The 288,358-nt window shown below is 35.9% G+C and overlaps 1 protein-coding gene and 2 pseudogenes across 4 annotated transcripts; all 3 read left to right on the forward strand.

Moving 5' to 3' along the window:
• Window positions 1-13,536: 13,536 nt before the first annotated feature.
• Window positions 13,537-14,181, forward strand: LOC102405063 (annotated as a pseudogene).
• A 7,640-nt stretch (window positions 14,182-21,821) lies between these two features.
• Window positions 21,822-22,425, forward strand: LOC123334466 (annotated as a pseudogene).
• A 15,111-nt stretch (window positions 22,426-37,536) lies between these two features.
• Window positions 37,537-150,231, forward strand: SI (sucrase-isomaltase). 4 transcript variants are annotated; one of them, XM_006054379.3, is made up of 48 exons: window positions 37,537-37,596; window positions 40,179-40,296; window positions 41,513-41,607; window positions 44,292-44,409; window positions 44,706-44,815; window positions 45,742-45,893; window positions 47,066-47,237; window positions 48,571-48,670; window positions 49,761-49,873; window positions 52,403-52,528; window positions 56,585-56,716; window positions 56,803-56,922; window positions 58,732-58,845; window positions 65,332-65,416; window positions 68,640-68,757; window positions 70,747-70,918; window positions 74,483-74,599; window positions 76,504-76,658; window positions 77,606-77,690; window positions 78,530-78,586; window positions 79,287-79,411; window positions 81,254-81,342; window positions 84,522-84,571; window positions 85,529-85,699; window positions 90,123-90,278; window positions 99,046-99,252; window positions 100,872-101,026; window positions 102,456-102,624; window positions 104,235-104,331; window positions 104,437-104,549; window positions 104,640-104,765; window positions 106,169-106,297; window positions 107,086-107,196; window positions 109,631-109,693; window positions 111,652-111,768; window positions 113,153-113,240; window positions 114,201-114,339; window positions 118,364-118,497; window positions 119,416-119,450; window positions 119,539-119,655; window positions 122,844-122,992; window positions 126,196-126,280; window positions 126,363-126,419; window positions 127,019-127,143; window positions 130,256-130,344; window positions 146,225-146,274; window positions 146,741-146,908; window positions 149,729-150,231. In XM_006054379.3, the coding sequence occupies exons 2-48, from the start codon at window positions 40,179-40,181 to the stop codon at window positions 149,795-149,797; spliced, it is 5,442 nt and encodes a 1,813-aa protein (XP_006054441.2). In that variant the 5' UTR covers window positions 37,537-37,596; the 3' UTR covers window positions 149,798-150,231. The 4 variants fall into 4 exon arrangements, with proteins under 4 accessions (XP_006054441.2, XP_006054442.2, XP_006054444.2 ...); XM_006054380.3 differs by lacking the exons at window positions 37,537-37,596; window positions 44,292-44,409 and having other exon boundaries at window positions 40,184-40,296; XM_006054382.3 differs by lacking the exons at window positions 37,537-37,596; window positions 40,179-40,296; window positions 44,292-44,409; window positions 45,742-45,893 and having other exon boundaries at window positions 41,517-41,607.
• Window positions 150,232-288,358: the final 138,127 nt, after the last annotated feature.

The raw sequence follows: 288,358 nt of genomic DNA on the forward strand, positions 1-288,358 counted from the left end.
TGCTGACAAAGGTCCATATAGTCAAAGCTATGGTCTTCCCAGTGGTCACATATGGTTGTGAAGCTGGACCATAAAGAAGGCAGAATACCAAAGAATTGATGCCTTTGAACTGTGGCGCTGGAGAAGACTCCTGAAAGTCTTGTACCGCAAGAAAATCAAAACAGTCAATCTTAAGGGAGCTCAATCCTGAATATTCTCTGGAAGGACTGATGCTGAAGCACCAGTATCTTGGTCATCTAATGAAAATAGATGATTCATTCATAAAGTTCTTGATGCTGGAAAAGACTGATGGCAGAATGAGAAGAGGGTGTCAGAGGATGAGATGGCTGAATGGCAGTCATCCCCAGTGCAATGAACATGAACTTGGGAAAACTCCAGGAGACGGTGAGGAACAGGGAATCCTGGGGTGCTGCAGGCTATGTGTTTGCAAAGAGTTAAACACAACTGGGTGACTGAACAACAAGAGGAGAAGGAATGGTGGGACTATGAAAGTGGCAGGGAAATATTCTAAGTTTAATATCATGGAAGTAGAACAGTTCTAATTGATAATCAGGCCAAAGAGGCAACTGTGCATGTGAGCGGTAACTGTTTGGCACAGAGGACTTGCCAAAGTGAACTGTAAAGTGAAGGTGAAGGAAAAGGCACCGAGGTGACGCAATGGGGTATATATAACTGGGTATGGCTGTGATAAAGCAGAATGAAACATTCTTTTAGGGATGGAATTTGACCCTTGGTATTTTACCACAAATAACTAAATTACAAATAAATGCATCTGAGTCATAAAATCATAAAGCTTTAAAACTGAAATGAATATCTAAGATAGACTTACTGAACTTCCATCATTTTACAATTGAGGAACTGGTGAAAATATGAGTTGTCAGAGGTCACACTTCTAGTGAGTGAGAAATTTAAGGCTACACAAAAACTTAGTACTTCATGGACGAACTTAAATATTATACTAAGTGAAGTAAGTCAGACAGAGAAATACAAATATCATCTGAAATACAAATATAATCCATATCACCTATATGTAGAATCTAATAAAAATGAGACAGATGAATCTTTTTACAAAACAGAAGCAGGCTGATAGATCTCAAATCAAATCTATGGTTACCAAAGGAGAAAGGTGGTGAGACATGATAAATTAGGAGATTGGGATTAACAGATATAAAATAAATAACTAAGAAAGATCTGCCATTAGCACAGGGAAATCTACTCAATATTCTATAATAACCTATGTGGGAAAGAATCTGAAAAAGATTGTGTGTGTACAGTGTGTGTGTATATATACACACACACATATATATGACTGATTCTCTTTTCTGTACACTTGAAATTAACACAACATTATAAATTAACTATACTCTAAAAAAAAAAAACCAAAAAAAACTTAGCACTTGGCTACATGTACAGGCCTACCTCAGATATTACAAGTTTGATTCCAGAGCACCACAATAAAATGAATATAGAAATACAGTGAGCCACATAATTTTTTTTGTTTCCCAGTCCATATAAATGTAATTTACACTGCTGCTGCTAAGTCACTTCAGTCGTGTCTGACTCTGTGCGACCCCATAGACGGCAGCCCACCAGGCTCCCCCGTCCCTGGGATTCTCCAGGCAAGAACACTGGAGTGGGTTGCCATTTCTTTCTCCAATGCATGAAAGTGAAAAGTGAAAGTGAAGTCGCTCAGTCATGTCCGACTCTTAGCGACCCCATGGACTGCATCCTACCAGGCTCCTCCGTCCATGGGATTTTCCAGGCAAGAGTACTGGAGTGGGGTGCCATTGCCTTCTCCAAATTTACACTGCACTGTAGCCTTAATAGCATTATGTCTAAAAAATGTACATATCTAATCTAAAAATATCTTACTGCTAAAAAAATACTGTCATCTGAAACTATAGCAAGTTGTTGTTGTTGTTGTTGTTGTTTTGGCTGGTAATAGGTTTGAAATGTTGTGAGAATTACCAAAATGTGACCCAGAAACAGTAAATGAGCAAATGTTGGGAAAATGGCACTGATAGACATACTCAGTGAAGGGTTTCCACAATCCCTCACTTTGTAAAAAATGCATTATCTGTGAAGTACAATAAAACAAGGTATGCCTGTAATTTAAATGGATTATATCTTACTAATACTGAAGAGTATTTTCTATAATACCATGTGAAAAATATACGATTTGTCTTTTCCACAGAGTTGTTTAGTTCTTTGTACTTCAGTATTTATTGGATTGGTAATGGTCCATTAACTGATAAAAACTGTTTGTTTGTTTTTTTAAGATAAGAGACATAGTTACACAGAAAAGGCAAGTTTTGATTGGTTCTAATAGGTTGTATCACTTTTAAATAATTTTACGTTTTATTTATAACTTAAACTGATTGAAAATGTATTCTCAAATATTGTCACTGGTAAGTGTTGAATAATGTTTGAATCATAGTGTGATTTGCTCAACTAAATATTAGTAAGTTTCTTTTAATTTCACTAAACTCAACAGAAAAAAAAATATTGATTTATCTTTTATGTATGATGACTTAGTAGAACTATAGAATGAATTACATTGCTAGAATAATTCATTGAAAGATTAACCAATCCACTCCCTCATTTTTTTAGATGAGCACAACAGAGATCAGAAAAGTTTAAATGATTGTTCCACCTGACTTGCACGACATGACTAGGTTTCTTAGATTTCTTAATTCCGTTAGCATTTCCCAAGCTTCTCCTATCCCAGGAATTTAAGTACTTGGTGGCAATACTTGTGCACTAATGGAGTTTCTGAGCCTTAATCTCCACTACAATTCATTTTAGTGCCTCTCTTCTCAATGTAACACCTTATTTAATATCAATATTTACATATTGATATTCAGATCCTATATATCACATGGATATAAGCAATTTATTATATTTTTGGTTGATTAAAAAAAATCCCTAGAAAGGAGGAGCCTAAACAAGACAAAAATACTTTTATATAATAACCACTCTACTACAGTAAAAAAGCAAACAAAACTGTAGTCCAAAGCCAACCATATTAGCAAAAGCAGAGTGGGGAGGAGAGACTTCTGCCCTCATCAGTATGTACTAATGTGTCTCTACACCCCTATTGAGATTGCTGCAGTAGAGACCACATGGGGAGTCTGGACTTGAACCCTTTCTGGGTAGTAACCAGATGCCTCGCCCCTTCCCCTCTAGCAAGGTATTAAAGGAGGCTTAATGGAGTCGGGACTTTCACCATCACCTGACACAAATAAGGTTACCCCCAATGCAGCATTTGTAGATACTTGGGGAGCTAGAAGCTCCACCCTCATGCAATAAAATGAGAATCCTTCTCCCCTTCATGTGTCAATGCAGACCAAGTAGGGAAAACTGGACTTCTACCTCTATCTAGTAGTGACGAGAAGGTACTCTTATTTTCCCCAATGAAGCAAGAAGTGTCAAATAAAGCCAATTAAAACAGAAGATTTAAGTAAGATGTAAGCTCTCACTATATAATACTAAATATTCAGGTTTCAAGCCCAAATCATTCATTATCCAACTACCAGGAAGATTTCTAACTAAATGAAAAGAGACAATCAATAGATGCCAACACTGAGATGTTGGCACACAACTGCCTCACAAAGGTTGTTAAGCAGCCATGGTAAAAGTATTTCAACAAGCATTTAAGATCACTCTTGAAAAATTAAAAAAAAAATTAGAAAGACTTAGAAAATAAATAGAAAGTTTTGGTAAAGAAACAAAGCATAAAAAGAACCACCAAATGAAAATTTTAGAAGAAAGATGCAAAAGAAAGAATCAGTAACATGGAAGACAGAACAATAAAAATTGTCCATCTGAACTAATTAAAAATAGGATGGGAAAAATCCAAAATCTCAGACATCTTTTGTATTATAATAAAGATCTGGTATTTTTGCCATCATAGTTGTGGATGGAGAGAAACTAGGGCAGTGCTGAAAAAAATACTTGAAGAAATAACAACTGAAAATTTTAAAATATGACAAGAGATATGAACCTATGGACTCTAGAAATAATAACCACAAACAGGAGAAACCTAAGGGAATCCACATCAGGATACACCATAATTAAGATGAAAGCAAAGAAAATATCCTAAAATCAGTCAGAGAAAAATGATGCTATATCTGTAAGGGAAAAACAATTCAAATGACAGACTACTGCCTATCAGAAATCACAGAAGACAAAAGAAATGGGCACAACAGGAAGGAACTGTCACTCAGCATCTTATACCCAACAAAAATATCCTTCAGAAGTGAAAGGGAAATCAAAACACTCTCCAATGAGGAAAAACTAAGAGAATTTGTCGTCAAAAGATCTCCCCTAAAAAACTAGCTAAAGGAAGTTTTTTTAAGCAGAAATGAAATGATAAAATAAGGAACCTTGAAACAACAGGTAGGAAAAAAGAGCATGGATGGTAAGCAAAATATGGGTAAATGGAACAAATTTCCCCTCTACGCCTGAATATTTTAAGTTTGAATATTAAAGCAAATATCATAAGACTGTCCTATGTGGTTCCAAATGCATGTAGAAAAAGTATTTAAAACAATTACAAATAGAAGATAAAGGATATATAGAGAAATGAGTTTTCCATACTTCATAAAATTTTATAAAATAATGACTCCAATTGACTGTGATAATACATATGTATATATAATATAATATATACAATTAAGAAATCAATTAAGAAAAACTATACAAAGATATGTTCAAAATAACTAGAAGGATACATTCAAAGAAAAAACACAAATAGGAGAAAAAGGCAGGCTTAAGCCTTAACATATTAAATATGCTGTAAGTGGTATAAATACACCAATTAAAACACAAAGCCAGATTTGATTAAAAACTATGGCCCAACTATATGCTGTCTATAAGAAAATCATTTCATGTATAAGAAGCTGGAAGTATAAGAATGGAAAAGTATGTATCATATAAACACTATATAAAGAAAAGTGAGAGTTGTGATGTAAATATCCAAATAAATCAACTTCAGAGAAAATAAAACTAACAAGGACAGAGAGGGGCATTATATATTAAAGTCGATTCAAATAGAAAATACAGCATTCCAGAAATCCTAAATTAATATGCATCAAAAAATGAAGCTGCAAAATATATGAAACAAAAGTAAGTAAAACTAAAAGTAGAAATACAAAAACCTGCAATTATAGGTATTTCACCCATCTTTCCTCAACAATTGATAGAACAACTAGACAAAAAAATCAGTAAGGATATATAAACTTTGTACCACACCAACTGGATCTAATTAAAATTTATACAAGACTTCACCGAACAGCAGCAGTATACATTCTTTTCATGCCCGTCTTCAGAATATACATCAAGACAGGCCATATTCTGGGAAATAAACAAATATAAAGAGCAGAAATCATGAGTGCATTTTCTGACCATAATGAAGTAAAACCAGAAATCAATAGTAGAAAGATACCAGATAAATCTCCAAAGTTTTAGAAACTAAAGAACACAATTCTAAATAATCCATGTGCCAAGGAGAAAGTCTCAAGGGAATTTCTTTTTTTAATGAACTGAATGAAAATGCAAATACAACATATCAAATTTACGGGACAAATCTAAAGCAATGAAGAGAGGAAAGCTTATAGCACTAAGTGCATATATTAGAAAAGAAATATCACAAATCAATAATCTAAGTCTAATCTTAAAAAACTAGAAAAAGAAGACAAATATAAACCCAAAGCAAGCAGAAGGATGGACATAGTAAAAATAACAGCAGATTTAAATTTAGTTGAGAACAGAAGACAATATAGAAGTATCAACAAAGAGAGAAGAAAGAGCTGGTTCCTTGAAAAGATATTAAAATTGGACAAACCTCTAGCAAAACAGAAAAAAAAAAACAAAAAAGATGCAAATTACTAATATCAAGAATTAAATAGAGAATATCACAATAACACTTCAGGCATCAAAATAATAACAAGGAAATACTGTGAACAACTTTACACAAATGGATTTGACACAAGGAAGAAATGGAGCAATTCTTCAAAAAAAAAAAAAAAGAATCACGAGCTCTCAAAATTCATTTAATATGAAATAGGTAATTTAAGTAGCCCTATAAATATTAAAGAAACTGAGTTCACAATTTTGAACATCCCAAAAAAGAAATACCTAGGTCCAAAGGGCTTCACTGGAGAATTCTACCAAAAAAGAATGAACACAAACTCAAAAAAAATAAAAGATTATAAAAATTTCCAATTCATTTTATGAAACTAGTACTACTTAAATATCAAAATAAGGCAAAAAGTCAGAACCCCCCAAAAAGAAAACTACAAACATACATTCCTCATATATACAGAGGCTGAGATCCTTAACAGATTATTAGCAAGTAGAATCTGACAATAGTTAAAAGAATTAGAAATAATCAAGTATAGTTTATTCCATATATGCAAAGCTTGGTCAGTATTTGAACATAAATCAGTGTAATCCACCATATCAACATATTACAGAAGTTAAAATTCATATTGATTCTGGCAGTGAAAAGATGGAAGAAGGACCTTGGTTCTTGTCGTCTTTGAAGAAAGAATTCAGTGAAGAAACCAAAATTGTGAAAAATATAAAAGTGTTTATTGGGAGCAAAGTACCAGTGAAAGAACACAGGTGGGTTCTGAATGACTTACATGTTATGAGGGTGACTAATGGTCCTTACATGGGACAGTTTTCCAGGTTGTTTCTTGCCAATCATCTCCATATTTGGTCCTGGAGTGTGCATGTATCTCAGCCAATATGAATTATAGCCGGCATCTTCTTCCTCCATTTGTCCTTCCCCTAGACTGAGGGCCTTCTCTGTGCATGTGTCAGGCTGGGAAATCCACACGAATGCACCCAGCCCAGGGCTCAATGCTCTCATTAGTATCCCATCTCAAAGAATTAGCATTTGCAGCTCTGCTGTCTATCTACTGTCTGGGGCCTATCTACTCCTTAGCTCAAAATGCTTATATCAACATATACAGCAAAAGCTTTTGCCAAATTTTAACATCCATATATGACAAAAATAAGAATAAGCTTGATGCAAAGCATCCACAACAAAAAAATATGTATAGCTAACATTATATTTAATAGCCAAAGAGTAAATGCTTAAATCTACAAAGAACAAGATAAGGATATCCACTCTCACCACTCATTCAACATAGCACTGGAAGTACCAGCAACAAAGGTCAAGTGTTTAGAATGTATAAAGAAGTCTCAAAACTCAATGATAGTAATAATAAAAACAAATAATCCAATTAGAAAATGGGCAGAAGAGACTTTTCATTAATGAGGACATACAGATGGCAAATAAACGTAAATTAAAACCACAATGAGATATTAGTTACCATAATGCCTAAAATAAAATAAGAGTGACAGCACCAAATACTGGTAAGGATTCATAGAAACTTGATCACTCATACACTGCTGATGAGAATGTAAAATGGTACAGTCACTTCGAAAAGTGTCTCAGTTTTTATAAAACTAAACATGCAACTACCATACTACTCAGAAATTGCATTCTTGGACATTTATCCTAGAGAAATGAACATGTATGTTCACAACAAAACCCGTATATAAATATTTTATATCAGCTTTATTAGTAGCAGCCTAAACACTGGAAATGACCCAGATGGTCAACTGGTGAACAGTTAAAGTAGCTGTGTAATATCTATACCATGAAAAATTACTCAGAAATTAAAAAAGAACTACTAATGCACACAACTTGGATAAATCTCCAGAGAAATATGCTGGGTGAAAAAAGCTAATCCTAAGAGGTAAGTTACTCTATAATTCCATTTATGTTAACATTCTTGAAATGACAAAATTATATATAAATAGAAAACAGAGCAGTTGTTGCTGGGATTTAGAAGATAGTTACTTGGAGCAAATTGGGTATGGCAGCAAAAGAACTCAGGGCTTCCCAGGTGATGCAGTGGTAAAGAATCTGCCTGCCAGTGCAGGAGAAGCAGGAGACGTGGGTTCGATTCCCGGGTCTGGATCTCCTGGAAGAGGAAATGGTAACCCACACCAGTATTCCTGGCAGTAAAAATCCCATGGACAGAGGAGCCTGGCAGGTATAGTCCATGGGATCGTGAAGAGTTGGGCATGACAGCCCAGCACAGCACATAAAAGAACAACAAACAGGATCCCTGTAGCTATGGAAATGTTCTGCATCTTGACTGTATCAATATAAATATCTTGGTTGTCATATTGTATCATAATTTTTTTCAAATGTTACCATGAGGGAAACTAGGTAAAGAATACATGAGATATTTCTATATTATTCCTTACAACTTACATGTGAATCTACAGAACCGGTGTCTCCTGCATTGCAGGCAGATTCTTTACCAACTGAGCTATCAGGGAAGCCTAATCTAAAACTAAAAAGTATTAGTTTTGCCAAATATCAAAATGAATCCACCACAGGTATACATGTGTGTAAAGTTTAAAAATAAAATAAAATTAAAAAAAAAAGACTGTAAAATAAATAAATAAATAAACAGGTTTATTGAGATAGAAAAAAAAAAACAAAAACTAAAAAGTGTCAATAAACAATAAATCCCTAACTCTCTCCTTCCCTTCCCTGGACACTCAGTCCACCACCAAAAGTTTCTTCCTTCAAGTGAAACAAAAAAGTCATTCCCACTATATTAAAAAGAAAAAAGCAATTGCAACACATAAATGATTATAAACGGTTGCATTGTATGGGGGAATAAAAAGAATCAGATGACACCAAATAATGCATAATCTGATAAAATGTTTCTTCATCTTATATAAAGATGTGATCACTTTTGATAAATAGAAAAATCATATATTTTCTCTATAAGACTATAGGAAATTTCAAAATAAATGATAATCATTAAACCGTTCAAAACAGTAAAAAAAAAAAAAAAAAATCCGATTATGTGTTTTCATTCTTACTCCCAGGGACTGAATGCACCTAATTCATAAAACACCAATGTATTAATAGAAGGAACACAGCCTTAATCTGAGAAAGGCTGTGTTTGACTCTATGCATCCCGGTCTCTGCTGATTTCTGGGGACTTACAATTGAATGTTGTGACTGAGAAGAAAGCCCAAAGAAAGTAAACATGTTTCACTCTTTAAAGTTGAGGTTTAACTATACTTGGTTTGTTTAACATCATCAGTAAAGAAAAGAACAAAAGCACACAAGAAGAGAAAGCGGTGATGGGACACATGTAACCTGAGAACTGGTGCCAGGCAGGGGGCATAAAGAGAATGAAACATATAAACAGATTGTTGTTTCTTTCCTGCTGCCTCTTCCATTTACAAAAATCTCTATCTACATCCCTACCTCCAGGATCCACTTCTCACCACCTTCATCACTACTATTCTGGGACACATCACCAAATGATGCTCAGTTGTCTCAACAAACTTCTCCACTTCTATAAGCAATACCTACACAACAGCCAGGGGCCCCATTAAACCAGATAGTGTTATTTCTCTGCTCAAAACTGAATGGCTCTCACTTGTCTCGAGGAAAAGCTGAAATCCCATAATTGTCTACCAGGCCCCACAGGCCAAGCCCCACACTCATGCGACTTGTGCAGCTCTGGCTATTGCACAGGCTTCCTCAGAGGAGGAGGCCAGGTCTGAGGAGCCCGGAGGCAGCATCTCACCTTCCGGTCCTCAGCTCTGTCCTCACCGCAGGGACACCAAGTGGACCTCAGGCCTACCTCCAACCCCTCCAGTCTCTTTCCTCCACAACTTCCGGGTCTCACTCACTTCAACAGCAGCACTAGGTCGGCAGGGAAGGAGACTCCCCAGGTCCTGGAAGTGGAGGCGGGAACTCAGGGAGCCCCCAGGTACTAGGATGGAGGTCAAAGGTGATGGGGCCCCAGGGCTGCACCTGTGCTTCTCCTGGTTCTGGCCCATCCAGGGAGTGAGGCGAGAGCGGAGGCTGGCTAGCAACCATGGAGGGCAGAGCCCCCAGGCCCATGCAGCCTCTCCGCAGAGCTCTCATGCTCTGGTCATCCCTCCCACACTGGGTTAGTGTCCCCGCTTACCATGTCTGTCGCCTCCTACCCCGCTGCCCACCGTATTTACTTCAATTTGCCTGTGGTTCAATTCCTTACTGCCTTGAGGTGTTACCTAGATGACCTGTTCTTGAAGATGCATCATCTGATCAGGATATTTCATTATACAACCCTTATCCCCAGCTTTGTGATCTATGCTATTTTATTTACTTTTTTCTTTGTTCAACGCACTACTCACATTCTAAGATAGGTATTTTTACTCTTTTGTTTTCCTTGCTGCTGCTGCTAGAAGTCAACTTCCTCACGGCAAGAAAAAAAATATTCTTTAACCATACCAGCTTCAGCTTTTTAGGTCACAGCAAGGACTTTGTCTCCTACTTCAGATCTGGCACTTTTCTTCATGCTCACAGTCACTATCTAGATCCAAGCAAACATCCTTCTCTTGAATTGCCACCAGCAGAAGGTTACTTCTGCTGCATACTATTCAATGTATATCCCTTACGTGCATTTAGAGGGTTTTCTAAAATTCACATGTGACTATGTTACTCCCCAGTCTGAAACCATTTAATGTTTACTCATTGCGTTTAGGATTATGTAGTATTTGAATGAGAAAGCTCATTTGACATAGAATGATGGAGCATCCTTACAGACAGCTCATCTTGGAGATCAGAGAATTATTCCCATTATAGTGAGACTTCTGAATATGGCCTTAGAGAGGGAGTGGGTGTGACTTATTGAGAGCAATGTGCCTGACTTTATGTGTCACCCTAGATTCAGCCCTTCAGATGAACCTCTCTAGAAGTCATGCTTTCCCAATTTAGACACACTTAGACAGTCAATGGGATTCTCTCAGGATTTTCTGATTGGCCAATAGTTAAAAAATACTGAGAAAACTGGAAGTTTATAAGCATGAAAGGAAGACTGTGAGGATTAGGGGAGAAGTGAAACAAGGCAGTATGAGAGCAATTGTTTAGAGAGACTTATAACATTCCTGGGTATTGAGCAGAGAATGTATCTTCTGATGGCAGGAGGGGAGATGGTGAGGTTTGTATTGATCAGTAGCCTGATCTCCAGGTGCTGAGGTCAGGGATTTGAGACCATGTAGAATCACTGGCACATAAAAAGATAAAGCTAGATGATATCTCAGTAAAATCTTAATATATTACTTAGTAAAATCTTAGTGTATACTTAGTAATATCTTTATAGCTCTTTCATTCTAGGCTAATTCTGTTAATGTTTACCTAATTTAAACAAAACTAATGCAATTATGTAAAGTTTAAAAATAAAATAAAATTTAAAAAAAAATAAAAAAAAAATAAAACACCTCTATCACAAGATGGAATGTGACTAAGAGTGTTGTATCATTATGCAAATAATGTCATAGTCTTGTTAATTTGATAGACTAATTTCTATCAAATCATGGATCATATCTGTCTTATTTTTTATTCTTGGTTCCTAGAGCAATGCTTGGGAACATGCTTTTTTGAATAAATGAATCACATTTTTTAGCCTTATATTGTTTTTGTTTCATATAATATTGCCATTATATGCATAAAAGTTTATGAAAATGTTTACCTGAATAAGAATATTGCAATATTATTATTTATAATATCCTGTGAAAAATAACTTATGAAGGACACTTTGAAAGATGTTTGTTCATGGTGGATTATCTTGAAGTTAGAAAAGGAATGTCCTATTAGGATGTTTTTTAACTTAGGTTATATAATAGGTTGTAGGTCGGTAGTATTGTGCAATAAGGTAGTCCTTATTCATCTCAAGAAAATAGTAAAGCCTGTGGCATGAGATTCAGAAGAAAAGTTTATATTTGAGGATAACTGAAATAGCCACATTTGGATAGTTGAATAGTATATTTTCAAGGATACAAAAAGATTTTTCAGTTTAAGTTTAATACTAAATTTTGGAACTTAAGTCATTCATTACCTACTTATTGAGGACTTACATTTTACAGGATGTGGAGTCAAAACAAAGTCCCTATCAATACATTCACACACACACACACACACATTACCCTCTGCATATGCCTACTGTACATATACACATACCTATATGATTGTTTTATCTATTCACATATACCTGTATACATGTTACATATATACACAACATACCTACTACTTATATTGTACAATATATATATTTTCTGAGACTTAAGAGAGTATCAAAATTAAAACTGGTGACTAAAACCATTGTGAATGAGAAAGTAAATTTATAATTTTAATAAAATATAACCGTGATAAGAAAAGTCTGTAATTTCATGAAATGACATTGTCTAAGAAATGACAGCTTTATTATGTAAGTTTCTTCAGAATTATATCTTAGATATATGGAAGCTTTCATAGTGAAGTATGTGCTCAATTTTTAATTTGTACTTTGTCATAACTTTAATTGTATCTCCCAAGAATTTTCTGTTATCTCTGAAGGATTCACCTTGCTAAAATGATTATTCAACTTTAAAAGTCTTCTATTTTCAAAATGTTTTGAAAGAAAAACCATGTTAACAAATTATTTAACCTATTTTAAAAAAATGGCACTGCGTAAATGTTGTACAAGACCTTCTTTGTGCTTCCTGGAAACCTCTCTTTATAAGACACATTGACTCTTTCAGGCAATCAAGGTGCTGTTTAGTAAATGGCTTCACAGAGCATCGATTTCCATGAAAACAAGTGCTGGATGTTCTTTATCAGCCATTCTCAAAAGTATTTTTCTTTTAAAGGCAAGAACAAATTGAATAAATGAAATATTTATCTTTCCCTTGCAAAGTCTGACAGACTTATATTCTAAGAGTATTTGTATTCTAAATCTTGGGTTTTACTTAATGTATATGCCTCGGAAGAGCATGTGTTTTCAACCACGTGCAGAAAAGCTGACCCTGAAATTGTGTGTGCTATCTCATAATTTTTATGGATGGTTATCATAGGATTTTTGTACTGGACAAAGATCAGTTTAAAGCAAGTAGAGGTAAATGCAATTAAATACAGCTTGTTATTAAGTGGTATCCACTTTACGTCAAATCTTGTCCTCCAAAATATTTAAAGTACGTAACTATAAAAACTTGATAAGCTGTTCACCTGAAGAGAAAGCAATCATATTATATACGGATTAATAAATGCAAGAAACAAGAAAGTGTGAAGTAGAATGAAAAGTCAGGAGTCAGGGAGAGAGAAGAAAGACAGCAATGGTAGGCAGGAAGCAAAATATTATGCAAAACAGATAAAGAATAAAAGAATTTCAACAAAATGATGCATTGTTACTCCTTAGTTGTCTGGTCTCTTTTCCCCAGTTTTAAAAACATAAATATTTGTGATCACATTAAAATTTTAAAATTCTACATCACTGTTCTTACATATATATTAATAAGACCCCTTCTCTCCTTATTTCTTCCTTACCACCAGTTTTGCCAGCCAGGAAATACTCTTAGAAAACTACTTCTGTGTGGATAGATGGAGAGAAGGAAGAGAGAGAAGGAGGAATAGTGTATATATATATATATATATATATATATATATATATATACACATGTATATATGAACCATGCACCCATGTGGCTCCGAAGGACAGGCTGAACATGGGGTCTATGCCTTTAGTCAAAGCTTTAGATGGAAGATCTCAGGTTTCAATGCCACGTGTTGACAAATGTTTGATGCTCCACCAGCTTTATCAAAAGCTGCCAGAAAGACTTTGGGAACTGTCAACAGAGCTACAGAAAAATTGGTTAAGATGAATGGACCGCTCAGACAGAAACAGACAACTTTCTTTACCAAAAAGATTGCTGAGAAGACTGTTAAAGCAAAAAGTTATGTTCCTGCCTCAGATGACACCTATTCGGAAATAGAAAAATTCTTTCCCTTCAATCCACTAGATTTTGAGAATTTTAACCTGCCTGAGGAGCACCAGATCGCACACCTCCCCTTGAATGGAGTGCCTCTCATGATCCTTGATGAGGAGAGGGAGCTTGAACAGCTGTTACACGTGGGCCCCTTTTCGCCTCTGAAGATGTCTCCTCCTCTGTGGGAGTCTAATCTGTTGCAGTCTCTCTCAAGCATTCTGTCGACTCTGGATGTTGAATTGCCACCTGTTTGCTATGACTTAGATATTTAAATTTCTTAGCACTTTACATTTTGGGTATGTATTAATAATTTGTATTAATAAAGCAATTCTTTGGTTAACAGACTCTTCCTAAAAAAGAAAAAAAAAAAAAAGGCTTATTAGGCTTCCCTGGTAGGAATATACATATTTTTTGTGAAAGTTGCTCAATCGTGTCTGACTCTGTGTGACCCCTATATACTTCATGGGGTATATAGTCCATGTCTGTATATATACATATACATATATATATATATATATATATGTATGTATACACACACACACACACACACACACACACTCACACAGAGCTTTCCTGGTGGCTCAGACAGTAAAGAATTTGCCTGCAATGCAGGAGGCCCAGGTTCAATCTCTGGGTCAGAAATATCCCCTAGAGAAGGGAATGGCTAGCCACTCCAGTATTCTTGCCTGGAGAATTCCATGGACAGAGGAGCCTGGCAGGCTGCAGTCCATGGGGTTGCAAAGAGTTACACATGACTGAGTGACTGAACCACTAGCACCAGCGAAATTATAAAGTCCTTTTTGGTTTTTGTTCATGTTTTGTTTCAAGATATTAAATTGCTTCTAAAGTGCTTGAAGCTTTTTCTTTGTTTTTGACCAAAGTTCATAACCTTAATACCTTTATACCTAGGAAGGTGACATTGGAAGTGCCAATGCCATATTTTTATTTCCTTTCACTCCATTACCTGATGTAATGAACCAAAGTAGGAGATCTTTAGCCTTTTATAGTATTTATTCTTTTTTGAATTCTTGATTAGGATGTTGTCAGTACATACCCCAATATTTGGATTCTGGAAAGCAGAAGTCCATAAAACTGTGGACATTTCACCGAGTAATAGAAACTAAAGCTGAAAGAATTTTGCTTGAAAAACTGAGTAGAAAAATAATCATAATCAGGACTGGAGAAACAAAAACCCTGTTTTTCAAATGTGCAAATTCTAGTAATCACGTCATAAAGTTGTTAAACATACAGATTTGATAGGTCCTAAAATCTATGTGTGGACCCTGAACAGGCCTTTTTATGACCACATACATCTGGTGAATACTGAAACAGTATTAATGTTCAGTTAGTTTGATGTAGGCATGTTTGTAAAAGTCTTCACGACTGAATCTGGAAGGAGTTCATGACCCTGGTTACTATATATGGGTGAGTCTTAGATTCTTATTCACAGTATTTCTACAATTCCTATAAACTTTTGAAATGCAGCTTTTTAAGAGGAAATTTACATGTGGTAAAATGTACCCATTTTAAGTAAACATTTGAGTAAGTTTTGTCTATACAGTTACAGTGATGAAATACTTGATACATATTAATGATGTGAGGAAATATCTTTTACTCTTTGCCAATTGAAATTAATTTTCCCATTGATTTTTATTGAACCTAGATAGCAGAAAGCCTCAGAGAATGGGTTGGGACATCTGCTTTTATCAACTATCTTCTGATAGCTTGGCTATTGTGATAGTATGAATGTCTTCAGATCTGATTGCTTACATCTTTCTGTAAGCAAATTAATTTTCATGATACTCTTACATGGCCTTCTTTAAGTCTTCATTTGAAGTTCCACACTTGAAGACATTATCCTTTAAGGCATAACATCTAATAACTACATTTGAGTTTTGTCTATTAAAAAAAAATGACAGTCCCAACAGTTTTGACAAAGGAAATAAAGAATGCTGTGGAAAGCATCTTTATAAGTCATAATCAGAATGCTTTTTATCTCACTTTTAGGCATGTTTGATGAAACCACAGAATGCCATGTATATTGCCTCGTTATTTCTGTAAATTATGTAACTCCTGCACTTTACAGTTATTTAGGATATTCAAGACATACTTATTCTAGAAGTTGTGGACTGAATATGTGATAGAGGGTAAACACTATGAAGCATCATAAAATTCAGATCTTTACCCAGCAAGCCTATACAAAATCAAAACACAATGCTAACAACCCTTTAATTTATGGCTTTATTTCATTTATATTTGCATAAAAATGAAAGTAAATTTGATAATGCCCTTGATTCAATAAATACATGTTCTTGATCTGTGTTTTATCATTAATTATCGCATAGGTTCAGTGATTAAAAACATGTTCTAACTCAGTGACCAAGAATACTCAGAGATCTTGAAATGTTTTTTTCAAATACTTGTTTCTAAATTCTGAGTAGAGCTTGGAAGTAAGGAATGTATTATGGTTATTTACCTGGTCCTTAAACAAGCATCTATTAACCACCTTGTAGTGCTGTTTATTTCATTTCATAGTCTTTTACTTAAAACATCTTCTACCTGAATGGAAAGAATTCCTTCTGTAGCTCACTATATTGTACTATATGGGCTTCCCTAGTGGCTCAGTTGGTAAAGAATTTGCCTGTAATGCAGGGAGACCCAGGTTCAGCCCTTGGGTGAGGAAGATCCCCTGGAGAAGAAAATGGCAACCCATTCCAGTATTCTTGCCTGGAAAATCCCATGGATAGAGGAACCTGTAGGGCTATAGTCCATGGGATTGCAAAGAGTCAGACATGACAGAACAACTAATGAATTAAAAAAAAGAAAAATAGTGTACTAAGACTTTTTTCTACTCTTATCTTTAATAATAATATTCCATTATATTTTTTTGTGTATCAACTCAGCTTTCAAACTTTTATTTTAGCAATTATGGGTATATGGTACTGTCATCTACTCCCTTTAGTTTTCTCTTTATTCAAATGAGTTTCCATAATTTGACATTGATTTCTGACTGATGTTTATGTATGTGAAAATATGTCTTTTAGATAGTAAGGATGAAGTGTAACTCATCCTGATAAAATAAATTTACTAATTGAATGTGATGGTAGTGGGAAAAATGTCATAACCAAAGGAAACATTTAAACAACAAAACTATTTGATAGCCTTAAATTTGACTTTGGCATTGGGTACGTTTTACATTGATGCTCTAAATATGAGTTCTTCAAGATAACCGTTTGTATTAATTAGTATACAGTTTCTTAGCCAGATTGACTGTGAATTGTCAGGGTTCTACAGCCAGAATCATGTTTATTATATAGCATTTGTTGTACTGTTTTAATTTGAGAAAAGCAAATATTAGAATTATTTCAAATATCCCAAAACAAGTTGAATTTAAAGAATGTGTAGAAAGGGACATATGCTGTTAGCCAAAGCTAAAATATATTCAAGTTATTAATACTAATTTACAGCCTGTGTTGTGCCATTTATGTTTAGTTATCCTGAAGATTACCTCCAAATCCTTCTCTCTCACAAAAACCCAATACAAAAATAAATCCTGCATATTTTGATTTTCAAATTATTTTGCTAAATAATATTTCTTTTCAAAGAGATAGAAAATATGTCATTAAAAATTAATGATATGGTGTTTCAAGCTTTCACTGCTTTTAAGGCAGTTAAATGTTAATAAGAAACTCTGAAGTCAATATATTGTAAATCCCCAAAGTATGTAAGAATCTTCTTAGTTATATAATTAGAGTTGTACTATTCATGCTAATCTAGAGCAATTTAAGAAAATTTATGTGTGTCCTTATCTTTTTATATTGCTATCAAGGACATTTTGTTTGAAAATATGATCTACAATGTTATGAATTTGTTGTTGTTTAGTCGCTAAGTTGTGTCTGACTCTTTTGTGAGCCCACGGACTGTAGCCCACTAGGTTCTCTTATGGGATTTCCCAGGCAGCAATACTGGAGTGGGTTGGCATTTCCTCCTCCAGGGGATGGTCCTGACCCAGGAATCAAGCCTGGGTTTTCTGCTTGGCGGGCAGATTCTTTACCAGTGAGCCACCTGGGTAGCCAATGTTGTGAATAGGTTAAATTTAATCAGACAACAGATGTAGACTTTTCTGTCTGTCACTATCTTACATCTCTGAATAAATCATTTAAACTTTCTGAGCCTCATTGTTTTTATTGGCACCACTAGTAGATAGATATTATCCTCGATATCAGTTGTGAAAATAAAGTGTAAATGGTTTAAGTCACTTTTCAAGGACCCAAAACCAAGAAATAACAAAGCAAACCCTTAGACTTAGGTTTGTAGCCTCAAAACCCCTGACTTGACTTACTAGGACTCACTGACTTTTATTAAAATAAGGTTTAAACAAAGATTAAAAGTCAGTATGTCCTAGTAAGTCAATGAGAGGTTTTGAGGCTACTATGACACACTGAATTTTATTAAAATAAGGTTTTTTAATCTTTGCTTTATACTTGAGGTAAACTGAGACAAAGAGGTTCAAGAACTTACCCAAGATTATATGGTCAGGAAATGTTAAAGCTGAGACTTGTATACAGAGCTGCTGCTACTAAGTCGCTTCAGTCATGTCTGACTCTGTGCGACCCCTGAGACGGCAGCCTACCAGGCTCCCCCGTCCCTGGGATTCTCCAGGCAAGAACACTGGAGTGGGTTGCCATTTCCTTCTCCAATGCATGAAAGTGAAAAGTGAAAGTGAAGTCGCTCAGTCATGTCCAACTCTGAGCGACGCCTACCAGGCTCCTCCGTCCATGGGATTTTCCAGGCAACAGTACTGGAGTAGGGTGCCATTGCCTTCTCCATATACAGAGCTACTAATTCTTATTCTAGTTCTTTCTTCTGGACCAAGCAGCCTTCCAAGATGAATGCCTCATAAAGTTCAGCAGGAGTAAAAAGGAAAAGACTCTAGAAATAATACCTGGTGTGTGCATATGGGTGGGTGTGTATAGTGCATATATGTAACATATGTAACATAAATATAAATATATATATGGTTTTCAGTAGAATGCTATTTTTTCAGATTGTAATATATGTTCATGCTGCATTTTATGCACACTATTTTGATTCTTGCTTTTCCCCCCTCTTATAAATCCTGACATATGAGTCCAATTTTAGAGAAAAGGTGAGGTAAAAATGCAACATATCATTTTTCTCCAGGTGACTACCCTCTTTTTCTAACACTGTTTATGGAATAATCTTTCATTTCTCCATAGATATGAAGCAAATATTAAGGTCTAGAATTTTTTAACAGTATTTTATAAACTGTTTAAAGAGCTATCTGCCCTCTGTTAACCAAATTACTAAGCACATATCAGAGACATACTGTAATAATTTCTAAGCCCTTGAGTTACCTTAGAATCACTGATTTGACCATATTCAGTTGTTCAGTTAAATATTTATTTTAGTGCAGTTTCCATAAGCAAGATTTAGGTAATGATTTAGGGTAAAGAGAACGGGTAGTCAGCAAAGGGAAGAGCTGTCTATGAAAAATCTTGAATGCTACAGTTTTGAATGTCACTGTGGTACACTTTTGGTCATTTATTTGGAAGAATTAACCATTAAAGTAAATATTATAGCTGCTATTTCGTATCCATGGCAAATAAATGGAGAAACAATGTAAACAGTGACAGACTTTATTTTCTTGGGTTCCAAAATCACTGCAGATGATGACTGCAGCCATGAAATTTAAAGACACTTGCTCCTTGGAAGAAAAGCTATGCCCTAGACAGCATATTAAAGAGCAGAGACATTATTTGCCTCTAGTCAAAGGCAAATAAGGTCCGTCTAGTCAAAGCTATGATTTTTCCAGTAGTCATGTATGGATGTGAGAGTTGGACTATAAAGAAAGCTGAGAGCTGAAGAATTGATTCTTTTGAACTGTGGTGTTGGAGAAGACTCTTGAAAGTCCTTGGACTGCAAGGGAATCCAACCAGTCAGTTCTAAGGGAAATCAGTCCTGAATACTCATTGGAAGGACTGATGTTGAAGCTGAAACTCCAATACTTGGGCCACCTGATGCAAATAACTAACACATTCAAAAAGACCCTGATCCTGGGAAAGATTGAAGGCAGGAGGAGAAGGGGATGACAGAGGATGAGATGGTCGGATGGCATCACCAACTCGATAGAAATGAGTTTGAGCAAGCTCCAGGAGTTGGTGATGGACAGGGGAGCCTGGCGTGCTGCAGTCCATGGGGTCTCCAAGAGTTGGACAGGACTGAGCGACTGAACTGAACTGATTTGGTATCACAGACTTATCTATATATGGATTATTTTAGAATTTCTGGAGATGGTTAAGGAGTCTTAGATACACTTAAGATTGTACAGACGCCCCTGGACATGCAACAATTTTTATCTTTTATGTGCATTTTTCATTATCTACTTAATTCAAAAAATTTTACCACCTTTCTGCATTTCCAGTCTCCATGGTTAAGAGAAAGACAAAGTATCCTTGGCAAAGTGCCTCATTGGAAACTATACACTGCTGCAAGACGTGATTCCTGCATGTACACTCTCAGTATCAAGTTAATATCCTTATAAATAAAAATGACCTGATGAACTCTGGGAATTCACCCTGGTGATTCAGTTAGTGCTGGAGCTTATTCATGACTATATTGGGCATGAAATTGTTATTTACTGTTTAAAATATATGATAGGCTAAACTCCAGATATTTATGCTTTCATGCAAAGAACAGGGACTTTGGAGATAGAAATCTATAGCTCTTTCACGGACTGTCATTGAACCTTGCCTTCCACACCTGTAACTCTAGAGCAGTGTTCATTTTTCAGGGGGAGGGGGTAAAATAAAATAATGAGATAAGAGTATAGCACAGTATTTTATACCAAGGCTTAGTATATGTGAACTCCCTTCATTTTCCCTTCTTTACTGGAAACTATTTTTATTCCATAATGCCACCTGTTTCACCTTACTTCAACAATTTGCTCCAATAACTCTTCCAGGATGTTATTATAATATTAAAGTGTTTTATCTTTGAGATCATTGTGTGTGGGAACTAGTTTTTAAATATAAATTCTTTTTTCCTTAACATCAAGATAACTGGAACACAACCTGAAATATTCAAAATATTTCAAGTAATGAATTTTATTTCAATCAATAAATTATTTTTTATAATAAGCAACCTAGATTTACATAACATTGTATATTTTCAGTTATTAAATGATTTTTGTGATCATATTTCTCTGTTTTAAATGCTATTTTTTCTGTGTTACATGACTTTTACTCATTTTCCTTTGCAGATTTATCTTCTTTTGGTAATTTTTCAAAAATTCTTTCTCTGTTAGTGGCCTTGAAAGAGAAATGTAGGCTCATGACATTTCAAAAGCAATTCACTTGGGCTTGTTGACACTAACTTGAACGTTGATGTTGTTGCAAGGGTAGGACAGATGTTCTTCAAACAAATAGCATGTACTCCCCCCGTTTATTGCACAAAGTGACCAACAGAATACTCAAAATATAATCTAATCTGATTTAATCTCAAACTCTTTATTTCTTGCTGATTGTAGGAAATAAATTTAGATGTTAACTACTATAATAAAACATATATAAAATGAGATTATTTAAATTTATACCTCCATACATCCAGCTTTATTTTTTGTTTCTTTTCTTTCATTTGTTTGTGTCCTACAGCTGACCTTGAAACCAAGAAAATTATGATTTAAGGAAGTAAATACAATATTTTTGGATAATGGGTTTCCATTCTTGATTTCTGGAATTATATTTTAGGGACAAGAGGTAGTTCTGTGTGATTAAAAATCTGTCATTAATGCTGCAAGGGGAAGACCAGAGGCTGACACCAAAACACTTCAATTAGCTTTAGCAGAAGAGAAATGGAGGAGCTATAGAACATTAAGGATGAATTCAGGAAGACCCGAGACCATGGGGAACTTGCCTGCTCTCTACACTGTTTTCCAAGGAGAGGTTGCTAAGTCATAGACTATGGAGCCTTTATCAAAATTCCAGGCTGTCAGAAGCAAGGTCTGATTTGAACTCACATGTCATCCTATTGCGTGGATAAGCCCTCTGAGATAGTAGATGTTGGAGACAAAGTGTGGATGAAGTTTACTGGCTGAGAGACAAAAAATGATAGGATAAAATTATCCTTCTCCATGAAGGCTGTCAACTAAGGGACTGGGAAGGACCTTGATCCCAACAACATTATCATTGAGCAAGAAGAGAGGCGGAGGCGGTCCTTCCAGGATTACACTGGGCAGAAGATCACCCTTGAGGCTGTCCTGAACGCTACCTGCAAGAAGTGTTGCTGTAAAAGCCACTTTGCAAAGGATTGTTTCATGCAACCAGGTGGGACCAAGTACTCTCCTATGAGGAAGAGAAGGAAAAGGCAAAGTCAACAGAGTTTGAAAAGCCTGACCCCATGAGAAATTCTTCTAGAAAAAGAAAGGAGAAAAGTAAACATAGAGACAGGAAGTCATCTGACTCCGACAGCTCAGACTCTGAGAGTGATACAGGCAAGAGGACAAGGCACACATCAAAGGACAGCAGATCAGTAAAGAAGAAGACAAAGAAGAAGCACAAGGACTGAGAGTGGAGAGTAGAGGGGGTGGTTGAGAGAAGGAACCAGGAGTCTGTGGTTTGAAGCCCTGGCTCCTAGAAAGACTCAGTAGTGAGAATATGGCCTCTCACCCTCTTCTCTCCCATAGGAGATGGCATTCCTCGTGCCACAGGCAAGTTTAGGAGTTAGGTATCAAAAGCATCTGCCTGAATGAGTTGTTTCTTTATCACTCTTGGTCCCTATGCAAGTGACCCCTGCAGCTCACCCATTCATTCACCCAATTTCATGCAGTAGGAGGTCTTATTACCCTCTCCAGCTGCCACTTCCAGAGCCAGATTCCTGTACAGGAGTCCAGGCTAGAGCCACAGGAAGTGCTGTAGGGGTGAGTCTGGCTGTAGGTGAACAGAGTGATTGGCTCCTCCCTGTTGGCCTACCTACCCTGTCCTGGTTGGTGCATGGTCTCTGCTACATCCAGGACGCAGGCAGAGGGAGACTGGCAGTACGAGGGAGAACACGGTAAGAAGTGGTGCTCACTTTTCCCATTCCCTTAAAATGATTCTGCTATGTTAGAAGTGACAGCTGATGGTCACAGCCAGGAAACCATTGTTTGCAGTGACTTAGCTTGTTGTGACATTCCATCAGACCACTGAACCAGACATCTCAAGTCAAAATCATTGGTTTACTTTGTATTTACTTCAGTGTGAGTCAGTTGGTTTCATTTCAGGTTTATGTTTAAATTCCTAGTACTAAAAAAAACTAAAATGCAGTTCTTGTTTCTGATGTTATCCCAGTCATATCTGACCGATATCAGTAGTCTTTCTAATCTATAAAATGCTCAAATAGTAATCCTCTTATTCAATGTCTGCTCCCTTTTGTACATTTCAGTTACTCTAACTGCAAAATTTAATGTAATTGATAGTAGACATAAGTGGGCATATTAGCAGTAGAATGATAGAACTGAGGTAAAGAAAAGGGGCTAGTGATCCAGAAAGTATAAAAGCATCTTTATAAAGAACAGAGATATAGAAACAAACCCTCTTGTCTTGTTGGAGGACCACTGAGACCAACAGAATGCCAGTAAGACTCTTGGATTCCACTCATAAACAGCATATGTACACTGGCACCCCAGGAAGGGAAGAGAGAGGTCACTGTCCAATCACACACCTTAGCCTAATCTAAGTTAATTCCCAGGCCCTGCTTACTCCACATCACAGCATGGCACTGTATCTAGGGTAGCCATAATTGGGGCAGAGACTCAACAGTGAACCACAGAGGTAACCCAATTGTAGGAAAAGACTAGGTGGGGTGGCAGAGGTCACAAGGGATCCATGCTACCTCACTGAGATCCTCAGCCCATATATGCACCTGCCGGTACATGCAGGGTCTGGGTGCTGAACCCTGGGCTTCAGAGTATTGGGGTTGGCTGCACAGAAACAGCCTGAAGTGGCTTGAGTGTGGTATGGTCCACAAGGGGTTGGATGGGGCGTGGAGGGGAGCTGTACATGGAGGAAGCATGGCCCCATCACAGAAGCAAAATGTCCTCACTAAGGTATGCAAGGATGGAGGGCCAGGGCCCACCATAGCAACCTCACTTTTGGCATGCTCACAGTACAGTGGACATGTACTGCCACTGAAATCCCACTATTAATGCACAAGCGAGGAAAGGGCTAGATCCACCATAGCCGCCTCTTTCTTGTTGCTGCCTCTGTGAGCTCTGCCAGCAAGACAACAGGTACTCCAGTGTCTGGGATGGGTCCAGCCTCAGCATCTGTGGGCTTTGCGGGAGCGTGCACACAGAAGCAGGGCCAGGGTCTGGGTTGGTTCCAGTGCTCCCACAGAAGGTCCAAGTACTGTGTTCTGGGTTCCTGACTTCTTCAACACATTGGCACCCAAGGATCCGTGCTGCAGCTTTGTGAACACTGCACCCTGAGGAACACCAGCGCAGATTGCCTGCATTTCAGCAGTGGAGGTGGGGCCAATGGAAGTGCCAACAACAGTGTACTTTGTGAGCGCAAACACTGAGCACCACAGAGCGCACTCCCCAGTGGACAGCTCTGGGAAAGGAATACTTAGAGGCTCCTCTGCAGGTGGGAGTGCTCCAGTCCCACCTATCTCACAATGCAGCTCAGAATGGACCTGAGGGCTGCTATGCTAACAACTAGGAGGCAGACCTGACCCCTGATACCTCGGTGATAACTACAGAGCAAAGAGACCTGCTCAGTATCCAGTTCAGTCTCTCAACACCAGTCACATCTGCTATCAACAACATAACAATCAGCACATATTGAGTAAAGACTGCAGTAGATAATTGTTTATCTTAAATCCAGGGAGTAAAAGAAATATAAGTAAAATGAAGAAGCAGAGGAACCACTCCCAATTAAAAGATCAAGATAATTCCCCTGAAAAAGCGAAAAATAGAAGGGGGATTTGGGAGAGAAGGGATACATGTATCAGTTGAGTTCAGTTGCTCGGTCGTATCCGACTTTTTGAGACCCCATGAATGGCAGCACACCAGGCTTCCCTGTCCATTACCAACTCCTGGAGTTCACTCAGACTCACGTCCATCGAGTCAGTGATGCCATCCAGCCATCTCATCCTCTGTCGTCCCCTTCTCCTCCTGCCCCTAATCCCTCCCAGCATCAGAGTCTTTTCCAGGAGTCAACTCTTCTCATGAGGTAGCCAAAGTATTGGAGTTTCAGCTTTAGCATCAGTCCTTCCAATGAACACCCAGGACCGATTTCCTTTAGAATGGACTAGTTGTATCTCCTTACAGTCCAAAGGACTCTCAAGAGTCCTCTCCAACACCACAGTTCAAAAGCATCAATTCTTCAGCACTTAGCTTTCTTCACAGTCCAATTCTCGCATCCATACATGACCAATGGAAAAACCATAGCCTTGACTAGATGGACCTTTGTTGGCAAAGTAATGTCTCTGCTTTTCAATATGCTATCTAGGTTGGTCATAACTTTCCTTCCAAGGAGTAAGCATCTTTTAATTTCATGGCTCCAGTCATCTGTAGTGATTTTGGAGCCCAGAAAAATAAAGTCTGACACTGTTTCCACTGTTTCCCCATCTATTTCCCATGAAGTGATGGGACCAAATGCCATGATCTTCGTTTTCTGAATGTTGAGTTTTAAGCCAACTTTTTCACTCTCCTCTTTCACTTTCATCAAGAGGCTTTTGAGTTCCTCTTCACTTTCTGCCATAAAGGTGGTATCATCTGCATATCTGAGGTTATTGGTATTTCTCCCAGCAATCTTGATTCCAGCTTGTGCTTCATCCAGCCCAACATTTCTCATGATGTACTCTGCATATAAGTTAAATAAGCAGGATGACAATATATAACCTTGACGTACTCCTTTTCCTATTTGGAACCAGTCTGTTGTTCCATGTCCAGTTCTAACTGTTGCTTCCTGACCTGCATATAGGTTTCTCAAGAGGCAGGTCAGGTGGTCTGTTATTCCCATCTCTTTCAGAATTTTCCACAGATTATTGTGATCCACACAGTCAAAGGCTTTGGCATAGTCAATAAAGCAGAAATAGATGCTTTTCTGGAAATCTCTTGCTTTTTTGATGATCTAGTGGATTTTGGCAATTTGATCTCTGATTCCTCTGTGTTTTTTAAAACGAGTCTGAACATCTGGAAGTTCATGGTTCACATATTGCTGAAGCCTGGCTTGGAGAATTTTGAGCATTACTTTACTAGTGTGTGAGATGAGTGCAATTGTGAGGTAGTTTGAGCATTCTTTGGCATTGCCTTTCTTTGTGATTTGAATGAAAACTGACCTTTTCCAGTCCTGTGGCCACTGCTGAGTTTTCCAAATTTGCTGGCATGTTGAGTGCAACACTTTCACAGCATCATCTTCAGGATATGAAATAGCTCTACTGGGATTCCATCACCTCCACTAGCTTTGTTCATAGTGTTGCTTTCTAAGGCTCACTTGACTTCACATTCCAGGATATCTGGCTCTAGGTGAGTGATCACACCATCGTGATTATCTGGGTCATGAAGATCTTTTTTGTACAGTTCTTCTGTATATTCTTGCCACCTCTTCTTAATATCTTCTTCTGTTAGGTCCGTACCATTTCTGTCCTTTATCGAGCCCATCTTTGCATGAAGTGTTCCCTTGGTATCTCTAATTTTCTTGAGGAGATCTCTAGTCTTTCCCATTCTGTTGTTTTCCTCTATTTCTTTGCACTGATCACTGAGGAAGGCTTTCTTATCTCTCCTTGCTATTCTTTGGAACTCTGCATTCAGATACTTATATCTTTCCTTTTCTCCTTTGCTTTTCGCTTCTCTTCTTTTCACAGCTATTTGTAAGGCCTCCCCAGACAGCCATTTTGCTTTTTTTGCATTTCTTTTCCATAGGTATGGTCTTGATCCCTGTCTCCTGTACAATTTCATGAACCTCCATCCATAGTTCATCAGGCACTCTATCTATCAGATCTAGTCCCTTAAATCTGTTCCTCACTTCCACTGTGGCTTCCCTGGTGGCTCAGACGGTAAAGCGTCTGCCTGCAATGCAGGAGACCCGGGTTCAATTCCTGGGTCAGGAAGATCCCCTGGAGAAGGAAATGGCAATCCACTCCAGCACTCTTGCCTGGAAAATCCCATGTACAGAGAAGCCTGATAGGCTACAGTCCATGGTGTTGCAAAGAGTTTAGAAATGACTGAGTGACTTCACTTTCACTTCCACTGTATAATCGTAAGGATTTGATTTAGGTCATACATGAATGGTCTGGTGGTTTTCCCTACTTTCTTCAATTTAAGTCTGAATTTGGGAATAAGGAGTTCATGATCTGAGCCACAGTCTGCTCCTGGTCTTATTTTTGCTGACTGTATAGAGCTTCTCCATTTTTGCTACAAAGAATATATTCAATCTGATTTCAGTGTTGACCATCTGGTGATGTCCATGTGTAGAGTCTTCTCTTGTGTTGTTGGAAGAGGGTGTTTGCTATGACAAATGCATTCTCCTGGCAAAACTCTCTTAGCCTTCGCCCTGCTTCATTCCATATTCCAAGGCCAAATTTGCCTGTTATCCCAGGTGTTTCTTGATTTCCTACTTTTGCATTCCAGTCTCCTATAATGAAAAGGACATCTTTTTTGGATGTTAGCTCTAAAAGGTCTTGTAGGTCTTCAAAGAACCGTTCATCTTCAGCTTCTTTAGCGGTACTGGTTGGGGCATAGGCTTGGATTACTGTGATAGTGAATGGTTTGCCTTGGAAATGAACAGAGATCATTCTGTCATTTTTGAGATTGCATCCAAGTAGTGCATTTCGGACTCTTTTGTTGACCATGATGGCTACTCCATTTCTTCTAAGGGATTCCTGCCTGCAGTTGTAGATATAATGGTCATCTGAGTTAAATTCACCCATTCCAGTCCATTTTAGTTCACTGATTCCTAGAACGTCGACATTCACTCTTGCCATCTCCTGTTTGACCACTTCCAATTTGCTTTGATTCATGGACCTGACATTCCAGGTTCCTATGTAATATTGCTCTTTACAGCATCAGACCTTGCTTCTATCACCAGTCACATCCACAACTGGGTATTGTTTTTGCTTTGGCTCCATCCCTTCATTCTTTCTGGAGTTATTTCCCCACTGATCTCCAGTAACATATTGGGCACCTACCAGCCCGGGGACTTCGTCTTTCAGTATCCTATCATTTTGCCTCTTCATACTGTTCATGGGGTTCTCAAAGCAAGAATACTGAAGTGGTTTGCCATTCCCTTCTCCAGTGGACCACATTCTGTCAGACCTCTCCACCATGACCCACCCATCTTGGGTGGCCCCACACAGCATGGCTTAGTTTCATTGAGTTAGACAAGACTGTGGTCTGTGTGATCAGATTGACTAGTTTTCTGTGATTATGGTTTAAGTGTGTCTGCCCTCTGATGCCCTCTCGCAACATCTACCATCTTACTTGGGTTTCTCTTACCTTGGATGTGGAGTATCTCTTCACGGGTGTTCCAGCAAAGTGCAGCCACTGCTCCTTATCTTGGACGAGGGGTATCTCCTCACAGCCGCCCCTCCTGACCTTGAATGTGGGTTAGCTCCTCTTGGTCCTCCTGCACCTGCGCAGCCACCGTTCCTTGGAGGTGGGATTGTTCCTCTAGGCCTCCGCCCTTGACCTCGGACATGCGCCGAGAGGAGCTACCCCAAGTCCGAGGTCAGGGGCGGTGGCCGAGAGGATATATGTATATGCATGGCTAAATCTCCTCACTGTACACCTGAAACTGCCAGAACATTGTTAACCGGCTATATTTTAATACAAAGTTAAAAATTTAAAGTTTGAAAAACAAAACAAAACAAATCAATCCTGACTCTATCACTTTCAAAAAAAGAAAGAAACAGAACTCTTCAGTCTAATAGATACCAAGTTCAAAAAGGAAATAATGAAAATAAGGAAAGAATTAAGAAAGGCTATTGATAGAAATGAAAGTTACTGTTAAATGAACTAGAAATTATAAAAAGAAACCAAGAAATGTCAGAAAACTCACTCACCAATTCAAAAGCTGAGCTAAAGGCAGTGAATAGCAGAATGAATCATGCAGAAAAACAAATAAGTCATCTAAAAGATAGAATAATGGAAATCACTCAATCAGGACAAGAGACAGAACACCAAATTAAAAAAAAAAAAAAATGGAAGCAATATAAGTTACCTATGGGAAAATAGAAAGCATGCCAATCTACACATAATAGGAATCCTGGAAGGAAAAGAAAGAGAACAGGGTACTGAAAGTGTATTTGAAGAAATTATGAATGGAAACTTCCCAAAGCTAAAGGAAACAGATATCTAGGTACAGGAAGCATTCAGGGTCCCAAACAAGATATCTGATACCAGAACCAGACAAAAAAAACTACCAAAAAGTTACAGCCCAAAATCTGTGATGAATATATAAGCAAAAATTTCTCAAAAAGATATTAACAAACCAAAGCCAACACTACATAAAAAAGATCATACATCATGACCAGGTTGGATTCATCCTAGAATCCCAAGGATGGTTTAGCATAGGCAAGTCAATCAATGTGATATACCACATCCACAAAAGAAAAGACAAAAACCACATGACCATCTCAAGAGAGGAAGGAAAAGCATTTAATAACATTCAACATCCATTAATGATGAAAGTGAAAGTGAAAGGCACTCAGTTGTGCCCGACTCTTTGCAACCCCAGGGACTATACAATCCATGGAATTCTCTAAGCCAGAATACTGGAGTGAGCAGCCTTTCTTTCTCCAGGGGATCTTCCCAACCCAGGAATTGAACCAAGTATCCTGCATTTCAGGTGTATTCTTTACCAGCTGAGCAACAAGAGAAGCCACCATTCATGATAAAAGAAAAAAAAAGCCACTTAATGGAATGGGAACAGTGACAGACTATTTTGGGGGGCTCCAAAATCACTGCAGATAGTAACTGCATCCATGAAATTAAAAGACACTTGTCCTTGAAAGATAAGTTATGCCCAACCTAGACAGTATATTAAAAAGCTGAGATGTTACTTTGCCAACAAAGATCCATCTACTCAAAGCTATGGTTTTTCCATACACATCATGTATGGATGTGATAGGTGGACTATAAAGAAAGCTGAGCACTGAATAATTGATGCTTTTGAACTGTGGTGTTGGAGAAGACTCTTGAGAGTCCCTTGGACTGCAAGAATACCCAACCAGTCCATCCTAAAGGAAATCAGTCCTGAATATTCATTGGAAGGACTGATGTTGAAGCTGAAACTCCAATACTTTGGTCACCTGATGTGAAAAACTGACTCATTCAAAAATACCCTGATGCTGGGAAAGATTGAGAGTGGGAGGACAAAGGGATGACAGAGGATGAGATGGTTGGATGGCATCACCGACTCAACGGACATGAGTTTGAGTAAACTCCAGAAGTTGGTGACAGACAGGGAGGCCTGGCATTCTGTAGTCCATGCAGTAGCAGAGTTGGACACAACTGAGTGACTGAACTGAACTGAACTGAATGGAAGTGGGTATAGAGGGAAAATATTTCAGCATATGTAAAGTCATTTATTGTCCATCGACAGAGGAATTGATAAAGAAGATGTGGTATGTATATACAGTGGGATATTACTCAGCCATTAAAGAAGAATGGAATAATGTCATTTGCATCAACATGGATAGGCCTAGAGATTGTTATACTAAGTGAAGTAAGTCAGAGAAGGAGAAATATAGTGTGATATCCTTTATATGCATAAACTGAAAAGAAATATAAATGAACTTGTTTACAGAAACAGACTCACAGACTTAGAGAACTAACTTATGGTTGCTAGGGGGAAAGGATAGGCAGAAGGGATAGATAGGGAGTTTTGGATCAGCATGTACACATTGATATATTTAAAATGGATAGCCAACAAGGTTGTGCAGCATAGGGAGCTCTACTCAATGTTATGTGGCAGCCTGGATGAGAGGGGACTTTGGAGGAGAATGGATACATGTATACTTGTTACTGAGTCCCTTTGCTGTCCACCTGAAACTTACATTGTTAATCAGCTGTACTCCAACACAAAATTAAAAGTTTTAAAAAAAGGTGGGGGACTTAAAAAATGGCCCACATTAAAAAGATTCTTTTAAAAAGAGCCTGTGAATAGGTACAAATGTCCCTTGTCTTTGGCTTTCAGGGTTACTTTCATATGAGCCACATTCAACCTCTAGCAATTCAGTACAAATTTTAACTGAATTTTCCTTACTGGCTTGTGTGACATTGGTGTCCATGTAATTTGGTTAAGCAAATGTGTTCTGTGTCTCCTTGCATTCTTCTAACTTCAATTTCAAGTTATCAATTTTACCTGTTACCAATGAATTCAAGAAAAGTTGTGGTTTTGCAGGTTAACTGACTTTTTGTTGTTTTAAAATTCATATCAAATTCATATCATTATGATCTTTCCAGATTTCTATATTCCAGGCAGAAGTCCACATTCTGAAATATAAATAAACTTTTTTTTTAGAAATCATATTGTTAAAATTGACCTGTCATAAAATAAAATTCCTTAGCAACTCAATGCTGATGGAAGAAGCTGATAAAATATGTCTTGGTGCGAGTTTTCAGTTTTGTGCCGGCAACCTTGTGGCTATCCAAAGCATTACATATTTTGAGTCATTTTCCTGTGCTACTGGGAAAGAGCAGAACAGTTAATCAGATATGTATATTATAGGTAACATACAACACATGTATTTTTCTTGGATTAGAATTTCTGTTAATATAATTTAAGTAATGTAGTCCAAACTTAAAATTAACCCCAACTATTAGTTTGACTTTATATTGTAGGTATAGGTTCTCAGACATTCTGGGGGAAATAATTACAGTATTTGTATTGTAAGCTTGTTTTATATATTCTGAAAACATCAGAGAAGTTTGCTAATAATATAAAATGTTTTAACTCTGGTTTGTTTTCTCATTTTAATTAGACAATTTTCCTATTGTATCATAAACAGTTTCATAACTTAAGACTTTTGTACCTAGTGCAAAGTCTCACATACTTTATGAGGCAGTGAGCATAGAAATGGGAGTACCATTCACCACTATTCTCCTTAATGCAAAGCTGGCATATGGTAATGTATCAATGGATTAGAATGGTCATAAAAATCTCAGAATTTATTGAATGTAAGTATTAGAGCTGGGCAGAATTTCTTAGTTCAATGGTTGCTCATTGTCTTGGAAAACTTATGAGTTAAATGAGCTTTGAGTCTATATTTTCCTCCTAAAACTTATGTTTCATAAAACTATTTCTGATATGGGTGAATACTAAAATGAATATTGGAAAATATCTGATGTAATTTTAACTGAAAGTGTAAAAAGGTTACATCTTGGAGATGCTCACTCATAGGGGCTACTTCATTACCTTCAAATAATTTATATTTAAATTTATTTAAAATTCCCTATTCGTAATTGCCAGATAATAAATATTTCAGCTAATAAATATTATTATGGGTGAAGAAACAAGAAACTGGAGTGTTTAGTCCATGTGTCATTGAAAACTTACTGTCATTGTTGAAACCTTCACAGAATTAGACATAGAGTTCTATGCAACTTTACTGATTATACTTAATGTAGAAATTACTTCAGAAGGGTTTAGAAAGTTGGTTTCTAAGACAGCTTCAGTGTTCTTATTTGCCAAAGAAAAATGACTTTAAGTCTTTAGTAAATATTTATTTAAAGTGAGTAAATCTTTCAGTGCTAAGGGGATCAGATTCATCTTAGAACATCCTCTAGTCACTTTGTTTTTCTTTTTCTTTACTGTTATGCATGAAACTACTCTTTCAGGATTATATACATTAGTAGCCATTTGAAATAAATCATAGTCTGCTTACTCAAATATGAATGAATATCCCATCATCAAAAAGTGCTTTTTCCTACCAGAGATTGCCTAGAATCCAAATATGGAAATAGGGTCAAAAAAGTTATTAATAAGTTGGAAACTTTAGTACAGTTTTCATAAAACAAATATCATTTTGATATTTATATAGTTTCAATGATATTTGCAATAAATACAATAATAATTAGATTACTCTCAGGCATTCATTTTTATTAGTTGTTCCAGTTTTATGTCAACTGCATAGACTGGTATTACACAGACAAAATATATTTTACATCATATGATTGGAACTTAATAGATAACAATCTATCCTGTCAATTTTTCCCAGTGATGATTGACATTTTTTTAAATTTATTTTTAATTTTTTTGGCTACTCTGGATCTTTGTTGCTATGCTCTGGCTTTCTCTTATTGTGGTGAGTGGGCATACTCTTTGTCGTGGTGTAGAGGATTCTCACTTTGGTGGCCTCTCTTGTGTGTAGCACAGGCTCTACCTGTACAGGTTTCAGTAGTTGCAGCACAGCGGCTCAGTAGTTGCAATTTGTGGAATCTAGGGTTGTGGCACATGAGCTTAGTTGCTCCCACGTGCTGTGGAATCTTACTGGACCAGGGATCGAACCCAAGTCCCCTGCATTGCAGGGCAGATTCTTATCCACTGTACCACCAGGAAAGTCCTAAATGACTTATTTTGAAAATTACCTTACTAGTTATTCAAGAACTTATATTCAAAATGACCCAGCCCTTCCCATCCAAATCACTCTTCACATTTCAAGAGTGCAAATTTGACAGAAATAAAATCTTTCCCTCCAACATAGGAAAGCATGAGTAATAAAGTAATAATGAATTTTTATTTCAATTTGGCAATCATTTGTAGTGATTCTGTTAGTCCCTTTAATACTTTATTATCTATTAGTTCTGGGTATTTATGCATATGTATGCATATAGATTCCTGATTTGGGAAAATACTTGGCAAGCCACACAATTGAAGGCCAAAGGAGGTCACAGATAGTACACATAATCCAACTAGCAATCTTTTGATTTATAGTGGATACTGTTAACATTTTATCATTAGAATTTATAATTCAGTAGCCAATGTCTATTCTTACCATATGTATTAGATGTGTATAAAGTGCTCTAATAAAGATGCTCAAATCTTCAGTGATTTAAAGCAGACAGATTATTTTTCTCCCATTTAATATTTTAGAGGAAATTTAATGATCCAGGGTAGATAGGTTCTTCTAGTCCACAAGGTGATCCAGGAGTTTAAATCTCTCCTAACTTCTTGTCTACTGGGGATACATGCTCAAAGCTGGCTTACAGAACCAATATATGTCTGGCTCATAGAAAGAATTAAATAGAGGATATGAGGGGAAGCAGTTTCTTCTTAAAAATGTAATGTGAAAGTTGCATGCATGAATTCTGGTCTCATCTCACTATTAATATAATTTAGTTACATCATCGAAATTAATATCTGAGAGACTGGAAAATGTAGTCTATAAATAGACATGCGTGTACTTTATTAAATTTAGGGGACTCTCTGCCTTAAAAGAAGAAAACAGAAAAAAGACAAACTGAAAAATTGACTCTGCTGCTGGTAAGACTGATAAACAGTGTTTTTAAGTAGGCCATATTGTTGCAAAAATTGACTTGAGTGTATTACCAGTGATGTTCCCCAGCTCCACTTTCTTCTTTCCACCTCCTGTGCCAGGATTAAGATTCTTAATTACTGAATTCTCTTCACTTCTGGACATTATCCAATCCAGGCATAGTTCTTCCCTCTTCTCTAATTTCTTATTATTGGTCATTTAATAAAAGTCCGGGCTTCCCAGGTGGTGCTAGTGGGAAAGAAACCACCTGCCAGCACAGGAGATTAAGAGACATGGGTTCAATCCCCTGGAGGAGGGTTTCGTAATCCACTCCAGGATTCTGGCCTGGAGAATCCCATAGACAGAGAAGCCTGGAGGATTAGAGTCCATAGGGTCGCAAAGAGTTGAACATGACTCAAGCGATTTAGTACACACAATATAAGTCCAGATAACTTATATATATGTATATATTATATTGGGGCTTCCCCAGTGGCTCAGTGGTAAAGAATCTACCCTCAATGCAGGAGCCTCAGGAGACATAGATTCAATCCCTGTGTCTGGAAGATTCCCTGGAGGAGGGCACTGGCAACCCACTCAAGTATTCTTGCCTGGAGAATCCCATGGAGAGAGGAGCCTAGCGGGATACCGTCCATAGAGTTGCAAAGAGTCTGACACGACTGAAGCGACTTAGCACGGCATGGCATATATTATACTATATTATAACTTAATAAAAGTCACTTAATATAAGTCCACTTAATGTAAGTCTCTTAATATAAGAATCTGCCTGTCAATGCAGGAGACCTGGGTTCAAACCCTGGGTCAATGGAGTTGAATAAGATTGAACATGCACGCACATACACACAGTGTAAGTACAAATTCTATAATAAACACTGCCAACTTTGTCTGAGACACCCTGCCCTTCCTTGCTTGAATCCAGTCATGTTCCTGATGGTTTTTTGCTGGTGAACTTTGACAAGGGAGGGCTGATATAGATATACAATTTACAGTCACTGCTATATCTTGCTCCATAAAATGTTGTGGGTAGTGTTGTGAATTAAGTGAAGAAGTCATTGTCCTTGCTAAATGTGCTCAGTCTCATGTGGGCAATATAATCAAGCATTCTGTGCTGTGTGTGCTTAGTCGTGTCAGACTCGTGTGACCCCATAGACTGTAGCCTTGCCAGGCTTCTCTGTCCATGGGATCCCCCAGGCAAGAATACTAGAGTGGGTGGCATTTTCCTTCTCCAAGGGGATCTTCCCAACCCAGGAATCAAACCTGGGTCTCCTACATTGCAGGCAGACTCTTTACCTACTGAACTAGGAGGGAAGCCCTAAGGAAGCATGGATAGTGGTAATATATAAGCTAAAGCAGTACTGTAACACAATTGTAAAATACATTGTTATGAAGGGGAATGGGGAGACATTAACTAATGCTCTTGAGGACAAGTAGAAGAATTCAAATGTCCCTTTGGTAGAAAAGTGATGTCAACTGATATTAGAAAGATAGATAGAGCTTGCATTGAAGAAGGGCAATCCAGATTCTGGACCAAATAAGCACAGGTGTGAGAGTGAGAAAGTGGAAGAGCTTAACTGATAGTTATGACAGGAGAGTGGGTTCACTGAGGATGTCAGCTGAAATGGCAAATGCAAAATTTAGAGTGTAAATATAAAGTTAAGAAGTTTAAATCTCTATCTCCAGGCAGTAGGTGCTATTGGAATACTGCACTGGGATTAAAACAAGTTGCATTGTTTTGCTGGGGAGTGGTAGATGAATACTTTAGGGAAAGAAAGAGAAAATCAGACTAACTGGAGTCTGGAAGAGAAGTTAAGCCCCACCTGGAAAGCCCCATTCATTTATATCTCTCTAAATATGCGTATCTATTTCTATCTACCTGTAGGTCTGTATTTTAGTTTCATTGTCCAATCATTCATTGCTGTTTTATAGGAGCATGATTGACCTTTGTATATCAACCTTATATCCTGTGACCTTGTTCCACTCACCTCTTGGTTCTAGAAGATTTAAGTTGATTTAATGAGATTTTCCACTTAAAGAATTATATGCTTTGTGAATTGAGAGGAAATCACTTTAATCTTATTTCCATATCTCTGCTATTTATGTACTGGAAGTTCTTTATATCTCCCCAGGTCTTAAGAGTAATCCATGTGTACACTTCTTTTACTGTTTCTGTTTAAACTCATATTCAGGATGCCTCAAGAAACTAGTTACTCTACTCTGTGTGACCACATTGTTTTAATGTAAATTCCTTTGAAAATGTAGTACCCTGACTACATGCAGAACTCATACTAACCATTTCAGAGTCAAATTGTACTCTGTGGTAGCAGAGCTGTAATAATGATAATGGGCTATGTGAGCACTTACAATTCTTACGATGACCCTATGGGTAAGTGTTTTTATTTCTAATTTGTAGATACAGAGACTGAGGCTTGAAGAAAATTAACAAATGTGCCCAGAGTTTCTCAGAAATATGTGTTACAGCTGGTATGTATATGCAGGGCTCTTGTTTCAAGTCCTTTGCCCTTAAACCTTATTTTAGCTAAAACCAATAGTGTAATAATTGATATCCTATATTTTTTTTGTATGAAAAGTTAAGTGTTTATGCAATAATTTTTGATAACAAAATCAGTGCTATAAGTAATAAATAAAATGTTGATTTTATTTCTGTACTACTTATTTGTATATCTATACTTTTACACTTCATTTTTAGGGATTTTGTTAGTTCTTCAACTTGAAGTTTAATAACAAGACACAGGAGATAACTTATTTAATCACTGCCTTTTATGAAATATTATCTGCCAATTGTCATTTCCTACAAGTGTTTTTCAAATCCTAGCTTACAAGTATGTTTCAACTTTCCAATGAGAGTTTAAATTTTGCACAATGAGATAAAACAGTAAAATGAAACAGCATCTACATGGTAAAAGAAATACAATTTTGAAAAGGGAAATAAACACTATAAATAAGTACTTTTATGTTCTTAGGCTAGTCATAGCTTCCAGAAATCAAAGACTATCTGAGAGCACAATTATTAATTAACCTAGATTCCCAGAGAGAGATTTACACAACAGTTTTCAGCGTTAAGTTTTTTTTTTATGACTGCACATTGAACAGAAGTTTATTAAATACTGATAGGCTGGTGAGAGTGCAATAAAACTTTATGAGTAGCTCACTTTATAGCTGAGCAGTTTTCCCTGATCATTACTTTGGCAGCCTTACTCAACTCTGGTACAGCAAAGCAGAAAGAACAGACTATGAAATAAGGTAAGTTTACCTATCGTATTTCTTTGTTTGAAAACAAACAAACATTTGAAACATTGGAACCATTTGAGTTTCCAAGTAATTGTGTGTGTATTTCTTTAATTCATGTTAGCAGTATTCCTATATTCAATTGGTTAAAATAGCAATGATAACGTATTTTCATTTTCCATATTAAATGTATAGCCCCTTGTACTAAAACAGGAAAAAACATTTCTAAAATGTTTTAAAGATATAATATTTTATTCGACGAGCTATTCATTAAAACTGTCAGACCCAAGTAGAATGATAGCAAGTTTAGTTGAATTGTTCTATATAGATGAAAATAGATATAAAATATATTTTGAAATTTAGAGAAATACTGTAGGCATGATAAATATATATTTAGGAAAAATATATGCAGAATGGAATGCTACACTTATAAAACACTTAAATCTTTTCTAGCTAATTTTTTTAAAGACTAGTCATTAGTGATCTTTAAAATTAGTAGTAAGTATTACTCATTTTGAAAACAAATATACAGAGAAATGGCATCAGTATATAATTTCTCCAAAAATATTTTGCTTAAAACTACTGCAATCCAAAATACAATTACTATAATTACCACCTACAGCTTATGACCAACTTTAGTACTGATCATTTATAAGTACTCATATAAATAATTTAATTTTGGTACATTTTTGTTCTGATTTATTATTTTGTTCTAATTTATTGTTACTGTAATTTTGGTACATTTTTGTTCTGATTTATTTAAATTAAAGAGGGTTAGCTTCATGACAATATGCATTTTTTTTTTTTTAGATTTCCCTTAACAAAAGAAAAGAACAATCATTTTTATTGGCTTCTTGATCTCAAAATAAAATTACTTTGTGTGAGAGTTAAACTTATTTCAAGTTAAGCATTAAATGCATTTCTGTTGTTTCTCACATAACATTGAGCAACCGGGATTCATTTTCTAAACAGCCTTTTAGATCATGTTGCTTTATTTAAATTTAGCTTACATTCATTCAAGTTCTCTGAAGATTACTGATGCAGTAAACAGCTTACATATCTATAACAGAAAATCATAAGCTAAAACTGAATGCTAATCTTTAAACTTTCAATCATAAGGTATATTTTTCAAATTGAGCTTATACTAATTTGATGTTAGGATCTGAGCTACTTTCATGATTCTTGCTATTAGGAATGTGACAATACAATGGAGGATTAACACATGCTTAAATAATTGCAATAGATACACTATATACTGTTGTAAAATAGGAAGAGAATTGATTTAACTCTGCTTCTAAAAGTAAGAAAACTTTCACAGATGACATAGGATTTGAACTGGGCATAAATTGGAACTAGAAGAGCAGGTGTGGAAGAATTGAAGAAAGATTAAACAGCATGTACTAAAACATGTTATCCAGAAAAAATAATTCATTGTTGGAGATAAGGGTAAAATTCTGAAACTATTCCAGAAGTAGAATCAGCAAGACTTGTTGAGTGCTCTATTGTGGTAGAAAGATATGTAAGAGAGAAAAAAAGTTTTTAGATCGGGACAACTCAGTATGTGAACTGACATAGACAGAAGAGAAAGGGCGAGTATAAGAGGGCAAAAATAAAAATTGATTTTAAAACCAGCAATTTATAAGACCACTTACTGTGAAAATTTTCAATTTCTATCTGGGTATATTCCATTGAATTAAAACATATAGCAACATAAAATATAGAAAACTCATGGAAGCTTAAAGACAAGGAGAGATAGATTATGACCAAAACTAAGTTAAACAAATAGGCTTTAAGATAATTACTAGAGAAGAGCCCTTCCCTACCTACATTTAGGCACCTCTGGATGGTAACTCAAATACATAATATTATCTGAAATAAATACATTTTGATTTGAGAGTCTGGTATATTTTGCTATTTGAGAGTGGAATTTGGAGATCATGTAGTTTAAATGCTTTTTTAAAGCAACAACTCCTAAATGTATAGCATATATATATGTGTGTGTGTGTATGTATGTGTCCTGTATATATGTATTTTCTACAACATTTTATATTTGTATTCTTTTATATGTTTATATTTATTTTATTTCCCCCATATTTATATTTATATACTTTCCCATAATATCCTTATAAGAAAGCAGTGCTGGAATTGCAGAGCAATAGTTATAGTAGGAAGAACTGGGTTTTTTTTTTACTTTGAAAAAATAATATTTTCTCTAAGCCTGAGGTTCATAAAATAACAGTGTCTCCTTCATACAGTTGTTGTGGAATTAAGGAACACAATACAAGTATAAGCTTTCCTTGACTTGAAAAATGCTCTAAAATGAGAGAGCAACTAATCCCTCTTGGAAATTTTTTTCCTTTTATATTTCATTTCAGTGTACTACTATAATGTTCATCACTAATTCTGTCTTTTTACTTGAAATTGCACATGTTGTTAACCCTTTTGCAAGTGTGCATTATTTTAGATTGTAAACTGTTAGAGCTGTCTGCAGCTCTGCTTGCATTATGCTTAGTAGAAAAAATATATAATTTTATGATAATTATGGTTATTTATTGTATAGTCTACATTTCAAATGTATATTCTTTTTCTTTCTTTAGATGGCCAAGAAGAAATTCTCTGGATTAGAAATTACTTTGATTGTCCTCTTTGCTATAGTTACAATAATAGCTATTGCCCTAGTTGTTGTTTTAGCAACTAAGACACCTGCTGTTGAAGGTAAATAATTTGAAAATACTTATACATTATAGTGAGGTTGAGATAAAGTTTACTGTATAATAATTATGGATCTTGAAAACTAGTTTATAATCTATGTGCGATCTATACAAGATGAAATACTTGAAGAAAGATCTCAGGTAAGTTACAGTTACTCCAACTTTTTCTAACCATTATATTACAGATATTTCAATGATGTGTCATTGCAATTAAGAAACCCATATGCTTTGATATTAATGGCCTAGCTTTAGAACTGGTAAATAGGCAAAAAAACCCCAAAATATTAATAAACAGCACAGTAATCTTGTATAGTTACTAGTAAGGTTCTTCTAACTAGCGTGAAATCTCATTAGTCGGGTTTTGCTCTAGCTTTCAGACACTTGCAAGAGGGGTTAGGAAATTTAAGGGGATAACCTCTTTGTCATAGACTTTTTTTTTTTTTTAAGAGTGAGGTCATATGAGAGAAACAGAGAGTAGGTGAAACAGGCTTGAAGTGTTTATCATTTTTTCCTGAATATTTATATCCTAATTTAGAGCTGACGCATGCTACTTTCATCCACCTGATCTACTTTTTCTTTCTTCATCATTCTATCCTAATTAAATCAGAAGGGGAAAATGTATTGCAAATTATCTTCTAGTCTAACAGTAGTTAGTGTTTTCTGCTGCCTCTTGTCTTGTTTTATATTCTTCTAGTAAACTGAAAGCTTGCTATACTATGAAGCAATCAAATTTATCTTCCCCATCTCTGGTTGCTAGAAAGTCCCTCTTTATTATATAGAGTTGGGGTTTTGCTTTTTTTTGCTATTCTCTTCTTTCTCTTCTGTTTTAGTATCTTCTTCCTCCTAAACTTTTTGTCTTCTTTAATTCTTGTCTCCTTCTCTGCATCCTCTCCCCATATATATTCCCCATACATATTTCTCCATCTTCTTTCTTCATCTCTAAAACACAGTTTATGAGTATGGTGCAGAAAACATTTTGTTTCCTTTTGAGTCTGTCTTTTAAGACCTTCTGTGAATATACTTTGATTCTCTTAAGGAACAGTCAAAGGGCTTTTGGATCATTTCCTTTCGGTAATTAGGACTTGAATTTGTAGGGTTTTTTTAAGTTATGTTTAATTTTCATTATATATATATATATTTGTGTTTACTTTCAATGTATTTGTTACTTGAAAATTAAATTTAAAACCATGTTTTGTTTTATTGATCTGTTTCTGTCTCAGAAATCAGTGATTCAACCCGAGGCACATGCCCAAGTGTACTGAACGATCCTATCAACCAGAGAATAAACTGCATTCCAGAACGATCTCCCACACAGGTCTGCAACCAAAGTCTTTTATATTTTTATGAATAGATATATAGTATGATAATTATATTAAGATAATTATTCAATATTGGATATATTCATATTTTAAAAAGTATAGCCATTTATTAGGCCACATTTATTTTTATTTATGTATGCACAGATGAGAGATAATGGAAATTACTGAGCCTGCTTTTCTGTACTTTAGTTCAAAATAGCCACTTAATATTTTTCCATACTTAAAAAGCTATTATTAAATTTATAATTTTTTATGAAATTCTATCCTCTCAAACTACTGCTTAAAAGTATGACCTTTGATAAATATATAAATTTTAAGAAAGAATATCTACACTCTATTAAATTGTTTGTGATGATGACATTAACAAGAAGAATCTGTGGAAAATAAAGTAACATTGATTCTTGTAACTATTTTTAAAATTTTTCAAACCATTTATTTTTTTATTATTTGGGGAGAAGGAATTCAACTGGAGCAAATTAAGTGTAAATAAATGGATTCACTTAACCCTAAATTGACTCTTCCTTAGTCATTATAACTTGTATGGGATTAAAAGGTCAATGAGTGAAGATGTATATGTGTGTATTCCCATTTTGTGATGTTTATATCAAAAGTCACACATTCTTCAGATTCTGTTAGGTAATGACCCTCCAAAATGCTCAGTTCCCATTGAACTATCATTTTTATAACATGTATGCATGTGTATGTGTGTGTGCACGTATGTATGTGTGTGTGTATGTGTGCTCTGTAGCTCAGTCGTGTCTGAGTCTTTGCGACTCCATGGACTGTAGCCTGCTAGGCTTCTCTACCCATGGGATTCTCTAGGCAAGAATATGGAGTGGGCTGCCATTTCCTCCTCTAGGGGATCTTCCCAACCCAGGATTGAACCTGCATCGCCTGTGGTTCCTGCATTTACAGGCAGATTCTTTACCATTGAGCCACCTGGGAAGCCCCTGTGTATATGTGTACCTGATGCCACTTTGATGTTAAAAATGGGAGAGAATTTAACATGTGTACCATTAACTGGTAAACATGGAGATTTAAAAAAATTTTTTTCAATGCAAATAGCCAAGAAAAAGGGCTCACAAGTATTCAAATTATGAAAATATGTTACACTATTAAACTTAAATATTAAATAGATTTTTTATTATACCAATGTTGACACACATCACCATGTAACTCAAATTTTCCTATAAACATATATAATTTTTCTTTCCCTTCATGTAGTCTTTCCATATAGATCATAATATTAAGGAGAATTTATTATTTTACTTTATACATTAGATGTAATGGCAGCTACTAGTTGCAACAGCTAGCATATGAACTAGTTTAAATAGTATAAATCATATCAAAGTAATAATTATCTGGAAATAAAGACCTTAAACATTTTACCTAGGCTTAAATTTGGGACCATCTCTTCTTTATAGCCTCACTTGCAACTTGATACATAATTGGTGCACAATAAATATTTTAGTTCTTCTGCACTGGCTACATGGCAACAGAACAGACTATAATTAATTATCTGGAGGGCAGGAATCTTGAAAATAACATGACCTTATGATAATGTGTATTCATATGGAAAATTGATAAATCACAACTCAGAGCATCGATCACTGATGTAATTCAATTCATCAAATATTTACATTTCTTCAAAGTGAAAGGAACAAAAGAATAAATGATATTTTAGCACATACATATTTGAAGAAATAATTTTTTTTAAATATTCATTAATGCAAATCAAAACGACTATGAGGTACCATTTCACACCAGTCAGAATGGCTGCGATCCAAAAGTCTACAAGCAATAAATGCTGGAGAGGGTGTGGAGAAAAGGGAACCCTCTTGCACTGTTGGTGGGAATGCAAACTCGTACAGCCACTATGGAGAACAGTGTGGAGATTCCTTAAAAAACTGGAAATAGAACCGCCTTATGATCCAGCAATCCCACTGCTGGGCATACACACTGAGGAAACCAGAAGGGAAAGAGACACGTGTACCCCAATGTTCATCGCAGCACTGTTTATAATAGCCAGGACATGGAAGCAACCTAGATGTCCATCAGCAGATGAATGGATAAGAAAGCCATGGTACATATACACAATGGAGTACTACTCAGCCATTAAAAAGAATACATTTGAATCAGTTCTAATGAGGTGGATGAAACTGGAGCCTATTATATAGAGTGAAGTAAGCCAGAAAGAAAAACACCAATACAGTATACTAACGCATATATATGGAATTTAGAAAGATGGTAACAATAACCCTGTACAAGACAGGAAAAGAGACACTGATGTATAGAACAGTCTTATGGACTCTGTGGGAGAGGGAGAAGGTGGGAAGATTTGGGAGAATGGCATTGAAACATGTAAAATATCATGTGTGAAACGAGTTGCCAGTCCAGGTTCGATGCACGATACTGGATGCTTGGGGCTGGTGCACTGGTACGACCCAGAGGGATGGTATGGGGAGGGAGGAGGGAGGAGGGTTCAGGATGGGGAACACACATATACCTGTGGTGAATTCATTTTGATATTTGGCAAAACTAATACAATTTTGTAAAGTTTAAAAATAAAATAAAATTAAAAAAAAAAAACACAAAACAAAACCAAAAAAAAAAAAAATAGAGACCAACATATATAATAACAGCACTAATCCTATGATTCCTTTAATAAATGTTTTATCAGACACTTTGTGCAGCTCGAGGTTGCTGCTGGAGGCCATGGAATGATTCTGTTATTCCTTGGTGCTTCTTCGTAAATAACCACGGCTATAATGCTGAGAAAGTAACATCAACAAATGCTGGTGAGAAGTGTTCTATCATGGTGATCCAACATATTTTAAGTTGAATAAAAAAAGTATATTTAAATTTTTTCTTTGGAAAAATATCTTAAATAAAATCAAATAGGAACATGTACACAAGAATGTTCAAATTTGGTATGTTAAGAACTTATTTTTTTTCATGATTCTATCTTCCAAATTAAAAAAAGAAAAGGTTATTTGTGAGACCTACAATAAAATTGGAAAAAATATGAAAATATTTAGTGATTACTAATCATTATAAATAAAACCATAATTCATACAACTTTTTTTTCTTCAAGGAGTTGAAGCCAAATTAAAAAGGAAAGCTTCACCTACACTCTTTGGAAATGACATTAACAGCGTTCTCCTCACCACTCAAAGTCAGACACGCAATCGTGTGCGGTTCAAGGTTTGGTTTTTTAGTTTCCTAAAGAAAAGTTAATACTAAATAGCATGTTATGAGTATACCCTCTAACCCACCAAGACATTTTCCCTCTTAATAAATGTCTATTCCAAAGAAAAGAACTTATTGGACTAGTTACTCCACTTCTCTGAGCCTTCTTCTCAGATAGAACACACGAACTAGCTCCTCTAGCAGTAGTTTTTAAAGAATTTAATAATATAGTTAGCGTAAAATATTTGATAAAGTGTCCTCAGAAGAACTAACACTCAAAAAACTGTAGTAATTTTTGTTATTGAACTACAGACTGTGATAAAAGATTAGTTTAGAATTTAATTTAAGGAAGCTGTTAATTGGTCCATGTGTGACACACTCACTAGTTCTTTTTACTGGTGTCACTTCTAGTCATGATTTTAAAGAAACTAATTTCTGCTTTCTTTACCAAATTGTTTGCCAGTATGGTCTTTTGGATTGGCAGTAAAAACAATATATCCTTTGTACAATAACTTGTAGCAACAATTTCACAAAAATTGTTTTTTTAAAACAAAATTCAAATTACTTTCAGGACTTGTTAGTGAGTGATCATCAAAATACTGCATGGATAATTAATAATTAAATTCACAAAAATCTACTATTTAAGAATCAATATTTAATAATAGTCTCGTGATTTTTTATATTGGTCAATAAAAATTATATATGATATAGTACCTTTATAATTAACTAATTCTATTAATTCCTTAACAGTATTACAATTTATTCTTTGCATAGCCATTCAACAATGTAAGTTAAGTTTATGACTAGATTAATAACTCTTCTATAAAATCATTAGATTTATTGTTTTGTATTTGGAACTTGCATTTAATACCTAATTCAGAACTGAAAAATTTAGTAACAGTTTTGAATCAAATAATGCTAATTTTAAAATATCTTTGCAGATCACTGATCCAAATAATAAAAGATATGAAGTTCCTCATCAGTTTGTAAAAGAATTTAGTGGAACTGCAGCTTCTGATCCACTGTATAATGTGGAGGTTATACATGATCCATTTAGCATTAAAATTTCTAGAAAAAGCAATAATAAAATTTTGTAAGTAATTATATTTATGTAAGTTTAAATAATTGGTCAATTTTATTGTATTATCATAGAACCACAAAAGTCTCATTTTTAGGGCATTTTCAGAAAGAATAAATTTCCTTCCAAAAGAGGGTGGGTGTACATGTTTTTAAATATTATAATATCAAAGAAGCTTTAATTTCTTATGGATGAAATGTACCAGAATATGAAGTATAGAATGGGCCAACCAAAGTTGAAATGAAGAGAGCCTCTGATACAATTTTAGCCTTGCATATAGTTTGCATACCTAAAAAACCTTATATGTCTTTTTCTTGTTATCTATCATATTCTCTTTCAACTGGTAGGATCAAATAGTTACTATTCAGAGAGGGACAAATTTCCATAGTGTTGGAGAATTTTTCATTATGTGTATGAAATTAATTGAATAAATTTACACATAATAAATTTAAATAGCCATATATAATAATTTAAACATTATCTGAATGCCTTCATTATAAATGTATTTTGAGGGACATTTTTGGCAAAAAAGTTAGTAATTTTCAATATTGCTGCTCTTGAGTTTCCAAGAAAGGTTAATTGGATGATTATCAGGACTTAATCTCAGCAATTAATTTTCATAAATGTATTTTAATAACCTGAAGTTGATTTTATGTTAAATCACAAAAGAAATGCTATTTGACATTTTGCATAGTTTATATCTGATATATATAAAACATGAAACCTTTCTTTTTCAGGAAAAATGATTTTAAACTTAATTTTAATACATGTATAGAGGTATAGAAACCAGTATAGTACTACATTTTAAAACTCTGTCTCTGTAGAAAGTCAAAACTGGGTTTGAAATTTGGTTCTGCTTCCTACCAGTTTGTCACCTTGAAAACATGAGTAAATTTGTCCAAATTGTGACATTTGTGAAATGAATTTATAATAGTGGTTGTGCTTCAGTATTGTAGTAAAGATAAAAGGAGAGAGATGCGTGTGAAGAATCATATTGTTGATGATGAGGCAAATTGTGTTAGTAAAATTAACAAGTTCTGGTTATGGTACAAATCATGTGTTCATAAGAAGTAATCACAGCTAAAGACTGACCTATTTAAAATGAAATATTCTGGATGATAACATAGATCCATATTTAGTAGAACATTTTATATATTTTTAGCCCTTGTATTTATTTCGTGCTCTAGGTTTGACACCAGCATTGGTCCCCTGGTATACTCCGACCAGTATTTACAGATCTCAGCCAGACTTCCCAATGAATACATTTATGGTCTCGGGGAACATATTCATAAGAGATTTCGTCATGATTTATATTGGAAAACATGGCCAATTTTTACTCGGGATCAACTTCCTGGTGATGTAAGGAACTATATTTCTTGTTATAAATAAAATAATTATATTTGACAGGAGATAATTCTAGCCTTTTTGTAACCATCATTTTTTGTTGTCAGTGATACATATTCCAGGAGCTTCTTTACTTTAGGGATGAGGATTCATATCAAAGTCCTAAATTAACTAAATAAGTGAACAGATTTTATGAATATTTTAAAAGGTATTTCCAATTTATGAATGTTTTCCTTTGACTTTTCACTTTTATATTTTATCAACAACTTTTCAGTTACTCTTGTACTTAACGCTATCTAGGACTAGTTATTACATAAGAACACTTCCAAACACTTACCATGTTCGACATGGCTTTGAATATGTGCTGTCTGTCTATCTAGTGGACATCATGTCCTGCATCTATATCTACTTTTTCCTCATCTATAACATAGTAATCTTTCTTAGGTTCACATATTTTCATAAGAAGTTAGTTTTTTATTACTTATACACACCATTGATAGCTCATTTGATCTCACATCATAAGAAAATTTCCCAAACTCCTCCATGCAGAATTAATCTTTATTTTCTAATAGTTTATTTATATTTTGTTATGATGTCATCAGTTATTATTTGTGTACATATATTTCTGAATTTCAAAAGTATGCAGTTTTTTATGAGAAATACAATAGCATTAAAAAGCTTTTAAAAATTGATTCATGATTGCTTTGAGTCAAATGTGACTAATTTTTAAATTTCCAGTGCTACTGAAATGAATAAGTCAGTTGTTATAAAGATCCTCATTTGGTATAAAAATATTAATAAATTTTGCTACTCATCAGCTCTCAACAACTATACTGAAAAAGTTATATGAAGTGGACATCATCTTAGAATTCCTGGCAATACCTTGGGGCGAACATGAGACATGATATATAAACATTCCACATACCTGTGGCAGATTCATTTTGATACTTGGCAAAACTAATACAATTATGTAAAGTTTAAAAATAAAATAAAATTAAAAAAAAAAAATTTCATTACCCTATCACAGATAGTTTATTTTTTTGTTGAAATATAGTTGATGAATGGCTTATTAAAACTCATTTAATCATCATAAAACATAAAAGAAAGTTAAATAATCTATTAATAGCATAATATATAGTTATATAACTGTATATTAATGTATTAATAAATAAAATAAGTTCAATGACTTTTGTGCTACAATGTTTCATATGGTATATAGTAGAAAAAATTATTATAGAATATGAGGAATAAATTACAGAAAAATACAGGAATACATAAAAGCCATTCAAGTATACTTTTTAATTTTAAATGTATTTTAAGTTTTAATTTTCAAATTTATGCCTTATAGAATAATAATAATTTATATGGACATCAAACATTCTTCATGTGCATTGAGGATACTTCTGGAAAGTCATTTGGTGTTTTCTTAATGAACAGCAATGCAATGGGTAAGAGTAATTTATCTGATAATATGTTCAAATGAGACTTGAAATGTTTTAACTGCTTTATTTATTCCAATCATAGATATATTATAACAGAGTAAACTTTGTTGTTAGTGATTTAGAATGTGAAAGTATTATAAGCAGGTTTTATAGTTAGCGAGGGCTTCCTTTATGTCTCAGGTAAAGAATCTGCCTGCAATGCAAGAGACCTGAGTTTGATCCCTGGGTTGGGAAGATCCCCTGGAGAAGGGAATGGCTACCCACTCCAGTATCCTTTCCTGAAGAATTCCATGGACAGAGGAGCCTGAGATATGGATTTTTGTGTGTCTGTTTTGGGGGAAGTATGCTATATCATGATATATAGGCACTTCCTTTTCCTCCAGAGCAACATCGAATGTATCCATGTAAATGACTATTCCCATTCCCATAGCCTTGATTGTTAAAATAAGTTCATATGCCCTGCAGATTAAAAAAACAAAGGTCTATATGGGGATAAAAAGAGAGAAGAATCATATTTCAGTTTACCATAACTCAAATAATGTAGAACCTTTTATTTTCTAGTGTTGTGAATAATGTAATACCTATATTTGATAGATGAATTAGTGATAATTAAAAAAAACTACAAAAATAATAATATTCCAGCAAGAGCAGTGCTCCATATGGTTATCCAGACAATTACTATGTTTAACATATAGAAAAATTAAAATTTTCATAGTTTTATTTTATAGAAATCAACATGTGATATGATCTTTCACTGAATCTTCAAATAAAATAACTAATTGAGATTCAACTTCAAAAAGAAATATTTTTTATTGTAAAAGGACTGATCCTCTAATTCTCTGCTAAGCAGTTTCTAGGGGAGCTTTTGCCAACATCTGTAAAAGGAATATCTGGAATAACATATCATAAACCTCATATATGGTGGCATTCCACTTTTCTCCTGTATTCTTATCTTAAATATCATATTTTATCTTAATAATAAAAAACTCTAAAATTATGTGATTAATGTGAAGTACTTTAAGTAGGCATTGCAATTATTTTCTCATTATGTACATTTTTACTATATACATATGCTTTTCCAATTTTTGTTTTGTAGAGATTTTCATCCAACCTACTCCAATAGTAACTTACCGAGTTATAGGTGGAATTCTGGACTTTTATATCTTTCTGGGAGACACACCAGAACAAGTAGTTCAACAGTATCAAGAGGTGTGTTGCAGGTCTATTTTAAATTTTTTTTCTACCATACTTTTCTTTCATCTAACATATTGAAATGATTTTAGCTAAGCTACTGGAGGCCTCTTAGCTGAATGTATTTTTATACCTTACCATTTTTCAGATATGAGAAGATACTTTTATTTTTGTTTTTCTTGTACAATGACACCTAGGTATATTTAGATGTCTATATTTCTGATAACAAATCAGTTCTTGCTTCCAGGCAGCTGAGTTCAGTATTTGGATTTCTCTGAGATGTTACATATTACACTACGACCTTATTTGATGGGATAAAACAAAATGGGGTATATTGTCTTCATTTGATAAGAATTCTGGAGGCAACTGAGTTTTAAAAAAGGGCTACTGACACTTGGTGTTAATCTACAGTAGGTAAATCCCAGTAAAATTGGCTCTGACAATCAGATTTAGAAAGGCAGATTTTGAAAACATAGTCTGAAGTGTCTTACACCTTAAACATACTATCTAAACAACTTTCATTTACCTATTAAATAACATGCTATTGTTCATGAGCCCAGGAAGGACTTTAGAAAGGTGAAGAACTCAGGACTTATTTTGAGCCTGATTCTGAATGTTTCTCCCATGTAAATTGTTATTCTGTGACTATTAGCATATATGAATCTTGGTGTTATCATCATAAAAAGTAAATACTTTTTATAGACATGCAATTTAAGAATTATGCTTATTTTTTAAATCTTGTTTTACTGATAAATCTTTTGACATATAATTCCCATTTCCTAGAATAATATCAAAAGAGAAGTAATTACTATCAAAAAGTTTAGTTATGATCTAAAAACCTAAACTAACAGTAGCTAGAGTTTTACCCAATTGAATAATTTACAAAGTCTTGCAATTCCCAAATTGCTGTTCATAAATGTGAATTTCAGAAATGCCTACAAAATTTACAGTCTCTCTAATATGAAATCATATTTATTGTGTATGGTTGTCACATCATCAAAACAGGGGATAGCACATTTTTGAGAGTTTAAGATTTGCTTTGTGAAATATTAGTTGGGATAGTTGTCTATTACATGCTGAGTAAAGTCTGTGGTCAGCACTACCTGAACTTGAGTCATGTTTGACATGCCAATGCAGCATTCATGCATTAATAATACAGTTATCCACTTGCATACATCATTGTATGGGTAGACTTGCAGAATCTCGAATTTAAATTAAAAAAGATGTGTGGAATATAGCACTATTAATTTCAATGGGGGAACAAATTAGATAGGGAATAGACAAAAGTAACTATTTCTTATTTGAAGAAGAACAAGCTATCCTTTCTGTACAAATTAACTCATTAGTGGTGCCAGGATGTCAAAATTGAAAACTTTAATACGTTTGAACGACCAGATCATTTTATACATTTTAAAGATGATATATACATATAAAGTATAAGATGAAAAGTACATAAATTAACATAATACGTAGCAACACCTATTTTATATACTTTTATGAAAATAAATTATGTGATATGTATAACATACACACACACAAATTTCAATCACATGTCTAAATCTTTAAAATTTTATGGAACATAATATGTTTATGAATAGTGTAAACATATTGAGTTTTGGCAGAGTTTTATTTGATACCAAGTTTTAAAAGATAAATTTAGTGCTTAAATTGAAGAAAATACAATGACTTAACATTAGTATTTTAAAAAATTTTTAAATAGTAGTTTTTAGACGTACATGATGAAATCACAGTTCTTTCCCCTAAAATGTATATACCTTAACGAGAGAAAAGCCATCATGCCATATAAAGTTATTTGTGTTAATACAACCTAATACTTCATTTTTAGTGAAAAAAATAATATCAGTTGCACTCGTATATCCATGTGCAAAATCCTGTGCTCTGTTGTTGTGATAAGACACTAGTGGTCTGTTGCGAATATGCACTGACCCTGCTTGGGCTAACAGAATGTGGCAGGAGAAGGGCCCATGTGGTCCTTGGAGGAAGGAAGAAACCAAGGCCCTACATGTGACTGTCAAAAGTAGCTTATGAAATACTATGTGGGGAGCCTTGTAGGCGCATATTTTATTAATATTTTTGCAAACTAGGAGAGAAATAAGTGCCAAATGTAACAGAATAGGAATTGTAAATTCCTTTTCTTACATGTTATCATTCATTCATTTTGTTGCTACAGGAAGTGGGAATGCAGTGAGACAGTTTTCTTGTTCTCTAATATCTGTAATGCTATCGTTTTATTCTTTTCTTTAACTTTTCATGCACAGCAAAATACACTTTTATAAATGCTACCTTTAAAGTGCTACCTTTCTGATGTTTTAACACAAAATAAAAGATGAGTGGCTGAACATAGACTTGCTAAGTGTTTCATAACACAATTCTAAGAGAATATCCATTTTAGAATGTAGATACCACAAAATCTTTGTTTAATATATGTAGTTAAATTCAAAGCAATACTAGAGATACAGCAATTAATATTAGTTTTAGTTTCTAATGTTCGTCATTGAACGTAATTAAATATCCATTTACTTCAAGTTCATTGGACGACCAGCAATGCCAGCTTATTGGAATCTTGGATTTCAGCTGAGTCGCTGGAATTACAAGACACTTGATGTGGTGAAAACAGTGGTACAAAGAAATCGGGAAGCTGGCATACCATTTGTAAGTAGGATGAAGGGTTTGTGGGAATATATATAAAGTTAAATATTTTCACATAAAAATAAATGCAGGGCATTTTCAGGATTACCATATTTGCCAAATATGAGTTCAGTTCAGTTCAGTCACTCAGTCATGACCAACTCCTTGTGACCCCATGGACAGCAGCACGCCAAGCCTCCTTGTCCATCACCAACTCCTCGGGTTTATTTAAATTCATGTCCATTGAGTCGGTTATACCATCCAACCATGTCATCCTTTATTGTCTCCTTCTCCTGCCTTCCATCTTTCATAGCATCAGGGTCTTTTCAAATGAGTCAGTTTTTTGCATCAGGTGGCCAAAGTATTGGGGTTTCAGCATCAGGCCTTCCAATGAATATTCAGGACTGATTTCATTTAGGATGGACTGGTTGGATCTCCTTGCAGTCCAAGGGAATTTCAAGAGTCTTCTCCAATACCACAGTTCAAAAGCATCTATTCTTTGGCACTCAGCTTTCTTTATAGTCCAACTCTCACATCCATACATGACTACTGGAAAAACCACAGTCTTGACTAGATGGACCTTTGTTGGCAAAGTAATGTCTCTGTTTTTAATAAGCTGTCTCAGTTGGTCATAACTTTTCTTCCAAGCAGCATGTATCTTTTAATTTCATGGCTGCAGTCACCATCTGCAGTGATTTTGGAGCCCCCCCAAAATAAAGTCTGTGACTGTTTCAACTGTTTCCCCATCTATTTGTCATTAAATAATGGGAACAGATGCCATGATCTTAGTTTTTTGAATACTGAGTTTTAAGCCAACTTGTTCACTCTCCTCTTTCACTTTCATCAAGAGCTCTATAGTTCTTCTTTGCTTTTTTGACATAAGGGTGATGTCATTTGCATATGTGAAGTTATTGATATTTCTCCCAGCAATGTTGATTCCAGCTTGTGCTTCATCCAGTCCAGCATTTCTCATGATATACTCTGAATATAAGTTAAATAAGTAGGGTGACAATATATAGACTTGATGTACTTATTTTCCTATTTGGAACCAGGCTGTTGTTCCATGTCCAGTTCTAACTGTTGCTTCTTGACCTGCATACAGATTTCTCAGAAGGCAGGTCAGGTGGTCTGGTATTCCCATCTCTTTCAGAATTTTCCACAGTTTATTGTGATCCACACAGTCAAAGGCTTTGGCATAGTCAATAAAGCAGAAGTAGATGTTTTCCTAGAACTCTCTTGCTTTTTCCATGATCCAGCAGTTGTTGGCAATTTGATCTCTGATTCCCCTGCCTTTTCTAAAGATAGCTTGAACATCTGGAAGTTCACAGTTCATGTACTGTTGAAGCCTGGCTTGGAGAATTTTGAGTATTACTTTCCTACCATGTGAGATGAGTGCAATTGTTCGGTAGTTTGAGTATTCTTTGGCATTGCCTTTCTTTGGGATAGGAATGAAAACTGACCTTTTCCAGTCTTGTGGCCACTACTGAGTTTTCCGAATTTGCTGGCATATTGAGTGCAGCACTTTCAGAGCATCATCTTTCAGGATTTGAAATAGCTCAACTGGAATTCCATCACCTCCACTAGCTTTCTTCTTAGTGATTCTTCCTAACGCCCACTTGACTTTGCATTCTAGGTGAGTGATCACTCCATTGTGATTATCTGGGTCCTGAAGATCTTTTTGGAAAGTTCTTTTGTATATTCTTGCCACCTCTTCCTAATATTTTCTGCTTCTGTTAAGTCCATACCATTTCTGTCCTTTATTGTGCTCATCTTTGCAAGAAACATTCCCTTGGTATCTCTAATTTTCTTGAAGAGATCTCTATCTTTTCCCATTCTATTGTTTTCCTTTATTTATTTGCATTGATTACTGACAAAGGTTTTCTTATCTCTCCTTGCTCTTCTTTGGAACTCTGCATTCAAATGGGTATATCTTTCCTTTTCTCCTTTGACTTTCACCTCTTCTTTTCATACCTGTTTGCCAAATATAGATATAGGTTCATTTCAGTTCAGTCGCTCAGTCATGTCCGACTCTTTGTGACCCCATGAATCGCAGCACACCAGGTCTCCCTGTCTATCACCACCTCCCGGAGTTCACTCAGACTCACGTCCATCGAGTCAGTGATGCCATCCAGCCATCTCATCCTCTGCCGTCTCCTTCTCCTCCTGACCCCAATCCTTCCCAGCATCAGAGTCTTTTCCAATGAGTCAACTCTTCGCATGAGGTGGCCAAAGTACTGAAGTTTCAGCTTTAGCATCATTCCCTTCAAAGAAATCCCAGGGCTGATCTCCTTCAGAATGGACTGGTTGGATCTCCTTGCAGTCCGAGGAACTCTCAAGAGTCTTCTCCAACATCACAGTTCAAAAGCATCAATTCTTTGGTGCTCAGCCTTCTTCATAGTCCAACTCTCACATCCATACATGACCACAGGAAAAACCATAGCCTTGACTAGACGGACCTTTGTTGGCAAAATAATGTCTCTGCTTTTGAATATGCTATCTAGGTTGGTCATAATTTTCCTTCCAAGGAGTAAGCGTCTTTTCATTTCATGGCTGCAGTCACCATCTGCAGTGATTTTGGAGCCCAGAAAAATAAATTCTGACACTGTTTCCACTGTTTCCCCATCTATTTCCCATGAAGTGATGGGACTAGATGCCATGATCTTTGTTTTCTGAATGTTGAGCTTTAAGCCAACTTTTTCACTCTCCACTTTCACTTTCATCAAGAGGCTTTTGAGTTCCTCTTCACTTTTTGCCATAAGGGTGGTGTCATCTGCATATCTGAGGTTATTGATATTTCTCCCAGCAATCTTGATTCCAGCTTGTGCTTCTTCCAGCCCAGCGTTTCTCATGATGTACTCTGCATAGAAGTTAAATAAGCAGGGTGACAATATACAGCCTTGACGTACTCCTTTTCCTATTTGGAACCAGTCTGTTGTTCCATGTCCAGTTCTAACTGTTGCTTCCTGACCTGCATACAGGTTTCTCAAGAGGCAGATCAGGTGGTCTGGTATTCCCATCTCTTTCAGAATTTTCCACAGTTTATTGTGATCCATGCAGTCAAAGGCTTTGTCATAGTCAATAAAGCAGAAATATATGTTTTCCTGGAACTCTCTTGCATTTTCCATGATCCAACAGATGTTGGCAATTTGATCTCTGGTTCCTCTGCCTTTTCTAAAACCAGCTTGAACAGATATAGGTTATTAAGCTGCTTATTAATGATGAAGTATACTTTATGCCCATAGTCAATGCCCAGGTGCACCTGAATTTTGAGACTGATTATTAGTTATACTAGAATAGAACACATGTTGAAGTATGAACAAAATTATGTTGTTTTTTATATATACTTTTAAAGTTTGTATAATTTTAATGTACTACAATTTTATGTATTTTATTTAATGTGAAGATTTTTTTTTATACGAGCCCATATATGTACACATGCATGTGTTTATAACATAATACATACTGAGTGATCATCACTTAAACAAATGTGAATAATGATTAGAAAAACTAGCTTTATCAGCCATATCATTGTGTCTTTAGCGAAATAAAAGAGATCTAAGTTCAGTTCAGTTCAGTCGCTCAGTCACGTCCGACTCTTTGTTTACCCATGAATCACAGCATGCCAGGCCTCCCTGTCCATCACCATCTCCCGGAGTTCACTCAAACTCATGTCCATCTAGGCGGTGATGCCATCCAGCCATCTCATCCTCTGTCACCCCTTTTCCTCCTGCCCCCTTTTCCTCCTGCCCCTAATCCCTCCCAGCATCAGAGTCTTTTCCAGTGAGTCAACTCTTCGCATGAGGTGGCCAAAGTACTGGAGTTTCAGCTTTAGCATCATTCCTTCCAAAGAACACCCAGGGCTGATCTCCTTTAGAATGGACTGGTTAGATCTCCTTGCAGTCCAAGGGACTCTCAAGAGTCTTCTCCAACACCACAGTTCAGAAGCATCAATTCTTCAGCACTCAGCTTTCTTCCTTTTAATCATTAAATTTATAATAGAAATTCTTTGGACTTTAAGGTTGATGTGATTAGAGGATTCTTTCAGTACTGTTTATTGAAATATACTCTGCTAATTTTTAGGATACACAAATCACTGATATTGACTATATGGAAGACAAGAAAATCTTTACTTATGATCAAATTGCATTTAACGGCCTCCCAGAATTTGTTCAAGATTTGCATGCTCATGAGCAGAAATACGTCATCATTTTGGTAATAACTGAACATATATATTAATTTTTAGTATTTACACATTTGAAAATTAATTGATTTTCTAGTTTCTTCTCTCTATTAATTAGGACCCTGCAGTTTCCATAGAGAAACGTGCGAATGGGGCAGCATATGAATCCTATGAGAGGGGAACTGCCCAAAAGGTGTGGGTAAATGAGTCAGATGGGACTACAGCAATTATTGGAGAGGTAAATTATGATATTCATTAAATTTGTGTTGCTTGGATTTTCTATTGTAAAAGTGTTTCTGAGTGTGTGTATGTATGTGTGTGTCTCAGAGAATTTGCTTGCTTTCAAATCTGGATTTGCTATTTTAATTGCATAGAGAAGTTTTAGGGTAAATATTCCAGTTATCTCTAAAACAGTTTTTGTAAGAAGGCAGATAATGTTTAATGATAAGCAACGAAATTATTTATACAAATATGATAAATACCTTGATTACAGCAATTCTCATATTTGATGTAAAATAATTGCATGTATAATTTAGTACTTACGTGTTGGATAATAAAATTTATGGTGTACATTTAGGGTGTAATGATTTTACAATAAAATCATTAGGTATCTATGATTAAAGTTATTTTTAATACTTTACATTTGAAAAAAAGCCAATTTGAGATGGCTTTAACATTTAAATTTCCTTTTCCAATTTTAACTTTCCTCATATCATGGAACTAATAAAGAGCAGTGTAAAGAAAATGCCTAGCTCCCAAAGGCATAATTTTTAATCAAGATAAATATTCTTCTAGAGACAGCTTTATAAGACATATCAAAACCCATAATGTGTAGATATATCAACTTATAGAGACATTTATTATAGCTTTATTTACAACAATAAATACTAAAGAAGACAATAAGACTAAATAAATTTATTTACAACAATAAAGACTATACTATCCATCACTTTTTATTTAATCACATTCACCAAAGTTAAAATTTCTGATAAAATTTTTCTTAATTTATGAGCTCCATCAGGAAACAAAACCCCAATATTCCTCCTCTAATATCATTAATATCTTAAAAAATATACTTTGTTAAGACCTGTACCAGGGCTTCCCTGATAGCTAAGTTGGTAAAGAATCTGCCTGCAAAACAGGAGACCCAGGTTCAATCCCTGGGTCAGGAAGATTCTCTGGAGAAGGAAATGGTAACCCACTCCAGTATTCTTGCCTGGAGCATCCCATGGACAGAGGAGCCTGGTAGGCTACAGTCCATGGGGTTGCAAGAGTCAGACATGACTCAGCGTCTAATCCACTACCAAGACCTGTTCTATTGAATATGGACAGATCTGATCACTAATATGCATAATTTGAATATAAAACAATATTATTTATCTCAATATATCTGAAATTGAATTTATCTTGCTGAATGTCATTATTTTACAGGGTAAGTAAAATAATATGAAGAAGCATAAATCATAAAGAGGCATCTAGTGTTTAACAGCATGGAATTGAATACGAGAGTGCCTAGATATGTGATTGGATATGAGGTTCCTTCTGTACTACTTATTAGCAAGTGACTTTGAAAAGCTCCTCTGTTGATCACTTTTTTCATCAGCAAAATGGGTTTAATTATACTACTTACCTCATCTGTAAAGTGATGATAAAAATAGTACCTAGTTCCCAAAGTTCTAGTGAAGATTTAATGAAGTAATAATTAAAAGCAGTTGGAGTAGTCCCAAGAGCATCATAATTGAGTGACTAAGCACACACACACAAATATAAATAAACACACAAAGAACCTTTTAGCTTAAGTTTCTTGGGAACATATGCCTTTGGAAACGCACTAATATAATTCCTCTTATCACACAGTGAATATGTCTGTGCTTTCAAGCAGAACTAAGATTATTGTAAATGTAGGTGGTCCAGGGATCACATATACCTAAAGAAGTACAATGTCATAACTTTAAGAATTTTTACTCTTCCTCTTCACTCAGTCTGAATTTCCATTATTTATGTATTCTTTTACATTTGTATATATGGGAATAATCTGTTTTTCCAGGTATGGCCAGGATTAACAGTATACCCTGATTTCACAAATCCAAGCTGCATAGAATGGTGGGCAAATGAATGCTACCTTTTTCATCAACAAGTAAATTATGATGGACTTTGGATTGTAAGTAGTTATTTTAGACTTGTGATTTTGGACAATGAACATAGAATTATTTTTCCATAAATTAAATATAAGTTCAAAAAGATGTACTTTATAATGTATTAAGCATAAAATAATGCTATAATTTTTCTAGAATATATAAATATCATACCTGACATGTTCATGGGTCAGAAAATACAAACTAAAAACTATTAATTGAGATTTTTATCATCTAATAATATTCTTTATAGAATAGTTTATTTCTGTAACTAATGGGGTTATATTTTTATGACTAATAATTTAAGTTGAAAACATTTAATAAAATTTGTAATGCAACTTTAAAAACATTTACTAATAGCTACAGTAGTTAAGCAATTGCAGCAACATGGGCTTGAACAAGCGCTTATCCTTTAGAAACTTTCTTTTAATAAGTTATGAGTAGAACAAATCAATGTTGGCAATAAGTTAAGTGTTTTATCTCAAGACAGATGACAACAATAAATAGACAAAATTATATGTTTACTGGTAAAGTTATTAAAGGAAAACAGCAATGTTTAAAAGTTTCTTTGGATAAAATTTTTTATCTGTAGCTATTGATGCCTACTGGTAGGTTTACGATTTAAAATAATAGTGATTATAGTCAATGATTTAGTGTCTTTTGTTTAAGATACTTGGCTTCCATGGTGGCTCAGTGGTAAAGAAACTGCCTGCAATGCAGGAGACACAGGTCTGATTCCTGGGTTGGGAAAATTACCTGGAGAAGGAAATGGCAACCCACTTCAGTATTCTTGCCTGAATGGACAGAGGAGCCTGGCAGACTATAAAACTATAATAACATTTGGGGAATGAAATTACTTGGTAATCTGAGAACTCTATTTCAGGAAAAAAAAATCTAATAGTTTGGACACAGAACATCAGCCATGTTTTACAAAGTTATTACAGCTGTACAAAATTTTGGAAGGAAAAATAATGGGTATCTGGGTATAGCTAAACTTTTTGACCTTTGAGGTCACAGCATCTCCACTTTCCTGAAATTTTCACTATTAATTCAGTCATTATTAAATTATTCATCTAATCATTTATTTATCCAATCAATTACAGGTGTTTATTTTTCACCATCATGAAAACATGGAGTTGATAAAAGATTAGCATAACCTTCAGAATTCTTATGTTGATAACAGAATGAAGATGGAGAGGCATTTAGTTATTTGACAGAAAATTAGTGAGATTGCAGTGATGATATCTAGCTGCTGGCATTTTATTTTCATGATTTACTTTCTATCTTTTTAATAAAATTGCAAATTATCAGATGCTCCACACAACACAGTTATTGGTGAGATAGCTACAATTTCACCCCAAAACTCATAAGACATACTGTCATCAAGCAATCCTCTCTTTTGTCTTTTTACCAGTTAAATTTCCATTTATCCTCAGTGAATACTCCCATTTTACTAATAGCTCTTATCTACAGAGAGGACCTCTCTTTCTCCTTTATAGAGATAATGGAAGACTATGACATAAACTGTCTCCACTTCCCACCCCAACCCATCAAAAGCCAGCATCCCTCCTCTTTTTTTTCATTTTCAATTGATGAAGTGGCTCTTACTCCAGTCAGTATCAGTCCTCCCATGTGGATTTTTCTTTCTCTTCTGCGCAGTTTGCCTTCTATATTTTTAAATCTCTTTTGCTAATGATTTATTTCACTTAATTCTATTTAAGTTTTCCTTAAGGTGAAGAAAAAAGCCGGGTAGGGAATCCTTGACCATACTTGTCACCATCAATCCTACCTCATTTCTTTATTTACTTTTTTAGCCACAATTCTTGATAGAATCCACAACACTCAGTGCTGGTAGAAATGACCAAAAATAATAATAATAATAATAAAATTAAGCAAACTTCTCTTGAGTTTTGTTTTCAATTCTAGCTCCAATTTCAATTGCTTTATTTAAATTAGAAGTGCCTTTTTGCCTTCTTTCCTTTCTTTGTTTCCTTTTTCCCTCCTTCTTTCCCTTCCTTCCTGTCTTCCTTACTTCCTTTCTTTCTTTTTATTGCATAGGAAACAATTTGAGTCCATTGCATCAGAGTTACAAGTATAAATGGCATTTAGCCATAGTGCAAGAAAATTTGACTGAGCTATGAAGAGAAAATACTCCATTTCCAAGTCTACTGAGGACTGAAACACTTGATTCATATCCAAAGAAAGGGAGGGATGGGAAGAAGAGCATCTGAGCAAGTCAGAGTAATTATGACACTAACACAGAAGCATTTTGACTAATTAAAAAAGAACAAAACAAAACAAAACAAAACAAACACAGAATGATGACCAGTATGATTTCAAAGTTCATTCAGTTCAGTCACTCAGTCGTGTCCAACTCTTTGCGACCCCATGAATCGCAGCACGCCAGGCCTCCCTGTCCATTACCAACTCCTGGAGTTCACTCAAACTCATTTCCATTGAGTCGGTGATGCCATCCAGCCATCTCATCCTCTGTCGTCCCCTTCTCCTCCTGCCCCCAATCCCTCCCAGCATCAGAGTCTTTTCCAATAAGTCAACTCTTCTCATGAGGTGGCCAAAGTACTGAAGTTTCAGTTTTAGCATCATTCCTTCCAAAGAAATCCCAGGGCTGATCTCCTTCAGAATGGACTGGTTGGATCTCCTTGCAGTCCAAGGGACTCTCAAGAGTCTTCTCCAACACCACAGTTCAAAAGCATCAGTTCTTCAGTGCTCAGCCTTCTTCACAGTCCAACTCTCACATCCATACATGACCACAGGAAAAACCATAGCCTTGACTAGACGGACCTTAGTTGGCAAAGTAACATCTCTGCTTTTGAATATGCTATCTAGGTTGGTCATAATTTTCCTTCCAAGGAGTAAGCGTCTTTTAATTTCATGGCTGCAGTCACCATCTGCAGTGATTTTGGAGCCCAGAAAAATAAAGTCTGACACTGTTTCCACTGTTTTCTGATCTATTTCCCATGATTATGTATGTATATAAAGTTAAAGTGATGGGACCGGATGCCATGATCTTCGTTTTCTGAATGTTGAGCTTTAAGCCAACTTTTTCACTCTCCACTTTCACTTTCATCAAGAGGCTTTTTAGTTCTTCTTCACTTTCTGCCATAAGGGTGGTGTCATCTGCATATCTGAGGTTATTGATATTTCTCCCGGCAATCTTGATTCCAGTTTGTGTTTCTTCCAGTCCCGCATTTCTCATGATGTACTCTGCATATAAGTTAAATAAACAGGGTGACATGTTTATAACCAAATAACTGAAGGTTTAATTGGATATGTTCTCTTGACATTTCAGAAGATTCTTAGAAAAAGTTGATTATTTGAATTTCTTTGAAAATAAGGGCATTTTCATTTAGACTTCTGGAGAAGGAAATGGCAACCCACTCCCGTACTCTTGCCTGGAAAATCCCATGGACAGGGAAGCCTCATAGGCTAAAGTCCATAGGGTCACAAAAAGTCAGACACATCTGAGCAATTTTACTTCACTTCATTTAGATTTAGTTTAAATGTGAAGTTATGTAATATCACCAGATTATTATACAATTTTCAATGGACTTTATTAAGTACCCCTAAATATGCCATTGCCAAATTCTACAAATAGTCATTACTAGACTTGAGATGATTTTAATGATACCTGAAAATCTGTAGGAATACATCTTACTATCAATTCACTGAGTTCTTTGCCTCAAAATTTACAAAACTTTCAATCTGACTCTAATGTTGAAATGCTAATCAAAGTCATGTTTTACATGACATTATATAAATGTAACATCACTTAAATGATTTGAATATGTTAGAGAAAAGTATTTTCAGAATTCTGAAAGAACAAAAATATAAAATACATTAAAAGAAATACAAATCAATTCCTTCAAATTATGAGTAGTAAGTTTAGCTTATTAATAATATAATCTTTCCAAATAGATAAGACATTTTAATTAAAAATAAAATATTAAATGCTATCCATTTGCTATAGAATATAGTTAAAATCACACAAATGATCAAATTTCATTTTAAGTTATTTTATTATTATACTATTTTTATTAAATTATTTTATTTACTTTAAATTGAATAAGATAAAGTATATTTTGAGTGAATGCTGCAATTTTATTGCAAGTTACAAATACACAGTTCAAGTAGAATAACATTAATATCAGAGTTAAATGTTTGCTCTTGCATTTCTTCAGTGATATTATATACAAGAGTTAATACAATATTTTAGAAAAAGACAAAATTTAAAATAATACAACTCAGTTCCATTTATGAATTTCAGTACTTGATGCTATGTTTAAATTTAATTCAGTTTGTGCAGTCAAGAAGAAAAAATATTTATGTTTATCTAAAATTATTGCCTGTTCAACTATAGTATCTCTTTGTATTAATTCTACTGGACATATGACAGCAAAATTGAATATATTAGGTAATTTTAGTAAAATAACCCCAATGTATACTTTAGAATAACTATTTAATTGTTTTTCTTTGTGGCTCTTAAGAAAACAAAAATGTGTATCAAAATGAGAAATTATATCTTCTCCCTGAATGGCCTTAATTTCTTACATTAATTCCATCTGAGCATCATGTGGATTGAAGAAGGGAAGAGTAATGAAGACAATATGTGTCCTCTGAGGAAAACCAAATTAACAAAGGAATTGATTGAGTTTGATACCTTTGTGAGAGCAGAAACAACATACTGTAGATGTGGGAAATAAGACTCAAAAATATGTAGAAGTCTGGTGTATTAACAGAGAAGGAGAAAGACACACATTTCTTGAGCATGTTATAAATTATTTTATATGAATTATCTTTTTTAGTCCAAAGATTTTACTCAACTGTTTGTGGACATAGAACTAGTAAGCGGGAAGACAATATTGAGGCCTCAGTTTACAAAGCAAGAAGTAGATCACTGGTTCTTATAATGTGGTCCAGCAGCCCTAGGGTTCCCTGAAACTCTTCCAGGGATTCAATAAGGTCATAGCCATTTTTATTAGATTACTAAAATGCTATTCACCTTTTTTGTATTCTCACTCTCTCATGAAAATGTAGGAGTTGTGTTAGTCACTCAGTCGTGTCTGAGTGACTTTGCAACCCCATGGACTGTAGCCCCGGAGAAGGCAATGGCACCCCACTCCAGTACTCTTGCCTGGAAAATCCCATGGCCAGAGGAGCCTGGTAGGCTGCAGTCCATGGGGTGGTGAAGAGTCGGACACGACTGAGCAACTTCACTTTCACTTTTCACTTTCATGCATTGGAGAAGGAAATGGCAACCCACTCCAGTGTTCTTGCCTGGAGAATCCCAGGGATGGGGGAACCTGGTGGGCTTCCATCTATGGGGTCGCACAGAGTCGGACACCACTGAAGCGACTTAGCAGCAGCAACATCAGGACTGTAGCCCACCAGGCTTCTCTGTCCATGGGATTTTCCAGGCAAGAATACAGAAGTGGGTTGCCATTCCCTTCTCCAGGGGATTTTCCCAACCCAGGGATCAAACCAAGGTCTCCTGAAATGCAGGTAGATTGTTTACCTTCTGAGCCACCAGGAAAGCCAAGGCAAAAAGTGCTGTGTCTAGCTGCTAGCAAGGCACACAATAGAAACTAGATAAATGCCAGCTGAAATTAATAAACTATGCTAAATAAATGAATGTGCTGGAAATATGTACAATGATAAGTTCAGTGAGAAGATCAATACAGTTATTTTAAAAGACCATTGCTTAATACATTTAATCTAATATGATTAATGCTTTATATATATTTTAAACAAGGTACATCAAGTATATTTTGGTTGTATATAATCCTTTGCTGCTGCTGCTGCTAAGTCACTTCAGTCGTGTCCGACTCCATGCAACCCCATAGACGGCAGCCCACCAGGCTCCTCCGTCCCTGGGATTCTCCAGGCAAGAACACTGGAGTGGGTTGCCATTTCCTTCTCCAATGCATGAAAGTTAAAAGGGAAAGTGAAGTCATTCAGTTGTGTCCGACTCTTAGCAACCCCATGGACTGCAGCCCACCAGGCTCCTCGGTCCATGGGATTTTCCAGGCAAGAGTACTGGAGTGGGGTGCCATTGCCTTCTCCGTATAATCTTTTAATCCCATCCAGATACCTCTGTTATTTGGTATATACATTTATGCAAACATAAGTAATATTTTTTCTCACTATAATAACTTGTTCATACTAGAAGTAGAATCAAGTAGTTAGAATAGTTAAACAAGTTGTTTGTAGGTTGGTAGGACACTTTCATGCATTGGAGAGGGAAACGGCAACCCACTCCAGTGTTCTTGCCTGGAGAATTCCAGAGATGGGGGAGCCTGGAGGCCTGCCGTCTATGGGGTCGCACAGAGTTGGACATGACTGAAGCGACTTAGCAGCAGCAGGTTATATTTGCCTTCTGGGAGAAGAATGTCATGGTCGTGCTTGATAAAATATTTACAAATAAATAGAGACCTTCTGCAAATATGATTTACAACTATATAAAATATGTTGTTTTTTATCTTATATCCATTCAGGACATGAATGAAGTTTCCAGCTTTGTTCAAGGTTCAAAGAAAGGATGCAGTGCGAACAACCTGAATTACCCACCTTTTACTCCTGGTAAATTTCATTTATCTTCTACAGTTAATTGAGAAAAACTATACTTATTTACTGGTATATTCAAGCATATCTTTCTAAATTACATATGTTGATATAATTTTGAGACCCTGAAATAACTGAGGTGTTTATTTTTGTCCAAAATACGTATGCCTAAGGAAAGGAGCACATTTTTAAATTTTGGTGTAGAATATTTTGTCTTTACCACTGATGAATTGCCCATGATTAAATGATAAATGAAAGAAACAAAATTTGTTTGAAATCATAATTTAAATGATAATTTTTTTTTCCTTGAGCACTATGCTGTAATTCTGTGTCATTATGCAGTTCAGTTCAGTCACTCAGTCACATCCTACTCTTTGCAATCACTTGGATTACAGCACACCAGGCCTCCCTGTGCATCACCAACTCCTGGAGTTTACTCAAACTCGTATCCACTGAATCAGTGATTCCATCCAACCATCTCATCCTCTGTTGTCCTCTTCTCCTCCTGCATTCAATCTTTCCCATTAAAGCATATGGGTTTTTTCAAATGAGTCAGTTCTTTGCATCAGGTGGCCAAAATATTGGAGTTTCAGCTTCAGCATCAGTCCTTCCAATGAATATTCAGGACCAATTTCCTTTAGGATGGACAGGTTGGATCTCCTTGCAGTCCAAGGGACTCTAAAGAGTCTTCCCCAACACCACAAAGGCATAAATTTTTTGGTGTTCAGCTTTCTTTATAGTCCAACTCTCACACCCATGCATGACTACTGGAAAAACTATAGCTTTGACTAGATGGACCTTTGTTGACAAAGTAATGTCTCTGCTTTTTAATAAGCTGTCTCAGTTGGTCTTAACTTTTCTTCCAAGGAGCATGCATCTTTTAATTTAATGGCTGCAGTCACCATCTGCAGTGATTGTGGAACCCCCCAAAAATAAAGTCTGTGACTGTTTCAACTGTTTCCCCATCTATTTGTCATTAAGTAATGGGACCAGATGCCATGATCTTCCCTGGTGGCTCAGAGGTTAAAGTGTCTGCCTGCAATGTGGGAGACCTGCGTTCGATCCCTGGGCCAGGAATATCCCCTGGTGAAGGAAAAGGAAACCCACTCCAGTATTCTTGCCTGGAGAATCACATGGATGGAGGAGCCTGGTGGGCTACAGTCCATGGGGCTGCGAAGAGTTGAACACTACAGAACAAGTTCACTTTCAAATTTCACTTTAATGGGACCAGATGCTATGATCTTTGTTTTTTGAGTATTGAGTTTTAAGTCAACTTTTTCACTCTCTTCTTTCACTTTCATCAAGAGTTCTTTCATCTTTAGTTCACTTTCATCTTTAGTTCTTCCTTGCTTTCTGCCATAAGGGTGATGTTATCTGCATATGTGAATTTATTGATATTTCTCCCATCAATCTTGTTTCCAGCTTGTGCTTCATCCAGTCCAGCATTTCTCATGATGTACTCTGCATAATTTAAATAAGCAGAGTGACAATATACAGCCTTGACGTACTCCTTTTCCTATTTGGAACCAGTCTGTGGTTCCATGTCCAGTTCTAACTGTTGCTTCTTGACCTGCATACAGATTTCTCAGGAGGCAGGACAGGTGGTCTGGTATTCCCATCTCTTTCAGAATTTTCCACAGTATGTTGTAATCCACACAGTCAAAGGCTTTGTCATAGTCAATAAAGCAGAAGTAGATATTTTTCTGGAATCATCTTGCTTTTTCAATGATCCAATGGATGTTGGCAATCTGATCTCTGGTTCCTCTGCCGTTTCTAAATCCAGCTTGAACATCTGGAAGTTCATAGTTCAGGTACTGTTGAAGCCTGGCTTGGAGAATTTTGAGCATTACTTTACTAGTGTGTGAGATGAGTGAAATTGTGTGGTAGTTTGAGCATTCTTTGGCATTATCTTTCTTTGAGATCGGAATGAAAACTGACCCTTTCCAGTCCTGTAGCCACTGCTGAGTTTTCCAAATTTGCTGGCATATTGAATGTAGCACTTTTACAGCATCATCTTTCAAGATTTGAAATAGCTTAACTGGAATTCTATCACTTCCACTAGCTTTGTTTGTAGCGATGCTTCCTAAGGCCCACTTGACTTCACATTCCTGGATGTCTGGCTCTAGGTGAGTGATCACACCATCGTGATTATCTGGGTCGTGAAGATCTTTTTTGTATAGTTCTGTGTATTCTTGCCAACTCTTCCTAATATCTTCTGCTTCTGTTAGGTCTATACAATTTCTGTCCTTTATTGTGCCCATCTTTGCATGAAATATTCCCTTGGTATCTCTAATTTTCTTGAAGAGATCTCTAGTTTCTACCATTCTAATGCTTTCCTCGATTTCTTTGCATTGATCACTGAGGAAGGCTTTCTTATCTCTCCTTGCTATTCTCTGGAACACTGCATTCAAATGGGTATATCTTTCCTTTTCTCCTTTTGCCATTATTAGATGTAGCTAATATGAATAGTTGGGCTTCCCTTGGGAATTGGTGGCAAATCATCCGCCTGTAAATACTGGAGGCACAGATTCAATTCCTGCATTGGAAAGATCCCCTGATGAAGGAAATAGCAATTCCAGTGAACAGAGAATCCTTGTAGGCTACACTCCGTGGAGTCTCAAAAGAGTTGGACATGACTTAGTGACTAAACAACAGCAATAACAAATGTGAATAACTTCTCACCTATTTTAAAAAGCATGTTTTCATCATTAAAACTGGTAAAAATTTAACGTAAAGGCAAATAAATGATCTTAGGGAAATACATTGTAATAAGGACATCTGAATAAAGCAATAATTATTACAATGCTACATAAGCCTGCAAATTAAAACACAATAAAAACTGAAAAGCAGAGATTTAAATGATTTGCTGTTGTGTAACAAGTCTACATGTGTGGAATTAGGTTATATTTTTAAAAAGTTACACAATTTTCAAATAGGACTATAATTATATGATTTACAATACAGATGTATATATTTCTATATACATGTTAAAGTCTAAGATTTCCATGAATTTATTCATTACTGAAGCTAAGAAACATAATATGTATTACTTTAAGTGCGAATGTAATGGCCAGTTAATGAGAATAAAGGGTAGAGACCCAGTTGGAACTTAGCATAAAGTGATGTCTTTCATTATGTTTTAATTACATATAGTATTACAGAGCACATCACTTAAGAATTATGAAGCTTGAAATGGCAAAATATTTCTTACCTAATTATTTCTTTCTTTTTTTTTTCTAAGATATTCTTGACAAACTCATGTACTCCAAAACAATTTGCATGGATGCTATGCAATACTGGGGAAAACAGTATGATGTACACAGCCTCTATGGATATAGTATGTCTATAGCCACAGAGAAGTAAGTGTAATTTCATTCAGAATACTCTCTAATATTTATTGTCTAGAAATGTAATTGGTAATTTACATAGAGTGGATAATAACAACTGTAGGAAAGGAAAGAAAGATACTATTTTCATTGTGAAAAAATAGGACATAAAAGCATCACCTCTTTTATTAAATATTCACATATTTAAAACTTAATTATTAAGAATTACATGATATATGTACTTAACTGTGATCCTTTTTTAATTCATCAACTGAAATTATCCTTCTAAATTTTGATTCAGCTTGGTGTGTCTGAACATGTGTTCTAAACATGAATTTCATAACTGGCCTAAGACAATGGTGCTATTTGGACAAGTCACTATTTTTTTTTAAAGAATATTTCATTTAAAATGTGGTTTTCTATGTAGTATTTCACAAGTAATTCTCTATAAAATGTGTTTGCTTGTGTGTAAAAAAGCAGCATGATACAAAGCAGAGAAAGGAGATAATCGTATATGGATTGCCTGCTATTTTTCAAGCATAGTATAAGGACCTATAATGTAATAGTAAGTCAAAAAAAAGTTCTCGATCAATAAATTTTAAATTTTATCATAATTAAGCAACTGTGATCAAGTTTTAATTCTAAAGCATATTTGGTCCCAAAGCATACCAGGATATCAAAATTGTATATGCTATCTTCATAGTGTTCACTTCTATCTCTATATAATAGAGTATAAGTAAATAAATTCTAGAAAGAAAGAACATTATAGTTCATATAAAGGTAATTTTAAAAAAGCACCTCAGTATACTACTATATTTTTATTAATGTAATCTACCAAATTAAAATTTTATTACCTTTTTTCTGATTATTTTCCAATTATGGAAAAATTTGTCAATAATATTCAGGTACTAATAGAGGTGAGATGAATAATGCTAGTATTGTGGATGATGAAATTCTAAAACAAAATAAAATGCTTTGCAAGCATATAAGTTTTACATCAATGTTGCTAGATATTTGAAAATATAGACATTAATGTATGATCAGCCAAAATCACTGCAGATGGTGATTTCAGCCATGAAATTAAAACACTTACTCCTTGGAAGGAAAGTTATGACCAACCTAGAAAGCATATTCAAAAGCAGAGACATTACTTTGCCAACAAAGGTCCGGCTAGTCAAGGCTATGGTTTTTCCAGTGGTCATGTATGGATGTGACAGTTGGACTGTGAATAAAGCTGAGTGCTGAAAAATTGATGCTTTTGAACTGTGGTGTTGAAGAAGACTCTTGAGAGTCCCTTGGACTGCAAGGAGATCCAACCAGTCCATCATAAAGGAGATCAGTCCTGGGTGTTCTTTGGAAAGAATGATGCTAAAGCTGAAACTCTGGTACTTTGGCCACCTCATGCCAAGAGGTGACTCATTGGAAAAGACTCTGATGCTGGAAGGAATTGGGGGCAGGAGGAGAAGGGGACGACAGAGGATGAAATGGCTTGATGGCATCAGTGACTTGGACATGAGTTTGAGTGAACTCCAGGAGTTGGTGAGGGACAGGGAGGCCTGGCGTGCTGCAATTCATGGGGTCGTGAAGAGTCGGACACAACTGAGCAACTGAATGAGAACTGAGCATCACTGAATCACAAAAAATGTGTTTTGGGTTCAAGTTTGGACTACTGTACTTTATATTATAAAGAGATTTTTCAATGGATTTAAATCATATATTTCAAAAACAAATATTGATTTGTTTTCTGGGTACAGAAAACCCATGTTTAATTTGGTAAAGAAAATTATTCAAAGTCTAAATCATTTCTAGAATATTTCTTTTCCATGTTTGATCTGAATGTATTATACTAAGTAAATATTAATATGTAAATGCAAAATTAATATAAAATACTGATAAAATAGTTGTAACTATTATAGCTTGGTTCTAAACGCTAATATATGCCTTGAATTTAATATTTTAGAATTTATCATATCAATATTATTTTAAAATAGATGTTATTTATTAATTTGATTTTGTTTTTAGAGCTATAGAAAAAGTTCTTCCTAATAAAAGAAGCTTTATTCTCACCCGATCAACTTTTGCTGGATCTGGAAGCCATTCTGCACATTGGTTAGGAGACAATACTGCTTCTTGGGAACAAATGGAATGGTCTATTACAGGAATGCTGGAGTTTGGTTTGTTTGGAATACCTTTGGTAAGTAGTTTTTACAATATTATTTATAAACACTGTAATTACAAATTTTGTAATATTGTCATCTTAATGATTTTCAGTTAAAGGATTAAAGGCATATGACAGAAAATTTCAATTTCTATTCCTAGAGACTTTATGAGAAAAATAAGATTGTGAATGGTGTCTATAACATTAGAGTGTAAACAGAGAATGAAAAAAATCTGGTCAAATCATACTAGTTCCTAAAACAAAAGTCAGTATAAACAAAGCACAAAAAAATCTTATATAATAAATACAAAAGCACCAGAGAAAACTGTAGGGAAAAATCCAAATTGGCATTGTAAAGAAAGTAAATATCAATTGTCTAGATATATTCAAAATTCTCTAGATTATCAGTTTACATTAAAAAGATAATAAAGTTGTTTCTTCTATTTAAAAGAGAAAAGATGACAGAAATGTTTCAAATTTTTAAAGCAGAGAAAATTATATAAGCTATTCCAAATGTAATAAATCAGGTAAGTCTCTATATCAAGCAAATAAAGAACTATACATGTTGATTTTCAACAGTAAGGAGTATCATTACATAACAAAATAAATATGAAATATTTATAAAATTATGGTGATTCATTTATTCTTTCATATGTATCGAACAAAATGAAAACCAGAAACAAACCAAACCAAAACAAAACAAAAAAGCTACCACATACACATGTACACACACACACACACCCCATCTTGAATTTGGAAAGTAAAGTAAACACATTACCAATTGATTCACCAAAATACACTGAATGGAAATGAGGGAGAGAAACTGTAGAATTGAATGCAAACAATTGTACTTCATATCAGAAATTTGGGACATCAGACAAATTGATATTTAGAAGAAAATTTTTAGCCTTAAATGCTTAGATTATAAACAAAGAAGTTTTGAACATTAATTAGTGAAGTACGTGAATTAAGAAAAAGAAAACAATAAATCTAAACACATAGGTAATGAAAATAAGAGATGAATGCAATGTCTCTAGAGAAACAAATGTCAAAATAAAAAGGTGACTCTGAAACTTTGAATAAAATAGATCAATATATGGCAAGTTTTGTCCAAAAAAAAAAAAAAAGAAAAAATAAGCATTGTTACAACGTATTCCAAGATAGGATGTTATGTATAGTATAGCAACTAACTAATAAGCAATAACCAGGAGTAAGTATTCAAGCTAAGTATGGGACTTTTTGAGAGAAATTGTAGTAACTTAGTAAATTAAAGATACACCATGTTCATGGATAAGAAGTCTCATAGAAATAGGCTTTCTCCCAAAACTGTTATCTAATTCAGTGACATTCTATTTTAAACTATAAAGAGAATTTGAAGAACATATAAAGTTACTCTAAACTTCATGTGGAAGACAATACACTTTAAAGACATAGAAAAGAGCACATGGATTTTGCCCTATCAGCTAAAATAATAATATAATGCAATGATACTTAACTGTGAATGATCAGATAAGTTAATATTTCAAAATAGGACATGGGTCCATACATTAATAGAAATTTGTTTAATGGTAGCACTATGACTGTAGCTCAGTAAATAAAGTATCAGCCATTCATATGGACAATTGATTATCCACTTAAAATATAAAATAAAATTACTCTCTGTCTCAAATAATACACAACCTATGTGTGAAAAGTAAACTTTAAGCATCATAGAAGAAAATAAGTGAGTAACTTTATGATGTAAGGTTAGGAGTTGAATTTCTTAAACAGAGCACAGAGGCACAACTAATAAAGAAACAAATTTGGTTACAAAATGAAAATTTCTGTTCATCTAATGCCTACTTTAAAAATTAAAATAAAATGTTTCCTACTACTGGAAAATTGTATATTCAATTCATATAAGTAATAAATGAGTAATATTTAATTTAAATAACCTAATATAAATCTGTAAAAGGTAAGAGAGTAGAAAAATCAGCAAAGGATATATCAAGCAATTCTACAGAAAGAGAAATACATATGGACTAAAAAAAAAAAAAAAACGTGAAAAAATTCTCAACTTTCCTAGTAATAAGAGACATGCAAGTAAAAACTTTGGTGAAATGCATTAATACATATAGGTGATAAAAATTAAAAACCTGAAAATATCAGAAATCAGCAAGAAAATGAAGCAAGTGGGAACATTCCTGTATTGTGACTGTACTTACTATAAATAGTTACTGTTGGGGTCCTTTAATGGACTCAGAACCTGGTGGTCCAGAGTCGATGATAAAGTGAAAGAGAGAAAGAGAGAGAGAGAAAGAAAGGAAGAAAGAAAGACAGGGACCTGAGCTCTGATGGAGCAAGAGTGCTTTATTAGCAAAATGCAAGCTTATATATCTTTAGTTAGATGATTACTCTGCTGTTACACAAGGTAAAATTTTATCAATAGCCCCAATATAGATAGTCTAATACATACAAGGTTGCTGACACTGAAAAGAGTCACTGTATGTCTCATCCTATGACCTCAGTCCTGAGAACGGTGTGCAGCTCTACTCATTCTTGGAATAGGAACTGATAAGGAACAAAGAATCCTTGAGAAATAGAAAATAGCATGCAGGAATACTCCTGTTAAATGTTCCCTGACAAGTTACAACTAGTTTTGATTTAAAAAATATACTTTTCCAATAAGTCAGGAATGTAGTCTTATATACATATATATTCACAAAGAAGCTTATATACACACTTCATACAATCATATTTTATAGTGATGGGATCCCATACAATAGAGAACTTCAGCCATATTAACCTAATTGCATCTCACAAAAATAATTCTTTGAGAAGTGAAATGCAGTATAACACATACATGTCATTTATGTAAAGCTAATAAGAATGCAAAATAGTATTATATATTATTTATAGATACATATCGGAGAAGGCGATGGCACCCCACTCACTCTTGCCTGGAAAATCCCAAGGACGGAGGAGCCTGGTGGGCTGCAGTTCATGGGGTCGCTGGAGTCGGACAGACTGAGCGACTTCACTTTTACTTTTCACTTTCACACATTGGAGAAGGAAATGGCAACCCACTCCAGTGTTCTTGCCTGGAGAATCCCAGGGACGGGGGAGCCTGGTGGGCTGCCATCTATGGGGTCGCACAGAGTCGGACATGACTGAAGCGACTTAGCAGCAGCAGCATAGATACATGTATACCACTTACAAAAACAGAGAAATGCCTGTAAACATTAAATACTGAATAGTTAAGTAGTCATTTTTTCTGAAGAGTTCTTGAGGGACAAAAAGTACAATTATATGTGATCATACATCTGGCAATATTTTTACTCTTTTACTCCTACAGCAATATAAATAGGGAAAGTCAAATCACAGGTGGTGAGTTTTAGATTAAGAAGCCACACATTTTAATAACTGTAAGTTTCAGCTTTATACATTGAATTAGAGGCAAGTATGTGGCAAAAATCCAAAATTAATTAGACCAAGGAGAAGTAGTAAGACAGTAAAACAAAGACTATAAATTGGTACAGATTAATCAGTTGTATAAATGTGATGCCCTGGGCAAATTTGAGAATTTTTACAATATAAATAATAGATATATATGTTATTTAGGTTGGAGCAGATATCTGTGGGTTTGTGGCTGAGACCACAGAAGAGCTTTGCAGAAGGTGGATGCAACTTGGAGCTTTTTATCCATATGCCAGAAACCATAACGCTGATGGATATGAGGTAAATGCCTCTTGTTCTCCATGTTTCGAAATAAAACATAATCCTATTTTTAGCAATGTACTTAAATGTATATGTATAGAGATCTGGTCTGAAAGTTTGTGGTATAATTCACAAAGAAGAGTTGGAACTCCTCTTCTCAAGGTCTGTATTTTGTATATAAAACTATGATCAAATAAGGAAATCATGACAGTATTGCAGAAATATTTTAAGCCTAACACATATACACATGTGTGAAATTATAATATTTTAAGTTAATGACAAAGCTTTTTGAGTCTGAATTCTTACATTCTAATAATAAGTTCCAGGTAACTTTTCTTTCATAAAAATAGAATATATTCTTAAGGATTTATCATTTTTCTTTTATTAAAGATACACAAGAAATTAAAGACACTTGCAAAGTAGTTTGGGTCCATAATTTTTCTTTAATAAGTAAAACTGTAATGACAGGTGGGGAAAAAAATAAAACTAACACTTTGTAAACATGCATCTGAACTGGTGGGAGGTTAATCTACCAACCCTGAGCTGTGGGCTCTCATAGGCGTATTTCTTAGAGGGAATGAGAAAATTAGGTGAAAGCATTAAGTCAATTAAGTGCATACTGGTTAAGAAGTTATTCACCGTACACGCAATGGGGCTTAATTCTCTTTGAGAAGGACAGCCACTCAGAGCTCCCCCTGAAAGGAAGCATGACAATACAGAAGTAAAAGTATAAACTGGATAGTCGTTATTTCCTAATCCACCTAAGTGATGCTTCAAGAAATTTGTGTTCTTGGGAGATCCTCATGTGAATTAAATTATACTTGTGTTCATTTATGTCCTCCAAAAAACAGACACCAAGACAGAGTTAGAAACGTTAGCAATTTATTGCTGAAATACTTGTGGTGGATAAAGAAGAGGAAGAAGGAGAAAGTGGAGAGAGCTTCAGATCACAATTCAGGCCTAAATCTGATGCAGGTGAAGGCAAAGAAGAAGGTTTGATAAAGAGTTATATTCTACAGCCCAGTTCAATGGAAATTTTGACTCATCTGATAGGGAGTCCACAAGGCAAAGTTGACCACTGGGAAAGACCTGTATCTCCTTGGCATGGGTCTTATATATCCCACCAAGCTCATTGATTTCCAGGGAGCAGCCAAAGGAAACTGTGGCTTTGGCCTAAACATAATGGTGTATCCAGGCAGGCAGTAGCTGGTTTCAGGAAACCTAAGCAGGTTTTCTTACATCATTACAGCTTGGCTGAAAGAGTCAACTAAGCTAGCTTAGGCTCAGCAAGAAGGCTGTCCTTCTTGCTGGTTGCAAGCTTACAGGCTGACCAGATGGCTCTGTTCGTTGTGTCCCTTGGTTTGCAGACTGTTTGAGCTTATTGTTCTAATAGCAGTGACAAGGTGCAAGGCAGCAAATCCTTTGGCAATCCAAACACGTTTCAAGCCCTTACTTGACGGTGTCCCGTGTCCTAAGATTGTATTGGTCAGAGTATATCATGTAGCTGAGCACAAAGTCAAATAGTGGGGAAATACATTCCACTGTTAGAGGTAGATACTAATAAGAGTTATATAACAGAAATTGTGGCTACAAGGAGGCATGAAAATTGGGACCAATAGTCCAATCTACTGCAAATAATAGAAATGAAGAATATTTTGTTAAAATATGTTTTATCTTCTCCAAGAATGTGTATTCAAAAGGGAAATGTCCACTTTAAAATAAAGTTTAATTAGTATATATATCCAAATGAAAACATAAAAACTAGAAATTCATATACTTCAGTGATGAAATAGGAGTCATCTCAACTTTTTATAAGCATGCTAAAAAGTACACATTTTGGTTTTCAAAAATAGATTAAATGCTTATGTTTCAATTTGTATTCATATTCTAACTTTCTTATTTCAATTTCTCTGTTTATCCCACAGCATCAGGATCCAGCATTTTTTGGAAAGGATTCTCTTTTGGTTAAATCATCAAAACACTATTTGAATATTCGCTATGCCTTGTTACCTTTCCTCTATACTCTATTTTATAAAGCCCATATGTTTGGAGAAACAGTAGCAAGGCCTTTTCTTCATGAGTGAGTACTATGTTCAAGAATTTCAGTCTTTCAAATTATATTCAGACAAATAATAAAAAATTAAGAGTAGATCAAGATGTCATGTGGATTTCTGATGCTTTTCTTGACATTTATGTAAATTATTTGGTGAAATGTGAAATTATAGTAAATATAATTAATTTGGTGAAATGGACAAGTTCAATCTAGAAATGTGATAATTGTATAGAACTTAAAAGGAAAGAAATATGTAGAATATATTAAAGTATATCAGTAAGTAATATTAAATATATAATATTAAAACATATATTAAATATCATTTATCAAATAAAACATTAAATATCATTAAATAAACAAGAAAATATTAAAAATATAATCATGCATATTGTGAAAATTATCTAAATATAAATCACATATAGTATAGTTATAAAACAATGAATTGTGCTTGTCTTTGTATCTCTTGACCAAAACAAGGTCATTCCTCAAGAAATGACTAAAGATCCCTTCAAGTCCAAGTCAAATTAAAGTTTATAAGGAAAAAGTATAAAAAGGAGGAAAGTAGAATATGAAGGATTTCTGAAAGTTCATGAACCTATTTTACAGGAAAAAATGAATTAAACAGAAGAGTAGTTTATTATACTTTTTATTTTTATAGTTGTTTATTTATCATATATGATAGACTATTTTTTTGAGTCCCAAATGAAGTAATTTCCTCTTTCCCACCTTTTTTAACTTTCTACTTTCCTTTCTATGTTTCTTTTTCTTGAGTGTCAGGTGTACCATAAGGATGCATTAATAATTATAGATTCAAAATTACATATTAAGTCAGTTTTGACATAAAGTCAATTTTAAATATCAAGCAAAATTAAAGACAATGATTATTCCCAGGGAATAACTTAAAAGATAATAAACTGACGTATTTGGATTAACATTTTTTATCTTTATATTGTAAACGCTGTCATTGTTCTTAGGTTTTATGAGGATACTAATAGCTGGATTGAAGATACTCAGTTCTTATGGGGCCCCTCATTACTTATAACCCCTGTATTGAAACAGGTAGGATACAATTTTAATAAATTTTAAAGGGAATTTTGTGTAATCAAATCCACACTAAATTACAAAACATCTGGGTAATAAATGTTACCAGTAGAATGCTTCAAACTGATAAGTGTTTAATTAAATTCTAAAACATAGAAGAAATTTTGAAAAGTTATAAGTATATTAAGTAGATTTATGCTTTTCAAGTATATAATATGTACTGGGGAGAAGAAATTGTATAAAATTAGTATTCTTCCACAAAAGAAAGCTTTATTTATGAAACATATCAAATCTTATAATAGTAACAAATAACTGTGATTCATGTAGTCATAGACATTGAAATTTTGCTATACTGTAAATAAAGGGGAACTTGAAAGCCAATAGATCATATGAAAATGTTGAAAAAATAGTGGAATGAAATATTTGGATTTTGCCTGTTACTTAAATGTTGGTATGTCATGGAAATATATAGAAATGAATGTGTTCACACTCACGCTTGCCATGCAGATGATAATGATACAAATATATGCATCCATTTTTTTAGTTGCCACTAAAATTTATTTCATCTTTGCTTTTGGAATATTGTATATTATGAAAGTATCTAAAACTATTAAAATAGCCTTTTGTTATATATATATATAGAAAATATTGTAGTGTAGCATACAAAGGAAGCTTTTCACTTCACTATGAAAATCCAACATTTGATGTGACTCTCTTCTGTTACATATAGAAGTAAATGTAACCCCATGGAATCTGTAGCCCACCAGGCTTCTCTGTCCATGGGATTTTCCAGGCAAGAATATTGGAATGGATTGCCATTTCCTTCTCCACAGATAAATTATCTTGCTTTATTTTAGGGTGCAGAAATAGTGAGTGCATACATCCCTGATGCTACTTGGTATGACTTTGAAACTGTAAGTAAACCTAATATAATAATAGTTCAAAAGTATATATTGTCCAACATCTATACATGGAAAATTAACAATATTTCTGTTATTATTCTAAAAAATAACAATTTCAGATTTTAATAATGCATAAAAGTCTGCACAGGTATACATTTTTTTACATGTGAGCAGGTATATGTTCCATTGCACATGATTAATATGAAGTATATTCTTCAGTGTAGTTATCCATCTTAAACTGTGGAAGTAAAAGGTCAAGAGTAACTTTAAGAAGAATTGGTAACTTATTTTAATACTTATCCTATTTTACATATTCTTCCAGAAAAATTGTGTATTTTAAAGGGAAGTATTTTGCAGTGCACTTATATTTGCTAAGCAGAACCTTTATTTTTTATAAGAAAGATTTTTTTTTAATCCTTTCAAGAGACCTGGTTAACTTTAACCGAAAACAAAGAATAAAAATAGGACTAATTAAGAGTATTATTAATTATGGTGGAAAGGAAATGGATTTCTCTATGGTGATTTTTTTTGTTAAACTGAATTTATTTTTAGCCAAATTTCTTCAGTAAACTGAAGAAGTTTCTTTAAAAGTTAGGAAGCAACATATTATTATTCACTAAAATGACATGAATGGCTCATAATAAGATTTATTTCTCTGTGTAAATTTTATGTGTAATTCTTGTAAAATTACTTTTTATTTTCCAAATATTAGGGTGTAAAAAGGCCATGGAGAAAACAACGTGTTGATATGCAGCTTCCAGCAGACAAAATAGGATTACATCTTAGAGGCGGTTACATTATCCCCTTTCAACAACCTGCTGTAACTACAACAGCAAGGTAAAATTCAGTTCAGTTCAGTTCAGTTCAGTCGCTCAGTTGTGTCCGACTCTGCAAAAGGCATTAATTGAAATCTGAACTATAATTTAATACTTAATATTTCATATATTTATTAAAAATCAATGATTGATATTTAGCTTTTTAACCAGAAGATATTTAATGCAAGGGATTCTTATATATAACTATCATAGTTATAAAAAAAGAAAGAATCAAATTATGTATTAATATATTACAACAAACATCTTAATTAAAAAAATGAGCATAATTAGATTAGAACTTTATCTCCTGTGTCAAAACTGTACTGACTTATTTCTGTAAAGAATATATATAATTAAAATTAATTGCTGATTATTACTAAATAATGAAATATTAAATGTTATATAATTGATTAAAGTGTCAGTTGTTACCTGTTTGTATCATCAGTACATAAATGTCAAAATGATTGTTTTCCAGGTAAAATGTTTAAAGTCAACAAATGAGGTAGATATTTCTGTATAGGTAAAGAATGATATAGAAATTAAGTTGTTCAGTAAGAATACATTTTAGAACTACTTAGAAAAAAGGAGAAACTTGAAAATTCTGGTACTTCATCCTGCAAAATTCATTCTGGGTATATGGACAGAATGTATCATATTGCATCTACACATTTCCTCATTTTCTACAACACCTCAACAGATAGTCACTCTATGTTCCTTACCCTGCTGTATTTTCTTCAAAGCATTAAGAATATATGTAATTATATTTTTACTTGTTCTTGTATGTAGTATGTCTGTTCTCCTCAACTATATACTCCATGAAGGCAGGGACGCAGCTTTTCACACTTTATTTCACATACCAATAGTGTCACCCTATTATGGAATGAAAGTGAAAGAAAGTGAAAGTCGCTCAGTCATGTCCGACTCTTTGTGACCCCATGGATTATACAGTCCGTGGAATTTTCTAGGCCAAAATACTGGAGTGGGTAGCCTTGGGGGATCTTCCCGACCCAGGAATCGAACCGGGGTCTCCTGCAATGCAAGCAGATTCTTTACCAACTGAGCTATCAGAGAAGCCCTACTATGGGATAAGCTCCTGGTTTTCCCTAGATATTTGTTGAAGGAACAAATTTATGGATGAATGAATTAAACTAGTTGGTCATGTAATTAGGTTTGTTTCCTAAAATTATTTTCATATTGTCAACGTTTCATGATTATGTTCTCAAAATTATTAGTTATACTCTAGAGATGTATCAAATGAGAGAAACATACGCTCTGATGAGTGTATGCTGGAAAGAATATATTCTGTATAGAGCAGCTACCTGGACTATACAGCCTCATTTTAAGTTTAGAAATCAATAGTAATATACAACTAAAAAAAATATTAACCACATTTCATTTCACATGGTATAATTAGCTTCATTTTGATGATTATTAGAGATTCTACTTGGCATTTAAAAGTATATTTTATAGTTTTTTCATTGTTTTGTAACCTTGATGCATTGCAATTCAGGGTTAATATATTTGTGGTAAATACATGTTGAATATGGTACTTCATAATATATATATTTAATTTTGTTGTTTGAATTGAAATATTATTTTACTGTTTCAATTTTGATGGTAGTGTCTTAGCCTGCAAGAAGTTCCATACTATATTTATTGTATTTATTTCTTTCATTTATTTTCCAAATATATAAATTATTTTTCTCATTGATAAATTATTAATATAGACATGAATTTTATTAATATCAATGTTTTTTGTGCAGAAATCCTACAAATCCTTATGTTGAAATGGATTTATTTATAGGATATTTCACTATTATAAATTTATTTTTTACTCATAAATACACCCAAACTTACTTAACAGCCGAAAGAACCCTCTAGGACTTATAGTTGCATTAAATGATAATAACACAGCAAAAGGAGACTTTTTCTGGGATGATGGAGAAACTAAAGGTAAGTTTCAAAGTGATATGCTTTAAAATGTTTATTTTGATGATGGGAAGTTTTGCTTTTACTATGAAATTACATTCATTTAAAAATGTCACAAGTTTTAATTTTTAATTTCTGTTTTATTATCTATCTTAAGAGTTTAGGTAACTTTATGTAATTTAGCATTGCTATTTAAATTATGTATATTTAATTACAACATTTAGTTTTCTCTCTTTGTTTATTGTAAAAATCTTTGACAAGTGTAGATACTTTTATTTATTAGATTATTGAATAAAAATTAAAATAGTTAATAAGTTCACAGATGTGTAAATTGCATCCTATTTTCAACTATCTTAGATGATTATAGTGGTTAAAACTAAAATTTTATTACTGTAAAAGAAAACCAACATTAAAGTTTACTCAATGTAGGAAGGGGGAATAAATTGGTAATTTGAGATTAACAAATACACAATACTATATATAAAATATATAAACAACAAGGACCTAGTGTATAGCACAGCAAACTATATTCAGTATCTTTTAATGAACTGTAATGGAAAAGAATCCAAAAAAGAAATATACATATGTATATACATATATATATATATATATGTTTAACTGAATAACTTTACCTGAAGTGTTGTAAATCAACTATACTTCAATAAAAATATTTAGTTAATGTCAAATTATTTGAGATAAGGATTTTACCATATAAATGTCATCATTTGAATTATTAAATGTCTTCTAATTAATTAGCCCAAAAGTTGAGAATTCAGTACACCAAGGGAATAAAAATAGAATCATTCTTTCTAATATTAAATTATGCTATAGAAAATTAATCTGCTTGGATTTACTTAGTCTATTATAACCATTCTCATAAATTTAAGGTGTTTTAATCTCACTTTTTAATAGAGGGCTCTTAGATATATGTTTTATATATGTGTGTATAAAAATTATAGTTTACCTTCTATTATAGCTCACTACTTCTCAGTTGTTTTATAGTATATGGCCTGCCTGGGTGCTCAGTCATGTCTGACTCTTTTGCAACCCCATGGACTGTAGCCGGTGAGGCTCCTCTACCCACTGGATTTTTGAGGCAAGAATACTGAGGTGCCATTTCTTCCTCCAAGGGATCTTCCCAACCCAGGGATGGAACCTTCATCTCTTGTGTCTCCTGCATTAGCAGGCAGATTCTTTACCACTGAGGCCACCTGGGTAGCCCATTATAGTATATGAAGCATCCAATATCTCTAACTAAACTCCAAGAAATAGTCTATGTATTGGTGTGTTCTCTTACAATTTGAAAAATATGGAATCTTTGAAAAAATTCTGTTCTTTTTGAAGTCTTACCTGCCTGTGAATATGTAAATTACCACAGTATATCTGCTCCATTAAATACATTGTCTTCCACTTGTCAGTTGATGGTAACTTCATCTCTACAAGATGCCAACAACTTTACAGTTCACTCTTATCTAGGAATCTCTTGGTTCCATCTTGATCTACGAATCTTATCAACTCCACCATTGTTTTCATCACTACTTTTCATTCTAATAACTGCGATAGCTCCCTAATCGGTCTATAGGTTGATGGCTCTTGTCAGCCGCCTCTTTTTACATTCTCTTTACCAACTGGCAGATAGAGTAAGCCCTTTAGAAAACGATTCAAATTATCTCTTTCTGCTCACCTCTTTGCTCAAAACCCTCTAACAATTCACCATTATATTCAGGAGCCACAGTCTTTACCAACATCCAGAGCACTCACCATGTCCTGTAGATTTTACACACACACACATGCACACATACACTCTCACACAAATCTTTCCTTACTGCTCTCCATTTTTCATTCTACTTCAGCACACCAGACTTTTCTTTCTTACTCAATATGTTAGAGTCTAAGCATACTAAGGTGAGCTCTGACCTGAGTATAGATTCCAAACACTTATTACATAGAAATTCAATAAGAGTGGATTTCAGCAGTAACATTAATAAACTGTTCATAATCATCAGGTAAAGAATTTTGTTGAGACAATACCTCTATTGCTAGCATGTGAGACTTGACTTTAAGGTTATTATTTCTCAAATTATTTGTTTCTAAGTTCATTAATTTTTCCTACTTGCAAAAATTTACCTATGGCTGATTCATGTTGAGGTTTGACAGAAAACAGCAAAATTCTGTAAAGCAATTATCCTTCAAAGAAAATAAATTAATTAAAAACTATATTGATAATTTACTTCATATGCTATGCTATGCTAAGTCACTTCAGTCGTGTCCGACTCTTTGCGACCCCATAGACAGCAGCCCACCAGGCTCCCCCGTCCCTGGGATTCTCCAGGCAAGAACACTGGAGTGGGCTGCCATTTGCTTCTCTTACTTCATATAAGATGGTTAAAATATGGAGTTATGATTTAATCAGTCATCTAATATGATGACTATATACTTAAGTGTGTTGAAAAGTTAAAATCAGAATTTTCTGAATAATCAGTCAAATACATAAACAGCAAAATAACCTTCAATTCAGATTCTGATTTTAATTTTATTCCCTAGGATTAAAATGTTAAGTAAATTAATGTTACTCAAAGTAGTCTATATAAATCCTAGGATTCTCTTTATATTTTCCACTCTATTTTCTCCCAAATATTTTAGTTATAATCTACAGTTTCCTGTTAAAGAAACATGTTGATAAAAATGCTATATTTCATATATGAAGCAGAAAATAATTATTTTCTTCCATTTTTTCCTCATTAAAGTGTACATGAATCTTAATATGTCTCCACATTCAGTCCTTTAGATAATGAAAAAAAAAATTGAAAGATGCAAAACAATATTGTGGTGTCCCATGTCTTCCCAAGATAAACTTCTTGTTACACAGTTTATTAGAGAGAGATAAAATATTATTCAAAACAATAGTTATAATTGTATATATTTTGCTACAAGTTTGCATTCTCTGAATTTCTAGAACGATTTTACTGGTCTGAAAAATCAAACTGGGCAAAGGTGCATTTATTACCTTTACTTCCTGGGAAAATAAACTACCAAAGTTATTTTATTTAAAGATAATTAAGAAGTTTAATGAAAAGAATTTATTTAATTTGCTTAATAAATAATACTTATTTTAAAAAATTTTCTTGTGTTGTCTAACTGTTATAATAAAATAAAAATTTGACATTATTTTGATCTGATAATTTATTTTTCCCCCATTACAGATACCATCCAAAAGGGCAACTACATTTTATATACATTTTCAGTTTCTAATGTAAGCATTCTCCTTGAATACATAGTTAAATATAATAGCTTGTTAATGTCTAGATTGTGCCTTTTCTTGGAAAGATGCATGTCTCTCCAAAGATCAATGGAAAAAAATGGAATAAATTGTTTAATTTAAATTATTAAATTGTATATGAATTACCTTAAATTTTTATGTTTCAATATAATAGTATACTTCAATATAATAGATGAGTTTCTGATGAAGTTTGTGCACAAAATCATTAGACTTCTTGACGCACTATGTCTTGTTTAAGCAGATCTTAGGAAAATAATCTCAGCATATTTGACAATGTTTTAATATACCAATCATAGCAGTGACTGTCATGCATTTGGGGTGAAAATGAAAATGCTTTGCACAAGGTTAAATTTTGAATAATTAGTTGCAATGCTTCTTGTAAAAGTTAGATTTCTTCATATATTCTTTTTTGTTAAAGCTAAGTTATTCTTCACCAACATTAGGGCTAGAGTGAGAAGGGATATGCATGATTTGCATCATGCATAATTTATCTCTGAAAATAATTTATGGCATATATACAAAAAAATTTTAAAGAGTCGCTAATAAGTATATTTATATAGGGTACTTGAACATGAAGAGCCATTGAGAATGTAGGGATAGATGATTGGTTATTTACTTATTATATATATATAATATAAATAAATACTAAATACTAAATTATTAATGATGTCAGTGTAAATGAATTCTAAATTATGTGAGATTCAAAATATTTTCTTAGAATTTTATCTAATTCTTACACCCTTTGGTTCAGAGTTTTTCACTTAGCAATTTTCATAAAAATGTGTGTTGGTTAATTGTCTTTATTTAGTAAACAGACTATAATTTATATATATTTATAACTATAAGATTTAATCCATTGTTATAAATACAATTGTATTGTTATTTCTTATTTGTATCCAGTGACCATCTATTTGATATATATTTTTTCAGAACAAGCTAGATATCACATGTATGCATTCCTCGTACCCAGAAGGAACTGCTTTAGCATTTGAGACTATAAAAGTCCTTGGGTTGATAAACACTGTTACAGAAGTTTCAGTGATAGAAGATAATCAACCATTGAGAGCTCACTACAATTTCAGTTATGATGCTTCCAACCAGGTAAATACAATCTCTTAAACTATTTTAGTGCCATATTCTGTCATTTTTAACATATAATCATTCAGGCTCATGGTTTTGTGATTTTTTTATTCATTACATTTCTAGTTTTATTTTCCTTTTGCTGGCAATATCCCATTTTAGGTCATTTCAATTTATATTGAGATATCAACCATAAGGTTAATTCATACTACTCCCTCTCTATTCCATTTTTTCTTAGACATTACTTATCTCTGCCTTCCTAATATTTTTTTATTTCATTTCTCTAATTTACCTACTGCATACAATAAAAAATGTAAATGTTTTAACTTCTCATTTAAGACTCATTAAGTTATTGATTGAATTCATTTCTTCAGTTTTCCCCACTTCTCCTTTCATGAGTTCTCTTTGTCCTCAACATATCTTGTATCAATATTCTTTTTCAAATTTTTGTTAACACTCTTTCCTTCTAGTGGGCCCTTTCTTATCTTCATTTTTCCTCCTTTGACAAATGTACTAGAGAGGGTATAGAAGTACCAGAACTGGGTTCAATTCTAGACCTGCAGTTTGTGCATTTAAATAATAGATTAATATCTCAGCTTCCTCATAAGCAAAATGAAATATTTAGTCATAATGTTGCTTAACTATGTTAAATTATTTAAAATAATTTAAAACATAGAAGTGATTTTTATTGGCATTTATTTTCCTACCATTTCTATAACCCTAATAGTAATGTTAGCATAAATTCTAAATTAAGATATATAACATGATTTTGGAGTGTTTTTGTCTAGCTCCTAAGCCCTCTAGCCCGGAGTTTTCCATGTAGGAATTTCCATAAAATATGTATTGGTTAATTGTTTTTTTATTTAGTAAATGTACAATAAAATATACATTCCTGTGACTATTAAGAACTCACCAATATAAATGAAACAACTTAGGCTAACTGAGAATTTTATGAGTCTAGTAAAGATTGTATGGGGGCACAATACAAAATCATTTTATTATATGGTTTTTACAATTCCAGTTCATATTTATTTCTAGCTTTATGCTAATGTAGAGATTTATGAGGACTTGGTGACTCAGCAGTAAAGAATACTCCTGCCAGTGCAGGGAACAAGGGTTTGATTCTTGGGTTGGGAAGTTTCCCTGTGGAAGGAAATGGTAACCCACTGCAGTATTCTTGCCTGGAAATCCCACGGATAGAGGAGCCTGGCAGGCTATAGGCCCATGGAGTCACCAAAGAGTTGGACATTATTTAGCAATTAAACAACAACAAAGATTTACAAAGACACTTGGAGGTACATCTTTCTAATTCTTCTAAGCTTCTAATCTTTATATGACTTTTTATTTCTAAATTAGAGCTATGAAGGATAAAAAAAAAACTGTACAGATGAAATTGTGGTAAATTTTGTCACTGTCATAAACGGTAACCAAAAAAAATTTGAAATATTGTAACAATGAAAAAACATTCATGGGATTCTCAAGGCAAGATGTTGAAATGGTTTGCCATTCCCTTCTCCAGTGCACCATATTTTGTCAGAACATTGTACAGGAGGCAGTGACCAAAACCATCCCCAATAAAAAGAAATTCAAAAAGGCAAAATGGTTGTCTGAGGAGGTCTTACAAATAGCTGAAAGAAGTGAAAGGCAAAGGAGAAAAGCATTTCATGCAAAGATGGGCACAATAAAGGACAGAAATGGTATGGAGCTAACAGAGCAGAAGAGATTAAGAAGAGGTGGCAAGAATACACAGAAGAACAATACAAAAAAGTTCTTAATGATTTAGATAAGATCAATGGTGTGTTCATCCATCTGGAGCCAAACATTGTGGAGTGATAAGTCAAATGGGTCTTAGAAAGCATCACTAGGAACAAAGCTAGTGGAGGTGATGAAATTCCAGCTGAGCTATTTCAAATCTTAAAAGATAATGCTGTGAAAGTGCTGCACTCAATACGCCAGAAAATTTGGAAAACTCAGCAGTGGCCACAGGACTGGAGCAGGTCAGTTTTCATTCCAATCCGGAAGAAGGGTAATGGCAAAGAACGTTCAAACTACAATTCTCCATGCTGCACTTCAACAGCACATGACCAGAGAATTACCATATGTATAGACTGGATTTAGAAAAGGCAGAGAAATCAGAGATCAAATTGCCAACATCCATTGGATCAAGGAAAAAGCAAGAGAGTTCTAGAAAAACATCTAATTTGTTTCATTCAATACAGTAAAGCCTTTGTGTGGATCACAAGCTGTGGGAAATTCTTAAAGAGATAGGAATACCAGACCATCTTACTTGCCTCCTGAGAAATGTGTATGCAGGTCAAGAAGCAGCTGTTAGAATCAAACTCAAACAACAGACTGATTCAAAATGTGGAAAGGAGTGCATCAAGGTTGTATATTGTCATCCTGCTTATTTACCTTACATGAAGAGTACATCATGTGAAATGCCAAGTTGGATGAATCACAAGCTGGAATCAAGATTGAAAAAAGAAATATCAATAAATTAAGATATGCAGATGACACCCCCCCTTATGGCAAAAAGTGCAGAAGAACTAAAGAGCTTCTTAGTGAAGATGAAGGAGGAGCGTGAAAAAGTTGGCTTCAAACTCAACATTTAAAAAACTAAGATCATGACATCTGGTCCCGTCACTTTAAGGCATATAAATGGAGAAACAAAGGAAACAGTGACAGACTTCATTTTCTTGGTTCTAAAATCATGCTGACAGTGACTACAGCTATGACATCAAAAAATGCTTGCTCCTTGGAAGAAAAGCTACAACAAAGCTAGACAGCATATTAAGAAGCAGAGACATTACTTTGCCAACAAAAGTCTATGTAGTCAAAGCTATTATTTTTCCAGTAGTCATGTACGGATGTGAGAGTTGGGTCATAAAGAAAACTGAGTGTTGAAGAATTGATGTTTTTGAACTGTGGTATTGGAGACGACTCTTGAGATTCTCTTGGATTGCAAGGAGATCCAAGCAGTCAATCCTAAAGGAGATCTGTCCTGGGTGTTCTTTGGAAGGACTGATGCTGAAGCTGAAACTCCAATACTTTGGCCACCTGATGTGAAGAGTTGACTCATTGGGATAGACCCTGATACTGGAAGGGATTAGGGGCAGAAGGTGAAGGGGACCACAGAGGATGAGATGGCTGGATCGCATCACCAACTCGATGGACCTGAGTTTGAACTCCCGGAGTTGGTGATGGACAGGGAGGCCTGACATGCTGTGATTCATGGGATCGCAAAGAGTCGGACTGAACTGATGATACATTGTGTATACAAATGTATATGTTGTGTGTGCTTAGTTGATCAGTTATGTCCAACTCTTTTCTACAAAATGGACCATAGCCCACCAGGTTCCTCTGTCTATGGGGATTCTCCAGGCAAGAATACTGGAATGGGTTGCCATGCCCTCCTCCAGGGGATCTTCCCAACTGAAAGATCAACTCCGAAGTCTCCTGCATTGCAGGTGGATTTTTTACTGAGCCATCAGAGAAGCCCATACATATATTGTGGATATGCATATGTGTGTGTATGCCTACTATGTTGCTTCAGTCATGTCCAACTCTTTGAGACCCTATAGACTGTAACCCTCCAGGCTCCTCTCTCCATGGGATTCTCCAGGCAATAATACTGGAGTGGGTTTCTTTTTCCTGCTCCAGGGGATCTTCCCTACCCAGGGGTCAAACCCACATCTCTTATGTCTCCTGAATTGGCAGGCAGGTTCTTAATCAAAAGCACACCTAGAAAGCTCGTATGTCTATCTATCTATCTATTTATATATACATATCTATATATATATATATGTTTGTATATATATGTGTGTGTATACACTTCAACACACTATTATATATATATATATATATATATATACATAAAACACTATCCTCTCATTTTTTTCTTTTTGTGTATTGCCATATTATTTCCTAATTTGTACCTCAAATACTTTTAGCAGTGGATTTGACTCGGGAAGGCTTCAAATCAACCAGTGTCAACATTGTCTTCATTGAAGAAATTAATATTTATTTCATACCTGATATTCTAAGCCTTGTGCCCCAAGCATTGTATGTGTTTTAAATTTCACATATTATTTATCTGTTAATCTCATTTTACAGAGGCAGGAAATTGAAGCTAAAACAAGATAGGTGTTTCCTCAGTCTCATGAGCATTTATTGTCAGAACTGAGAAGTAAACTCATGTCTGGATTTAAAGATGTTTTTCATCAGTATTCTGTAATTTCTCATAGTTTTCCTTTCTTGAAGTTGTAGCTTTTCCAGTGGCATGACATGTTTTCTCCTATCTATTCTTTTTTTTTAGTACTGCATTAAAATTATTAAGATTTGATTTGAAGAATTGATGATGGGTTGCTGCATTTTATAAATGTTAACTATTTTTGAATTATCCAATGGTCAGAAATACTTTTCACTGTTTTCTTTGTCCCCAAAGATTCTACTAATTCACAATCTGACATTTAACCTTGGAGGAAACTTTACTGTTCAATGGGATCAAACTTTCTTGGAAGTTGAAAAGTTTACTTGTTATCCAGATTCAAACACAGCAACTAAAGAACACTGCGAAGAACGTGGCTGCTTATGGCAAACGGTAATAAGATTTTTAATTATTCATGAATGGATTTCACATAAGCATTTCAATGTAAACTGTACATATTACAATTTTAAGTCTACAGCATACAAACTAAATTCATCTAGAGAAGCATTTGGAATTTGAAATTAAATTTCTAATAGGTAATTTATCTTAATTAATTCTCCAAAGACATGGTTTAGTACATGCCATGCTAAATGTATGTGTAAATTGCTCTCCAGGTACTTTAGAAATATGTAACTTTATTTAATAAAATAGAATTCTATTTGTTGCAATCTGTTAAATGTTGGATGTGACTGACTAGGTTAGTTCAGTAAGGTATTTTGCCAGTAGGGAGTAGTCTTTCAAAAGCATTGTCTCAAGTTATCAAAACTTCTGAAATTGATTGATGGGCTGTAACTGGTCTACTAAGAGGTGACAATTTCTGCCAGTAATTCTGGTCAAAACTTCAAGAACAATGATGGTCATTAAAAGCAGAGGTTTTTACAGAAGGGTATATGAGAAGAGTACCCTCATGTGCTCATTTTATTTTATAAATTCTGAGCTTTTGGTTACATCATTGGGATTTGTTGGGGAACAAAACAAAACAAAACAAAAACACATTTATTTCATGTTCAGTTCAGTTGCTCAGTCGTATCTGACTCTTTGGGACCCCATGAACCGCAGCACCCCAGGCCTCCCTGCCCATCACCAACTCCCAGAGTTTACCCAAACTCATGTCCATTGAGTCAGTGATGCCATCTAACCATCTTATCCTCTGTCATCCCCTTCTCCTCCTGCCATCAATCTTTCCCAACATCAGGGTCTTTTCAAATGAGTCAGCTCTTCTCATCATGTGGCCAAAATATTGGAGTTTCAGCTTCAACATCAGTCCCTCCAATAAACACCCAGGACTCATTTCCTTTAGGATGGACTGGTTGGATCTCCTTGCAGTCCAAAGGACTCTCAAGAGTCTTTTCCAACACCACAGTTCAAAAACATCAATTCTTTGGCACTCAGCTTTCTTCACAGTCCAACTCCCACATCCATACATGATTCCTGGGAAAACCATAGCCTTGACTAGACAGAGCTTTGTTGACAAGGTTTCTGCTTTTGAATATGCTATCTAGGTTGGTCATAACTTTTCTTCCAAGGAGTAAGGGTCTTTTAATTTCATGGCTGCAATCTCCATCTGCAGTGATTTTGGAGCCCAGAAAAATAAAGTCAGCTACTGTTTCCACTGTTTCCCCATATATTTGCCATGAATTGATGGGACCAGATGTCATGATCTTAGTTTTTTGAATGTTGAGTTTTAAGCCAACTTTTCCACTCTCCTCTTTCACTTTCATCAAAAGACTCTTTAGTTCTCCACTTTCTGCCATTAGGATGGTGTCACCTGCATATCTGAGGTTATTGATATTTCTCCTGGCAATCTTGATTCCAGCTTGTGCTTCATCCAGCCCAGCGTTTCTCATGATGTACTCTGCATATAAGTTAAATAAGCAGGGTGACAATATACAGCCTTGACGTACTCCTTTTCCTATTTGGAACCAGTCTGTTGTTCCATGTCCAGTTCTAACTGTTGCTTCTTGACCTGCATACAGATTTCTCAAGAGGCAGGTCAGGTGGTCTTGTATTCCCATCTCTTGAAGAATTTTCCACAGTTTATTGTGATCCACACAGTCAAAGGCTTTGGCATAGTCAATAAAGCAGAAATAGATATTTTTCTGGACCTCTCTTGCTTTTTCGATGATCCAGCAGATATTGGCAATTTGATCTCTGGTTCTTCTGCCTTTTCTAAAACTAGCTTGAACATCTGGAAGTTCACAGTTCACATATTGCTGAAGCATGGGTTTGTGAATTTTGAGCATTACTTTACTAGCGTGTGAGTTGAGTGCAATTGTGCAGTAATTTGAGCATTCTTTGGCACTGCCTTTCTTTGTGATTGGAATGAAAACTGACCTTTTCCAGAGCTGTGGCCACTGCTGAGTTTTCCAAATTTCATGTTACCAACAAATTAAATGCATGTCTTATTACACTGAGAAGAGTCTAGACACATCTGCCAGCAACTTCCTAGAAATATCTGCACTTATATGAGGAATACATAGAATACCTGCCCCAAAAGAAATGGCCCTCATTCCTCTTCATTCCTTGGTAAAATTGCATAATCTTTACCATTAGGAAAGTTTATGAAAGAGCTGAAGAAAACAAGTGAGAAGGAGAAAAGATTCTGAAATCAATAAAAACAAATATTGAAGTATCGTTACAGTTTGCCTACAGTATCTTCTTTTAAAATTGCAGCTCTTCATTCAAATCCATACCCATCCTCCACTGAGTTCAGTGCACGGTCACTTCTGTTATCAAAATGAATCTAAAGGATGGTACTAAAGCTCCAATAACTTCTAATAAGAAAGTGTGAAAAATTTACTCTTCGCATTACTATTACTCTTCATATTCAACACCTTATAGATTTTTAAGTCAAATAAGTGGAGCTTTAACATTAGAAATTTATCAAATATAATTTAGAAAATTAATGTTTCTTTAGACCATACTGTTTATTCATTCATTTAACAAATAGTTGAGCGCTACTATGTTCTAGGCACTGTTGTAGGAGAACAAAACAAACGAAACTCTCCTGTCTGTTAGGGATTATATTTCAGTGTGGGAAAACAAACAGATAACTTAAAAAGTTGTTTTAGGGACTTGCCTGGAGGCCCAGTGGTTAAGACATTGTCTTCCAGTGCCAGGGCTGTGGGTTCAATCCCTCTTCAGGGAGTTTAGATCCCACATGCCCTGCAGCCAAAAAACAAAGCAGAAAACAGAAATAATATTGTAACTAATTCAAATAGACTTTAAAAATGGTCCACATCAAAAAATATTTTAAAAACTTAAAAAATAAAAATTGTGTTCTATGTTAATTATTACAGAGAACAAAAAGCAGAAAAGGAAAAGGGAGGATGTGGGATGTCATTTGTGTAACTATAATTAGTATGCACAAAAGGTTTCTTTGAGAAGGTGGCATTTGTTAAAAGAGACAAAGGGAAGAAAGGAAGGAATAATATTCCAGAAAGAAAATAAATCAACCTGAATTGAACCTGAAGTAAAAATGTACCTGGTAGAGTCTACAAACAGCAAGGAGGCCATTGTGTCTGAAACAGAATGAGTGGAAGGAAGACCAGCCAGAGATAAAATTACAGACATATGAAAACAGATAATATAGTTCCGTTACTTTGACCACTTTTAGGAATAAAATTTCTACTCCGAGATAGAATTCTACTAGAGAATTTTGAACAGACAAATAAGTAGATTAAATTTCCATGTTAATGGAACTATAATGGTTTCTGTGTTGAGAACAGTCTGTGAGAAGACTAAGACAGGGAGACCAGGAAAGAGGTTACTGCAGTAAACAAAGTAAAATATTGGTAGATTGAGCCAAAGTGGTAATGGTAGAATTAGTAATAAGTGTTTGACTTTGTGCGGTGCTTCCCAGGTGTTTTATTGGTAAAGAATCCATCTGCCAGTGCAAGAGACCCAGGAGACTCAGGTTCAATTGCTGAGTCAGGAAGATCCCCTGGAGGAGGAAATGGCAGCCCACTCCAGTATTCTGGCTTAGTAAATCCCATGGAAATAGGAGCCTGGTGGGCTACAGTCCATGGGATCACAAAGAGTCAGACACAACTTAGTGACTAAACACACACACGATTGATTTTTGTCCATAGTTTTAACATAAAGCTAGAAAATGTTGTTCTTTGATTGGATATGGGATATGAGAGAAAAGAAGAGTAAAATGACTTCAAGTTTTTGGTGTAAACAGCTGAGAAAAAGAGAAAGTATTTAGTAACACACTGTCAAAACTATGGGGAAACAAGCAAGGAGAGGAAGAGTTTTGTTTTGGACAAATTAAAACTGAGACACTCAATACAAATCAAAGTGAAGCCTTCCAATTGTGAGATATAAACTAATGAACACAGAAGAACTATACAAAAAAGATCTTCATGACCTGGATAACTGTGATGGTGTGATCACTCACCTGGAGCCAGACATCCTGGAATGTGAAGTCAAATGGGCTTTAGGAAGCATCACTATGAACAAAGCTAATGGAGGTGATGGAATTCCAGTTGAGCTATTTCAAATCCTGAAAGATGATGCTGTGAAAGTGCTGGACTCAATATGCCAGCAAATTTGGAAAACTCAGCACTGGGCACAGGACTGGAAAAGGTCGGTTTTCATTCCAGTCTCAAAGAAAGGCAATGCAAAGAAGGCAAACTACTGCACGATTGCCCTCATCTAACATGCTAGCAAAGTAATTCTCAAAGCTCTCGAAGACAGGCTTCAACAGTACATGAACTGTGAACTTCCATGTGTTCAAGCTGGATTTAGAGAAGGCAGAGGAACCAGAGATCAATTTGCCAACATCCTTTGGATCATAGAAAAAATAAGAGAGTTCCAGAAAAACATCTGCTGCTGCTGCTGCTAAGTCACTTCAGTCATGTCCGACTCTGTGCAACCCCATAGATGGCAGCCCACCAGGCTCCCCCATCCCTGGGATTCTCCAGGCAAGAACACTGGAGTGGGTTGCCATTTCCTTCTCCAATGCATGAAAGTGAAAAGGGAAAGTGAAGTCGCTCAGTCATGTCCAACTCTGAGCGACGCCTACCAGGCTCCTCCGTCCATGGGATTTTCCAGGCAACAGTACTGGAGTGGGGTGCCATTGCCTTCTCCAGAAAAACATCTACTTCTGCTTTATTGATTACATCAAAGTCTTTGACTGTGTGGATCACAACAAACTATATCTGCCTCCTGAGAAATCTGTATGCAGGTCAAGAAGCAACAGTTAGAACAAGACATGGAATAAAAGACTGGTTTCAAACTGGGAAAGGAGTACATCAAGGCTGTATACTGTCACCCTGCTCATTTAACTTATATGCAGAGTACATCATGTGAAATGCTAGGCTGGATGAAGCACAAGCTGGAAACAAGATTGCCCAGAGAAATATCACTAACCTCAGATATGTAGATGACACCACCCTTATGGAAGAAAGCGAAGAGGAACTAAAGAGCCTTCTGATGAAAGTGAAAGAGGAGACTGAAAATGCTGGCTTGAAGCTCAACATTCAAAAAACTAAGATCATGGCATCCAGTCCCATCACTCCATGGCAAATAGATGGGGAAACAACGGAAACAGTGGCAGACTTTATATTCTTGAGCTCCAAAATCACTACAGATGCCTAGTGCAGCCATGAAATTAAAAGATGCTTGCTCCTTAAAAGAAAAGCTATGACCAACCTAGACAGTATATTAAAAAGCAGACACATTACTTTGCCAACAATTCCACCTAGTCAAGGCTATGGTTTTCCAGTAGTCATGTATGGATGTGAGAGTCAGACTGTAAAGAAAGCTGAGCACCAAAGAATTGATGCTATTGAACTGTGGTGTTGGAGAAGACTCTTGAGAGTCCCTTGGACTGCAAGGAGATCCAACCAGTCCATCCTAAAGGAAATCAGTCCTAAATATTCATTGGAAGGACTGATGCTGAAACTGAAACTCCAATACTTTGGTTACCTGATGTGAAGAACTGACTAACTGGAAAAGACCCTGATTTGGGCAAAGATTGAAGGCAGGAGGAGAAGGGGACAGCAGAGGATGAGATGGTTGGATGGCATAACCAACTCAATGGACATGAGTTTGAGCATGCTCTGGAAGTTGGTGACAGACAGGAAAGCCTGGGGTACTGCAGTCCATGGGGTTGCAAAGAGTCGTATACGACTGAGTGACTGAACTGAACTGAAACTAATGAAACTGAAAATTTTACATCATTGGTAATATATAAAATGTAGAGTCAGTATATATATATAGTTTTTAAAGTTATATGATGCAGTGACATCATCAAAGGAAGGAGCTTGAAAAGGGGAAAGTTCAAAAACTAAACTTCTGAATCATCCCAAGCTTTGACTCAGTGAAATGATAAAGAATCAGTTAAGAGACTGAAAATAAATTGTAAATGAATTAGATTGAAAACAATCTAATTGTTGTTCTTGTCAGCCAAGCAAACAAGGCATTTCAAGACAGTGAAAATTACCAATTGTACAAATTATGTTTAAAAATTAGTAAGATAAGAACTGGAAAGTGGCATGGATTTGGCATCATGGAGGTCTTTGGTAACTATTACAAGAGAAATACTGATAGAGTTCTGGGAATAAAAGCCTCATCAGAGTGAGAATGAGATTCCATTAACACTAAAGTCACAACTTAGATATAGAGAATATGGTGAGCTTTTTGTATTTGGCCATAAGGAAAGCATAAAAAATAGAGCAGTAGATGGAGAAATTAATGAGGTGACAGTTTCTTTAAGATGAGTGCATGCTAAGTCACCTCAGTCATATCTGACCCTTTGCAACCCCATGGACTATAGCCTGGCAGGCTCCTCGGTCCGTGGGATTCTCTAGGCAAAGGTACTGGAGTGGGTTGCCATTTCCTTCTCTAGGGGATCTTCCCAACCCAGGGATCGAACCTGCATCTCTTGAATCTCCTGCCTTGGCAGGTGCAATGTTTACAACTAGCACAACAAGATGGGAAAAATCAAATGAGTTTATGCCATTGGGAATAACCTGTAATGAGTGGAATATTAGTGATACAGGACAGAAAGTTGAGAATTGCAGGAGAAATGTCTTTGCTGGCAAAGAGGCATGGGACTGGGTGCACAAATGAAATGGTTCTCCTTATATAGAATCACAGGCAGAACATATTTTGTAACAGGAAGTAAAGAGGTGGTCAGGTAGTTGTCCTGTTTCATTCTGATATTTCTTCTGATTGCTTTCCTTTTCATACTGAAATAATAAGGAAAATCATTAGGAGATGATGAGAATAGGGAGGATTTTTCATGAAGACAAAAGGAAAATGTTATCCAGGGCAGTGTGATAGTGAATGAACGAGGCAAATATAGCATGATTATGTCTTTTGGACCTACTCTAACTTTCATGATTATGTAAAGGGAGAGCAATCTGCATGATTTCCAGCATTTTTCAAGCCACATTAAGCCAAAAAACTTAGGCACTGAGATTTAGAAAAAAAGTGAATGTGTTCGTCACTCCGTTGTGCCAGGCTCCTCTGTCCCTGGAATTCTCCAAGCAAGAATACTGGGGTGGGTAGCCAATCCCTTCTCCAGGGGATCTTCCTGACCCAGGGATCTCCTCAGTTAAATTCAGTTCAGTCACTCACTTGTGTCTGACTCTATGCCACCCCATGGACTGCAGCATCCAGACTTCTCTGTCCATCACCAACTCTTGGAGCTTACTCAAACTCATGTCCAACAAGTCGGTGATGCCATCCAACTATCTCATCTTCTGTTGTTCCCTTCTCCAGCCTTCAAACTTTCCCCAAATCAGGGTCTTTTCCAATTAGTCACTTCTTTGCATCAGGTGGCCAAAGTATTAGAATTTAAGCTTCAGCATCAGTCCTTCCAATGAATGTTTAGGATGGACTGGTTGGATCTCCTTGAAGTCCAAGGGACTCTCAAAAGTCTTCTCCAACACCACAGTTCAACAGCACCAATTCTTGAGCACTCAGTTTTCTGTATAATCCAACTCTCACATTCATACATGACTACTGGAAAAACCATAGCCTTGACTAGACAGACCTTTGTTGGCAAAGTAATGTCTCTGCTTTTTAATATGCTGTCTAGGTTGGTCACAGCTTTTCTTCCAAGGAGCAAGCATCTTTTAATTTCATGGCTGTAGTCACCATCTGCAGTGATTTTGGAACCCAAGAAAATAAAGCCTGCCACTGTTTCCATGGTTTCCCCATCTATTTGCCATGAAGTGATGGGACTGAATGTCATGATCTTAGTTTTTTGAATGTTGAGCTTTAAGCCAGCTTTTTTACTCTCCTCTTTCACTTTCATCAAGAGGCTCTTTAGTTCTTCTTCACTTTCTTTCATAAGGGTGGTGTCACCTGCATATCTGAGGTTATTGATATTACTCCCGGCAATCTTCATTCCAGCTGGTGCTTCATCCAGCCCGGCATTTCACATGATGTACTCTGCATATAGGTAAAATAAGCAGGGTGACAATATACAGCCTTGATGTACTCCTTTCCTGATTTGGAACCAGTCATGTCCGGTTCTAACTGTTGCTTCTTGACCTGCATACAGATTTCTCAGAAGACAGGTTAGGTGGTCTGGTATTGCCATCTCTTTAAGTATTTTCCACAGTTTGTGTACAGTCCAAGGCTTTGGCATAGTCAATAAAGCAAAAGTAGATGTTTTTCCTGAACTCTGGTGCTTTTTCAATGATCCAACGGACGTTGGCAATTTGATCTCTGTTTCCTCCTAAGTTGTGAAATTTCTGTGTCTTGTCTTTTATAATTGAAGATTACTGGCAAGGTTTGTGGTAGAATGTCCATCAGTTTGGGTCTAGTTGATGTCTTCTGAGAATGGTGGCTCAGATGGAAAAGAGTCTGCCTGCGATGCAGAATACCTGGGTTCAATCCCTGGGTTGGTAAGATCCCACTGGAGAGGGAATGGCTACCCTGATAGATAGTGTTTCCTGATAGATATTTTGTGTTATGATTGTACTTTCATTTTAGTATTAAATAATTTGTAAATTATTTAATGTATTTTATTGCACTAAATAATATAAATTTGTAATTAATATTTAATGTAAATTATTTATAGACTTTAATGTAAACATTTTATAAATCATACATGTGGTTAACATGTCTACTCTGGTTTTCTTTAGCTAAAAATTACAATTCTTACAATTTCTGAAATGAACATGTATTGTGTTTTTAGGCTCATTTAGGATCCAAAGCACCTGAGTGTTACTTTCCTAAAGAAGACAACTCTTATTTAGTCCACTCAACTCAGTACTCATCAGTAGGTATAACAGCTGACCTCCAGCTAAATACTGCAAATCCTCGAATAAAGCTACCTTCTGACTCCATTTCGTCTCTTCGTGTGGAGGTGAAATATCACAAAGATGATATGTTGCAGTTTAAGGTATGTTTATGATAAACTATCACAATGCATAATTCATCTCTCAAGAAAAATTTTAAATAGATTAGGTGCTTGAGTTTTTCATGTAATATTAAGGATTGTTAATTGAATTGATGATCTTTTGATTCTATAAAGCTTTTTTTATCTTCCTACAGAGCTCATAGCTAGATGCACAATAAGTAAAACTTTCTGTTTTAGCTAGCTTTTTGAATAAGTAAACATACAGTGGTGATTTTTAATTATTTAAATTCTTGATAAATTGATAAATCGTTTAGTTGGACTCTGTTGGTTGTTCCATTCAAGTAAACAAAATAGGACAAAACAAACACAATAAGATCCTTATTGTTTCCATTCTTTTTAAACAGTGATCTGAAGTTTATGGCCAATATAGTAAGAAATACGAGAGAGATAATTTCTTTCAATATTTATACCTAGCAGTTATTTTTCACTTAAGAGCACTGAAGAACTCCATTAAGAAAATTATTAGAAATGCTACTGACTTATATATGACAAATGGAAAGCAATTTCAACCCATACATATGCAGACATTTAACTGAAGAAATACAATCTGGAATAAAATATTAAAATACTTAACACCCTTTACTTTTTTAATATAAATTTATTTATTTTTATTGGAGGCTAATAAAAATGATAGAAATTAAAGACAAATACAAAAAATGAGAAAACTAAGTGTTTATCCTCATCAGCAAGGAAATAAATGGCAGTTTTAGAAAAAAAAGTGTTTTCTTGTTTAACAAAGAATAGTATTAGAGTACATATTTTAATGAGAATATTCATTAATACACTAATTCTGGAAAATAGTTTACCAATAGATATCAAGGATCCTACAAATTATAATATATTCTGACCTAATATTATCACTTGTAAGTAATATACTAAGTAAAGATGTGAATGAAGATAAATTAGCATTAATATTCATTGTAAAATATTGAGGCAACTGTGTCTAACCATGAGTGGTAAATAATTTTGTGTATCCATATAAGTGAATATCTAGTTCTGAAACTTCTCTTCCTTAAAAGGTCTTACTGTATGAAAAAATGAATTACAAAACATTAAAACAGGTAAAATACTGTACATAATTTAATTCATTATACATCTATATATGTTTATGGAATTTGAAATAGATATATGGACCATGGATACAAAATTAAGAATTATGTAAATAATTTAAATGTTCTTGTTTGAGGCATTATTTAAATTATTTAATGATATGTACCTAAATATATTGGGCTTCCCTGATAATTCAGCTGCTAAAGAATCCAACCTGCAATGTAGGAGACAACAGTTTGATTCCTGGGTCATGAAGTTCCCCTGGAGACAGGATAGGCTACCACTCTAGTATTCTCGGGTTTCCCTGGTGGCTCAGATGGTAAACAATCTGCCTACAATGTGGGAGACCCGGGTTCCTGGGTTGGAAAGATCATGGCAGCCCACTCCAGTATTCTTGCTTGGAGAATCCCCATAGACAGAGGAGCCTGGCAGGCTATAGTCCATGGGGTCGCAAAGAATCAGACATGGCTGAGGGACTAAGCACAGCACAGCACCTAATATGTCACTATTAAGAACTAAACATATCTCTTTTCCTTATTTCTCTATAATAGATTTATGATGCCCAAAATAAGAGATATGAAGTTCCTGTACCATTGAACATTCCAAATACACCAACAAGTACTTATGAAACTAGACTTTATGATGTTGAAATCAAGGAAAATCCATTTGGCATTCAGATTCGAAGAAGAAGCACAAGAAGAGTTATGTAAGTAATTGAATTACTTGATATGAAGGATAGTTTCATTTTAGCTTAGGTGGCAAAGTTGGATGATTATTTTCACAGCCTTCACTGTGCTCCTGTGTCATCAAATCAAAAGTGGTTTTAAAGGTATTAAATAATTGGCTTATTTTAACATTCAAAAACAAAAGTTAGTGAGCCGTTAACAATTGGTCTAAGATTTTATTGATACTTTGGATGTGATGAATTTGATTATTAAATATCAGACCCATTCTTCTATTCAAGCTGAGAGCAAAAATAAAGACTCAGGAAAGCCTGAGGAGTGTTGTCAAAATAAGTATCTATAAATGTGTTTAGAAATATGTCAATATTTTATTAGAACGATTGAAATTGGAGTTTTTTAGTTCTGGATTTTGACCAAGTTAATACTATCTCTGTCAAGAATCAAAAGGAAGTTTAGATGTATGCATATAGATATGATTTTTATGTTCAATGAATAAATTTAATTTTTAAAATATTTCCTTTATTTTAGTGAAAAGTTCTACAAAGTACACTCTTATGTATTTTCTATTACAAAATACTTCTATGTAATTTAAGCTTTCCCTGCTATTCTTTACATGATGTTGTCAGGATGTTTTCAGGTATTGTCAGTATGGATACAAATAATGAAGAAAAACATGTTATATTGTTTCAAAATGTTGAAGAGTTTCATTCCAAATGTTAAAAAGCTAAATGATTTTGTGGAAAATCCCTGGTTCAGAGACATTATTTATTGTTATTCAGGAAGCATTATTCTTTAGCAAATACTTTTCCAAAATCATTAATATAAAAATATGAATATGTTCCAAATTTTTTGTAATAATATGTTTTCTTCCTCTGCCAACTTTCTTTTCCTCTTCTTTTATCTTCTTATTGTAAATGACATTCTCTGTAACACCTTTCTTCTGGATTTCTTTGTAAACATGTTTTTACAAATATAAATTAAAAGATGAAGAAAATGATAAGGTATAGTAATAGAGTTTGAAATTAAAATATACATTATGTGTTATTTATTTTGATATTGATTTCTTTTTATTCTATATGTAGTAAAAGTTTGCTGATTCTCTCAAGAGAACAGGAAAATGAAGGACTTTCAATTCTTAGAACATTTATTACTTATAGGTCGTATATTATTTATATATTTATATTGATTTTATTTTAAAAAGTGATATATATCTAAAGACACACATATAGTCATAATAAGATTATGAATTTGTAAAACATATTTTGATATTTGTTATGTTAGCCACAAAAGTATTGGAATAATTATCTATTTCCATCTATATCTGGGTATGGTAAGCCCTATAGAGGGAAAAATACTACTGATTTTAACATCACCTAAGAAAGAATTACCATTATTATTTTGATCCTATTTGTATACATATACAGGAATACAATTGCTTTCTTTTGTTTTCAGTTGGGATTCTCGCCTTCCTGGTTTTGCTTTTAACAACCAGTTCATTCAGATATCTACCCGCCTGCCTTCAGAATATGTGTATGGTTTTGGGGAAATGGAACACACAACATTTAAGCGTGACCTGAACTGGCATACTTGGGGAATGTTCACAAGAGACCAACCCCCTGGTGTAAGTACCAGTATTTGACTACCATAAGTGGCAACTAAGACACAGCCATCTCTTTGTTGGCCTGTATTTCAATATTGAAACAATAAAAGGGACTAGAAATCATGACAGTTGCTGCAGTGTTTTTCTGAAAAACAAACAAAAAGTCACAATGAAGTACAGGTGAAAGTAAATTACTGATCAGATAACATCATTGACTACAGTGAGAAGTGAGGTCGTGACCCAATTGCTTACTCTCTCAACTGCATAGAAAGAACATTCAGATTCAATATTCCCTGCCAAATACATGTTTACTTTCAGCTTTTAGAAAATAACTGGCTAAAGTTCTCCTTGAAATTTTCTTTTTTTACCCCTTAGATAAAGATTGGATTCTCACTTTTTCCTTTGTTACCCTAAGCTGCAGTTTTTATGCATTTTTATGAGGTTATGCTGTTAGTTACAAGTTTAGGAAATATTTTTATATACTCATGACACTTTCCCCAAAGTTTTGTCTTATTAATGGTGTATATTTTATGAATATTTAATATATTTCTCACAATTAATATTAACTATAATTACTCTAAATATATCATAGAAAAGTACATTTTAATAAAAATACTAGTTCATTTACATTTTTCATATGTCATGTGTACTTAAAGGATATATTCAGCATGAGATTATAAATGTGTATACTATCGTAACCACTTTTTATTTTACGGTGCTCATACAATTTTCATTTGTATCACAATAGTTCAAACTTATGAATGCTGTTTTTCATTTATTCCAGCTTGAAAGACCATGTCTTACCAAAGTTTACCTCTTTAAAACGCTTCAGGAACTTCCCTTGTGGTGCAGTGGTTAAAACTCCATGCTGCCCCTGCAGGAAGCACAAGTTTGATCCTTGGTTGGGGAATCAAAAAAAAAACAAAAACCCTTCAACATTAAGTACTGGCACTATTAGGTTCATATAACCTTGTTCCTAAATATATAAATTTTCTGTCACAAGCTACTCAGTTACTAGGATTCATTGTGGGTCAATGACACTAATTTGATTAGGGATCATCAACTTATAAGTTTTGTAATCTTGACATTGCATGACTCTGCATATAGATTTTCCATTCTGAAAAATTAAAAGATGATGCTGAAAATGAAATTAAATGCTCAGTAGAAGAAAAATATATTAATTTAAAATATTATCATAAATTATTATAGAAACTTAGATATCCCATTAAGTACTTAAGGAGATTGAGTACTTATCACTTTAATCATTAATAAAACATTCTATTATTGAAAAAGAAGTACCAATTCATAAATAAATTAAGACACATAATCTATGGAAAAAAACCCAACTATTCTAAAACCAGTGGTTTCTTTATGTAAGTTAATTTGGCAGTATTTGTGAGTGTTACACATTTGTATATTCATTCTCATACTCTAATGCACTAATGGTTTGAATAATAAATAAATTTTTTTTAAAAATGTGTTTGTTTTAATTCAGTCATAGTGTAGGTATGCAATGAAGGAATATTTAAATTCCTAGGCTCAGTCTTATAGTGAATTTAAATATTACATTGACAAAAATTCACATGCTATTATTATTTAAATATACATTATGTTTATTTTTTCAATTTTAGTACAAACTTGATTCCTATGGAGTTCATCCCTATTACATGGCTCTGGAAGATGAGAACAATGCTCATGGAGTTCTCTTACTTAACAGCAATGCAATGGGTAAAACAATTTTTTAAAAAGTTAAATTAAAAAATCATATTTTATGTGACTCAAATAAAATAATAACATATATAGATAAAATTTAATCATATTTTGGATTTCCAGATGTTACATTTCAGCCAATGCCTGCTCTGACATATCGCATGATTGGAGGAATCTTGGACTTTTATATGTTTTTGGGCCCATCTCCAGAAGTCGCAACACAGCAATACCATGAAGTATGATTGCGGATTTTAAAAAGAGATAAAGTTTTCTTTATAATATAAAGTATTTATCTTAGTTCACCAGGAATTTTTTTTTTTTCAAAGGTAATCGGCCAACCATTCATGCCACCTTATTGGGCTTTGGGATTCCAGTTATGTCGTTATGGATACAGAAATACTTCACAAGTTGAAGAAGTATATAATGACATGGTGGCTGCTCAGATCCCCTATGTATGTATATCAATTTTTAAAACAGTGTTAAATATGTCATCTATAAAAGCAGAATGAAATAATTAAACATACACTTTAAAATTATTTAAACATTTGACAAAAAGCAATGCATAGTTTGTTAGTAGCACAAAATGAATTGGATATCAGATTATACTGATTGTCTTTAACAGAGGGATAAAGAAAGGGCTAATACCATTATTTTTCCTTCTTTCTCATCAGTCTTATGACTGTGAGTTGTGCTAAACAAGTCACTATGCACTTGCTTTTCTCTGAGAAACTCTGTGTCCCATAGGTAGTCGAACACATTTATTGTCTTCTTTTAAATGAGTGTAAGAATCCAGGGAACTTATTTCATCAACTGAAATAACAAATTACAGAAAAACACTTTGAGGTGAAACAATGATTTTTGCTGTGGAATTGCTGACAGCTGTCATACAGAATCAGTGGGCTTGCAGAATATCCTCTTCCCTCAATGCGTGGGAAACTAAAGATTTTTAAGTATCCGGAAATAATCAGTTCCTGTGATTTTTATTTTTTAGCAAGATTAAGTAATCTCAGGTATCCTCCTGGTAATATTTAAATATTAAAATCTAGAATGCTTTGTATATAAGAACTCACTCTAAGAAGAATAAGTAGAGTCTCATTTATAAGACATCAAGACACAGTAGAATCCAACATATGGTTCCTGAATACATTATTATAGGGAAATTAGTCCTATGTTACCCAATTTTTTGTAATATCTAGAAAAAGAAATTGTCTTTAACAGAAAATATTTTTTTAAAGTAATTTAGGCCTAAATTAAAGATTTAATAATATAATGAAAGCATTTATTCATATAAATATATTTGTAAATATCTACTGGTAAACAATATTTTGCTTATTTAAGCTTAGGCTATTATTTTGAAAATGACTTTGGTGGATGATAAAAGAATAACAAAATAATTGATGAATTTATTAATAATTTTTTCTCCTTTTATAATTTTAGAATTATTGAAATTATCCCATATTTGCATTTTGTTTCCAGAAATAGAGCAATACTTTTTTTCTGTATACTGTGCAAAATTCCAAGTTATTATTTAGTATAATTTCATAACCTCATAAGTCCTTTACTCTTGTGTCTTATTTCTTTTGGGAATTATAAAACAAAAGATACTGATTTGAAAGGATTTTTACTTCTAAATCAGAATTACTATTTAATGAACTTTTAACAAAACATAGCACTTATATGAACTTGTTCTTAGAATATTTTGCATCTATACATGCTATTTTTATTTCTTGAATATCGCATTACTCAATTCTCAAGCATTGAAACTTTCATACTACTATTACTTTTATAAACATGATAGAATGTGATGAATTCACTCTGCTGATTCTTACCACACTACAATTCTCATATTTTTCAGGATGTTCAGTACACAGATATTGATTACATGGAAAGGCAACTAGACTTTACAATTGATGATGAATTCAATGACCTTCCTCAGTTTGTTGACAAAATAAGAAGTGAGGGAATGAGGTACATTATTATCCTGGTCAGTACTTATATTTTATCTTCTTTTTTTAAATTTAATTGTATTTATTTTAATTGGAGGTATTTCATCTTCTATCTGAGCCTTATTATATTAGTTTTGTTCAGATTTCTCTTTTTAACGAGGGAGGAAAAGGTGTTTCAAAATATGAAATATGTAAGTTTGAATTCTACTCCCAAATCTAAAGCTTTCTTCCTTTAACAATTAATTTACATGGGCAGCCACAAGGCTACCTTCATTCTTGGGTTTATCCGTAGAGACCTAAGACTAAATAAAGCTGGGAGTCAAAGACAGGCTGTTTCTTAATAATCACCCAAGCTACAAACTGATCTCAGTTTATAGACACTATCACAAAGTGATGATGGATTTTTTTATTCCTTTAAGATTCTCATATCTTTCTCTGGGACTGCTTCTTACGCTTGTCATGTTTAAAAATTTGCCTTTGAATTAGTGATTCTATGGGGAGAATATTTCATCAATACGTTACAAAAAGCAAGCTAGGCAGTTAAAAATCCCACTGGGGAAATAAAAGCAAAACAAAAATACTAGTAATCTTGCTTATAATCATAGCTAACACATTTTTAGAAGTTCTTAAATTTTCCATCTAAAAATTTAAAAAACAATCAAGCTAGAACACAAAAATTTATACCATCAGTCCATCTGTCAGTCTATGTGATAATACAATACAATGATAATTTAATAATGGAAAATTGTAATATTTCATAACAGCTACCCAGGTGGCTATACTTCTATATCATAGACACCTATTTTGTATTTCATTTTCATTTTAGGATCCAGCAATTTCAGGAAATGAAACGAAGCCTTATCCTGCCTTTGAAAGAGGACAGGAGAAAGATGTCTTTATCAAATGGCCTAACACAAGTGATATTTGTTGGGCAAAGGTATTGAATTGATAGCTTGAAATAAAATAAGTGTAAAAATGCTATTTCATTGAAAGTTTCTACCTAATTAAGCAACTGTTAAGGCTATTCAGAAGAAGAGATACAATGATTTAATAGCTAATAAATAAAATAATAGATACTCCATGAGTTCAGTCCAAACTGTTAGAAAGAATTCATATATCATATGTCCAAATACTATTTGTTTCATCTTTCATTTGTTTTTTATCATATTTCTTGGTACCTTGGTGTTTTATTATAAAATTACCACTAATAAGATGGTTATTCATTATTCTATACTACAAAAGTCATTTAATATTTGTCAGTCAGTTCAGTCAGTTCAGTTGCTCAGTCTTATCTGACTCTTTGCGGCCCCATGAATCGCAGCACGCTGGGCCTCCCTGTCCACCACCAACGCCCAGAGTTCACTCAAACTCACGTCCATCGAGTCAGTGATGCCATCCAGCCATCTCATCCTCCGTCGTCCCCTTTTCCTCCTGCCCCCAATCCCTCCCAGCATCAGAGTCTTTTTCAATGAGTCAACTCTTTGCATAGAGGTGGCCCAAGTACTGGAGTTTCAGCTTTAGCATCAGTCCTTCCAAAGAAATCCCAGGGCTGATCTCCTTCAGAATGGACTGGTTGGATCTCCTTGCAGTCCAAGGGATTCTCAAGAGTCTTCTCCAACACCACAGTTCAAAAGCATCAATACTTCAGTGCTCAGCTTTCTTCACAGTCCAACTCTCACAATGTAATTCTCTTTAAAACATCTTGTATAATTGTAAAAGCTATACTTACATTCTTGCTTGGAAAATCCCATGGACGGAGGAGCCTGGACGGCTGCAGTCCATGGGGTCGCTAAGAGTCGGACACGACTGAGCGACTTCACTTTCACTTTTCACTTTCATGCATTGGAGAAGGAAATGGCAACCCACTCCAGTGTTCTTGCCTAGAGAATCTCAGGGACGGCGGAGCCTGGTGGGCTGCCGTCTATGGGGTCACACAGAGTCGGACACGACTGAAGTGACTTAGCATAGCATAGCATAGCATACTTATATTCCTTACTTGAACAGGGAAAATAATTCATTGTATTTCATTTAGACAATAATATTCAGATCTGATTATATTAATACATTGTAGAAAACATCCTCCTTTGGCTTATACATAAAGAGTAAAGATGCTCAATACTCTATAAAAACCTAAATGGGAAAAGAATTTCAGAAACAATAGATACATGTATATGTATATGAACTAACACAATATTTTTAATCAACTATACTCCAATATAGAATACATTTTTGTAAAGAGTAAAGAAAAAAATCCACTAGTCACAATTGAAATGAAAATAATTTCCATTGTGGGAGATGTAATTAAATGCAATGTGCAAGTCTATTTGGATCTTAGACCAAAAATATTAACATCAGTGATAAAAGTGGTGATATTTGAACATGGCCTATAGATTAGCTAGTAATATTCTATTAATGTTAACTTCTTGGTTTTGCTAATTGTACAGTGGTTATAAATATATTACTATTAGGAGAAGCACGGTGAGAGGTATAGAAAAACACTAGGTATATTGTTTGTGACTTTTCTATAAGTCTGAAAGTATTTTAAAATAAAAAGTTAAAAGTAAAATAGAAAAAATTCTGTGGTAAAAGGTGAAAAATCACAATGTTTTAAGAAACATGCAAGTATAGAATATTTATTATTAAAAGGGATTATTTCCCTCCTACTTTCTTCTAATTCTGTATTTTTGTACATTTTCTCCTTTTACTACCTTTTAAGCATTATTCTCTATCAGCAACTAATCTCTTATATGTAATTACCCTTCTGTGGATTCTACTTTCTACAACATAGATTTAAATCCCAGAGCTTTTGGTATGATTGAATTTGAGTCCTGTTTTCTGTTTGTGATTGGAGTAGAAGAAACATTGGTAGGCTAAGAGGCAGTGACTGGAGTAGGAATATGGTGGAGAGAAGGATTTTAGTACTACTGTGAAAACCAAGAGGATTATTTGCCTCAGTATGGCATCATCCAACTCAGATATTAAATTCCTTTCATATAAAAATATATATATTTTTGTTTTTCAAATGTTATCCTGGAGTAGGTGTAGACATAATTTTAATATATCACATTAAATTAAATTTGGTGTATGTGTTTCAAATTAATTGTTGACTAGACAATTTCGTTACATGCATTGTTTTCAAAATCACTACCTACACCAAGGATGGATTTTTTTTTATTTGTCATATTAAAGAGAAGATTAATATGGAAAATGGAAATAGTTTGCAAATGATACATATGCAAAACACAAACTAAGCAAATAATTGAAAGAATTATTTTTTATTATTTGCTTATAAAACTTTGTTATACTTTATTTACAAAAGTAAATTTATGAATTTATTTTGAACTGGTTTCTCATTTCTTCTCTTTTTGTAGGTTTGGCCAGATTTGCCTAATGTGACAATAGATGAAAGTCTAACTGAAGATGAAGCTGTTAATGTAAGTTTCATGTTGATTAATTGTAGAACTAAAAGAAATTCAGCACTTAGATTTAATAATTAGAGATTTCACTGTTCTGCATGTGAATATCCAGTTTCTCCTGCACCATTAGCTAAAGAGACTATACTTTCCTCATTGCATAGTCTTGCACTCTTATCAAAGATCAGTTAACTATACATGTGTGGATTGATTTCTGGGCTCTTTAACTGTGCCATTGGCCTATATGTTTATTTTTATGCCAAGACCATGCTTTTCACAACAGTAGCTTTGGAATATATCTTGAAATCAGAAAACCTAATGCCTTCAGCTTTGTTCTACCTACTCAAGATTATTATGATTAAGAAACTATTCAAGGCCTTTTGTGGTTCCAAATAAGTTGGAAGATTGTTTTTTCTGTTTCTGTAAAATATGTCATTGGGATTTTGATGGGGGTTACATTGAATCTATGGATTACTTTCAGTACTGAGGATATTTTAACAATATTATTTCAGTCCATGAACTTTGGTTTTCTTTCTATTTGTCTGTTTCTTCTTAGATATCTTTCAAGAATGTTTTATAGTTTTTAGTGTACAGATTTTTTATTTCCTTAGTCATTTATTTCTAAGTACTTTACTATTGTTTATTGCTATTATATATTGGATTACTTTCCTAATTTTCCTTTCAAATAGTTTATTATTAGTGTACAGATGTGTAACTGATTTTTGCATGTAGATTTTGTATTCTGCCAACTTTATTGAACCTATTTATTAATTCTAATAGTTGTGTGTGTGTGTTCTTTAGGGATTTCTAAGTATAAGATTACATCATCTACAAACAGAGACACTTTCAGTTCTTTTTCTGATTAGCATGCTTCTTTCCCCCTTATTTATGCCTAGTTATTTTGGCTAGGACTATGTTAAATAGAAGTGGTGAGAGTAAGAAACCTTATCTTGTTTCTTATTTGAACTAGAAAACTGAAAGTGTTTTCTTAAAGACTATGATATTAGCTATGGACATTTAATATATAGTCTTCATCATGTTAAGGTAATTTCTTTCTATTTCTGGTTTGTTGGGAGTTTTTTGTTTTTTGTTTTTATCATGAAAAAGTGTTGAATTTTATCAAATACATTTTCTGGCATCGTTTATTGATATGCTTATGCTTAGTCATTCAGTCATGTCTGACTCTGGGACCCTTCGGACTATAGCCCACCACGCTCCTCTGTCCTTGGGATTTTTCAGGCAAGAATACTGGAGTGGGTTGTCAATTCCTTCTCCAGGAGATCTTCCTGACCCAGGGATCAAAACTGAGTCTCCTGTGGCTCCCGCATTGCAGGCGGATACTTTACCCACTGAGCCACTGGGGAAGCACTGTTATTGATATGGCCATGTGATTTTTACCATATATTCTGTTGATATGCTGTACCACAGTAATTGATTTTTGTGTGTTATATAATCCTTGCCTCACAGGGAAAAATCCCACTTAGTCATGGTGTATGATCCTTTTGATGTGCTGTTGAATGTGTTTTGCTAATAGTTTGGTTGAGAATGCTTGTATATCTACTCATTAGATATTGTTAGTTTGTGTGAAACTAGGAATGTGTCCATTTCTTCTAGGTTATCTAGTCTGTTGTATAATTATTTATCATGGCCTCTTACCATCCTTTCTATTTCTGTGACATCAGTTGTATTTCTCATCTTCCATATCTGATTTTATTTAACTTTCTCTTTTTCCTTAGTCTAGCTAACAGTTTGTAAGTTATATAAATATGCTGTCTATGAGAAACTCAGTTTAGATTTCAGGACACACATAGACTTGGTTGTTGGAGGATGATCATGGATATTCATTCATTAGGGTTGAGATCAAGTTGCCTTTACTATAACTTGTTCACAACTTGTGAATCTGATAGATAAATATCTTACTGAAATATAAGATTTCTCTTATGACTTTCTACATGTTGGTCTAATTTTTGTTTTTACAGGCTACCAGAGCTCATGCAGCTTTTCCAGATTTCTTCAGGAATTCCACAGCAGAGTGGTGGGCAAGGGAAATTATAGATTTTTATAATAACCAGATGAAGTTTGATGGATTGTGGATTGTAAGCAAACTTTGAGAAATTTATATTTTAAGTTATTTATTGCATACTGATTATGCAAAAATTTTACTAAATTCTAATAACCTTAACAAAGTATTCTTTATGAAATTATCTCACTCATTTTTTTCTGTAGAACTTTCTTATGCAAAGAACTGATAAAATGCAGTTTTAACAATTCAATTTAAGTATTTGGCTGCTTTTTGCTGAATATTAAAATTGAATTTCAACTTTACCAAGAAACCAAAGTAGTCTCTTTAATGATTTATAAGTGCTTATAAATATTTGTTTAATTTTCATCCAATGTAGGAATAAATCTCACACTCAACTGTCAGTCTTTGGTTTAAGAAGTCATAGTCTCTTACAGATGTAGCAAAATCATCCTTTAAATAATTTTCTAATTTTATGTGTAACTTTAAAGTGTTGATATAAGATTTTAGTAATAAAATTTTGAGATAACATAAGATGAATTTACTATATCACAAGTAAACATTTAATACAGGAGATTTTACATAATACTTCTCTAGATTTTTGTAGGTGAACTTATCTGTTGATTTTTCAGCATGTCTGCATTAATTTACTTACTTTTTGAATTAAAAAATTTATAGAGGTGATATTAAGTACAAGCCTTGAGGATATAAAAGTGTATGTATTTTTTTAATTAATGGAAATACAATTTTATTTTATGTGTAAAGTTGTGCACTATAAGGGATTTTATTAAATAATCCCTAAGAATTATATCTTGTTCCAGAAAAAACAACCTTTTTATGCTAAAGGAATCACCTTTAAATGTGTGTGTAGTTTTCTGTATTTGTAAACTATATCTTGCAGTTTTAAAAACCACAAGCCATTGTTCAAAAATAAAAATTATACAAAGTTCCAGGGCAGAAGTGGAGGGAAAAACATGAGGGAATATACACTATTATAATTCAGTTTTATGTCTAGAAACACAGAAAACAATTCACTTTTACATGTAGGTTTTATCTATAGAGAAAGATAGGACATTTTATATTTTAAAAAAGGAGACATGAACTGTAAAATGTTAAGAAATATTGAGCTAAACGAAATTCTTTTGTATTGTTGAGATTGTCTTATATTTTTGCTTTTTTTTTTTTTTTTTTTTAATTTTATTTTATTTTTAAACTTTACATAACTGTATTAGATTTGCCAAATATCAAAATGAATCCGCCACAGGTATACATGTGTTCCCCATCCTGAACCCTCCTCCCTCCTCCCTCCCCATTCCATCCCTCTGGGTCGGTATATTTTTGCTTTTTAAAAGTGTTGTTATTTGGATATGCTATTTCAATTTATTGAGTTTCTGAATTAGTTCTTTTAGGAAGATATGCCTTAAATTTGTTTTTTGTTTATTTTTCTTTCTCTCTTTAAGGATATGAATGAACCATCAAGTTTTGTAAATGGAACAACTACTAATCAATGCAGAAATACAGAGCTGAATTATCCACCTTATTTTCCAGGTACATTATTGCTGTTATACCTTTGATGTTATCATGTTATTATCATTTATTTATCAGGTTTATATAACTTTATGATCTAGAGAACAGGATTCACATTCCCAATTCTCACTACCCATTTGCACACTGGACCACACCTCAGCTCATTACCAATATCATCTAGATCATCTAACATTACTTTGAGGAAAAAAAAAGTCAAAAAATATGCTTTACCTATATGAATACATTTCTAAATTTGATTACTTTGATTTTCTTATGAATCTTCTCAGATTTGAGAATCCTCAGTATTGTTTGAATAAAAATCTTTAAATCTTTTATAAAGTTTTTTTTTTTTTTAAGTTTTTCTTTACTAGGGAAAAAGTGAAAGAATGCTAACAACACTTCCTTGGCTGTCCCTGACCTAGGAGAGAAAAGTACAGTCTTTTGGCATTGATTCATATACTTCCACATAGGCAGTAAACTGCATAAATGGTTAACATCTAAAGTGATGGCAAAGCTCTGAAAATTTTAATCTGAAACTGAGAAAAAATTGGATCAAGAGATAGTGCTGTTATAGCATTTGCCTGGCTCTTTATCCCAGGGCTTTATGTTAGCAAATGGAGTCTTTTTTTTAAAAAATCTTTTTAATCAGTATTTCTCATCTAAATGCATAAAATATAGTAGATTTTAAGGAGTACATTTTTCATGGCTTTATGAATTCATATTAATTATTAACATTTTTGTTACTAAATAAAGTAAAATTTTGCACATATTTTCCAGTCACAATTGTAATTGCAACCACTTAACAATTGCAGACCAGTTTTTAATTTAAAATTAGCATAAACAAAGTGTACAATTGGTTAAAAAGTACTCTTTTTCAAACAGTGATTAATGTTTTACCAAAATAGCTTATGACTACAGGTTACACATTTCAATATAGATGACTTTATAACATATTAGTGTTTTTTCATTGATTCTCCCCAGAACTCACAAAAAGAACTGATGGATTACATTTCAGAACCATGTGTATGGAAACAGAGCAGATTCTTAGTGATGGATCATCTGTTTTACATTATGATGTTCACAATCTATATGGATGGTCACAGCTGAAACCAACTTATGAGTAAGCAATTTTCATAATCATCCTTTCTATTATTTGTTAGATATTAATGTTCCTACTTTGAGTCCTTCCCTGATGACCTTACCTTACTTGGCCATTCAAAGCACTTAGAATAGTTTCTCTCTCTCTCTGTATATTTATTTTAAATTTTCATCCTATTCCCAAAGGACCCTGAATCATTTTATTTTGTTCCCAAGCATGTACTCAGCTCATAGTAGCACAATGCCTCAGGAATAGTAAGTGTTCAAAGAGTAATATTTAATGAATATTTGAGTAAACAATATATAGTTTGATGTCATTAATTAAAGCACAAATGCTAGGCTAAATCTGCTATTTAAATCCATTATCAGCAAACAAGAAACTATGTAATTGACTTTGAGCTTCTCAAACCTTAATAATCATACTTGTGCTCAGTCATGTTTGACTCTTTGCGTCCCCATGGACTGTAGCCTGCCTGGCTCTTCTGTCCATGGAATTTTCCAGGCAAGAATACTGGAGTGGGTTGCATTTCCTATTCCAGGGCATCTTCTCAATCCAGGGATTGAACCCATGTCTCTTGAATTGGCAGGTGGATTTTTTATCACCACAACATCTGGGAAGCCCACTAATAGCTTTATTAAACAAATTCTTATATGAGGCTAATAATGATGAAACATAGTCAATTCTTTAAATATCAAGTCTCTATTAACACTGTGCAACAGATTTTTCTGCAATGATATAAATGTTCTATAATTCTGGATTGTTCAGTGTGGTAGCTACCAGCCATATATGATTGTTGAACAATATGGCTAGTGTAACTCGGGAAAATAATTTTAAATTTTATTTAATTTTCATAAATTTAAATTAAACAGTACCATGTGGCTTATGGTCACCAAATTACACAGTGCAACTCTAGATCATTGGTTCTTAACTACACATTGTAATCAACTGGATATTTTTTAAATTTTATTTTATATTGGAGCATATAACACAACATATTAACAATGTTGTGTTATTTGTAGGTGTATGGCAAAGTGGTTCAGTTTCTTTTCCCATTTAGATTAATAGAATATTAAGTAGAGTTCCCTGTTCTATACAGTAGACCTTTGTTAGTCATCTATTTTAAATATAGTACCAAATTGGAGATTTTTGTACTGTATAAATTCTGATTTTAATTAATCTGAACTGCAGCCCAAGAATCTGAATTTTTTTTAAATTCCCTAGAGGGTTGTAATGAGCATCCGGGATTGAAAACCAGTACTCTAGTAGATGGCTAAAGTTGGTAAAAGAATGAAAAGCATTTTGCAGTAAAGGGTATGGGTAATATTTCCTCATTTAGCGAAACACACATCTTATTTCCAGGACCAAACTCTTTTCAACCTAGAATAGGTGAATTATCTAAGATATTATTACATGAATGACTGACTATAGATTTGTTCACTAAATCCCAATGTAAGGACATTCAGAAAAACTAGTAGATGTATTTCTTAAGAGTAATGCTTTTTTATTGAGACAAATGCTTCTTCAGTTAACCCTATTGGAACATAATATGGAGCACAATTATCCTTCCCTAACCTCACTTTACCATAAAACTATAGATATTAAAAATAACAGAAATATTGACAGGTGACTGGTGAACCCATTAGCAAAACTTATATAACTTGAGATGAATGTATGTACTTTAAGGGAAATGAAAAGAATTTTTTTTTTTTTCCACAGAGGACAATAAATTGAATTTCTGGGGCATGTTACAGAATCTAGCATGGTTCCTGACACACTGTGCAATGTTTAGTACATCTAAGTGAACCAGTTTTATCTTACCACAGCTATTAAAATTGTATAAATAAATTCAGGGAAAAATTAGGTAAATCTCCAGATAGTTGATATGTTGTTATATGATACGTTATAAGTTATTTGGGGATGTTAAAATCCATTTTCAGCTCTCAAATAGCATTATGAGGAAGATATGGGTACAGTTTTCCAAAGAACATCCATTTAATGTTAATTTTGTTCTTGTACATTAAATCTTTCAGTAAAAGTTTAACCATATTTGTTGTTTAAATTAAAAGATTAATAAGTTTTAAATGTTGAGTTAAATAGCTCAATTTATGCATAGCCATAGACTTTTTATATCTTTTAAGTACTTTCTTATTATTTAACTTTTTCAGTTATATGAGAATAAAATTGTTGAACTCTCAGCTATTATAGAGATTAAATATAGTCATTATACATTTAAAGATCTTGCAAATGTAAAAGGATGCTATAAATAAATTACATTTAAACAAATAATGGAGAGTAAGACTTTTTAACATTGGAAAAAACTGAAAGAATGAAAAGCATAATATTTTTCTTCAAGTTATTCAGACTGTACCATTTTCAGTTTCATTATTTCAGTTTCAATAATTCTGTTTCCTATAAGTTTGAGATATTAATTCAAAAATTAATTATATGCCAAGCACTATATTAGGTATAAGGAGTACAAAGAAGATTAAGGCATTCCTTAAACCTCCAGAGTCTCAAGGTCTCATTGAAGAAGTTTTATGTGTAAAGAAATCAGTACACACTGTGATCCATCTTTAACAAGGAAATGATTACATACAGTTGATAACATGCCTGTAGGTTACAAATCTGCCTAAGAATTTGAAATATTTTTCCAATATAGTTCTATAGTCCCTATTCATATACAATTTATTCTGAATAATAAAATAAAAGCAATTATTTTTATAACTAATACAATAGTGTTTTTTAATTTTTGGTACATTTATAATTATAATAGATACAGATAATATATTGCATTATTCTTAACACTAGCATATATTTTAAATAAATAATAAAGTCAATAAACTTGTTCTTCAAAGGCTGAAAAGAGAGGAAAAGAAAAATATAAGATCTAATTTTTAAAACCATTCTTTTGAGATCTGGCTTTGGAGAGACTCTATGCTTAAAATAGAATAACTATTTTTATTTTTTTTTATTTTTAAGACCTAGAGAAGCCTTTCTGTCTTTAAACTACCCTCTAAAACAGGGAGTATTACAGCAAAGATTCTCTGCAGAGTGATATGGAGATTAATTGTTGACAAATTATAAATAAGAAGAGTTGAAGCATTAATAGGGCCTAAACTTTATTAAGAGAACCTGTTTAAATAGAATGAAATGAGTTCATTCAAAAGCTCACAATATAATTAGTTGAGTTGATAATATCAATAGTTGGCTTGTATTCACTGGTCAAATAGCAAAAGGGCCACTTAGGCATGTTGCTCTGCTAAATGTTTGAAGGGAAAAAAGATGTCTTCCATGTTTGTGAGGATTTTATAGTATAAGAGAGAAGACTCACTTGTAAAGAGCTAGCTATAGCAAGAGACAGCATCAGTTCAGTTCAGTTCAGTTGCTCAGTCGTGTCTGACTCTTTGCGACCCCATGAATTGCAGCACACCAGGCCTCCCTGTCCATCACCAACTCTTGGAGTTAGATGGCAAATAGATGGGGAAACAGTGTCAGACTTTATTTTTGGGGTTTCCAAAATCACTGCAGGTGGTGACTGCAGCCATGAAATTAAAAGATGCTTACTCCTTGAAAGGAAAGTTATGACCAACCTAGATAGCATATTCAAAAGCAGAGACATTACTTTGCCAACAAAGGTCTGTCTGGTCAAGGCTATGATTTTTCCAGTAGTCATGTATGGATGTGAGAGTTGGACTGTGAAGACAGCTGAGCGCTGAAGAATTGATGCTTTTGAACTGTGGTGTTGGAGAAGACTCTTGAGAGTCCCTTGGACTACAAGGAGATCCAACTAGTCCATTCTAAAGGAGATCAGTCCTGGGTGTTCTTTGGAAGGACTGATGCTAAAGCTGAAACTCCAGTACTTTGGCCACCTCATGCGAAGAATTGACTCATTGGAAAAGACTCTGATGCTGGGAGGGATTGGGGGCATAGACACCATAAATAAAATGCTTTTTTTTTTTTTTAAAGAAGTAGTCTTATGTAGAAATATATGAAGAAAATATCTCATATATTATAAGAACTCATAGTTCCTCTCCATCTATATTAGTGCATTGCAAAAGGCAACTGGCAAAAGAGGAATTATTATTTCTCGTTCCACATATCCCTCTGCTGGACGATGGTCAGGACACTGGCTTGGAGACAACTATGCAACATGGGACAATTTGGAAAAATCTATCATTGGTATGTGAGAGTCACCATCTTTCTCATTATTCTTTTGAAGTTTGTATTAGCTATTCACTGTTGCAAGTTCATATACTTTATAAGTCCTTTGAATATGCTTTTGGCACCATGTTCTCTGACAAATAGCATAATGAAAAAGCAGTGGGCCAGAAAGCAGGATTTAGCTTATTTTGAGAAAATAATTTTGTCCCTTTTGGTCTCAGTTTCCTTTTGTGAAAGGGCAGAAATGGAAAGATAACATATAGAACTAAGAAAAGAAATGGATAGAAATTCTAGAGTCTAGGGAATAAGAATATCTTGTAGATGCTAAAGTATGAAACATCTCAAACAAACTTTGAAAGTTTTCTGACTATATTTGGATAAAGAGTAAATAAAATATTATTTTGTTAAAGGCATTATTTTTCAGTTTCAGATACAGACTTAAATATTCTTTATATTTATATTAGGATTCAAGGAAAACATTTAATCAATGTTTAGGAATATTCCTTTAAAAGAAGAGCTGGAAATTCACATACATTCTATTTCATGAAAATGATCACTCCTCAGGGGATTTTGTCTAATAAGGATAATTCAGTTTGTTTCAGATGATAAGATCTATGGCTAAATAATTACAGAAACAGCCTTTTATTTTAATAATAAAACCAAGGAAGCCATTAACACATTCTTATACTATAATTTGTTCATAACAGTTTTGTGATCTAAATGTGTCATCTTGAAAGAATCAAAGAGCCTTATTTTTATAAATGTCATTAACACTATAAAGTAAAAAAATACATACATTTTATAGGAAGAAAAAATAAAAAGTGTATTAATCTGAAAAGCTGTTTTATTGAATTAGAGGTCAGTTTTATAAAAAATAAATAGAAAAAAGCAAATATCAAAATATTGATTTCTACAATTTTCTTTTCTAATTTTTAGGTATGATGGAATTTAGTCTCTTTGGAATGTCATATGTAAGTAGCTCCATTCCTCTTATCTTCATCACTTGTGAATATTAAAAAACATACTATTAACATTCATTTAAATATAACTGTATTTTAGACTGGAGCAGATATCTGTGGTTTCTTCAACAATTCAGAATATCAGCTTTGTGCCCGCTGGATGCAACTTGGAGCATTTTATCCATATGCAAGAAATCACAACAGTGCATTTACTAGAGTATGTAATTACTGCATTTACTCTCATTCCTTTGTCCCACTAACCTTAAGCATCTTTGATCAGAATTCACCCTTCCTGGCTGATTTCCAGCTTTGAATCTCTTTACATTTACTGAGGGCATCTGAGCCCATCAGTTTAAGAATTTTCTGATTTGGGTTTTCTTTATACTTTGGGGTTCAAGACTTGGTTGGCTGGCATATGTACTGCTGCTCTATATAATTTTGGGGAAGCCAGGGAAAAAAACTGCTTCTGGAAATCCTTACAAACCTGGATAGAACAATAAAAAAAAAAAATTGACTTCAACCTAAATAATTAGAAAAAGTCATTTAAAATATTAGTATCAATGCGTGAAATTGGCAAGTTTAAACAGCAAACATTTTAAAAATGAGTTGAGAAGAAATAAAAGGAAAAGGGAATCATGAGAACTAATTTATATATGGTAGCACTATATACTTTATATATACTTTACTAAACTGGAAGAACTTTTTGAGTGAGGTAGTTGGTGGTGTTAGTGGTAAAGAACTTGCCGGCCAGTTCAGGAGACATAAGAAAAGTGGGTTCAGTCCTTGGGCTGGAAGATCCCCTGGAGGAGGATGGCAACCCACTCCAGTATTCTTGTCTGAAGAATCCCATGGACAGAGGAACCTGGAGGGCTGTGTTCCATAGGGTTGCAAAGAGTTGGGCACGATTGAAGCAACTTAGCACACAGCTCATGGAAAAGTATAAACAATTGAAGATAGTATCTAACTAAGTGCTAAATTTTGTGATATTCACTTTTGGTGAAAAAATATAGAAAAAAAGATAAATTATCAAAATGCACCTCATGGAAGAATTGTAGATGGAGTTGGTCTTTTAAGGATGCACTCTAGCCATAATAACTGAATGGTAGAGTTCATCATGTGTTGTGAATTCTTCATGTCACCTCTGGGAAATTTTAGTCAGAATAGAAGGAAAAATTTATATTACAAAATGAAAATATATACAAGGTTAAAGGCAGTATGAGTCTACATTTTGGGAGAATTTGTAATTCTTTGTAATAATTTATAATAAGTTGGGCAATAGAGAAGTTGATAGGAATATTTTAACAGGAGAACATTATATGAATAACGCAATTCAGAATGCTGTATTATTGGGAGACTGAGGCTTGAATGAATAAAATCCTAAACAGGGATTCTTTAATAATTCTTTAATTCTTCTTTTATTCAAGAGGAATTCATTGAAAATCTATTATTTAATAATTTACAAAGTCCTTGTGCTATATGATTTATATAATGCAGGAAGGATAGAGATGATAGACAATTTTATATACATATATATTATATATACGGAGAAGGCAATGGCACCCCACTCCGGTACTCTTGCCTGGAAAATCTCATGGATGGAGGAGCCTGGAGGGCTGCAGTCCATGGGGTCGCTGAGGGTCGGGCACGACTGAGAGACTTCACTTTCACTTTTCACTTTCATGCATTGGAGAAGGAAATGTCAGCCCACTCCAGTGTTCTTGCCTGGAGAATCCCAGGGACGGGGGAGCCTGGTGGGCTTCAGTCTCTGGGGTCGCACAGAGTCGGACACAACTGAAGTGACTTAGTAGTAGTAGTATATTATATATAATACATTATAGAAGAGCAAGTCCAAATAAGTCATATGAGGGAAAACTTGAGTAAGCTAAAATGATAAAGAGTTATGAGGGTTCTGTTTTAGAGAGGGTGCTCAGGGAAGTCCTCTTGGATAAAGTGACATTAGCATTAGAGCAGAGACTTGAGTTGGGGAAAGAAACAAATTTAAACATATGGGGATGAATTTCCCCTGACTTGAAATTCAGGGGAACAAGTGAAAGACCACAAGGTGGGAATGTGCCTGGAGTTTTTAAGACTATGAAGTTGGAGAGGGAAAGACTGATGAAGTATTTCTGAATGAAAATGTGAAGAACAGAAGTCTGAAGTTTAGGAGGTAGTATAATTGAATTTAGGGATGTATAGTTTAGGATTAAATGCTTATTTTCAGCATTTAAAAACTGAAATAATGTCAACAAAGTTAGTATGCAACAGATATGGTCTTTGCCTCTTTCTTCTAACTTGACTTGGAAACTGCTAACAGTAGGAGAAGACAGAGCTTAATAGTTATTGGATCATTGTACTTGCAAGTTTGCCTATTCCAATTCTACAAGTACCAATGTAACAATTGGTCACCATTCAAACATTTTTACTACTGAAATCTAGAAAAGCTGGAATCTTCATAGATAGGATGCCACTCTTAAAAAACTCTGTTCCTGTTGATAATCACAAAAAACATTGAAAGTGTTGTCCCCTGGAGTCATGTGGCAGTCTTGTTTGTTCCCTTGATATAAAGTAGAATGTAAGATAGTAATCAATTATTATTTTTTAACCAGTAAGTGCAATAACATTGTTTGGGTGCATGCATGGGTTGTGCAACCCCCTGGACTATAGCCCATCAGGCAATTTCCCAATCAAGAATACACAAGCGGGTTGCCATTTCCTCCTCCAGGGGATCCTCCTGACCCAGAGATTGAACCAGCGTCTCTTGAGTCTTCTGCATTGGCAGACAGAGTCTTTACCACTGAGCCACCAGGGAAGCCCACAATAACATTACTGAGAAGTTTTTAACTTTCAAGTATCAATTTTAGGCTTTTTACCTGGAGAATGATTCCAGAGCAGATTTGTGGGGCATGTTCTTTTTTGTTATGCAATATTAATTTGATCCTCTCCTTTTCCTATACTATTAATTCTTCAGTACCATAGTTTATTCATTTCTCATGAGATCACAGTGTGCAGGGTTATTGTGATGGACTTTGCATGTCTCTATTTCAGTCCACTTTTGTATAGCATTCTGTTTCTCCCCTAGATTTTTCATCATATAGTGAGTATCACCACAGTTGACAAGGATATTTGTCACCTATTCAAATATAAACTACTCTTTAAGTAGGTTCACCTACATGAAATCATGTATGGGCTTAATTTGCATTTTCTTATTAGAGTGTTAATATTATGCTCTGTCTTTCCATCATATGAGATAGAAATATTACTCCAGAAGAATTTTGTTAAGAACGTATATAGCATATGATGGTGATTCAAATTATTCCATACTTTTTATTCTTCAAATATGTATTTGAAAATTATGATTTAATCAAGGACATGAGCTTATGACTATTTCATTTTGCTTTGTTTCAGAGACAAGATCCTGCTTCCTGGAATAAAACTTTTTCTGCAATGTCAAGGGATATTCTAAATATTAGATACACTTTATTGCCCTACTTCTATACACAGATGCATGAAATTCATGCTCATGGTGGCACTGTTATCCGACCCCTTTTGCATGAGTAAGTTCACATTATCTTTTTACTACCACAAAGAGATGAGCTTTTCTTTGTTTTATTCAATAATCAATATAAAATGAACTTTCCCTGGTGACTTAGCTGGTAAACAACCTGCCTGCAATGCGGGAGATGTGGATTTAACCCCTGGGTTGGGAAGATCCCCTGGAGAAGGGAATGGCTATCCACTTCAGTATTATGGACTGGGGAATTCCATGGACTGTGTAGTCCATGGGATCACAAACAGTCAGCATGACAGAGTGATCTAGACTTTCACTTTCCAATCTACTTTCACTTCAATATAAAATATTTTAAACTAAAACATTTTTTGTTGTTGTTTTAGTGTACATTTTAGATTAATAAGTATTTACATGAAGAAATCTACTAAAAAGCAGTCCAATATGTGCCATTAAAAATGAAATACATTAACCAGTTTTTAAAAAGTGATAATTTTTAGAAATAACTACTATATACCAAGTATTGTTTTAGATTACTTATAGACCTTATTACATTGTGTATTTTTGAGAATACTTGGAAATAAGTAATATTATCTCTATATTATAATTTATTTAACTGAAGTTTACTGCAATCCAGTAAATGTAGCACATACAAATGCCTGACTGAAGAAGACCATCCTAACTCTCTCATTCTCTATAGAAAATTGTTTTAGATTTACTCTTTAAATCTCAAACTATATATGACCAAATCTTGAAATTCAATTCTATGAATATAGTTGCAAAAATGTTAACATGTTCTGTTTTTAGTGCAAATACATTTCTTATGGATGTTACACAAAGTAAAAAACAAACACATAAACAAACCAAAAAAAATTGAAATAATCATGACATACTTATCTTCTTGTGTGCCCTATATTATCAGAGTAATTGAATGAGGTGATTTGTTAGATTTCACTATTCATAAACCAGTAAAAAATATGCAGAGAACATTTACTCAAATTAAACAGTTCAGTTCAGTTCAGTCACTCAGGTCTGACTCTTTCCGACCCCATGAATCACAGCACACCAGGCCTCCCTGTCAATCACCAACTCCCGGAGTTCGCTCAAACTCATGTCCTTCCAGTCAGTGATGCCATCCAACCATCTCATCCTCTGTCATCCCTTTCTCCTCCTGCCCCCAATCCCTCCCAGCATCAGAGTCTTTTCCAATGAGTCAACCCTTCACATGAGTTGACCAAAGTACTGGAGTTTCAGCTTTAGCATCATTCTTTCCAATGAACACCCACGACTGATTTCCTTTAGGATGGACTGGTTGGATCTCCTTGCAGTCCAAGGGATACTCAAAAGTCTTTTCCAACACCACAGTTCAAAAGCATCAATTCTTCGGTGCTCAGCTTTCTTCACGGTCCAACTCTCACATCCATACATGACCACTGGAAAAACCATAGCCTGGACTAGATGGACCTTTGTTGGCAAAGTAATGTCTCTGCTTTTCAATATGCTATCTAGGTTGGTCATAACTTTCCTTCCAAGGAGGAAGTGTCTTTTAATTTCATGGCTGCAATCACCATCTGCAGTGATTTTGGAGCCCCAAAAAACAAAGTCTGACACTGTTTCCACTGTTTCCCCATCTATTTCCCATGAAGTGATGGGACCAGATGCCATGATCTTAGTTTTCTGAATGTTGAGCTTTAAGCCAACTTTTTCACTCTCCTCTTTCACTTTCATCAAGAGGCTTTTGAGTTCCTCTTCACTTTCTGCCATAAGGGTGGTGTCATCTGCATATCTGAGGTTATTGATATTTCTCCCAGCAATCTTGATTCCAGCTTGTGCTTCTTCCAGCCCAGCGTTTCTCAAGATATAGTCTGCATATAAGTTCAATAAGCAGGGTGACAATATACAGCCTTGACGTACTCCTTTTCCTATTTGGAACCAGTCTGTTGTTCCATGTCCGCTTCTAACTGTTGCTTCCTGACCTGCATATAGGTTTCTCAAGAGGCAGGTCAGGTAGTCTGATATTCCCATCTCTTTCAGAATTTTCCATAGTTTATTATGATCAACACAGTTCAAGGCTTTGGCCTAGTCAATAAAGCAGAAATAGATATTTTTCTGGAACTCTCTTGCTTTTTGGATGATCCAGCGGATGTTGGCAATTTGATCTCTGTTTCGTCTGACTTTTCTAAAACCAGCTTGAACATCTGGAAGCTCATGGTTCATGTATCGCTGAAGCCTGGCTTGGAGAATTTTGAGCATTACTTTGCTAGTGTGTGAGATGAGTGCAATTGTGCGGTAGTTTGAGCATTCTTTGGCATTGCCTTTCTTTGGGATTGGAAGGAAAACTGACCTTTTCCAGTCCTGTGGCCGCTGCTGAGCTTTCCAAATTTGCTGCCATATTGAGTGCAGCACTTTCACAGCCTCACACTTTTCTTCCAGAGTGTTTGTATCTTTGCTTCCTGTGTTTTAATTTTCTACTTGGCAAAGTTAATATTTGAACCTATGTAAGTTCACTTCTCGGAGGAGGCAATGGCACCCCACTCCAGTAGTCTTGCATGGAAAATCCCATGGATGGAGGAGCCTGGTAGGCTGCAGTCCATGGGGTCGTGAAGAGTCCGACATGACTGAGGGACTTCACTTTCACTTTCCTGCATTGGAGAAAGAAATGGCAACCCACTCCAGTGTTCTTGCCTGGAGAATCCCAGGGACGGGGGAGCCTGGTGGCTGCCGTCTATGGGGTCACACAGAGTCGGACACGACTGAAGTGACTTAGCAGCAAGTTCACGTCAAAGGAGATTTCTCACTCAGTTGGTCTTACATGTCCATTGCAACTCTGCATTTTGTCAGAAGGTTTAGTCATGCTCTAGGTTTACTCATAAATATTGTACCACTGCATATTGAATTCTGGGGCTTCCCTGGCGGCTCAGCTGGTAAAGAATCTGCCTGCAATGCCGGAGACCTGGATTCAATCCCTGGTTTGGGAAGATCCCCTGGAAAAGGGAACAGCTACCTGCTCTAGTATTCTGGCCTGGAGAATTCCATGGACTGTATAGTCCATAAGGTCACAAAGAGTTGGACATGACTGAGTGACTTTCACATATTGAATTCCAAGTGATGAAATTGTTTTTGATCTTTTATAGTTTGATTTGCATTTCAATCCACAAAAGTCCATAGTTCAAAATATGATTTTAATAATTATTTTATTGCATTTATAAAAGCTAAATTTCTTTGATTTAACTTTGTATATATTTTGTCCAGGTTTTTAAATGAAAAACCAACCTGGGATATATTCAAACAGTTTCTGTGGGGTCCAGCATTTATGGTTACCCCTGTATTGGAACCTGTAAGTCACATCACATATTTTTGTTCACAAAATAATATTCTTTGGTTTATATGTTTTTAATGACTATATTTTTAAATTCCAGTATGTTGACACTGTAGAAGGCTATGTCCCTAATGCTCGGTGGTTTGATTACCATACAGTAAGTAATTAAGGAATTCTGGGGGATTGACAAAATAGAAATGGGTAACAACTTGATTATAGCCTTTTTATTAATGACATATTTATTTTCCTTTCCACTTAAAAAGAGTAAGATGTTTCTTACTAATTATATCTGAATCAAATTAACAAACAGTGAGAGAGTTAATTTATTGTGCCATAGATTGTTATATAGTCATGGATTTATTTTACTAAATGTCAAAATTGTACATTGTGCACAAAAAGGTCATTGCCTTTTATTAAGTATGCAAGAAGATTGTTAACAGTAATGCATTCCTTCCAAGAATAATATATGTGACAAGTCAAGAATAGCTTTTGTGACCCATCAAACACCCATGTATTTTCTACATGTGCATACTACAAAAAATAGTGGTAAGTTAATTTCAAAGCTATAAATAAACTAAGGAATAAAGTGGTTTATCCTTTAACCAATATAACTTCCTGAATAAATGTGTGTGGTTTTATTATTTTTTTAATTAAAAAGTATATTATTTGATTCTATAAATGTGCCCCCTCAAGTACCAGTATTGCTGATGATTCTCTTATTGCTTTTGTTCTATCTTGCAACTGTCTCATTTCCAGGGCAAAGATATTGGTGTCAGAGAAACATTTCATACATTTGCAGCTCCTTTATATGAAATAAACCTACATGTCCGTGGTGGTTACATCCTACCATGTCAAGAGCCTGCTAACAACACATTTTACAGGTAAGTGCAGTGTAAGTCTTGAGAGTCCCTTGAACTGCAAGTCGATCAAACCAGTTAATTCTAAAGGAAATCAAGCCTGAATATTCGTTGGAAGGACTGTTGCTGAAGCCCCTTTTTGGCCCTGTATGCGAATAACCAGCTTATTAGAAAAGACCCTGATGCTGGGAAAAATTGAAGACAAATGGAGAAGGGGGCAGCAGAGGATGAGATGATTAGAGAGTATCACCGACTCAATGGACATGAAATTGAGCAACACCAGGGAGATAGTGGAGGACAGAGGAGCCTGGCAGCTACAGTTGTAAAGAGTTGGACACGATTTGGCAACTGATCAACAGCAACAAAAACAAAGTGTTTACAGAACTCAGATGAGATTTTCAAATACATAATGCTAGAATTGTCAAGAACCAGGAAAGGTCTGAGATTTTATCCAAGTTTACAGGTTACCCTACCAGTTTCATGACTACTGTGTCTGAGACAAAGGTCTTACTCATGGCATAGCAAGAAATACAAGCTTCATGTTTCCTTCAGTTTCACTTGACCTCCAAGTCCCATATGGGTGAGTGACATCAAGTGACCCAGGTGGATACTGTCCATGCAAGAGGTTTGTGTCACAATGGAATGCCAAGTTTTGGGAAACTCAACCTTTTATAATAGATTTTGAGTAAATTATCCATTATTTGCTTTAAAGGGAGAAAAACTGTCAGTGCTTAAATATGCAGAAACTTGACTCATGGAAAATTGACTTCCAACATGATAGGAATGTTTCCCAGACCAAAAAAACAACTGAAATTTAATGTCTTTTGTATAAACATGCAAAGGTATTGATAACGTGCAAAGGTCTTGTATTTTAAATAGCTGCCTCAACTAAGACTTATTATTTTTTCTGAGCCTGATATGTGGAAAGAAGTATTATTTTATTTATTAAAGTATATTTTTAAAATGAACTTTTCTATGAACTTTAATCAAACAATGCTCAGAAGACTTCTCTTTTCGTCTTTTCCAGTCCCCCTTTTCTTCCTCTATCAGTACTATGACACATTCCCTGATTCACTTTAGTTTATGAAAGTAGATATCCATTGACAATATCACTACTTCTTCAAACTGCTAAGTCTTCTGTTGTCCATAGAAGAACCAGACCTGTTTTTATCAATCTTGTCCCATTTTACAATTAAAGGTAATTCAGATTTTCTATCCATTACCATTTATAACTGAACATCTTCTAAGACCGCTTATGTGACATTATCTCCTTCTTGTTCAACGATGTGTCATATCTACCAGGGGTTGTGGGTCCATTCTGTCTCCTATGACTGATGTAAGAATGAATCTCTGACACCAATCACAGAATGTATTTCCACTGTTCAACTCCTGGCTTAGATATTCAGATTCTAGAGGACTCAGTTCTGTTCCTCTTCTCATCTCCTGCTGTACCTCCTCTCACATGTGCTGACAGCCCCAGCTGGCATGAATAGGTTATTTGTATCTCCTAAAGCCATCCAGATCCATTTCTATCAACACCTTATCTTGTGCTGTGGCTAGTCACTCAGTTGTGTCTGACTCTGCAACCCCATGAACTGTAGCTGGCTAAGCTCCTATGTCCATGGGGATTCTCAGGCAAGACTACTGGAGTGGGTTGCCATACCCTGCTCCAGTACTCCTCCAATACTTTATATTGATATCAATTAAAGAGGAGAAAAATGATTGCACCTGAGAAGTGAGAATCTCGTGAAGGAGACCAGTTATAAGTTGTGCCTTGAAGAATCCTTATGTTATTAAAGAGGACTAGAGAGGCGATTCTGTGTGAGTAAGTGTGTGTGTGTGTGTGTGTGTGTGTAGATGGGTAAAGTAAATAAGATATTTAGGTATACAGATAACCTTTGAACAACATGGGTTTGAATTACATGAGTCCACTTATATATGGATATTTTTCAATAGTAAATAGTACAGTAATACTCAGTCCATGATTGGCTGAATCTGTGGGTGCAGAGGAACTGTGGTTACTTGGATATATGCTGTTCAAGGGTAAACTCTATATACAGGGTAGAATGAAAGTTGTGAAGCTTCTCTTAATCTCATTTAAGTATGTTGGGAAATTATGTTAAACCATATTTTCATGTTGCTAGTAAGATCTACTTATATTTTAATTCAGTGACAGTGAACTGAAATACATATATACATACTTGCTGAGACATGCTAAAATCTTTACATGGAAAGTATAAAGTTGCTATGGAGATTTGAACTCTAGATATTTTGGATATTTTAGGAGACTTCCATAGTAGTACAGCCTTTAACATTTGTGTTCAGAAAAGGCAGATAGCTAAGCATAATTAATCCTTCCATGGCAGTATAAGGCTGTCAAACCAAGTGATTTGTATACTGAACATGGAAGCAGATATTTAATTCAGAAATAAGCATATTGTAGGCAGAAGATGGTAAGTATTGCTCAATCCAAGGAGAGGATTTGCAATTTTCTACTAGCTACTCTTCACATTCTTATTAACAACTGCCAATGATAATTAAATTATTTATATATGGAAATATGAAGATAACTTATGTCATAAGGATTAAAACATGCTACTGAAACAGCTTTATGTTTAATGGTCAATTGCAGAATTATCATAGAAAATGTAAATAAATACATTAATAACCTTAACATAGTTTTAATTATAAATGAGGTCACGTCTGATTTTCTATAGTAGGTAAATCCTTGATATCAAAGATATGCATATTTTCTATTAAATATGAAGGATTTGTGATTTATATACTTTCCATTCTTGTTAGTCACTCAGTTGTATCTGACTCTCTGTGATCCCATGGACTGTATCCCACCAGGCTTCTCTCTCCATGGAATGCTTCAGGCAAGGATACTGGAGTAGGTAGCCATTCCCTTTTCCAGAGGATCTTTCCAGGCCAGGGATTGAACCTACATCTTCTGCATTACAGGAAGATTCTTCACTATCTGAGCCAGCAGGGAAGCCAGGAAAATCCTCTTATTTTATTTTCCTAAAACATTTTGTATTCTCCTTAATTGATATTCTTATTTGTGTTCTTTGGACCCATACAATAAAACACTTGATACTCTTTAAATGTTGATAAAATTATATTCTTTTTACAGCCGACAGAATTACATGAAGCTCATTGTTGCTGCAGATGATAATCAGATGGCACAAGGATCTCTGTTTTGGGATGATGGAGAGACTATTGGTAAGTCTTCCATTTAGGAGTGTTGGGGGAGTGTGTAATTTCCTTGGTCCTGTCTCACAGCAACAAAAATTTGAAGCAATGGACAGACCAGTGTTACAGCTTGGTGATACAGCTCAGTTTCATTTGGCAAGCAAAGGAAAATACATCCTTGAAGCGTGAGGGTGGGCCGACCCAAAAGAAGTGAAGAAAAGAGAAAAGAAGCCAGAGGCTCCTCTTTTATACTTTTTTTCTCCTCCCTCTGAGCCTGCCCTATGTAAATTGGGCTAGCCAGTAGGGCTGTTTGCTTCACCTGAGGTTCTTACTCTGGTCCTCAGACCTTCCTTTGTTCTATTTTTGCAGGTTTTTTCTTTGTCTTTTAGCCACTGCTATTTTTTGGACTCCTTTTTCCTATTCTAAGTACCTAAAATTCCCCCCCTCAAGAGATGAGAGGTGCAATTCTTTTGGAATAGAGGCCTCCATCAAGGTCTGTCTGGCTACTTCCTACTGAGCTGGGATGGTGAGGGGTATTGGGCCTCCCCCTCTTGCTAATCTCAAGCCTCAGATTCCTTATAGTGGTGTCTATCTAAGGGTGAGTGATGTTTCCCATGGTCAGGTGTAGTTTTATATATCCGTATTGAACTGGCACTGCATGTTATAGCTTATTGACCTGGGCAGAGACAAACTGGGTTACACAATTGATAATACATGGAGCAATCACAAGCAGCATCAATATTGTGATAACAGGGATTAGGAGGGGCATTCAGTTCAGTTCAGTCACTCAGTCGTGTCCGACTCTTTGCAATCCCATGAATCGCAGCACACCAGGCCTCCCTGTCCATCACCAGCTCCCAGAGTTCACTCAAACTCATGTCCATCGAGTCAGTGATGCCATCCAGCCATCTCATCCTCTGTCGTCCCCTTTTCCTCCTGTCCCCAATCCCTCCCAGCATCAGAATCTTTTCCAATGAGTCAACTCTTCGCATGAGGTGGCCAAAGTACTGGAGTTTCAACTTTAGCATCATCATTCCAAAGCACACCCAGGGCTGATCTCCTTTAGAATGGACTGGTTGGATCTCCTTGCAATCCAAGGGACTCTCAAGAGTCTTCTCCAACACCACAGTTCAAAAGCAGCAATTATTCAGTGCTCAGCTTTCTGCATTAGCCAGCTCCAAATCCTCCATCACCAGAAGAAGTATCCACAAAGAGAGATTGTAGCCACCCCAAGAACTCTCCAGCTCATTCTTTAAGCTCCTGTAGGATCTGAATGTTCTGTTTTTCTTGAGAACTGTGAGACTTTCTTAAACTTTAGCTGGAGGTATTTACCCAGAAAAAACATATCTCGTTCAAGATGGCTCAAGTCCCTCCTTGTTCAGGAATCAGGAGATCTATCTCTTGTCTATTTTGGAGTACAACCCTTACCAAGCTGTGTTGGCTCTTTAGAGCTATCCTGAGAAATTTCATCCGCAGAAACTTAATTTTTGGCTGTTCATTAGAATGGCACTCATTTGTAGTCCTGAATAGGTATCTGAGATCTCCCAGGGGCTCACAGGTATACTGATTGTCCTCTTCTGTTTTCTTCCATGGCTTGACCTGTGAGTAGTGAATCCAGGAGTCGTATCCTGTTAACTTGACTGCTGTGGGGGTAGAAAGCATTACAGGGAAGGGGCCCTTCCATGTGGGCTGGAGTTGAGCCTTTGGGGACCCATCTTTCCAGATTTTAATTAAGACTTGAGTCCCTGGAGCTTATAATGGTGGTTCTTTAGAATCTTTTGGGTCCTGGTTGACACCCCACAAGTGTATATCTTGTTGGAATTGCCCAGTGGCCATGGTATGAGACCGGAGGGTCTGAGTCTCTGGATCTAGGAAGAAGTCATTGACATAAACAAATGGTCTCCCATATAGCATCTCATAAGGACTAAGACCAACCTGTTCCTTAGGGGCAATATGGATGTGGAGGAGAGCTATTGGTAAAGCCTCCTTCCATCCCAGGGAGGTCACCTGGGTTATCTTTTTAATTGCTGATTTTAATAATTGTTTGGCTCTTTCTACTTTTCCTGAAGACCGAGTCCTCCAGGCACAATGGAGATAATAAGTAATGCCCAATGCTTTAGAGACCCCTTGGATGAGCTTAGAAGAAAATGATGTCCCACTGTCACTTTGTAATGATCTTGGCAGACCAAATCTCAGAATGATTTCATAGAGCAGTTTTTTTTTTTTTTTTTTACCACCTCCTCAGCCTTCTCAGTCTGGGTGGGAAAGCCTTCAGTCCATCCTGTGAATGTGTCTGTCATGACTTATAGGTATTTATACCCTTGAGAAACTGGCATCTGGGTGAAGTCCTTCTCCCAGTCCTCTCCTGGGTAGGTACCACATTGTTGGGCAGGCTGGGCCAGCTGGTGTCTTTGGGCTCCTTGGGCATTGTTTAACTGACAAGTGGGACAAAAGGAGAACACTTGCCTTCTAGTTGTCTGGAGGCTTGTTCCTTTGAAGGACCTTTCTAGTAATCTTTGGAGGGCCTTTTCCCCTAAATGAGTGGTGGCATATAAGGAGTTAACCAACTTCCATTGAAGGTTCCCAGGCAGAAAAAGGAATCCCTCCTTTTGGAACCACCCTCATATGATCTTTGTGAAAGCCCTCACTCTTAGCTTTAAGAGTCTCTCCTTCAGTTTATGAAGGAGTTTCTGGCAAATTAGTCTGTGGATCTAAGGTGGCAACCCCTATTAGGTCATTGTTCCGTAATGCTGCTCTCTTAACTGCCTGATCGGCTGCTTGTTTCCCTCGTACCACTTCCGTGCTCCCTTTAGAGTGGGAGACTGAAACCTCAATGAGCAGATGGACTGCCTTCAAGAGCCTAAGGATTTGATCACCATATTTGATTGGGAACCCTCAGGTGGTCAAGTGTTCTCTTTCTTTCCAAATAGCAGTGTGTATGTAGCACCACAAAGGCATACTTGGAGTCTGTAAATGGCTACTCTTTTTCTTTTTCTCAGCCCTAAAGCTCAAGTCAGGGCTATGAGCTCAGCTAATTGGGCCGAAGTAACTGGTGGCAAACGTTTAGCACCTGTGATCTCAAAATTGGAGGCTACTGCATATTCAGTTCTTTTTCCGTCCAAGACAAAGCTGCTTCCATCAGTGTACATGATTTCCTCAGGATTGGTCTGAAGATTTTCTGACAATCCCGCTTGGGTTTTGTCCAGTGGTCCAAGGTTTCTAGGCAAGAGTGAAAGAGAAGAGAGACCTCAGAGGTAGGCAGGAAGGTAGCTGGGTTAAGAACCTCACAAGGGGATATAGTCAGGCCTGGATTTTCCATCAGCACTACTTGATATCTGAGGATCATTTGATCAGACATCCATAAATGGCCTCTCCCATTCAGGAGTTGTTTCACTTGGTGACTGGTAGAAATAGTTTGCCCTCAAAAGAGTGTTTTAAAGCATCTTCTATCAGGACTGCAGTAGCTGAAAGATTTCAAAGACAGGGAAAGATCTCTTTCCAATAAGGGAGTAGGACATTCAGGGACCACCAGAAACTGGTGGGAAAATATTTGTCCATCCCAGCAACAAAGAAGTGCTCAGGTGAATCTTTTTGTAATTGCTTTTCCTGTAGCACCCAAAATGGTAAAATTTTGGGAAGAGAAGGCTCCAGAGTAGGAGGTCAGGACAGACTAGGTAGCCCCTGTGTCAACCAAGGAATTCTCAGACCTACCTGCCATATCCCATTGCACCCTTGGCTCCAGCCCTGTGATGGTTATCTGTGACATGCAGGCTGGCTGGAGTGGGCTGCTTCAGTCCTCTTGAACCATCATAACAGAAGGCTTGGCGCTTGACTTTGAGGCTCTTGTGTCCCGAGGTCAGAATGCCACCTAATGCCCCAACTGATGGCATTTGTAGCAAGCCATTTTAGGAAACTTGTCATGGTTTGGACACTTTGGCCCAATGTCCCATTTGTTTATAACTGAGGTATTTGCCCCCTGCCTTGTCCTTTAAGGACTGGGTGTTTGTCATAGGGCTTCCCTGGAGGGCAGTCAGCACCTGGGCATGCCTTGTCTGTTTCCCTTTCTCCCTTTCCTGGGCCTTGGCTCCTCCCTTTCCTGTTCTCTCTTATAAAAGGTATGGTGGCTGTCTGGACCTTCTCATCTAAAGAGGTAGCAGGGTCCTGCTGCTGTAGCTGTTATAATTTTATCCTGATGTCTAATGCACATTGGGACAGGAATTTGCCCTTTAAAATCACCTGTCCCTTGTAAGAATCTAAGTCCAGATTGGTAAACTTTGGAAGGCCTCTTTTAGCCTTTCCAGAAAGGCAATGGTGTTCTTGTTGGGCTCTTGAGTAATCAGGCATAGCTGATTACTTTTTGCTTGGCTGCTTTTAGTCCTGCCTTTACACAGATCAGAAAATGATCCCTTTCTCAGATGTGCTTAGGGTTATTATAATTCCCATATTATATATTATTATAATTCCAATTAGGACCTGATGAGGGGACCGCAGTTTCTCCCACTGGGTATTTATCGCTTGACCTGTGAAGCCCCCTAGCATACCTTCAGGCTTCCTTTAATACTCCAGCAAACTCAGGGTCAGAAAAAGTTTGACTAAATATGACCATGATGTCCTTTCACGTTAAATCAAAGGTTAAGGTAATGTGTTGCAATGTATCTGTATATTTGCCTGGGTCATCTATATAGCTTCCCAGGCCTTGTTTGATCTATCTTAGTTCTCAGAGGGAGAAGGGCTTATGCACCCGGGTTGGTCCGAATTCTCCTCCAGTTTCAACTAAGTGACGTACTCAAGTTGGTTTTTGTGGAGGGGGTGATCCTGGATATGGGGGCATATTTGAATACAAGGAAGGAGCACCAGACAACTCGGGAGCCATGGGAGGTAAGCCTTCATGGGGGCCACGGGGGGGGGGTGCGGGGGGTGGTGGTTCCTTCTCTTGGTTGTCTGTGCCTAACACCATTTGCCTAGTCAGCTCATTTTAGGTATACAATCCCATACTTAAGACAGGGTTCCTTCATATCCCTTAGTCAGGAGAAAATTTGGACAGGGTATCTATGTCCATTTCTCTTGTCTTTTGCAGAATAAGTCTAGCTGCAGGATCGTATTGTAATTTAAACTTCCATACTCAGGCAAGAGTTCCTTATCCCTGAGGATACCATGGCCAGGCAGTGGCACAAAAGAATTTTAAGCAACTTCTCCTTAAGGTTAGAGGATTGAACAGCTTCTGGTTATCTCAAGGGTGCATCTCAAGGGTGTCTGTTAGGAAGTGGATTGGTTATTTCCCACCTGAAAGATAGTGATGACAGGGAGGGAAAAAAAAAAGAGTAGGCCTCTTTCTATTATTTACAGGTGGACTTCCTTAGGGGTGAATCTTTCTGAAATGTATCCTACCAAGTTCTATTGCAACCTGAGAGCCAGGCTTCTCCAGGTCAGGGTGCAGATCCCCAGACCAGCTGAGACATGACAGCCTCCTGAAGATCAAATCCCCAGGCAAGTCGAGGCATGTCAGCCTCCTGGAACCCCTGGATTGGCAGATCTCTGAGCAGATTGAGGTGTGACAATCTCCCAGGGACCAGATCCCTAGGCAGGTTGAGGCAGATCAACCTCCTGGGATCCCAGGCTGGAGTTGGGTGTCCCCAAGGTATCCAGCATGACTACTGCTGCTTAGGATTAAGGGGTTGTAATCTTAACTCATTGCCGGTTTCTCCGCCACAGATGGGAATAGATACCATGATGTAAAGCAATACAAGCCTATGGCCTGAAACTGGGAACCTGGGGAAATAGCCATAAGCCTTATCCTGTTATTGCTCTGAGGGAATGTAAGGCACTGATTTCTTCCTCTAGTCCTCCATAAGAACAGTTTAGGATGTTTCCAGTGGTAAATATTTCATTGTCATAGACCCACTTTAAGTAATATTAAGTAATGACAAAGGATTGGGTTATCTGGTCCTGTTAGGGGCATTAAGAATATTTTAATCATAAGCAGGGTGGAGTAATGGCTACAAGGGAGCAGAGTTCTGGTTGTAGGAGTTAGTAAGTGGCTTAAGAACAAATTGGTAAGAAGCAACAGAACAGATGTTCCATAAAAGTGGAGAGGAGATTTGATCTGGGGGTACGTTTATAAATTTAGGAGAAGGATGGTAAGGGTTTGGGCCCAAACGGCCTGCAGGGCTAACTCACAAAGTGGCAAACATTATCCATGGAAGCCCAATTGCCCTTAAAGGGATGCCACCAACAGACAGACTTCTAGCAGGCATTGTGTGCCTGTCACCAGCCCTAGCGTGTTCACTGAGAATACTGTTGTTGCACATGTTGTACGAAACATGGAAGATGAAGGCTGGAATATCTAGAGAGATTGGATATTATATAGTATTTCCCTCCCAAGAGCGAGCTATTTTCTGGTTTTCCCTCCAGGAGAATATAGAGGCAACACTGAGGGCCCTGATAGGGCTTAGGAAAAGAGCATGAAATAGGAGCTAAGGGAGCAGGGCACAACCTTTGAAAGAATGACATAGCCCAAGGTCTAACATAAACTGATTAAAATCAAATGGGCCCAAGATGACGCACAAGTCAAATTTAACTAAACCTTGCTTCTCAATCTGCAAGCTAAATGACACACACAGAGGCATCATGACTGTTCCAAGGCATTCCCCAATTGTTGGAATGATCCTCCTACTCATTAGCATATGAAATCACCCAGCTCACGAAAACTAACCACACCACATTCCATGGCCACAGCACTGGAACTTGCCCTCTGTGATGACCCACACCCTGTGGCCTGTGCTCCTCTCTAAATCCAAGCAAATCCACCTCTTACCTATCACTGTGTCTCTCGCTGACTTTTTTGCAATGACATCAAGAGCCTGAGCTTCATTAGGTCCTAAGACCAGGCACTGTGCATTTTGGCTAGGCTCAAGTCCCAGTCAGATGCGACTGACTGACTAAGCATAGCACAGTCCCTGCCACCTAGATTTGAGTCCCAATCTTAGGTAATCAGTTTCAAACACAACCTTCAGTAATCGAAAGATGATGACCTGTCCAATATTTTGTAAACAGTTGCATAGATGGAGAGAGGAGATGAAGGACAGGAGGAAAAAACACTGGGAAGATTGTGCCAAGGAATCGCCTTCATAACCTGCTGGAAAATCTGCTAAATACCTGACCTGTGCTCACAGTTTTAATTGGCCTGATCCTTGGCACAAAGCAGGTTAAGGACAAAGAACCCCCACTTGCTTGGGCAACAGCTACTAAGTAGCCCCTGCCAGAGTCCCTCAATTGCACACACTGCTGCTCGCCTGTTTGCAAGGGGTTCAAAGAAACAAGAAATGAGAGATTATAAAGGAATTAAGTGTGGTGACCCAAGGACAAAAGAGCATATAAAACCAAGGAGGATCTTGGAATGCAGGAATGGAAAAACTAGAACCTTATCATCCTTCCTTCCCCCATGTTGTAACTATTAACAAATTTCAGGTGCTCCTGAGCATTATAACCTGTCTCCCCTCCTACCCCATTCAATTCAGTCACTCAGTCGTGTCCGACTATTTGCGACCCCATGAATCGCAGCACAAAGGGCCTCCCTGTCCATCACCAACTCCCGGAGTTCACTCATACTCATGTACATCGAGTCGGTGGTGCCATCCAGCCATCTCATCCTCTGTCGTCCCCATCTCCTCCTGCCCCCAGTCCCTCCCAGCAAAAGGGCCTTTTCCAATGAGTCAACTCTTCGCATGAGATGGCCAAAGTATTGGAGTTTCAGCTTTAGCATCAGTCTTTCCAATGAATACCCAGGACTGATCTCCTTTAAGATGGACTGGTTGGATCTTCTTGCAGTCCAAGGGACTCGCAAGAGTCTTCTCCAACACCACAGTTCAAGCATCACTTCTTCGGCTCTCAGCTTTCTTCACAGTCCAACTCTCACATCCATACATGACCACTGGAAAAACCATAGCCTTGACTAGACGGACCTTTGTTGGCAAAGTAATGTCTCTGCTTTTCAATATGCTATCTAGATTGGTCATAACTTTCCTTCCAAGAAGTAAGTGTCTTTTAATTTCATGGCTGCAGTCACCATCTGCAGTGATTTTGAAGCCCCCCCAAAATAAAGTCTGACACTGTTTCCACTGTTTCCCCATCTATTTCCTTTGAAGTGACGGAACCAGATGCCATGATCTTCGTTTTCTCAATGTTGAGCTTTAAGCCAACTTTTTCATTCTCCTCTCTCACTTTCATCAACAGGCTGTTTAGTTCCTTTTCACTTTCTGCCATAAGGGTGGTGTCATCTGCATATCTGAGGTTATTGATATTTCTCCCGGCAATCTTGATTCCAGCTTGTGCTTCATCCAGCCCAGCACTTCTCATAATGTACTCTGCATATAAGTTAAATAAGCAGTGTGACAATATACAGCCTTGAAGTACTCCTTTTCCTATTTGGAACTAGTCTGTTGTTTCATGTCCAGTTCTACCTGTTGCTTCCTGACCTGAATATAGGTTTCTCAAGAGGCAGGTCAAGTAGTCTGATATTCCCATCTCTTTAAGAATTTTCTACAGTTTATGGTGATCCACATGGTCAAAGGCTTTGGCATAGTCAGTAAAGTAGAAATAGATGTTTTTCTGGAACTCTTTTGCTTTTTCAATGATCCAGCGGATGTTGGCAATTTGATCTCTGGTTCCTCTGCCTTTTCTAAAACCAGCTTGAACATCTGGAAGTTCACGGTTCACATATTGCTGAAGCCTGCTTGGAGAATTTTGAGCATTACTTTACTAGCGGGTGAGATGAGTGCAATGGTGCAGTAGTTTAAGCATTTTTGTCATTGCCTTTCTTTGGGATTGGAATGAAAACTGCCCTTTTCCAGTCCTGTGGCCACTGCTGAGTTTTCCAAATTTGCTGGCATATTGAGTGCAGCACTTTCACAGCATCATCTTTCAGGATTTGGAATAGCTCAACTGGAATTCCATCACCTCCACTAGCTTTATTCGTAATGATGCTTTCTAAGGCCCACTTGACTTCACATTCTAGGATGTCTGGCTCTAGGTCAGTGATCACACCATCATGATTATCTGGGTCATGAAGATCTTTTTTGTACAGTTTTTTTGTGTATTCTTGCCACCTCTTCTTAATATCTTCTTCTGTTTGGTCCATACCTTTTCTGTCCTTTATCAAGCCCATCTTTGCATTAAATGTTCCCTTGGTATCTCTAATTTTCTTGAAGAGATCTCTAGTCTTTCCCATTCTGTTGTTTTCCTCTATTTCTTTGCATTGATCGCTGAGGAAGGCTTTCTTATCTCTCCTTGCTATTCTATGGAACTCTGCATTCAGATGCTTATATCTTTCCTTTTCTCCTTTGCTTTTCATGTCTCTTCTTTTCATAGCTCTTTGTAAGGCCTCCCCAGACAGCCATTTTGGTTTTTGCATTTCTTTTCCATGGGGATGGTCTTGATCCCTGTCTCCTGTACACTGTCACAAACCTCCATCCATAGTTCATCAGGCACTCTTTCTATCAGATCTAGTCCCTTAAATATATTTCTAACTTCCACTGTATAATCATAAGGGATTTGATTTAGGTCATACCTGAATGGTCTAGTGGTTTTCCCTACTTTCAATTTAAGTCTGAATTTGGCAATAAGAGGTTCATGGTCTGAGCCATAATCAGCTCCTGGTCTTGTTTTTGCTGACTGTATAGAGCTTCTCCATCTTTGGCTGCAAAGAATATAATCAGTCTGATTTTGGTGTTGATCATCCGGTGATGTCCATGTGTAGAGTCTTCTCTTGCATTGGAAGAGGGTCTTTGCTTTGACAAGTGCGTTCTCTTGGCAAAACGCTATTAGCCTTTGCCCTGCTTCATTCTGTACTCAAAGGCCAAATTTGCCTGTTACTCCAGGTGTTTCTTGACTTCCTACTTTTGCATTCCAGTCCCCTATAATGAAAAGGACATCTTTTTTGGGATTTTAGTTCTAAAAGGTCTTGTAGGTCTTCATAGAACCATTCAACTTCAGCTGTTTCAGTGTTACTGGTTGAGGCATAGGCTTGGATTACTGTGATATTTAATGGTTTGCCTTGGAAACAAACAGAGATCATTCTGTCATTTTTGAGATTACATCCAAATACTGCATTTTGGACTCTTTTATTGACCATGATGGCTACTCCACTACCACATAGGGAGAAGATATTTGTCTTACTCTTCCCTATCCCCACCCAGTATATGTGCCTCATCCAATCAGCAAATTACCCACAAGACCCCTATCCAACTCTTTGTACCATGGGTATAAAAGTGGACTAAGGACCCCTGTTCAATGTTGATTCTCCCTTGTGCTGGCCCACTCTTCTAACAGTGTCTCCCTCTCTAATAAACTTTATTTTCCTCTCATTCTGCCTCACGTCTGGAAATTCTTTTCCAACCCACACCCAGACCACAACATTAAGATTTTGTTAGCCATATGTCCCCCCAGCCATAGGATCAAGGACATCCTACCTTAACCCCTTAACAGGGTCTTTTGAAATCTGAGACTGAGCCATGTGAGCTTTCTACCAAATTTGTTTTTGCTGTCCTGGTTTCCAGCACACTGGGCATCCTGTCAGTTCCACTGTGCTGGGTTTTCTTTGCATTCAGCTTCCACCATGGGAGCTTTTACCAAGTTGGGCTTCTGCTGTGCTTGGTCTCTGCCTCATGGGGGCCAGGCTGACGTTGTTTCATCCAGGTTAAATCCAAGAAACAGCACCAGATATGTCAGGGGAGTGTGTAATTTCCTTTGTTCTGACTTACCGCAGCAACAATTTGAAGCGACGGATGGACCAGTGTTACAGCTCAGTATTATGTCAGTTACAGCTCAGTTTTATTTGGCAAGCAAAGGAAAATACATCCTCAAAGTGTGAGGCAGGATGTGAGGACAGGCTGACCCAAAAGAAGTGAAGAGAAGAGAAGAGAAGACAGAGGCTCAATTTTGGCTCCTCTTTTTCTGTTTTTTTTTTTTTTCTCCTACCCCTGAGCCTACCTTATGTAAATTGTGCTAGCCAGGAGAGCTGTTTGCTTCACCTGAGGTTCTCACTCCAGTCCTCAGACCTTCCTTTGACCTATTTTTGTGGGCTTTTTCCTTTCTTTGTCTTTTAGCCATTGCTATTTTGGATTCCTTTTTCCTACTCTAACTACTTAGTGAGTGAAGTCGCTCAGTCGTGTCTGTCTCCTCCGGACAGAGGAGCCTGGTGGGCTGCAGTCCATGGGGTCGCTAAGAGTCAGACACAACTAAGTAACTTCACTCGCTAAGTAGTTAGAGTAGGAAAAAGAAGTCCAAAATAGCAATGACTACTCAACAGGAGATTAAATATAACTGATAACATACATATTATCTCACATTATTTTTTGGTTACCTATTATTGTGCTTTGGAAGCTGAGTACAAAAAAGGCCAATAATGTGATTGAGAGCTAAAATAGTTTAATTAATATTTGAGTCAACTTAATTTTTTTTTTTAAGTCTTGATTTTTTTTAATTTTATTTTATTTTTAAAGTTTACATAATTGTATCAGTTTTGCCAAATATCAAAATGAATCCGCCACAGGTATACATGTGTTCCCCATCCCCCATCCTGAACCCTCCTCCCTCCTCCCTCCCCATACCGTCCCTCTGGGTCGTCCCAGTGCACCAGCGCCAAGCATCCAGTATCGTGCATCGAACCTGGACTGGCAACTCCTTTCATACATGATACTTTACATGTTTCAATGCCATTCTCCCAAATCTTCCCACCCTCTCCCTCTCCCACAGAGTCCATAAGACTGTTCTATACATCAGTGTCTCTTTTGCTGTCTCGTACACAGGGTTATTGTTACCATCTTTCTAAATTCCATATATATGTGTTAGTATACTGTATTGGTGTTTTTCATTCTGGCTTACTTCACTCTGTATAATAGGCTCCAGTTTCATCCACCTCAGTCAACTTAAAAATAGACTTACAAATATTTAAAGACGTTCTTCTTATCCTAAATATATGTAATCCCTATGATCAACGTCTAGATAACAAAGAGATTTGTGTGGACAGGGATGGTATATTGATCATCTTTGTATTCCCAGAATTAGCCAATTCTGTTTGCATAATAGACATTCAGTATGTGTGAGGTCAGCTGAGTTGAAAAGCCACTTTCCCATGTGCACATATTGATGCATAACGATGCCTTTAAAACATGAGATAGTTCAGAAACAAATTTAAACTTAGTCTGTGTGCTTTATGCTATAGCTTTTGCTTTTTTCTGTTTTTCTTTTTTAATATTTTACAGTTTTTTACATGAAAAGTTTGAGGATTTAAATTTAAATCTTTGTTTACTCCATGGCTATTCCTCAAAATCAGACTGAACTGCTAAACTTTTAGCAGTGTGTGCTCTGCTTCCTGAGTAGTCTGTAAAGAATGGCTATTCTAAGGCCATCCAAATTCCATTAAGTTAAGGAAAGGCCCAGAAATCTGCCTTTGAGTCAGTGCCTCCAGGTTATTATTTCACTGTTAAATAAACACTGTTAGAGGATTAGCAATATCAGCTCCCTAAGATGGGGATCTAAGTATTCTCTTGACATGGCTCTTAGTCATAGTAACTAACATCTGTGTAGAGCTGTAGGACAGTTTACTACAATTTAAATACATTATCCATAGATGAGAGATTTTTCATTAATAGCAAAGACATCTTTCTTGCGTCTTTTCAGGTTAATCATAGTTAATATTCTACAACCATAAGAAAGAGGAATCTATTAGTAAGTAATCTATATCAGAAAGTGATATAAGAATCATATGGTATAAAATTAAAAAAAAAAAGAATCATATGGTAATAAGCAAGCCTCAAAATAAATAAATAAATAAGCTCTTCCTAGTATTTTGTGAATTAGAAAGTGACTCAACTGCTATTAGTTAAATAAAATCTTGTTTTCAGAGCCCTGAACTTCATTAACACATTAACTGAGGTTCTACAAAGTTTATAGCCTTTCTTCCTCACTAGGAGGCACTTTGAATTTGCCTACAATTCTCCAGGGGTGTAAAGATGAGTTATGCATAATTTGCATGCTTGTCTTGGAATATTTGGATCTCACTGTCTAGCAAATTTAGTTAATTCATTTTAACAGTAGGGAGACAAGGCTTCTCTTAGTTGTTTTTTTTTTCTTTTTTTTTTTTTTTAATACAGCTATTTCTATCAAGCTAAGATATAGATGAAAGAACTTGGTAAAACCTTTACTCTGTTGAAGTTTCATGGCAGATTTTTCTTTTGTTTTATCACTGAAAAGTGAGCAGAATTCATATATTTCTCTATGTTCTCTTTATGCAAACATACAAAGTTGTTCTGACCCATTCTATCTACTAGTTTGGTTATATTTCACAATCTCAGTATATTTGTTATAAGTAATTATAAAGGTTTCAGCAAATCCTCTGAAATTTCTTAAATGAATAGCAACAACAATACATAGCAAATGCTTGGAATCTTTGGTTTTATTAGATCAGAATCTCTGAAGAAATTTTCTCTTACAACCAGCTTGCCAACCTATCCAATAAACTAGATATCTAAATAAAATTTTCTTTTAAGTATATTTAAATTTTAAGGAATACTATTGAAACTGTAAAAATGTGTTTTGGGAGGCTCCAATTCTTTATGTTTCAGGGCAGAAAGAATTAAGCAAGAGGATCCTTAATAAGATGCAAGAATAGAGCTCTTGTGAGGTTTATAAGAGGTGGGCAAGAGGGTGTTGCACTGAGAACTTAGTGGGCTACTGTTTTATAATCAAAGGAGAGCTGGGGAGGGAGAAAAGACCACCTTCTTCCTCATTCTTGAGTAGACATCAAGCTTCCAACATCAGCTCCTCCTCCACATCAGGCAAGGGAGGGAGTTTTCTTGTTCCTACATGCTCAAATGGGGACTGTCATGGCACAGTGGAAATCAGCAAAAAGGGGGTAACATACTAAAATATAGTAAATTATCTCAGGTTTCAGTATAATGTCATCTTTTCCTTATATTTTTGTTTTTAGTGTGTGCAGAAAAGCTTGTCCCAGGATTCATTAACTTATTGATCTTACTGAGCAGGGTGTGGGTTTCACTCCACTGTTTTATTCGTTTGGACCATGTCTCATGCTTGCATTGTATGATTTTATTGCTAAGCAAGCCTGCTTGATTTTGTAGTTAAGCAAACCTATTTTCCTGAGTGATCATTAAGTTACAGGATTTTTTTTTTTTTACTTAAAATTCCCTAGTGGAATTAACTATTTAATCATCTATCTGGTCCCTTTCCTCTGTCCCAATCACTTTTTATTTGTAAACATGTATTTTTCTCAAAAAACAAAAATAAGATAAAGCAAAATAAACTTATTTTGAAATGTGGGTATATTAAGTAAATTTTGACTGTTCTAGCTAATAAGGTTGTAGTTTAGTAAAATATTAATTTGTCCTACTCATCTTAGTGAAATAGACATATGTCTACCTTGAAGTAAGATCATACATGATATCTTTCTTTTATTCATTAAAAACAAAAAAAACTGCTCATATGCTCTTAATAGCTGTCACTTTTGCTTTCTTTCATCTCATAGATCTGTACTTAAAAATTGCTCTTAAAATTTGTTATACTTATGTATTTTAAAATTAGTCTAAATTTTTTGCCTCAAATGTGTTATTAAATCATATATGAATTAATCTATTTATAGAGAAAAAGTTTACAGAGAATATAATTTAATTTTTTATAAAAAATTATTATCAAATTAAGCATTTTATTTTTCAGAGAATTAATGAATACAATGCTGGCATGGTAATGGAAGAAGGAATTAAAATTTGTTACTTTTTCAATGTTATCCTAATACTTGTTTTCATCATGCCTTTGACTCTACTTTTGCTTTTCTGTCTTACACGTTTGTGTGGTTTTACATATGAACACAATCATAGAAATCAGAGAAAACCAGACATAAGTTCAGACTTGATATTAATTAGTTGTTTCATTTTGAGCTATTTATTTAATTTCTCTGGGACTCATTTCTCTCTTCTATACAGTAGGAAAATAATAATATATTTCTTACAGCATAGTGATAAAGTAGTTAGAATTTGACAGATACTAAATAAATTTTAGTTCTAAGATTACATTTTTAATTGATTTTCAGTATGGCAAGATTTGGAGAAGGCAATGGCATCCCACTCCAGCACTCTTGCCTGGAAAATCCCATGGACAGAGAAGCCTGGTAGGCTGCAGTCCATGGGGTCGCTAGGAGTCGGACACGACTGAGCGACTTCCCTTTCACTTTTCACTTTCATGCATTGGAGAAGGAGGTGACAACCCACTCCAGTATTCTTGCCTGGAGGATCCCAGAGATTGCGGAGCCTGGTGGGCTGCCGTCTATGGGGTCGCACAGAGTCGGACACGACTGAAGCGACTTAGCATGGCAAGATTATACCTAATTTAAAGTGATGAATATAAAGCCTATGTTTTATCCATTTGATTTCATTTTTCCTGTTAATAATCTCTAACAATGAATATTTTTCTCAAATGACACTAGGATAAGTTGTCATCATATTCTTTTACCTTTATATTGTTATTCTCAGCCATCAAGATGGCCAGGAAGTGTCGATGATTATCACACCTAATTCTGTTTATTCTTATACTTGTTCCACCCTCCTAGAGAAGTGTTTAGACCTGTGTCTCCTTTAGAGTTACTCTCCCACACACAAACACACACACATCAATCTGCCCATCCATGTAGGACTCTGTCTACATGGATACATGACTTATTCTTCATATTTCAGTGCTCCTCAGAATGTGTTTGAATAAGATACATAAACTTAGACAGAATTAGATATACATTGATGGTATTTGGTATCCTTTGTACTGTGAAAGAAAAGCAAAATATGCTAGTATTTACTACAGATTATTTTTTGGAAATATAAATACATCACTCTTTTTTCCCCTATAGACACCTATGAAAGAGACCTGTATTCCTTGGTACAATTTAATTTAAATAAGGTATGTAATCATTACAGATCATTTATATGCAATTGTGTTAAATAATATTTGAAGTTTTATGCCATGTTTTGTATTTACATATGATATATGTTATATAATATACCTCATTTCAAGTATATGAATAAACAATCTGTATACTATGAAATATTGATATAGTTTGGTTAACAAATATATGCTTTTTAAATATTTAATGGGACTTCCTTGGTGGCTCAGTGGTAAAGAATCCACCTGCCAATGCGGAGACATGGTTCAATACCTGGGTTGGGAAGATTCCCCTGGAGGGGGGCATGGCAATCCACTCCAGTATTCTTGCCTGGGAAATCACATGGACAGAGGAGCCTGGCAGGCTAAAGTCCATAAGGTCGCAAAGAGTTGGACATGACTTACCAACTAAACAACAACAAAAGACTTAATTGCTCTTGCTAGATGAAAGGTTCAAATGATTTCTTTTTCTTTGTCTTCATAGACCATCTTGACAAGCACTATACTGAAAAATGGTTACATAAACAGAAATGAAATGAGGCTTGGATATATCCACATATGGGGGAAAGAAAAGATGCGTGTTAGTGAGGTTACTCTCACACACAAAGGAAATAAAGAGTCTGTTAATTTTACTGAAGACGCAAACCTGGAGGTAATTGACAGAAGAAAATGTTTCTTTTTAAAAGGAACTATTCAAAATATCTGTGTGAACCTCTTACATTTCTTAGACCTAAAACAAACAAACAAACAAACAAAAAAAAACAACCTATGACTGTCCTTATTTATTTATTTTCATTAAACTTTCATACATATTTCTATATTATCATCCTTGGTAACTTGTCATAGAAATCAACCTAGTGGAATCTATTTTATAATTGTTCTGACATAATCAAAGCAAAATTAACATTAAACCTCTAAATTATTTTCATCCCTTTACGATAAAGTGCCTCAAAACCTAATAGTTTTCTAAAACAAAATGCTCACATTTGAACATTTAATATGTCTTGGATAAATTATACTTTAAAGCCCTTTCAAAATGAATAGAATTATCTATTAACATCTATGAATAATATGGCATACAGTACAAGGATATGATTCAAACATTAAATAAGGACTCAGGATTCTTATGTTAAAGTCCCTTTGCTGTTAGTAATGAGCTTTTTACTTTGAGTAAATAATTTCAGTGCTTCTTTTTCTTTCCTATTAAATAAGAATATGCAAGTAAACAATCTCTTAAACTCTTTCTCATCCTAAATTCTACAAAAATAGATTTTAAAGAACATATATTTTAGAATCCATGAACTGTTTTGTTTGATCCAAGTTCAAGGCTACATCTAAACTGCTAAAACGTTAAGTGTGTGTACACATACCTGTTTTGTGTTTAAAGCTGAATGAAAACAACTGGCTTTTTAATCAACTGACCACTTCAGTGAACATAATTTACAAAACAGCTAGTTGTTTGGCTGACTACAACTGAAAAAGAAAATAATTGTCTTGGACACAATTTTAGGTTTTCATAAATTTTACAAGATGTGAGAGTTGAACAGCGCCTGAAAAGTCATTTCATTCTGTTGAAATTTAGCATCTATCCTATTATTACTGCTATTCTATAGGCAATCAGAATTTCCCCTTTCATATATATCTGAGTCTTAATTACTACCTTGACATTAAATTTCTTTAAACTCTATAGAGTTTGAGAAATTAGAGTTTTATGTATTTTGTGTCCCTCTATGATAGAATAAAAATTGATAACTTAGCACCTCACCCTCATTTTTTTCTTCTTAAATTTTTACTGGTTTATACAATTCTAAAGTATGGGAATCAGTGGTTTAGTCCAGTAGTCTTATATGACAGTCTTGGAAACTGAGCTTGAAAGAGAAAATTAATTCCCCAAGAATAAACAGTCAATAATTATCCATCATAATCAGAAATCAGCTTTTTTTTTTAATAACCCAGTTTTAAATGAGATTAAAGAATGGTGGTTTCCTTTATTTATTTTCTTCTTCTTTCTTGTTCTTGTTCATTGTTTCACAATGGTGAAAAATAAAGCTCACAACTTTTACTGTAAAACTAAATACAGTCAGTTAAGCAATGTCAAATAAGGTATTTTAACATACCAAGTATTATTTCAAGTTAATTTTGACCAAATACTTGGCATTAAAAAAAATCATTATTTATAAAGAAAAGTTCATTCCACTGCTTTCAAATATTCACAAAGAATTTTAACTATTAAGAATAATTTTTTAATATTTTATAATCTCAATGATTCTAAAAGAAGATGTTAAGTTTACCAAAAAATGGAGCAATCCCTTCTAAGTACATTTAAATAAAACAAATATTTATGAACACCTTTTGTTTTCTAAGGTTTTATAGATATATGGGAAAAGGAAGGAGTGATCAATTTCTTTCTCTATCTTGGTGACCCTTGCCCATGGGTGTAGGAATTACATACAAAAGATGATTTAATTGCTGTATCAGGGCAATTTTAAAAATATTCACCTAACAATGATTACGCCTAGTTGCCATCTATGCAGCTATTAAGAGCTATGAGATGCATGGGTTTGTTCTTCATGTTTGATATAAAAGAATTTTGTTAGGTTTTTGTGTAAGATGGATCAGTTTCAAATCTAGCTGTTAGATACTAAGAACATTATTTACCTGTTACGTTTTAAACTCTTCTACTATAAAGTGTGGGAAATTCTAAGGTGCTCCAATAAAGAATAAATTGTATAATGTCCCTACATGCATACTTGGTATTTGGTTAGCAGTAAAGGAATGCTCATGTTCTTCTTCTTATCTTACATATTTGATGATTGAATCCACTTTCTGAGCTAAAGGCGCTGAGAGTCATGTGAGTGTATCAGAGCAATAGAAAAGTCTAGTGAGTTCATTATATTACAGATATATTACAGATGATTATTTAAGTACAGCTGCTTCATTAGTCACCTCCCTACTTAGTCCCTATATGGTCTGATAGAGATTCTCTCCAGTGAAAGAAAGTAACATACATGCAATGAAATCATTGGCAATAAATTCAGCATAAAGCCCTTTGAGACCGATGCAAAAGAAAGCATATTACTAAAATCTAAATTCTGTGTGTAGATGACTGGATAATATTTGAGGGCAGAAAGCATAGAGGTATATGTAATGCAATTATAATTGAGTATTTATGAGTCATAGAGAAAGAGAAAAGTTGTAGAAATAACTGGTAAATAGTTTCTGATTGTGTTTTGACAGCCATTTGCCCTCTTTGAGACTTATTTTCATCGTCTGTATAATGGGTGGTTGGGCTGGAAGTATTACTGAAATGGTTGCAAACTCTCTGAAGTAAAAATTCATCAAAATGGGAAAGAAAAACAAGCTATGATGTGTTTACTTATAAAGTATTTATTTATGAATTAGTTTTTGTTGGAAAAAACCCAAGTTCTGATTAAACAATTAATTACCATTTTTGTTTTTTTTCTATTTAAAGATATTAGATATTGATCTAACAGGGAATAATGTTACTCTAGATGAACCAATAGAAGTCAACTGGTCATGAAGATCACCATCAGTCTGAGTTGTCAAAGAGAAATTAACATCTGGATTTAAGTTTACCACCATACTTATAGTTTACCCTCTTCATTTGTTTCTTATATTGTGTAAAATATGATTTTAATAACATCTATATAAAGTTATTGCAGAATGTTAATCAATATTAATATTAATTATATACTATTAACATGGCCTAGATTCAATTTTTAAATATATTTAGTAGAATTTAATGGTTCTAGTTGCTTTTACTAAGTATCAGCTGAAACTGTAATCTAATTACTAAATACATGTGTGTGTAACTAAGATATAATTAAAACAGGTGATTTTTAAATTAAGCAAAAATTTTGTGATTTTATATGACATTTTCTTCAATGTTTAGTAGTTTTAAGTTACACACCACCAATTGTCATCAGATTTAATTATTTCTTATTCTATACATTTAATTAGAAAACAAAAAATAAAATGTATTTAAATATAAATAATGTACATTTTTATTTATTTTCCAAAAGGAAATTGTCTTAGTTTGGGTTGCTGTAAGAATTTACCATAGATTGTGTGGCTTAAACAATAAAAATGTATTTCTCACAGTTCTGGGAAGTTTGAGATCAAGGCACCAGCAGATCTGGTGTCTGGTGAGGGCCCTCTTTCTGCTTTGCAGACAGTCAGTTTCTCCTTGTGTCCCCACATAGCAGAAAGCAAAGAGAAAGGACCTGAGCTCTCTGACATCTCTTCTTATAGGACACTATTTCCATTCATGAGGGCTCCACCCATATGACTGTATATGTCCCAAAGGTGTCATCTCTAGATACCAATTTGTCAGAAATTAGGGGTTCAACATATGAACTTGGGGGAAGGGGACACAAGCTTCAGGCCAGGGCAGAAATCCAGATTTCTTCCTCTAGCTTTCCTTTATGGATAGGAGAAAAAACATTACTATCTATTTATTTAATTAGCTGAATAAATTACCTTAGCTCATTCATTCTGGTTGAATGACTAAGTCATGATTTAAAATAATATTCATTGGTATTTTTTAACATTTAAGTTTATTTGAATCTACTCAACCAACTAATATCTGAATAATATATAATTTTTCCTAATTAAAAAAATTTGAATGTTGTTATAATTGAAATATTTAAGAGAATTCATAACTCAGAATAGCTCAGTCACATGCTCAGTTGTGCCTAACTCTTTGCAACCCCATGTATGGTGGCCCACCAGGTTCCTCTGTCCATGGAATTTTTCAGTCAATACTAGAGTGGGTTGCCATTTCCTACTCCAGGAGATCTTCCCGACCCAGGAATTGAATCCACATCTCTTGTGTCTCCTGCATGGGCAGGTGGATTCTTTACCACTGAGCCACCAAGGAAGTCCCCATGTTACACTTGATCTTAGCCAAAAGGCTCAGAATACAAGGATGCCATAATGATAATGACAGCTATAATCCAAAACACAAGAAATATGTGTTGGAGAGGATGTTGATAAAAGGAAACTTTGATAGACTATTGGTTGGTGGGTGATAAATTAGAAAAAAGTACATACATATGATTTTGAATAAATGTAAACAAAGTGGCTTTTTTATTACATAGATTTGGGAAAGTCATTCTAGATGAGAAGAAATACAAGATTAAGGGAGGAGCAAGCTAACTGGCACCAGGATCTCTGCAGGGAACAAAATATACTTATATATGTAGTCTAACTGAAGTTAATATTTTTATTAACTTACATCAAAGGTGTGAGAGCAACTGCACATTACATACAGAGGACTCTCCCTGGGAGATCTTCTGGTTGAACTAGGTAGGAAATGTTGAGACATCTTTTGAGCAGTTGAAAGATTGCAGAGGAGATTGTGGTGTTTTTATCTTTTGTCATTACAAATTTTTGTGAATACAAGTTTCAAAATTGATACAGTTTGCATAAATTAAGGGAAATGAAATATTATGTTACTACCCTATATATGTTTTACTTTTCCAGATAGTAACTCTTAGACTCCAGAGCTTGAATGTAGTCACAAACTAATCAAAAAACAAATCTCACAGTGTCTCTTGAAAGCATGTATTGTATCTTATGGTTACTGAGTACTACAGATTGTGGTTGTCCAAAAGAAATATTTTTCTCTTCTAAAAATTTAAATATTTCTCTTCTTAAAATTTCTTTAATTGAAATTGTTGGAGAAATTATTTGAAGTTTATTCTTTCATAAAATTTGTTTTCTTCTGCTTCTTGTCTATTTGTTTAGCTCCTTGTTATATTTTTATGTATTTCAGTAATTCTGGACATTATCTGAATAGTTGGATGTAAATTTGTTTCTTTTTAAACTTAACATATCATATAGGCCATGAAATTATCAGCCATTTCATCAAATAATTATTTTCTTTATTAGCCAGGTCTTTCACATTTTGTTCCTGATGTATGTTACTGCCATATCTGACTAAGCTTTTTCTATTATAATATATATATTTCATTTCTTAATGTCATTTTAGTAAACATTTTAAAGATCTTTGACATAATTTTGTGTTTACTATGGATATGAAAATTGCTTCACTTTTTAAATGAATACTAATAATATGTAGTGACCACATGTAATTTTATTTTAAAATGAGATTACAATGAAATAGGTTAATTGGAAAAAAAAACCAAATCTATTACTTTATTTTAGTCCTTTTATCACTGTGGACTTTATAACATCACCAACTAGAATTTCATTTCTCAACACTGAGTTTGGGAAAAAATTATAGCTCATGTAGGTGAAATCCTTACTTGAAATATCTGATACATTATGACATAATAGTCAAAGAAGTCACAGTGTATGAATTGAGAAAAATAATTATCTAGAAGTACAATAAGATTAAATAGCATTGAATCAAAACATTTAAATTTCATCTGATGTGATAGTTTAAATGTGAAAGCTATTATCAATACACAGATGTTATAGTAAGATAAATTTTAAGAATTTGGAAGTAAGATGTCTCCAAAATCAACATGCAATGGTTCAGAGCAGAAATATGTAGATTAACTTTAGAGGCATTCCATATCCCTCAAAGGCTCCCTACATCCTTTCCCCTTCACAGCTATTTACTTCTCTAACCTCCTACTCATTCTCTGGGCCATTTCAGCTTCACAGTCAGTAAATGACCAGATCCTTCCACTGCTCAGAATATTCCCTCAGCACATTTTGCTATCCTTAGTGGAAGCTTGACTTCCCCCTTGGCACTGCTTCTCTAGTGCTTTATTGCTTCAACCTTCAGCAATCTGAGCCTCCAGGCCAGATCTCCATGTGGGCTTCACACCTGTGTATGCAACTCTTTTCAGTAGTTTTTTGGACATCTCACAAGCCCTGCAAACGTGAACTTTTCATATTTGAATTCACGATCTTCCCCAACTTCGCAACTCCACTTTAATTGCCAAACTAGCTCTTCATCCATTCCTTTTCACTTCAGAAAATGGCCCCACCATTCACAGTATTTCATACCAAAATTAGGAGGTCATCTTTGACAGTGATTTCTTCTTTATACCCCATAACTAATATGTCCCCAAATTCTGTAGATTCTAGGTCCTAAATTTTTCTTTCAACTATTTATCTCTCTAGCTCCTGACATAGTACAAGTCATTTTTAAGGCTCATCTGGAATGCCGGAGTAGCCCATTAATTACTCTGTCTTCCTCAGTTTCCTCAATTCTTGCCCCCCCATTCTCTTTACAAAAGCCAACATGTTTAATAAAAACAACTACAATTACATTGCCATCACGCTTACTCATCAATGGCTTCCCTTTTCTCTTACAGTGGAAATAAAGCCATCACATGAGCCTTCCTGATATGGTATAGTTCTGGTTCTCCGTATTCACCTGGTGTCACACTGTCCTTCACTTTCCCTGCTTCAGTTATACTTATCTTCTTTGTGTTTCTAGAAATGCTATGCTTCTTCCAACTTGAGTCATTTGAACCTACTCTTCTATGGGACACTCCACCCTCCCCCCCCCGCCCCCCACACACACACCATGGGGCATGGCATGCAGTATCTCCATGGAGTAAGAAATGACAACCCACTCAAGTATTCATACCACTAAAAATTCCATGGACTGAGGAGTCTGGCAGGCTATAGTCTATGGGGACACAAAGTGTCGGACATGACTGAGGGACAACATGGGTGGGCATGCAATATTTCAGTTCCCTGGCCAGGGAACAAACCCAAGCCCCCTACAGTAGAGTCTTAACCACTGGACCACCAAGGAAGTCCTTCTATGGGCACTTATTGTTCTCTATGTGTAACAGCACATCTGATTCCCTCACTTCCTTTAGGTGCTTGAAAGTGGTTGCCTTCTCAATGAGGTCATCCCTGGCCAGACTGCTGTACTTCATACCCCCCTTCAATGGTTCATCTTTAGCACTTTTTACCGTAAAAGACACTATAATGTTTATTCGTGTATTTGTCTACCTGCTTGTCTACCTGCCCCCAGAATGTGAGCTCTTTGATGCCCAACTCCTAGAAAAGCAGCTGTCAATGAAAAGATAATAAATATTTTTGGAAAAATTAATTCACCTTCTTTAACTCTCCTGACAACACAACATTTATATAATTGTCTCTATTTTTTTTTAATGAGGAATCTGATTGTTAAGGTCAGCCAGCATGAAAGTGGCAGAACAGTGATTTGAATCTCAGCTATTTTAGCTGCAAGGTATTTTGGTTTGATACTCTTGCATGCATTTGCTTGAATCAGGAGCGGCAGAAAAAAAGGTGTTTCCTCCAAAAGAATGTTTACTATTTTCCATAGATTCATTATTTCTATTATAAATGATGTCTATTAGGAGGAAACAGCAATCAGTATTATTTACCTTGGCACCTAATGGATTTCTGCATATAATTAGACATATCTGTGGTAAAATTTAGCTGACCCAAGGAGCATTCTCACCCTCTGAAATATCAAAACACAGAAAACATTTGCATTTGACATGCTGAAAATATGGATATTTCCTTTTTCAGTTCAACACATTCTAATAGGTGTAAATTGGTTTAAAACAGAATTCAGAAATGTGTTTTATCTCCTCAAATACTGTTAATTTTTAAAATAGACATTTTCTTAATATAAACACAAATTTCCTTGATAGGAACAATGTTATGAAATGAAAACTTTGGAAACTGCCTCTTATATACAATATTTACAGTATCGAAGTTCCCACAAAATACTGCCACAGCTATCATCACAACAATTGCCATACCAAATACATTTTTTTTGGGTGGGAGGGAAACTTGGCATATTTGCTCAAAGAAGACCATAGTAATCAGATACAGGAAAACAATAGAATGGGAAAGACTAGAGATCTCTTCAAGAAAATTAGAGATAGCAAGGGAACATTTCATTCAACTACTGTTAAGTCACCTCAGTCGTGTCTGACTCTGTGTGACCCCATAGATGGCAGCCCACCAGGCTGCCCCATACCTGGGATTCTCCAGGCAAGAACACTGGAGTGGGTTGCCATTGCCTTCTCCAATGCATGAAAGTGAAAAGCGAAAGTGAAGTCACTCAGTCATGTCCAACTTAGTGGCCCCATGGACTGCAGCCTACCAGGCTCCTCCGTCCATGGGATTTAGGACAGAAATGGTATGGACCTAAGAGAAGCAGAAGATATTAAGAAGAGGTGGCAAGAATACACAGAAGAACTGTAAAAAAAGAGATCTTTATGACCCAGATAATCATGATGGTGTGATTACTCACACTCACCTAGAGGCAGACATCCTGGAATGCGGAGTCAAGTGGACCTTAAGAAGCATCACTACGAACAAAGCTAGTGGACATGATGGAATACCATTTGAGCTATTTCAAATCCTAAAAGATGATGTTGTGAAAGTGCTGCACTCAATATGCTAGCAAATTTGGAAAACTCAGCAGTGTCCACAGGACTGGAAAAGGTCGGTTTTCATTCCAATCCCAAAGAAAGGCAATGCCAAAGAATGCTCAAACTACTGCACAACTGTACTCATCTCACATGCTAATAAAGTGTTGCTCAAAATTCTATAAGCCAGGGTTTAGCAATATGTGAACCATGAACTTCCTCATGTTCAAGCTGGTTTTAGAAAAGGCAGAAGAACCAGAGATCAAATTGCCAACATCCTCTGGATCACTGAAAAAGCAAAAGAGTTCCAGAAAAACATCTATTTCTGCTTTATTGACTATGCCAGAGCCTTTGACTGTGTGAATCACCACAAATTGTGGAAAATTCTGAAAGAGATGGGAATACCAGACCGCCTGACCTGCCTCTTGAGAAACCTGTATGCAGGTCAAGAAGCAACAGTTAGAACTAGACGTGAAACAACAGACTGGTTCCAAATAGGAAAAGGAGTACGTCAAGGCTATATATTGTCACCCTGCTTATTTAACTTATATGCAGAGTACATCATTGGAAATGCTGGGCTAGATGAAGCACAAGCTGGAATCAAGACTGCTGGGAGAAATATCAATAACTTCACATATGCAGATGACATCACCTTTATGGCAGAAAGTGAAGAAGAACTAAAGAGCCTCATGATGAAAGTGAAAAAGGAGAGTGAAAAAGTTGGCTTAAAGCTCAACATTCAGAAAACTAAGAACATGGCATCCGGTCCCATCACTTCATGGCAAATAGACGGGGAAACAGTAGCTGACTTTATTTTTTGGGCTCAAAAATCACTGCAGATGGTGATTGCAGCCATGAAATTAAAAGACACTTACTCCTTGGAAGGAAAGTTATGACAAACCTAGACAGCATATTAAAAAACAGAAACATTACTTTGCCAACCAATGTCCATCTAATCAAGGCTATGGTTTTTCCAGTAGTCATGTATGGATGTGAGAGTTGGACTATAAAGAAAGCTGAGTGCAGAAGAATTGATGCTTTTGAACTGTGGCCTTGGAGAAGACTCTTGAGAGACCCTTGGACTGCAAGGAGATCCAACCAGTCCATCCTAAAGGAGATCAGTCCTGGGTGTTAATTGGAAAGACTGATGTTGAAGCTGAAACTCCAATACTTTGGCCACCTGATGCGAAGAGCTGACTCATTTGAAAAGACCCTGATGCTGGGAAAAATTGAGGGCATGAGGAGAAGGGGATGACAGTAGATGAGATGGTTGGATAGCATCACCAACTCAATGAACATGAGTTTGGGTTAACTCTGGAAGTTGGTAACGGTCAGGGAGTCCTGGTGTGCTGCAGTTCATGGGGTTCCAAAGAGGCAGACACAGCTGAGTGACTGAACTGAACCAAGCTGAATCAGATAGTCATCCAATTAAAGGTTAGTGATCTAAAATCTTTTGTCTTTGGTCTATTTTTTATAGCCAATTGTGATAGGCAGAATAATACCCACCCCAGAGATATCCATGTCCTTATCCTCTGAACCTTAGAATATATTAGGTTACACAGCAAAGGAAAGTTTCAGAAGAAATTAAAATTTATAGTCAACTAACCTTGATATTGGAGAAGGCAATGGCACCCCACTCCAGTACTCTTGCCTGGAAAATCCCACGGACAGAGGAGCCAGGTAGGCTGCAGTCCATGGGGTCGCGAAGAGTCAGACACAACTGAGCGACTTCACTTTCACTTTTCACTGTCATGCATTAGAGAAGGAAATGGCAACCTATCCAGTGTTCTTGCCTGGAGAATCCCAGGGATGGGGGAGCCTGGTGGGTAGCAGTCTATGGGGTCGCACAGAGTTGGACATGACCGAAGTGACTTAGCAGCAGCAGCAGCAACCTTGATATTGAAAAATTATCCTGGGTTACTTGAGTAGTTCCAGAGTAATCACAAGGATCCTTATAAGGGGAGGAGGGAGGCAGAAGGGCATCAGTGTCAGGGTGCTGTGACTGGCCATTTTTGGTTTGAAGATTAAAGGGAGCCCAAGAAATATATCACAGGAACTCTTGGGCAAGAAAGTCTGAGAAAGGTTTAGAGGCCTAATGCCCTTGTGGTAAGAGTTAAAAAGCTAGGTGGGATACTGAATATCAACAAGCATTACTGTGACTATTAAGTGCATGACTTTGGGTAAATTATGTAATTATTTTTATCTATAAAAAGGGATAATGATAGTGTCTACTTTGTATATTTATGTGGATTAAAAGAAATGATAATTGGAAAAAATTTAACATATGATACACTGAAAGATCTTATATAGTTTAGAAATTATTTTAATTTCAGAAGAATGTATTAAAATAATATATGTAAAACTTAGGTGCTCATAGATTTAAATCTTGATTTTTATATCACTTACTAGTTTTACACATTTGCTATGTTACTTCATTCTCTAACCCTTCTTTTTTTAAGCTGTAAAAAAAATAGACACATCCATCCACGAGTTAATGCATGGCAAGCACAATTTGTGACCAGTATATTAAAGTCAATGTTATGATTAAAATTAATATAACAAATAATAAATTTGAATAAATAAATATCTTCCAATTAGATAATTTGTTTCATATATCAATAAATGAGTTGTGGTTGTTCAGTGGCTTGCTTGTCTCTGACTCTTAACAACCTCACGTACTGCAGCATACCAGGCTTCCCTGTCCTTCACTATCTCCTAGAGTTTGCTCAAACTCATGTCCGTTGAGTCAGTGATGTTATCCAATCCTCTCAACAAATGAGCTGAATACAAATACATAAAATGTGAAGTAGGACTCATGATTACACAGTTTAGTTCAGTTCAGTTGCTCAGTCATGTCCAACTCTTTGTGACCCCATGAACTGCAGCATGCCAGGCCTCCCTGTCCATCATCAACTCCCAGAGTTCACCCAAACCCATATCCATTGAGTCAGTGGTGCCATCCAACCATCTCATCCTCTGTTGTCCCCTTCTCCTCATGCCCTCAATCTTTCCCAGCATCAGGGTCTTTTCAAATGAGTCAGCTCTTCACATCAGGTGGCCAAAGTTAGAGTTTCAGCTTCAACATCAGTCTTTCCAATGAACACCCAGGACTGATCTCCTTTAGGATGGACTAGTTGGATCTCCTTGCAGTCCAAGGGACTCTCAAGAGTCTAATCCAACGCCATAGTCCAAAAGCATCAAATCTTCAGTGCTCAGCTTTCTTTATAGTCCAACTCTCACATCAATACATGACTACTGGAAAAACCAAAGCTTTGACTAGATGGACCTTTGTTGACAAAATAATGTCTCTGCTTTTAATATGCTGTCTAGGTTGGTCATAACTTTCCTTCCAAGGAGTAAGCATCTTTTAAGACTAGCTTTATCTTGAAAATGTATGTTAAAAGAGATTTTTCATTAAGAATACTTTCTCCCTATTCTCACTCCAGCCAAAAATGATTGCAAACTAAACTTAATTGACTTGAAACTTGGGTTTTCTATAAATTTAGTGAATGATAAAGGTTCACAATAAAACAAATCTTTAGAATGCCAATATAATATTTAAAGGTATTACAAAGGATTTTTATTTTCAATTGTCTATTATTTAAGAAAATATAGTGCATTATTTTTTTAATTGAGCAAAGCAGAAAAATACTAAGAAATTTTAACCACCCAAAATCACACCACCCAGAAATAGCATTATTTATATTTGATGACCACTATTCTAGAGATCTCAATATTTATATTACAGAAAGACACCAAAAACTGTTTGTTACTGAATACTTCAATTTTGTTGTTAGTGTCAAAGCATAAAAACTTCATTAGCTTTTATATTCTTACTGTCCTTTAGGACTTTATAAGTAGTACTATCTTAGAAAAATATATAGACTTGTAATTACAGTAGTTACCACACTACAGTTTTTTTGAAATTGTCATTTTAAAATGTTTTGCTCAGATTATCATTAAGAAAGTGTTAAAGAAGGTAAGATTTTATTACTTTACTTCTAGGACAAGGGAACAAAAATCACTTTCCCTTTAATTTTGATTTTGCCCTTGTTAAGTTAAGTCACTCAGTCGTGTCCGACTCTTGCGACCCTGTGGACTGTAGCCTACGAGGCTTCTCTGTCCATGGGATTCTCCAGGCAAAAATACTGGAGTGGGTTACTGTTTGCTTCTCCAGGTGATCTTCCCGACCCAGGGATTGAACCCGGGTCTCCCTCATTGGAGGCAGATGCTTTAACCTGCCCTTGGATGAGCATAAAGCTCCAGCACAACAGGTTGTATGTGTATGTATGTGTGTTATTTTCAGAGAGACATTTACTTAATTATAATTTTTAGTAGGAAATAAAAATCTCTAAGCCCATCTCCCTCAGAATTCAAATCTTCAAAATGTATACATGCAAATTGATAATGAAAAGTTGAAGTAACAACCTTCAGCCTCGTATTATTTATTTGAGAGCAGACACAAGTGGAAAAGAGGGAAACTGCTTTGAATTCTTGATGCTGTGTAGTAAACCAGGCTCAGTTCCCAGATGAATGTCTCTTTTCCACATTTAAGACTTCCAGCAGGTGTATGACTGGAATTTGTTTCGGCAAAGTTGCAAATTACCATGCCATAGACTTTCCGAGTCATTCACGAATTGTCCAAACCAAGAATGCAAATGAAAGTTTTTACAGCATACCATTTCGGGTATTTATATTTGAACTTCTGGCTTGAATTTCAAGAGGTTGTTTTGAATTATTTAAAGAAAGCTATAACTTTCACTTTTCAGACTGCTTGAGAAAAATAAATCCATTCTTGGTAATGTGACAAAAACCATTCTCCTGAGTTTGCAAAACTGTCCGGCAAGTTCTGATACATGGCGAGTTCAGTTAAGGGAGACTAACTTGCACTTCCACTTACTGACTTCTCCGAATCACCATGGGCATGGGAACCAAATTTCTTCTTATTAGAGATCTCAAAAATGTGCATTTAAATTTTAGAATTGAAAACTATCATATAAATGTATTATTGTGCTTGACAATGGAATCTCCTAGCTCTGAGACTAATATCTGGCTGTTTTAAATTTTTATAAACCATTTTGACATAGTTGCTCTATGTTTCACTTTGCAGAAATAAGAATTTCAGTGCTGTTAAGAATTGCAGCACAAGGTGATTAATTGCCAGGAATACAGCATCAAAGGAATAGCAGAAATGGAGACGAGCTGGCTTAAATGAGGCCATGTGATTTTCTTGTGTGGCTTAATAACAGGAAGATGGTGGTACCATCATCTGTGGTACTGAGATAGTAGGGAAAGGGGGGGGAAATTCCATAAGATGGAAGGGGGGCTGATGGAAGAACAAGTTAACAAACATTTGTAAACTAAACAATGTGTTTTTAAGAGGAGCTGTATAGCCACCTTCACATTAATCATTGATAAATTATTTTAGTGCCATCAACACTCTTTTCATGCCTATATTCATCATCTAGTTACAGTCTTTAATTACATTGTTTGTTATGTTGAAGATATGATCAGGATGTGTGGCTTTTAGTAGCTTCCATAAATCATAGAAGATAATGTCATAAATAAACAACATGTTAATTGCTAATCTGTTTCTTGATTATTATTATCTAGATGTTTTATATCTGTAATACTATTCAGCTATTAAAATATATTTTGAGGACCTACTATGTTTAGCATTGTACTAAAGCTTGGAATGGTGAAGTATGACTTCTACTTTTCATAGAAATAATGAGGTAGGACACAATACTGAACTGTTAGTGCAAATGAATAGATGTACAAATGACAAGAGTTGCTCTTTCCACTCAAGGTATCCCCCATTATCCCAAGTAACTATTTAAAATTACCCAGAACTCCGTCTTAGTGCAGTAATTTGCATCCATTCATCCATTCTACTTTTAAAAAATTCCTGGTAGACAAGAATTAATGCATTTTAATTTTCCAAATTGACAATTTTATTTTCCAGAGTGAAAAAGCTGGCTTAAAACTCAAAATTCAAAAATCTAAGATCATGGCTTCCAGTCTCATCACTTCATGGCAAATAGATGGGGAAAAAATGGAAACAGTGACAGACTTTATTTTCTTGGCTCCAAAATCACTGCAGATAGTGACTGCAGCCATGAAATTAAAAGATGCTTACTCTTTGGAAGGAAAACTATGACCAACCTAGACTGCATATTAAAAAGCAGAGACATTACTTTGCTGACAAAGGTCCATCTATTCAAAGCTACGGTTTGTCCAGTAGTCATGTATGGATGTGAGAGTTGGACTATAAGGAAAGTTGAGTGCTGAAAAATCGATGCTTTTTAACTGTGGTTTTGGAAAAGACTCTTAAGAGTCCCTTGGACTGCAAGAATATCCAACCAGTCCATCCTAAAGGAAATCAATTTTGAATATTCTTTGGAAGGACTGATGTGAAACTGAAGCTCCAATACTTTGGCCATCTGATGCAAAGAAGTGACTCATTGGAAAAATCCCTGATGCTGGGAAAGATTGAAGGCAGGAGAAGGGGATGATAGGGGATGAGATAGTTGGATGGCATCACCAAATTGATGAACATGAATTTTAGCAAACTTTGGGAGTTGGTGATGGAAAGGGAGGCCTGGCATGTTGCAGTCCAATGTGTCTCAAAGAGTCAGATATGACTGAGTGACTGAATTGACTGAATTTTCCAGAATGCAGATCAACAAGATACATTTTCTGACTTGGACCCCATATATGTCTTCTATCATTTATAAGATAATTTTCCCATAGTTTTGATTGTCATTTCTTTTGTTGAGCAAAAAGCAGTAAAATTTTATGCCACTTTTGGTTCTGGGAATCTGGCTGGCAGTGGATAATTATGAAATCTCAGTCTCTGTGCAACAGTACCAAGTCAGATCTCAGTCAGAGTTTTGGATGAAGTAGAGAAGAAGGGTTTTATTGCTTTGCCAGGAAAAGGGGGTTACAGCAGGTTCTTGCCCTTAAAACTGTGTGTCCTGACCCAAGCAGTTTTGGTGAGGAGTTTTATAGCAATGGTTCAAGAATGGGGTTGTGGATAAGCCAGAGGACCTGAACTCCTTTAATCTGGCCTCAGGTGGACTCCTGATGAGCTTCAAGTTTATCAAATTATCAATATTATATACATATATATATATTCTTTCTCATGTATATTTCCATTGTGGTTTATTATAAGATATTGAATGTAGTTCCTTGTGCTATACAATAAGACCTTATTGGTTAGCTACAAATTTATGTTAATATATTCCTTAGGATTTCTTTTTTTCATTAACTGGTAAGGGGTGAAAGAATATGAAGAAAGGGAAGACTTATATATCTTCAAAGAGCTAAAAACAGTTGTGTCATAAGACTAAGATGATTTTACTCCATTTACATATAAAGTGTTAGTGAAAATATATAGTGGTAGTTATGTATAATTTCCTTACATATATCATAAATGCAGTATTCTGATACTGCAATGTTACTTAAAAATATTTAGCAGATCATTAATTGCTTCTCCCTAAATTTTAAGTGTTAATATTTAGCACAGCTTCTAAAGCCCCTCTCAGTTTGGGTAGCACTTGTCTCTTCTTTATTCTCACTTTCTGTTATTTCTTTACACACAAATCCATATTATATTCTCTAGCCATATTTTTAAACAGTATCAGTTAAACTATCTTTTGCATGACTCATGTTGCTCTAGGTTTGCCTATGAACTAAGGCAAAAAGTTTGCAGGATAAGCTGAATTTAGTCTAAGTTCCTTGAACTTTTCCTTCATTTTGATTGTGCAATATTTTCTTGCGGTTATACACTGTGGTATTTTTAATTTAATAAGTTCATAAATGAAAATTAGGTGGTGGTAGTCTAGTCACTAAGTCGTGTCTGACTCTTGAGACCCCGTGGACTGTAGCCTGACAGGCTCCTCTGCTCATGGGATTCTCCAGGCAAGAATACTGGAGTGGGTTGCCATTTCCTTTCCCAGAGGATCTTCCTGACCCAGGTATCGAACCTGGGTCTCATTCAATACATGAAAATTAGAGAAGCAGTCATATGATTTACTCTTATAAGTACAAAATGGTAAAGACTGAGATATGCAATCACTTAGCTATTGAACACCATAGCTTAACATCAGTTTTTGTGTCTCTTTACTACTTCCAGATTTTGAAGATGAAAAAATATATTATATACACTTTTATTTCAGTAATTTATAGAGTCTGTTCATTATTGCTGAGGACATGCAAAAATATCCTTGACAACAGAAAGGAATTAGAAAGACAGCAGTGCATCTGGTAAGAAAGGGTACAGAATGACATGTGCCATCTACATGTGCTTGTGGTTAAAAAAAGACAAGGTCACAGCAGTGAAAATAAAATAAAAACCACAAATGAAATTCTCTTAGAAAACAGTAAAACATAGCTTTTGCAGATAGTACTTATTGTCCACAGCATTTAATGACAGGGAACAGATAACATTTAAAGAAGATAAGTAGTAGAATGTGCTGATAAAAAATGGAACACACACACAAGCTGAAAGTATTTAATTATTGCTTAAAAGGTTAGATAAAAAGGATCAGGAATGTGAGTCATAGATTTAGGCCTGATTTACCAATTCACTGCTTGGCTTGAGTCAATTTCACATAATTAACTTTTTGGAAAAATAAGCTGGGAAAATGGAATAATATGGGTACTGAAGGCCCACATATAGAAATGATTTTATGATGAAATCTAGCCTGTCAGTAAAAAAGCAATCTGATATGAGGAAAGCTGATAATCATAAATGAAGCTAAAACTTAACCATTAAAAGGAGGGGGATACTAAATATCAACATCTAATAATGAAGAGTCATTTCTGGGGATCTAAAAATACATTACATGAATTTTAAGGTATTAATTATCTGTTATTCAAGCATAAAAATAGTATGATTGCTGACCATTCAAAATGTATTTTGTATAAAAGAAACACAGCTCTATTAAGGATTAGGGGTTTTCCATTCAGTCATTGAAAAAAAATATGAAAAATATTGCAAAAATACAAAGGTAAGTGTTTCTAGAACTCTTTAGAATAACACTAATTTATCTTTTGGAAGCTTGTAATCAATTAATATTTATAAAGTAGATATAAGTAGCTTTGGACTTTGTATATGTGTTATTTATAGCTTATTTCTACTTCTACCAAAGCTTTCCTAAAAATTATCCTATTTCTCTGTACCATATAGGGCTTCCCTTGTAACTCAGCTGGTAAAGAATCCACCTGCAAAGCAAGACCCTGGTTCTATTCCTGGGCTGGGAATGTACCCATATGTACTATATGATACTTGAAATTCATTTCAGTTTTTCTAAAAAAATTTCATTCAGCCTACATCAATAATAGCTTACAAGGTTATTGGAGACATTCCAGATTTTGTTTTAAATTTTTGTGAGAAATAATCCAGAAGAAGTAGTAAAATAGCAAGTTGTATGTAATAAATAATGAGTATGTAATAAGGAACCTAATGCTTCCTTCACTGTTCATCTTAGCTTTGGCAACATCTAATACTTATTAAAATTGTCAGGTTAAGAAAAAGTATATATAGGAAACTTTGAACCTGGTAGGCTACAGTGCATGGGGTCGCAAAGAGTCAGACACGACTGAGCGACTTCACTCACTCACTCGCTTCTTCACTGACCATTTTGTCACTTAGTGGTAAAGAACCTGCCTGCCAATGCAGGAGACATAAGAGACATGGGTTCGATCCCAGGTCTGGAAGATCCCCTGAAGGGGGAAATGGCAACCCACTCAGGTTATCTTTGCCTGAAGAATTCCAGGAACAGGGGAGCCTGGCAGATGACAGTCCATGGGATCACAAAGAGTCAGACATGACTGAAGTGACTTAGCAAACAAGCAACTAGAAATATTAGTAACATAGTTACTTTAATAGGGAATTCACTTTAAAGAATTACCAATATGCATTTACTACTCCTCTGTAAGAATTTCAATGGGAAAAAATCATTTCTCCAAATTGTCAAAAACGGTTTTGTATATTCTAGATAAAATAACATTTTTCTAAGGTGAGTTTTTGCTGGCACTCACTTAAAACAGTGGTATATATTTGAGAAAAAAAATTTAATGATGATATTGATGATGATAATTTTTAATCCCTTGTGACAAAAGTTTTTGTCTTGAGTGAGATTATAAAAAAATAACCTAAATTCAATTTCCATAGATAATTATAATATTCTTATTAATACCAGCATTGTATTTGCATATTTCTTGAGTAATAAACTTTTACAATGTCATCTTAAGACAGATCACATACGGAAAAGGAAACGTTCTGTGAGATATGATTTTAACTAATTTAATTTGGATGAATAAATACAAAAATTTTGAAGTGAAATACTAATTAAATGTCTTTATCTGAGCTTAAGGAAATTTTTTTCTGATCCCAATGTTTTTGTCCTTCAAAAGTCAGTAATATGCTTGAACTTAAGACAATTTACTTACTAACTATGGGGAACCTAGAAAATAGTGTTTATTATCCCAAGTCATAAATATACATCTTTATATATATATATATATATATATATATATAAACTGCAATGTAGAGTATTAAATACAATTAACTTTTATTGAGAGCTAACTATTGACCAGGTACTCTTCTAGATCAGATAATACTCTAAACTCATGCTTATTCCATTTAATTTTCAATCCACCTGCAGTGCAGGAGACCAGGGCTTGATCCCTAGGTTGGGAAGATCCCTTGGAGAAGGGAATGGCAGTCCACTCCAATATTCTTGCCTGGAGAATTCAGAGGAGCCAGAGAAGCCTGGCAGGCTACAATCCATGGGGTTGCAAAGAAGTCAGACAGAAATGAGTGACTAACACTTTCACTTTTGATAGTTGCTGAAGTGAAAGAAAACAGATTTTCCTGTTAGAAAAGCCTGTCTTTGCCCAAGCTTATTGGACCACTACTGATATCTTAGAACTGGACACTTGAGTTCCACTTGAGCCATTGGAATTAGTTAACTATGCATGATGTGAAGAAATGGTAACTAGAAATTTGGAAAGAGGTATTTATTTGGTTTTGCTTGGTAACTAAGTACAGTATGGAGTGTTTGTTTTACTTTTAAAAAGCAGTTTTCCTCAGAGCAAGTCAGACATCTGAATTTAAATAAAGATATCTTAGAGAAGATAGTGTTTTTTAGGGAGATTATACACTCTGTAGCCACCACCAAGAGAGAATAATAATGAACTGCATAAATAAATGGTAAACCAAGCAATAGAAACTCTTAAAATGTCAGTGAGTTATTATTTAATCATGCATATTCATCCATAGTTATATGTTACTCTGGTATTGACGACAGACTAAATGTCATTTCAACATTCCTCAAAGTAGTATATTGGGAAATAATAGAAAAAAAATCCAAACAAAACAAACCAATGCAGCTTACATACATACATACACAGACACTGATCTGTTGTAATGAAAAAGCATTCTATATTTCAACAAGTAAAAGAAACATTGGTACAAACAACTGAATAAATAATTTTACAGATGGATTTCTCAGATGCTTTCATCTATGTATTATTTTTAAAAATCATTGATTTTTAGCCTTTAAACTGTTTTAATTTTGCTTTTTTAGCTGCATTTTGTGGCTTGTGAGATATTATTTCTTTGACCAGGGATCAAACCTGTGCCACCTGCACTGGATATGTGGAGTCTTAACTACTGAATCACTAGAGAAGCCCCCTTGGATGTTTTAATTTATAGTGCTACTATGACAATGTGCACTGAGGATCTCCAAGAAATAGGCACTCTGAGTATCTTCACAAACATGCATATTCAGGGACTGCTGCTTCAGGTCACTCCTCTGAACATCTCTCAGAAGAGGATTACTGAGTTGCATCAATGTATTAACTATATGTGGTTTTAGAAATTGATGTACATTAAAGATGTATGGCTAAGTATACTATAGAGCAAAATTCAGTAATAGCTAGTCTAATTTGTGGCAATGTAGCTGGATGATTATTCGCAAAGCTTTTAAGCCAATAAGAATCTGTTCTTTTGCTATTAAGGGATAGGATTTGTAACTAACTGAACAATCAATATTGAATATTAACAACAAAGGGAAAGACAGAATATATTGTGATATGGAAGTTATACTAGAGGAGAAAAGATGAAGTTTGTCATCAATTTTTTAAAACATTTTATGTTAAGATACTTGAAAAAACAGGTTAGAAGCTAAAATTTAAGAGTGATAAAAGTTAGATGATAGAATTAGTGTGCTCTGGTATATTTTCCCCTCTTAATAAGAAATATAAATTATGCAAAGTAATATAAACTACATAAATAATTTTTCTGTTCAGTCTTAGTGAATGATAACTTTAATAATAAGCTTATACATTCTTTTAAAAAGTACAATAAAAGCATGATCTGTGAATAAAGACTAGATGTGGAGAGAAATTTTAAAATCTCCAGAAGATACAGAAAGATTTACTTTAGCAAGAAAATTTAATGGTCATAATTTTTACTAATTATTGCACACCATACTTTCCTTTATCTTAAGTTTTATTTTGAAACACATACCTGGACTGAAGACATTCAGTTCTTATGGGGCTTGACGTCCTTTATCGCTTCTCCCCTGAAACAAATAAGTACAGTCAGCCCTTCGTATCTGGAGGTTCCAGATTGAAAGATTTAACCAATAGCAAATGGAAAATATATATTTTTTAATTCCAGATATTTTCAAAACACAAAACTTGAATTTGCCCTGCTTGCAACTATTACAAAAGAATTACATTGTATTGACATTAGGTCATTATAAAATAAGAGACTTGCACATCCATGAATTTTGGTATGAAGGAGGGTCATGGAACCAATCCCCTACCATAGCTATATGAGTTTTGGAATATTTGTGTATGTCTCCATATAAAATTTATTAAATACAGATAATAGCTGATAGGTTTTCAATAACAATTGTTACTGAATTATCTTAATTTTATCTGTATCAGTTTACTAGAATATACAATATTACAGGCCAATGCTATGGCTTATTCTATGTTTCTCTTCTCTACCTTGAATTCTGTAATTCTTATTTTATTCTTTGTATTTCTTAAAGTAATTGTGAGAAATGATATTCAAAATCTACTATCTGGAAGATAGTGCGCTTGTTATTCATGGAATTAGTCCCTGTTCCCATACCTATTGTAATGAACAGAACCAGAAAATATGCATAATTTAAAAAAGGAAGTATTTTGGGAATTATATTGATATTTCTAGTTTAAATGTAGAGTTGTGTGGTTTTATTAAATCCTTAATATATTGTAACAAGAGGTAAAGGGAGAGGGTACAATTTTTGAAAGAATGACCTAACCCAAAGACACAACATAAACTGATTAGAATCAAATGGGATCAAGTTGGCAGATAAGACTAGACCTTGATACTCAATCAGCAAGTGAAATGACACACCCAGAGTTGCCATGACAGTTCCAAGGCACTGCTAAACTACCAAGGAGTGGGTCGTGATCCAAATCCTAGAAATCTCTACCCCTTCCCCCAAATAATCTTCCCACTCATTAGCATATGAAATTCCCACCCTATAGAAATTAACCATGCCAAATTTAGGGGCCACACTTGCCCTCTGTGATGCCCCACACTCTCTCTATGGAGTGTGCTGCTCTCTGAATCTGAATAAATCCACTTCTTACCTCTCACTTTGTCTCTCACTGAATTCTTTTAGTGATGAGACATCAAGAATCTGAGCTTCAGATTAGAGTTAGGGTTAGGGTTAGGGTCCTAAAACCAGGCACCTTGGGTTTTGGATTAGTTTGAGTCCCAGTTACGTGAGTTCAAGTCCCCAGCAGGGTTTTGGCTGGATTCGAGTCCAGTCTATGGTAAATGGTTTCAATATCATCTATTTTCTCTTACACTTAAAATATTAGTTCCCTAAACATTACTGAAACTATTTGCAATGCTTATTTCAAATAAAGATATTGACTCTTAACAGTATCACTAAAAGCTGTTTAAGATTTTTTTTTCCTTTTTTATCCCAATTATTTTTATTTACAATCAAATTTTATACTTTAAGATCAGTTAAAATATTTCCTCTCTGCATGGTAGAGCTATCAGTTCAACTTTCATTGTTCTGTTTTGTTCACAGATTTTAGGTGTTTCTTTTTTCTCCTTTGATTTAATTTTGTTTTATAATTATGCAAAACTTTTACATGCTTCTAATGCCAAATCTACAAAAGAGTATATTCAGAGAAATGTAGCTTCTGTTTCCTTCTTGTTTCTGTCCTCCATATCGTCAACTTAAGCACTTAACAAATTATTTTTCCAGTTTAAAAAGGTAAGCAAATATAGATAATTTAAAATTTTATTTCTAAAATACCTGTTGCCATAAATAATGTTAATAATTTGCATACTTAAATTTATTTTATTATAACATCAGAGTCTCATGAAACTCAAAATTGCTCTAAATGACAATAACTCAGCAAAAGGAAACTTCTGGGATGGTGGGTGTAAAGGCAGACATATTATATGTAACATAGCCCTTGGTTGAAGGAAATAAATTATTAAGTGCTCAAAAGGTATAATAAAACTTGTAGCTAAGCAAAATAATTTGTTTTGTTTAAACTTAAAGATGACAAAATATAGCTAAGATTGGTTTTTGTATGTGGTTTATGGGTCAAGATGGAATGTCATGATAGTCAAATGTTATAGAGAAAATTAATCATGTTTTCACATATACGTATGCAGAGAAAGATAAAATTATAAAATAATAAATAGAAATAGAAACTAAGATAATTTAGTGTGTATACACATACACACACAGATAAAGATAGAGAGAGAGAAAGAGATAAGGAAAGAGTAGAAAGCAGGAGAGACATAATTAGAAACCAAAAAAAGATTTATATTAAAAAACATATGCTTCATAAGTCTGTAATATTTATTGAATGCAGATTAAATAGTTGACTTTGGTACTCTTTTTCTATTATTGCTTGAAGTGTAATTGATATACCATATTATATTAGTTTCAGATGTACAACATAGTAATTCAATAGTTTTATAGATTATGCACTACAAAGTTTTTTTTTAATAACATATTTAGTTATAAACATTTTGCACTTTATAAAAGGAAAATAGTTTATATAATTCAATATTACTATGCCCACTAAAAAATCCTTACAGGCCTAGCAGAACAGAGAATATATAGAAATGTTCCAATATTATATTCTTATTTCATCAATGGTGGTACCAGTGCTAAAGAATCCACCTGCCAATGCAGAAAAAGCAAGAGATGTGGGTTCAGTCTCAGGGGATCTCTCAGGAAGATCCCCTGGAGAAAGAAATGGCAACCCACTCTCACATTCTTGCCTGAAAAAATTCCATGGACAGAGGAGGCTAGCAGCCTAGCAGGCTACAGTCCATGGGGGTCACAAAGGGTTGGACATAAGTGAACACAAACATACATATTTTACCAATGAAGCATCCAAATTTCAAAGATAACAAAGATGTTCATAAAGATAACAAATTAAAGATTAAAAATCAAAGGAAAACCTATATCTTTTAATTCTATTTTTATTGTACCATGCCATCTCTGACAGATAGGTACTAGAAGAATCTGACTCATTTAAGATAGTAATATGTGATATAATGCTACTGCTGCTAAGGCACTTCAGTCGTGTCCGACTCTGTGCGACCCCATAGATGCAGCCCACCAGGCTCCCCTGTCCCTGGGATTCGCCAGGCAAGAATGCTGGAGTGGGTTGCCATTTCCTTCTCCAATGCATGAAAGTGAAAAGTGAAAGTGAAGTCACTCAGTCGTGTCAGACTCTTTGCAACTCCACGGATTGCAGCCCACCAGGCTCCTCTGCCCATGGGATTTTCCAGGCAAGAGTACTGGAGTGGGGTGCCATTGCCTTCTCCATGTGTGTGGTATCAAAATAAATGAGAGCTAAGAAGTCTCATAACTTCAAAATTAGTCAAATTATTTTGCATGCATTGTCTCATTTAATACATACAGAAGCTTTGAGATATAACATTATTTACCCCATTTGTTAGATTAGAATCAGAGTGAACATGTGGCTTCTCTAAACTCTCATAATAAGAAAGTATATGGGTTAGGAAGGGATTCATATTTTGGAATTTTGATTACAAATAAAGCATTCTTTCTACTAATATATAATTTTAAATGTTATAACCACTTAATCTATTGGTTAAGTCATTTATGCAATAAACATTTATTGAACAGAAGTTGGTATGAATTATTTGACATATTATCAATTATTATCTGAAAAACAAAAATTGCAATAAGATTTAACTTCTGTTCAACAAGAACTCACAATATACACAGGAAATAAAGTGAAACTAGACCAAAGTTAGTTCTCCAAGTGTTCTAGTAATCAATTCTTTTATTATTATTTTATTATTATTATAAATTTTTGCTTCATGAGTGGTGTCAAATGGTAACTTCCCAAAATTTGCACTATTCTAGAATACTGTATCTTTAATTTGCTTTAGGATGCATAAATGAATATCATTAATGATATCATTAAGTACAATGACTGACATAAGAACCATTATTAATTATAATTGCAGCAAGAATTGTTAATAACTATTGTAATAAAGCTAAGAAATGTTCATAATTTTTATGCATGCTGTTAAAATAAAAATTCACCTTGGTTAAACAATGTATGCTAAGTTGAAATTTTTCACAAAAGATTTATCTCCTCTCTCTTTAAATAATCCTACTGACAAGAGGTCAAATAAGAACCACTGTGAAACTGAAATATATCAAAGAATTATTTCATCATTTTACATAATGTAATACTAAAATGCAAGACTTTTTTGGACTTTAATGAATTCCATGCTTATTTTTGAAATTTTGACTTCCAAGTCATGATATATGTAGAGTCTGAATTGGAATTTCTTTTTCCATATGTAAAATAGATACCCATGGGAATTTGCTGTATGGCTCAGGAAACACAAACAGGGGCTCAGTATCAATTTAGAGGGGTGGGGTGTGTCGGGAGATGGGAGGGAGATTCAAAAGGGAGGAGATATGTGTATACTTATGGTTGATTCATGTTGAAGTTTGACAGAAAACAACAATTCTGTAAAACAATTATTCTTCAATAAAAAAATAAATAAAAAAAGAATGACTTTTTCAATAAAATGTAAAACACATTTAAATAAACATTAGGAAAAGTGGTCACTTGCATAAGATATGAGAAATTCCTTTTGTTTTGATTTTATTTTTTTCCAATTTAATTTGGTCCCCACCTTCATTTACAATGCTTTGGGACCTTTCCTATTTTTTTCCCCATAATTAAATGGTTCCAGATATCCCTTTTGAAATCAGATTCAGTTGCAATTTGGGAACTGATTCAAACTAGCTATGTGTCTATGGGGAAGTCATAACTTTTATATGATTTACTTCCTTCTCCTGTAAGACGATGATTTTTTTAAAAAGCCTCAAATCGTTACAACAACAAAAAATTTCATTTAGTATATGCAGTATATATGCTCCAATTTATAACATTTTCTATGGTCCTTTTTAAACTAAGAGTTAAATTGAGAGACGTGAAGGTATTGTAAGTAAAATTAAACAACAAAATTATCCTGTGTTTAAATGCATAGTTATAGCTGCAGGGAGAGAGTCCTCCTCCTCTCTACATACAATAGTGTTTTTCTTCTGAAGAAAAGGAAAAATTCAAGAATCCTGCATTTATTAAAAATGTTAATGTATGGCAAAACCAATACAATATTGTAAAGTAAAAATAATAATAATAATAAATTAAAAAAAAAAAAAGAATGTACCTTTCGTTTTGGACAATCCTATCCATTTAGTAAACTTTATTTGGCTTCTTTCAGTTAACTTACCTCCTTAAGAAATAATATCTTAATAAACAAAAATTGTTTTTTGTTTTTTTTTAACCCTAGAAATTCACTAGCCCTACTTTGGAATAATTTTTTTCCATGAAATGGAGTAATTTTATTGCTCATTACTATTATAAATGACTTTTATTTTAATGAAAATGTGAATTTTTGTAGCATTGTAAAAAAAAATACATGTATAGTAAAGTACAGTTTATGATTTCTTGGTGGTGCAGTGGTAAAGACTCTGACTGCCAAAGCAGGAGACACAAGAGACATGGGTGCAATCCCTGGATTGGAAAAAGCCACTGGAGTAGGAAATGGCTAGCTGCTCCAGTATCCTGGCTTGGAAAATCCCATGGACAGAGAGCCTTGGTGGGCTATAGCCCATTAGGTTGTAAAGAGTCAGACATGATTGAGCACATACACACTTGTAAAGAAATTGATGTGCTACAACTGTTATATTATTCCTAAGCATTATTACTCCTCATAGTGTTAATTACTCAGTTGTATCTGATCTTTGCAAACTCATGGACTGATTGTAGCCCATCAGCTCCTCTGTCCATGGAATTCTCCAGGCAGAATACTGGAAGATCCCCTCCTGCAGGAGATCTTCCTGACCCAGGGATCGAACCCAGGTCTCCTGCGTTGCAGGCAGATTGTTTACAATCTGAACCACCAGGGATACTCATGACTTCTCTTGGGCAGTTGTACAAAGAAGATGTATACTCAGTTATACTCTACATTGAGGGAATACGTATTTAAACATATTTAAGAGTGTCAGAAAGTGGCAGCAAAATTTCCTCAGGGGTACTTATGCCTTTATTTTATGTTCTCAATAGATAACCTAATAGTTAGTGTTTATTTATTTTTTCTTTCAGATGTAGCATTGACTTAAACCCAGTAACAATATCTACAGGAACAAATATGAGCTTTTCCAACTTTAAAGTTCTTAGAAAAGAGATCAGATCTACATCAAATGCAGTTAAACAAAAAAAAATCAATAAACGACACCAGCTTTTTCTTTTCGCATAATGGTGTGAATAAAGTGAATAAAACCTATATATTCTTTGTCTATATTTTATATCTAGTTCTGGGCAATCTAGATTTCTTGCTTAAAAAGACATAGAGAATATTTTATTGATTTTTTTCCTACAATTCTAATTTTTAACTATTAAATCAATTTTTAATTATTTTCTTTTATATGCAATTCAGTTATCGTAGTAGCTTCTGTCTTTCAACAGCTTTGTTAATTATTAAATTTCTCTTAGACTGTATCAATAATTTCCTAAACAGTTTATTTGAGCCTATACTGTCTTGATTAGTGGATATAATTCCTAAAATATTATATTCATAAAATCATTCACTTTATAATAAAAAACATGCTGTGTGGTCCAAATGTCTATTGGATGAAAATTCAAGTGAATTGTGCTGGATTTAAAAATCTCCATGACCTATGTCCAAACAACAATTCTAACGTGTTTGCTAAGAGCAAACATTTAATATCACAAATTCGTCTACTTAGTTGCCTATTTAGTAAGTCATGTGTAATATAATAGTATGAGCTACCATACTTGTTGAAGTAATCATAACCAGTTCAGTTTAGTTCTGCTCAGTTGCTCAGTCGTGTCCGACTCTTTGCATGTCCAACCCCATGAACCGCAGCAGGCCAGGCCTCCCTGTCCATTACCAACTCCCGGAGTTTACCCAAACTCATGTCCATTGAGTTGGTGATGCCATCTAACCATCTCATACTCTATCCTCCCCTTCTCCTCCTGCCCTCAATCTTTCCAAGCACCAGGGTCTTTTCAAATGAGTCAGCTCTTCGCATCAGGTGGCCAAATATTGGAGTTTCAGCTTCAATACCAGTCCTTCCAATGAGCACCCAGGACTGATCTCCTTTAGGATGGACTGGTAGGATCTCCTTGCAGTCCAAGGGACTCTCAAGAGTCTTTTCCAACGACTCAGTTCAAAAGCATCAATTCTTCAGCATTCAGCTTTGTTTATAGTCCAACTCTCACATCCATACATGACTACTGGAAAAACCATAGCCTTGACTAGACGGACCTTTGTTGACAAAGTAATGTCTCTGCTTTTAATATGCTGTCTAGGTTGGTCATAGCTTTCCTTCCAAGGAGTAAGCATCTTTAATTTCATGGCTACAGTCACCATCTGCAATGATTTTGGAACCCAGAAAAATAAAGTCAGCCACTGTTTCCACTGTTTCCCCATCTATTTGCCATGAAGTGATGGGACCAGATGTCATGATCTTAGTTTTCTGAATGTTGAGCTTTTAGCCAACTTTTTCACTCTCTTCTTTCACTTCTTCACTATCTGCCATAAGGGTGGTATCATCTGCATATCTGAGGTTATTGATATTTCTCCTGGCAATCTTGATTCCAGCTTGTGCTTCCTCCAGCCCAGTGTTTCTTATGATGTATTCTGCATATAAGTTAAATAAACAGGGTGACAATATATAGCCTTGATGGACCCCTTTTCCTATTTGGAACCAGTCTGTTGTTCCACGTCCAGTTCTAACTGTTGCTTCCTGACCTGCATACAGGTTTCTCAAGAGGCAGATCAGGTGGTCTGGTATTCCCATCTCTTTCAGAATTTTCCACAGTTTATTGTGATCCACACAGTCAAAGGCTTTGGCATAGTCAATAAAACAGAAATAGATGTTTTTCTGGAATCTTTTGCTTTTTCGATGTTGCAGCGGATGTTGGCAATTTGGTCTTTTCCTCTGCCTTTTCTAAAACCAGCTTGAACATCTGGAAGCTCACGGTTCATGTATTGCTGAGGCCTGGTTTGGAGAATTTTGAGCATTACTTTGCTAGCGTGTGAGATGAGTGAAACTGTGAAGTAGTTTGAGCATTCTTTGGCATTGCCTTTCTTTGGGATTGGAATGAAAACTGACCTTTTCCAGTCCTGTGACCACTGCTGAGTTTTCCAAATTTGCTGGCATATTGAGAGGGGCACTTTCATAGCATCATCTTTCAGGATTTGAAATTTATCAACTGTAATTCCATCACCTCCACTAGCTTTGTTCTTCCTGTTGCTTCCTAAGCCCCACTTGACTTCACATTCCAGGATGTCTGGCTCTAGGTGAGTGATCACACCATCGTGATTATCTGGGTCATGAAGATCTTTTCTGTATAGTTCTTCTGTGTTAGGTCCATACCATTTCTGTCCTTTATCCAGCCCATCTTTGCATGAAAAAAATCCCTTGGTATCTCTAATCTTCTTGAAGAGAACTCTAATTGTTCCTATTCTATTGTTTTCCTCTATTTCTTTGCACTGATCGTTGAGGAAGGCTTTCTTTTCCCTCCTTGCTATTCTTTGGAAACTCTACATTCAAATGTATATGTCTTTCCTTTACTCCTTTGCTTTTCACTTCTTTTCACAGCTATTTGTAAGGCCTCCTCAGACAGCCATTTTGCCTTTTTGCATTTCTTTTTCTTGGGGATGGTCTTGATCCCTGTCTCCTCTACAATGTCATGAACCTCTGTTCATAGTTCATTAGGCACTCTGTCTATAAGATCTAGTCCCTTAAATCTATTTTTCACTTCCACTGTATAATCATATGGGATTTGATTTAGGTCCTACCTGAATGGTCTAGTGACTTTCCCCACTTTCATCAATTTAAGTCTGAATTTGGCAATAAGGAGTTCATGATCTGAGCCACAGTCAGCTCCCTGTTTTTGCTGACTGTATAGAGCTTCTCCATCTTTGGCTGCAAAGAATATAATCATTCTGATTTTGGTATTGACCATCTGGTGATGTTCATGTGTAGATTCTTCCCTTGTATTGTTGGACGAGGGTGTTTGCCATGACCAGTGCGTTCTCTTCGCAAAACTCTATTAGCCTTTGCACTGCTTCATTTTGTACTCCAAGGGTAAATTTGCCTGTGACTCCATGAATTTCTTGACTTTCCACTTTTGCATTCCAGTCCCCTATAATGAAAATCGAATGAATTCAATTTGTATTCTCTCTTGAGGGTCCCTTGGATTGCAAGGAGATCATGTTAGTTAATCCTAAAGGAAATCAGTCCTGAATATTCATTGGAAGGACAGATGCTGAAGCTCCAATACTTTGACCACCTGATGTGAATAACTGACACACTGGAAAAGACCTGATGCTTGGAAAGATTGAAGGCAGGAGGAGAAGGGAACGACAGAGCATAAGATGGTTGGATAGCATCACCTACTTGATAGACATGAGTTTGAACAAGCTCTGGGAGATGTTAATAGACAGGGAAGTGTTGCATGCTGCAGTCCATATGGTTGCAAATAGTAGGACACGACTGAGCACCTGAACTGAATTGATGACCTATACTTTTTGAATACTTTTTGTTGTATGGCAGAAATCACAACATTGTAAAGCAATTATGCTTCAATTAAAATTTTTTTAAAAAATTCAAATGATTCAACTGAAAACAAACAAAAAAAAAAACCAAAAAACTGACCGAAATAACTTCACATGTTCTTATAGACAGAACTGGCTTGAGAAGTTGGAAGAAATCTAGGATGAAATTAGACTTTTAGAACTGGCCCAAAGATAAACCAAAAAGTGACAGTTTCACTGACCACACAATTTAATTTTTATAATCAACCTTGAAGTTATATGAATTTCAAGAGAAATCCAACAGATATTATTTATCTTTGTAAAATTTGGAAAGTAATAGTTATAGCTGCTGCTGCTGCTAAGTCGCGTCAGTGGTGTCCAACTCTGTGCGACCCCAGAGACGGCAGCCCACCAGGCTCTGCCGTCGCTGGGATTCTCCAGGCAAGAACACTGGAGTGGGTTGCCATTTCCTTCTCCAATGCATGAAAGTGAAAAGTGAAAGTGAAGTCGCTCAGTCGTGTCCGACTCCTAGCGACCCCATGGACTGCAGTGCACCAGGCTCCTCCGTCCATGGGATTTGCCAGGCAAGAGTACTGGAGTGGGGTGCCATTGTCTTCTCCCAGTTATAGCTAATGAAGACCAAAACAAGAAAGCTCAATATTGAGAAACTGAATATTCAGCTTTTGTAATATCTATAAATTTGAAGTATTGAAAATTAACATCTCTTTACTTGCAAAAAGTAAAAGATAAAATACTTTGTTAATGAAGTTTTGAAAATATAAAAGAGGCATTGTTAAAATCATGTTATAGATGGGAAAACTAAGACTGAGGAAACCTACTGATAACTAGCCCCAGATGGTAGAGACAGAGATTGCATATCGGCCTTTGAAAAGCTGAACTATGTCCTTTTTAAAGGGATAAATCAGTAAACTGTGGCTCAATAAGAGACAGTTTTTCAAGCCTAATTCAATCTGTGTTCATTTAATAATGTTTACCTTGTTTTCGGGTTCAATTCCTGGGTAGGGAAGATCCCCTGGAGAAGGGAATGGCAACCCGCTCCAGTACTCTTGCCTGGAAAATCCCATGGACTGAGAAGCCTGGTAGGCTACACAGTCCATGGGGTTGCAAAGAGCTGGACATGACTGAGGGACTTCACTTTGACTTTGACTTTCACTTTCACTTTCTTTCACCTTGTTTTCTACTACTTATTTTATTATATAAACCATCAGCTTAAGTCAAAGTCAAATTTGTTTCTAGAACACTTTTTAAACAGTTGAAATATCTTTAGTTACCATATTCTATCTTCTGGAGTTTCTAGCTATTGAATTATTATTTGCAATTCAAGGATGTTTCAAATATAATTCTTCTAAGGAACTTCTATCCTGACATAAAAATTACTTAAATGATCCTAGGAAATAGCTCAGTAGCCATGTGACTATTAGCAAATTATTTCTTTATTCTGAGTCTTGCTTTACTCTTCTACCAGATGAAGAGGTTGAATCAAATAGTCCCAACATTATCTTTTGTAAGTATTATGATTGTCAATTAATCTTCAAATTAGCCTTTTTAATTCTCAATTAATCTGTAAATATATATAATAATAATGCCTACCAGACAGGGCTATGAAAATTGAGTTTGATTTTATTTATAGAAGGATTAAACAAGAGAATTGGGCCTAATGAGTATTCAACAAATGGAATTATTATTTCTGTTATTGTTATTATCATAATCAGAATATACAGTATACCTTTAGGAATAATTACAGATACTGAATAAATATTTGGTGTTTAATAAATATTAATAGACTGTTTGCCAACATTTATCCTTCTGCAGTTTCTTTGTACCTTGAGAATTGCACATTTGGAAGGCATACTATAAAGTTTTTTCAATGTAGGACTTTCGAGTTTGCAGAGAGGAGGTAACCTAGGCCCAAAGTTGTTTCAAGGGCAACCACCTTCTCCAAAGCTCAGTTACAGGCTCACATTAAAATATAAACAGATAGCAGTTTAAAGTTTTATTGGCTGAAATGTTTTTTATTTTAATGACACAAATCCCTAAAGTCATGCTGATGAAGTTTTAATGTAAGTTCATGCAAAACTCTGACCATTTGAAGATAATTATTTGGAAAGCAATTATTTAGAAATACAAACTATTTGTGTATCTAAATTTCCTTTTCATCTAAATTTGAGCTTTGCCATAAAATTGTAATCGTTCTATCTCCCACAAAGAACATCTGAAATCATCTTTGAAGCAACACCTTATCTTTGTTAATCTTTTTTACTTGTGCATTCATTTTGCCCTCTTTTTGTGCTTTTCCATAATAATCAACCTTCTGAACCAGTGTAGCTGCCTCCTTGTTTCTGACATTTCACTCGTTGTCAATCAGGCAGTTCCTGAACTTTTGTCTCTGCCCCTTCTTGTCATTCATTGTGCATTTCTAGAGAAGTCAATTTCTTCTTTCATTTTTTTACTCAAAAGTGCTTGGCCTTCTGGATGCCCAATATTATTATCCTTTTCTTCTCTACTCAATTTCAAAATTATATTTTTCTTTATTAGTTTTATTTCACTCCAAAAATCTCTATCCCCAGCAAGCATGTTCCCTAACCTATTATCTTTCCCATCTCTTTATTTTATTTTTTATTTATTTGTGTATTTTTTATATATTTTTTAAATTTTATTTTATTTAACTTTACAATATTGTATTGGTTTTGCCATATATCAAAATGAATCTGACACAGGTATACATGTGTTCCCCATCCTGAACTCTCCTCCCTCCTCCCTCCCCATACCATCCTCTGGGTCCTCCCAGTGCACCAGCCCCAAGCATTCAGTATTGTGCATCGAACCTGGACTGGTGACTCATTCCATATATGATATTATACATATTTCAATGCCATTCTCCCAAATCATCCCACCCTCTCCCTCTCCCACAGAGTCCAAAAGACTGTCCTATACATCCGTTTCTCTTTTGCTGTCTTGTACACAGGGTTATTGTTACCATATTTCTAAATTCCATATATATGCATTAGTATACTGTATAGTTGTTTTTCTTTCTGGCTTACTTCACTCTGTGTAATAGGCTCCAGTTTCATCCACCTCATTAGAATTAATTCAAATGTATTATTTTTAATGGCTGAGTAATACTCCATTGTGTATATGTACCATGGCTTTCTTATCCATTCATCTGCTGATGGGCATCTAGGTTGCTTCCATGTCCTGGTTATTATAAACAGTGCTGCAATGAACACTGGGGTACACGTGTCTCTTTCCCTTCTGGTTTCCTCAGTGTGTATGCCCAGCAGTGGGATTGCTGGATCATAAGGCAGTTCTATTTCCAGTTTTTTGAGGCATCTCCACACTGTTCTCCATAGTGGCTGTACTAGTTTGCATTCCCACCAGCAGTGTAAGAGGGTTCCCTTTTCTCCACACCCTCTCCAGCATTTATTGCTTGTAGACTTTTGGATCGCAGCCATTCTGACTGGCGTGAAATGGTACCTCATAGTGGTTTTGATTTGCATTTCTCTGATAAAGAGTGATGTTGAGCATCTTTTCATGTGTTTGTTAGACATCTGTATGTCTTTTTTGGAGAAATGTCTATTTAGTTCTTTGATCCATTTTTTGATTGGGTCATTTATTTTTCTGGAATTGAGCTGTAGGAGTTGCTTGTATATTCTCGAGATTAGTTGTTTGTCAGTTGCTTCATTTGCTGTTATTTTCTCCCATTCTGAAGGCTGTCTTTTCACCTTGCTTATAGTTTCCTTTGTTGTGCAGAAGCTTTTAAGTTTTATTAGGTCCCATTTGTTTATTTTTGCTTTTATTTCCAATATTCTGGGAGGTGGGTCATAAGGATCCTGCTGTGATGTATGTCGGAGAGTGTTTTGCCTATGTTCTCCTCTACGAGTTTTATAGTTTCTGGTCTTACATTTATATCTTTAATCCATTTTGAGTTTATTTTTGTGTACAGTGTTAGAAAGTATTCTAGTTTCATTCTTTTGCAAGTGGTTGACCAGTTTTCCCAGCACCACTTGTTAAAGAGATTGTCTTTAATCCATTGTATATTCTTGCCTCCTTTGTCAAAGATAAGGTGTCCATATGTGCGTGGATTTATCTCTGGGCTTTCTATTTTGTTCCATTGATCTATATTTCTGTCTTTGTGCCAGTACCATACTGTCTTGATGACTGTGGCTTTGTAGTAGAGCCTGAAATCAGGCAGGTTGATTCTTCCAGTTCCATTCTTCTTTCTCAAGATAGCTTTGGCTATTCGAGGTTTTTTTTGTATTTCCATAGAAATTGTGAAATTATTTGTTCTAGCTCTGTGAAGAATACCGTTGGTAGCTTGATAGGGATTGCATTGAATCTATAAATTGCTTTGGGTAGTATACTCATTTTCACTATATTGATTCTTCCAATCCATGAACATGGTATATTTCTCCATCTATTAGTGTCCTCTTTGATTTCTTTCACCAGTGTTTTATAGTTTTCTGTATATAGGTCTTTAGTTTCTTTAGGTAGATATATTCCTAAGTATTTTATTCTTTTCGTTGCAATGGTGAATGGAATTGTTTCCTTAATTTCTCTTTCTGTTTTCTCATTATTAGTGTATAGGAATGCAAGGGATTTCTGGGTGTTGATTTTATATCCTGCAACTTTACTATATTCATTGCTTAGTTCTAGCAATTTTCTGATGGAGTCTTTAGGGTTTTCTATGTAGAGGATCATGTCATCTGCAAACAGTGAGAGTTTTACTTCTTCTTTTCCAATTTGGATTCCTTTTATTTCTTTTTCTGCTCTGATTTCTGTGGCCAAAACTTCCAAAACTATGTTGAATAGTAATGGTGAAAGTGGGCACCCTTGTCTTGTTCCTGACTTTAGAGGAAATGCTTTCAATTTTTCACCATTGAGGATAATGTTTGCTGTGGGTTTGTCATATATAGCTTTTATTATGTTGAGGTATGTTCCTTCTATTCCTGCTTTCTGGAGAGTTTTGATCATAAATGGATGTTGAATTTTGTCAAAGGCTTTCTCTGCATCTATTGACATAATCATATGGTTTTTATTTTTCAATTTGTTAATGTGGTGTATTACATTGATTGATTTGTGGATATTGAAAAATCCTTGCATCCCTGGGATAAAGCCCACTTGGTCATGGTGTATGATCTTTTTAATGTGTTGTTCGATTCTGATTGCTAGAATTTTATTAAGGATGTTTCCATCTATGTTCATCAGTGATATTGGCCTGTAGTTTTCTTTTTTTGTGGGATCTTTGTCAGGTTTTGGTATTAGGGTGATGGTGGCCTCATAGAATGAGTTTGGAAGTTTACCTTCCTCTGCAATTTTCTGGAAGAGTTTGAGTAGGACAGGTGTTAGCTCTTCTCTAAATTTTTGGTAGAATTCAGCTGTGAAGCTGTCTGGACCTGGGCTTTTGTTTGTTGGAAGATTTCTGATTACAGTTTCAATTTCCATGCTTGGGATGGGTCTGTTAAGATTTTCTATTTCTTCCTAGTCCAGTTTTGGAAAGTTGTACTTTTCTAAGGATTTGTCCATTTCTTCCATGTTGTCCATTTTATTGCCATATAATTGTTGATAGTAGTCTCTTATGATCCTTTGTATTTCTGTGTTGTCTGTTGTGATCTCTCCATTTTCATTTCTAATTTTATTGATTTGATTTTTCTCCCTTTGTTTCTTGATGAGTCTGGCTAATGGTTTGTCAATTTTATTTATCCTTTCAAAGAACCAGCTTTTGGCTTTGTTGATTTTTGCTATGGTCTCTTTTGTTTCTTTTGCATTTATTTCTGCCCTAATTTTTAAGATTTCTTTCCTTCTTCTAACCCTGGGGTTCTTCATTTCTTCCTTTTCTAGTTGCTTTAGGTGTAGAGTTAGATTATTCATTTGACTTTTTTCTTGTTTCTTGAGGTATGCCTGTATTGCTATGAACTTTCCCCTTAGGACTGCTTTTACAGTGTCCCACAGGTTTTGGGTTGTTGTGTTTTAATTTTCATTCGTTTCTATGCAAATTTTGATTTCTTCTGTGATTTCTTCTGTGATTTGTTGGTTATTCAGCAGCGTGTTGTTCAGCCTCCATATGTTGGAATTTTTAATAGTTTTTCTCCTGTAACTGAGATCTAATCTTACTGCATTGTGGTCAGAAAAGATGCTTGGAATGATTTCAATTTTTCTGAATTTACCAAGGCTAGATTTATGACCCAGGATGTGATCTATCCTGGAGAAGATTCCATGTGGGCTTGAGAAAAGGTGAAATTCATTGTTTTGGGATGAAATGTCCTATAGATATCAATTAGGTCTAACTGGTCTATTGTATTGTTTAAAGTTTGTGTTTCCTTGTTAATTTTTTGTTTAGTTGATCTATCCACAGATGCGAGTGGGGTATTAAAGTCTCCCACTATTATTGTGTTATTGTTAATTTCTCCTTTCATACTTGTTAGCATTTGTCTTACATATTGTGGTGCTCCTATGTTGGGTGCATATATATTTATAATTGTTATATCTTCTTCTTGGATTGATCCTTTGATCATTATGTAGTGACCATCTTTGTCTCTTTTCACAGCCTTTGTTTTAAAGTCTGTTTTATCTGATATGAGTATTGCTATTCCTGCTTTCTTTTGGTCCGTATTTGCATGGAAAATCTTTTTCCAGCCCTTCACTTTCAGTCTGAATGTGTCCCCTGTTTTGAGGTGGGTCTCTTGTAGACAACATATGTAGGGGTCTTGTTTTTGTATCCATTCAGCCAGTCTTTGTCTTTTGGTTGGGGCATTCAACCCATTTACGTTTAAGGTAATTATTGATAAGTATGATCCTGTTGCCATTTACTCTATTGTTTTGGGTTCAAATTTATACACCCTTTTTGTGTTTCCTGTCTAGAGAATATCGTTTAGTATTTGTTGGAGAGGTGGTTTGGTGGTGCTGAATTCTCTCAGCTTTTGCTTGTCTGTAAAGCTTTTGATTTCTCCTTCATATTTGAATGAGATCCTTGCTGGGTACAATAATCTGGGCTGTAGGTTATTTTCTTTCATCACTTTAAGTATGTCTTGCCATTCCCTCCTGGCTTGAAGAGTTTCTATTGAAAGATCAGCTGTTATCCTTATGGGAATTCCCTTGTGTGTTATTTGTTGTTTTTCCCTTGCTGCTTTTAATATTTTTTCTTTGTGTTTAATATTTGTTAATTTGATTAATATGTGTCTTGGGGTGTTTCACCTTGGGTTTATCCTGTTTGGGACTCTCTGGGTTTCTTGGACTTGAGTGATTATTTCCTTCCCCATTTTAGGGAAGTTTTCAACTATTATCTCCTCAAGTATTTTCTCATGGTCTTTCTTTTTGTCTTCTTCTTCTGGGACCCCTATGATTCGAGTGTTGTAGCATTTAATATTGTCCTGGAGGTCTCTGAGATTGTCCTCATTTCTTTTAATTAGTTTTTCTTTTTTCCTCTCTGATTCATTTATTTCTACCATTCTATCTTCTAATTCACTAATCCTATCTTCTGCCTCTGTTATTCTACTATTTGTTGCCTCCAGAGTATTTTTGATCTCATTTACTGCATTATTAATTATATATTGACTCTTTTTTATTTCTTCTAGGTCTTTGTTAAACCTTTCTTTCATCTTCTCAATCCTTGTCTCCAGGCTATTCATCTGTGATTCCAGTTTGATTTCAAGATTTTGGATCAATTTCACTATCATTATTCGGAATTCTTTATCAGGTAGATTCCCTATCTCTTCCTCTTTTGTTTGGTTTTGTGGGCATTTTTCCTGTTCTTTTACCTGCTGGGAATTCCTCTGTCTTTTCATCTTGTTTAAATTTCTGAGTTTGGTGTGTCCTTCCTGTATTCTGGCAGTTTGTGAAGTTCTCTTTATTGTGGCATTTCCTCACTGTGTGTGGGTCTGTACAGGTGGCTTGTCAAGGTTTCTTGGTTAGGGAAGCTTGTGTTGGTGTTCTGGTGAGTGGAGCTGGATTTCTTCTCTCTGGAGTGCAATGAAGTGTCCATTAATGAGTTATGGGATGTCTATGGTTTTGGGGTGACTTTGGGCAGTCTGTATATTAGAGCTCAGGGCTGTGTTCCTGTGTTGCTGGAGAATTTGCTTGGTATGTCTTGCCCTGGAACTTGTTGGCCCTCGTGTGGTGCTTGGTTTCAGTGTAGGTATGGAGGCATTTGATGAGTTCCTGTCAATTAATGTTCCCTGGAGTCAGGGTTTGGACTTAAGCCTCCTGCTTCCAGTTATCGGTCTTATTTTTACAGTAGTCTCAAAACTTCTTTTATGCAGCACTATTGATAAAACATCTAGGTTAAAGATGAAAAGTTTTTCCACTATGAGGGTCACCCAGAGAGGTTCACAGAGTTACATAGAGAAAAGAAGAGCGAGGAGGGAGTTAGAAGTGACCCGAATGAGATGAGGTGGAATCAATACAGGAGAGAGTGGGCTAGCCAGTAATCACTTCCTTATGTTCACTCCACAACTGGACCACTCAGAGATGTTCATGGAGTTATATAGAGAAGAGAAGAGGGAGGAAGGAGACAGAGGTGGCCAGGAGGATAAAAGGAGGGAATGAAAAGGAGAGAGACAGATCCAGCCAGTAATCAGTTCCTTAAGTGTTCTCCACTGTTTGGAACACACAGAAATTCACAGAGTTGGGTAGAGTAGAGAAGGGTTAGGGAGGAGACACAAGCGACCTGGTGGAAAAAAAGGAGAGTTCGAAGGGGGAGAGAGCAGTCAAGCCAGTAATCTCGCTCCCTAGTATAAAATGGGTTCTGAAGATTGGGTTGTTAAAGGTACAAAATTGGTAACAAATACCTAAAAGCAAAAATTAAAAATCTAGAGTAGAGTTTGGAATTTCAAAAATACAATGTTAAAGAAAAGAAGAAGAAAAAGAAAGAGAAAACAAAACAAAACAAAAACAAACAAAGTCACAAAAATTATAAAGAAGATATAGGTACAAAATTGATAACAAATACCAAAAAGCATAAATTAAAAATCTAGAGTAGAGTTTGGAATTTCAAGAATACAATGTTAAAGAAAAGATGAAGATAAAGAAAGAGAGAAAAAAAAAATCTCAAATGTTATAAAAAAAAAAAAAGGTACAAAATTAATAACAAATACCAAAAAGCTAAAATTAAAAATCTAGAGCAGAGTTTGGAATTTCAAAAATACAATGTTAAAGAAAAGAAGAAGGAAAAAAAAAAAAAAAACAAGGTCACAAAAGTTATAAAAAATATATATATGAAGTTTGCTTTTTTTTTTAAACAAAAAAAGGGTCTTTTTTTTTTTTTTTTGCAAAGTAATAGGAGGTTATAAAAGTGAAAATTGAAGGACTAATAGAGGACTTAAATTTTTTTTTTAATTAAAAAAAAAGAAAGAAAGATCGTAAAAATAGTAAAAATATATATAGGACTTTCTCTGATGTTGTTGTGGGTGTTGTGGGTTCAGTTTATTTTCGGCTAGTTCCTTGTTCCAGCTTATATTTCTCAAGATCTATAGGTCTCTTCCTATGTAGTCGGTACTAACCATGGAGTTTTAATCTATTGCCTGTCGCTTCCAGGGCGGTTCCTTCTGTTATAGCTTCTTCTGTTTGCTGGTCTCTTCAGTGTCTGATTTCCGCCCTGATACAAAGGGGACGGCGGTGGACACCTTTTTTTTTTTTTTTTTTTTTTTTTTAAGGCTCACTTGTTCAGTCGTGCTGTGGGGAGGGAGGGACGCTGCAAATAAATAAGACTGGCAAGTGCTCGCAGTGCCTCAGCCACACTGGGCCTGCCTCCGCTCACGGCACGTGTAGCCTCCCTGCGCACACTGCTCAGGCTCTAGATTGCTCCTCCGGGAACCATTTGTGGCTGGCCCTGGGCTGCTTGCAACCTCCCAGGTCTAAGCCGCTCAGGTTCAGGCACTTGGGTAGTCCTCAGAGGCACAGAGTCGGTTGGGCCTGCGTTTTGTGCCCTTCCCAGGTCCGAGCAGCTCAGACAAGAAAGACAAGACATATACTTGTCTTTCAATGATGAGGTGTTTGGCGAGCACGGTTGCTGTGACTAATCGCCTCCCCGCCGCTCGGTTATCTGGGTGTATAACCGGCGCACCTTCTCAGGCGGATGTTGACTGTCCAGAACCCCAAGAAGTTTTAGTTAGCAAAGAAGCCTGCTTACAGTTTTGTAGATAATGTCTCTCTGGGGCTGCGATTGACCCCTTCTGGCTCTGGCAGCCTGTCACTGGAGGGGGGACAGTCTGCAGCCCGCTATCTCTGTACAGTCCTTTGTTCCGTGCGCGGCCCTGCGGTTAGGGCTGGCTTTTTGCGTGGTAAATATCCCACAGTCTGGTTTGCTAGCCCAAATTATTTCACTCAGGTAGCACTCGGGGTATTCAGGCCAGATCCTTACTCTAAGTGTTGTGGTCCGCGCCGCACCTCCCTGCCCAGCCCCCGCTTGCTAATGGCAGATGCAGGCATCTGCGCTGCTTCTCCGCTGGGGGAGTTACTGTAAGGCTCATAATCTGTGGGTTTTAATTGTTTATTTATTTTTCCTCCCTGTTATGTTGCCCTCTGTGCCTCCAAGGCTCGGCACAGACTCGGCAGTGAGAATGTTTCCTGGCGTTTGGAAACTTCTCTCTTTTTAAGACTCCCTTCCCGGGACGGAGCTCCGTCCCTCCCTCTTTTGCCTCTTTTTTTGCCTTTTATATCTTTTCCTACCTCCTTTCGAAGACAATGGGTTGCTTTTCTGGGTGCCTGATGTCCTCTGCCAGCATTCAGAAGTTGTTTTGTGGAATTCACTCCGCGTTTAAATGTTCTTTTGATGAATTGTGGGGGAGAAAGTGTTCTCCCCATCCTATTCTTCTGCCATCTTAGCACCTCCCCTCTTTCCCATCTCTTTAAATGCCACAATCATATAGGAAGCTAAATCCAAAATCTACAAGTTATTATAGTTGCTTTTCTTTCCCTCAACCCCATATCAATCATCTTCACAAGAACACCTCAAATCTGTCCATTATTTTTTTATATTTACTGCCACCATCTTAGTGCCACCAGTCCTCATTGCTTCTTAACTTCTTCTGTTTTCTTGTATGCTTTTTTCCAGACCATATTCTATACAATATTCCAAGCGATCTTCTTAGAATATAAAAACTGTATTTGGTCCTTGCTTAAAATATTACAGTGGTTTCTCATTGTAGCTGTAGCAAAATTCAAATTCTTTTACCTGTTATACAAAGCTTTTCATGATCTGACTCCTGCTTACTTCCCCAAGCTCATATCTTGTTATGTTCTCACTTGTTCACTTGCTTTCTAATCTTGACTCAAATTACAGTTGACTCAAAAATGGTGGAGGTTAGGTTACCTATTCTCTGCAGTCAAAAATCTTACACTGAAAAAACTTCACAGTCCACACTCTGCATGGTTCCACAATCTGCAGATTCAACTAACCAAGGATTGTGTAGTACTGCAGCATTTATTGAAAAACAAATCTGTATATAAATGAACTTGCACAGTTCAATCTCATTTTGTCCAAGGGTCAATTGCATTTCAGTTCTTTCAACAAACTGTCAACTTGATTTCTGCAAGGCAGCAGCAAGATCTTATTCCCTGACCAGGAATTGAACCTGGGTAGCCTTGATGAGAACCAGGAATCCTAGTCATCATACCAGCAAGGGTTAGAGGTTAGAAGTTATTTTTCCATGGAATTTTGTCCCCAGGGAAAAATATATTTATCATGGAGGCAGAAATTGTAAATGAAGGTACAAGTTTATTATTAGAGACATAGCATAGCAAGTGGGAGAGCACCTAGAGAAACAGTTTGTTTAGTTAAGACAGAAGCAAGGCAGAGATGCACACCTAGGGAGAAAGAGTGTAAGCATACCTCCTAGGGAAGAGGAGCACAGTAAAAGGCCGTTAGGTCATTTATAAAGATCAGCTCTTCTGGGTCTTTGTCTTCCTCCAGGCCAATTATCTGATTTCTTTTTCCACACCTGACCTAGCCTGGGACCCTCCCTTGGGTGTGCATACACCTCTCAGTCAAGATGGGTCTCAAAATGAAGGCTTCTGGGAGGAGCAAGACTCACTATAGCCTGGAGTTGCCCCTTGATTTTTGATCCACAAGGAATCTTTCTGCACATGTGTAGTGTCTCCTTCGTCCCAAAAGAAGGGGTAAGGAGATACCTTAATCCTTTACTCATACAGGGTTTTACCCCTATGCCTTTGCCATGACTATTCCCTTAAGGTGTTTACAAGAGATAAACAGTGGCTATTTATTGTTTCTGTTGTTACTTCCATTTCAGAGGGCAAACAGGAGGCTGATTATAAATGCCTCAAATCACCAGAGGGTTGACACCTAATGAAGACGCTCTATGCAGTCAATAAAAACAAGACCAGGAACTGACTGCGGCTCGGATCATGAATTCCTTATTGCCAAATTCAGACTGAAATTGAAGAAAGTGGAGAAAACCACTAGGCCATTCAGGTATGACCTAAATCAATTCCCTTATGACTATACAGTGGAAGGGAGAAATAGATTTAAGGGACTGGATCTGATAGACAGAGTGCCTGATGAACTATGGATGGAGGTTCCTGACATTGTACAGGAGACAGGAATCAAAACTATCCCCCCCCCCCAAAAAAAAAGAAATGCAAAAAAGCAAAATGGCTGTCTGAGGAGGCCTTACAAAGAGCTGTGGAAAGAAGGGAAGGGAAACGCAAAGGGGAAAAGGAAAGATATACCATTTGAATGCAGAATTCCAAAGAACAGCAAGGAGAGATAAGAAAGCTTCTTCAGTGATCAATGCAAAGAAATAGAGGAAAACAATAGAAGGGGAAAGACTAGAGATCTCTTCAAGAAAATTAGAGATACCAAGGGAACATTTTATGCAAAGATGGGCTCAATAAAGGACAGAAATGGTATGGACCCAACAGAAGCAGAAGATATTAAGAAGAGGTGGCAAGAATACACAGAAGAACTGTACAAAAAAGATCTTCACGACCCAGATAATCATGATGGTGTGATCACTCACCTAGAGCTAGACATCCTGGAATGTGAAGTCAAGTGGTCCTTGGGAAGCAACATGAAGAACAAAGCTAGTGGAGGTAATGGAATTCCAGTTGAGCTACTTCAAATCCTGAAAGATGATGCTGTGAAAGTGCTGCACTCAATATGCCAGCAAATTTGGAAAACTCAGCAGTGGCCATAGGACTGGAAAAGGTCAGTTTTCATTCCAGTCCCAAAGAAAAGCAATACCAGCGAATGTTCAAATGAAATGAAGTCGCTCAGTCATGTCTGACACTTTGCGGCCCCATGGACTGTAATTTACCAGGCTACTCTGTCCATGGGATTTTCCAGGCAATAGTACTGGAGTGGATTGCCATTTTCTTCTCCAGCAGATCTTCCTGACCCAGGGATCGAACCCAGTTCTCCTGCACTGTAGACAGACGCTCTACCTTCTGAGCCACCAGAGAACTCTCAAACTACCACACAATTGCACTCATCTCACATGCTAGCAAAGTAATGCCTAAAATTCTCCAAGCCAGTCTTCAGCAATATGTGAACCATGAACTTCCAGATGTTCAAGCTGGTTTTAGAAAAGGCAGAGGAACCAGAGATTAAATTGCCAACATCAGCTGGATCATTGAAAAAGCAACAGAGTTCCAGAAAAACATCTATTTCTGCTTTATTGACTATGCCAAAACCTTTGGCTGTGTGGATCACCACAAACTGTGGAAAATTCTTAAAGAGATGGGCATACCAGACCTCCTGACCTGCCTCCTGAGAAATCTGTATGCAGGTCAGGAAGCAACAATTAGAACTGGACATGGAACAGTCTGGTTCCAAATAGGAAAAGGAGTACACCAAGGCTGTATATTGTCACCCTGCTTATTTAACTTATATTCACAGTACATCATGAGAAATGCTGGGCTGGAGGAAGCACAAGCTGGAATCAAGATTGCCAGGAGAAATATCAGTAACCTCAGATATGCAGATGATACCACCCTTAAGCCTGAAAGTGAAGAAGAACTAAAGAGCCTCTTGATGAAAGTGAAGAGGAGAGTGAAAAAGTTGGCTTAAAGCTCAACATTCAGAAAACTAAGATCATGGCATCCAGTCCCATCACTTCATGGAAAATAGATGGGGAAAGAGTGGAAAGAGTGGCTGACTTTATTTTTCTGGGCTCCAAAATCACTGCAGATAGTGATTGCAGCCATGAAATTAAAAGCCACTTACTCCTTGGAAGGAAAGCTATGACCAACGTAGACAACATATTAAAAAGCAGAGCCATTACTTTGCCAACCAATGTCCATCTAGTCAAGGCTATGGTTTTTCCAGTAGTCATGTATGGATGTGAGAGTTGGACTATAAACAAAGCTGAGTGCTGAAGAACTGATGCTTTTGAACTGTGGTGTTGGAGAAGACTCTTGAGGGTCCCTTGGACTGCAAGGAGATCCTACCAGTCCATCCTAAAGGAGATCAGTCCTGGGTGTTCTTTGGAAGGACCTATTTTGAAGCTGAAACTCCAATACATTGGCCACCTGATGCGAAGAGCTTACTCATTGGAAAAAACCCTGGTGCTTGGAAAGATTGAGGGCAGGAGGAAAAGGTGATGAAAGAGGATGAAATGGTTGAATGGCATCATCAACTCAATGGACATTGGTTTGGGTGAACTCCTGGAGTTGGTGATGGACAGGGAGGCCTGGCGAGCTGCAGTTCATGGGGTTGCAAAGAGTCAGACAGGACTGAGCGACTGAACTGAACAAATGGAGCCCACCTATCCCTTGTCTCAAGAAATGCAAACAGGAGGCTAGTTGTAAACATCTAAACTGGAACCCATAGATATCCTACATCACACTGAAAAAAATTGCTCATACCGAGAGGGTAATAGGCAGCAAGGCTAGGGGTCTCCCAACAGAGGAAATAGGCTGCAAGTGTCAGACATTTCTCTCTCTCTCTTCTGGCAGAAGGAAACAAAAAAGTGTTAACTTTTTTCCCCCTTCTCTACACAAATTTAAAAAGAGGTTTCTCTTAAAATTCTGTGTTGCCATGAAATCAACATGAAGACAAGCTGAACTTAACTTTTCTCAAACCTTGAACTAACCAATGCCTTTTTCTTAAGGAAATGTTTATCTTAAGCTATGTAAATGAGGTATATATTTACCCTAGACTCTGTCTTCAAGTCTTTCAGGATTTGAAATTGCTCAACTGGAATACCATCACCTCCACTAGCTTTGTTCTTCCTGATGCTTCCTAAGGCCCACTTGGCTTCACATTCCAGGATGTCTGGCTCTAAGTGGATAATCATGATACCATCATGATAATCTGGGTTGTGAAGATCTTTTTTGTATAGCTCAGGGTATTTTTGCCACCTCTACTTAATATCTTCTGCTTCGGTTAGGTCCATACCATTTCTGTCCTTTATTGTGTCCATCTTTGCATTAAATGTTCTCTTGGTATCTCTAATTTTCTTGAAGAGATCTCTGGTCTTTCCCGTTCTATTGTTTTCCTTTATTTCTTTGCATTGATCACTGAGGAAGGCTTATCTCTCCCTGTTATTCTTTGGAACTCTGCATTCAAATGGGTATGTTTTTCCTTTTATTCTTTGCCTGTAGCTTCTCTTCTTTTCACAGCTATTTGCAAGGCCTCCTCAGGCAACCATTTTGCCTTTTTGCACTTCTTTTTTCTTGGGGATGGTTTTGATCCCTGCCTCCTATACAATGTCATGAACCTCCGTCCATAATTCATCAGGCACTCTGTCTATCATATCTAATCCCTTGAATCCATTTCTCACTTCCACTGTATAGTCATAAGGGATTTGATTTAGGTCATATCTGAATGGTCTAGTGGTTTTCTCTACTTTCTTCAATTTAAGTCTGAATTTGACAGTAAGGAGTTCATGACCTGAGCCATAGTCATCTCCCAGTCTTGTTTTTGCTGACTGTATACAGCTTCTCCATCTTTGGCTGCAAAAAATATAATCAATCTGATTTCAGTATTGACCATCTGGTGATGTCCATGTGTAGAGTCTTCTCTTGTGTTGTTGGAAGAGGGAGTTTGCTATGACCAGTGCATTCTCTTGGCAAAACTCTATTAGCCTTTGCCCTGCTTCATTCTGTACTTCAAGGCCAAATTTGCCTATGACTCCAGGTATTTCTTGACTTCCTTCTTTTGCTTTCCAGTCCCCTACAATGCAAAGGACCTTTTTTGTGGGGTGTTAGTTCTAGAAGGTCGTGTAGGTCTTCATAGAACTGTTCAACCTCAGCTTCTTCAGCATTACTGGTCAGGACATTGACTTGGATTACTGTGATATTGAATGGTTTGCCTTGGAGACGAACTCCAATACTTTGGCTACCTGATGCAAAGAACTGAGTCACTTGAAAAAACCCTGATGCTGGAAAAGATTGAAGGAGAGAGGATAAGGGGACGGCAGAGGATGAGATGGTTGTATGCATCACTGACTCAATGGACATGAGTTTGAGTAAACTCTGGGAGCTGGTGATAGACAGGGAGTCCTGGCATGCTGCAGCCCATGGGGTTGCAAAGTGTTGGACACTACTGAGCAACTCAACTGAACTGAACTGTCTTCAAGTCGGTTCCACCTAAGAATCAGAAATGACTTAACAAACCAGTGTGTTTTACCCACACATTGTTCTCCTAATCTATGTTAATGAAACTATATTTACCTGGAAACCTGCCTTCTTCAAGATTCATGTCAATCATTTTATGGCCTGGAATGACTCACCTGGTGCCGATGTTATCTCAAAGTGCATGTTGTGGGTGAGGGGCTTGTTGCTGCTCTGAGTTGCTGCTTTCTATAGTTAACAGCTTGCTCGTAGCTATATAGCCTTGGGCTAAAGACTAGCAGGGGGGCACTCTTTCTTCCCTCTTCTGAAGCTTTCTCTATTTCTTTTATACTTTAATAAAACTTTATTACACAAAGCTCTGAGCAATCAAGCCTCATCTCTGGCCCCAGATTGAATTATTCTACCTTTTAGGCCAAGAATCCCAGCATCTTTTGTGGTTCAGCAACAACCTTTCAAAACTAAAAGTTGAGATTATGTTTTCTTCAGCTGTCTTTCTGAAGACTTCCAGCCTAAGAAGCAATCTCTCAGACATCTCAGAGGGACTGATCCTAATAGGTAAGGGAGGAGCCAGGATATATAAACATTTTTGCAAAGAAGACCAGAAAGTTGGTATATCAAAAGAGAAAGAAAGTGTCGCTCAGTCGTGTCTGACTCTGAGACCCCATGGACTGTATCCTGCCAGGCTCCTTTGTCCATAGTATTTCCCGTGCAAGAATCCTGGAGTGGGTTGCCATTCCCTTCTCCAGGTGATCTTCCCCACCCAGGGATTGAACTCAAGTATTTTGCATTGCACGCAGATTCTTTACTGTCTGAGCCACCTGGGAAAATCTGTACATCAATAAATTACTGCTGAAAACAAACACAAATAAACAAACAAAAAAACCCAGAGATCTCAAATTAATGAATTTAGCATTTTTCTATGTATGAGAAAATGTCAGACTTTGGGGTCATTGAAACCATTCTTTTGATATTCACTTTAGCTATCTAGGACCAGTATGTTTCCCAGGCTGCGTTCCTTAAGGTTCACCTTGAGAGGACTGCAGTGGCTTGGTAGTTGCAACATCCTTTGTTTACTGATCTGGAAAGCAACATTTCTCATTCACAAAGCTGTACCATTTTCTACTGGAAAGACTTTTCTTATCTTTGGGATCCTATCTGGAATGATTTTCCTCCTATTTTTTACTTGGACAGTTTCATCTAATCCTTTAAGTCTTTTTTTAAATTTCAGTTAAGTCAGGAGGAATTCTCTGTTCACTTGATTTAAAAGCCTAATCCTCTCCCTCAGCCTTTTTCTCTATCTAGCCCCTTTTTTTTTGATGCATATTATCCCTGTTTATTTATATAATATTTATCAGTGCTCTTACCTTTTATTTAGGTTCCTGTGCAGAAATTATGCTTGTTTCATTTTTCAACAAATCCCCAGTGATTAGCACTGTACCAAACTTATATAAATTGTCAGGTATGATTTGTTTAGTGAAGCAGTAAATAAAGCCTGAAATTCCATCCTATGGTGTTGATTTTTTACATTAATAGAATGATAGAAACTGTCCAATGAGAATTCTTTCAAATTTCTACTTTTCACTTCAAATTTCTCCAAAATTTAAATTATTTCTTCTCTCTCCATTTTCAGAGAAACACTTAACTACTTGAATGACTGGTCTTGTGTCTGCCAACCCTCCCAGAATTTTTCTTTTCCCTTTGTATTTTTAGGTTATCTCTTTTCCTCTAGTGACCTTGGCTTCTAAGAACTCAAGAAATTCAATCCTTGACTATGCTTTCTTTCTCACCCTGCTATGCTTTGAAAGCATAGGCTATACTCTATAGTATTTTACAACCCACTCCATCACCTAACATGGCCTCTGCCAACTGCCCTCTCACTAAAATGTTTCTCAAAAAAAAAGATTGATTTATCAATCATAAACCTCTCTCTCTTTGGGTTTATTCTGGTTATTGCATTTGACTTTGAGGCTGCCAGTTTGAGATCCTTGTGGAAATCTTAACTTTCAATTGATTTTTCTCTGTATCTTTTGATAGTTTCTCTTCTTACGCTGAATCTAAAATGTGGATGCATTTTTACTGTAAATTCTGACCTTTTTGTTTTTTTTTCAGCTATTCTCTGTGAAGCTATACATTGATTTCACTGTTCAAATCTGTACAGAACAGAGTTTCATTCATTTTTATACTTTATATATGAAAAGTTTTCAATAAACATTTCTTAAGTAGAATTGATTTAATGTAGTATGCTTTATTCTTAACTGTAGTTTTAGATTTGAATCTGTTAAGTGGTACTGATATGGCCACCCTCAAAATATCTCCTGGATCAGTTGGATCAGTGGGGCATAATAGGAGTTAATGAGCCTTTCTTTTAAAGATGATACAAGCTGCAAAAGAAATAAAACCCTTTTCTACAAATTTCCTACATTAGATAACCATATTAGTCACTTCTCAGAAATAATGAAGAAAAATAAATATAAAGAGGACTGCTAGAGATAGCATAATTTTATGCAACAATCATATTATTCTTTTAATATTGAATAATAGATGCTGGTAAAGGTTCAATGTTAAATTAAGTATACAAAATCTTATAGATCCATTTTAAATCTAATTAAACATAACTCATACCAGGTAGAATTTGGGTCCTTCTACCATACTGCATACATACCTCCCCCACTGATATTTTCTTAAGCCTTCTGAGACCTGAGCCATCTTTAGAGATACTGCTACATATATTATACTAATACTGCTACTTATAAACAAATTGTGCTACTAGGTCTCAGTCTTAAATGAATTCTCTGGTATTTGTAGCTTTCAAATATATATGGAGATTCTAAAAGCTACAACGCAATCCTTATACAGAGAAATAAAAGTATGTGACTAGGAAAAGTTGCTTTAAAAGTGGAAGGAGAGATGGAAATTCCCTAGTGGTCCAGAGGGTAAGACTGAGATCCCAATGCAGGAGACCCAGGTTCAATCCTTGGTTGAGGAACTAGATCATACATGCTTGCTGCAACTGAGTCCTAGGGCAGACAAAATAAGAAATGATGTTTTAAAAAATGGAAGGAGAGAGATTGGATTAAGGTGGTAGAGTGAGCCTGTGAATCAATTCCAATCAAAATAATAGGAAATATTTACAAAAGAGAGCCATCATGGCTTTAAAAAGACAAATATCATAGATAAACTTTTTGAGATATATCTAAAAGAAAGTTGTAAGTTCAAAGGGACAGAGAATTTCAAGGTACTTGAATCACTGCCTGGATTAGGTAGAAAGAGAAAAATAGAATAATTATTGGCCACAAAACAACTAACACCATAATGTTTGGGACATTAATAATTATCTTCATGATTAACTAAAATATTGCATTTTAGAAAACCTGGTTCAGGGGGATCCCAGCCTTTCCTTTATGTATGCCAGTAGGTGACTTTAAAGATGGTTGGTTACTCTAGCTGAAGCACTGGTTGCTTCTACTGTCCAAAGCTTGTGAGTAAAAGACTAGGTAGATGCTGAGTAGTCTTACTTTGTGTGCATGCTAAGTTGCTTCAGTCATGTCCCAGTCTTTGCTACTCTGTGGACTGTAGCCCGCCAGGCTCCTCTGTCTATGGGATTGTCCAGGCAAGAATACTGAAGTGGGTTGCTCTGCCCTCCTCCAGGGGATCTTCCTGACCCAAAGACTGAACCTGTGTATCTTATGTCTCCGGCATTGGCAGGCAGGTTCTTTACCACTACACCACCTGGGATGCCCAGTCTTACTTTGGCACCTTCTCAAAAACAATAGGAGAAGGAATGGAAATGGAAAAATGATTAATCTGTGTATTTTCTTTCTGAATAATGAAGTGATTTTAACTTAGAGTGTTGCTGAAACAGATACTGGGGATATGGAAAGAGAAAAGGGCCCAGACATAAAATAACCTAGACGATTATGAACTTTGACAACCGTAAATCAAGCTACATGTGTGTCTTGCCACTTCATCTCATATGTCTACCATTTCCACATTAATACCAACTGGCTGATGCTGGGAGGGATTGGGGGCAGGAGGAGAAGGGGACGACAGAGGATGAGATGGCTGAATGGCATCACTGACTCGATGGACGTGAGTCTGGGTGAACTCCGGGAGTTGGTGATGGACAGGGAGGCCTGCCGTGCTGCGATTCATGAGGTCGCAAGGAGTCAGACACGACTGAGCCACTGAACTGAACTGAACTAAACTGAAAGATCCTGTAATGGAGAGCTCTATTTACCACTGAATGTACACTGATTTTCATTTAGGTGACAACATATATTTACTTGCTTCTGACTTTAAGTATGATAAAAAATCTAAATATATGTAACGCAAGTCACCAAAAGTGAGGACAATCCAATGAAAAGAGGTTGTTAACTCTCAGAATTGTAAAATAGATCTCAATGAAACAGTTAATAGAGGAAATACTTTTAAAAATATAATTAAAATACCCTCAATGTGATTCTAACCTAGATAATAGTGAATCTACACAAAATTATCAAATTATCATAAAATTCTTCATATAAAAATATCAAGCCAGAATATATGGTTAAATATTTTTCCTAAGGGAAAAATGTCTTTAAAAAGAGAGACAAAACATGATTGAATTAATGAGTTAGAAAAGGGAGCTGATGGATTTCTGAGAAAAGTAGTCTCTAAAACTCTCAAACATGTCTTTTCAAAATGTCTCAAAATACCTTTACAAAAAGGCAAAGACATAAATACTAAAAGAGAAATAAAAGGAAATATGAACATTTTTGAATATGATAAAAATCCATAAGGGAGAGCAGACTGGATAAGAGAACAAATAAGAAAAAAAAATTCAAAAACATTTCTCTTAGTTGAAAAGAAGTATAAGATTATGGTTTGAAAGGAAGACAAAACAGAATTTCTGAATAATGCATCACACTTACAAGATAGAAGGAAAATCCTTAAAGTTTCTTTCATATGAAGGAGGTTATGAATAATACTAGATGAAATTCATGGATAGTTTTAATGTATTTGATGCAATTACCTATTAGAAGATAATTGAAGTTGCTAGTCATTAGATACTTTATATAACTTCTACTAAAAATATGGTTAGACTTGTTGAAACTAAATCTTATATTTAATATTTACTTTATAATAGTAAACACAATAGTTACATGTAAAATGTATTTAAATATATAGCATTCATTGTTTTTTTCAGGAAGTATGTGTACTTAGGGAAATTCATCAACAATGTAAAAAGCATATTGGGAAAATCTAAAAATATAAAGTAAAACTCTGTTTAGTAGTCTATATCAATAGTTTAAAGTAGAACTTCCCAACTCTGCATATGAATAACCACTGGGGAGATTTAAAAATTATCACTTCTAAAGACCGACTTCCAGAGATACTGACTAATTTGTATTGGATGGCACCCCTGGAATGACAGCTTTTCAAATCTCCCAAGAGATTCTAATGTTCACCCAGGAATGAAAAATACTGATTGTAATTAACAGTATAGGTTATTAGTTACTATTAGTATGTGTATTAATCACTATTAGCACATGCTGTATTAACACTATTAGCAACATTAGTCACTATTAGAATGAGGACCTCCTTCTTTCCAGCACTTTGCTCCTGTCCCCAGTCAAGTTTCCCCTGGTACACCTAGAAGAAAATTTGGTACCATTTGTATATGTACTGATGCTGCCTTCATACTATTATCTATCTTTAGAATTAAATTATTTATTTCTTCCTCAGTATATTGCATTGCTTTGCTCAGCAGAGGAATGATGCAGGAAAGAAAATGCTTTTACTTCTTGCATATCATCTCCACAATGTTAACTTTGAAAAAATATACTTGTGCCTTTATGTGGATCTGTTTGTGTAGAAGCTTTCTTTTTTATCTTTTGAGAATGATCAGAGGAAACAGATAGATAGATAAAAGAAGTAAAAAGTCTACTAAATGCTAATATTGCATATTAGTCTTCCCAGAGTTTGTGGTAGAATTGGAGGAATGGGAGGTTTGAACAACTGGGATTTTCATTGGCTCCTCATGGGCACACCCATACTCTTATTCTTGGTTACTTCTCTGGGAATTTCCTTTCTTTCATGTGTGATAGCAGTTGCAATTAATTATCAGAAAAAGAAGTATCATCTTGAAAAGATAACTCATATTTTATAATTCAAAAATGAGAACATTATGATATTAAAAATGATGATAATCAGTGAAACAAGTTACAATGGTGTTAAGTATAAATTGTTTTAATGAATGTGAGTATGGGTAAGATAATGAAGATAATGAAGATTAGTGCTTTTTAAAGTAAGATTTTTTTGTTCTCATTTTGTTAGCACATAAACTAAAATTGGATCAATACAGAGCTTAGAATGATGCCTGATCAATGTTGACATGCAGAGAAGAATTCTGTATTTTGTGACGATAGTTAACAATACTGTATTGTATAATTGAAATCTGCAGAGGATAGAGATTAATCTTTTTCCACACATGCACACACACAAAAACAAAATTGTAACTATGTAGAGGTAATGAATAGATTAATTAGCTTGATGTAGTGATTCTTTTACAATATATACATATATAAAAATCATGTACATCTTAATTATATATAATTTTATATGTCAATAAAGTTGTGTGAAAATTAAAAAAATCAGACTTTTTAAAGATAGTGTTTATTGTTTCTAAAATCTCATGGATTACTTGTTCTAAAAATCAGACACTACAAACAATGACATAACTAATGCACATCTTGTGTTAGATATTTCATGTGCTGTTTTGAATCTGTGTTGATAGAAAAATATAAATCGTAATGAACAATTTTTATTATTTGAAAACATATTTCTAATTTTCATTTTCCGTTCTATGTGGTGTCATTTTTATTGCAGTAAAGAAAAAAATGTTTATGTAATTAATATTTATGTCAATTGGAAAAATCTGATTTAATTTTCAGTGAATGACCAACTCTCATTCACATGCACTTTTGAGACCACTGCTATAATCTAGAGTGAGAAGATTGTTATTTTCTTTCATGACAGATCTTGCACATTTTGATGATTATTCTAGTCTTTTTCTCTTAATTTTAGGGGAACTCCAGAAACTTTTGATTCATTTTCAGATATTAGTAAAGGGTTATAGGAAAGGAAAAAATAATTACAAGTGTCCTTAAAATTATCTCTTGTCTAAAAATTTCAAAATCCAACAAATCTCCCAGATCAGATGCTGGGGGCAGAATTAAGAAGAGCATCTCAGAGCTCCCTCAAGCTTATGGAAGTAGGTATGTATAATTTTCTCTAGAAATATGTGTCTTTTAGTAGATGGCTGAGTGGGAACTGGACTTCCCAGGTGGTGCAGGGGTAAAGAATCCACCTGCCAATGCAGGAGACGGCAGGAGACGCAGGTTCCATCCCTGGATTGGGAAGATCCCCTAGAAGAGACCACGGCAACGCACTCCAGTATTCTTGCCTGAGAAATCCCAGGGAGTCACAGGGCTGAATAGGACAGAGCAACTGAGCACACTGAGAATGAGTGAGAACTGAGGCCTCAATTATTCCAGCTGTAGGAAAGTTTCTGGCTGACACCACTCAACTTTATCCCTTTCCAGGCATTGGCCTCAATTCAAAAGATCTGCTTTGCGTAAATCCACACTGCCTTTGCAGGGCAGCTAGATTCTGAGGATTGGTTTATAGGAGTTCATAGAAGATAACTCCCTTTTCTTAAGACAGGATGATTCTATAAGGCCATCTGAGCTTGAGAACTCCTCAAGGGGTGTGCTAAGGCCTTTACTGTGTTTGTCTTGTGGTTCTCCTTCCCCTGCTCAACCCAACTCCCCTTCTCCAATAATGTTACTGCATGAAATTCTCAGAGTCAGCTTCCCAGAGAAACCTCCCTGTGACGTGGCTATATAGATAAAGAACAAAAGCAAAATAATATGTCCACACCATGTGTTTAAAAAAAAAAAAATCTTCTAGGGACAGCCTCACAGTCAACACCTCTTGAGGCCCCAAATGAAAGCACCCAGAACTGTTCACATACATTCTAAGAATTTCTTTTTGACCTTCCCACAAAAAAATGAACATGTATGAATACAAGCTTTGCTGTCTACTCTATAAAATCATCTTCAAGACTAATGGCTTCTTTCAAGGTTGGAAAAACTGTAGTCTCTTTTATGCAAATAACATATTTATCAGGCAGATTGAGGAGCTCCAGTAACTAAATGATAGCTCTGATTTCTAGGTATTAATACATAAGGTGATGGATTCCTACTCTCTAGAAAAAAAAAATTTGAAAACTTGCAACAAGTTGTAACAATCAAGCAGCAGTGGACAGTTCCTGGTAACTCTATTATCAATTGTACATCCAGGCTTTTAGGCATATTATGAAGCTTGCATTTGCCTTATGTCTTTAGAGCTCTAGAGTAAAGATACTAGACTGAAAAGAGGAAAAGAAAAATAAACAATTGTCCTTTGGTTTTGCTTAAACTGCAAAATGAAGCTAAGTGGTTTTTAACCAGTGATTTTTGCTCTCAGAGGACATTTGAAATTATATGGAGACATTTTTGGTTGTCTCAATTTTGGAAAGGAGAATGCTATTGTCATCTGGTAGGCAGAGACCAACAGTGCTGCTAAATACCCTACAATGCACAGCACAGATCACTAAACAAAGAATTACTTGCTCCAAAATGCCAATAGGTTGAGGAACCCTGCCAGAAGCACTCAGTAATTAAGGAATGGACAGATTTATTCTATTCCTTCTGTGGACAACTGCTAAATTGGCCAAACAATTTCTCTAAATGTGGCACTATTATATAAACAAGTCCACAGTTAATTTTTGTTCTTTCTTTCTTATGTTGTAGACTTCCACAGTTTATATGGTTTTTCCAGAGTTCTTAACATCAACAGATGAAGGAAAAATGATGAAAATTGCAGAAATATACAATACCACTCTGATCTGCTATTTGAAGTTGCATATAAAACTTACCATCAAACATGAGAGTATAAGATACATATATATATATATATATATACACACACACACATATATATATATAATACTTATCTTTCTGTTATTTTGTACATTTGAGGTTATGTGAAAGAAAAATCTTTGGCATTAGATAATAATGCTGGCGATATGACTTCTGTAAAAATAAGACTACGAATTTTTCCAGCAGCCTTTTCTTGTAAAAATGTTGGTGAACTGCTGCTCCAACACTTCAATTCAGTAAGTATTTATTGTGCTTACAACAGATGTTGTTATGGAGGCTGGATAGAGTAGCATATCATTCCTGCCTGGACAATTTACATTTTTCCACATGGCTGGCTGCTTCGAATTGGAACAATCTATCTGTCTAAACAAACTTAAAATTTATTTTCTTTGTATAATCTGCTTTTAGAGAAACAAAAAGACGGCTTTATTTTTCTAGCTCAAGTCATTAACACTACAGGATGAATCTCAGAAGAGTCTATTTAAACACAGATATGTTTTCTCATTATAAAATACTACTTGCAGAAGGTTAACTGATTACCAAGTTAGATCAGTTTGATTTCTTTATTTAGCCAGAGAAATAGTTAATGTAGTTAAAAAAATCTTGTAATAGTCTATTTATTTATTAAGTTAGATAAGACTTAAAGTTGTTAGTTTAATTGTAAAAGCAAAGAGTCTATCTCAGGTTTAAAGGTTGATTCTCTCCTAGCAATTGGACAGCTCCACTACACAAGTTATGATGTTCTGAATTAGATATAAGCCCCATATATGCAGTCCTCAGAAATTTGATAGTCTTCCCTGTTAAATGTTCATTGTTCACAAGAGAATACAAGGATATATGTTAAAAACTAATTCTCCATTGAGACCTCAAAGATGGCTTAGTGATCACCAGAATGATACTATGTTACCCTCTCTTTTGTTACTGGTCTATGAAGTCTTGATTATAGTGTTTTATTTATTTGTTCAGCTTGGAAAGGATAGGCCATCCAAAGTCAGGAAGTGTTTTTGGCTTGAGGAAAATAGACAAAAGACACCCTTGTAGATGGACAGGCAAAGGTGTTCAGTCCTCAGAGACGGGCAAGAGAAGAAAGTTGAAGTCATTGGAAATTTACAAAAGGAGCATCTGGGTCACATTGTCTGTCAGGTGGAGGATCCTTTAGTCAGGGTTTTAGTAAGTATCAGCCAGTAGATCTGTACCTATTACAAGTGCTAGCAGGAAAACATCTGAGGGTCATTTTTCTTTAGTGAAAGCTGGTAATGGGACATCCCCGGTGGCACTAGAGGTAAAGAACTTGCCTGTCAATGCAAGAGATGTGAGACATGGGTTTGATCCCTAGGTCAGGAAGATCCCCTGGAGGAGGGCATGGCAGCCCCCTCTAGTATTCTTGCCTGGAGAATCCCATGGACAGAGGAGCTTGGTGGGCTGCCATCCACAGGGTCAGAAATAATATATCCTAATAACAAAAAATAAGTAGCAGATTATCCAGATTGCCAGTGTTCAAGTATCATCTCCACCACTTGCTAGCTATATAGAGAAACAAATATCTTAACCTCTCTGTATCTTACTTTCTTTACCTGTAAAATCAGAAAATAATAATACATCTCTGGTTGTTAAAAATATTAGAAGAGTTAATATATGTAGCATTAATAGTTTGCATGTTAGCTAGTATTACTGTAAAATATTTTAACATCAAATGCTAGCTTCTGAAATTGGAGAATTAGCTATGTTTTATCTCACAAATTTGTTTGAAATTTATGTTAGTATAGGCAATAAAAAATAGCTTATTAAAAACCAGAAGCATTACTTTGTCACAAAGGTCCATCTAGTCAAAGCTCTGATTCAACAACGGTGTGATTAGCTTGTAAATTCTTCTGATTGGTTGGTGATGAGGTAAGTAGGATTCAGCATCATCAACCTTCAAGTTCCTACTAATGTGGGGCCTACATGTTTGTGGGCAGCATGCCACCATTAACCATTAATGCTTCCATCTAGGGGGGATTTCGTGTGTGTTGCCCTGTTGTATCTGATTCTTTGCGTCTCCATGGACTGCAGCTCACCAGGCTCCTCTGTCCATGAGATTATCCTGGCAAGAATACTGGAATAGGTTGCCATGTCCTTCTCCAGGGGATCTTCCTGACCCAAGGATTAAACTTGTGTCTCCTGCATTGGCAAGCAGATTCTTTACCACTGAGCTACCTGGGAGTGGGGGCTTCAGTATCTGCAAAACAGCTGATATTGTTGTTTCTCCATTGACTCACATCCTCTCTCTTTTCTAATTAATAACTGTTTGAATCTGCCCCTCAGAACACAGGGAAGGTCAGGGAGCCTGAATGAAACCTGTTTCCCATAATCAAATAAATGGGGGACACAGAAAGGATTTTGTGCACAGGATCGCCACAGGGCACTGCTTGGTATCAAAATAACCTAAGGTTTAGATTCTACTCTTAAATAAGAGTGGTTCTAATTAAATAGTACCTAATTACTTAGTGTTTTCAAGAAAATAGATGAAAATATTAAAAATGGAGCTACATTGGATGTGAAACTAATCTCCAAAACATAGAATTTTAGAATAAAGACCTGGCCTTGGGATTAAATGGAGAAAATAAGTATTTAGTACTTTCATGGATATCATTAGGAAGGAGTTTAGAAAGAAATTCTAAATAGGCTCAAGAAGAATTTACATAAATCATAAATAATGCACCAAAGGAATTATGGATATTTAGGTTACATAATTACATGCTAGGATTATTTTAAGGAAAATTGCTTGAAAGGAAATGCTAATTCTCTTCCCAAAGCAATCTTTATTGCTTCTGTTAGAGACAAAATATTATCCCAGTTGGATTATTTTAAATGAGCATGATGCTTATCATGTACATAAACATTATTAGTGAATATTAGACCCTGCAGTATAATAGAAAGAAGGGTGAATCTGAATCAACGTGGATTTTTGATTGACTTTTGCTGCCTGGCTTTTGCTTCTATAAAGCTATATGAGTATAGGCAACACAATTTATTTCTATGAATCTTTGTTAGAGGTAAGGTGAAAAATAATTCCTATCCTTACCTTACAATTTTAATCAAGACCAGATAAAAGCAAATTTATAGGTCTTTGTAAAATTAAAAGAATATAAAATATAAGTAATAATAATTATTATTATTATTATAATTTTGCCTTAATTAACCATGTCATTTTGCCTTAATTAACCAGGAAAATGACCATGGTAATTGACCATGGTCATATCAAACAAATCACATTCATCCCAAAATACATAATGATAATTTAAGATATTTATAGCTGATAGAGATTGATCTGAATGACTTTATATAATTCAAATTTTAGATAAATTTTAATTAAATGAGGAAACAATCTTTTTGAAAATTTAAAAATGCTGAATACCTCAATTTTTATTTTAAGCTTATTTAGGTGTGAAAATATATAATGCAAAATTCAGAAATTTTATTATAACATCAACTAGCTGAGAAATAGATAACTTGAGGGAAAATTGAGGTGGTTCACACATACTATGTCCTAAGAATATGGACCATTTTTGCAAATGAGAATATCAATTCACTGAGCTTAATATGAACATATATAAATTTCTCCAGTTTTCTAAACATCATCCAGTGACTTTTCCGAGGTTAACATTAGTTCCATTTATGTGATTATTTTACAGGAAAGAGAAATCATCAAAAACATGCTTAATAGCTCATTTTCAAATAATATCAAGAGAGAAAAAATGTATATATGGCAAGTCAAGAGACTAATTCACTGAAGCAATTCAGGCTACAAAACTTCTGAATTTTTTTCTCCAGATACCTCTATTTTCATTTCACTTTCTAAATCTGCATATATACACAAGTCAGTGTGCCTGTTCAGTCATGTCCACCTCTTTGCAAGCCCATGGACTATAGCCTGCCAAGCTTCTCTGTCCATAGAATTTTCCAGGCAAGAATACTGGAGTGGGTTGCCATTTCCTACTCCAGGGGATCTTCCCAACTCAGAGATCAAACCCATATCTTTTGCATCTCCTGGACTGGCAGGCAGATTCTTTACCACTGTGCTACCTGGAAACCCCATTCCTCTCACTCCACTCTTCTAAATCTATATATATAAGACATTTATAGTAAACATTGTATTGTTGCATAAATGAAGAAAAAATATATATATTTTTTATTTTTCTACTCCAAAATCCCATAATAGCCTCTCCTTCAATGAGGTGAACAAGTTCAATCCCTTCTTCTATTCTCCCGATACCTTTCTCAATGAAGCTACATGGGTCCCCGCTGAACAGACAGGGAGCCACATGCCCCCTCCCTCCCTACTGTCAGTTGATTCCAAAAAGTAGATTCTGATTCATACTTGACTAACCTGTTTTTCTGTCTATGGAGTTGGAAATTGTATTGAAGATACGTTAATCCTACTTAACCTATAACAGTACTAGAATGAGGACTTGGCCAAAGAGGCATAAAAAGAAAATAGACAGAGAGAGAGAGAGAGAAACAAACAAACAAAAAACAACAAACAAAACCAGGATTAAACTCAAAGCACAGCAGAGAAGAAACCAAGAAGTTCTAGAAATGCTATTTTTCTTGTAGATTGCTAGTTTAATGCAAGTCCCAAATATACTTTCTGCTCTCAGTTTAATTATGGTACACTCCCTTCCCTTACATTAAATTTCCCTTTTCTGCTTAAGCCAGCAGGAGTAAATTTTATTTACTTCAAACAAAATAACTTGCCTATAGAATAATAATAAAAAAAAACAAATAACTTGCACAATTATATATTTGCAATTGAAGCAAGTGACATACAGATCTTAAGAGGTAGATTCTTAGGTCACACTGCTGCTGCTGCTGCTGCTAAGTCGCTTCAGTCGTGTCCAGACTCAATTATTTCACTGCTGCTTCTTGGTCAAGGTTCTTTTCATGCAGTCCTTTTTATTTATTTCATATTATTTTTCCATTTAAATTCTCTTATTATTTTCTCTCCCCAACCCCATTAGGTCCCATGTAGCAAAGATAAAGCCCTATAATTTGGTGAAGAAAAATAAACCCAAAGCAAAACATTGCAAACATTTTATAAATTTTCAATTAGAGGAATACAGTTTTCAGAACACATGTTTTTTAAATGTAGTGTTTTTAATTGACTGTAAACAACAGAACCTTCCTGGAAGATGTAGTATTGCATTCTTACCATTATTCCTGTTCAGGAGATCTCTTTGAAATGTAAGAAATTATAAATGATAAATAGTTGATTAAGCTCTGATAGGAAAAAAAAAAAAGAGAGCAGAGATAAAGATTCACTCATTCATGAACAGTTCTTACTAATTTTCTTAAAAGAGAAGACTTCAGATTTAGGGTACAAAGAATAAGATCCAACCAACAAGCATTTTCAGCACCTTACAATTAAGATCAAAGCCTTCAAAAAATCCAGCTGTGAGTTTCTTTTAATTAGCTTGCTACTCAGTATAACACATATTGCAACTATTCCTTCTTGAATAACTTTCTTGAATAATGCAGCTGGGAGTATAGTCAGTTGAGCATTGATGCAGCTGGGTAGCTTGAAAGATGAAAATCAAATGTGAATTCTGATGAAGTAATTTCATTTTGAGCCTTTCATATTTCTTCCCCCCTAAATTAAAAAGAAATGAAACCTTGAGTTCAGCTGGTTCACTGCCTACTCCATGCCAATTCACATTTTTAGATAATAAGAGTATTTTGCCCAAAATGAATACTAAGCACAAAATTACATTTTTTCATCTAATGGTGAGAAAAAAAATGTTTTATGTATAGAGCTCATAGTAATTTGCTGTGATAATATAATAACTGACCTGCTTTGTTAAGGAAGGTGAAAATGTTATTATTGCTAACAGAGTGTAATGTTGCTGTAATGTTTTTTCATGAGATGTTGTCATCTTTATAAGCATTCAGCAGTAGTATGTTCAGTTTTAATAAGAATTCTATTGTAAAATAACTATAATGATTATCCTGGGATAATCTTTTTACTATGAAATCATATTGGTAAGTTTTCAGAGACCATTTCCTTACTATATATTTGTAATGCAATGAATACAGTGAAATTTAATCAGCTGATAACATCATAATTTCAAACACTATAGCTATGAAATTCAATGAATATAATGGAAAAATATCCTTGTTTTAGTTACATTTATGATAGGTCATTTAATTACAGTATAGATTTTATTTTTAGCTAACATTGTTTTGTGTTAATAATTATATATATTGGACCTTAAAATTTTAGAATATAAAAGTTTTACTCATCCATTAACTTATTTATTTATTTATTCAACATATATTTATTCAGGACACACTATGTGCCAGGTAGTAGATTAAGTACAGGAAATACAGAAAAGAATAATACAAAGGTTAGCTTTCAGATTCACCTTTTTTTTTTTTTTTTTAAGAAAAGACCACCTTATAAACAAAACTAGACTACATACCTATCAGATTGACCAAAAAAAAAAAGTGACAATACAAAATGATGTCAAGGATATGAAGAAATGTTATCACTCACACATTGCTCAGTTCAGCCACTGTAGAAATCTGTCAATTTGTTATAAAACTAATCATGCAACTACCTTATGACCCAGCACTTGCACTCCTGGGAATTTATCCCAGAGAAGTGAAGATTTGTGTTCATACAAAAGTCTGTATACAAATGTACTTAGCAGTTTTATTTGTAATAGTTGAAAACTGGAAACAGTCCATATTACCTTCAAAAAAGTAAGAAATTAAACAGTGATACATGCATATCATGGAAACTATATCAATAAAAAGGAACTAACTTGAATCAAGTAACAACTTAGATGAAACTTCAGGGAATTATATATCCAATTTGCAATGCTAAAATTTGCAAACTTCCACTTCTATAATATTTTTGAAATTATAGAATTAAATGGAGAAAAGATTGGTGGTTGCCAGTGGAAGGGAGGTAGGTGTCTTTATTAAAGGGCAATGTGAAGGACTGTGATGGACCTTTCAGTATCCTAACTGCTGGTGGATTCATGAACATAAAGACATGTGACAGAACTGTATAAAGCTAAATGCATACACACATACACAAGTGAGTACAGATAAAACTGAGGAAATATAAATAAGATCAGTGGATTGAATCAATTTTAATATTTTGGTTGTGATATATTATAATTTTTTTTTAAATGTCAGTATCGGTGGAAACTGAGTGAAGTTTACATGGAAAGTGTATTATTTAATATAACTACATTGAATGCACAATTATCTCAAAAGTGTCAATAAAATAGTACAATGAAATATGAAGTTGCTTTCATGGAAGTCTGCATGGAATATAGTAGGAATAAAAGGAGAATGGAGTGCATGAATGCATTGTGACTATGTGCATTTTCTCCATTGTTGATTTAATTGATTCACCCACTAATTTGTTATGTATTTATTGAGCACCTAGTATGTTCTAGGCACAGATTACATAACAGTGAATGAAACACATAAACATTCTTGGCCTCATGTTACTTCTATTCTAATGGAGAGAAAAAACATTTTTAAGTGAGTGAAACACATAATATATTAAATTGTGAAAAGCTATATAATGAAAAATAAAGCAAGGGATGGAGAAGAAAAATAAAGCAGGACGAGTGGCATTGGGTAGGTGAAAAATGTGATGACATTTACTATGAATGAAAATGGTGCTCTTGGACAGAAATACTATTTTATTTTATTTTTGTTTATTTTTTGAAGATTAACATAATTGCACAAGTCATAAGGTTAAAGTTGGATGAATTTTTACTGAACCTATTGTGCAGTCAACACTCAGATAATAAACAAAATCCACCTCAGGGAGCTCACTTTATGCTACCCTCTGGTCATAGCAAAACTAGCAGGGAAACATATATACAGGTAAAATAAAACTAACTCCTCTAGTTTGGAGGCTATATTGTAGATCTGGAGACAAAGATCTGTTTTTGAACCCTGGCTCCATCTCTAGCTCTTCTCAAATGGCCTTCAGTTGTCTCATTTGTTAAATGATATTAATGAACTTAGTCCACATGATGTTATGAATGCCAGAGATAATGAATGTACCCTAAAATTTATTAAGCCTTGTATACATTGCTCCTTAGAATAAAAGCTATAACCATCCTAGACAGCATGTTAAAATGCAGAGACATTATTTTTCCAACAAAGGTCTGTCTAGTCAAAGCTATGGTTTTTCCAGTAGTTATGTTCAGATGTGAGAGTTGGACTATAAAGAAAGCTGAGCACTGAAGAACTAATGCTTTTGAACTGTGGTGTTGGAGAAGACTCTTGAGAGTCCCTTGCACTGCAAGGAGATCAAACCAGTCCATCCTAAAGGAAATCAGTCCTGAATATTCATTGGATGGACTGATGCTGAAGTTGAAGCTCCAATGCTTTGGCCATTTGATGTGAAGAACTGACTCATTTGAAAAGACCCTGATGCTGGGAAAGATTGAAGGCAGAAGGAGAAGGGGATAACAGAGAAGGAGATGGTTGGATGGCATCACCAACTCGATGGACATGACTTTGAGTAAATTCCAGGAGTTGGTGATGGAAAGGAAGGCCTGGCATGCTGCAGTCTATAGGGTTGCAAAGAGTTGGACACGAATGAGTGACTGAACTGAACTGGACTGATACATTAAAACTTTTATTAGAACAGATAGAAGGCTCAATTTTCTTAACAGCTACAAGACCAATTTTTAAAGGAGATTAATTATTTGAAAGTTATATTGAGGTATTCTAATTCCTATTTAACTCATACTCTACTGGTAATTCAGGTATCATTTATTTTGGTTTTCATTAGTATTTTTTCAACATTTAGTATTTAATAACATGGCTTTCTCTAGATATGTTATTGTGATTGACAGATTTTGAATATGCCTGTTTTTAAAATGTACCAATTAAATGTGACCAAAGCTGTATATTTTGTCCCAAGGTAACAGCTATGTGATATGATTTCTTTCTGTTATTCTATTTTGCAGGTGATATACATTTCACATTTCATAATATTTTCCCAAACGTAGTAATACTGTGTAGGAGCCAAGTCTTGCTTCTGATTTATAACTTACTTAAACTTTTCCCTTTTCAATCAAATTGTAACAGTGTGTTATTTGTAATCAATTTTTCATTCAAGCTTAAAAGAACAATATAACCAATAGTCCATAATGTTTATTATTTTTAACTGTAGGATGATATTTTGCAATTAGTTGGGGTGTTGCAATATTCTTTAAATTTAAGTTAAACCAATCAGTTAGTATCAAGAATAAATATTAAGTGGTCAAATGGGCCTAGTGTGTTGTTTCCTACTAAATAATTTCTCAGATTGAAAATGAAGTTGCTCAGTTGTGTCCGACTCTTTGCAACCCTGTGGACTGTAACTCACCAGGCTCTTCCGTCCATGGGATTCTCCAGGCAAGAATACTAGAGTGGGTTGTTATTTGCTTTTCCAGGGGATCTTCCTGACCCAGGGATTGAACCTGGGTCTTCTGCATTGCAGGCAGACGCTTTACGCTCTGAGCCACCAGGGAAGGCCAACTTCTCAGATTAGACTTGGTTTATTTTTCTGTGTAAAATTAAAAAGACACACTTTGTGTGTAAATACCAATTTAAAGACACCAGTAGAGCAAAATGAAGACCCTAGGTACAGAGAGTAGCTGGATTCTGATCTTTCAGCAATTATTACATGGGTGATACATGTTACTCAAGTCACTCAGTCATGTCCAACTCTTTGTGACCCCATGAACTATAGCTCACCAGGCTCCTCTGTCCATGGGATTTCCCAGGCAAGAATACTGAAGTGGATTGCCATTTACTACTCCAGGGGAATCTTCCTGACCCAGGGATCGAACCTGTGTCTTTTGTGTCTCCTGTGTTGGCAGGCAGATTCCTTACTGCTAGTGCCACCTGGGAAACCCAACATGGTGGGGGTTAGGAATAAGAAAAAAAATAATTTGTTCCAAAAGAAAGCTAATACCCTAGTGATAATTGAGACTTGACTGCCTTATTACAAAATCTCCAAAATAACCTAATCTCCTAATTTTATTATTTACATGAAATAAAATTAAAAGAAATAGTTTGTCAGTCTACTTTCCCAAGAAATATCTAAGTTTTAAAGCCCATATCTTCATATCAGCCTGCTCTCAGTTTATATGTCAGTTTCCTTTTCCATGAATTATTAAAGATAAAGCCCATATTGAAAAAGCAAGAGAGTTCCAGAAAAATATCTACTTCTGCTTTATTGACTACACCAAAGCCTTTGACTGTGTGAATCACAACAAACTGTGAAAAAATCTTCAAGAGATGGGAATACCAGACCACCTTACCTGCCTCCTGAGAAATCTATATGCAGGTCAAGAAGCAACAGTTAGAACTAGACATGGAACAGCAGGCTGGTTCCAAATCAGGAAAGGAGTATGTCAAGGCTGTATATTGTCACCCTGCTTATTTAACTTACATGCAGAGTACCTCATATGAAATGCCAGATTGGATGAAACACAAGCTAGAATTAAGATTGCTGGGAGAAATAGCAATAACTTCATATGTGCAGATTACACCACCCTTACGGCAGAAAGCAAAGAACTAAAAAGCCTTTTGATGAAAGTGAAAGAGGAGAGTGAAAAAGTTGGCTTAAAACTTAACATTCAGAAAACTAAGATCAACTACAACATCTAGTCCCATCACTTCATGACAAATACATGGTGAAAAAAATGGACAATGAGAGACTTTATTTTTTGGGGCTCCAAAATCACTGCAGATGGTGACTGAAGCCATGAAATTAAAGGAAGCTTACCCCTTGGAAGAAGAGCTATGGCCAACCTAGAGAGCATATTAAAAAGCAGAGACATTTTTGCTGACAAATTCCATCTATTCAAAGCTATGGTTTTTCCGGTAGTCCTGTTTGGATTTGAGAGTTGGACTATAAAGAAAGCTGAGCACCGAAGAATGGATGCTACTGAACTGTGGTGTTGGAGAAGACTCCTGAGAGTCCCTTGGACTGCAAAGAGATCCAACCAGTCCATCCTAAAGGAAATCAGTCTTGAATATTCATTGGAAGGACTGATGCTGAAGCTGAAACTCCAATACTTTGGTCACCTGATGCAAATAACTGACTCATTGGAAAAGACCCTGATGCTAGGAAAGACTGAAGGTGGGAGGAGAAGGAGGAGATAGAGGATGAGATGGTTGGATGGCATCACTGACTCAGAGGACATGAGTTTGAGTAAGCTCTGGGAGTTGGTGCAGTCCATGGGGTCACAAAGAGCTGGACACAACCAAGTGACTGCACTGAACTGATATCTTTATCTTTATTCTTTTAAAGATAAAGTAATTTTATTTCTTAAATTTGTACAGATTAGGTATACAATTTTAAGTATATTCAGGGTTTCCTTATGTACTTAATTTATTTCATCATATTAATTCTGTGCCTAATGCAAAGGAAATGGAGAATATCTCATTTCCTGTTTAAAACAGCAATCATTTTATTTCCAACACTTATATCATTTTAAGAGTTATTTTCTCTTGATGAATGAATTTAAGTAGAACCTAAAGGATTTTAAATATTTACAAAATTAAGTTCTATTTCAATTAATTGACAGTTTTCTCAACAATTACACTTAATAAAGATTTATTCAATAGTTTCAAACAATGGTAATCACAAAATCTAGACTCATAAATAGTGACAGAATTTCTTTTCAATTTAAGAATATAATTTCTAATGTATTGCAAAAAATCTTATACTTACTTTCCTTACATAAGAAGATTGTACATGTTAGCCCTGAACACTCTCCTTTCCAAAAATAAATTTAGATCAAGACATTTACACAGACAAATGAAAATATTTCAAATATCACAGTAACCTCCCTCCCAAGAATGATAATTGCAATCATGTACAAATTTCTGAGATTAAACCGGAAAGTGACAATTAGCGGTTATTTACATTGAAGTCACCATGTTTGTTTTATAGCAATAGATAGTCTAGAATCTGAAGTCTAGACAGCAATCTATGTGGTAGTCAACAGGAAGAGTACACTCAAGAGGATTTCCTAGGAGGAATACAAACTCAAAGTTTATAATGGCCAAATAACACTTGTTATGTTTGTGATTTTGTTGCAAAGTATTTTGGCATTGGCAAGGCTATATCGTGTGTGCACATGCATGCATGTGTGTGTATGTGTGTGTACATGCATGTACATGCATGTGCTGGTTAGTTTAGGTTACACCCTAGGCAAATTCATTGCTCAGATCAGTTACTCACCCTTTAGGGAAGGTATATAATCAGTAAGTCCTCATATGAGAGATAGTTACTTTAAGTACTTTAAGCTACCTATCTGCACATGAAGTTTCACTAGTTAGCAAAATAATTGTCACTTTTTTGTGAAAATATTATACTTCATATTTTTCAGCTTGCCTAAAGTATTCTTAGAACACCCATGCAAGAGATACTTCTTGTGACATACCTCATATCCCCTTAGCTTCACCTTCCTTCTAGCAGCTACTACAGTAATCTTTCTAGGAAGGTTTCCATGCAGTTTAATATTAACAAGTCTTGCGGCCATCTTTAAGAAGTATGGATAAAAGAAAGCAAATCAGACCACAGTTTGGTCACTTTTCCTACAAGTTTCTACTCTCCTTAAGGTTTAATTGATCTGAACACTTTCTCCTGAATATACTAGTTTACTTGCTTGAAATATTTTGATCTACTCAGGAATATTTATGCTATAATAGATGTTTAATGAGTTGGAAATTTCAGTGTGCAACTCAACTTTGATGTCTTTCCTGAACTCTTCAAATTAATGCATTTGATGCCATCTCTGAGAAAGGAAAATGATTAAATGGACTGTAAGTTTTGTCTTGTAAAATACTCTATGCGGAATTTGCCTTGAATTGCTCTACTGTTTCCACAAAGCTTCATGCATTTTTAAATTGTATTTCCTGATTTTAGTTGCCCATATTTTAAAAGATAAGTAAATTTGATAGTATTAAGGAATCTACATCCAAGATAATTGGCTATTTTCTTTGTAAGAAAACACAGACATAACATCATATTCCTGATCTTCAGAATTATAAAGAGACAGTTATCACAAAAGACTAATTCTCCAGGGCATATATAGTATATAAACTTCTATCAGCTTCCTCAAATTAAAAAAATGACAATGTTAATTCAGGTTTTCTGCTGTTTTTTAATTAGGTTGTTTGTTTCTTTGGTGTTGAGTTTATGAGTTCTTTGCATAATTTGGATATTAACCCCTTATCAAATATGCTGTCTGCAAATATCTTCTCCCATTAAGTAGGCCACATTTTCATTTTGTTGACAGTTTCCTTTGCAAAAGCTTTTGCGTTTGATATAGTCCCATTTATTTTGTTTGCTTTGCCTGAGACAGATCCAGAAAAATAGGACTATGACCAATGTAAAAAATCGTACTATCTACATTTTCTTCTAGAAGCTTTATAGTTTCAGGCCTAACATTTAAGTCTTCAATCACTTGTGTATTTATTTTTGTATATGCTGTGAGAAAGTAATCTAGTCTGATGCTCTTGCATGTAGCTATCCAGTTTTCCTAACACCATGACTGAAGAGGCTGTCTTTTTCCTATTTGTTGTAGATTAATTTTGCCCCCTTTGTTGTAGATTAAATGTGGGTTTATTTCCAGGCTCTCTGTTCTGTTCCATTAAATTCGGTATCTGTTTTTGTGCCAGTACAATAATGTTTTTATTATTGTAACTTTATACTAATAGTTCAAAAACAGGAGTGTGAGACCTCCAGCTTTGTTCTTTTTTCTCAAAATTGCTTGAATACTTGGGGCATTTTACATTTCCATATAAATTTTAGAATTATTTGTTCTAGATCTGTGAAAAATGTCATGGGTATTTTGATAAGGATTTCATTGAACCCAGTAGATTGTTTTGGGTAATATGGTCATTTTAATGATGTTAGTTCTTCCAGTCCAGAAGTATGATCTATCTCTTAATTTGTCTGCATTATTTCATGAGCATCCTATAGTTTTCCATGTACAGGGCTGTTTTTCAAAGAAGATATGCAAATGGTCAAACATAACACATGAAAAGATGCTCAATATCACTAATCAACGAAGAAATGCAAATCAAAATAACAAGGTACCACCTCACATCTGTCAGAATGGCTATCATTCAAAAGAAAACAAACAACAAGTATGCCAAGGATGTGGGAAAAAATGGAACTTCCTTTCACTGTTGGTAATATTGCAAATCGGTGTAGGTACTATGAGAAACAGTATGGTGGACTCTCAAAAATTAAAGATAGAAATGCCATATGATCCAGCAATTTCACTCTGGGTATTTACCTGAAGGAAACAAAACCACTAATTTGAAAAGATATATGCACGCCAAATAGTTACTACAGCATTCTTATATTACAAGATATGAAACAAACTATGGATAGTGGTAAAGAAGATGCTATATATATATATACACATATGTATTTGAATATTAGCCATAAAAAAGGAAATCTTGCCCCTTGAAACAGCATGGATAGATCTAGAGGGTATTATGTTATGTGAAATAAGTCAGGCAGAAAGTGACAAAAATTCTGCAAAATCGTATATATATAAGGAATCTAAAAAACAAAACAAGCAAACTAATAAAACAGGTCGCAAATAGACTCATAGACACAAAGAACAAACAAGTGATTGCTAGCTGTTAGAGATGTGTGGGAGTGGGTAAAATGGGTGAAAGGTATTACAAAGTACAAATCTCCAGTTATATAACAAATAAGTGACAGGGATGTAACATAAAGCATAAAAATATGGTTAATGATATATAATAAATTTGGAAACAGATGGTTGCTAGACTTGTAGTGGTGATCATTTCATAACATAATCAAATGTCAAATCATTATGCATGTACCTTAAACTAACATAATATTGTACATTAACTATATTTCAATAAAAAGTAAAATAAAAAATTTGAATGGCAATGTTTTATCTAAAATTAGCTTTATTCCATGTCTTATCTTATTAAATTTTTATTTGTAATGTTTTATAGAATCAAGTTTCCAGATGTTTTCTTATTAAAAAAATATTAGAGTGGAGATGCTTAATTTAAATATTATTTTTACCAAACATTTGCTTATTTTGCAAAATGAGAGACAAGCTGGTTGCTTAATAGATCCACAGATACTTCCCATATGGAGAAGATGTACTTTTCATCATATGGTGCCTGAATCTGGCACCTTATGTGTTACAACTATAGCTAGGTTCAGAGAAACTATCAGATTATTGCAACTCAGTGGCTATTGCCTGCATGAATGACTTCTTATTACAACATCACAGATGGCTGGAACATTTCCTTATTGATTGTTGGAATTAACAGTGCATCAACTTATTGTGGCATAAACTGTTTTTGCAAGAGAAAGAATAAAGTAAATGACCAGATGTATTTAATAGTATGCTTTTAATTTCTAGACATTCATATGAGGAAAAGTTGTTGGAAATCTATACTATTAAAAATGGATTTTTTAATTTAATAAATACTAGTTTTTAAAAAATTATAAAGTCTGTACTTAATGTGGAACAAGAATAATTTTCAAGGAATTTGGTTTGATGATTTATCACTACACATCAATTAGCTAAAATTCATAATACAGAATAGTGTATATATATTTTCATTGAAAATACAGTAGGGATAGTATAACTAAAAATGGTGAGTCTGTTGTAATAAATATGGGAATAACTTATAATGTAATAATCAGAACACTCCATTTAGACTGTGTTTTCTTCTAAATTATCACTTGGACAATGGGACACCTGGAGTTGTAAACATGTATTACCAGTACACAAATTTATTATTTATGTGTTTGAGTTTGCACTTTTGATAGTAATGCAGAACTTGTAAATAAACTAGGTCAACTGGATAATTTGAAATATAATCTGAATGGATAGCTGACTGACTAGAAATATTGGGTAAATTTGTATTAGTCATAAATCTTGATGAATTGTAGTGACCAAATTTGCTGCTTTTCTACATCTTGGAAGAAAAATTAATAAGCATTTGGTAAAGCTGAAATTATGGAATTGGGAACAGTAATAGTTGCAGGAAACCAGAACAGTTGGAGAATTCTGGTTTCCTAAACTCTTCTAAAGTGCTCCTTAATCTAACCCCCTAAATCAATGTGGATGTGACAAACCCAGACATTTATAGAAAGAGGTATGATCCCAAGTCACTCTACTGTGACCCAGAGGGTAACAGAGAACACAAAGAGTGAACCGAACATTCTAATCAATCAAAGCAAGTGCAGAGTATCCCAATGCTGCTGCTTGCTGCTGCTAAGTCACTTCAGTCATGTCCGACTCTGTGCGACCCCATAGACGGCAGCCCACCAGGCTCCCCCGTCCCTGGGATGCTCCAGGCAAGAACACTGGAGTGGGTTGCCATTGCCTTCTCCAATGCATGAAAGTGAAAAGTAAAAGTGAAGTCGCTCAGTCATGTCTGATTCCTAGCAACCCCATGGACTGCAGCCCACCAGGCTCCTCCGTCCATGGGATTTGCCAGGCAAGAGTACTGGAGTGGGGTGCTATTGCCTTCTCCAAGAGTATCACAATAGGTACTGATAAAGTAACAAGAGTTTGAGGAATGACTAAACATAAATGACCTGACATTTACTGGCAGCCTTCTAAACTTTAGTGAAGGTAATGACACCTTTAGAATAATTCCAAGCCTGGGATACAAGAGATTGTTCTTGATTGCATAGTATACCAAATGTGAAGCATATACAAAAAGTAATACCAGTGGGAAGTGGACTAAAGAAATGGTATACCTTTTGGGATGTAGCCTCAAAAGATTCTGTAAACCAAGAAACTCATTTGGCCATCAAGATAGTAAGACCATGAAATAATCCGTTTATTCACTCATTAAATTACGAAAAAGTGATTTTGAATACTTAAGATATGTCATGCATTATGATAGATTCTGGGGACATAATACTAACCAAAGAAACATGATCTTATAGAATTTACAGATGAATAAGGAAGATAAGCAATAAAAAATAATAAAAAAAGAAAATAATCAGTAATTCTGCCAAGTGAGAGAGACAAATAAGAGAATTAAAAAAAAAAAAAAGTGACCGAATTTAGATAATAGGATCAGAGAATGGACTTTCTGAGACAGTGACAGATAAGGTGAAAAATTAAAACAGGGTATCCACAGGAAGAAGATTGGCATGAGGTAGATAGACTGTCAGGATGAAGATTCTGTTTTATTTTATGAGAAAATATAAGCATTGTGTTAAAAGAATCATATCCACTTTGAATCTTCATTTCTATATATTAAACATGCTTATTAAAATAACATAAATTTATTGAATTATTGAAAACTATCACACCTCTAAAAAAACTAAATTTAAATATTCAACTAAAGTACATAGAAATTATTCTATAAATGCATTCCTAAATTTTATTTTATTTGAAAATTTACACATTAAAATGTGTGTACATTGTAAACTATCAATGAATTTTAATTTAATACTAATTTGAGCTCACAAAATATTTGTTTTATTTTCCTTGTTTTTGTCCAAGGCTTTTTCAAAAATTTTTTACTATTTGCATGATGATTTTATTTTGTTTTAGAGCATCAGAAATAAAAAGATATAGATACTTGAAATTCATATCCAAGATACAATTTGATCATAGTGTTGTATTAAAAGGCTCCAAATTTCCTAAAAGTCCCAAGTTTTTGAACTTTTTCTCCAGAATAAACACATCCACTAAAATATACCAAAACAAACAAACAAAATCCTGAATGCAATTTGAATGGAAGTTTCCTGACTAAAAGAGATATCTTAAAATTCCTTATGGGGGAAAAAAGAAAAAAGAATGAAGTACTTTCAAAGCCGTTGCTTGGGAAACTCAGAAATAAGCTGACATTAACAAGGCCCCAATTGGTGCAATGAAATAAATATGACATGCTCAGTCTGCGTTTATTGCTGTAAGCCTCTGCTTCTTTCATTTGTTTTTGTTACTTTTTTTTCTTTAGCCTCGCTTCTTTAGGTGATGGAAGTTGGAAATTTCAACCAAATACCAACAGGATTCAATTTGTTTAAGATTCCAAGTGCGTGTTCTCAGGAGCGAGCACAGTTTTGTCCATTGTGCAGCATCTTGCTGTGTAATGTATGGCAGTTCCAATGAACTGTGAGGTGAGAAGTCTCCCAGTCCTAGGAAACCAGAGATATAAATGTGTTGCCTTTTGTCTATTTGGGCTTGGAAGAGGGTGGGTTGTGTGAGGGACATCAGTTTATAGCTGATGCCTATAATCTAACACTGAAATTATTGTCTGGCTATGCCAGCAAATCTGCTTGTGTTTTCAGTTTCTACATGATCCACCTGTGGATTTTCATACTCAATTCTTCACAAACCATTGGTTTTCTTTGATGTCATATTCAGGGTTTTCCAATCGTCATAATAATTAGGTTGAATAATTTACATAGTTTGTTTTGTCCGTTTATAATTCCCTTTTCCAAGTAGGTTTATCTCTGAAAGTTGGCTTTCAGTATTATCTTACTACAAGAGTTGCTGTATTTTCATGTAATTTCTTTCAGAGAAGAGTTCTCAAGTATATCCTACCCCTTCCTTCTCTCCCTAACTACCATATCCTGTTCCACTCCCCATGGATTTTTGATGGTTTGCAATATCATGTTCTAAATTCCATTTCCTTTCAAGAATCTAAATACACAGAAGTGTTGCAGGAAGGGGGACCCCTTCCAGGGCCCGAAACTGGGCTCTTGTCTAACACGCGGAAATGAATTTTCTGAGGAGACACATGTGCTGACAAAACAAGAGATTTTATTGGGAAAGGGCACCGGGGTGGAGAGCAGTAAGGTAAGGGAATGCAGGAGAACAGCTCTGCCACTTGGCTCGCAGTCTCCAGTTTTATGATGTTGGGGTTAATTTCTGGATTGTTTTTAGCCAATCATTCTGACTCAGAGTCCTTCCTGGTGGTGCACTCCTTGTTCAGCCAAGATGGATGCAAGAGAGAAGGATTCTGGGAGGTGGTCAGACATGTGGTGTCTCCTTTTGACCTTTTCTGAACTCTTCCTGTTGGTGATGGCTTATTAGTTCCATGTTCCTTACCAGGACCTCCTGTTGTAAAGCAACTCATGCAGATGGTTACTATGGTGCCTGGCCAGGGTGGGAAGTTTTAGTCAGTGTGCTTCCCCTAACAGAAGGAACCTAGATATTCCTGGGAAATTTGACTTTTTCCTGCTACTTCATAAGTGAGAGGTCAGCAAGTTGGTACAAATAATTAGACCAGCTATTTGTGTAAGTAATCCTTTAATTACTGATTCCTTTCTCTGCAGCCCACACCTCTTCTCCACACTGAAAAGATGTACTTGTAATTTGAGCTTCGGGGCTTCCCAGGTGGTAAAGAATCAGGTTGCCAATGCAGGGGACCCAAGAGATATGGGTTTGATCTCTCCTCAGGAAGATTCTCTGGAGAAGGAAATGGCAAACCACTCCAATATTCTTGCAGGGAAAATCTCATGGACAGAGAAGCCTGGTGGGCTACAGTCCATGGGGTCACAAAGAGTTGGATGCAGCTGAGTTCTACTACTACAATAATTTGAAATTTATTGCAAAGGATCTGCACTATATTCATTGATATAGACACTTTTGTGTTCTGTCAAAAATTCAGCAAATTGCTATGCTTCTTAGGATGCCTCCATTTTCAATGGTTTTATGGATTTGATCTTTGCATATAATTTATGTAAATTCCTGTGTTCAGCTCACCATATTGAGCTAGAAATCACCTTTTCATAAATTGAATCATCATCTACCTATCACCTATTTTAAGCTCATCTATTTTGATTACTTGTCCCAAGATATACATCACAATCTTCCAAGTAAGGTCATAAAGCAAAGCAACATGCTGACTCCCAACTCAAAGACTCAAGTTTTGGGAAAAGCGGTTGCCGATGGAGATAAATTTGAAGGAAATGGCAGCCCACTCCAGTATTCTTGTCTGGAGAATCCCAGGGATGGGGGAGCCTGGTGGGCTGCCGTCTATGGGGTCACACAGAGTCGGGCATGACTGAAGCGACTTAGCAGCATTTTGATTACTTAAGAAAAAGACTCCCATATAAAATTTACTGGCCTTTGAAATATAAAATTATTTAATGCAGAGCTCACCGTATATAAGGAAAAACAGAAATATCAAGTTGAAATAAGGAGAAAAGTTATTAATGACTACAGATAATCCCAGATTATGATTGTTTTGACTTTATAAAGGTGTGAAAAGCTATGAATTCAGTTGAACTGTACTTTTCCTGGGCTAGTGAAATGCAGTCTGATGCTCTCTGGTGATGCGACAGCTCCCTGGCAGCCATGCAATCTTGAGGCTAAAAGAGAAAGTGAAAGTCGTTCAATTGTGTCTGAGTCTTTGTGACCCCACGGACAATACAGTCCATGAAATTTCTCCAGGTCAGAATACTGGAGTGGGCATCCTTTCCCTTCTCCAGGGGATTTTCCTAACCCAGGGATTGAACCCAGGTCTGCCGCATTGCAGGAGGATTTTTTACCAGCTGAGCCACCAGGGAAGACTGATCTTGATGGTAAGCAATCTATATACTTACAACAATTCTGTACCCATATAATCATTCTATTTTTCACTTTTAATACTGTATTCAAAAAATTACATGAAATCTTCAATATCTTATTATAGAATAAGGGTTTGTGTTAGATGATTTTTGCCCAAATAATATAAGTGTTCTGAGGCCCTTCAAGGTAGATGAGGCTAAAGGATGATGTTCCATGTGTTAGGCATGTTGTTTTTATTGTTTAGTCACTTGATCATGTCCGACTCTTTCGTTACTCCATGGACTGTTAACCAGGCTTTCCTGTCTATAGGATTTTCCAGGCAAGGATACTGGAGTGGGCCATGATTTCCTTCTCCAGAGGATTTTTCCAACCCAGGGATGGAACTCACGTCTCCTGCATTTGCAGGTGGATTCTTTACCTCTGAGCTACATTGGAAGCACACATTAGGCATATTAAACACATTTTGATTTAAAAATGGTTTTTTTATGATGTAACCTCATCATAAATTCAGGAAGATCTGTATTTCCATTATTTCCTCAATCTCACACTGAAAGGATACATTTAGAAGGGTGCATCAACTAAAGCAGATATGTGTGGGTACACATCAACTTCAATTAATACTTAGAGTGAGAATGTAATTAGAAAATATTATAAAATTGTTGTAAAAAGAACATTGAGGGTTCTGTCCAATATCTTATTAAGGATCTTCTACTTCAAACTACTTTGATTTATTTCCTTCAGAGTTAAAAGATATATTAAGAAGCTGAAAAATTTCCAAATCTGAATTTTTTTGGTAGATAATAAGATATTATCTAAAATTTTTCCCCTCTCCCTTTTCTTAAGTTTGAGACTATTTTCTACTCAGTGGTGTTTGCATGTTAAAATTCTGCTTTTTAAAAAACTTTTTTTGTTTGTATTTTTATTATAAGTCATTGCAAAGACTTCTCTGGTAGTTGATAGTGTACAAAAATATAAATAATTTCGGTTTACACTTATAGAGGTTTTATTCAATTTTTAAATTTGTAGATTGAATAAATTTTTCTCATTCTTTTTGTGGGTGAAAGAAAAATATGTGACATAAATTGTTTTACTTTCTGCCAAGAGTGAGTGGATGTGTTAGTCACTCAGTCATATCTGACCCTGCAACCTCATGGACTGTAGCCCACCAGGCTCCTCTATCCATGGGATTCTCCAGTCAAGAATACTGGAGTGGGTTGTCATTTCCTTCTCCAGTGAGTAGATGAGTTTACTTTAAATGAATAAGAAAGGGATAATCAGATAATTTCCCTTTTCTCTGTCATCTTGGGATCATTTTTTTTTTTTTTTTTGAGGATTCTGGGCTCTTTGATCTTATTTGTCTTTTTGTACATTTTAGGCAACAACAAGCTCCTATGTTATCATCAATGCCCAAAGGTTTTTAAAATGAATAAAAATATTTTAAATGCTTTTCTCATATTCTTGTCACAATGAATGTGACTAATTTAGAGAATGTTTCAAAAGTAATCTTTTTTGAGGAAGCTAAAGTTTGTATTAATCTTAATATAAAATGTTATTTCCATTGAAGATCAATTCATTCACCTAAAAAATTAAAAGAAAATGAATTTTATGGCTTTCTTTAGAGCAATGGATTATCACATTTATGGAGTGGTAATCTCAGGCATCATGACAAACTTTTCAAATGACTACCATCATTTAGCATATATTAAAGAAATTAATATGTTTGGTCAGCATAATTTATATATAAAGAAGTCCATTCGGAAGTATAATGTCGAAGGATTTTCAACCACCAGTGTCCAATGGGGCATTCTAGGTGGCTTAGATGGTAAAGAATCTGCCTGCAATGCAGGAGACCTGGGTTCAATCCCTGGGTCAGGAAGATTCCCTGGAGAAGGAAATGGCAACCCACTCTAGTGTTCTTACCTGGAGAATTCCATGGACAAATGAACTGGCAGGCTACAGTCCATGGTATCTCAAAGAGTCAGACATGTGAATGACTGACACTTTCACAGTGCTCAATATAATATAAGCATATAAGAAATCATAATTAAGATATATGCTCACAACATTTGGTACTTAAAAAATATTCACTATCTTTCAAAACAAAAAGAACACAGAGCAGATGATAAGTTGGGTAATAATTAATTATTCTGATAAAAATTTCTACATGTAGTTCAGTTTAGTCACTCAGTCGTGTCCAACTCTTTGCGACTGCATGAATTGCAGCACACCAGGCCTCCCTGTCCATAACCAACTCCCAGAGTTCACTCAAACTCATGTCCATCGAGTCAGTGATGCCATCCAGCCATCCCATCCTCTGTCGTCCCCTTCTCCTCCAGCCCCCAATCCCTCCCAGCATCAAAGTCTTTTCCAATGAGTCAACTCTTTGCATGAGGTGGCCAAAGTACTAGAGTCTCAGCTTTAGCATCAGTCCTTCCAAAGAACACCCTGGACCAATGTCCTTTAGAATGGACTGGTTGGATCTCCTAGCAGTCCAAGGGACTCTCAAGAGTCTTCTCCAACACCACAGTTCAAAGCATCAATTCTTCAGCATTCAGCTTTCTTCACAGTCCAACTCTCACATCCATACATGACCACTGGAAAAATCATAGCCTTGACTGCTGCTGCTGCTGCTAAGTCACGTCAGTCGTGTCTGACTCTGTGCGACCCCATAGATGGCAGCCCACCAGGCTCCTCAGTCCATGGGATTTTCCAGGCAAGAGTACTGGAGTGGGGTGCAATTGCCTTCTCCAGCCTTGACTAGATGAACCTGTGTTGGCAAAGTAATGTCTCTGGTTTTCAATATGCCATCTAGGTTGGTCATAACTTTCCTTCCAAGGAGTAAGCGTCTTTTAATTTCATGGCTGCGATCACCATCTGCAGTGACTTTAGAACCCCCCAAAATAAAGTCTGATACTGTTTCCACTGTTTCCCCATCTATTTCCCATGAAGTGATGAGACCAATGCCATGATCTTAGTTTTACGAATGTTGAGCTTTAAGCCAACTTTTCACTCTCCCCTTTCACTTTCATCAAGAGGCTTTTTAGTTCCTCTTCACTTTCTGCCATAAGGGTGGTGTCATCTGCATATCTGAGGTTATTGATATTTCTCCTGGCAATCTTGATTCCAGCTTGTGCTTCTTCCAGCTCAGCGTTTCTCATGATGTACTCTGCATAGAAATTAAATAAGCAGGGTGACAATATACAGCCTTGATGTACTCCTTTTCCTATTTGGAACCAGTCTGTCATTCCATGTCCAGTTCTAACTATTGCTTCCTGACCTGGACAGACACTATATAAATAAAAGCCAAATTTACTCTTAGAAAACACATTTTCTGTTCACACCATAATAGTTAAATTTAAAGATATGCTCCTGGTTATTTAAGAAAAAAAAAATAGAGGCCACAGAATTTTTTGAGCAAGTATCAACTTCTGTCATTTTTAGCAAATATTTTATACTCTTGGTTTCTCAATTATCTACAAATAAAGGTCTTATTATTAGTTTTACTCAGGGATTCATTAACATATAAAATGTTCTTTGGGGTTAATGGCAGTCTCCAGCAACTACATACTAGGCCAATAGGATGGCATCACTATGAATTTTTAAAAATATAATTTTTAAAGCAGTTTTGGGTACACAGCCAAATTGACTAGAAGATGCAAAGATTTCTAATATTTCCCCTTCTCCTGTACATACACTACTCCCTTTCTATCAATATTCTGCACCACAGTGGTACATTTATTATAATTGATGAATCTATATTGACACATCATCCACAAAGTCCATAGTTTATATTAGGGATCACTTTTAATGTTGTACACTCTGGGTTTGGAAAGAGCATGTGTCTGACATTATAGTATCATACAGAATATTTCCTTGTCCTACAATTCCTCTATAGTCTGCCTATTCATCTTTCCCTCCCTAACCCCTGACAATCATTCATCTGTATACCATCTCTGTAGTTTTTCTTTTTCCGTACTATCATATAGTTGAAAAATGCCATTGGACTAGCAATAGAGATTGCACTGAATCTGTAGATTAGTAGTTGGTAGAATGGACATATTAACAATATTAATTTTTCCAATCCATGAACACAGGATATCTTTCCTTTTAATTGTGTCTTCTTTGGTTAATTCCCTTTGATTGCTTAAATATAATGTTTTAGTGATAAACAAAAGAAATGCATATTCTGAAAATCTCTTTTCTTTCATCTGTGTGTTAACTTTTGATGCTTTCATGGATTTTAAAATTAATTGAGGGAAACCTACTTTAAATGTATACCAGATAACAAAATAGTATTTCTGAAAAATAGTTTAAAAGTTAACAAAAAATGTATTTTCTGTTGACATTTTGACAGATGACATACTAGAAAACCTCTGGTCATAAAATTTAAGATGCTGCAATGAATGACAGTTTCTCCTCAGCTAATTGACAACTGGGGACAAAAATAAATCAAAGGAAGTACATTACAATATTACTCAAAGGAACAGTCTTTTAGGAAATGTAGTGTTTTTTTTTCTTTTTTGAAAAGAAGACTGCATTTTTGAATTATAACACTGAGCAGTTGGTTACCTCTTGTAAAGATAAACATTTGTTACAAAAATGATGATTATCCAATAAGAAGCTAATAGGCAGTGCTAATATAATCAAGAAAGTCATTCCTTTAAGGATTTAATGTGCTTTTATTAAGTAATGTATCAGAATTATGTACATTATATTCAAATTCTTTGTATGACTCAAAATTATAGTCAAATATCATTACGTAGTTTTCGTAGTTATTTTCACTCAAGCATAATAATCACAAAATTTCAAAGTTTCATAGAAATCTCATTGGTGTCATGATTTCCACCGTTATTGTTTTTCCTTGTAATACACCTTATACAGATTCAAAAACTAAGTTGCATTTTCCCAAATGAAAAGTTTATGAGGAAACTGTGTGAATATTAATTAAAAACTCACCCTTGTGTCTCATAATGTGATATAGGAAATGTAATAACAATAAAAATAAGTGTTTATATTTGTCTTTGTCTAAAGAGTGAGTTGGGGAATTCCAATCTTTTCCAAAGTAAAATAATTTTTCTCCTGAAATTGAGTAGCTAATTGCATTATTAAAAAGGAGAAATAATTAGGTTTGAACACCTGCACTGTAGTTTACATTGTGCTTCATGCATACTGCTCAATTCATGACAAACTATTCAAAAGTCCAAAGTGAAATTAAAAAAAAAACATTATGCAAATTAGCTTTTTGAATGATAAGTATGTTTTAAGCTTATAAGATTTTATTTTTGTTCCAACTTGATATCATTTCTTGCTGTTAAAATGATTTTGCTTTTATTTTATGATAGTACATGATAGTTGTGGAGTGTGCTTTCACTTTTATTTAGAAGAATGTAAAAACCCTTACACAAGTAAGGTTTTTTTTAGGTTTTGGAAAGTGCCATGGTTCCATGGAATGTAAAATTATGGATGCTGATATCCTTACAGGGTACCTTTAGAATATTTACCATTATCCCAATAGAATAGATGATAAATTGAGGCTCAAAGAAATAACAAGCTTTTTCAAGGCTATCCTACAAATGATAAAGAGGTGATGGCAAATTCAAAGAGAAACAAATTTAAATCAGTTGGAAGCTGATGAAAGAATCTATCAGCTACCATTGATTGAACTATTCATGGGTAGTATTTTTTTCCTGTCAGATCCTGTCAGATCATCTTTAAAAGTGATACATAGGATATGTTTTGGTAACATTTAGAGACAGTTTATGGTGTTCAAATGTGATATCTTGGCTGCCCTCCCTGGAAATGCCTCTTGTTTTTCTCAAATATGTATTTGGTGACTATATTGTGATGTGGATGCTGGTCATTAAAGGTGCAAGCAGACATTTGGGAGAACATATGGTTTGAGAGGTATAGATTGATTATCCTTCCTTGAGAGAAAGACCAGCTGCTACTGCTGCTGCTGCTGCTGCTGCTAAGTCGCTTCAGTCGTGTCCGACTCTGTGCGACCCCATAGACTGCAGCCCACCAGGCTCCCCCGTCCCTGGGATTCTCCAGGCAAGAACACTGGAGTGGGTTGCCATTTCCTTCTCCAATGCATGAAAGTGAAAATAAAGTCGCTCAGTAAGTGTCCGACTCTTCGTGACCCCATGGACTACAGCCTACCAGGCTCCTCCGTCCATGGGATTTTCCAGGCAAGAGTACTGGAGTCAGTTGCCATTGCCTTCTCCGTGAGAGAAAGACCAGAGGTAAGTTTAAAAAATAAATAAAAATAAAAAATAATTAAAATAAGGGAAGTCATGGTATGAAATGAGAAAAGTTGCTCACAAGGCAATTAGCCACACTTCAAGCTAACTATAAAAGCAATGGTAATCATCATAGCAGGGGAAAATCCAAGTCTGTGGAAATCCAGGTAAATGTAGTGAACGAGGCAGGTAGGCATGATGGATAGCAGAGTCTCCTTTGTCTGGGGAGCTGAGGTTCAGGGCAAAAAGAAAAATAAAAATATCCAGCCCCTAGGGGCAGGAGGCTTAGTTTGGAATTCAGTCACAGGTGAAAATAGAAATCAGTGAGCTACTAGGAATAGTAACTGCCTAATTCCTGTCTAGGAAAAGGACTATTCTGAACCTGGGGAAAAACTGATTACATTGCTGGTGGTGAAAAGGGGCACTTGTAGGAGTTCCTAATTTTAGTTCCTAATTTGGAGTAGCATTTCTTACCTGATTTTCACTTTAGCATTAGCTGGATTCTTTCTCTCTTTCTTTCACTCTATCTTTTTTTCAAAATGTGCATGCCCAGAGAACCTCAATGGGGTCATATTGTGCAAAGTCAACCACAGATGACAACAGAATTTTATAATAATGTGCTTGATGAATATTAATATGATAATTTTCTCCTGTAAGAGGTAAATGACCAATTTTATAAACATAAATGGATATATTTAATAAATTTCAGAATACTCTTTTTTGGAGTTTATGACAGCAAATTATCTTTCAAGATTCATTTTGTCATCTTTTCATGAAATTTGAGGTCTTATTAATCCCAGAATCAAAACCCCATAAATCAAAACTCTGTTTAGAAAACTGGTACAGTTTGATATGTGTGTCGGGGATAGGTTCTAGGTTATGGAATAAATGGCAACCCACTCCAGTGTTCTTGCCTGGAGAATTCCAAGGACGGGGAGCCTGGTGGGCTGCAGTCTATGGGGTTGCACAGAGTCGGACACAACTGAAGCGACTTAGCAGCAGCAGCAACATACACATTATAGAAAAAAGTTCCCAGCTTTGTCCAAACTACATTCATTGTAACAAGCAGAATGTTCATGGGATGAATGACTGGGATTTATTTCTCTGTGTTACAAGGGTGCTGATAGGAAGAATTTTAAATATGTTTTAAAAAATTACATAAGCGTTGGAGGATTGTAAGTATTCTAAGAGCAGTAACTGTCTGATCTTTAGAATGTATATTGGCTCTGATCATATATATTTACATGCAAATAGGGTAGGAGGAAATACAATGTTAAGAAACTGCAAATAATAATAATAAAATTCAAAAGAACCATTACTATAAAATGTCTGTGTGACCCACAGTGCAAGATGTGAGCAGGATTGGTCATAGTATGAAGAGTGGGACCAGGATGGCAGTAGGTTCCGTGTGATAGTCATCAATGCATTAACAACAGAAGTTTCAATACTTGCTGTGATTACAGCTACTTTTGACTTCGTCATCACTGGACATTAACACTCTTACTGCTAAACCCAATCTTTTAAATTTTGGATTCACAAACTTGCACTAGATAACAGACAGTCACAGCATCAATTCATGGGTGACTTCAGAGGACCTCAATATCACCTCTAGTTTTAGTATCAGTAGAAATCGCCTTGATAACTCAGTGAAGGAGTAATAGAATAGTAAAGTAGCCGTCGTATGTGTCAGAAGATTCATTATAGGAGACTAATCCCTCTAGACTGGCAAAACTATCTTGTCAGTCAAAGGACAAGGGCTATTTAAAGGAACTGGTTTTCCTACAAGCATGGAAGCAGAACCACACTTGAAAAAGTGTACTTGGTAGCTGAAAAAAGTACTTGGTAGCTGACATTGATATCTCTAGAATGGCAGGATCTAAGAAAAATATATAACACTTTTTTTTTTTACAGATAGAAGATAAAAATGTATTTTATACATGCTTTATTATAATTTTTTCATTAAGGAACATCCCTGGAGACCTAAAAATCCTAATTGAGAAGAGAGAGAGGAATTTAAAAAAGAATCTGCCAAAGTTATGAATTCTAAAATCAACAGTATGAAGAAGCTGCATTTGGCTTGGAAATTGCTTCTTGGGAATGAGAAGTTGTTGGATTTGAGGAAATATATTTATACTGTCAGAAGAAAAGTAAACTGTGAATGACATAATGAACAGCGCTCAGGTTCTGTGCCTAGGAAGTATTACCAAAAGGAAATTGAATAAAGAAAGAAGTGAAGAACCTTTTTTCAGCAGTCAAAGCAGATGTATGAAGAATTGATATTAATATTAAAAATAAAAATTTTCAGTCTACTTGGAAATCATTTTATAGTGGTAATTAAATAATATAATAACTTTCTAAACAGCTTGGAGAATTGAAATTTACCTTTCTCTTGCCTGTTTTAATTTTTCTTGTCCCTGTAGAAATATATTATGGCACATAAATTACTGAGTTAACATTTTAGAGAAGTGGAATTTTTTTTTTTTTTTTAGAAACAAGTAACTATTTCCTATAATTAAAAAAAAAATTCATATTTATTAGAAAATTAGATTTTTTTTTTAACTTAGTTCCACTTTGCTCAATTGTGGTGGTAAAATTATAATTTGCTATCAGAGATCAGGGCTATGGAAAACAAAACTGAAGACAGAAGGTAAGAATTCTTCATTACTTAATAATTTCTATGACTCTAATATTATGCTATCTGAGTTACTGATAAAAATTAACCACTAGTAGAATGCTTTATATTTTACAGCTTCCTCAGCAACTTTAAAAATTAACAGTGTTGCCAATATTTTTAAATTAGAATTATATACAAATCAGGAAAATAGATGTGGCCTTGGCAATTCTTTCATGTTTTTGGTGCAAGATTCATATCTTTCTCAAGGATGTGTCACGAGCTCTGCTGATCTGGGAGATTGAGAAAGCAGAGTCGTCAAGTGTCAGAGTAGCCAAGTAAACCTTTACTCACTCACTGTGATGGTATATGCAACAGTCTAAAACTGGTGGAAGCACTGAGTTCCCTGTTCCGAACCCTCACTCTTCCCCCAATAGCAAAAAGAGCAAAGCACAGATAAATCAGTTCAGTGATCATCCCAATTCTTAGGGGATGCAGAACAAAAGGTTCTAGGGTCAAGAGGAGGGTGAGAGGGAAAAGTTAAGGGTGCATTAATAAAATATTGAGTATTGAGTTAGAGCAAGGTTGGCTTCCCTGGTGGCTCAGAGGTTAAAGCATCTGCCTGGAATGAGGGAGACCCCGGTTCGATCCCTGGGTGGGGAAGATCCCCTGGAGAAGGAAATGGCAGCCCACTCCAGTACTCTTGCTTGGAGAATCCCATGGAGGGAGGAGCCTGGTGGGTTACAGTCCATGGGGTTGCAAAGAGTCGGACACAACTGAACGACTTCACTTTCACTTTCAAGGTGTCTTTAAGATTTCCTCCTTCTCTGTCAGGAAATCTCAGTAGAGGTACCTGAAGGAAACCTCTGCTGCTGCTATGTCACTTCAGTCCTGTCTGACTCTGTGCAACGCCAAAGACTGCAGCCCACCAGGCTCCCCTGTCCCTGGGATTCTCCAGGCAAGAACACTGGAGTGGGTTGCCATTTCCTTCTCCAATGCATGAAACCTCTCTCAGTTCAGTTGAGTTCAGTGCCGTAGCTCAGTCGTATCCGACTCTTTGCGACCCCATGAATTGCAGCACACCAGGCCTCCCAGTTCATCACCAACTCCCGGAGTTCACTCAAACTCACGTCCATCGAGTCGGGGATGCCATCTCATCCTCTGTCGTCCACTTCTCCTCCTGCCCCTAATCCCTCCCAGCATCAGAGTCTTTTCCAATGAGTCAACTCTTCACATGAGGTGGCCAAAGTACTGGAGTTTCAGATTTAGCATCAGTCCTTCCAAAGAAATCCCAGGGCTGATCTCCTTCAGAACGGACTGGTTGGATCTCCTTGCAGTCCAAGGGACTCTCAAGAGTCTTCTCCAACACCACAGTTCAGAAGTATCAATTCTTCAGCGCTCAGCTTTCTTCACAGTCCAACTCTCACATCCATACATGACTACTGGAAAAACAATAGCCTTGACTAGATGGACCTTTGTTGACAAAGTAATGTCTCTGCTTTTGAATATGCTATCTAAGTTGATTATAATTTTCCTTCCAAGGAGTAAGCGTCTTTTAATTTCATGGCTGCAATCACCATCTGCAGTGATTTTGGAGCCCCCAAAATAAAGTCAGACACTGTTTCCATTGTTTCCCCATCTATTTTCCATGAAATGATGGGACCAATGCCATGATCTTAGTTTTCTGAATGTTGAGCTTTAAGCCAACTTTTTCACTCTCCTCTTTCACTTTCATCAAGAGGCTTTTAAGTTCCTCTTCAGTTTCTGCCATAAGGGTGGTGTCATCTGCATATCTGAGGTTATTTATATTTCTCCTGACAATCTTGATTCCAGTGTGTGCTTCTTCCAGCCCAGCATTTCTCATGATGTACTCTGCATAGAAGTTAAATAAGCAAGGTGACAATATACAGCCTTGACGTACTCTTTTTTCTATTTGGAACCAGTCTGTTGTTCTATGTCCAGTTCTAACTGTTGCTTCCTGACCTGCATGTAGGTTTCTCAGGAGGCAGGTCAGGAGGTCTGGTATTTCCATCTCTTTCAGAATTTTCCACAATTTATTGTGATCCACACAGTCAAAGGCTTTGGCCTAGTCAATAAAGCAGAAATAGATGTTTTTCTGGAACTCTCTTGCTTTTTCAATAATCCAGCAGATGTTGGCAATTTGATCTCTGGCTCCTCTGACTTTTCTAAAACCAGCTTGAACATCTGGAAGTTCACGGTTCACGTATTACTGAAGCCTGGCTTGGAGAATTTTGACCATTACTTTGCTAGCGTGTGAGATAAGTGCAACTGAAACCTCTACTGAAAGCCTCATTTTGAGCACCTACTTCCTGACATCAGGGATGGAGAGTTAGAGACTGTTAAACTTATATATTATCTGACCAGCAGTCTTCAGGTTTTCTCTCTTTCCTTCACATATACAAAATTTTCTTTTCATGTTTGCTCAACAGAAACATTGTTTTACCTCCATTTCTAAGATATCTACTTGATATAATACATTCTGTCACATAATTATGTAAATTTTACTTCATTTTAGGCTATAATTTCCCAGTATAGTCTGATTTTCAAATGTAGTTTTAATTAATAGTAGTAGCTAAAAAAAAAAAAAAAGTCATAAATAGTAAAACTTTGAAACACATATAAAAGGTAAATGTTTCCAAGGATCATTTTTTCTTGTTTCAGGAGCTTTTACATGACTTTTCCCCCAAAAGCATAAATTTACAGGGGCTTTCCTGGTGGCTCAGAAGCAAAGAAACCACCTACAATTCTGGGGACTTTCAGGAGAAGCAGGTTCTGTCCCTAGGTATGAAAAATCCCCTGGAGAAGGAAATGGCAACCCACTCTAGTATTGTTGCCTAGAGAATCCCATGGACAGAGGATACTGGTGGGCTATGGTCCATAGGGTCACAAAGAATCAGACATGAGTGAGTGACTCAGCATGCACACACATAAATTTATGGAGAGTATACAATCTGTTGGATTTTATATTAGCACAGTATAATTATATAGCTCAAAGATTGTTAACTAACCAAGGCAATTTAAAAGCAAGAACTTGAAGGAACAAGTTGGTGTGAATAGACTGCACTCACTGGTTGCCTCTAGGAAACTGTAGGCCTCACCTCTACCCTGACTGCATAATGATGCCACACAGATTAGACAAAGTAAGAGGAGACAGTAGGTTTAAAATTCTAAAGGGGATGCAAAGTAAAACCCAGTGATATTTTTCAAGTAACATAATAGTAAAACACCACTGAAGAACTTATTGAGAGGAAATCAAGAAACACACATTTGTTGTATCACATTAAACAGAGTTCAAAGGACTTCCCTGGTGGCTCAGATAGTAAAAGGGTCTGCCTACAATGTGGGAGACCAGGGTTCAATCCCTGAGTCAGGAAGATCCCCTGGAGAAGGAAATGGCAACCCACTCCAATACTCTTGCCTGGAAAATCCCATGGACAGAGGAGACTTGTAGGCTACAGTCTATGGAGTTGTAAAGAGTTGGACATGACTGAGCGACTTCACTTTCACTTTCAAACAGAGTTCAAATATATTATACCTCTTACAATTGTTTCTGATTTAAAGTTACTAAAAGACATTATTTTGCCAACAAAAGTTCGTCTAGTCAAGGCTATGGTTTTTCCTGTGGTCATGTATGGATGTGAGAGTTGGACTGTGAAGAAGGCTGAGCACTGAAGAATTGATGCTTTTGAACTGTGGTGTTGGAGAAGACTCTTGAGAGTCCCTTGGACTGCAAGGAGATCCAACCAGTTCATTCTGAAGGAGATCAGCCCTGGGATTTCTTTGGAAGGAATGATGCTAAAGCTGAAACTCCAGTACTTTGGCCACCTCATGTGAAGAGTTGACTCATTGGAAAAGACTCTGATGCTGGGAAAGATTGGGGGCAAGAGGAGAAAGGGATGACAGAGGATGACATGGCTGGATGACGTCACTGACTCGATGGATGTGAGTCTGAGTGAACTCTGGGAGTTGGTGATGGACAGGGAGGCCTGGCGTGTTGCAATTCATGGGATCGCAAAGAGTTGAACACGACTGAGCGACTGATCTGATCTGATCTGATCTGAAGAACAATTTATATAGAATTACAGAGCTAAGAGTTGGAAATTGCTATAAGAAATGACTAGATAAAATTTCAGAAAATTAAACAACTTCTATTGTTTATGTATTATTTATTAAGTATTCTTTGAAAAATTGAATACTGAACCCAAAATTAAATTGACTGTAAATGGTAAACACATAGTAAAAGACATAAATGTACCAATTTCACAAACTATATATTGAAGCTTTTTAGTTCTTTTTCTGTGACAATCCACACTAAGACTTAATTTATATTTTCCACTTAAGAGTGATTTTTCTGGTGGTTAGAATTTCAATATAAATAATATTCTTATATGTTTATTTAGGGAGAACTCTTCCTTTGCCAATTTATGAATGATCTTTTTCCTTTGGTAAAACTTGTGTAACATGGCTTTAACATTTGGTTCCAACTTAAGCTTACTCGTTTTATAACAGAAAAAAATCCAGTCAGTGCATCCTTTCTATTCCAAAAGCTCTTTGAAATTAGGTATATATCCAAATCCTTCAGTTATATAAAGGTCAATTTGATGTAATGATCTTTCCAGTTTTATAAAATATTCTATTCCTTACCATTGGAGATTTACCATTATTAGCCAAGGAATATTATTTTATTTTGTTTTGCCTATCACAGTAAAAATTACATGTGTGTGTGTGTTAGGTCACTCAGTCATATCTGACTCTTTGTGGCCCCATGGACTGTAGCCTTCCAGGCTCCTCTGTCCATGGGATTCTCTAGATAAGAATACCGTAGTGCATTGCCATTTCCTCCTCCAGGGGAATCTTCCCAACCCAAGGATTGAACCCGTGTCTCTTGACTCTCCTACATTAGCAGGCAAATTCTTTACCACTGTGCCACCTGGGAATATTTTCAAATCAATTTAAAAGTATTCTGGAATAAATCAAGTTATTGTAGTATCTGTGATTTTAACCATATATGTAATGTTGTGAGCTTCCCTGGTGGTTCATAGTGAATGTTACAAGCTTCTCCTTTGCATCCAGCCTGGGGCTTGTCTATTGATGTGAAAGTGGAGGAACTGAGAACAGCTCATGTATTTCTGGGCTCAATCCTTGGGTTGGGAAGATCCCCTGGAGAAGGGAATGGCTACCCACTCCAGTATTCTGGCATGGGAAATTCCATGGACTGTAGAGTCCATGGGGTTGCAAATAGTCGGACACGACTAAGTGACTTTCATACACGTATAATGTATAAATATGTGTGTGTATATATGTATGTATGTGTATATATATATATATATATATAATTTTGAGTCATTATTTTTATAACTCAAAAATGTAATAGTACAATTGCATACAAAAATTATATAGATGTACATGCCTGACACTTACTACTGAATAACTTTGAAATACTGAATAAGTTACTGTATCATTTAATTGGCACTGTCTTGAGAATTATCCTCTTGGGTATTATTTTTACCAGATAATAAATATTTCCAAGGATTTCTGATATTTTCTTACTCAGTCCAAAGTAATAAGTATAGGTTTCCACTGCTGAAAGTGAAAAGTGGAAAGATCCCTTTTCGACACAGTTTTTACTGCCACTTCCCTTGCCAGTCTGAGGCATCCAGGAAAATAGTCACCCTGATTGTATCCTGCCTTTGAAAGTAGCAATACCCCCATTCAAATTTAGTTGAATTAAATCCATATTATGGTGGGTGGGGTCAAGTATATGATTTCTTAAATTCTTGGGAGATGTTAAAATTTTTAAATTTACTGAAGTGATTAAAATATGCATCTAGGGGTTAGCTCCACTGGTTCAGAACAATATACTGTATACTACTCCTATGGCAGCTCTCCTGAGAAAAGGCTCAGGTTCTTACACGATATGCACTCTCTTAAGTTAGCTCAATATTTTGGTTTCCTAGGATAACAGCTAATAATAGACATTATGGTCCAAATAAGGCAATCACTAGCCCATAGTACATTTTCCCATAGATACAGCTTCATCATGCAAATTTAAAGAAACAAAAACGAAAAACACTGCATATGTAGGAGCAGAAAGAACGTAGGAACCTTATACACTCTGATTCCTTACTACTCCCCAGGTACACACACACACTGACACATTCTTTACTCTTTTTATGGTAGAAAGATTGTCTCCTTTTTCTAAATTGTAATCAAAACAGTACATGCATCATATATTGCGAACACATAATAGCTAGCCTCTTGCACCTGCATCTTGATTTAAAATGACCCCACAGCTTTTTCTTGGAACATCACATGGGTAATCAGTATTTATTTTTTACCAAGATACTTATGTTGAGGCCTTTTCCAAAAGAAACTGATCTCATGGTTCTATAGCTTGATTTTAAAAACAGCAAACACTGAAATTAAACAGTAACTATGAGCAAGGTCTGCTCTAAAGACTTGGCATGTATTGACTCATTTAGTATTTAAGAAAACACTATGATGTGGGCTTCCCAGGTGGCACTAGTGGTAAAGAATCCATCTGCCAACACAGGAGACATGAGAGATGTGGGTTCAATCCCTGGGTCAGGAAAATCCCATGGAGAAGGGCATGGCAACCCACTCCAGTATTCTTGCCTGGACAATCCCATGGACAGAGGAGCCTGGCAGGCTACAATTCATAGGGTGGCAATGAGTCAGACACGACTGAAGTGACTTAGCATGCATGAGGTAGGCTTTCTGAGGATCTTTTCAGGTAAGGAAACACAGGCATAGAGAGAACTTCTCAAAGTCATAGAGGTTAAGGAGAACAAACTGATGTCTAACCCAGTAGTCTGACTGCAAAGCCTTGGCCTTCCTCCCAGCATATTTATCTCTTTTGAGTCTTCACTGTACAAACTGCCAGAAACTTCCCAAATAAGTGTCTTTGTTTTGGCACTGGGCATCTTATTATGTGGAACTGAAATCTCTGTGAATTAAATACAAATGATTAACATGTAGATGAAATTCTAAAATTTTGACTAAATAATCATTCATAAGCATTTTAAAAATGGAGCCCAAGACTTAATGGTAACATCCTACTGCCATACAACTCAGAAATAATTTGTGCTTGGTTAATTTGTTGTGTAATTCTGCTATCAAAATGCCCTGATATATTTCCTTTTCTTCTCCTTTATAAACTATCTTCATGTTTTATTAATATTATCCAATCTTATTTATTATATTTTCATGGTACATTCACTCATTTGCTTTTTGGAAGTAGATGGAATATAAATAAGCCAATACCTTGATTTATAAAAGATTACCTCAATTTATAAATTGCCTTGATTTATAAAAAAATAAGTCAATTATATGGAAGCACTCTCTGCAGTATGACAGACAACCAAAAGTAGAGAAAAACTTCCTGACAATGGAATTTTTTATTAGTCTTTAAGTGGCTTGGTGTCATTTTACCATTAATTGATTTGGTTCTTGTGACTGAGCAAACCTTCTTTTATTTGCAAAGAACAGAGTTATATTTATGGTGGCACATTCATGTGGCAGATTTGGAAGAATGTATTATTATTCCATTTTACTCGGGAAGGCACTAAAATTCAGGCGTTTAGTTAGTATCAGTACCTGCAGCTTCTAAGTAATAAAATCAGTGATTGGGACAAGATACTTTGATGCTATACCCATGTACTTTCCACATCATGAGTGCAGATAAATTACTCAGCTATTTTTATACTCTAAAGGCTGATAAAGCACAAGAGAAATTTCAAGCAGGGAACCCAGAAAGGTCCAGGAGATAAATATTAGAGCAGAATCTACACATGACAAGTATAAATGAATGTAGACTGGTAAATTATATTGATGGAGCTAAAACAAAGTTTAGATGATTCCAGTCACCCCTGCTGAATGGGTGACCTACATGATAAACAAATAGCAATGGTAATACATCTGGATAATGACAATTCATTTCAAAGAGTTAAAATCAACAAACGCAATACCTCCCTACTCTCAGACACTCAGTATTTGAGAATTCTTAGTTTGGAGAATTACCAACATGTATTTAGTGAGATGATAGCTATTGCAGTCATGACCAAAACTAGGAACTTTGTTTTATTTCATAATTGATGATCTCACTCTCCTCAAAAACTCCCTTTCCCTTCTTTACATGAAATATCATAAACAAAACAATAAGAGTTTCGCACATGTAATACAGTTAGGGTATTATATCTTCCCCGAATATGGTCCAGATTAACTTTTTATAGTTTTATGTACATCTGTTATGTAGCTGTCTCACATTGTCCAACCATTCACATGTAACTTTCTGGTGCATACCTGCTCTCTAAACTCAAGGGTGAGACAATAAGTGAAATCAGGTGAAGTCATAACTAAAATTGTTTGGTCTGTATCTGAGAGTTCAGGAACTTTCTGCCTCATGGAAATATTTGTTAAGAAAGTATTGATAAGTAGGTAAAGTATTGAATAAAGTATTCAATAAGAAAGTATTGCTGTTTAGTCCCGTGTTTAGTCCCATGATGTTTAGTTTCCCATGAGGAAAAAGTCATTTTCTCTTGGGGAAAGTCTCAGTAATTCATTTGGATTTTATTTTAGTAGGAACATGGTACTCAGATTGGTAGATTACTCAGACTGGTAATCTTGGAATCAGAACAGATTAAATAAACTAAATTTGTAATGGAATCAGTAAAAAGTTTCCTGAAATATGAATTTCCACTTTAAAAATAATTGAAGTCATTTAAGTGACACTGGGATTCTTTTGGGATGGTGGTTTAGTCACTAAGCCATGTCTGACTCTTGTGACCCCATGAACTGTAGCCCTCAAAACTCCTCTGTCTATAGGATTCTCTAGGCAAGAATACTAGAGTGGATCGCCATTTCCTCCTCTAGGGGATCTTCCCAACTTAGGGATTGAATTGGTGTCTCCTGCACTGCAGATGGTCTCCTACATGTCAGGCAGATACTTTACCACTGAGCCACAAGGGAAGCCACCTGGCTAAGATGTCCTCCTCTTCCCTGATAATTCTGGGAGAGCTACATTTTATGCCAAGTTTCCAATTCTGATTTTATGATATAACACCCCTTCTATCCTTTTATAAATCTATTCTTCCTAGAGTGAATTAAAAGTTTAGTTACCTTGGGAGGTATTTGAATTCTCTCAGGTGATTTTCCATTTCTTTGCTCCAGTTCATTATGCCAAATTTGTACAAAGTATGTTTTCTTTCTCCTTTTTCTTTCTTTCTTTTTTTAATTAGTAGAAGGGAAAGGAGATATACAGTAGCTTCCAAATTCTGACAAATATAAGAAGAACAGCAGCAAGCATAGGCATTTTTGATGAGTCCAATTTCATGGTATTTCATAGTTTCTTCATGAAAAATTGTTTATAGTTCCATCAAACTCTGACATTCTTAAAAGGAGAGAGCCTATCAGTAACCATCTTTGTAATCCCACTATGTATGGCATGGTATATGCATACATACTAAGTCACTTCAGTCTTGTCTGACTCTTTGCCACCCTATGGACTGTAGCCTACCAGTCTCCTCTGTCCATGGGATTCTCCAGGGAAGAATACTGGAATGGAATGCCATGCCTACCTCCAGGGAATCCTCCTATCTCAGGGACCGAACCTGCATCTCTTACATCCCTGCATTAGCAGATGGGTTCTTTATGCCACTAGCGCCACCTGGGAAGCCCCATGTCATATAAGATAGGCAACTAAAATACATGCACTGAACTAATAATCGACATAATTTATTAGCTTTCAAAATGTTATTCATTAATTATTGTTGTCTTTCACTGCTATGTTACTGGGTATGTGTATGTGTATAAAGTGGCAATTTCCCAGAAAGCATTTTAAACATATGTATTATATGACAGAATGTTATATACTATACTAACAAAGTGTACAGCAAAACAGATTGATTTATTGACAACAAAAGGAAATATCTTTTCAAGTAGGAATAAATGTGATAGCTCCTGGTATTTCCAGATACTTATATAGCAATTGGTCAAATATGTAGCAATAAGGAAGGACATCTATTTATAAATAAGGATGTGGTGCTACATACACACTGGAGTTTCCTATAAGGACTACATACATTCATTCTAAATTGAAAGTAAAAACAGCATTTGAAATGTGTCTTGAATACTTTAGTAAGTAATTTAGAATTTTGGTATGTCTTCTATTGAACATAGTTTATTAAAAATTATATTTGTTTTTGGAACTCAATTCTCTCAAATGTATATTCACCAAAGATGGTGAACATATATTTTAGAAAAGTCTAATAATATTTTATGTTATGAAATAGTTTGTGCATCATGCTTATCAAGTTGGATTGTTGTTAGTGATCTGCAATCACATAATTAAATTACACTCATGTCTGCTATTAAAAATAACCACAAAGAAATGTCTTGTGATTCATAGTATCAGATATTGTAACATCATGCTAATATATTTTGATGAGATTAGTATTATTTAATATATGATGAATCACCCAATAATGCCAGATGAACTAGGACAGATCAACAAGTCCTGAGGGTATAGTAATCATGTAGAGGAGGAAATATAAATACAAATTATAATTATATTTAACTTGAGTTTCTCAAGGAAATGAAAGGTTGTTTCATGAGAAGAGAAAATAAGAAGGGATATCATACAATAAGCACCAAAGGCAAGAAACCGTGAATTTAAAAAAGGAAGGAAATTTTTGTTACAAATAAGATCTTAGATTAAACTTGCTCATAGAAAGCCCAGTTATGATGCAAATAATTGTTTATCTCTAGACTCTCAGTAAGATTCTAAGAACAAAGCAGTTACATAAATAAATAAAACTCAGTACTTCAGTGGATTTGTATTACATTGCTCCAACAATTCTGGTGAGGAGGATATGATGTTTACTAGCTCCTAAATTGAGCAGACTGGCTTATGCTCTATGCCTATGCAACAGTCAGATGAGGAACCCTGGATTATAAAAAGGTTGCCTTTTATCTCTCCATTCTTTGGTAATACTAGCCAGATGGATCATGTTCTCCAAATTCAAGATTTTACTATTTAAAAAGCGTGAGTGACACAAGTTATAAAATCCAATTAAGATCATTATATGATTACAAAATTTGGGAAGGCAGGAATCTTGTTTAAAGTCTTTCTCTTAAAATGTGAAATCTTTCTGTCACATTTGGAATGGGTATATGAGAAACCAGTCCTACAGTCATCTAAGGATAGTTCCTTTAATTTGGATAAATTGCCATCCATTTCCCTGTAAAGGTGGATGAGAGCACAACTTCTTTAGCTGGTCATGAATTATGTGTTCTGTTTAAGGAAACAGGTTTGAGGATCTGGTGGTCAACCCCTGAGTCTACTTCATGTTTTAGCCCAAATTCATCCTGTAAGAGTCGTATATCATCCACACACCATGTAGCTAGTAAAGCAAACATGATGAAGGAACCTGACAAGGAAGTAATTGAGAACCACTATAAAAGACCATGTGCCCTCATATGAGGGCAACAGGATGGAGAGTAGTTGAACTAATTACTTGAAAAAAGGCAAATAAACAAACTATTAAGCTGATAAATATCAACATGGGGAAGAAAACCTAAGTGCTACAACAGAATTTACATTTTTCTTGTCTCAATGCATGGAAAACCAGCCCTTCCTATTTTGATTATCAGGAAAGCTGATGCCATTGAGAAGAGTCCCAGAATTCTTGGATTGTCCACATAACTCTCTCATCAATAGATATTGCCCATTTAAAAGCTTCTATTACTTCTGTGGAAGTCTTACTAAGAATGTTTTCAGTATATGACCTCATTCATGGAGACATGCACTGGTTACTGCATTAAATTCAGTTTCCAGCCAATTTTGCACTTTCAACAAAGCAAGCACAGTGGGATCCATAAGATAATCACATCAAGGGATATTGTGGCCAAGGGAAGGACTATTCAACATCTCATCAGAAACCCATCAGGAGGGGTTGCCAATAGCAATACTTAAACTTTTTGGTGAGCTGGAAGAAGCTGCAGTGATACACTAAGAAAATGCGGCGGGGTGGGGGTGAGGGAGGGGTTCCCCATTGATTTCCATTACCAGTTTGTTGTGGCTCAAAATTCACAGACGTGAACCCTGGGATGGATCAAAAGCACACTCTAGTCTTGTCAATCTTTGAAATCTCTTGCCAACTATTCAAACACCAGTATCTATCAGAAGAGGCAAGGATAGATCAGCCAGAGGAAAAGTTGTCAACATATATGTTTCATAAGTGACTACCTCTGAAATTTCCTACTCTCCCAGTTTTGAGTCATTTGTCAAATGTTTCCTAAGGATTTTGTCCTAAGGCTTTTTATACCTATATGGTTAGATCATATATAATTATTGATGATAAGGACATATAATTATTATTGTCTTGTCCAGTCCATTCTAAAGGAGATCAGTCCTGGGTGTTCATTGGAAGGACTGATGCTGAAGATGAAACTCCAATACTTAGGCAACCTCATGCAAAGAGTTGACTCATTGGAAAAGACCCTGATGCTGGGAGGGATTGGGGGCAAGAGGAGAAGGGGACGACAGAGGATGAGGTGGCCGGATGTCATCACCTACTCTATGGACATGAGTTTGAGTGAACTCTAGGAGTTGGTGATGGACAGAGAGGCCTGGCGTGCTGCAATTCATGGGGTCGCAAAAAGTTGGACACGATTGAGTGACTGAACTGAACTGAAGTCCTCTTACTGAGGAACATGCATTCTAACTTTCTCCTGATTCTCCTATAAATCTTTGGAGGAAGACCTGCTGTGCAGCTTAAAACTACCATATTCTGTAATCTGGATGGAGTGTCTGTTGAACTCAAAAAGACGATGAATTGGTTACTATGTGTGTTCTTTCTTTTAAATTAAGGTGGGGGAGGGCATGGCAGAGAGCTGCAATCTCATACTATGCTGGAAAGTACCTTGATCTGAAGTAAATTAAAGCATGAAACCCTATGGAATAATAATACAGGTCGAATTTGAGATTGAGACCTGTAAATATAGTTAACTAAAACAAGCCAGGGTGAGCGGTCCTAAGATGGCGGAGAAATAGGACAGGAAGATCACTTTCTCCCCCACAAATTCAGCAAAAGATCAGTTGAATGCTGAGCAAATTCCACAAAACAACTTCTGAACGCTGGTGGAGGATACCAGGCACCCAGAAAGCCAGCCCATTCTCTAAAAAAGGACGTAGGACAAATTATAAAAGAAAAAGAGAGACAAAAGAGTTAGGGACTGAGACCCATCCCAGAGAGGGAGTCGTGAAGGAGGAGAAGTTTCCAAACACCAGGTAACTCTCTCAGCAGCGGGTCTGTGGGGAGCTTTGAAATCTCAGAGGGCAACATAACCTGGAGCGGAAAAAAAAAAAGAAAAAAACACAAGCCACAGAATACACGCCTAACTGCACTCCCAGCAGAGAAGTAGACCAGATGCCCACATCCACCACAAGTAAGTGGGGGCTGAACAGGGAGGCGTGGGCTGCATACTTAGGGTAAGGACCAGGCCTGAATGCCTTGAGGACAATCTGAGGGGGCTAAAGTGAGATAGAAACCCAAACTGTGGGATAGCCAGAGAGAGAAAAAGAGAGAGAGAGAGAGAGAGAACTTCCCTGCGAAAAGCTCTAACCCAAGGCAATGCTGGGCTTGCTCAGAGAACAAAGGACTGAGCAAATACCAGAGAAGAGCTAGCAAGCTGTGGACTGGCCCCACCCCATACTGAAGGCAGAGAGGCAGGTGGGTGGCAGCCAGAGCTGGAAGGTAAGTCACTTCAGTCGTGTCCGACTCTGTGTGATCCCATAGATGGCAGCCCACCAGGCTCCCCCGTCTCTGGGATTCTCCAGGCAAGAACACTGGAGTGGGTTGTCATTTCCTTCTCCAATGCATGAAAGTGAAAAGTGAAAGTGAAGTCGCTCAGTCATGTCCGACTCTTAGGGACCCCATGGACTGCACCCTACCAGGCTCCTCCATCTATGGGATTTTCCAGGCAAGAGTACTGGAGTGGGGTGCCATTGCCTTCTCTGCAGAGCTGGAAGGTGAGAGGCAATTTCAGCCCCAGAGATGGCATTCTCTACCAAATTGTGAGCAGGCTCCAAGTTGCTAACCAAGTCTTTCTGGGATCCTGGACCTATTGACGTCCACCAGGAGGGTCGCAGTCAGAGATCAGCTCCCAGAGGAGGCACACAGCACAGCTGAGTGGGCATTCTCGTTGCGCACCCAGGAAACTGAGCAGCCAAGACCAGGGAGGTGATAAGATACACCACACACTTTGAAGAGTGCATTTGCCAAGCACCTGGTCACCTGAGCTGCTTGGCCCTGGGAAAGGCACAAAATGCAGACCCAACCAAGTGTGTGCCTTTGTGGAGTACCCGAGAACCTGAAGCTGAGCAGTTTAGCCCTGGGAAGTGCACGCAACCCAGGGCCCTCTTTAAACAGTTCCCCTGCAGAGTAATCTGGAGCCTGAGACATGTAGACCAAGAAAGCACACATGCCGTGAGCAAAACCCAGTGTGACCCAGACACTGCAGGCACTCCCCACACATGCCAGTGATATTTGTTTGCAGTGTTCCTCCCCACCCCCCAGCACAACTGAACAAGTGAGCCTAAATAAGTGACCTCTTTTGTCCCACTTATGTCAGGGTAGAAATTAGACACTGAAGAGACTTGAAAACAGAGGAAGCCAAAATAAACAAAGAAAAGGGAACTACTTTGGAAGTGACAGGTACAACAGATTAAAACCCTGTAGTTAGCATTGACTACACGGGAAGGTGCCTATAGACCTTGAGAAGTATAAGCTGGAACAAGGAACTATCTGAAACTGAACTGACCCTACACTGCTCTCAACAGCTCTAGAAAAATTCCTAGGTATATTTTACTATCATCATTTTTTAATTTTAATTTTTTTATTTTTAAGTTCTTTATTACTCCTTTAATTTTCATTTTTATAACATACTATTACTTTGCAAAAAAAAGACCCTATTTTTAAAGCAAATTTCATATGTATATTTGTTATAATTTTTGTGATTTTGCTTTTTTTTAAATATTGTATTTTTGAGAGTTTAACCTCTACTCTGTATTTTTAATCTTTGCTTTTTGGTATTTGTACCAAATGGTATCCTCTTTGTACCTTTAAGAATCCAACCTTCAGTACCCATTTTTACTTAAGAGTGTGATTACTGGCTTGATGCTGTCTCCCCTTTTGACTCTACTTTTTATCCCCCAGGTCACCTCTATCTCCTCCCTCCCCCTTCTCTTCTCTACCTAATTGTGTGAATCTCTTTGGGTGTTCCAGGCTGTGGAGAACACTTAACGAACTGATTACTGGCTAGATCTGTCTCTCTCCTTTTGACTCCCCCTCTTCTCCTGGTCACCTCTATCTTCTTTCTTCCTCTTCTCTTCTCTATGTAACTCTGTGAACCCCTATGAGTGTTCCAGACTATGGATAGCACATAGGGAATTGATTACTGACTAGATTGCTCTCTCCCCTTTTGATTCCCCCTCTTCTCCTCCTGGTTACCTCTATCTCCCTCCTCCCTCTTCTCTTCTCCATGTAACTCTGTGAACCTCTCTGGGTAACCCTCACTGTGGTGAATCTTCACCATTAACCTAGATGTTCTATCATCAGTGCTGTATGGATGGAGAAGTCTTGAGGCTACTGTAAGAACAAGACTGAAAGCCTGAGGCAGGAGGCTTAAATCCAAAACTTGAGAACACTAGAAAACTCTTGACTCCAGGGAATATTAATAGACAAAAGCTCATCCAAAAGCCTCCATACCTACACCGAAACCAAGCTCCATCTAAGAGCCAACAAATTTCAGAGCAAGACATACCAACCTAATTCTCCAACAACACAGGAACATAACCCTGAGCATGAAAATACAGGCAGCCAAAAGTCACTCCAAACCCATAAATACCTCAAAACTCACTGCTGGACACTTCATTGCACTCCAGGGAGAAGAAATCCAGCTACACCCACCAGAACACCAACACAAGCTTCCCTAACCAGGAAACCTTGAAAAGCCACTAGTCCAACCCCATTCACAGGGAGGAATCTCCACAATAAAGAGGAATCACAAACTTCCAGCATACAGAAAGGCCACCCCAAACACAGCAATCTAAAGAAGTTGAAAAGGCAGAGAAATATTCAGCAGTTAAAGGAACATGATAAATGGCCACCAAACTAAACAAAAGAGGGGGAGATAGGGAGTCTACCTAAAAAAGAATTCAGAATAATGATAATAAAAATGATCCAAAACCTTGAAAACAAAATGAAGCTACAGATAAAAAGTCTGGAGACAAGGATTGAGAAGATGCAAGAAATGTTTAACAAGGACCTAGAAGAAATAAAAAAGTCTATCAATAATGAATAATGCAATAACTGAGATCAAAAGCACTCTGGAGGGAACCAATAGTAGAATAATGGAGGCAGGAAATAGGATAAATGAGGTGGAAGATAGAATGGTGGAAATAAATGAAGCAGAGAGGAAAAAAGAGAAAAGAATGAAAAGAAATGAGGACAATCTCAGAGACCTCTGGGACAATGTTAAACACACCAACATTCAAATAATAGGAGTCCCAAAAGAAGAAGACAGAAAGAAAAATCATGAGAAAATACTTGAGGAGATAATAGTTGAAAATTTCCCTAAAATGGGGAAGGAAATAGGCACGCAAGTCCAAGAAACCCAGAGAGTTCCAAACAGGATAAACCTAAGAAAAAACACCCCAAGACACAAATTAATCAAATTAACAAAGATGAGACATAAAAAAACCAAATGTTAAAAGCAGTAAGGGAAAAACAACAAATAACACACATGAGGATTCTCATAATGATAATAGCTGACCTTTCAATAGAAGCTCTTCTAGCCAGAAGGGAATGGCAGGGCATACAGTATGTTAACACATATATATGGAATTTAGAAAGATGGTAACAATGACCCTATATGTGAGGCAGCAAAAGAGACACAGATGTAAAGAACAGACTTTTGGACTCTGTGGGAGAAGGCGAGAGTGGGATGATTTGAGAGAATAGCACTGAAACATGTATATATGTGAAATAGATTGCCAGTTCAGGTTCGATGCATGAGACAGGGTGCTCAGAGCTGGTGCACTGGGATGACACTGGGAGATGGGATGGGGAGGGAAGTGGGAGGGGAGTTCAGGATGGAGAACACATGTATACTCATGGCTGATTCATGTCAATGTATGGCAAAAACCACTACAATATTGCAAAGTAATTAGCCTCCAATTTTTATAAATAAATTAATTTTTAAAAAAGAACAGGCCATAGCTATGTGTAAAAGAATATTTATTGAAAGCTGAATTAAAAAGAATAAAACTGGTTATAGAAGTATTATTAAAAACAAAGAATAATTTGAAAAGGAACACTCACCTTGAAGTTTCATAATTTGAGTAAAAAAGGATGGTACATTTAATTAAAGATGATCGACCCCTATACAAATTTGTACATAATTCTAACCACTCATCTCTGTAGTTCCTATCCTTTAACTGTTCTGAACAAATCTGACTTCCAACTTTGGTATCACTGTCTACAAAAGTTATCTCTGAACTTGATCTTTGCTCCACAATTTCTTCCCTCTTTCCTCCTTCTCCCCCTCTATCCACTCCTTCCTTCCTTCTATCCTTCCTTCCTTCCACCCTTCCTTCCTTCCTTCCTTTTGATTTCATAGACAAGCCAAAATACTTGTGGAGGTCAGTATTTATGATTGGAATTTATGAAGGATTTCAGTACTGATGACAAAGGACACCTTGAGAATTTGGGGGTTTCTTCTAGTGTTTCTCTAGTTATTTACAAACAAAAGTATAGAAAATTTGGGGCAATGGTAGAATATTGTAGACAATGGACTCCAAATATTTTGTAGCAAAAAAGATGTCTGAAAGAACATTTGCATGATAATTCTCTACATCCTTTGGTTTTAGCCCTAGAATTTGAAGAAGTTTTCAAACAACTAAAAGTAGCAATAGACTCCGCTCCAACTTTGGAGATCACAAATTTTGAAAAATCCATGCTGATTTACCTGATATCCTTATTCCTATTGCATATTTGATAATACTGACCAATGGTCATGCACTTGGGATATATGTAACTCACTTAATCTTTCTATGTTGAGGTAACATCTTAATACCTTGAAACCTTAAGTTTTGTCTAGAATTAAGTCTGTTCAAGCAGAAGAGTACATAGTAGTTATTATAGCTACAATTCTTGATTCTGGATTTAATTATCTAGCTAGCTAGCTATCTGGCTAGCTATCTAGCTAGCTTTTTGTTTCTAGCATACCACAGAGAAAGATTTTTTTTAAATAGAGAATTTTATGCTTAAAATGATAACTAAAATATCTCCTGAAAAATTTATAGCAGCTTTGTCAAAAACTTTACAACTACTTGTTCAGATACCAACCATCCACTGTAGAGCACACATAGACCAGAAGGACAAAGCTTTTAAAAGGCAGTCATTTGCTGATAGAGTTGCAAAAGCTGCTATTAAAACATGATAGTCTTTAAACATATAAACTCTAGTTTTAATACAATGAGAATTTTTTTTTTCATTTGAAACATAGTCAAATGAATTATAAAGGAAACTAAAAGAGATTTGACAAGACTGTGGGAATTATTTGACAAATTATTTCTACACCATAGTCCCTATTTGCTTGGTTAGTGTTAATGCGCCATTAAAAAAAAAAAATCTGAATAAAAGAAGAATTTTAAAGTCACAAGATTCTTACTATGCTTACCAAAAAGAATAAAAAAAAATGTATTAAGAGGTTTGTGATTTATTTACAGAATATTTTACAGGTCATTCTCAAGGTAAGCAGAGAAACTTTTCCTTGATCAATCTTATCAGAAACCTGGTAACAGATGGATTTCACTGAACTAATGCTTGTAGAGTTAAGAAACATTGTCTCATTTTGATATGCTTGATGTCTGGATACTCTGAGACCTTTTCCTCTTCAAAAGCTGATGTTCAGACAGTGGTAAAAGCTCTTTTAATAATTTCTACTTTGGAATGCTAGATAATTTGCATCAGATAGAAAAAAAATGTTTTATTTCCACTGTCATCCAGGAATTATGCAAATATTTACAGACCCTGAACCTAAGTAGTACCAACCTACAGTTCAGATCTTAGCACAAACATCATCCATTTGCATCCCGTTTTATAGATTTAGAAACAGGTATCTTTTCTTTATACCTTTACAGTTAAATTCTCATTTATATGTATTTGTAGGTGTGTACATAAGCTAATGCTTATGTAAGTATGTATGTGCATAGATTACATATAATTACAATATTAATTATCAGTTCAGTTCAGTCTCTCAGTCATGTCCGACTCTTTGCGACCCCATGGACTGCAGCACGCCGGGCCTCCCTGTCTATCACCAACTCCCAGAGCTTACCAAAACTCATGTCCATTGAGTCAGTGATGCCATCCAACCATCTCATCTTCTCTTGTCCCCCTCTCCTCCTACCTTCAATCTTTCCCAGCATCAGGGTCTATTCAGATGAGTCAGCTCTTCTCACCAGGTGGCCAAAGCATTGGAGTTTCAGCTTCAACATCGGTCCTTATATTTAAATATATTTTGCTTTTACACTGAAACTTAAACTTCCATAAGAGCAGAAATCAGTTAAGGTAATGCCTAACAAAAATAAGTGCTTAATGACTATTTAATGAATGAATGGGTTTCTGAATGACTACTTTATTTTTGCTGCTTTTTAGCACCAAAATTACTTATCTGACAGTGTGGCTATGACTATAGACACAACTCACCCTCAAAATCAACAACTATCTGTATACATCTTTAAAAATGATACTGAATGAGTTGAATTTAATTGAAATATACTGATATTTATTGGAGGTCTTTGTTGTTTTTGTGGTTATTGCTTTACATACATGTATATATATGAAAGTGAAAGTGAAAGTCACTCAGTTGTGTCTGACTCTTTGTGACCCCATGGACTATACAGTGTATAAGTGACTGGAGTGGGTCACCTTTCCCTTCTTTAGAGGATCTTCCCAACCGAGGGATTGAACCCAGGTCTCCCACACTGCAGGCAGATTCTTTACCAGCTAAGCCACAAGGGAAGCCCGAGAATACTGAAATGGGTAGCTTATCCGTTCTCCAGGGGATCTTCCCCACCCAGGAATTGAACTGGGGTCTCCTGCATTGCAGGCTGATTCTTTACCAACTGAACTATCAGGAAAGCCCGATAGATAGATAGGTAGGTAGATAGATAGATAGATAGATAAATTTCAAGTAGTATATAATCAGATGAGAGAACACTTCCAGTTCACAGAGTATTTTCAAATAGTTGCAGTCACTTGTGGGCTGCTTTGTGTTATAAATTCTTCTATAATTTAAACCTTATTTTTCCCCCATATAAGTACTAACAACTTTGATTTCTACACTTCTTTGTTTTGTGTCAATATTTCAGTACATTATCCCTTGGGTTCCTGTTTCACAGTTTTCCCATTTAAGCATACATGTTCTTGTTCACTCAAATGATCCTTCCAAATAGAAAAAGAAAAGAGCCCCAGCAGCACTGCCAGACTTGTTTCCTCAGACTGAAGTAGATTTTAAACCTGTATTTAATACTGAAAGCAAAGGATTCCTCTGTCAAGTTGGAGGTGGAGGAGGCTAAAGAGGCTTTTATCCTTAAAAGTTCTGGGTCACTTTTTTTTCTGATGAGAAATCAACTTCTATTGTGAGAAAATGGATCAGCATGAGACTTTTGTGCCCCTGGACATAGGACTGACATGGAATTACCAAAGCCATAGAAGACAAAAAGAAAGGAAGGGTGATTGGGCTGTGGGTCCTTATGCCAACCAGAGTTGAAACTTCTTTTGAGACAAGCTTCAGGTTGACTGGAGAACAGCAGTTCTGTGTCTGTGGAGAGTGTAAAGGACCAACATGAGTCAGCTTTGTGGAGACCAGAGGTGCCTGCTGCCCCCAGGTAGTTTGCCTGAGCTCCAAATGCACACGATCATCAGGATTAGCACCCTTGCCAATACTTCACTTAGAATTCATCACAATCTGCTACAAAGGCAATATCTGAGGAAGACCTTCCAAGATCCATGTTCTGTGGACTCCAACCATCAATCCATTAAAAGAGCACTTAGGTAAAAGAGAGAACTGTAGGTAAATATGAATAAAGGAATAGCTATTTTAAATTTCCAGGATTAATTTTTAAAAAAATCCTTATACTAAGCAGCTTTCTATTGTCTAGCCCCTAAAAAATGAAAGAAAGAGGAAGGGAGAGAGGGAAGGAAGAAAAGGGGAAAAGAAAGAGGTAGTAGCTGAGAAGCTAAGGCATAGAATCATAAAATGTCAAAATGTCTGAAATGAGGAAAACACCCAAAATTATTTCAGAAATATATACAATAGACAAGACAAATGAACAAAAAATAAATACTTACTAAAGGAAAATATCATATTAAATCACAATGATGGACTTCTCTAGAGGTCCAGTGGTTAAAACTCCGTGCTTCCAATGCAGGCAGCTCAAGTTCAATCCTTGGTCTGAGAACTAAGTCCCACATGCCCCAGCGTGTGTACATGCTCATTCACTCAGTCATGTCCAACTTTTTGTGACCCCATGGACTGTAGCCCACCAAGCTCCTTTGTCCATGGAATTTCCCAGGCAAGAATACTGGAGTGGGTTGCCACTTCCTTCCCCAGGAGATCTTCCTGACCCAGGGATCAAACCTAGGTCTTTTGTGTTTCCTGTGTTGCCAGGCAGATTCTTTAGCACTGAGATACCTGGAAAGTCCACATGCCCCACAGTACTGCCAAAAAAAAAAAAAAGGTTCACCGTGATAACTTTAATCTCAATAACTGTAAGACAATGGAGTAATTCCCTACAAATTCTGGAGGTTGCTCTGTTATGCTCCCTGAATCTCATCAGCATTCAAAAGGAGTCCAGGGAGTTAATAACCTGGGAAGCACCCAAAAAAAACAGATGGAAGTTAGTGGATAAATATTTCAGATTCCTTATCCTAGAGAGGGACAACTAAGAACCAGATTTCATGTATATTCTCAGAATCCCCAGTGGGAGTGAGTCTTGGTTGCCCTCAGCAGGAATTTGCTTACTAACCACTTGTATCTGCTTGTTTCCCGTCTCTGTCTCATTTCCCCATGATCTCACCAGTGCCTCCAGGAGTCACTTCCTTAGTCAATTGTGTGCACTCAAATAATTGTCAACTTCAGTGGAAATCCAACATAAAAGAGCAAGATTTTATTTAATTAATTCAGTCAAGCTTGTGCTACACAATTTTCCACACAAAGCTATAAATATTACATAACCCATTGTGTATAAAGTCCCAGAGTCAATGTTCAAGTGTTGCATTATCAGTGTTATTTGTTGAGGCATGAATCTATGTGATCAATTTCCTCTCCCATGTATACTCTCTGCAGCAAATATTGACATCAATGGGCACACATCATATAATATCTTCATTTCCTTTTCATTTTCCCTTCAGTTCAGTTCAGTTGCTCGGTCGTGTCCAACTCTTTGTGACCCCATGAATCGCAGCACGCCAGGCCTCCCTGTCCATCACCAGCTCCCAGAGTTCACTAAAACACATGTCCATCAAGTCGGTGATGCCATCCAGCCATCTCATCCTCTGTCGTCCCCTTTTCCTCCTGCCCACAATCCCTCCCAGCATCAGAGTCTTTTCCAATGAGTCAACTCTTCGCATGAGGTGGCCAAAGTACTGGAGTTTCATCTTTAACATCATTCCTTCCAAAGAACACCCAGGACTGGTCTCCTTTAGAATGGACTGGTTGAATATCCTTGCAGTCCAAGGGACTCTCAAGAGTCTTCCCCAATACCACAGTTCAAAAGCATCAATTCTTCAGCACTCAGCTTTCTTCACAGTCCAACTCTCACATCCATACATGACCACTGGAAAAATCATAGCCTTGACTAGATGGACCTTTGTTGGCAAAGTAATGTCTATGCTTTTCAATATTCAATCTAGGTTGCTGAATATAAAAAAGACATGTGCATAATTTGGAGGTTAATAAAGAGTTCTTATTGCCAATGTTTATAATTTCAGATGTGTTAGACACAAATGCCAACTCACATAAAAGACATTCATAAGGGCTCCCATCTCAACACCATGCTTTTGGAAGCTTCGGTCTCTTTAAAATCTACTCATGCACTGTAGCCCTCAAATAAATTGTTTTAACTATTGAAATTTTAAAATTAATTTTAACATGTGGTATGCATCTTATTAAAAAGCAGAGACATTACTTTGTCAACAAAAGTCTGTCTAGTCAAGGCTATGGTTTTTCTAGAAGTCATGTATGGATGTGAGAGTTGGACTATAAAGAAAGGTGTGCACGGAATAATTGATGATTTTGAACTGTGGTGTTGGAGAAGACTCTTGAGAGTCCCTTGGACTGCAAGGAGATCCAATCAGTCCATTCTAAAGGAGATCAGTCCTGAGTGTTCTTTGGAAGGACTGATGTTGAAGCTGAAATTCCAATATTTTGGCCACCTGATGTGAAGAACTGACTCATTTGAAGAGACCTTGAAGCTGGGAAAGATTGAAGGTGAGAGGAGAAGGGGACAACAGAGGATGAGATGGTTGGATGGCATCACTGACTCAATGGACATGAGTTTGAATAAACTCCAGGAGTTGGTGATGGACAGGGAGGCCTGGTGTGCTGCAGTCCATGGGGTCACAAAGAGTCGGACACTGAAAGAGCAACTGAACCGAACTGAACTGAACTGATGCATCTATTCTTCCTTTTCAACTTTTTTTTGGCTATTTTAAAGATCTATTACTTCATATTCATCTGATTATAAATTAACCAAGTTAAAAATAGCAAAAGCAAATCTATGAAGACTTTGATTGGAAATGTATTAATCTTATATAGCTGATATGAGATGAAGAAATTTTTTTTTATTTTTAAGTTTTTCTATCCAGCCTCATGCTATGTTTCTTCTTTTGTTCAGATTTTCTTTTATGTCCCTTGATAACATTCTTATATGTGTCTCATGTATGGTATTTATTGCAAATACTTTAGTATCATATTGTACCATTTTCCTTCCATTTTATAACAGGAAGGTGTTTATAATAAACAATATAAACAATTATTCCTGATATTCCTTGCTCTTCATCTTCACATCACCAAGGAATTGACTTCATACACAAAGAGAAATTCTGAAATTTTATTTCTGATTTTCCCTCCTTTTCAATATATACACTGTTCTTATGATCATAGAATTAAATTCCAAGGGTTTAAGGTACACATGTACTTTCTTTTGACTGATTCATTTCAGTTGAGAATTCACCATTAAAGTGTCTTAGCAGTAATCAGCCATAAATAAAGTTGTGTTCCACAATATTCTTACCAGTGAATAAGCCAATAAAAGGAATTTGAGCAATCCAAGGGAAGCATTTGGTGTCTGATTTTGACTGTGAGCTGAATTCTCCCTATAGAAAAACAAATGTCAGCTGCTGAAATGTCAGGTTCTTTTGATTTTATGATAAACAAGGAGAGAGAGCCACGATTATAGCAGTCAGTGACCAAGAGTTTAACACCACTTCAGGGTTAATGCTACTCCCCTTTTTTAAGTATTAGAAGCAGTCTCCTGATAGGGAAGTTTACTTCATAGAGACAAAATCAATGACTACTGCATCTCAGGACATTTTCTTTTTTCTAGTTGAGAATTTTTATAACATCACTCTGGAATGAATAGTTGGAATATTTGTCCAGCTATAACCAAATGGGTCAGAGATCAGGTGATATAACTCCATTTACACTTGGTGGCTGCTTTGGGATTTTTGAAGATCAATAATCTCAGATATGCAGATGACACCACCCTTATGGCAGAAAGTGAAGAGGAACTAAACAACCTCTTGGGAGAATGGCATTGAAACATGTATAATATCATGTATGAAACGAGTTGCCAGTCCAGGTTCGATGCATGATACTGGATGCTTGGGGCTGGTGCACTGGGACGACCCGGAGGGATGGTATGGGGAGGGAGGAGGGAGGAGGGTTCAGGATGGGGAACACATGTATACCTGTGGCGGATTCATTTTGATATTTGGCAAAACTAATACAATTTTGTAAAGTTTAAAAAATAAATAAATAAATAGCCTCTTGATGAAACTGAATGAGGGAAATGAAAAAGTTGGCTTAAAACTCAACATTCAGAAAACAAAGATCATGGCATCTGGTCCTGTTACTTTATGGCAAATAGATGGATAAACAATGGAAACAATGACAGACTTTATTTTCTTGGGCTCCATAATCACTGCAGATGGTGACTGCAGCCATGAAATTAAAAGACACTCTCTCCTTGGAAGCAAAGCTATGACCAACCTAGACAGCATATTAGAAAGCAGAGACATTACTTTGCTGACAAAGTCTGTCTAGTCAAATCTATGGTTTTTCCAGTAGTCATGTGTGGATGTGAGATTTGGACCATAAAGAAAGCTGAGCGCCAAAGAATTGATGCTTTTGAACTGTGGTACTGGAAAAGACTCTTAAGAGTCTCTTGGACTGCAAGGAGATACAACCAGTCCATCCTAAAGGAAATCAGTCCTGAATATTCATTGGAAGGACTGATGCTGAAGCTCCAATATTTTGGACACCTGATGTGAAAAACTGACTCATTTGAAAAGACCCTGATGCTGGGAAAGATTGAAGGCGGGAGAAGAAGGGGATGACAGAGGATGAGATGTTTGGATGGCATCATTGACTCGATGGACATAAGGTTGAGCAAGCTCTGGGGGTTGGTGATGGACAGGGAGGCCTGGTGTGCTGCAGTCCATGGGGTAACAAAGAATAGGACATGACTGAACTGAACTGAACTGAAGATACAAATTCTAGCAATGTTCTCCCTTGTCCTTTGAAATAAAAATTTATTGATACATTTCATTACTTTTCATGGGTAGAAGTATCATTTAATATAAAGTGAGATTTTTTATAAGATATTTTACAAGGAAGGTCAAATTTCCAAATAAAGTTAAATGATGTTGAGTACCTTTAAGTGGGTTGGAAATTAAGTATCAGTGATTTCAAGAATCTCCTTCTGCCTTGATACCAAGACCCCTGTGTTAAACATATAATATGCACTATTTCACACACACAAAGCCACTGCTGCAGCAGTTGTTATATGTGGGCTTTGCCTAGCTTCTTGCAGGGCCAGTCTGAGGATACTTCATCTCAGGTTCAGATCTCCTCCCTGCACCTCTCTCCCCAGGGCTTCTCAGTTAACATTTGCTCTGGCTATGGATTTGCCTTCTCAGACTGCACAATTTCTGCCATCATCACAATCCTGCTCTCCCAAGTCTTATAGGAGTCAAATATATTGATGAAGTATCACACACAACACTGTCTCACAGCAGGAGAGACAGTTCTTACAGTGAAGGAAATGACACAGTGGATTCAAGGCCATAAACTCCACTGGCTTTTTTATATATTCCAACATTCAAATGCAGCTAATTTAATAAAACATGAAGTTCAGCTCAGAGCTTTGTCTTAAAGGGAATATACCAAAGTTTTCACTAAACTTAAAGCCACAAAACCTGATCATATTAAGGTTTTAATGCAAATTATCCAGCAGGCACAGAAAATATTACTATTGTGGCAATAAATATGAATCCTGATTTCCATTAGAAGCCAAGATATCTTATAAACAGCCAGAGGATGGAAAATTACACCCCAATAAGGAGAACTAAGGGGCGAATGCATGATTAAAGACATCACAGTTTGACAAAGGTAAAGCAAGTAGAGACTCAGATCCCTTGAAGGCAAAGGCAAGCAATACAGATCAACTGACTGAAGGTGAAAGCAAATGACAATGGGAGATGGAGAAGAGAGATGGATATTCCAACAAACAGATGCAGCAATGGAGATTTGCTCCCATAATCCTCTTACCATAAATCTTATCAGAGACTGACCTTCCCTTTGTGTCAATCCTGTAATGAATTAGACTTATAGAGGGTGTGGTACATCTTAGATGTATGAGAGCAATTAATAAGGAGCTTCTCCTATGCATTATTTTAGAAGCTCTTGCCCTTAAAGCTTCTCATTTGAGTTGCTGCTGCAAGCAACATAGTGCATGTTACAAGCTTCCTTTGCATCCAGCCTGGGGCTTTGCTGTTGATGTGAAAGTGGAGGCACTGAGAACAGCTCATGCATTCCTGGGTTCTATCCCTGGGTTGGGAAGATCCCCCAGTGAAGGGAAATGCTACCTGCTCTAGTATTCTGGCCTGGATAATTCCATGGACTGTATAGTCCATGGAGTTGCAAAGAGGTGAACACAACTCAGAGACTTTCACTTCTTGCAAACATGCATTTCTTAGTTGTGATGTTTATGTTTATGTCCCTATAAGGACAACATTTGACCAATGGTGTATAATAATTTACCTCTTCATTTCCTTGAGGGACAGTCCTGAGATGCATTTATTGACTCTTCAGTATATTTATTGAGGTTATGCTCTTTCTTTGTACCTGAGAAGCAGTTCTGAGCTACTCATTGCCTGAGTCTATATGGCGTAAAGGGTTTAGGTGGTTCTACAGGTCAAGGAATCCATTTCCTTCGTTTGCTAAGTTTAGAACCAGCATTCCCATTACAATTTTAAGGGTGCTTATTGACTAATTTCTGAAAGTCACAACCTCCACCTCAACTTTCAGACCTGTGTCCCATGTGGTAATTGGATATACTTCCAGCCAGCCACTCATTGCCTTTGTACTTTTGACTAGGAGAATTCAACTTTCTCGGAGATCTGGCCCCTTGTTCTTCTTCAGTTCTTGACAGCACTCAAAGACGACTTGACATAACTGCCATGAGTATAGCCTTTAAAAATGTGATATTTTTAATCACTCTTGAGATAACAAGTTAATTTTTTTGCAGACCTAGAGTATTGGATGTTCTCATTTTTCCCTAAAGAACTTGACATTAGGAAATAAAACAACTAACTTCCCAACTTTCTTATTTCACAAAATTTGGTGGGGAAGCAAAATTTACTGTTGATGTGGACAGAAGAATATTGGACTTGAGAACTAGATATAACATTGATTTTAAGGAGTTCGTCAAGGCTGTATATTGTCACCCTGTTTATTTAACTTATATGCAGAGTACATCATGAGAAACACTGGACTGGAAAAAACACAAACTGGAATCCAGATTGCCAGGAGAAATATCAATAACCTCAGATATGCAGATGACACCACCCTTATGGCAGAAAGTGAAGAGGAACTAAAAAGCCTCTTGATGAAAGTGAAAGTAGAGAGTGAAAAAGTTGGCTTAAAGCTCAACATTCAGAAAACGAAGATCATGGCATCTGGTCCCACCACTTCATGGGAAATAGATGGAGAAACAGTGGAAACAGTGTCAGACTTTATTTTTCTGGGCTCCAAAATCACTGTAGATGGTGACTGCAGCCATGAAATTAAAAGACGCTTACTCCTTGGAAGGAAAGTTATGACCAACCTAGATAGCATATTCAAAAGCAGAGACATTACTTTGCCAACAAAGGTTCATCTAGTCAAGGCTATGGTTTTTCTTGTGGTCATGTATGATTGTGAGAGTTGGACTGTGAAGAAGGCTGAGTGCCGAAGAATTGATGTTTTTGAACTGTGGTGTTGGAGAAGACTCTTGAGAGTCCCTTGGACTGCAAGGAGATCCAACCAGTCTATTCTGAAGGAAATCAGCCCTGGGATTTCTTTGGAGGGAATGATGCTAAAGCTGAAACTCCAGTACTTTGGCCACCTCATGCAAGGAGTTGACGCATTGGAAAAGACTCTGATGCTGGGAGGGATTGGGGGCAGGAGGAGAAGGGGACGACAGAGGATGAGATGGCTGGATGGCATCATTGACTTGATGGATGTGAGTCTCAGTGAACTCTGGGAGTTGGTGATGGACAGGGAGGCCTGGCGTGCTGCAATTCATGGGGTTGCAAAGAGTCGGACATGACTGAGCGACTGATCTGATCTGAGCCTCAGTTGTCTCACCTTTAACTTGGGAATGATAATATCTATAGTATAGGACTGCTATGGAGAAAACAAGCAATAATATTTGTGATAATTTGCTTTTAATTTACAGAAATGATCAATTCAGTTCAGTTCAGTTCAGACGCTCAGTCATGTCCGACTCTGCAACCCCGTGAACCACAGCACACCAGGCCTCCCTGTCCGTTACCAACTCCCGGAGTTCACCCAAACCCATGTCCATTGAGTCAGTGATGCCATCCAACCATCTCATCCTCTGTCGTCCCCTTCTCCTCCTGCCCTCAATCTTTCCTTGCATCAGGGTTTTTTCAAATAAGCCAGCTCTTCGCATCAGGTAGCCAAAGTATTGGAGTTTCAGCTTCAGCATCAGTCCTTCCAATGAATATTCAGGACTGATTTCCTTTAGGATGGACTTGTTGGATCTCCTTGCAGTCCAAGGGACTCTCAAGAGTCTTCTCCAACACCACAGTTCAAAAGCATCAATGCTTTGGCACTCAGCTTTCTTTATAGTCCGACTTTCACATCCATACAACTACTGGAAAAACCATAGCCTTGACTAGATGGAACTTTGTTGGCAAAGTAACGTCTCTGCTTTTTAATATGCTGTCTAGTTTGGTCATAACTTTCTTCTAGGGAGTAAGTGTCGTTTAATTTCATGGCTGCAATCACCATCTGCAGTGATTTTGGAGCCTGAAAAAATAAAGTCAGCCACTGTTTCCCCATCTATTTGCCATGAAATGATGAGACCAGATGTCATGATCTTAGTTTTGTGAATATTGAGCTTTAAGCCAACTTTTTCACTCTCCTCTTTCACCTTCATCAAGAGGCTCTTTAGTTCTTCTTCACTTTCTGCCATAAGGGTGGTGTCATCTGCGTATCTGAGGTTATTGATATGTAGGAAGTTCCTATTATTATGGATATATAAAATCCATGTTAACACAGTGTTGACTATATCCAAACATTTTTTGTTCAAAAAGAATGCTACATATTACATAAAAATGCATTTAATGTAATACAATCATGGAGTCTGTCACTGAATCAGAATGAATAAAAATATACATCTACATCTATTTGAACAAGTAATAGGCGAAGGAAGTGCTGCTGAAATAGATGGGGGTGGTTTCTATGCCTTGTGAAGATCATCTATATAGTAACATATATTTATATATAGCCTTATAATGCCAAAATTAAAGAAAAATATGCATTAAAATTAAAATAACATTATAGCTTAACTATATTAAAGATCATTCTTTTCCTACCTGATTAATTTTAATATTTACCCTTAAATTTACTTATCTGTAAAATGGCAATGAGAACATATACTTTAGAATGATTGATTTCTTCTAATTTCTCACACTTTGAAGTGCAGTAAATATTTAAGGAATGTTTCCTAAAGAAATTTCTGATGAAATTTTTAAAGGTTATAAGGAACTAAGAAAACAGAAAATGCGATTTTCTTTTAAAGTATATCTTTATCCATGCATTATCCATGATCAGAAATCTTTAAGTGGAATCATTGAATAATTAAATCATATAAAATGAACTTAAAACATCACAGTGGTTTTTTAAAACCACATTTATTTCTTTGATACACCATACTTTCCTTACACTTGATTAGTAGAGTATGACAGGAATGATATCAGTAAAAGAGAGTTGTCTCATTTCATGACTATCCACTGCTGACTGGCCTCATTACTTGAATGTAAGCTTTCATTCTTATTTCCTTTAATAGCCTTAAGGGAAATCCAGATGTTTGTGAATGGGAAATAAAGTGGACTGCATTTTTTATATTTATGAAAATGTGTAGAATTCCATATGATTTGTATATCGTAGCCAGCAAAGATTAAAAGGCAACTTTCTGCACCAATTAAGAAAGATAGTATATGCCTTGCTTTTAATCATCTACATAATTAATTTTGACTTTTATTTACAATGTTCCAACCACAATAGAGAAATGAAATGGATTTTTTTAAAAGAGCATGATAGTGTTCTCTGAATGCCATCATTCTGCATAAGTAGATCATATTTTTGCTTTTATCAATGATTAAAAAAAAAAAGCTTTCTATAAGTCCAGATAAATGGCACATTGCATGGGTACCATGGAAGGAAAGTGAAATTATTTTTTTATGAACATTAATATTTGTGAATTCACAAGTGTATCAGTTGTTTAGAAGTAAAATGTCAAAAATCATTAAAAAAAAAAGTTGCAGTGTTTGAAGCATTAATTAAGCCTCCTTTTTCTGACATGTCATTCCACTTCACAAAAAGCATTTTATTTTGAAAATTTATCAAACTCATGGAAAATATTTAAGATTAGTAGAGATAACTCCCATTTTATTTATTTATTTGTTTTTCATTTGTAAGACCCTACATCTAGATTCACCAATTAAGAAGTGTTTACTGAAGGAATTTCCAGTGAAAATTTTAAAGACTATCAACCAAGAAAATGAGAAGCTTTTATTTTGCTACATTTGTTTTGTCACTATTCTGCACACACAAATGAACATGCACGTGTTACTATTATTTTTTCTTATGAACCATCTGAAAATTGTTGTCATGACCAAAGATTGAATAAAAGCTTTTCTCATTTGCATGAAAATTTGGTCTTCGATGAACTCTCTAGCTCTGCTCCTTTTGTTATCTGATAAATGTTGGATTGTTAACTGTGTTGCTAGATACTTACAGAAAATAAATGTATTCAAATTGGTAAACTGCATGAATACTCAACAGTAAACCACATCATTGGTTTCCCAGAAAGTGTTGACTCATAACTGACATATCCTTTGGCCTGGGAAGTGCTGTTTATGAAGTTCTCATTGGAGATACTGGCCCTGTGGAGCCTGAAACTTTTTAGCTACATCTGTTCCTGTAACCTCTTGATTTGGGTCATGTTTCTCAGCCTTTGGACTGAAGCAAGGACTCCTGGAGAAGAGCCATGCCTGATGCTCTCCTTCTGCAAGCTGTGATGCTAAGGGTAGCCTTTAAGGCTCTTGGTGCCAAGTGTAGCCTTTAAGGCTCTTATGAGACTGAATATCAGGTTGAGTCTGAGAGCCTCAAGCGACACATATCATCCCCCTTGATCCTTAAATTTTTCAGTGTATATTTCCTGAAAACAGAGATATTTTCTTACATAACCACATTCACACTTTGCAAGTTCAGGAAATTTAAAATTCATACAATGGTTTTTCAAATTTACTGACTGTATTTCAATGTTTTATATGGTGAATAGAAAGTAAATAAAAAGTGTAGAGACTGTGAAGGAAGAAATTAAGTAGTCTTTGTTCATAGGAGATACAATCAGCTATATAAAAAAAGTCTGAAAAACACCTGGGGAAAATCTCTTGGAACTATTTAAAGGTTGAAAGAAATAAACTACTGACATAATAACAACAGGGCTTCCCAGGTGGCGCTACTGGTAGAAACATGCCTGCCAATGCAGGAGGCATAAGAGAAGTGGGTTCAATCCTTGGGTTGGGAAGATCCCCTCAAGTATGGAATGGCCACCTACTCCAGTGTGCTTGCTTGGAGAATCCCAAGCCAGGACAGAGGAGCCTGGCAAGCTGCAGTCCATAGGGTGACAAAGAGTTGGATATGACTGAAGAGACTTAGCAGGCTTGCATCACATAGTAACAACATGGATGAATCTCAAAATAATGTTTTGAGATTTAAATCTCAAAACAATTTTTTAAAATGATAATTATTATACTGAATCCAAAAAATTATATAAAAGCAACACATATTATATACATTCCTTTATATAAAATTCTAGGAGATGAAAACAAATCTATAGTAACAGAAATGACTCACTGTTTACCTGTAGACAAGATGAGGGTACAGGGAGTGGCAGGAAGGAGATGTTAAAAAAGTGATTTGGAAACTTGTTGAGGATGATGGGTTTATACACTATCTTCCTTTGGTGGTTTTACGGGAATGGGCATTTATTAAAATGAATTACATGCTTTAACATGTGTCATTTATTTTGTGTCAACTTTCTCCCTACAAAGCTATAATTTTTTAAATTAAAATTGCCTTTAAAAAGAACAAAAGTAATTTATTTCTATAATATACAATATTTCATATTAAGTTATTTAAAACTTTAACACTTCCATAAAAATAGCTTATATGGACCTCTATTCTACAGACCTCTCAATATCAATGTAGATTTGATAGCTAAATAGTAGTTCATCCATGTCAAATCTCTGGGTACAATACTTTAGAAAAAATTTATTTCTGTGTTTGATGACTATTCATCAAATTAAACTTACTGCTCTCTCTGTCTTCATGTCCCAGTTCAATTACTGAACTTCTGCTTGTTTTGAGATATACACTCTGCCCTGTATTTCAGCATTAGTTAGTAGAATGTTTCTTTACTTACCCAAATTGGGGCCATTATTTGCATATTCTGCTCTTTACATCTGCTCTGTATCTACTATATTTAGAACCAAGTGTCTGAACTCAGACCCTGTGTTGTGGCATCTATCCTGCTTTGTTTCTTGACTGCCCCAGCACTTCTTCTTGCTGAGCTCTATCAGCCTTTTTCTCATGTGTTTTGTCATTTCTTGCCAGCTATTCCTTATGCATTGGAGAAGGCGATGGCACCCTACTGCAGTACTCTTGCCTGGCAAATCCCATGGACAGAGGAGCCTGGTAGGCTGCAGTCCATGGGGTCACTAAGAGTCAGACGTGACTTCCCTTTCACTTTTCACTTTCATGCACTGGAGAAGGAAATGTCCACCCACTCCAGTGTTCTTGCCTGGAGAATCCCAAGGATGGGGGAGCCTGGTGGGCTGCCATCTATGGGGTCACACACGACTGAAGTGACTTAGCAGTAGCATTCCTTATGCATATGCTTTGGACTTCCACCCATTATCTTTTCTGGATATTGTTTTATATATAACTTTCAGGAACTTAAAGATGACTCAGATTCCCAATAACACATGCTAGCCATAGGAAATGTGGAGTTCAAGGTCAAAATTTTCTAAGTTGTTCAATTTCATTGACATTTTTTATCTCATGCCACAAGAGATAGCATAGGTCAAACAACAGACTTATTGAAGAGGTCTCATAAATGGATAAAATGGGTATTCAGTTCAGTCGTTCAGTCGTGTCTGACTCTGTGACCCCATGAATCGCAGCATCAGGCCTCCCTGTCCATCACCAACTCCCCAGAGTTCACTCAAACTCACATCCATTGAGTCAGTGATGCCATCCAGCCATCTCATCCTCTGTTGTCCCCTTTTCCTCCTGCCCCCAATTCCTCCCAACATTAAGGTCTTTTCCAATGAATCAACTCTGCATGAGGTGGCCAAAGTACTGGAGTTTCAGCTTCAACATCAGTCCTTCCAATGAACACCCAGGACTGATCTCCTTTAGGATGGACTGGTGGATCTTCTTGCAGTTCAAGGGACTCATAAGAGTCTTCTCCAACACCACAGTTTAAAAGCATCAGTTCTTCGGTGCTCAACTTTCTTCACAGTCCAACTCTCACATCCATACACGACCACTGGAAAAACCATAGCCTTGACTAGATGGACCTTTGTTGGCAAAGTAATATCTCTGCTTTTCAATATGCTATCTAGGTTGGTCATAACCTTCCTTCCAAGGAGTAAGCGTCTTTTAATTTCATGGATTCAATCACCATCTGCAGTGATTTTGAAGCCCCTAAAAATAAAGTCTGACACTGTTTCCACTGTTTCCCCATCTATTTCCCATGAACTGATGGGACCGGATGCTGTGATCTTAGTTTTCTGAATGTTGAGTTTTAAGCCAACTTTCTCACTCTCCTCTTTCACTTTTATCAAGAGGCTCTTTAGTTCTTCTTCACTTTCTGCCATAAGGGTGGTGTCATCTGCATATCTGAGGTGATTGATATTTCTCCCGGCAATCTTGATTCCAGCTTGTGCTTCTTCCAGCTTAGTGTTTCTCATGATGTATTCTGCATATAAGTTAAATAAACAGGGTGACAATATACAGCCCTGACGTACTCCTTTTCCTATTTGGAACCAGTCTGTTGTTCCATGTCCAGTTCTAACTGTTGCTTCCTGACCTGTATACAGGTTTCTCAAGAGGCAGGTCAGGTGGTCTGGTGTTTCCATCTCTTTCAGAATTTTCCACAGTTTATTGTGATCCACACAGTCAAAGGCTTCAGTATAGTCAATAAAGCAGAAATAGATGTTTTTCTGGAACTCTCTTGCTTTTTCGATGATCCAGTGGATGTTGGAAATTTGGTCTCTGGTTTCTCTGCCTTTTCTAAAACCAGCTTGACCATCTGGAATTTCACGGTACATGTACTGCTCAAGCCTGGCTTGGAGCGTTAAATTGGGTCAAACAAATGTTATTTATTATTAGCCTTGTTGAGTTTCTCATGTCTAAGTTTGAAAAAAAAGTAATGAATATTACAAAAAATATAATTATTGATCAGTGTTTGAGAAGTTTGATTCATATTTCATTAAGAAAAAAAATAATACAAGCCCAATTCTGCAAATATGCAGCATAATTTTAAGAACTCATCCTTCATTTCTTCAAATTTAAATTAAGACAATATGCCCTAAAGAAACTGATAGAACATAAATTCCCTGTGGGAACTGTGTGACCAAGAAGCAGATTTTTAGTTGAATTTCCTTTAGGCATTATTTTCTTAATTTAAACTTGGAATAATGAAGGGTGATTTGCAAATTTATTATGCAGGTTTCTTGTTTTAACATGAGCATTTAAAAAATTCTATATGACACATGCATAGTCAGCATAAATTTAGATAACTCTTTGGTGTGCTGTAGGTCTGAATAACCCATATATTTAAATCTGCAAAGGGAAAGGAACTAGATTCAGGAAGACCTCTTCACAATAATCTCTTGCTGGCAAGTGCCCTTGATGAGATTTGAAATTTATCATAGTTACTTGTAGAGCTCATTAAACATATAAAGCTAGTAAATAGTACTTGCAAAATTTTACCCTTGGGGATATTATAGATCTTTGTATCATAAAAGGAAAGAAGTGAACTGAGATTTTAAGTGTTAAACTTTTAGGTAGCACATGCTAACATAAGTGGAGACCAGTGTAAATAAATTTTAGAAACCTGGTTAAATTTACTTTATCATATGATTTTATGTAAATTTCATGATAGACAGTTTTTTTTTTTTTTTTAATTTTATTTTATTTTTAAACTTTACATAACTGTATTAGTTTTGCCAAATATCAAAATGAATCCACCACAGGTATACATGTGTTCCCCATCCTGAACCCTCCTCCCTCCTCCCTCCCCATTCCATCCCTCTGGGTCGTCCCAGTGCACCAGCCCCAAGCATCCAGTATCGTGCGTCGAACCTGGACTGGCAACTCATTTCATACATGATATTTTACATGTTTCAATGCCATTCTCCCAAATCTTCCCACCCTCTCCCTCTCCCACAGAGTCCATAAGACTGTTCTATACATCAGTGTCTCTTTTGCTGTCTTGTACACAGGGTTATTGTTACCATCTTTCTAAATTCCATATATATGCGTTAGTATACTGTATTGGTGTTTTTCTTTCTGGCTTACTTCACTCTGTATAATAGGCTCCAGTTTCATCCACCTCATTAGAACTGATTCAAATGTATTCTTTTTAATGGCTGAGTAATACTCCATTGTGTATATGTACCACAGCTTTCTTATCCATTCAGCTGCTGATGGACATCTAGGTTGCTTCCATGTCCTGGCTATTATAAACAGTGCTGCGATAAACATTGGGGTACTCGTGTCTCTTTCCCTTCTGGTTTCCTTAGTGTGTATGCCCAGCAGTGGGATTGCTGGATCATAAGGCATGTCTATTTCCAGTTTTTTAAGGAATCTCCACACTGTTCTCCATAGTGGCTGTACAAGTTTGCATTCCCACCAACAGTGCAAGAGGGTTCCCTTTTCTCCACACCCTCTCCAGCATTTATTACTTGTAGACTTTTGGATCGCAGCCATTCTGACTGGTGTGAAATGGTACCTCATAGTGGTTTTGATTTGCATTTCTCTGATAATGAGTGATGTTGAGCATCTTTTCATGTGTTTGTTAGCCATCTGTATGTCTTCTTTGGAGAAATGTCTATTTAGTTCTTTGGCCCATTTTTTGATTGGGTCATTGATTTTTCTGGAGTTGAGCTGTAGGAGTTGCTTGTATATTCTCGAGATTAGTTGTTTGTCAGTTGCTTCATTTGCTATTATCTTCTCCCATTCTGAAGGCTGTCTTTTCACCTTGCTAATAGTTTCCTTTGATGTGCAGAAGCTTTTAAGGTTAATTAGGTCCCATTTGTTTATTTTTGCTTTTATTTCCAATATTCTGGGAGGTGGGTCATAGAGGATCCTGCTGTGATGTATGTCAGAGAGTGTTTTGCCTATGTTCTCCTCTAGGAGTTTTATAGTTTCTGGTCTTACGTTTAGATCTTTAATCCATTTTGAGTTTATTTTTGTGTATGGTGTTAGAAAGTGTTCTAGTTTCATTCTTTTACAAGTGGTTGACCAGAGTTCCCAGCACCACTTGTTAAAGAGATTGTCTTTAATCCATTGTATATTCTTGCCTCCTTTGTCAAAGATAAGGTGTCCATATGTGCGTGGATTTATCTCTGGGCTTTCTATTTTGTTCCATTGATCTATATTTCTGTCTTTGTGCCAGTACCATACTGTCTTGATAACTGTGGCTTTGTAGTAGAGCCTGAAGTCAGGTAGGTTGATTCCTCCAGTTCCATTCTTCTTTCTCAAGATCGCTTTGGCTATTCGAGGTTTTTTGTTTTTCCATACAAATTGTGAAATTATTTGTTCTAGCTCTGTGAAGAATGCTGTTGGTAGCTTGATAGGCATTGCATTGAATCTATAGATTGCTTTGGGTAGTATACTCATTTTCACTATATTGATTCTTCCAATCCATGAACATGGTATATTTCTCCATCTGTTAGTGTCCTCTTTGATTTCTTTCACCAGTGTTTTATAGTTTTCTATATATAGGTCTTTAGATTCTTTAGGTAGATATATTCCTAAGTATTTTATTCTTTCCGTTGCAATGGTGAATGGAATTGTTTCCTTAATTTCTCTTTCTGTTTTCTCATTATTAGTGTATAGGAATGCAAGGGATTTCTGGGTGTTGATTTTATATCCTGCAACTTTACTATAGTCATTGATTAGTTCTAGTAATTTTCTGGTGGAGTCTTTAGGGTTTTCTATGTAGAGGATCATGTCATCTGCAAACAGTGAGAGCTTGACTTCTTCTTTTCCAATTTGGATTCCTTTTATTTCTTTTTCTGTTCTGATTGCTGTGGCCAAAACTTCCAAAACTATGTTGAATAGTAATGGTGAAAGTGGGCACCCTTGTCTTGTTCCTGACTTTAGAGGAAATGCTTTCAATTTTTCACCATTGAGGATAATGTTTGCTGTGGGTTTGTCATATATAGCTTTGATTATGTTGAGGTATGTTCCTTCTATTCCTGCTTTCTGGAGAGTTTTTATCATAAATGGATGTTGAATTTTGTCAAAGGCTTTCTCTGCATCTATTGAGATAATCATATGGTTTTTATTTTTCAATTTGTTAATGTGGTGTATTACATTGATTGATTTGTGGATATTGAAAAATCCTTGCATCCCTGGGATAAAGCCCACTTGGTCATGGTGTATGATCTTTTTAATGTGTTGTTGGATTCTGATTGCTAGAATTTTGTTAAGGATTTTTGCATCTATGTTCATCAGTGATATTGGCCTGTAGTTTTCTTTTTTTGTGGGATCTTTGTCAGGTTTTGGTATTAGGGTGATGGTGGCCTCATAGAATGAGTTTGGAAGTTTACCATCCTCTGCAATTTTCTGGAAGAGTTTGAGCAGGATAGGTGTTAGCTCTTCTCTAAATTTTTGGTAGAATTCAGCTGTGAAGCCGTCTGGACCTGGGCTTTTGTTTGCTGGAAGATTTTTTATTACAGTTTCAATTTCCGTGCTTGTGATGGGTCTGTTAAGATTGTCTATTTCTTCCTGATCGAGTTTTGGAAAGTTGTACTTTTCTAAGAATTTGTCCATTTCTTCCTCGTTGTCCATTTTATTGGCATATAGTTGTTGATAGTAGTCTCTTATGATCCTTTGTATTTCTGTGTTGTCTGTTGTGATCTCTCCATTTTCATTTCTAATTTTATTGATTTGATTTTTCTCCCTTTGTTTCTTGATGAGTCTGGCTAATGGTTTGTCAATTTTATTTATCCTTTCAAAGAACCAGCTTTTGGTTTTGTTGATTTTTGCTATGGTCTCTTTTGTTTCTTTTGCATTTATTTCTGCTCTAATTTTTAAGATTTCTTTCCTTCTACTAACCCTGGGGTTCTTCATTTCTTCCTTTTCTAGTTGCTTTAGGTGTAGAGTTAGGTTATTTATTTGACTTTTTTCTTGTTTCTTGAGGTGTGCCTGTATTGCTATGAACTTTCCCCTTAGGACTGCTTTTACCGTGTCCCACAGGTTTTGGGTTGTTGTGTTTTCATTTTCATTCGTTTCTATGCAAATTTTGATTTCTTTTTTGATTTCTTCTGTGATTTGTTGGTTATTCAGCAGCGTGTTGTTCAGCCTCCATATGTTGGATTTTTTAATAGTTTTTCTCCTGTAATTGAGATCTAATCTTACTGCATTGTGGTCAGAAAAGATGCTTGGAATGATTTCTATGTTTTTGAATTTACCAAGGCTAGCTTTATGGCCCAGGATGTGATCTATCCTGGAGAAGGTTCCATGTGCGCTTGAGAAGAAGGTGAAATTCATTGTTTTGGGATGAAATGTCCTATAGATATCAATTAGGTCTAACTGGTCTATTGTATCGTTTAAAGTTTGTGTTTCCTTGTTAATTTTCTGTTTAGTTGATTTATCCATAGGTGTGAGTGGGGTATTAAAGTCTCCCACTATTATTGTGTTATTGTTAATTTCTTCTTTCATACTTGTTAGCATTTGTCTTACATACTGCGGTGCTCCCGTGTTGGGTGCATATATATTTATAATTGTTATATCTTCTTCTTGGATTGATCCTTTGATCATTATGTAGTGACCATCTTTGTCTCTTTTCACAGTCTTTGTTTTAAAGTCTATTTTATCTGATATGAGTATTGCTACTCCTGCTTTCTTTTGGTCCCTATTCGCATGGAAAATCTTTTTCCAGCCCTTCACTTTCAGTCTGTATGTGTCCCCTGTTTTGAGGTGGGTCTCTTGTAGACAACATATGCAGGGGTCTTGTTTTTGTATCCATTCAGCCAGTCTTTGTCTTTTGGTTGGGGCATTCAACCCATTTACGTTTAAGGTAATTACTGATAAGTATGACCCCGTTGCCATTTACTTTATTGTTTTGGGTTCGAATTTATACACCATTTTTGTGTTTCCTGTCTAGAGAATATCCTTTAGTATTTGTTGGAGAGCTGGTTTGGTGGTGCAGAATTCTCTCAGCTTTTGCTTGTCTGAAAAGCTTTTGATTTCTCCTTCATACTTGAATGAGATCCTTGCTGGGTACAATAATCTGGGCTGTAGGTTATTTTCTTTCATCATTTTAAGTATGTCTTGCCATTCCCTCCTGGCCTGAAGAGTTTCTATTGAAAGATCAGCTGTTATCCTTATGGGAATTCCCTTGTGTGTTATTTGTTGTTTTTCCCTTGCTGCTTTTAATATTTGTTCTTTGTGTTTGATCTTTGTTAATTTGATTACTATGTGTCTTGGGGTGTTTCGCCTTGGGTTTATCCTGTTTGGGACTCTCTGGGTTTCTTGGACTTGGGTGATTATTTCCTTCCCCATTTTAGGGAAGTTTTCAACTATTATCTCCTCAAGTATTTTCTCATGGTCTTTCTTTTTGTCTTCTTCTTCTGGGACCCTTATGATTTGAATGTTGTAGTGTTTAATATTGTCCTGGAGGTCTCTGAGATTGTCCTCATTTCTTTTAATTTGTTTTTCTTTTATCCTATCTGATTCATTTATTTCTACCATTCTATCTTCTAATTCACTAATCCTATCTTCTGCCTCTGTTATTCTACTATTTGTTGCCTCCAGAGTGTTTTTAATTTCACTTATTGCATTATTCATTATATATTGACTCGTTTTTATTTCTTCTAAGTCCTTGTTAAACCTTTCTTGCATCTTCTCAATCCTTGCCTCCAGGCTATTTATCTGTGATTCCATTTTAATTTCAAGATTTTGGATCAATTTCACTATCATTATTCGGAATTCTTTATCAGGTAGATTCCCTATCTCTTCCTCTTTGGTTTGGTTTGGTGGGCATTTATCCTGTTCCTTTATCTGCTGGCTATTCCTCTGTCTCTTCATCTTGTTTAAATTGCTGAGTTTGGGGTGTCCTTTCTGTATTCTGGCAGTTTGTGGAGTTCTCTTTCTTGTGGTGTTTCCTCGCTGTGTGTGGGTTTGTACAGGTGGCTTGTCAAGGTTTCCTGGTTAGGGAAGCTTGTGTCGATGTTCTGGTGGATGGAGCTGTATTTCTTCTCTCTGGAGTGTAATGAAATGTCCAGTAATGAGTTATGAGATGTCTATGGTTTTGGGGTGACTTTGGGCAGCCTGTATCTTGAAGCTCAGGGCTGTGTTCCTTTGTTGCTGGAGAATTTGCTTGTTATGTCTTTCCCTGGAACTTGTTGGCCCTTGTGTGGTGCTTGGTTTCAGTGTCGGTATGGAGGCGTTTGATGAGCTCCTGTCAATTAATGTTCCTTGGAGTCAGGAGTTCCCTGGAGTCAGGGTTTGGGCTTAAGCCTCCTACTTCCAGTTATCGGTCTTAATTTTACAGTAGTTTCAAAACTTCTCCTTCTATACAGCACCACTGATAAGCCATCTACGTTAAAGATGAAAAGTTTCTCTACCGTGAGGGTCACTCAGAGAGGTTCACAGCGTTACATGGAGAAGAGAAGAGGGGGGAGGGAGTTAGAGGTGACCCAAATGAGATGAGGTGGAATCAATAGTGGAGAGAGTGGGCTAGCCAGTAGTCACTTCCTTATGTGCACTCCACAACTGGACCACTCAGAGATGTTCACGGAGTTATACAGGGAAGAGAAGAAGGAGGCAGGAGACAGAGGTGGCCAGAAGGATAAAAGGGGGAAATGAAAAGGAGGGAGACAGATCCAGCCAGTAATCAGTTCCTTAAGTGTTCTCCACCGTCTGGAACACACAGAAATTCACAGAGTTGGGTAGAGTAGAGAGGGGTTAGGGAGGAGATACAGGTGACCTGGTGGAGAAAATGGAGAGTCCAAAGGGAGAGAGAGCAGTCAAGCCAGTAATCTCGTACACTAGTGAAAAATGGGTCCTGAAGATTGGGTTCTTAAAGGTACAAAATTGATAACAAATACATAAAAACAAAAATTAGAAATCTAGAGTAGAGTTTGGAATTTCAAAAATGCGATGTTAATGAAAAGAAGAAGGAAAAGAAAGAGAGAAAAAACGAACAAAGAAAAACAAACAAGGTCGTGAAAATTATAAAGAAACTACAGGTACAAAATTGATAACTAATACCAAAAAGCAAAAATTAAAAATCTAGAGTAGAGTTTGGAGTTTCAAAAATACAACGTTAAAAAAAAAAAAAAAAAAAGAAGAAGAAGAAAAATAAAGAGAGAAAACAAACAAACCAACAAAAACAATGTCGCAAAAATTATAAAGAAAATACAGGTACAAAATTGATATCAAATACCAAAAAGCATAAATTAAAAATCTTGAGTAGAGTTTGGAATTGCAGATATACGATGTTATATAAAAGAAGAAGAGAAAGAAACAGAGGGAAAAAAAAGTCACAGAAATAATGAAAAAAACTATAGGTACAAAATTGATAACATATATCAAAAGGCTAAAATTAAAAATCTAGAGTAGAGTTTGGAATTTCAAAAATACAATGTTAAAGAAAATAAGAAAAAGAAAAAAGAAAAAAGAAAAAAAAAAACACGGTCAAAAAATTATAAAATATATATATGAAGTTTGCTGAAGAAGAAAAAAAAATAGCGTTTTTTTTTTTTTTTTTGCAAAGTAATAGTTATAAAAGTGAAAATTAAAGGACAATAGAGGACTTAAAAAGATTTTTTTTTAATTAAAAAAAGAAAGAAAGATTGATCGTAAAAATAGTAAAAATATATCTAGGTCTTTCTCTGGTTTTGTTGTGAGTATTGTGGGTTCAGTTCATTTTTGGCAGTTCCTTAGTCCGACTTATATTTCTCAAGATCTATAGGCCCCTTCCTATGTAATCCGTAGTAACCACAGGGTTTTAATCTATGGCCTGTAGCTTCCAAGGCGTTTCCCTCTGTTATAGCTTCTTCTGTTTTCTGGTCTCTTCAGTGTCTGGTTCCCGCCCTGACACAAAGGGGATGGTTGAGGACACTATTTTTTTTTTTTCTTTTTTTTAATTTAGGCTCACTTGTTCAGCCGCGCTGTGGGGAGGGAGGGAGGGATGCTGCAAACAGATAACACTGGCGTGCGCTCGCAGTGCCTCAGCCACACTGGGTCTGCCCCCGCTCACGGCGCGTGTAGCCTCCCTGCCCACGCTGCTTGGGCTCTAGGTTGTTCCGCTGGGAACAATCAGAGGCCGGCCCTGGGCTGAGCTCCCAGGTCCAAGCCGCTCAGGTTCAGGCACTCGGGTAGTCCTCAGAGGCGCAGACTCGGTTGGGCCTGCGTTTTGTGTTCTTTCCAGATCCGAGCAGCTCAGGTGATGAGGTGTTTGGCGGGCGCCAATGCTGCGACTTATCGCCTCCCCGCCACTCGGTTATCTGGGTGTAAAACTGGCGCACCTTCTCAGGCAGATGTTGACCGTCAAGACCCCCAAGAAGTTTTAGTTAGCAAAGAAGCCTGCTTACAGTTTTATAGATAGGGTCTCTCTGGGGCTGCGATTGCCCCCTTCCGGCTCTGGCTGCCTGTCACCGGAGGGGGAAGGTCTGCAGCCGGCTATCTCTGTTCAGTCCTTTGTTCTGTGCACGGGCCTGGCGGTGTCTTAGGTTAGGGCTGGCTTTTCGCGTGGTAGATATCCCACAGTCTGGTTTGCTAGCCCAAATTATTTCGCTCAGATAGCGCTCAGGACATTCGGCCCGATTCTTACTCTAAGGGACACAGCCCGCGCCGCACTTCCCTGCCCAGCCCCCGCTTGCTAATGCCGTGTGCAGGAGTCTGCGCTGCTTCTCCGCTGGGGGAGTTCCGGTAGGGCTCACAATCCGCGATTTTTGATTGTTTATTTTTTTTTTTTTCCCTCCCTTTTATGTTGCCCTCTGTGCTTCCAAAGCTCGGCACAGATTCGGCAGTGAGAGGGTTTCCTGGTGTTTGGAAACTTCTCTCTTTTTAAGACTCCCTTCCCGGGACGGAACTCCGTCCCTCCCTCTTTTGTCTCTTTTTTTGTCTTTTATATTTTTTCCTACCTCCTTTCGAAGAGTTGGGCTGCTTTTCTGGGTGCCTGATGTCCTCTGCCGGCATTTAGAAGTTGTTTTGTGGAATTTACTCGACGTTTAAATGCTCTTTTGATGAATTTGTGGGGGAGAAAGTGTTCTCCCCGTCCTACTCCTCTTCCATCTTGGCTCCTCCTCCTGATAGACAGTTTTTAAAACACATTATTTCTTTAAGGAGCAAGTGATTAAGTTGGCTTAAAGATTTTTTGGAGGCTTTTTTTTTTTTTTTTTAAGTAAAACATCAAAGAATTGGGGGTTGGCTAGAGATGATAGTCAAATTAAAATATATAAATCAGTATATTGGAAAACAGCATTAAATGTTTTAAATACTCTTAGGGAATTCATAAATATTCTAGCAAAAACGTAAAAAAGAAAAAGTATCTTTCCTCTAAATCTCTCTTCTTTGAAAACCTGATAGGTAAGTTGGACATGTCCATAGGAAGAAGTGGATTTTCTTCCCATTAAAGTATCATACGAAATATTCTTATAGATATCAGCTATGAATGCACAAGATGAAACTTTCTGTCTGAGAAATTAAACATTGGTAGTTAGCAACAGTTAAAATTGGACATGGAACAACAGACTGGTTCCAAATAGGAAAAGGACAGAGTACATTATGCAAAATGCTGGGCTGGACGAAGCACAAGCTGAATTCAAAACTGCCTGGAGAAATATCAATAACCTCAAATATGCGGATGACACCACCCTTATGGCAGAAAGCGAAGAAGAACTAAAGAACCTCTTGATAAAAGTGAAAGAGGAGAGTGAAAAAGTTGGCTTAAAACTCAACATTCAGAATACTAAAATCATGGCATCTGATCCCATTATTTCATGGCAAATAGACGGGGATACAATGGAAACAGTGAGAGACTTTATGTTTTTGGGCTCCAAAATCACTGCAGATGGTGACTGCAGCCATGAAATTAAATGACTCTTGCTTCTTGGAAGAAAAGCTATGACCAAGCTAGACAGCATATTAAAAAGCAGAAACATTACTTTACCAACAAAGGTCCATCTAGTTAAAGCTATGGTTTTTCCAGTACTCATGTATGGTTGTGAGAGTTGGACTATAAAGAAAGCTGAGTGCTGAAGAACTGATGGTTTTGAACTGTGGTGTTGGAGAAGATTCTGGAGAGTCCCTTGAACTGCAAGGAGATCCAACCAGTCAATCCTAAAGAAAATCAGTCCTGAATATTCATTGGAAAGACTGATGCTGAAGCTGAAACTTCAATACTTTGGCCACCTGATGTGAAGAATAGACTCATTGGAAAGACCCTGATGCTGGGAAAGAATGAAGGTGGGAAGAGAAGGGGACAACAGAGGATGAAATGGTTGGATGGCATCACTCATGTAATGACATGGGTTTGAGTAGGCTCCAGGAGTTGGTGATGGACAGGGAAGCCTAGCTTGCTACAGTCCAATGGTGTTGCAAAGAGTCGGACATGACTGAGAGACTAAACTGAACTGAGTTAAGCTTTCATTGATACTCAATTTTCCTGAAACCTTAAGTCACTGATGCAACTTAAGGGTGTACATAAAAGGGAAAAAAATCAGTGTTCATATAGATCAATCAGTTCCAGGGACATAACGGGTAGACTAACTATTTTTTGAACTAAACTTGACTGTATGGAAATAACCAGTAGTGTCTGTCAATGGATCCTTGTAGTCAAAGAGAATGCAGTCTGAGAGGCATCACTGGTCACCTTTAAGAAAGCCATTTAATAGATAGGTGACAAAAGAAGCCAAGAAGCAAGGGTTTAGAAGTAAACAGGTGATAGCATGTTCAGTCAACAAACCTCACTTAGAATAGCAAAACTTAAAAAAAAGAAAACCTGTAAACTGAAAATGATTTAGTGCATGAATAGAAAAACATGTGAAAGAAAAAGGAAATTGCTAATAAAATCAGAAGAAATAAAATGCACACTTTTTGAAAAAGTGAGGGAAAATCCTTAATGTGACAAGAAAAGCAAAGGAATTTTGAGGTGGAAAGAAAAAAGTGAGAGAATGTACATGAATTTCCTAATCACCTCATTGTAATAAGAGAATTGTCATCTGCAGAGAGAAAAGGGTCACATTTTTGAAAGGTTGAAAATGAGTTAAATAAGTTCTGGAAAATAGAATGAGCAATCCATCAGAAATTAAGACAAAATTGACTGAGGTATATATATATGAAGTATTGCTGATTTGGGTTTTATGTCACCGCATTTATTATTTATTTATTCTTTTTTAACCTCATAGATCTTTTATTCCTACAGAATAAAACAATAATAATAAAGATATTATAATATTGACAAGGTTGGTGATGCAGAGATTGCTAAAAATGGTCTAACTAAACAGATGAGGAGAATAATGCAACACAGAAAACACTGTAATTCTTTACTATAAAGCTTGCTTTGTCTGGCAAGTAGAGCTATGGAAATTCTGCTTATATTTCCTGGCTTCTACATATCATTCAGTTCAGCACAGTTCAATCACTCAGTCATGTCTGACTCTTTGCGACCCTATAAACTACGGCATGCCATGCCTCCCTGCCTACCACCAACTCCCACAGTTCACCCAAATCCATGTCCATTGAGTCGATGATGCCATCCAACTATCTCATCTTCTGTCGTCCCCTTCTCCTCCTGCCCTCAATCTTTCCCAGAATCAGGGTCTTTTCAAATAAGTCAGCTCTTCGCATCAGGTGGCCAAAGTATTGGAGTTTCAGCTTCAACATCAGTCCTTCCAATGAACACCCAGGACTGATCTTCTTTAGATGCTTTTAGCTAGATCTTGACTTCCAGTTGCAACCTATTTATCTAGCTTACATATTAGTGAACTTTTCATATAATTATTATTAATTTCAATATATTCTACTTATATTTACTGGACTTCCCCAAATGTCCCTCATTGTACTTTGAGAAATATACAGACCTGAATTCTAAATGATAATTAGAAATATGATGCACCATCTCTGTTCAAGCTTTAGTGTACCTGTGAAAGTGAAAGTCGCTGAGTTGTGTCTACTCTTTGCAACCTCATGGACTTTACAGTCCATGGAATTTTCCAGGTCAGAATATTGGAGTCGGTAACCTTTCGCTTCTACAGGGGATTTTCTCCAGGGATCAAACCTAGATCTCTTGCCTTGCAGGCAGATTTTACCAGCTGAACCACAAGGGAAGGCTTAGAGTACCTGATGGAGTATGTAAAGCCTTGTGCCTTGAATATTAGAGGTAGGAGCTTAATGTAGCAATTTAAGATAAGGCTAAGGTCATCCTAGGTCTATTTCTGAAGAAAGGTACAAAAGGCAACACCTTCCCTAATAAAAAGGAATTACCTCAGAAAATTTCTTGTGTGGCTGAATGCTACATTAGTTTGCATGTGTCCTAAGTCTCTTCATTCATGTCTGATTCTTTGTAACCTTATGAACTGTAGCCTGTCAAGCTCCTCTGTCCATGGGATTCTCCAGGCAAGAATACTGGAGTGGGTTGCAGGGCCCTCTTCAGGAGGATCTTCCTGACCCAGGGATTGAACCCGCATTTCTTAAGTCAGGAAATATTAAGCAAAAGGTAAAAATGTCAAGAAAACTAACTTTGTACAGAATAGAAATCTATTCAAGAGGCCATTGTAGCATAGCAACACTAGTGTATTGGAATGAAATTTAAAGGTGTTTGTAAAATGGGAATTAGGCAGAAAAACAGGGTGGATTAATGGGATATTTGCAGTAATTACAGCAAAAACTCAGCTTCTACAAAGGAGAAGGTTGAGTAGGAGCCCATAGACAACTGCAGAGCCTGTGATGCACATACTCAGAGGAGAGCTGCCTTAAGATAACTAATTTTCTTTAGCAGTCTTGGACAGTCAGTCAACAAACTACTTTGTTCAAAGGGTTTAAAAATAAGAATGCATAAGTGGAGTATTTATGGAATTTTTTAAACAACCACATGCTCATAATTCCAATCAATAACATTTTTTTAAAGTATAACTAGAAAAATTAAGAGTTTTTTTTTTTTTTTTTTTTTTCTGCTTCCTCACTCAAAACACTACTTTCATCTGCTTTAAAGTTTGGAGGAAGAGGCAATGTAAAATTATGGGAGTAGAAAAACATATTTATTAACTGATGCTATCATAAGCTGATTAGTTGATATCTGTGTTTCTTGGGCTTGGCAGGGTTTAAAACTAAATCTTTTCTTCTGTCTGCTTCTCTCTGTTCTTTGAAAACACTCCATCAGTTGTCATTTTTTACCTGAAGTTTTATTTTTTAATATGGAATGGCACAGTTTCTCCATCTGGTCATCTGCCTAATTGCTTCCTCTGGCATCTAACTTCCTTTTACTGAGAGCTCCTTGACCTCTAAGCTAGTGTCGTTGGTCAGAATCCAAAAAAACCTCCAGCCAGCTGTCTTGAGTACGTCACATGATATCCAAAAAACAAGGAAACAAACGCATGTATCCTTTCTCTCCTGCTCCCACCTAGTAAAATAAATTTGGAAGCATTCATTTCAGTTCAGTCACTCAGTCATGTCCGATTCTTTGTGACCCCATGAATTGCAGCACACCAGGCCTCCCTATCCATCACCAACTACCGGAGTTCACTCAGACTCACGTCCATCGAGTCAGTGATGCCATCTAGCCATCTCATGCTCTGGCGTCCCCTTCTCCTCCTGCCCCCAATCCCTCCCAGCATCAGAGTCTTTTCCAATGAGTCAACTCTTCGCATGAGGTGGCCAAAGTACTGGAGTTTCAGCTTTAGCATCATTCCTTCCAAAGAAATCCCAGGGCTGATCTCCTTCAGAATGAACTGGGTGGATCTCCTTGCAGTCCAAGGGACTCTCAAGAGCCTTCTCCAACACCACAGTTCAAAAGCATCAATTCTTCGGCACTCAGCTTTCTTCACAGTCCAACTCTCACATCTATACATGACCACTGGATAAACCGTAGCCTTGACTAGACGGACCTTTGTTGGAAGCTTTGGAAGACCCCTATTCAATAACCTCTTTTTATCAGAAGAGCTTGACTACCCACCATTCCCAGTCCTTTAGATTTCAAAAATGTAAATCAAAAACTCCAAGATATAAAAAACTTCAAGATGTAAATCAGTTACTATGAGTCCTGCATTACAGCACCCTTTCCAGGCTTGAGCTGATAGTAAAAGCACAACTTATCATTTCTTTACAAGGAAGGGAGGGAAGGAGATTCGTAGAATACCAATGCTTTCCCTAAAAATCTCCTAAATTGCTTACAGACTATACAATTGGTCATAATATTGTATTACAGAGTGTTGTAAAATAAAAGTAAGAAGTTAACAATGAAGAAACTGGAAAAAATTGGCTATAAGAGAATAAAAGAGGAATGCAAGATCAAATATTAAGTACTTAATTAAATGCCAATTCATGTTAGATATAATATTCACTACATTTTCCCATGCCTCTGAAAAGAGGTTCTTGGCATATGAAATTTGCTTCATATTTTCTTGTGTTTTAGCCAAAACTATTTTAAGTATAATGTAAAAATAGTGCAGCTGATTGGAATATTTGAACAATATTTATTTTTCTATAATTTTTATAACATTTAAATGTATGTGCCTGTGCTGAGTCAATCAGTTGTGTCCAACTCTGCAACTCCATGGACTGTTGCCCGCCAGGCTCCTCTGTCCATGGGATTCTCCCAGCAAGAACAGTGCAGTGGGTTGCCATGCCCGCCTTCAGGGTATCTTCCCAACCCAGGGATTGAACCCAGGTCTTCCACATGGTGGGCAGATTCTTTACCATTTGAGCCACCAGGAAAGCCTTTAAATGCATGAGGATTGCTAAAGTAAATGGTTTTGCTGAATAATGATTAAAGAAATGGGACCAAAAAAATTGCTTAATTGCTTATTTATGTTATCTTTTTGTGAAATAGTACACATATTTTAAAGTTTTATTTGAATTAAGAACATCATCAGACACTTTGTCTTGAGCAGTATATCTGACTTGAATTTTCTTAAATATCCTTCCAATCATTTTGTTCATTCTACTTCTGACTGAAAAATTTCTATAAATCTTTTGAAAATAACTTTTTCTCCCACTATTTAGTCCACACAGTGTATTTCTTAATATTTTAGATATTCTAATTTTCTGTTCTAAAATATCCATTTTGGTTGTTTCTGTGTTTTCCAATTATCTGCTTAAATTTTCAATCCTTATATTCATTTTTATCATATTTCCCTTTCATTTTTCATATAGGCTTTACATAATGAAGTGAAAGTCAAAGTGTTAGTTGCTCAGCTGTGTCTGATTCTTTGCAGCCCCATGGACTGTGAGGCTCCCCTGTCCATGGAATTATCCATGCAAGAATACTGGAGTGGGTAGCCATTCCCTTCTCCAGAGGATCCTCCAGACTTAGGGATGGAACCCAGGTCTGAGCCACCAAGGAATATTATTATATAATAATACAGGCTTTAAAATCCTTGTCTGCTGCATTTAACATATGCATTTCCTTGGGATTGGTCTCTGTTGAGTGTCTTTTCTTTTAAGAATAGGTTGCACTTTCCTGGCTTTTCTTACATTGAAAATAATGTTTATTGCATCCTAAATATTGTAAGTGTGATATTCTGGAGATTCTGGATTCTATTTCTTTGAAGTACATTGATTTGTTGTTGTTGTTTGTTTTTTATAGAAAGCAATTAGTGTGGTTGGATTCAAACTGCAAATCTTGTCCTCTGGGCAGCTGCTCAAATTGCTTTCGGTTGCTTTATCCTTAGCTTAAGCTGCTTTGACTTATCCAGAGATGTTTATTCTCTTTGTCATACAAAAACTTGAGCAGAGTTAATAAAGAGAACTTGAAATTCCCTTTTTTCTCCCTCTCTCTTCTCTTCTTTAATTCTTCATTTTTTTTAAAAATCAGAGTTTTAGCCATTATGTGCAGTACCTATTGTAACTGTCCATCAAAATGGATAACTCACCTCATGCTATTTTATTCTTCCAAAGGTTGGATTTCCAATAGAATATACCTCATTCTGTCTCCTTTCTGGGGCCTACAAATATTAAAGAAGCATTTTTAAAATCAGAGTTTATCATTACAATCTGAAGTTTGATAAGGTAGAAGCTTATTTGGTCATACCAGAAGCTGAGTTCACAGTTCATTTTTACAAAATATAATTATCTTAGAGGATTTATTTATCCTATGCCTATAAAATTATGATTATGAATGTAATATTCTAACAATAAAAACAGATATAGTCTGCTGAATTTAGAAATGTCTGCTTATTGATATAGTGTATTACTATGTGATAGCTACAATGGCGTCTAAAGCTTTGTTCACAAAATAATAATTTTTAAATAGTCCAAATCCCTTATCAATTTTACACTATTTGCAACAATGCCAAACTATTCCCTCCCTCAACACTCTGAAAATCCATACTCCATAATAAGCTATGTAGCACTATAGTAAGAGAAGAAAACAAGTAAATTTAGGTGTTGTCCTAATACATATTAATATCTTTCTACTTTGGGGTTTAATACACTTTGATTAGTGGGGCTTCCCAGGTGGCACTAGTGGTAAAGAACCTGCCTGCCAATGCAGGAAATGTAAGAGATGCGGGTTCAATCCTGAGTTGGGAAGATCATCTGGAGAAGAAAATGGCAACCAAGTCCGTATTCTTGCCTGGAAAATCCCATGGACAGAAGGAAGGCTACAGTCCATAGGGTCACAAAGAGTTGGACATGACTGAAGTGATTTAGCACAGTATACTTTTATAAGTAGCTTCAACAATGATTCCCAACATTGGTATATTGTTCAAGAACTACTCAAGTACTTTTAGAAGTCATGTGTCAAAGCTAATGATATCCTAGTTAGGAGAGTTTAGTATAATGAATAAGTAGAATCTCACAAATTTCTATCTTAAGTATGTTCAGAGCTTAGAGATATTCACAAGATATTTCACAATCAAAGAGAATGCAAATGTCTAAGAGGAGAATATAGGCTTTTAAACATCACCAAACAATGTAATGTAGGGCAAAGGCCATCCACCAAAATAATGTAAAGGAGGAGGAATATAGGTCCAAAGCATAAAGCAAATCTTGGTCATCTACTTTACATTTTTTGAGACACAGGCTGGTAAACCCAAATTGACTTTACTGTTTTATTTTTTTTTTTTAATTTTTTTTTTTGATTTTACTGTTTTAAACCATCCAGAACTTGGTAAATAAAAAACACTATTAGCGCAATAAAATAAAATACAATACTATTATCAACAAGGAGCCAAAATGTCCTGGTGGTGGGTTAGTCACTAAACTGTGTCCGACTCTTGTGACCCCATGGACTGCAGCCCGCCAGGCTCCTCTGTCCATGGGATTCTCCAGGCAAGAATACTGCAGTGGGTTGCCATTCACTTCTCCAGCAAAATGTTGTAGTCACGTCAATACCAGAACTGTGCAACACTTGGAATAATACAATACTAATCTTCCCTGGTGGCTCAGATGGTAAAGTATCTGCCTACAAAGGGGGAGACCTGGGTTCACTGTGTGGGGAAGATCTCCTGGAGAAGCAAATGGCAACCCACTCCAATATTCTTGCCTGGAAAATCCCATGGACACAGGAGCCTGGCAGGCTATAGTCCATGGGATCACAAAGAGTCGGACATGACTGAGTGACTTCACTTTCACTTTCAATCCTTGAACAATAGAAAGAATGTATAGATGACATGTTCTAAATTACAGTATTCACTGTGGGGTGTTCACTGGGGTCCTGATATTCATTGGTCTTAAAGAAAGTAATCTCAATTAAGAAAAAGTACATTCTAAAATATCTTCAAGATATTTTTAAGTAGTTTAAGTATTTGTTCAGTCCTATTTTTGTTATTTTCAAGTGACTGGTCACAATATGATATATATAGATTGAAAGAGAAAATATAATATTACAAGCTATATATCAATTAGTTGTGTTGTGATATTTGTCTGAGAAATACCTTAACCTAGGTTCTGATCTCATCATAAAAAAGCATCTATTGTCAACATAACTGGACAAAGTTTTGGGTAAAAGCAAGTGTGAACAAAGAGAATTGTATAGACAAGTATCTATTTATGTTTTTATTAGGTGAAACCATATGAAATTTACATTTTGGGGGGGTCAAAGAAAATTGAGTATCAACAATTTGGGAGGGCTCACTCTAGTTACAGTTTAATACTGAATTTCATGTGGCACTGAATAATGTATGAGACATCTTTCTAATCCACCTTTATAAGCCTGAGAACTTCATTTCATACAGAAGCTCTTTACATCACCATTTGGTAAAAATAGGTTTCTAGGCAGCCTTAACTCACACAAAAATACTATATTCTCCTATTTATATGAAATACAACCTGGAGTAACACACATATTGTCTGTTTATCCCATTGTTATGACTTCCTTCTTATATGGTTAAAATGTGACATTATACAGGGAACTAAAAATTATAATTAATATAAAGCTTAAAGTGTTTGTGATATAAGGCCAATCTCCTTCCCCCTTTTTCCCCAAATAACAGAATCCATCATATAAAATCTCATTTATTATGATTAACTCAATGTCTCTGCTTATAATTTCACAATTAATAATAGAACATATCGAGGAAAGCTTATGCAACATACTGTACCACACCCAAGTAAGCGAGGTGTTCCATTTAACTTGGGAGGCAACATGACACACATTGCATATTCAGACTAGACCATACGTGTCAAAATGAATTAAGATACATTATCCTTTTAAAATGTATGATGCCAAACAACTTGACATAATCAGACATTGGAAATAGCAGGTTTTACCTCTATTCAGTCTGGAAATCTCACCTAGCACTTTCATTTCCCAAATAATTGCTCTCTTCACAATTCAAATAAATAGGAATAGAACAATTTCTATTACTGATTATTCAGAAAAGAGATGGGCATGAAAGAAACTATTCTTGAGTTTTAAAACTAATAGCTTTACCATAAAATATATCTCATGTCTGAAATAATAATACATGGAGTAAGGGTACACATGCAGGATCATAGCCTTATAAATTCATTTAATATTTTTATTGAGCGTCTTTTTAATACTTCATTTCATAATGGCATAGCAGTGTTTAAAGAAATAAATAAAAGAATGACTTTAACATCATTATGCCTTGATTTTTTTTTAACCAAGGCACTTGAGAGAAGAACTTTTTAAGTGCTTTTTACCAAAGAAACCTTCATTCTCTTTGAAATCTGTATATGTGTGGCATAGTATTATTCTTTAACCAAAACACACTTTGTATAATCAGATACACTACACAAAAGTGTTCACTTTATTTAAAACATGCACATGTGCTGCAATAAGAGATCAGTGTGTAATGATGATGATGAAAAATTTGCTGACATGACATTTTTGCAGAATAAAACCATGAGTCACCAATAAAAATTCTGTACACCAAGGTTCAGATGAGTTTTCCTGGTTGACAATACTCCATGCATGTTGTCCATGTCACTGCTGGACTAGTCAGGACTAGATTTTAAATTTGATCTTGCAACCAAAAATGCATCTGAAAAACCTCATTCCAGAATGTCACAGAGAATTTTTTTTATAGTTATTAGTTCTACTAGAAGGCAATGGCAACCCACTCCAGTACTTTTGCCTGGAAAATCCCATGGACGGAGGAGCCTGGTAGGCTGCAGTCCATGGGGTCGCTAGGAGTAGGACACGACTGAGCGACTTCACTTTCACTTTTCACTTTCATGCATTGGAGAAGGAAATGGCAACCCACTCCAGTGTTCTTGCCTGGAGAATCCCAGGGATGGGGGAGCCTGGTGGGCTGCTGTCTATGGGGTAGCACAGAGTCGGATACGACTGAAGCGACTTAGCAGCAGCAGCAGTTCTACTAGAACTTGTTCTCTCATAAAAATAAATTCAACTAATATATAAATTCAGCTTTCAAATAAAATTAATATATTCATTTGGGAAAGTTGAACTTATAGACCTGGACTTGTACAAAGAGTCCCTATTCAAATCTGCTTCCTGAAGGTAGGCCTCCTAATCTATTTTATGGTTCTTTACAGAGATCTCTGGAGTTGACTTGTCACGATAAAATAATTATGGTTTGGAAAATCACAATGACAAATTGGTATCTCAGAGCATGTAAAAAAACTAGAGGCTTCTGTGATAATAAGGTCTTTTCTAAGTCAAAGTATAAGTGGTTCCATATTTTTCAGTAAAGATGGGTAGTGTATTAATCTGCCAAATAATTTCATACTGGGATTTATATAAATCCCCTCCTTTGCTATGCAATTTAGGACAAA

The sequence above is a fragment of the Bubalus bubalis genome, chromosome 1 (assembly GCF_019923935.1).
Source record: "Bubalus bubalis isolate 160015118507 breed Murrah chromosome 1, NDDB_SH_1, whole genome shotgun sequence".
NCBI classification, from domain to species: domain Eukaryota; kingdom Metazoa; phylum Chordata; class Mammalia; order Artiodactyla; family Bovidae; genus Bubalus; species Bubalus bubalis.

What these genes read in the sequence shown, in the direction of transcription:
- SI (XM_006054379.3), top strand. Translation starts at nt 40,179, where the DNA reads ATGGCCAAGAAGAAATTCTCTGGATTAGAAATTACTTTGATTGTCCTC. An exon ending in ATGTCTATAGCCACAGAGAA is followed by an intron (nt 68,758 to 70,746) that starts GTAAGTGTAATT and finishes TTTTGTTTTTAG; the next exon opens with AGCTATAGAAAAAGTTCTTC. An exon ending in GCAAGGCCTTTTCTTCATGA is followed by an intron (nt 76,659 to 77,605) that starts GTGAGTACTATG and finishes CATTGTTCTTAG; the next exon opens with GTTTTATGAGGATACTAATA.